Source organism: Heterocephalus glaber, unplaced genomic scaffold (genome assembly GCF_053883595.1).
Source record: "Heterocephalus glaber isolate CG9 unplaced genomic scaffold, H.glaber_assembly_v1.0 deba00001428, whole genome shotgun sequence".
NCBI classification, from domain to species: Eukaryota; Metazoa; Chordata; class Mammalia; order Rodentia; family Bathyergidae; genus Heterocephalus; species Heterocephalus glaber.
Window position 1 is genome coordinate 19,366,723 of NW_028258293.1, and position 288,358 is coordinate 19,655,080.

Consider the following 288,358-nt stretch of genomic DNA (forward strand, 5'->3'; position numbering starts at 1 on the left):
CGTCAGCTCTTTGTTTTTCCCTACCTGTAGCAGACACTAATTGAATTAGCTACAATTATTTTGTAGCTGTCGACTCAGTTTTGGAGTGGCTTTAGAGATTTTATTTCAACCAGCGTGGCTGTGCAGTGTCTATTCACAAAATGGCATGTTGCATTTGGGGCCTGACTGCACCAGCTCAAGGTAAAGCAATTAGTGTATTTGGTCAGTAGGGGTTTTGTTGAATATAAATAGAGAGTGAATATTCTTAGTTTTCTCTTGTTGGTTGCAGTGTTGGTAAATACTGTACATACAGTTAGCCATTCTGAGGAGTAAGCTATTTTACTGACAAATTACTATTTTACTGACAAACTATGATACTTATTTAAAAGGTGTAAAGAATATTTGATCTCAAAGAATATATGAGATCTTCAATAGGATGTCTTTTTTTTTTCTTTTTTTGTTTACTTAAATTCTTTTATTGGTACATTGTAGGTATACAACACATTTACATTTCTCATTGGGAACTTGTACCCTTACATGATGCACCCTGGTTCTTATTTTTTGCCCATTCTTAGCCCTCCCTTCATCCCCTCCACCCTTCCCTATTTACAAAGACTTTGTTTCCATTTTTTCCATTTCTCATCATTTTTCCTTTCCCTTCTTTCCTTTCCCCTGCCCCTCCCACTACCCCTACCCATTTGGACCTTTTTTTCCTATTTTGCATTATTGATTATTCATTTTGATCATTGGTAGCTTTTAGGTATACAATATAATGACATTCATCATTGGAAATTTGCACCTTTACATAATCTCTCTTGGTTCTTATTTTTCACCCTTGCCCAGCGCTCCCTTCAACCCCTCCATTCCTCCCTATTTACAAAGATTTTGTTCCTATTTTTCCATTTTCTTATATTAAGTCCATTCCCTTCTTTCCTTTCCCCTACCCCTCCCACTTCCCCTTCCCCTTTGCCCCTTTTCTTCCTATTTCACATTACCTATTATACATTTTAGTCCTTATTTACACTTTCAGATTCTCACAGCAGAGTAACTATTCGGTATTTATACATGTGTGTCCTATTTATTTCACTTAAAAGTATTGCCTCAATGTGCATCCATTTAGCTATAAATGTCTCTAGTTTTTCTTTCTTTATGGCTGAGCAGTACTCCATTTTATTAAAAAACCACATTTTCTTTAACCAGTCTCCAGTTGATGGGCATTTGGGCTGTTTCCAAGCTTTAGCTATTACAAACTGTACCGCTATAAACATGGGTGCACATATGTCACTGTGGTATGATTCTTCTAATTCTTTGGGGAAGATCCCCAGCAGGGCAATAGCGGGGTCAAATGGGACTTCCAGTCCTAGTTCTTTGAGGTATCTCCATACTGATTTCCACAGTGGTTGCACCAGTCTGCACTCACACCAACAGTGGAGAAGGGTTCCTCTTTCCCCACAGCCCCGCCAGCATTTGTTATTGGTTGATTTCATGATAGCAGCCATTCTTTCTGGAGTGAGGTGGAATCTCAGCATTGTTTTCATTTGCATCTCTCGAATGACCAGTGATGTTGAACATTTTTTCATGTATTTATTTGCTATTTCTACTTCTTTGTCTGAGAAATATCTGTTCATTTCAGATGCCCTCAATGGGATGTCTTTTAAATAGCGGTATACAAATGGAAGTCTTTTAAGAAGTTTATATGAATTACTAAGAAGCTATAATTACTCTGATAGGGTTGCCATACCAAAGTACCACAAACTGGGTGACTTGAACACAGAAATTAATTTTCTCACAATTCTGGAGTCTGGAAGTCTGAAGTCAAGGTGTTGGCAGAGTTGGGTTTTTTCTGAGGTTTCTTTTCTTGCCTTGTGTATAGTTGTCTTTTTGCTGTATGTTCACGATTGTCCCTGTATTTGTGTCTAGGTTTTAAACCTCTTCTTACTGGACATCACTCACATTAGATGAAGGCTCACTCTAATGACCTCATTTTAATTTAATTATCTCTTTAAAGATTCTACCTCTAAATACAGTTATATTCCAAAGTGCTGGAGTTTAAGATTTCAACATGTGAGATTTGTTCCAGTAGATTAGAACAAATGAAAACATTTTTGCTAAAAAAGGACCAGAATTTTTTAGATAAAAAATTGTAATATCCTCATAAATGCATAATAGAATCATCAGAATTTTGTGTACCAGAAATTCATTTAATTTTTAGAATAACCCTAAGACACGAAAATGGTAGAGTGCTTGGCCGTGGGCTCAACTTTTGGCAACACACACACACTCACACTTGAGGAGTAATGAACAAAATCTCTCTCCAGGGAGCCTTCTGCTACAGTTTGGATCCTGACTGTTCCTCAAAGGCTCATATGTTAAAACTTGGTTTTGGAGGTGGCCCTGTGGGAAGGAGATAGAACCTCTGAGAAGGGGGCATTGTGGGAGGCTCTTATGTCATCAAGAACGCTCCCACAAGGGGGATTGTAGGCTCCCTGCCGTTTCCTCTCTCTGTTCTCCCTGGCTTGTGATGTGAGTGACTTTTCCTCTCACTACGATGTGCCCATAGCAATGGGGTCAACTACTGATCATGGACTGAAACCTCCAAAACTTGACCCTAAATAAACCTTATCTCTTTATTAAGTTAATTATCTCCAACATTTTGTAATAGTGATAGATACGATAACCAACCTTGTTATATTCTTCTATAAAAATCACTGCCCTTCATGTTTTTCTTATTATTTCCAAAAATAGCTTGACATTGAGCTATATACACTTTCAAAGAGCATTATATATCACAATATATCTTCTCCTTTCTCCTGAAAACGCGCGCGTGCAGTCTTCCCTCTGTCTCTGACCTTCTGGAAGCGATATTTTCTGAATCCTCCCTTCTTCCAGTGTAGGAAAGCTGGAGGGTGCTCAATACATAGACTTTGAATTGCTTTATAAAAACCACACTTGGAAGCCTGGCAAAGAATCTTGTTTCCAAAAGCAAATGTACACGTGGAATTTGCATGTTATTACTTTGTGTAGTTAAAGCTTTCTGCTGAAGTATTTAAGCAAATATTTTGAAGATATTTTTAGAACCTTGAAAAGGGAAGAGAGTTCTTCACATTCATTTCTAAAAGTTGTAAGAAGTATTTCAATTTTTTAAAGAAAGATAGGTTCTTTTTGCTGAATTATCTTAGATTTTGTATATTAAAAGATTTTTGTTTATAAAAATGTTTAAAGGGGGCCAGGGATTTAGCTCAGTGGTTCTGCCGCCTGCCTCGCAAGCGCAAGGACCCGAATTCGATCCCCGGTACCAAAAAAAGAGTTTAAAAGTATTTAAAAATATTTATTCCTGATTCTTTTTCTATCTTCCTGTATTTAAAAAAAATCTTCATGTATGCTATAGATTGCTGTGTTCTGGGACTTGCTAGGGCAGAGAAAAAAATTAATATGTCCTTTAGTGAGATTTTTGTTTTGGTGGCCTTGAACTCACTATGTAGCTCAAACTCAGGGCGCTCCTCCTGCCTCAGCCCCCCCCCCCCCCCCAAGTGCTAGGATTACAGATGTGCGCCACCGCTTTGGGCTGTTTTTACAAAATTAATAGCGCTTTGTTTTATGGAGGGATAAAGGGAGAGCTTTTCAAGCTTTGGAAAGATCTTTTCCCTTTTCTGGGTCTCAGAAACAGGATTGTCCCTTAGAATAGTGCATCTCAAATATTTTGGTTTAACCGGAATCACCCAGAGGGCAGGTGAAACGCAAATTTCTAGACCGCGCCCCCTGCGGCAGATTCGGTGGGCGTGGCCTGGAGGGGAGAATCTATTTCTACCCAGGTCCCAGGAGAGGCTGACGCTGCACATACTGTTACGGGGTTGCGGGTCTTGTCCAGGTTCTTGATGTTCTAAACAAAGAATTAAGCAGGACACCCAGCAGGAGCAGCAGCCGGGCACACTCCCCAGCATGGCAGCAGGCCAGTGAGAAGAGCGCAGGGGAGCGAGGAGGCTTGGTGTTCAGGGTTTTAAGCCTTAGGGTTTGGGGTGGGAACAAGCAGCTTGACTCAGTTTTGTTTTTGTTTTTGTTTTTTTGGTACCGGGGATCGAACTCGGGACCTTACGGACCTTACGCTTTCGAGACAGGCATCGGAACCACTGAGCTTAATCCCTGGCTCCCCCTTGAGTTTTTGACCTTTTATGGCCTTTAGAGGAACTGTTGTGGCATCCAAACCCTAATCTGCATACTCAATGACATGGTAATTAGGTCAGGGTTGCAGAAGACCACTGGGTACATGCCTGGGGACTTCCTGTTCGTAAGCTAAGTTACTCGGTTCGTTACTTTTCCCATTTTATTTAGATTGTGGCCTCCTGATCCTGGGGTAATGTTTAACCTGATCAGAAGGTGGATCTAGTTCCAGGAAAAAGGCTCCAAGTTGGGGTCCCCGGCCCAGCTTTTCCTTGGTTACCACAAGCCTCAGATCCAGCCCAGAAAGCAGGCTTCAAGGTGGACCCTTCCTTCTTTCTCCACCCATTTCCTTAGCTACCTCCTGCCTCAATGCTGGCATCACACATTGAGAGCCACTGCTTAGAGAACCTGGGGTCAGAAGCCTAGAATCGAATCTCAGAAAGAAAATTTTCAATGTCTTGGATACGCATGCTGTGCCAGGCGCTGTACAGTTCCCTTGACACACCGGCTGTTGGATCCAGATAACAAACCTACCAGTTGGGAATGATTATTCTAACCTTATAGATCAAGGAACTGATGCTCAGAAAGTTCACAAAATGGCCCAATATCACACAGCTAGTAAGTGGCAGAACCAGAATTGTAACTTTTTTTCTTCTCCAGAACTAAGCTATTTCCATTAAAAATATGCTTCTTTATCTGGATCAAAGCTCATCTAATTTCTTTCCCATGCTTGAATAATTTCTCTAACATCCCCATCCAAGGCTTTCTGCACCTCCCTACCCCTTGGTTAAAGAGGAGACTCACAGCTTCATGAAGGGGCCTGGTTGGGGAGATAGCTAGAGTAACCAGCGAACTGTTGGTTACAGATGGGACCATGTAACCATGGAATCAAGCAGTTTCCTAGGCTCAGACTTTCAGGTTTTTTTGAGACAGAGTCTTGCTATCTAGTTCAGGCTGGCCTTCAACTCACCATATCACTCAGGCTGACCTCGAACTGTGGCAATCCTCCTGCCTCAGCCTCCTGAGTGTTGGGTGAGCAACCATACCTGGCTTGAGACTTTCAGTTTTAAATCCAGGATAGTCTCAGAAACACTGGGAATATTTAGTCACTCCGTGGCAGCTCAGGCCATTTTGAGTTGTTGATAACAAGCCAAACCATCTTTCTTATTGTGTTGCACATCTGTTGTAGGTGTGTGTAGTAGTGTCTTACTTTTCTCATTGCTGAGACAAAATACTTGACACCCAAAGTTAAAGGAGGAAAGGTTTATTTCATCTCACACTTTGTAGAGGTTTCAGCCCATAACCGGCTGCTTCAAGGCAAAGTGGCATGGCAGAGCGGCATCATAGGTAGAAAGCAAAAGCATCCAAGCAGCAAGCAACAAGTGAAGTAGCAAACCAGCAAGGCAATAAGCAACAAGACTACAAGTAACTAACAGCAATCCTCTTTCTGTCCCTTCTGTTATATCCAGGCTACCCACCACTAGGGCAGATAGCACTCATATCCTTAATCTTAGCATTACACCATAAATTAATCACATACTCTAGATCCAGCCACCTCTGAAAAAGCCCCACCTATGACTGCATGAGGCGTTGGGGGACATCTAGATACAAGCAATAACAAGTAGGGCCTTGTACATGACAGCTTTTCAGATGGTGATCATTCTGAGGCAGGAGAGTAGGGCATGGCCAAGTGGGCATGACCCGTCAATCACAAAGATCCAGAACACATGTGCAGAACAATACCAGGTACTGCACTGCATTGGTACTGTACCTGGTACCAGTCAGAGAATGCTATCTTCAATTCTTCTGGCACAAGATCGAACAGGTTTTTGATCGGAAGGCCTAGATCTGAAGGAAAAATGAGGGATACAAAAGACAGCGGCCATTAACCTCGGCCACTGCTTGCTTTTTTTCCCAGTGGCCAGCTCTGCACTCTGCAGAGCATACTTCTTTTCCTAGCTTTAATAAATGTAAAACTTCACTACCTTCTGTGACTATTTTGACTAATTCTTTGTTCAAGTCAATAAGAACCTAGAAAGGCCTAGACCCCAACAACATTTCCACCAGTCTCCAAACTGTCTTCATTTCCCTTCGAATTTCTTTGGGCAACATCATTTCTGTGGCACTCCCATGTTCCAGAAACTTTCCTAAATGCTTTAATGTACATTAACTAATTTTTCCCTCAAGAATCTTATAAGGTAGGCACTGTTGTAATTCCCATTTTGTAGGTGAAGAAGTAGAGACACAGCTAAGGACCCTAGCAAGTTTCACAGTTATTAAAGGCTAAGCTAGGATTTTTAACCTGTGCAGTATGGCTCCAAACCCACACTCTAAATCTCAATCTCCATACTTTACTGCTTTCCACTCAGTTAACATAGTTTTACTGATCATCTACTATGTACTGGGAGAGAAGGTGCTCAAGGGACATGTGATTCTTATTATACAGAGTATATGGTCTATGGGAGACACATAAGTCATTAGTAATTAAGTAAAAGAAATAAAATAATTACAAATTGGGGTAAGTGTTATGAAATATATAGGTGCTAAGAAACTATTGGTGAAATAGCTTTTATATGTAAAAAATATAAAACACCTTTAATTCCTTCGATTCTCACACTCACTGCTCAACACAGGTATTTCTCATACATCAGTCAACTTTGAGGTAGACACCAGCTTGATGTCCTATAATTTAATTCAATTCTGACACTCTCTACTTGGAGACAGCACCACGTCTCACAGATTAAGGACTTAGGTCCACAAGGTGGATCCCTGTCAACATTTCAGATGCCAATTGCAAGCCACAGGTTGTGACCTTTTGTTATGGTTTAGATCAAGAATGTTCCCAAAAGGCTTCATGAGCTCACATACTGGGCTTTTGGAAGGTGACCACATCATGGGCTGATTTAGCTGACTTGCTGTTAGGAGGTGGGGTCAGAAGAGGTGGGTCACTGGGGGCATGACCTGGAAAGGTGTCTTCCTTTCCTAGCTCCTCCATTTTTGATCTGCTTCCTGGCCACCATTATGCAAGTGGCTTTCCTCTGCCCAGGCCTTTCTACCATGCTGCTCTGCCTTGGAGCTAGCTGACCACGCATTCAAACTGTGAGCCAAAATAAACCTGTCCTCCTTTAAGATATGGGTGTTGGGTATGGTGTCCTAGCCACAAGAAAGTGACTAAGGCAATTGTACCTCTCACCAACTGGCTATGAATTGGGGATTTGCATGACTTCCTCCTCTAGTTCCATTAATTTGCTAGGGGAGCTTACAGAACTCAGAGAAATTCTTATTCTTGCTGCTTTATTATACTGATAAAAGATACCCTAAAGGAGGCAGATGAACAGCCAGATGAAGAGATGCATAGGGCAAGGTATGGGGTAAGTGTCACACCAGGGGTGGGTATAGGTAGAGGGCCCCCCATTTCCATGGCAACCTTGTGGGCAGGAGGGCAGCACCCAGCAGCCGGGGCACCATCAAGCCTCACCAGCAGATGTGCAGGAAGCCTTGAAGAAGAACAAAGACCAAAGACAGAGGGCCGGGGATGTAGCTCAATGGAGCTGTGCTTGTCTGGCAAGTACAAGGTCCTGAGCTGGATCCCCGGTACTGCAGGAAAAAAAAAGAAAAAGAATAAAGACAGAAAATCAGGTCCCAGTCACTGCAGTTCCAGGAAACCACCTGATGACATCTGTAGCCCCGCCCATTCATAGCCCTTCCAGAGAACCCTGACCTTACTCCCTCTGCTCCTAAATTCCATAAGCCAGCAATTCTGCTCCTTCCCTTTAAATTCTTTATGCTCTGCCTGCTCCAAGCTGACTCCCTTTCAGACTCAGCCCTCTCCGCACCCAGCGTTAAATAAACAAGCCTTGTTGCTCACACAATGCCTGCCCATGATTTGCTCTCTCTCTCAGTAAGGGACTTGGAGTTTCCATGCCCTCCCTAAGCTTACCACCCTGCCTGTATTCAAGACTCTCAAAGCCCTCCGAACCCTATAGTTCAGGGACATTTTTGGAGGTTTTATCACCTAGGCGTTACCAATTACCAACTCAATCTCCAGCTTTTCTCTACCACTGGGAGTATTGCAGATAGGTAAGTTAATTAGATATCTTGTGTGCAGTTGGACGAGACCAGGCCTCCAGAAGCCAACACAGCAAGGAGCTAATAACATGGAGAACAACTGAGGCACATTCACTGGTTAGCATTATAAAAAGGAAAAGAAGTACTACTTCCCCTAGAGATAGATAGCAGTGGTTGATACTCTAAATGGGAATTCCTTGTATGTGATTTGTCTTCCCATTTGATCTCCATTTAATCAATATCACCTGGGTGACTGTACTTGTAATCTTATTGGTTGGTCATGGCTTTGTCTCACCTCACCCCCACCATATAATTTCCATTGGGTCTTATAGTTTTGTCCCACTTTGTACCCGCCTCACCACATGGCTTTGCCGTATAAAACATCTTTGAACAGTGGGGTAGGTGGGCAGCCCACTTTCCGGTCCCCCTTCTGTCTCTCTTAGGCAGAGGCTTTCTTTCTCCCAGTAAATTTTTCCTACTCTTAACCTCCATTGTTCCTAGAATTCATTCTTTGATTTTAGAGAACACAAACTCACGGTTTGGATATCTAGTAGGTTTGGGAGTTACATCTCTTCCCCCTATATCAGGAGGATGAAGGTTGGAGCTAAAAGTTCCAAGCTTCTAATCATGGCTTAGCCTTTTTGGGAACCAGCCCTCATGAGCCTACCAGAAATCACTTCATTTGAACAAAAGATGTTCCTGTCACCTAGGAGATTCCAAGAGATTACGAGTTCTGTGTCAGAGACTGTGGTCAAAGACCAAAAATTACAAATGATGCACATAGCACCACTATTGCTTAGGAAATTAGGAGCTCTATGCCAGGAACTGGCAAATATCCATACATATTTCTTATTATATCACGGTATCATAGGGTCCACACAGTAAGTCAGAGGAAGTTTAATATAAGAAATTATTAACTGTGATAAAAGACCAACTATAAAATGTAAGGAAAATCAGTTTGATACCTTAGGCCTGAGGGAGTCTACCCAAAGAAGCACACACTTGGAAGGAATGGATCTCACTGGAGAAGGTAAGGTGCAGTTACCAGAGAATAGGTAAGTTGTCTGCTTAGGCCAGGCTGCAGCTTGTCTGAAGTTGCTGGATAGACAATAGACGAGGCCAGAATACAGTGAGGGGTGCAGGCCACTAACGACAGGTAGCATGGGTGGTCAGAGCCACTGGTTTAGGCAGGAGGGCTTCAGATGATGCGGGCAAAGAGGGATCTAGCTTTTGCTGAGGGTAGGCTGAGGCTACACGGCTGCAGAGTGGTGCTCTCTGCCTGTGGCTGGTCAGGGCCACCACATGACCTACCCCACCTTCCCAGTTTCCACAAAACACCAGGAAAGCCTCTTCCTCTCAAAGCAATGTGCCTGCTATGCCTCCTACTGAAAAAGCTTCAGATCTTGCTTATTGCTAAAGAGAAATGCTTAAAGGAAGTCCATTGTTTAGTACAGAGCATATATTAAAGGGCTCACTCAGAGCTGAGAAGCAACAAACACATAACAAACAACTGAGCACCAAGGTTTTAAAAAATATGACAAGAATAATATAAATCCAAAGTAAAAAAATTCAAGACCTTCAGCTTTATTCCAGATATAAAATGAAAATGGAGAATTCCACTCATCCCTGCCCATCCCATTTTCTCTCCCCAGAGGTAAAAAGTGTATCTTCCAGCAAAAATGTGCATTCACCCACGGATGTGCCAGTGTTAGAGTTTATACACAGAGGATCGTTTTCCTCTACAATGTGATTTTTTTTTCATTTAAGCTGTCTTGAAAAATCTTTCTACATGTCATCAACACCCTTCAGCACATCCAGGTCTACTTTATTGTGTTTAGCCACTCTACAGTTTTGTTATGTGGATGACGGATAATTTATCTACTTTTGATGGACACGTTAGATTTTTCTTTTATAAAAATTCTGCCAAGAAGATTTCTGCACACACATGTATAATGCAACTGTATCTAAATTCCTTGCTATGTTAAAGGACACATGCCCTTTAAATTTTGATAAATGGTGTCAAATCAACTCACAGTAAGATTGTATTGGGGGCTGTGGGTGTCGATCAGGGATAAAGTGCATGCTTACATGCATAAGGCCCTGGGTTCCATCCCCAGCAGCAACAACAACAACAAAAAATCACATCCATTTTTATTGCTTTTCATTGAAAGTGGATGGTATCACCCTTTCTCTCATATTCCAGCTCCAGAGAAGCCTTTTGCCAATTTGATAAAGGAGTTGGTGGGGAAGGAGGTCTTCTTGTCTTGTTTTTTCTTTTCTGTTTTGGTATGGAGATTAAATCTAGGGCCGTGTGCATGTTAGGCAAGCACTGTACGACTGAGCTACATCACCAGCCCTATCTTCTTGATATTTTGATTTGTATTTCTTTAATTATACCAGAAATAGAGCACCTTTCCATATGTTTATAGTCTTTCAAATTTGTTTTTCTATAAGACATATCTATACTAGAACTGGGCATGGTGGCGCATGTGTGTAATCCCAGCACTCAGGAGGCTGAGGCAGGAGGATTGCCAGGAGTTCAAGGCCACCCTGGGCTACACAGTGAGTTCAGAGCCAGTCTGAACTACAAAGGGAGGCCCTGCCTCAAAAAAACAAACAAACAAACAAACAAAAATCTATACTTGGCACATTTTTATATTAGGTTCTTTTTAATATTGATTTCTATCAGTTTCATTTAAGTTAAGGAAATGAACTCTGATAAATATGTTTTCAATGTTTTTCCCATTTTCGAAGCTAGTTTTAAATTCAATTTTGTCCTTTTTTATAAGACAAGTTAGATTGCTGCATACATTTATAAATTTTTTTCTTTACGCCTTCTGGCTTTTATAGTCATCTCAGAAAAGCCTTCACAGAGCCAGGGATGTAGCTCAGCAGCACTGTACCTGCCTGGCAAGTGCAAGGTCCTGAGTTTGATCCCCAATACCAAAAAAAAAAGAAAGAAAGAAAAGAAAAAGAAAAGCCTTCACTTTGTTTAGATTGGTAAACAATTAATCTACATTTTAAAGACATTTTATGATTTATTTTTTACATTTGAATATTTGATTCATTCAGAATCGCCATGGGTGTGAGGAGTGAGATCGGAACTCCATTGTGCTGTTCTTAGTGCGTACCGACAAGGTGTGCCTTCACTATTTACCAACCTTTCTTTCCCTCAAGAGACTTGAAGCCTCACTTCTACTGTGCACTAAATTCCTCATGCATTTGTTTCTATTTCTGATTTCTCTTTGGTTCCATCACTTTGTTCTCTGATATCTTTATCGATTGACGTTTCCAAATCTGTTTTTGTATCAGCATAGACTTGGGATGGAGTGAACAGAGGAGGTCTTGCAGACTAGGCAACATTTAGGCTGATGTTTGCAGAGCCAGACGTCACCAGCTTTGGGGCGAGAAGGGCAGGAGCATTCTGGATGGAGGAAGCAGCTTGTATGAAGCTTGAGAGGCAGAAAACACCTAGGCCCATTTTAAGGAATTTTAAAAAGACCAGTATGGTGAGCTCACTAAACCAGGAAGAGATCAAGGCAGGAAATGGGGTTGGAAAGATAGGTCGGGTATCCTAGGACCTTGTGGACCCGTTAAGGAGCCTGGTTTTGTTTTAAGTTTGAAAGGAAGAAGTTAATGGATCTGAAGTGGGGAAGTGACACGCTCCAGCTTCCCAGAGCGGAAAATAGCACAGGGAGGCCAGTTCAGAGGCTGTGACAGTGTCCAGGCCGGTGGTGTTGCTGCTCAGCCCTGGTGTGGGCAGAGGAAATGGGAGGCACGGACACTGTTGAAACCCATCCTGGTGGTAAAATCAACAAGACTTGTCAATAGTTGCATGTGGGGTGAGGAATAGGAGAAATCATGGCTCATTCTCAGCCCCTTTTCTTTTTGTACCTTGTGGATCATTTGAATTTACCATCTTATTATATATACACTTTAAAATAGAAAAATGGCAATGGTTTGGGAGGGCTGAGGGACTTTTTAAAATATCATATTCAGGCTTACTTATATTCTTTTTTTTTTTTTTCTTTTGGTACCAGGGATCGAACTCGGGACCTTGCGCTTACGAGGCAGTTGCCGGAACCACTGAGCTAAATCCCTGGCCCCCTTACTTATATTCTTAAATTTGCTGTGCCGGGGAAGACTACGAGAAGAAGTAGCTTTGAGAGTGAAGAGGAGGGGCTGGAGTTCTATCAAGAGCACAAGGGTGAGATGTTTGAAAACTCCCAAAGCAGAAAGCAAATAGCAGTTATGTGATGTGTGGATTTGGAGCTGAAGCGGGGGGGGGGGGGGCTAGAGACACCCACCGATGTGTGAATGTTACTTAGAACTGTAGCAGTGGGTGAGGTGACTGAGGGGAAGAGAGTGTGGACAGAAGAACCCAGGACGGGCCCCGAGAAACACCAGCATTTAGAGAGGTGGAAGAGAATGCGCCAGCCGCCAGCCGGAGGCGCAGCAGAGAGAGACAGGAGGGCGTCCTCCGCCTAACCCGCTCCACAGCCCTTGGTGGCTTTCCTGCTCCTCTCTCCCTGCATGGCCGCTCTCTTAGCCCCAGGTCCACTCCCCTGCTTCAGACTCCAAGCCTCTCCAGACTCCAAGCCTCTGTCTCCGCCTTGGACATTTACTTCTTGCTTCTTGCCTTGGAAGACCACCCCAGACCCCTGTCCCCTGAAGGTGACTCATCCTCATCCTCAAGTTGTCCCCTTCTCATCCCAGTCACTCAGCCCTGTAGAATCCTCCCCAGCATTTTGTTTATTTCCTTCACTGTGACTCATGATCGTACAAGGCAGGAAGCTCCATTAGTGCAAGGATTGTTTCTTCTTGACTGCCTTTTGTATCCTTAGTTCCAACACAGTGTCTAGCAAACAGCAGACATACAGTAAACATATGACTCGTGGGAGATTAAGCCCATTTAATCCCATCATGACTCTGGAAATTAGTTTTAACCCTTTTTTCCTTAAAATTGAGGAAGAGATGAAAAAAAATTGAGGACATGGGACTCAGAACGAGTTAAATATTGTTCACAAGTCCCAGCTTAATGCGTCTGACGGTTGGGTGAATGTGGACGAGCCACGTTCCTGTCCCCAGATCCAGGGGATGGTGGGCGGGTGGGCCAAGAGCTGTGGCCCCCAGTGGCTGGTGAACCCAGGCTGTGTAGGCAAGGGCCCAGCAGAGGGCAGCAAAGGGCCTCGCAGGACCGGGCCTCCGTAGGGGTGGGGTGGGCCAGCCCGGGAGAAGGTAACGTTTGTCTTGCTCTTCGTAGGACTCCAACTTGCACAGAGACCACCTTTTGTCCAGGCATAGGGTCTTGTCAACTAATACTAGTACACTTCGCATAAACACACAATCACACACAATTTACTTGCACTTATACACACACACACACATATGCTCACACAGGCACATGACACACTTCATACACACAATACACACAAGCATACACACCTACAGACGAATCAGGCATACACAAGGACACACATAGTACAGCACACCTGGTTGCCTCTCCAGTGACCATTCCAGGCCCCCACTCCCTCCCTACTTCTGTCTATAGCAACCATGTGGTTTAAGTCCAGAGTTAAGTCAACTCTTAGTTTCCAGGGTAGGTTCCCACAGGCCTAAGCCCATCAGTGTAATCTTTGGGATCCCTGTGGCCACTGCCATTGTTTTAGGAGCAAGCGTCCATCTGGTGTGGGTTAGGAAGCAGGTGGTCCTGGACGCTATCCATGCCATCCTGCTATGCCGAGAAAAGATGGATTTGGAAAAAAAAATTGATGGGGAGCTGCAGCCATGAGACCTATACAAGAAGAGTTTGAGCCCTCAAAACATTGGAGCTTCTGAATAGCCTGTGACAGAAGCCCACACTGCCTCTAGACGTTAGATTCTGTCAATCAATAAATCTTCATGATTGCTTGGCATTCAAGTCCGATTTTCTGTTTTTTATATCTAGAAACCTCAGAGTGGCTCATTTCCCCCAGAATTCCTGGGAAGATTGGGATGGATCTGGCCTCTGCTTTAATAAGGGAGGCTGCTCCTTTCTCCTCTTCTTTGGCCTCTTGGTCCTCAATGTGACCACAATGTACCTGGCATGGTCATTAGAGCTTTTTGTGTATAACATAGAGGAATGAAATGGTTCTTTAAACCAAGACACACTGTAGCCTTTTTGCCTTATAAGGAAAATTAAACAATTCAAATCTGTTGGGGAATAAATCTGTAAATGGATCTTGTTTTTTGCAGGAGCTGAGATGAGACTCAAGGGAAGTTTTTTAAATTACGAAGAGCAGGAAACCTTGACTGACTACCTATATGTGTATGTATATATCTGTATACACATATGTATGCACACATATACACTTGCTCATTTAATCCCTCTAACCATATGAGAAGTGAACATCACTTACCCCATTTTACAGATGACAAATAAAGCTCAGAGAAAGTGTTACTTGCTCAAATATAAAGCAGTGAAGTTCAGTTTCCAATCCAGAGCTCTTTGACTCTAAAACTTATGGTTGCTTTTCCAGGGTAGAATGTCATCTATCTCACCCATGGTTGCCTCTTGTATGAGACTTCATCTAGGTGATCTTGGAGAAGGGAGTAGTGAAGAAGGAAGAGGGAAGCTATCCTCATTTGTTTACCTAACTTTTTTCATGAGAGTGATAAAGGGAATGGGGAGAAAAGAGAAGCTCTTACACCAGATTCTGATCTAGGGAGGAAGGAGAAGCAAAAATGACCTTGGAAAGTCAACTTCTGGCAGGGAGGCAACTGTAGCATAGTAGCTGAGCATCCAAGCTCAGAGCCCAGTTAGACTGGGTTCAAGCTTCAGCACCATGATGCATTAACTCTGAGACTGCAGACGAGTCAGTAATCTATCAAGACTTGAATTTCATCCTTAAAAATGAGAAGAATTGGACCAGCTTAGCCCCTCTGAGAGGTCCCTGGCTGTCTGGAGCCCCGCTCCATCTGGCTTGCCACGCCCACCTGTGACCAGCAAGAGGGTGAGGAACCCTCGGCATGCCCACTGGCAACCAGCTTAGCCCTGTGGGAGCCTGCAACCCCGCCCCCCCCCACCTCCGCCCCCAGCCTGCCTCTGGCCTCCTGGCTGTGTTGCTACCTGGTTCCACACTGCAGAGGCACAGGGGGGCATAAGGGCCATTGTCCTGAGCTGCAGAAGTGAACAACAGAAAGAGGGGCTCTCTCAGGCTCCTTGATGAAAACTGAAGCCCACTGGAAATGTGAAGAGAATCTCTGCAGTAAAGGCACACCAGACCACCGAACTTGGTAAGTTGGAGGGATCCTCACTTCCCATTGGAACCTGGACTATCTTCAGAGGAAAGGCAGCTGGAACCTGCAGTACAGCCTTGCAGAGTTCAACCCTGCAGGAAGACAGGGAGCTCAACTTGGGACTTGCAGCCAGAAATCTGCCTGAATTTCACAGGTCTGTGACTGGCTTGCTGAGACGCATTGACTTATAACTGCACGCTGCTGCCCACGTTGTCTATTGTGACAGCACAGACATACCCTGAAGGAGGCCCTTCATTTTTATCTTTTGTTTGTTATTTTCAAAATAATTATTTTTTTTGCTCTTATTTTTAATTTTAATTTTTTTCTTTTTCTACTCTTTTCAAATTTTTATTTTTATCTTTTTTCTGTCTTCTCTCTCTCTCTCTCTCTCTCTCTCTCCCCCCCTCCCTCTCTCTCTCTCTCTCCATTGCTGTCCCACATTGTTCTTCATCTCCCTTTGTGTTCCTGTTCTGGACCTAATTGGTATTTCTTCTTTATTTTTCTTTTCTTCTCCTTTTTCTTCTCTTGCCTGTGTCCTCTGACCTCACTGCTAACCTTTCCCGATCCTTCTACCCACCTATCCCTCCCTCCCCAACTCCTTCTAACTCCCTATCCCAACGGGTAAAGTTGCTATATTGAAGAGTTTACTCACTTTAAACATATGTTGGGTTGGTCCTCAATTTTGATTTAATTCACACAGTTAAAGGTGATAAATTAATAACTACCACAAATTGTCATTTTCTAAGATGTACTTGATGCTATGGTGTTGGTGATTGTATCACTTGGGCTAAGGTGTTGTGATTGATCTAATCTGCTGTCCATCCTGGTATAATGAAAATGAGATAGCCTCAGAGCCATTAGAGACTCAAAACCTACTGACCAGATATATCTGGAAGACACCTCTGAGAAGCACTCATTCTATAAGGGTTCTAAATACAAGAAACAAAGATACAATAAGCAACTTCGAAGTATCAACCCAGGAATTAAACCAAGGACAGTATTAAAAACAAAAATGAGAAGACATTTAAGCAAGGCACAAACTCAGACTTCCACCCCACAAAAGGCAAATTCTGGGGAAAATGAAGTGAAAAAGTCTGATAATCAACCACCTGGACACCCTGAACTGATAGCACAGGAAGTAACAAAACAGATGAATGAGGCTCTAGAAAAATTCAAAGCAGAAATAATCACTCAGGTAACTACAGAGATGGTGAGCAGAGTGAAAGACATGATTAGAGGCTCTAAAACAGAAACAGATAAAAAAAATAGATGAGCTCAGAAATATGCTGGAAGCCATGAATGCCCAGCATAAGATAGAAATGGAAACCATGATTGCCCAACATAAGAAAGAAACGGAATCCATGAAACAGATTCAAACAGATATTCAGGAGATCAAAAACTCCATTGAAAGTATGCACAGCAGATTAAGGGAATGTGAAGATAGACTATCAGGATTGTGGTTAATGACCATGAAAACAGAGATTTCATAAAAATAGTAAGGGACCATGAGAAATCAATCCAGCAGCTGCTAGATGATGCAAAGAAGAATAACATAAGACTGATAGGAGTCCACAAAAAAACAGGAGAAAGTACAATTGACATTAAAAAAACTGTTCACAGAAGTAATAGTAGAAAACTTCCCAGAAAAAAGTAGAGAATTGGACATACAGATAAGTGAGGCATATAGAACTCCAAATAACCACGATCAAAAAAAATCTACACCTAGACATATAATAGTCAAGATCCCAGAAACCCAACAGAAGAACAAAATCCTACAAGCAGTTAGAGAAAAGAAACAAATCACCTACAAAGGAAAGCCCATCAGAATCACAGCAGACTTCTCAACACAAACCTTCAAGTCAAGGAGAGACTGGAGTAAGTATTTCAAGCCCTAAAAGAAAATAACTTCCAACCTAGACTGTTGTATCCTGAAAAATTCTCTTTTGAAATCAATGGGGGAATTAGATACTTCCAGAACAAAGAACACCTGAGAAATTTCATGAACACCAAACCAGCACTCCAAACAATTCTAAACAATATCCTAGAAAAAGACAATGAAGGTCACAACTCCATGAGGCTCAACAGAGGGAAGCCACCAGGCAAGGTAAGACACTAAAGGGAAAGGGGAAAAAATAAGAAATAAAAGAGCCAACAACAGTAAGATATCATGACAAGGATGAGTCAATATCTATCAGTTATAACCATCAATGTTAATGGCCTCAATTCATCAATCAAAAGAAATAGACTGACAGAATGGATTAAAAAGGAAAACGCAACAATATGCTGTATACAAGAAACACACCTAACTCAAAAAGAAATTCATAGACTGAAAGTAAAAGGATGGAAAACAGTTCACCACATAGCAGAAACCCAGAAAAAAGCAGGGATAGCAATCTTATTTGCCGACAAAGTAGATTTCAAACCAAAACTAATTAAAAGAGACAAAGACAGTCACTACATCCTTGTGAAGGGAACAATCCAAGAGGAAGACATGACAATCCTAAATATATATGCACCAAATACAAATGTCCCCAACTATACAAAACAAATATTAATGGACATGAGAAACCAAATAAGCACTAATACAATAGTAGTGGGGGACCTCAATACCCCATTATCATGAATAGACAGATCATCTAGACAAAAAATTAACAACAAAACTCTAGAACTGAACCAAGCTATTGAACAAATAGACTTAATAGATGTTTACAGAAAGTTCCACCCCACAAAATCAGAATACACATTCTTTTTGGCTGCACACGGGTCCTTCTGCAAAATGGACCACATGCTAGCTCATAGGACATGTCTAAGTAAATGTAAAAGAATTGAAGTTACCCCCTGTATATTATCAGACCATAGTGCAATAAAATTGGAGATCAATAACATAAGAAATCACAAAACTCCCACAACCACATGGAAATTGAATAACACCCCCCTGAACAACCAATGGGTCACAGAGGAAATTAAAGAAGAAATTAGACAGTTTCTACAAGTAAATGATAATGCCAGTACAACATACAGGAATCTATGGGACACAATGAAAGCAGTTCTATGCGGGAAATTCACAGCAGTGAATGCCCATATTAGGAAAACAGAGAGAACTCAGATAAATAACCTAATGCAGAACCTCAAGCTCCTAGAAAAAGAAGAGCATAACGAATCCAAAGCTCATACAAGAGAGGAAATTATAAAGATCAGGGCAGAAATCAATGCAATGGAGACTAAGAGAACAATACAAAAACTCAATGAATCAAAGAGTTGGTTTTTCCAAAAGAATAAATAAAATCAATAAAGCTTTAGCCAACCTTATCAAAAAAAGGAAAGAAAAGGCTCAAATCCATGCAATTAAGAATGAAAAAGGGGAAGTCACAACAGACCCAGCAGAAATCCAGAGGATCATCAATACCTTCTTCAAGAACCTGTACTCTAATAAAATGGAAAACACAGAAGAAATGGGCAGATTCCTAGATACATACAAATTGCCAAAGTTAAATGAAGAAGATATAGAAATTCTAAACACCTCAATTACAATGAGTGAAAGTGAAAATGTAATAAAATATTTACCAACAAAGAAAAGCCCAGGTCCTGATGGCTTCACTGCTGAATTCTACAACACATTTAAAGAAGAGCTATTGCCATTACTCTTTAAACTCATCAAGAAAATTGAAAGGGAAGAAATGCTTCCCAATTCATTTCTGAAAGCAAGTGTTACTTTAATCCCAAAACCAGGGAAAGACTCAACCCAAAAAGAGAACTACAGGCCAATCTTCCTAATGAATATAGATGCAAAATTCCTCAACAAGATACTGGCAAACAGAATACAGAGGGTCATCAAGAAGATCATGCATCATGACCAAGTCGAGTTTATCCCAGGGATGCAAGGATGGTTCAACATCTGTAAATCAATAAATGTAATACACTACATTACCAGAGCCAAGGAAAAAAACCATATGATCATTTCAATAGATGTAGAAAAAGCATTTGACAAGACGCAACACACATTCAGGATAAAAACCCTACAGAAAATTGGAATAGAAAGTCTTTATCTCAACCTGATTAAGGCTATCGATGAAAAATCAACAGCCAAAATCATACTAAATGCTCAAAAACTGAAAAGTTTCATGCTAAAATCAGGAACAAGGCAAGGATGCCCACTACCACCACTCCTATTCAATATAGCTCTGGAAACATTAGCCACAGCAATTAGATAAGAGAAAGAAATAAAAGAAATACAGATAGGAAAGGAAGAACTTAAACTGTCATTATTTGCTGATGATATGATACCTTACATAGAAGACTCAGAAAACTCTGCCAAAAGACTTCTAGACTTAATTGACAGATTCAGTAGAGTAGCTGGATACGTCAATACTGAAAAAAAATAGCCTTCTTATACACAAATAACAGACTCACGGAGAGAGAAATTAGGGAAACAATTCCTTTTACAATAGCATCCAAAAAAATGAAATATCTAGGAATCAATCTAACAAAGGAAGCAAAAGACCTCTACACTGAAAACTACAGCACTCTGAAAAAAGAGAGTGAAGAGGATATAAGAAAGTGGAAAGACATCCCTTGTTTTTGGGTGGAAAGGACCAATATAGTGAAAATGGCCATACTTCTAAAACTACTATATAGATTTAATGCAATGCCAATTGAAATTCCAACAATATACTTGACAGAACTAGAGAAAACAATCCAAAAATTCATTTGGAACGAGAAGAAACCTAGAATAGCAAAAGCAATTCTAAGCAACAGAGACATAGCTGGGGGCATCACAATCCCCAACTTGAAGCTATACTACAAAAGCTGCTGTGATAAAAAAACAGCGTGGTACTGACAAAAGAACAGACCCGGGGATCAGTGGAATAGATTAGAAGATGCAAAAACAACTCCAGACATACTCAGACACCTCTTCTTTGACAAAGAAGCCAACCACCATCATTGGAGGAAAGATAGCCTATTTAATAAATGGTGTTAGAAAAATTGGATTTCAACCTGTCAAAGATTAAAATTAGACCCATATCTATCACCATGCACTAAACTAAGATCAAAGTGGATTAAAGATCTAAATATTAAGACAGAAATACTAAACTTGCTGGAAGATATGTTACGTAGAACTCTTGAAGATATTGGCATAGGAAAAGACTTTATGAACAAAACCTCAGTAGCACAGGAACTAGCAGAAAGAATCAACAACTGGGATCTCATCTTATTAAAAAGCTTCTGCACTGCAAGAGAAACCACTAACAGAACTAAGAAACAACCTACAATGTGGGAAAAAATTTTTAGCAGCTGTACCTCAGACAAAGGACTACTATCTAGAATACATAAAGAACTGAAAAAAATCAGACCCCCCAAATTTAAAGACCCAATTCAAAAATGAGCATCTGAAATGAACAGACATTTCTCAGACAAAGAAGTAAAAGCAGTAAATAAACATATGAAAAGATGTTCAACATCACTGGTCATTTGAGAGATGCAGATGAAAACAACACTGAGATTCCACCTCACCCCAGAAAGAATGGCTGCTATCAAGAAATCAACCAATAACAAATGCTGGCGGGGGTGTGGGGAGAAAGGAGCCCTTCTCCATTGTTGGTGGGAGTGCAGACTGGTGCAACCACTGTGGAAGTCAGTATGGAGATACCTCAAAGTACTAGGACTAGAGGTCCCATTTGACCCAGCTATTCCCCTGCTGGGTATCTTCCCAAAAGAATTAAAAGAATCATACCACAGCAATATATGTGCACCCATGTTTATAGAGGCACAGTTTGCAATAGCTAAAGCTTGGAAACAGCCCAAGTGCCCATCAACTGGAAACTGGATAAAGAAGATGTGGTTTTTTAATAAAATGGAGTACTACTCAGCCATAAAGAATAAGAAACTACAGACATTTATAGCTATATGGATGCATATTGAGGCCATGCTCTTAAGTGAAATAAATAGGGCACACATGTGTAAATACCGAATAGTTCCTCTAGTGTGAGAAACTGAAAGTGTAAACAAGGATTAAAATGATTAAAATGAATAATTGATAATTTGAAATAGGAAGAAAAGGTCCAAAGGGTTAGGGAAATTGGGAGGGGAAGGGGAAAGGAAAGAAGGGAAAGGAAAAATTATGAGAAAAGAAAAAAATGTAAACAAAGACTATGTAAATAGGGAAGGGTTGAGGGGTGAAGGGCACACAGGTAATGAGGGAAAATGTACAGGTACAAGCAACCAATGATAAATGTAAACATAGTGTATACCTAAAATGTACCAATAAAAGAATTTAAGGAAAACAAAATGAGAACAGTCTCCTAGGATCTTTGTGTGGATCAAACCAAAAACCATAAGTATAGCACCTAAATGCTGGCATCCACAATGCCTGGCCTTCCCAAAGTGTTATCCCACTACATTAAAACACATAGTGGCTGGCAGATTCAGAGGCATTCTGAATTCCCCATCTGAGAAAAATCACTATACTCAAATTCTACATAGGACTGTTTTCTTTTTCTCTGCAACTTGAGAGTGGGTTGTGGGAAGCAGTGTGAGCTGAGCCGTGTGCTGGTGCCACTTGGGAGATCCACACAAACCCAAGAAGACAAGTCTGAATGCTGTGAGAAGGTGCAAGTGGGGCCCCGAGGTTGGACTCAGGGATTAGTTACATGTATAACATGGCTGGTAGTTGGCAACCAAACGGACGTCAGATCCAAAGCCACCACTTGAACAGGGTAGGTCAACACTCTCATGACAGATGAACAAGGGACAATGATGAGGTTGCCAGGATAACTACCCAGAGGCTGAGGTTGGGTTTGGATTTGTGAAGCAGTTGTACATTCATGTTCCAGAGCTGGTGATGTTGGAGGAAGTAGTAGAAGGCTTCCTAGAAGAGGTCATCTGAGAAGCAGCCTCTGTGTCCAGAAGGGTGGCAGTGAGCATCTCAGCCCTGCAGAGGACACCTGGATGGTGGCTCTAGGCAGAAGCCAGCAGATGGGGTGGTTCCTGAGATAATCAGGATGTCAAAAGAGGAGGAGCTTGTGCAGAGAGGATATCAAAGTAGAGACCACGAGGAATGTTTGGAGTATCCTCAGCTTCTCTGGGAGGTTGGAGAGGGGGTTGTCCCGCCTGTCCTGGGATGCATTCATCCTGATGTGACTTGGAGCAAATAAAATGGCTTCTGTAACCCTTAGTTCTCACACCTTTAACATGGTCATAATATGTACTTGGAGCGTGTAATAGGCGTTAAAAAAGTAATAGTTACAAATTACCTAGTATTTAGTAGGTGACTAATAAAAGTAAGCTCCCTTCTCTCTACCTCTTACCTTCCTCCTCCCATTAAAAAAGACATGGTGTGGTTTACAAATACACAGTAGACTCTTGTTCTACCTTCATTCCATCTGCCTTCTAGTGCACTATCCAAACCATAAAGGCTAGAAAGCTAAAAACTACATTTCCCAGACTCCCATGCAACTGGGACTCCAGAGGGCATTCAGATGCACTGTGGGATCTGGGCAGACGCCAGCAGAGACCATTTGGCTACTCTAGCTCTTTGTGCTGGCCTTTCAGTTAAGAGATTGAGTTTTCTTTGGAGCAGAAGCAGACATCTAGGACTCCTCTCGCTAGCCTCATGGATGTTGAAAGGTGGGGGTCATCCATTTTGCTGGGGGCCTGGTGGCAGAATCAGCCTTAGTCCTAGAGCAAGCAGCTTCCTGGTCAGAGGCAGCCTGCAACTCCTTTGGTGGCCCAGGTCTCCTTTGGGGAGCCTTGCCAAAAACTCAACCTAAATCTTTTCTAAATCCCTCCTTGTAGTTCTGTAAGACACTTAATACCCTGTCATAAATCTACTCTCACTGCATCTAGCCAGAGTAGATTTTTTTTCTTTTCAACTAACCAACCCAAGTGGCATGGAGACTTTTATTGCTGGATTCCTCTTAGAGGAATCACTGTGTGTGTTTTGGAAGGATGTGCTGATAAGTGTTTGGAGAGAGGGTATCCCCTGCCAGCACCCCCACCCCATTCCCACCCTAGGCCTAGGTGTCAGCTCACCCCAAGGCTTCAGGAACTTTCTGAGCTGCTCCTGAAAAGAGAGGAAAGAGAGCAAAAGTGTAGAGAGAAATCAGAAAGACTCAGTGGATGGCAGAAAGTCAGGTGCTGTATTACACTATCATTTCCCAGGACCCCCACTCCCCATCCCATATTTCCCACAAAGCCTGGGTAAATGCTTGATGTGATCAATTTTTTTTTAAAAAAACTTTGAATCCAAAGGAATGACTAAATTTTATGTTGGGGAAAACACAGAACAGGGACAGACATGGTGTGAGAGGAAGCCACAGTTCAGAGAGCTAGACGGGTCAGGAGACCGTGGATCCTCCCAAGGAACAAGCAGAAGCACTGCGGAGGATGTTTAATTTCTCAGCCATGGGAGTCAGAAAGTCAAAATCCATCTAACTTGGGTATCAAGAAGCAGAGACCTTCAGCAGACACCTGGAGTATGCAGGCAGGCATTTAGGACTGATGCCTTTGTGCTCGGCTTAGCTCTTACCTTACACCTTAATCACTGTCTCCCTGAACTCTGCAGATATTCAAGCTCCCCAAATCTTCAAGCGCTGGTCATCTTCCCACCTATTTACCTGCAGATCGATGTTGTTTACCTTCTCTGCAAGCCTATCAATTCCCGAAGGCAGAGTCCCGTCTCTAACTCATCCTTCAGTCTCTGAATTTTTTCCATACAAGTGTTATTTTGTGCATTTGTCTGGGGAGAGTACCTGGAACTTTAATCATATTCTCAAAGGAGTCCAGGGCCTAGGAGATGTCTAGAAGCTGCACGAGGGGATCTTTTCAGGGAGGGAAATATCTGGACACTGTTTCTTTACTTACATGCAAAAAAAAGTCATCTTCTGAAAGTCAAATCTATCTTATCCTCAGGCTAGTCTTCTATTGAGGTCGTGTCGCTCGGAGAACTAAAACTCACGAATTGTGTGCCACAAACACAGACTTGGACTCTGGGTTTAAGATTCTGTTCATTAGGCCCTCAGCCAGGCAGGACATGTTTACAGCTTCTTCCCCAGGACACCCTGCCCTGCACCCAGAGACGTTTACAAGCCAGGCTGACACTAAGCGAGAGCCGCTGTGGGTGGGATCCACGGCTGTTGCATGCTTTCCAGCCTGTCGTCTCTTAAACTGTAAATATTTATCGAGAGAATGTGGGGATGGCGGTTCTGAAGAGCGTCCAGGAAGGAGTGTGAGTGCAGGAGAGAGAGAGCCCCCTGGCAGCTGGCATGTGACACTGATGCCTTAAAGATGGAAGGCAAGAGCATAAAACCCCTATTCTTAATCTGTGTCTCCATTTCTAACCTGTACATCTTGGCCAGAAACTTACAAATATTGTAAAGCAAAGCTGGGTCCCTAACAACTGCTGAGCCTGTAAATGTTCTCAAATCCCTTTATTTACCTCTTAAATTAACCAATGACACTTCCATTTGGTTGGCTGACAGCATGACATGTGAGTGTGTGGAGGGGCCAGTGAGGAGACAGTAAAAGACTAGAGGAGGTTGGATTTTTTCTGGCATTTAGTGGCTTTAATTTGGAGAACTTGGTTGTAAAAGTGGAACTGTTTAATTCTCAGTTGCAGCCGAGGTTCCAAAATCCCAGCACTTTCAAAGTCAGACCACCTGTGCATGCTCACAGAGAACTGACCCCTACCCACTTAAGGTTTTGAGGTGGCCAGGAGGAGTGGACATGGAGGAAATCTGTCTATGGTCGCTGAGTCCACCATCCCAACTCCAGATGGAGTTCTCAAAGGCCTGAGCACTTTGTACTCCCAGGAAGTCACCTGTCAATTCGCACTGCTGCCACCAGGGAACCATGCCACGTTCCCACAGTATAATGGCAAGGAATGTCCAGCCTTTCTCTGGACACCACATACCAGTGTCTGAACGAAGGGATTTTTTGCTACCTTGCTGCAGAAAAAGGAAGCACCTCTATGCCACAGCTACTTGCAGAAACACCAGGAGGGATGGGAGCTGGGCCCTCTGTCCTCTGTGTTTTGCTTTAGTGAATGTTACTGGCAGAACCTAATCCTATCTAGAGTGCTGTCTGTCAAGAGGAGTCTGAGAAATGTAGTTTTCTTTTATCAGCTTCCGCACAACAGAAAGGCACAGTAGAGGAGACTGGGATATATTGGTGCAGTATAATACTCTACAGTTAGTCCACATTATGATTTCTACCTAATGTGGACAAGGATCAGAGCTACTCAGTGACATTGCCAGGCCTTTTCTTCCTCCAGGGGGACATTCTTGTCTGATATGGGAGGATATTCAAGGCTCCTGCTTCCTCTGCTCTACTCCTGTGGTTGACTCTACTCTCTCCTGCTGACTCACCCTTGTTGCTGTCCATGGATTGAGGCATAGTGGGCAGCAGGGAAGGGAGTGAGAGTACACAGGGCAGAACGGAGGTGAGGACTTCCCTGTTTTCATTCAGAGGCACTGGCTATGGTCTGGCGAAGCCTGAGGAAGGTGCAGAGGGACAACAGCACCTCAGGGTCCCCTCCCTCTCTGCCTCAGAGAGAGGAGCTGCGGTTCTGGTGAATCCAAGAGTATCTGACATGGCTCAGGCTGGAAAGGAGAGCTACTGGGGAGCAAGGCCACAGCATCCAGTGGAGAGAAGGTGGTCACTTCCTTGTGATGCCCCAGCGCTGAATGCAAGAGAGTGGGGCCCCCACTCAGTGCCTCCCCTCAACTTCTTTGAGGAGGTCGGAGCAAGCAGCTGGCTTCCAGTAAACCAGCAAAGGGTTAGATTTACTTCTTCAAGAAGGTGGAGCGTCAGGGATTTAGCTCAGTGGTTTTGCCGCCTGCCTTGCAAGCGCAAGGACCCGAGGAAACTTTGGGCATTCTTTGGTCTGCTTTCTTTTTTTTTTGGTACTGGGGCTCAAACTCTGGTCCTTGCGCAGCAGGTAGCGAAACCACTGAGCTAAATCCCCAGCCCTTTGGTCTGCTTTCTCTAGCTGGAATCCTACATCATTTTTTAAAAAATTGCACAATTAATATATTTTCATTGTTAAAATAACTGAAATAACACAGTTCTATAGAGTAAAAAAGTAAACGTTCTTCACAACCCCTTCTCCTCCCTACAGGTAACGACTATGCCTGGCTGTTGGGCCCGAAGCCTGCCAGACCTCATGGCTCTATAGGGATGATGCTTTGTATACTCCCTTGCATCATGGTTGGGATTTTTAAAAATTTGATGATAAATCATGGACATCCTTTTTCATTAGGTGTGTATAGATATAACTTGCTCTTTTTCCTGATGGCTGTCTGACATTCCACAATACATGTGAAAGGAAAAAAAAAATGCACCAGGAATAGCGACTTTCACTGCTTTCTGGGGAATGAGGAGGGAGGGTATAGAACGTAGAGCTCTTTGTGCAGCTGAGCATCCAGGGAGTCAGGGAGGGAGAGTATTGCAGAAGGAGTCATTGAGAGCTGGATCATCTGAATAGCACAGGCGGAGGAAGCCCAGGCACTCCGAGGCCATCTGGAGTGGAGAGAGAACAAGGGGAAGTGAGAGGTTGCTAACAGCATAGAATATGAGTACTCTGTCAAGTTACTCCTCCTCAGGCCTTTTCGTCCACAGCAAGTTCACTCCTTTCATAAATGAACACAGTCCTCATCTTTTGAAGTGTGTCCTTAAAATAACATCACAAAGATGCTATGACTGGGTTGGAGGGTGGGGATATCGCCATAGCTCTTGAGATATTGCTCGCTGGGTTGTTATCCCAAAGGACTTTAAGAATTATGCTGCTCCTTCCAATGTCTCCCTGTGTGGGATGTCGGAGAGAAACACCAGTTTAGGGTGTGCATTTTTAGAATCTGAGAATTGAGATGATTTTCTTGAAGTCTGACAGATGAACACATAAATGTGGATACTCGTTATGTACCAGTCTCTGTGCTTCATTCTGGTGCTAAAGAGTCTGATACCTTGGCCCAGCACCATGGGACCGACAAGACTGAGGGTCAGGGCGTGTGGAAAGTAAGAAAGCCACAGGCCTAGAGTCGCAAATGTGTGGCATATATGCGTCACTCTCCATAGCCACATTTTTGGCAAATATCTCTGCTTGATCAAGGGTCATGTCTTCCTCAGAATCTAGGCTCTAGGCAGCCATTACTGATTAATCAGATTTGGAAATTGGATGAAATATATTTCTAAACTATTTGCCCTCCCTGCTGTAGGCCCAACTTAAAATGGGATCTGGAAATTTTGCCTCTTTCAGAATTTTTTTCATAATATGTATTAGGATATATAACTGACAATTAAAACACTTACTCATGTTCCAGGAAAGGTAAGTGTGCATATTTGAGAACATCAAGGTATGTTGGGAAGATAGGTTAACACACCCAGACAGGAAGCAAGTTCCTACCCCTAGCTTCCTGAAGCCTGACACAGTCCCATCTGCTGAGTTTTTAAGCCCTCTTCTGAGATCCCAAACACTTGGGGGAAGGAATGGTGGCAGCTGATAGTGGGTGGAACCCCGCAGGAAGTGGCTGGGGCACATCTGCTGTGTAATCTGGTAGGAAGGCAGGGCCTGCTATGGGAAGACAAATGAAGAGGGCATATTTCACCCCGGGACTGTTAAAAAGTGTCTTGTGCTCACTGTACTCGAACTAAGGAACCCCACATAGAAACCTGTGGGCTCTATGCCTGCACTGTGGTCTGTCACTCTGCATGAGACTTCCTCTCTTTGCTTCATTTGTGTAAAGGGAGTTTTTTCTCTGGAAGTCACACAAAAGCCTCTTCTCCTCTGTGCCTTGTTTCTACCAAACTCAGAGCCCAGACAATCAGCCCCTGAGACCATTTCTGACCTTGAGCAACATCTTTGCTGAGGGGCTCCTCTCCCCACTCTACCTTTGAGCCAGCCTTGGGCTGACTCTGCCTTGAATTGCAGCTTCCCTGGTCTCTGTGAGTCCCAGAACCTACATTTATGCTCCCCCGCTCATTAAACCTGATTCCTCCCTAGGCACCATTCACCATAATTGCCCACCTGTTTTCTGGTTACTTGCCACCCCCACAGGCTTTTCGTGGTGTCCAGTGCCACTCACTCTGCAGAATAGTGACCCTGCTTGTCAACTCAGTGGATCCTGGCCCCTCTTTCTTGACTCCTCCTGCTGGCCTGGACTCCACTGTCATCCCTTGTGGGCCTGTTGGCCACTTCAGAGCTGTGTGGCCATCTGGGAGCTGTCACTGCTGTCTGTCCTGAATGGCATGAGCAGTAAGCTTATAAGTGTTGACAAGAGTGCACTGAATGTGTCCACATGGACAGTGCAACTACCAGGCACAGCTCGTTTGTGCCCGGGATGTATGGCAGCATCACTCATAAGGACATCTCTTCTGCTCAGGCAGCAATAGATGGTGTGAGGAACAGAATGAGGACTCCAGAGTTGAGCAGTGGAGTTCAAAAAATGGTGCAGCAACTTAATACCTTGGGCAAGACTTTTAGCCTTTTATTTTTTAATTTTTTTTGGTCCTGGGGATCAAACTCAGATCCTTGTGCTTGCGAGGCAGGTGGCAGAACCACTGAGCTAAATCCCTGGCCCCAAAGCCTTTTAGAGCCTTAAAGTCCTCACTGGACAATGAGGATAAATAGAAGTACCTCACTCATTGAGCTATTGTAAGGATAAGTGAAACAAACAAGTATGATGTATAGTGAGAATTTTTGAGTGTATTATTACTTTGTTAAGGTAACAGGTGGCCTTAAACAACAGGTATCTATTGCTTCCTGGTTCTATACGCTGAAAGTTTAAAATCCAAGTGTCCCAGGGCTGGGTGCTCCTGAAGGCTGTGAGGAAAGGATCTGTTCCAGACCTCTCTTCTTGTTTTGCAGGTGGCGCCTTTGGCCTGTGTCTCTTCACAAGGTGCTCTCCATACGTGTTCGTCTCTGTGTCCAAATCTCTTTTTGAATAGTACCCATATTGGATTAGGGCACACGCTAATGGCCTCATCTTAACTAATTACATCTGTAACAACTCTATTTCCAAATAAGGTCACATTCTGAGATACTGGGGATTAGGACTTTTACATATGAATTTTGAGGTGACACAAGGCAAGCCACACTAGTCAGTTATCACTATTTGTCAGAAATTTTGATGAAGCCCTGGTTACTGATAAAATTTTAGTGGACTGAAGTGGTTACCATACAACAGTGAACTGGGCTCTGCTTGCTACATCTAGCTAATGTGTCAGTTACAACTGGTAGTGGCAGGCCTGTGGGTGACACCACGGTCTCCAGGATACTGGAGGATGCCAAATACTGAAAGGGTTTCTTTTCTTTTTTGGGCCTGGGATGTAGCTCAGCAGTGCAAAGTGGCAGCAGTGGTGATGGTGGCTCCCAAATGTCCAGCAAGCCTCACCTGAGCCAAGTGTCTGTTGCACACCTGGGGTCTGGGCCAGATTCTTACTCCAGCCACCTCCCTCTCACCTGCCTCCAGCTCGAGTGACTTTGTCACTTTCTCATCACTGAGACAAAATACCTGACACCTGTAATTTAAAGAAGGAGGGGTTTCTTTTGGCTTACAGTTTCAGAGGGTTCAGTCCAAGGTCAGCTGGCTCAAATGCAGAAATGGCATGGTGCAGAGGAAAGGTGGTTGGGTCATGGCACCGGGAAGCAGAGAGAAGGGAGGAAACAGGAAATTAAATATATCCTTCCAGGTCACACCCACAGTGAGCTGCCTCTTTGACTAGACCTCACCTCCTGACAGCAAGTCAACTATAGTGCCTTCATAATACAATCACTTTGCAAACACATGGATCTTTAGGGGCTATTTTAAATCCAAACCATAACAAGTCACTCTGAAGAAGCTTCATGCCCCACAGGAATTCACCATCACTGAGAATTCTTTCCCTAAGCAGTGTTCGGGATGGAAGCTCTTGAGAGCCCTCTGCCAGCCTCCCTATTCTATAAGGAATATAGTTGTTAAGGAAACATGAATGCAATCAGTGGCCAGAAGCTGACAGCTAGCCCTTCTTTATGCCAAATCAAAGAAATTAGAAAAGTAAAAAGCCAAAAGGACATTGGGGTGTGTGCAGGACTAAACAGAAGTCTGACACCCAATCCTTCTGGATACTGTGAGTTGGAGCTTAATGTCATGGTTGACCCTCCCTGTCCCCTGTTTCAAGGGGAGCCATATTCAAGAGGACTCCACTCTGAGAGTGAGATGAGAGTCAGAAGATTAAGTGTCTGGCATGTCGTGGCTTCATTGTCTCAGCATCTCAGCACTCAGGTGACCTGCAGTTTGGACACTTGTCACGTCTGCCTCTCACCAGGTCAAGGCTCTGACTCTGGACATTGTAACAATTCCCTGGGACCCTAAATATGAAGCTGGAGACAGCTGAGGATCAGCAGTGAGCCCTTGGATGGTGACCAACCTGGAAATGCTATGACTTCCCTTTTGGCTTCATCTTTGAGGATGCATGCACTGGTTTTGTGGAAGACACAGGGCCAGGGAACAACTTCCTTCTGTGAACCGCTGAGGAATATCCTAATTTCATCTTCTAGTTAGCTCAGAGTCAGCAAATCTTTACTGCCTATCCACATCTCTCTTAACAATTATAGCTCAATAATAATATATGACCCCGGGGCCGGGGATTTAGCTCAGTGGTTTCGCCGTCTGCTGCGCAAGCGCAAGGACCTGAGTTCGATCCCTGGTACCCAAAAAAAAAAAATGATCCTGATTTCAAAGAATTATATTCAAGTGAGGCTAAAAAAAGATAGGGAGAAAATTCACTGAAGAATAGGCAGAGGGACAAGGATGACTAGTTACATGGAAACAAATACTAAGAGACAGACAGAAAAGGGTGGTTACTTCCAACTGAGATATCCAAAAGCCTTCATGGAAGAGGTGGTATTTTCTTGACAAATGGATGGAATTTCGGTGAGTACAGAGAGAAAGGAGTAGAAAGAACAGACTGAGCAAAGACTGTCATCTCTGATGAGGTTTCTTGGGTACTTTCCAAGAGTTCTGTTGCATTTTCCATGAAACAGCAGGAATCTGGTGGGCAGGGAGTAACAGCCTCAGCAGACCCCTTGTAACATCCCAGGTGCAACGTCCAGCAGATAGTGTGCTTGCTTTTTTTTTTTTCAACTTTAAATTTACTTTAATGATATGTACAGAGTTAACAAATTACAATTAAGATGGAATCAGTTATGCTAATTCCATATAACTTAAAATCATGCAATACTGCATGGTAAAAACGCCAGCTTCATTCACATACAAAATTGTATCAAGACTCGTGACAATATCTTGAAATATTTGACAAAAGCTTTTCACAAAGAGTATTTTATAAAAATTTAAAGACCTGATTAATCAATTAATGCATTAGGAAAGATAATAAACATTATTAGTAAAGGTACAAGCAATTGGTTTTAAAATTACACCAGGTACAGGGTTAAATGCAGTCTCATGAAATAAATGTTAAGAAAATAGTTTTGAAAAAAATCTCATATTGAAGCCACGTACCAATTTCATTGAATCAGGTTATATAAATCAGTAGTCAAGTTTATTCAGTTAAAGAAAATATGCTTATCCTTTCTTTTACCCATAAATAGTACTTATAGTCTTTATATACAAATGAAGAAATGTTCAATGTAAAAAAGATACTGCCAATCCACTTATTATGATCAAAATAGGTCTTTACACATTAAATTGCACTGATGAACATGTCCAATTTAAATCACATTCAACCAGCATAAATATTTAAGCTGAGTATTTTGTTGTAAACAGTAGAAAAAGCCAAACTCATTTAAAAAAATTTCAATACTGGGCAACAACCTACTTCTCAGCTTAGAATGCTATATGAAGGTTCGACATTTACTCAAATCCCAAAACCACTAAATTTAAGAGTAAACAAAGTGAATGTTTTTCAAAGTGCATAATTTCCAACTCATCTACTTGTAGTATTTACCCAATTCCAGTTCTTCAGCAAGAAAATAAAATGTACCTGGCTATAAAAATACTAAGGAGGGACTGGGGATTTAGCTCAGTTGTTCCGGCATCTGCTTTGCAAGGGCAAGGTCCCGAGTTTGATCCCCGGTACCAAAAAATAAAAATAAATAAATAAATAAAATAAAAATACTAAGGAATGTTATTTAAAAGGAAAGGCTATTTGGTAGAAGTAACTACAAAAATAATTAGTTTAAAACTTTGTAAAGCTTTAATGCAAGAATATCAGTGCACTTTCTTTCCATCAACCTTAAAGCATGATCAACATCAAGATTTTAAATGTCCACCTTTCAAGTACTTGAAAAAGAGTTTCAATAAACTGTCTTTAATAAAAAAGCAAGACAAATGATCATGCAGGTGTTAATCTGCTAACATTTGGGGACAATGGTATCTGTGCTGGGCTGTCATCTCTGGATCCATTGGTAGCAAGGGTAGGCAAGGTGTTGCTCTGAAACACAGATGCAGGACAGGTCACGCCAACACCTTCATCTTCACCAGTGTCTGAATCTGGGGTTGTAACTTCACTCTCCTGAAGCCCCAGGATCTCACAAACAGCTTGTGGCAATTCCTTGAATTTCACCATCTGTAGAGAAATTGTTTCTGCCTCGCGCAGTACATCTTCCACATCAATTTTCATGGACAACTCATTGATATGCTTAAGTATTTCACTGAAGCCATAATGTTTTTCCATTATTTGCTGCTTTTCTGATTCAAGAATAGCACAACAGAGAAGAAGATGGAAGTTTTTACATGGCAGTTCAGTCCACATTACCTCCCATACTCGAAGAAAATCCAGAAAACTAAATTCCCTTTTAAATTTGATTAAAAGTCATCTGAAGCAAAGATATAGGTATCCTGAGTCCTGAGATTCTAAGTAACTGCAAAATCCACTGTCCAATAATCGAAGTAAGGTACTCAGCTGAATTAAATGGGTCTTCATGCCTTGCTATTGTTCTTCAAAATTTTGATGCATTTGGTCCATGTAAGAGGCAAAGCACCAAAAGACATCCACTTCATTTTCCATCACATACAAAAGAGGAGAAAGTAAATCACTCATTCCTTGCACATATCCTAAATCAAAATCATACATACAATAGGTCATCAAAATGTCATGAAGCAAAATCAGCCCTGGATTATCTTGGCCTTCATAAAATTTGTTTGTTCCATCTGTTCGGTTAACATCTTTTTCAGTAAGACTTCTATAATCTCTTAATCTTGAATTTCTCTTCTCTTGTTCCTCGCTGACAGATTTCTACTGTAGCTTCATCCTGAAGTATTCATCAGTTATTTGCTTTTGTAATTGAGTTCTTTCCCCCTTGGTACTGTCCTAAGGAAGGTAACCCAGCAGAAATTTCTATGCTTGCTTTCTCAGTGAATGAGACTCCCTCTAAATATCATCTGCTTCATATTACCTACATTTAAAATTCTCCCTTCAGAATCAATGTTCTTAGTCCATTCTTCCAGCAATACCGGCTCTCTCTGCTGAGCAACATGTCATTCTTCCAAATCAATTCTTGTGATGACTTCAAATCCTAGTTCTTCTTGTTGATTTATCTTTAGACCTGGAATGGCATCACTAAGAAAATCTGTCATTTCTGAAGGTGGTCATTGATGTGTAGAAGTATCGCTGCCTCTTAAACTATCAAAAATGTAGTTTATAACTTTGGAAAATCCTACCATAGTGCTGTGTAAGGATCCTTTTTAATTTTTTGTATTAAACCATATGCTGGTTCATCAAGAAGATTTTCAAAAGACTGTGAAAGACTCTTATTTTGACAATTCATAAGAAGTATTCTTTCATCTTGTGGGGATTCACACAACACCACATATTTTTCAAGAGAGTCAATTAGGCAGTTTGCTATCTCCTTGATGAAAGTGCAGAGAAGGGAGAACAATGTCATCCTTTAGACAGAATACCAAATATGACCAGCCCATACCCTCTTTGTTCTGCTTGATTGATTTCAGGTCTGTCAAACTGAACAGGAATGACCATTTGCTTTTCCCATTCCTGTGACTTGGAGCATCTCCATTGGTAAGTGGTTTCTTTTTCAAAGAGATTGTATTAACCATATCCCACTCAGTTTCACAACTGTTCAGATGTTCCACACCTCGATGAGCTCTTTCTCTTGGGCCTGGGTCCATTCTACCACTGAACTGGAGTCCTTTCCAGGATAGTGAATATTAGTAGAATCCAATGCATCATCCAATGGTCTCCAGTCCACTATTACTTCAGTATCCTTTTCTAAAATATGTAATATTCCTGAAATTAAGCTGTCTTGGTCATTGGTCTTTGCACAAGATGAGTGAATATACATTCCTTCTGTTGTTCCCGCTCACAAGGCCTGCCGCAGCCAGCAAGTTTCCTGCGCGTGCCTGGTGATAGTGGGCTTTCTACTAGCCAGGCCTGAATGGGAGAATAAGGACCAACCACTCCTTCCAGAGCCAGGGGCAGCCATGCCTACCCACTCCTGTGCTTCCTGGCTTCCTGGCTCCTTCAGTGCTGGTTCTGTGGCCCTGCCCCTGTTTAGTAGCTCCAGTTACTCTATCTCTTAGGGATACTCCACTCTTCCAATGCTGGACAATTAACCAGGTTTTCCTTTTTCCTTCCTTCATTATCTCTATTGAAGAACTGCAATCTGGAGAGGTCTTGATCAGCTTTTAGCCTTCTGCTCAAACAGGGTGACAAGCTTGCCTCTGTAACCCATTTGTCAGGTGGGGCTTCTATAATATTTGAGCTCTGGAAAAGATTATACTCAACTCTAAATGCCACAGTCCAGGGAGGCGCAAGCATTCCCCAAGTCCACTGTGAATTCTCATGGTGCTGTGAATTCTCATGGTGCAGGTGTGTTAACCACTTCTGACTCGACCCATGTCAACCTGTGTGTGCAATCCATTTCTTCACTGGAGGCCACGAGAAATCCACTCAGAGTGAGCATTTGTGAACTTAGCAGAGGAAGAGGGGCCATTCCACACACCATCAATCTGCTTTATTGGCTTCCTGTCCTATTCCTATCAGGTCTTCCTCCAGACCAACCTAGAGTTGCTGTCCTCCTTTATGGTCCAGAGCAGTCCCCCATCTGACACCCAGATCTCTGAATCCCCACTTCCTTCCTAAATAATTCTAAGGGTGTTTTTCTCCAGCAAAGCCACCCTCTCCCCTAAAAGAAACTCTATTTTCAGGTTTTACAATAATAAAAATTTCTTTCTCTGATTTCCTATTTATCATATAAGGCTGGGGGTTTTAAGAAGTTCCCTACAGCAATTAAGATGCTTTGGGTGCAAATTAACAAGAACCTAATTCAAAGTGGGCTAAATGAAAAGACAATTGTTATCTCACAAAATTAGAACTCCAAGGACAAGTTGGCTCCAAATGGCTTTATCTCTTGTTTCTGCCCTAGGCTCAGTCTTAAACTAGTAGCAATATGGCCACTGCAGATCCAGAAGGACCCTACAATGTGCACAGCAAGGAGGGACAGTCCCTCCCCGTATCCCTTCCTTTCTAAGGCAGAGATATTTCCCAGAAGTCTCTCAGCAAACATTCCTGTCTCATTGGCTAGGTTTGGTTGCATGCCCAAACCTCTGGCCAGGAAGAGAGTAGGATCTGTGACTAGCGTAAACTGAGCAGGAATGTTCCCTTGCTGATGAGTGTATGAGTATCTACTGCAGCATGTGACTGTGAGGGAGAATGGGTACTCCAGCAAAGCTGGGATTCCCTGCCACCCAGCCACGTGCCCAATTAGATGGCTGGTTGCTAGTTCCTGCCCACCCCTGTCTGTTCTCACAGCTCCCAGGAGAGAGGGCACCCCCCCAGACCTGAACGTCTCTGTCCTTATAGCTCTCCTCCCACCTCCACACCAAGGGCAAGGCCTCCTTTTCCTGGAATAAGTTATTCTTAGGGTTAGAAAAATCAGTGTTCTTATCTTTGTTTCCTTGTTTAGAAAATACTAGCAATCTTTTGCAATTGCATGGAATATTTTTAAAGAAAAATAATAGGTTTTTGAAGGATTCCAAAACTTCCATTTCACATGAACTCATTAGAATCTTTATTTATTTAAAATTTTTCTTTGCCTTTCACTAGTTAGGACAATGATTCTCAAATGTCAGTGGGACTTTTTTTTTGGTACTGGGGATCAAACTTGGGTCCTTGCACTTGTGCAGCAGGTGGTAAAACCACTGAGCTAAATCCCCGGCCAGGACTTTTTAAGAAAGCTTGTTAGAGACAAGGATGCCCACTATCACCACTCCTGTTCAATATAGTCTGGAAACATTAGCCACAGCAATTAGAAAAGAGAAAGAAATAAAAGGAATAAAGATAGAAAAGGAAGAAGTTAAACTGTCATTATTTGCTGACAATATGATACTTTACATAGAAGACCCAAAAAACTCCGCCAAAAGACTTCTAGACTTAATTGACAGATTCAGTAGAGTAGCTGGATACAAGGTCAACACTCAAAAAACAATAGCCTTCTTGTGCACAAATAACAGACTCACTGAGAGAAAAATTAGGGAAACAATTCCTTTCACAATAGCATCCAGAAAAAAAAAAAAAAGAAATATCTAGGAATCAATCTAACAAAGGAAGCAAAAGACCTCTACTCTGAAAACTACAGCACTCTGAAAAGGGAGATTGAGGAGGATATAGGAAAATGGAAAGGCATCCCTTGTTCCTGGGTAGGAAGAACCAATATGGTGAAAATGGCCATACTTCCAAAACTGCTATATAGATTCAATGCAATGCCAATTAAAATTCCAATAATATACTTCACAGAACTAGAGAAAACAATCCAAAAATTCATTTGGAACCAGAAGAAACCTAGAATAGCAAAAGCAATTCTAGGCAACAGAGACATGGCAGGGGGTATCACAATCCCCAACTTGAAACTATACTACAAAGCTATTGTGATAAAAACAGCATGGTACTGGCAAAAGAACAGACCTGGGGATCAGTGGAATAGATTAGAAGATGCAGAAGCAGCTCCAGACATACTCAGACACCTCATCTTCGACAAAGAAGCCAACCAACCTCATTGGAGAAAAGATAGCCTATTTAATAAATGATGCTGGAAAAACTGGATTTCAACCTGCCAAAGATTAAAACTAGACCCATACCTATCACCATGCACCAAATTAAGATTGAAGTGGATTAAAGATATAAATATTAAGCCAGAAACACTAAACTTTCTGGAAGATAAGATAAGTAGAACTCTGGAAGACATTGGCATAGGAAAAGACTTTATGAACAAAACCTCAGCAGCACTGGAACTAGCAGAAAGAATCAACAACTGGGATCTCATCTTATTAAAAAGCTTCTGCCCTGCAAGAGAAACCACCAACAGAGCTAACAGACAACCTACAATGTGGGGAAAATTTTTAGCAGCTGTACCTCAGACAAAGGACTACTATCTAGAATATATAAAGAAATGAAAAAAATCAGACCCCCCCAAATTTAAAGACCCAATTCAAAAATGGGCATCTGAAATGAGCAGACATTTCTCAGACAAAGAAGTAAAAGCAGTAAATAAACATATGAAAAAATGTTCAACATCACTGGTCATTCGAGAGATGCAGATGAAAACAACACTGAGATTCCACCTCACCCCAGAAAGAATGGCTGCTATCAAGAAATCAACCAATAACAAATGCTGGTGGGGGTGTGGGGAGAAAGGAACCCTTCTCCATTGTTGGTGGGAGTGTAGACTGGTGCAACCACTATGGAAATCAATATGAAGATACCTCAAAGAACTAGGACTGGAAGTCCCATTTGACCCAGCTATTCCCCTCCTGGATATCTTCCCCAAAGAATTAAAAGAATCATACCACAATGATATATGTGCACCCATGTTCATAGTGGCACAGTTTGTAACAGCTAAAGCTTGGAAGCAACCCAAGTGCCCATCAACTGGAAATTGGATAAAGAAGATGTGGGTTTTTAATAAAATGGAGTACTACTCAGCCATCAAAAATGAGAAATTAGAGACATTTATTGCTAAATGGATGCACATTGAGGCGATACTCTTAAGTGAAATAAACAGGACACACATGTGTAAATACTGAATAGTTTCTCTAGTGTGAGAAACTGAAAGTGTAAATAAGGACTAAAAGGTGTAATAGATAATGTGAAATAGGAAGAAAAGGGGCAAAGGGGAGGGGGAAGTGGGAGGGGTAGGGGAAAGGAAAGAGGGGAATGGAATGACTATGAGAAAATGAAAAAATGGAAACAAAGTCTTTGTAAATAGGGAGGATGGAGGGGTTGAAGGGAGGGTACGGGAAGGGGGAAAAATAAGAACCAAGAGAGTATGAAAAAGTGCAAATTTCCAAAGATGAATGTCATTATGTTGTACACCTAAAATGTACCAATAAAAGGATATACAAAAATAAATAAATTAATTCATCAAGGGTAAAAAAAATAAAATAAATAAAATAAAATTTTGTGAGACAGGATCTTGTTATGTAGCTCATCCTGGCCTTGAACTCACCTTGCAGCCCAGGCTGTCCTTGAACACATGGCAATCCTCCTGCCTCAGCCTCCAAAGTGCTGGGATTAGAGGCATGCACCACCATGCCTGGCATTGATCAATTTTTTTTTTTTTTTTTTGGTACCTGGCAGCAAACTTGGGTCCTTGCGCTTGCAAGGGAGGTGGCAGAATGACTGAGCTAAATCCCCAACCCAACCAAACAGTTTTAAAAATGGAATTGAATTCTGCTTCAACAACTGGGTAGAAGGACAGAACACCAGACTTGGGGTATTCATATTGAGTTCTGTCATGTACAGGTATGTCATCTTGATAAGGTACTTCATTTTTTAAAACTTCATTCTCTTAACTGGAAGATACAGACCACTCATTTTGGGGAAGATATTTTGAGAATAAGTGATGTAAGTCTTTGTCACCTGGTGGTTTGTTGTCCTTTTGTCTCTTCTTCTCTCCCATCTCCCTCTTCAACTTTCTACATGTTTCTACATGGTTATCATCCTTAGATCTGGGTCAAATCTTGGCTTTCACCACCTCTGAGATCTTTGAACCTCAGCTGACTCATTTGTAAAATGTGAATTGTAACAGCTTTAGTAAGCACTCAATAAATTTAGTCAGTCAAGAAATATCTACTGGGTGCTCACCTTTGTGTTAAGCACTTGCAGGCACCAGGGATACAACATCTGACAAAGTTCCTGCTTTCTTTCTTTTTTTTTTTTTTTTTTGGTACGGGGGATCAAACTCAGGACCTTGTGCTTGGAAGGCAGTCAGTGGAACCACTGAGCTAAGTCCCTGGCCCCAAAATTCCTGCTTTCACTTTTTGAAGCAGGATAGACAACAGACAAACAAATATATACCATTCAACAGTGATAAGTACTAGAAAGGAAAAAAAGAGTAGGTAATCACATAGGAGAGAATGATGCTTTAGATTGGATGGTCACGGAAGGTATCCTTGAGTAAGATGACATTTGAAAAGAGACCCAAGGACATAGAGGGAGTGAGCCTAGAAGATGATGACTGGGAAAGAATTTTTCAGGCATAGGAACAGTAAGCTCAAAAGCACGGGGTTGGGAGTGAACCTGAAGGAATGATGAGGCCAGTGAGACTGGGGCAAGGTCTAAGAGACCAGGATCTGATCATGTAGGGTCTCTTAGACTATGGAATGGATGTTGGCTTTTCATACTGAGTACATGGAAGCCATTGGAAGGTTATGAGTGGAAGGGTGATGTGTTCTAACATATTTTATGAGAAGAATTACTCTTCCTGCTTTGTGAGGGAGAGAGAGTAGTTAGAAGGTGATGGTATTGATTACACTGCAAGAACTGATGGTGGCTTAGACCAGGGTCGTGGTAGTGAGGTGGTAAGAACTGATCAGATTCTGGACATATGTTGAAGGTAGAGCCAATCAAATTTTCCAGTCAGTTCCCTAGGTGGGAAACAAGGGAAACTCATGAAGGATGTTTGTCTTATTCTCTAACAACTTGAAGGATGGACTTACCATTTGCTGAGGCAGAGAAGACTGGGAAGAGTGGGTGTTGGGAGACTGGACACGCTAAGATGGAGATATTCACGAAACACCCAAGAAGAGGGGCTGAGTGGCAGTTGGATATTTGACTTTGGAGTCTGGGAGAGAAGTCCAGGCTGGAAGTAAACATTTGAGAGTCTTCAGAGGTGAGGTAGTGTTTAAAATAATGAGATTGGCTAAGATACTCTTGGGACTCAGTGTACATAGAAAAGAATCCAGGTCTGAGGATTAAGCCCTGGAGCAATTCATTGGTTACACATCAGGGAGATGAGGAAGAACAAATGCATCTTGCCACTGCCCCTCCTTCTTTTTTTACTTTTATCCTATGAAAAACAACTCTTCTATTTAATTCATTTAGCCTTAATTTGAACAAAGCTCCTTGCAAAACTTCTTCAGGGTTTTCTCTTAAAAAGCAATATGTGCTCTTTGCAACTTCAAAGGCTTTTTTAAAAAAAGAAAAAGCACACTCTGGGCTGGGGAAGGAGCCCTCATGGAGCAGGCAGTGAACCAGCAAGGCCAGTGCATCCTTTCGGGATTAGTGAAATCCAGCTTTTGTTAGCATTCAGCTAAGGGTGGAATGTCAACTTGAAAACCTCAAAAATCCTTTTCTGCTTCACATCTCTTTCCCATCTCCATCCAACAGAAAAATTATGTGAAGCCAGAAGGGAGAATCTGAGAAAGGTTTGACTGTTTGGCGAGATAAACAATCTGTTGTGTCCTGACACCAGTATAGACATCCTGTGTTGGAAGAACAGGCTGAGACTACAGTGTTACTTAGGATAGTGTACTGGGGGACAAAGTTGATAGCTCAACATCTGATAAAGACCTGAGGGTCTCAGTGGACCGTGGGTTTTCTATGAGCCAAATAATGATATGGCTGTTGTAAGAGCCACCACAACCAAAGAGATCTCGTGTGTTCTCATCATAAGAAATCAAAAACTCCTGAATAAAGACCCTGCTGGTTGGATGACACTAGCTGTCCCTATGCTATTCTAGGCATTGCATTGTAAGAGGGACTTTGGCAAAGTGTGTAGTGTTCAGTGGAGAGAGACTAGCATGGGACAAGGGTTTAAACAAACAACAGGATTTTGACCTTGGCTGGAGTCATGGATATGCCATAGTCACGCCTGCAGATATTTGAAGCACTGCCAGGAGATAAGGGAGATTTTGGTTTTACATTTCTCCATAGGGAGGACTAAAGGAGGGAAAGTGACACAGGACTTTTATTGTTGGAATGGGCCACCATATGAAGTAATGAACTTTCTCTCTCCCTTGAGGAATTCAAGTAGGGGATAAATGATCAATCATCTAGAATACTGTAGAGTGAAGACTTTTAGGAGGGGACAGTGGATGAACTATAAATCCCATGAAAGTACATGCCAAATTGTATGTGTGTATTTTTCTGGGGAGAAGATCCAGAGCTTTTATCAGATTCTCAGAGTTCTGGAACCCTGGATATGTTCTGAAGGTGTGCCACACAACCCCTCCAAACCGTAAGACTTTCACTCCTGTGGTCTACTTAGACTAAGTCTAATGGTTCCCACTTGCTCTAACTTCTCCAATTCTCAGGCAGAGTGGGTCCATGGGAAAATGGGTGACTCTGCAGTTGGATAAGCTTCAATTTAAATTCTATCTTAACTAACCTTTAACTTGGAGAGACAGCAAGTTGCTTAACTTCTCTTAACCTCAGTTTCTTTGCTTGCAAAATAGGAATAATAAAACCTACCCTACTGGCCTTCAGATGAGAAAAGCAGGTCACTAGCGTCGTACTGGGCTCATGGCAGGTGTTTGGTATGGGTGAGGTCCCTTCCTCACTCCTTTTCTGCAATGTCTTTGATTGTCTGTCCTACCCACAGCCCCTGAAAAGGGCCACTCTGTTTATTACAAGGGCCTAGCTGTGACTATGTGGTCAGACAGTGATACTTACCCCAAAGGTAGCTAATAACTTATGAGACCTGGTTCAACAGACTAATAGACAGGTCAGGTTTGAAACAAGAAATGGTCTTCAGGTGGTTGAGGGAAGGAGAGGGCAAGAGCTGTGAAGTTGTGTTGAGACAGAGCAAGGTGGGTGTGCGGAATAAGCAGGAGTAAAGAGATCAAGACAGGAGGAGGAGGAAGAGGGGGAGAGAGAAGAGGAGGAGGAAGAAGAGGAGGAGATGAGGAGGAGGAAGAAAGGGAACAAGAGGAAGCAGATGCACAGACAGAAGAGGGTGGGGAGATCTCATGGTCTGTGGGAGACAGAACAGGGGCCTTGGTTCCTGATAGCTCTCTGCTCCCTTGGGGTTTGCATGAATTTCCTTTCCTGTCCTCGGGCTCTGTAGGGATTCAGTTATTCTTGGCACAAACCCCCTTTTCACTTGTGCTAGAGTTGGTTTCTGTTCTTTGCAACTCCAGGAATCCTCTCCTCTGGCCCGCCAGTTTGGACATTAGGCCCAGCACAGTCTGCTCCCTCAGCCAGCCCAACCTGCAGTTCCTTCCTCCTCCCTCCACTTTCCTACTCCACTAGCACTGGGGTCCAGCTGAAGCTCCCACCTCCCCCAGGGACCCCTTCCTGAGTATCACAGGTCCTAGAGGCCTCCCTTTCCTCAGAGCTTCTCCAGCTTTTCCCATCTTCCCACGGGCAAGTCAGGTAGGGGTGTCCATGGGGACAGAGGCTGCCTCTTTTCACCCTTACGCCTGTTTTCACAGCCAGGCCTCGGCTTGGAACCAAGAAGAACCCAGCAGGCAAGTGTTCATTGGCTGTATTCACTCAGGGACCAATATTGTGTGCCTGGGTCTCTCTTCTTACTTAGCAAGAATGTGATTTACATTATGGATTCCTGGGCTACTCTGAATTCCCAGTCCCCTTGCTGTTTCTGATGTTCTTTGGGCTCCTTCATGTTCAGCTCTTCCTCCCATGGACTCATTACTCCTCCTACAACCACCCCTAGAACTTGTCTCCACATAACCATAACTAGCTCATTCTTCCCAGTTTAATACAGCAGACATTTTTGGAATGCTTCACATGTAGTGGGCATTAGACTGGGCATTGGGGCAATTGCATAAAGAGCCAATGTGGGATATTGGTTTTAGATGCTGGGTCTGGAGTTTGACTGAATTAAAATTTAAGCTTGCCTTCTGACACCTAATAACCTTGCTTGAGTCACTTAACATCCCCAAGCTTTAGTTTCCTACTCTTAGAATGAGTTGATGTTGACAATAATAACATGCCTACCACATGGGATTTAAGCGGGTATTGAATCAGATTACCATGTGACGGACTTAGTGCAGTGCCTTTCACATAATAGATAAACAATGCATCACTGTTGCCATTCTGTCATTTCTATTATTGAGGTGCATTGCCTATTTTGGGGGGGGGGTACCAGGGATCAAACTCAGGTCCTTGTGCTTGCAAGACAAGCGGCAGAACCACTGAGCTAAATCCCTAGCCCATGCATTTCCTATTATTGAGGTACACCTGTCTTTGAGGACTTCACAATGAGGTAGGGGAGGAAGAAAAGTCCCAACACCAAGTGGCAGGTGTCTGTTACCCAGTTTCTTGTTGATGAACTCCAGCATTCTCATGGCCCATGAATGAGGTACAGTTAGGCTGAATTATGAATCTTCCTCAGTTCTTTGAGTGAGTTAGTAGGGTCTGAGGTCAATGGGATCCCCATTCAACCCCCCATGAGCACTCTTGTCGACTAAACCTCACACGCCGGCACATATGCTAACAGAATACAACTCTTTATATGTGCTTTGTGCCTGAGTTCTTCCCTTAGCTCTTTTTTTTCCCCCTCACATTCTCATCTTAATCAGTTTGCAAAGGCTTCTCCGACTTAAAGCTGTCCTAGAGATTTGTACTTCTTAAATATATGCTGTCATTCTGGAACTCTCTTAAACAGCACCCCTGCATTTCTAACCATCTGCTGGGCTTCTGTATCTGGGCATCCTACCAGTGTTTCAGGTTGGACTCCTCTCTTCTTTAACTCAGGCACTCCTGTTCTTGGCTTCCTTGGGCATTGGTATTCTATCTGTCTAGAGACCAAAACTTTGAAGTCCTCTGATCTCCTTTTTTACTGTGTTCTCTCATCTGCCCATCTCATCATGCTGTTACCACTTCTCTGTAGAGATTCATGTGGTCAACTGCCCATGTGTCAGCTCCACCATGTCAGAGATAGAACTCTTGAGTCCAGGGCTCCTATGGTCCCACTCATTCTCTCTGGGCTTTCTCATCTCAATGAATGGCTCTCCATACACCCAGTTGCTCCACCTGGAGCACATTCTACTCTCTTGGGAGCTATATTTTTATGAGGTATTTCAGAAGGACCTAGACCAAGGGTCAGCCCCACCTCCCTGTCATGCACATGCATTGGTTAACTACCATTTGGCAGGGCTGCTTCTCTGAGATCCCCGACTGCTCCCCCACCATCCCAGTTGCCCTGGTATTTCCCCCAGAATTCCCTGGAATCCCCAGGATTTGGCAACTGAAGTGTTGATGTATGTACTGCAGGGGACTTCTGGGACCCATCTCTAGTAGGACAGCCACTGGTACCATTTTAGCTGGCCAGTACCTGGGTCATAACAATTATTAACTATTTTGAAGACAATCTCCTGGGATCTTTATTTTGAAGAAGAGGAAATCGACACTGGTGAGGTTAGTTTACTTCCCTGCAGTTCCCTGGTGTCTGTCTGGTGCCAAAGTCCTCTGTTTTTGCAAGGCATTTTGTAGTAATCCCCTCCCTGGTCCCCTTGCCCTAGAGCAAACTCCCAAAGCCCAGCTGTCATCAAATACTTTCTCTGCTTAGGAACTTCCTGGGCTCCTAGCTCACATGGAAATGTATACAAACCTTTAACTTGTGGTTCAAGGATCCATTATAATCAGATCTATGAGCTAGCCCCAGGATAGAGTCCATGCCACTGGCTTCCTGAATGCTTTGTCTCACTGAGGCCAGCACAACTTTCTACTCTAGGATGCCTTCCCTGAGCCACTCTGTGCCTTTTGAAACCTTGACCTGTTGGACTGCTTCAAATACTAACTCCTCTAGGAAGCCAAACTTCGTAGTGTTCTGCTACTTCTTCCTTGGATACCCTGCAGCATCTGGCTCAAGAGGAAAAGAGAGATGATATTTTGTCTGTAGATCTTTAAAAAACTGACTCTACTGAAATTTGCCTTACAAACTCCAACTTCCTCTTCTTTGTTATGACTTCTCTTACAGCAGAATTCCAAGAATACTACCAATACTTTTTGTGTACTTTCCACCCAGAGGCACAAATACTGATATTTTATCATTCTGATACTTTGCTCTATCTGTGTACCTATTTGTCTCTTTTTCCCTTAAACTGTCTTCAGACCTTATTTTGATTTTGCCAATTCTCCCATTAATATCCTTTAGTGCAAAAGAAATTTCCAGATCATTGTTCCATTCACTTATCATGTCTCTTTGGGCTCCATTTATATAGAGTTAAATAATGATATTGATATTTTTGAAGAGTATAGATAGTTGTTTTCTTGGATTGGGATTTGTCCTCATGATTAGATTCAAATTATACATCTTTGGCAAAAATATCACAAGAAATATACTGTATTCTCATTTCATCCTATTAGGACGTACATTATGTCAATTTCTGCTATTACTGGTGATGTTAATCTTGTTTACTTGGCTATCGTGGTATCTGCCAGATTTCCCCATGTAAAGTTACTACCATGATTTTCCTTTTTACTATTAATTTATATATTGTGGAGGGAATAAACTTTGAGACTATGTAACAATTCAGTTATTCTTTAAATTTTCAATCAGGAATTTTGGCATTCATTGGTGATTTTTTGCACAAATCAGTGATTAATATGATGATTGTCAAATGGTGATTGTGAGTCACCTTCTTGTCCCTGGGATGAAAATACCCAACATCCACAGTTAAAGGAGGAGAGGTTCACTTTGGCTCATGGTTTCAGTCCATGGCCGATTAGCTCCAAGGCTGAAATGGCATGGTAGAAGGGCATAGCAGAGGGAAACTATTCATTGCATTGTGTTCAGGAAGGAGAGAGAGAAGGGAGGATCTGAGAAAAAGAATACACCCTTCTAGGTCATGCCCCAAGTGACTCACCTCCAACCAGGCCCCACCTCCTAACAGCATACTCAGCTATTGAACTCATCAATGGATGAATCCACTGATGAGTAGAGCAGACTCATACTACAGTCTCCTTTCAAACACATGAGGCTCTTGGGGATATTGTAGATCTAAACCATAATAGTGATTTTCTAATTATATCATTCTTCTACATTTATTAAAGTTTGCATTCTACTATAAAGTAGAGCTTTCTCTTCTCCATTGTTTGTATATCAACACGGACTCAGATTCTTAGTCAATGGATTATAACCCGTCACTATCATTAATTATTTTGATGGCCATATTGTCTCAGATTTGGCCAACAGGAACCCCTTCAAGTGGCCATATGTCCTTTTCTCCCATCTTCATAATGCTTACTTTGCAGTACAATAAGGTGCTCCAGGTTCATCTTCTATTTTCCCTGTCTCAGCCCTGGAATCACCCATTTCTCCAAAGACCCCAGTTCCTTTTTATTGGAAAATGGCATTTTTATAGCTAAATGTAATGCAAAGCGACCTCATTGCTAATGGGGCATCATTATTTTTTAGATCTTCGCAGTTCCCAGAGATGAAAAATAGATGTGTGTTTGTGTATATGCATGTATGTATATATGTATGCATGTGTGTATATATGTAAGAGCACATACACAGACAATACCTGAATTACAATGGTTTGGCTTAACAGTTTTTGACTTTATGGTCAATGCTATGAATGCAATACACATTCATTCAAATCATATTTGAATTTTAAATTTTGATTTTTTTCTCAGACTATCAATATGCAGTATAATACTCTAATGATATTGGTCAGTCATAGCAAGCAGCAGCTTCCACTCAGCCACACAAACACAAGGTTAAACAATGGATACAGTGTACTGTGTTGTCAAGGTTTTTTGGTTGCAGATATTTTGCAAATTATGTGGGGTAGTCCACCTTTTATTATAAAATGATGTACATGGTGATTTGTTTGACTCTAGGTTAATGTAAGTGTTCTGAGCACTTAGAACAGGCTAGGCTAAGGTATACTGTTCTGAGTTAGTGGCATTAAATGAAATTTCCATTAATATTTTCAACTTACAATGGGTTTATTGGGATGTAATTCCATTGTAAGTCAAAAATCATCTGCATATATTTACATATGCATACCCATATACATGCTTATTTATGCATGTATGTATCTATCTATCTATCTGTCTAGTTTACTCTAATACCTATAATGCAATACAACACTGCATGGTTTATTCTATTTTCTCTCCTTTTTATTTTTTTTTCCATTAAGTTTATTGGTACATTCTGGTATAAAATACAGTTATATTCATCATTGGGATGAGTATCTTGGTTCTTATTTTTTTCCCCTTCCCCTGCCCTCCCTTCACCCCCTCCACCCTTCCCTATTTGCAAAGACTTTGTTTCCATTTTTTTCCTTTTCTCATATTTTTTCTTTTCCCTTCTTTCCTTTCCCATACCCCTCCCACTTCCCCTACTCCTTTAGACCTTTCCTTCCTATAACACAATATCAATTATACATTTTAAAAATTACAATATCAAGATCTAGAAGACATTACCACAGATTTTACAGAATTTAAAAGGATATAGAAAGCATGTTACAAAAATCTTTTTTGAAATAAATTTGACAACTTCTAAGAAGTACCTTGGAAGACAAATTAATGAAACTAACTCTGGAGGAAATATAAAATTTGAATAGCACCTATTAAAGAAAGTATATTCCTAGCTTGAAAATCTACCTATATGACAACAACAGGCTCATATACATTTTAACTGATAAATTATATCAAACATTTAAAGCAGAAATAAAAAGTCATATGATCCTGTCAGTAGCTGGAGAAAAGTATTGGACTAAATTCTACAGCTGTTCATGGTAAAAGCTATCAGGAGACTAGAGGTAGAACAGAACCTTCTCAACAGTTAAAAGACATGTACTCCATACTTCCAGCAAAAATGCCTTATATGAATGGAGAAGATACAATGCTTTCTCCCTAAGGTGGGGAACAAGGGCAGATATGCTACTCTTCATTTGTCCATTAAACTTTGAAGCATAGGCCCAAACCAAAATAGTCTGTCAATAAAATGACACAACTAGGATAGGATTGGCAAGGTAGAAGTAAAATATTTATATGTAGATGAAATGATCATCTATAGAGAAAATACTAAGAAATCTCTAGGAGCTCCTAGAACTTGTATTTGAATTTAGCAGGATTAGAAAACACAAGGTATATATAAAAATTCAGGTCTATGTGTACTTGCTATAAATGAAGAATTGGATATTGAAATTTAAAAGTTATGTAGGAATACATACCCCCCCAAAAAAAGAGTCAAAAGTTATGAAGGAATACAAAGGACCTAGAAAAGTAAAAAGAAAAAGAAAACAGTGTTGGAAGACATTTAGTACCTAATTTTAAGACTTCCTCTAAAGCTAATCAAGGCAGTGTTGGTGTAAGGAAAGACATATAGATCACTGGAATAAAACAGAGAATCTAGAAATAGAACCACATGTATATGGTCCACTGAGTTTTGAAAGATTATTTAACATTAACATTTTATAGAACATAAACTCAATTCAAGAGCAGAGGAAAAGATAGTGTTTTCAGCAAATGGCACTAGAACACCTGCTATCCGTATATAAAAAATTAACTTCAACCCTTTATTTCCATACATAAAAATAACTTGAAAGGATCTATGAACCTAAATATGAAAGACTAAAACTATAAAACTTTAAGAAGAAATTATAAGAGAAAATGTTTATGAATTTAGGGTAGGCAAGAATTTCCTAGGATATAAAAAACATGATGTATAAAAGAAAAAAATTGATAAATGAGATTCTGTCAAAATTTAGAACTTTAAATGACATCATTAAGAAAATGATCCTTAAACAGACCATATTTATAATGCATATAACCTATGACCAGAATATATAAAGAACCCTTACAGCTCATTAACAGACAACCCAATTAAAAAGTAAGAGATGAAGTTCATGACTTTTTCTTTTCTTTCTTTTTTTTTTTTTTGGCACTGGGGATCGAACTTGGGACCTTGCACTTTCCAGGCAGGTGCCGGAACCACTGAGCTAAATCCTGGGCCCTCATGACTTTTTATTTTTGTTGGATTCTCCCCCTTTACATTTAATTTCTTGTCATGCCAGATGGGTTCATTCTGGTTTGCTTCCTGGGGTTGTGATCCTCGTTGTCTGTTCCTAGGATATTATCTAAAATTTTTTGGAGTGCTGGTTTGGTATTCATGAAGTTCCTCTGGTGTTCTTTGTCATGAAAGTATCTTATTTCTCCATCAATTTTGAAAGATAGTTTTGCAGGGTACCTCAGTCTGGGTTTGAGGCTGTTTTCCTTTAGGGCTTTGAATACATCACTCCAAGCTCTTCTTGCCTTGAGGGTTTGTGTTGAGAAGTCTGCTGTGATTCTGTTGGGTTTTCCTTTGTATGTGATTTGTTTTTTTTCTCTAACTGCTTGTAGAACTTTGTTCTTCTGTTGGGTTTCTAGTATCTTAACAATTATATGCCTATGTGTAGATTTTTTTTGACCAAGGCTATTTGGAGTCCTATATGCCTCACTGATCCATATGTCAAGTTCTTTTCCCCTCCTTGGGAAGTTTTCTGCCATTACTTCTGTGAACAGTTTTTTTTTTTATGTTATCTGCACTCTCTCCTGTTTCTTCATTGACTCCAATCAGTCTTATGTTATTCTTCTCTGCATCATCTAGCAGCTGCTGGGTTGGTTTCTTGTGGTCCCTTACAATTTTGAAGCAATTTTTCTTTTCCTGGAGTCTAATTGCAATCTTATCTTCTATATCTGAATTTCTATCCTCACATTGGCTTATTCTGCTCAATAGAGTTTTTAATCTCCTGGAAATCTGTTTGTATCTGTTTTATGGATTCCTTTTTTTTCCTATGTTGTGATTCCATTGTGTTCCTCAGCTCCTCTATTTTTTTATCTGTGACCTCTCTAGATTTATTAATCATGTCTTGTACTATGGGCACAATCTCTGTTGTTATCTGAGAAGTTATTTCTGATTTCATTTTTTCCAGATCCTCTTTTGTTGCCAGTTCAGGGAGTCCAGGTGGTTGAGTATCAGAGTGTTCCATCTCATTTTCCTTCGGGGTTGCTGCAGGAGATCTGGAAGTCTGGTTTTGAGACTCGTTTACGTGTCTTCTCATTTTGACAGGGGGTGGGGGGATGGTGCTGTTGGTGCCCATGTGACTCACCTCCTCTGGGCTGGGAGCAGTGGAACAGTGGCCCAGAAGCCCCTACCTTTGGTCTGGGAGTGGTGGAAGGGTAGCCTGGAAGCCCCTTCCTCTGGGCTGGGAGCAATGGAACAGCCCCTCCTTTTCATTTTTGATAATGAAAAATTTGTCCTTATTCACAATATATTTGTGCAAATTTGCACCATCCCTAATGTACAGAAAGTATTTTCAAAATCATTAACCCATATGTCTATGAAAAGAAATCTACTCAATATTTATAGATCTTTTTCACTTTAACCTTTGTATGTCTAGTCCAAATCTAGTACAAAGGGTACTTGGAATAATTCCTTTTCCATCCTTCTGTCCATAAATTGTTAATCAACTTTTTCTGTTTAGCTCCATATCTCACTCCATCCTTGTCACACCTGTTTGTTCAAACCTAGAGCCTCTTGGGGGTCTCCAGGTTCCCTTCTTGGCTGCAGCCCTTCTCTGTGCTTTGTCTAGGGTTTCACCTCCCTGTGCCTGCTCCATGGCCTCCATTCCTTCATCCTCTTGCCAGTTTCCAGAAATGTTCACTCTTGCCTCTTCTCCCATTCTCTTTGTGGGTAAAGATTTATTTCTTCTTAAGGAGTCTTTTGCTATCATTTTAATGAGATCACAGGAGAAGAAGGAGATGTGTTCCCCACGTGCTGTCTCAAACTCACCACTTGGGTCTCTAGAGTCAGAAAGATCTGGGTTCACAAGCTGTGAGACATTGACAAGCTCCTTGAGCTCTCCAAGCTTAGTTTCCTCATCTAGGACATAGGAGTGAGAAGTCTCACATCACATGGATTTGACACTGATGGCATCAGATCAAGTGCATGAAGTGGCTAACGCAAAGCTTAACAACACGTGCAGTACATGACACCTGTCATTGTTGCCTGGATGTCATTCCTGCTGGTTTAGCCTCTCATTTGTTCAGACTCATGGCCTCACTAAGTGCTGAGCAAGTTACAGAGTCCCTAAGTATAGAAGGGGCAGGGAAGGCAAAACTCCCAGTGAGGCCATCCCAGGAATCAAGGCCAGAGCTGCCTGTGCTCCTGGCAAGAAGCTGCTTCTCCTCCCTTGGCTTGTCTCAGTCCCAGGATGTGCTCTTTGCCTGGAATTTTAGAACATCTTGCCTGGCCCTGGGTCAGATGGCCAATCAAGAGCCTGCCAGAGCTGAGTGCCAGTGCACCTCTGCTGGCTCACTCCTGTGATGCTGAGGATATATGACTTCCCCTGTGGCTGAGTGATGAGCTGGAGGTTTTGGTAGAGCGAGGCCAAATCTCTGTGTGGCTCCAGGAACAAAGATAAATATAGCCAGAGTAATTGCTTATGCTCTTTTAAGGATTAAAAGTCAGCTTTTGGGCAAGCTGTGAAGCTCCATGACCAGGACAACAAGGGACATGGTGCCATTTTTAGAGCTGTGGTCAGCACTCCTTGTGCGTTGTGGGATCCCAGGCCTCTACAGTGCTGCTGCCCCTTGTCTACTGGGTCATCCTCTCTGGTTCACACACTGAGAGAGCAGGGACAGGTCTGAGGTATTCCTTCCATATCCCTCCAGACAGCCCCATCTGGTTCACTAAAGGTGTTCAACAAACATTTATTTTGGGGGGGGGGGTACCGGGGATCAAACTCAGGACCTTGCCCTTGCTAGGCAGGCCGCGGCATCACTGAGCTAAATCCCCAGCCCTCAACAAACCTTTTTAAATGAATGATTTCTGAGAGGATTACATTTCTAAAATAGCCTCTAAAATAAGATTTATGGACCTGTGGACAGTAACATCACAATGCCAATTTCCTGGTTTTGACATAGATTGTATAGTAACAATACGAGATATCACCACTGAAGGAAGCTGGGTGAAGGGTATGTGGGACTCAATACTATTTTTACAACTTCCTGTGTGCCTGTAATTATTCCCAAATAAAAGGCTAAAAATACTCACTAATAACCTTTAGTCAGGATCATCTAACACTCATGACATTTGGAGGAGCCAGGGCTGGAAAATGAATCGATGCAAGAAAACCCAATTCACAGTAATGTTTTTGTTTTGTTATTATTATTGAATATAAATACATGATTTATTCATATGGTCCAAGACTTTAAATGTATAAATAAAGTATACAGTGGATAGTCTTTACCCCAACCACTTAGTTCTCTTCCCTCTGGGTAACCAGGGTTAATGGTATTCGTTTTTATGCTAATTTTAGTGAGGCTGTATGTATATGCATGTAAGCACTTGTGAGTGTGTATGTATGGATATAAGTATACTTATATGTATGTATAAATATGTATCCTCAACCACACACTCTTGATTGGTACCATTTTATAGACACTTTTATTTATCTTACTTTCTGTAAGTGATAATGCATCTTGCAGGCTTTTCACATCAGCACATCAAGAACTTCCTTTTCTTTTGTTGTGGCTGCACCCTGTCTTCTTTTATGACCCCAATTAGTGAACAGTTATGTCATTTCTAATCCTCTTGCTTTTATAAACAATGCTGCAATGAATAATTATATTCATTTGTCATTTCCCAATTGTGGGAGTGTGTTTGCAGAATAAATTCCTAGAAGTAGAATTGGGTCAAAGAGTATGAGCCTTACATCTCAATAGTGCTAAAGTATCCTCTATAGAGCTTATTCCATTTACATGCCCACCAGTCATGTGTTTTATAAGATGCTTGTATAAATGCAGTGAATTTAAAAAGTTATTTGATGACCCCTTTGTGAGTTGGGTTAAAAGCTATGGGGCTTTAACCAAGAAAAACACATTAGCCAATGTTTTGTATACAGTTTCAATGGGCTTAGAGACACACAAAGAACCCTATCTTAAGAAACTGTGGCTGAAGGGGCAGCTGTATGGTAAGAGGAAAGAGCTTTAGGAGCAAAACCACTAAATTCACATTTCAGTCCTAACACTCATGTCTGTGGAACATTGGGCAAGTTATTCTACTTCTTTGAGCCTCAGCATCCTTTTTGAAGGAAAGATATAATAGTTCTATCCCACAGGACACTTGTGAGATACATGTATCCCTTTATGTAAAGCATCTAGTAGAGTATGAGGAATATAGTGATTTAACGTATGGCTTTGTACACGTATACATGTGTGCACACACTCACTCACATCCACATAAAGCCTTGGATTTTAGTTCATCCTCTGGTTCCAGGGGTCTCTGTAGTCACCAATACTGAATTCACAAGATAACCTCTGGAGCAACATTCCCCAAAGCAAGGCCTTTTGGCCAACTGTATAAGAATCACTTGAAGGTTTTAATTCAAATACAGGTGTCTGGGTCCCATTTCAGATCCATAGAATTAGAATTTCTGGAAGAAGAATCCAAAGAGCTTCACATTTGGGGATTCTAAAGTGTGCTGAACTTGGCAAAGCAGTGCTAAAGAGTTTGGAAAGTTCTTTCTACTCCCTAGACTTTAATTCTGATAGCTCCCACCATGTGCATTTGCCAGTGGGAGGCTGTACCAGCAGACAGACAGGCGTGGACACTTGAAATAAAGTCTAGCTAGTACCCAAGGCAGCCTCCCCTAGTTTCATGGACAAAAATTACAATTATTAATAAGGGTAATGGATGGCATGCCTGCACCTCTACCAGCGGTCCCTCTTAACAGCGGGGAGGAGTGACAACCCGGGAATGTGTGCCAGAGGAAAGGGCCAGGAGGAGGCCTGGTGGGACAGGCTCCGTGGAGCAAGTCTGCTACAGCTATGGTGACTGATCCATGGCGAAGGCCTGGGGATGGGGACTGTGTAGGTCCCAGCAGTCATTATCAGGAGGGCTCAAGACCACAGGCTTTGGGCTCCAATCCCTACTGCTTTTGCTTCTGACTGGTGAATGTTCTCTGGGGTGCCGAATGATGGTCTAGGGTGAGGGCTCCTAGATTTAGCAAATACAAATACAGGATGCCCAATTAAATTTGAACTCAAGATGAAGAACACACAGTCTTTTAGTACAGCATACCCCATGTCATATTTGGGACTTACTTGTACTGAAATAAGTATGTAACTTTTTAAATCTGAAATTTAAATGTAAGTGGGTTCTCTGTAGTTATCTAGCAACTCTATGCAGGGCTTCTTTGTGCTGTCTCTCATCCCAGAAGGCCTGGAGGTGCTATGTAGATGTCCTAAGCTTGGTGCTCCCTGGTCTTGGCCTTGGATGGGAACTCTACCCTAGGCAGGGAGAACGAGTATGAATAGGGTGTGGACTTCCAGGAGAGAGACAGCCCTTCCTCTTCTGGGCAGGCCCCAGGCAGGAAGCCCATACACGCTGACCCAGCACTTACGAGATGCTGGCACTGTGCACTGGCACGTGGATACCATTTCATTTCATTCCCTTGTTGACCCAGCAAGTTAGGTATGATCACTATTACCCTCCCTCCCCACTTTACAGATGAGGAGACTGAGGCTCCGCGATACAGACACCACAGGGCTATTAAGTGGGGGAGCAGGGATTGATCTTTGGAGCTGGTGCCAGGTCTGGGGTTAGCCAAATCTCCCAGGCCCTTCTCTTCAGTGATCCCAAGGTGGGAAGAACCCCAGCCCCCAAACCCTCAGAACAGGAAACATTCCCAGTCTCTGCTGGCATTGGGCCAGGGCCTTATCCAGGCTCACACACTTGCTGGAGACTCAGGGTCTCAGGTGGGTCTGCAGAGCCCCTGTATCCCCACCCAGCCAGGGCAGTGCCCAGCTGCATGAGCTGCCCATGGGTGCTGCCATCTGCTGTGTGGGATCCATAGGAGGGACTCAGGGTGAGTGGCTGCCTCACAGATCCAGCCTGTCTGAGGCCCAAGGCTGGCTGGTGGATCCCCTTCCCTTAGCCCCAGAGCTAGGCTGCAGGGGGCTCCCAGAGGAGCTCTGGCTCCAAGTCCCAGCCCCTCTTGGAGGAGGCGGGCAGCTGAGGCTCTGCAGCCAGAGGCTTCTCAGCTTGGAGCTCCAGAGCCAGATGTAACATTGACCTTAAATGGTAAAAGCTCCCCAGAGTGAAGAGAGGCTGGCCAGAGGAGGAAAGGGGAATAACTCAGTTTTAGGTAAGTCATCGCTATATCCTAGAATAACCTGCCTCTTCGGCCGGGAGGGAAGCAGAGGGATCCCTTCTCCTCCTTAAAGGTACAGGGTGCTGGGATGGGGGCGCTTCACTTGAACTTTCCAGGGGAGTTGGCTTTGTTGGGTGGCATTTCAGCAGAGTATTTTTATTGTTGCTGTCTTAAGTTTTAAATAAGAAGTCAATCTTGCCGGTCCTAACTTGATTCTGTTGTGCTCTTTTGCTGGCTGTTGGAAAGCACACACACCTTGGGTGAAGTGTGGCTTCTCACTGGAGGACACCCCCCACGCACACACCAGCTTTCATGGGGGTCCCTTTGTGGCACTGGAGGGATTATGCAAGCTTGCCAGGCCTGGCTTCCTTCCTTCTGTCCTTCCTGCGTCTCTCCTTCTGCCCTTTATGCCCCTGTATGTGAGCCCCATGCTGGCCCAGCCTGAGATCTCCACCCTTGACCCTGCCCCATCTCTGTCCCTGCCCCTCCTGTCCTGTGTTCTGGTCACAACCCATTTTTATCTCTGTCCTCATCTCTCCTTTTGTCCTCAGCTCCCCCACTTCCTGTACCCTTGCCTGGCTCCTTAAGGGGCTACACATTCTGTGTTTCTGCTTGGGCCCAGCCCTACTCCCCTCCAGGGGCCTGGCTTGAAGCTATTCCTAGAGTGAGCTGTTCTCAGACTGGCTTTCTCTGAAGGGAAGGCCAGTGGCAGCCAGAGGCCAGCTGCCTCGCTCCCTCCTGTGCAGTACACAGTCGTAAAAGCTGGAGAGGCTCTGCACTTGGTGTAAACAGCTGTGCAGCTGGGACCCCTGGCCAGCACTCTAGCCGTCCAGAGTGGCAGCTGCTGTTCTCCTAGCACCTCAGGCAGCTCTCAGGGTGGCAGGGGAAGCAAAGCAGGCTCAGGGCTTGGCTAGCCAGGCCTGATGCAGGGAAAAGCAAAAGCTTCCCAGGCTGTTATGCTGGGGCACCAGTGGGTGGTGATGCACCTGTGTGGGAGGTGGAGTTGCCCACCATCACACCAACACTGTTATGAGGAGGAAAGTCAGGTTAAGAGACTTGCCTAGGGTCATGCCATCAAGAAGAAGCAGAGCTGGGCTTGAACCCAGGTCTGTATGACTCTAACTCCAAGGCTCCTGCCCCTCAACACAACTGTGTGTGCCAATGGTGTCTTGCGATTTTTGATCTAATGAACAAAACAGCTGGCATTGTCATGTGTTTGCTCCATGATTCGGTGTGTGTGTGTGTGTGTGTGTGTGTGTGTTGTGTGTCTGCACATGTGCCGGGGGTGGCTGTATTCACAACTAACTGTCCCTTCCTCTATACTTGGTCGTAAGTGAGGTTTTCCTACAGACCCTCTCAGATCATCGGGGGGGGGGGTATCCATATGCTACCTGCTACATCATGATCAGTCAGCCCCATATATATTTTTTTGGTGGGAGGGGGAGCAAACGTTTAGTTCTTACCAAACACTGAGCACTGTTTCAAGCCTTTCCTGCATCATAACTCACTACTCCCACAGCCCTATACAGCTATGTGTAGCAGTGACTACACAGCTACACTGTGTAGTAGATCACCACTACTATGGTACTATGATTACCATCCTCATCAGGCGGCACCACTGCTGGCATTTGACACTGGACAGCTGTCCCTGGAGACTCTGCTCTGGGCCACCATGCTCTGCCCACCTCTCTGAGAGGAGAGTGAGAGAAGCACCGATCCTGTTCCAGCACACGCATCTGGGCCATCACATGTGGTGGCATGAGCCCCTTAGAGCCATGTTAAGAGTGATGTATCATTACCTCGGTATTACAGGTGAGGACATGTGAGCTACAGGGGTTAAAGGACTTGTCCAAGCTCACCCAGACACCAAGAGGGACAGCAGAGGATTTAAATAGCATCTTAGGTAAATGTTGTTAGGGCCATGTGACACCATTCAAGGGAACTAAATTCCCAAGCAGCCCACCCAGCAGGCTCATTGCTTTGGGATAAAGGGTTTGTGAGCCCACGAGAGGAAGCTAGAATCCTTGCCTAATGGGCTGAGTTGCCCAGAATGAGTTCTCAGCTCCACTGACAGCCTGGCCTCTTTCCTCACCAGCCTGTGCAATGAAGCTGGACAGACGCACCCCACACCTCTAGCAGGGGTAGAGATTGAACCCAGAGTTTCCCACTGTGTGTCCAACACCCAGAATGATACCACGAGCATGCTAAGTATTCAGGATCAGTTATCTTTGGGCAAATAAATGGATATAATGCTTATTACAAAGTGTCCTGGTTAAACAGGGCCCTAGGTTTATCATGCACATGTTGCTGGTGGCCAGCTTCTTCTAGTCTGGCTTGCAAGGATGCAGGGTGGGATTTTTACATCCACCCCTCCCCACTTGCCACCACTACTGGTGGGCCCACAGAGCCACTGAGCTGGCCCACAGCATCCTCACTATAGCTTGACAACCAGCAGAGCCAGCTGGACGGAGAGGAGGGAGCCTGGAGCACTCAGATTCCACCCCTGCCCCTGTGCCTTGGGGAGCTGTCTGAGACAGGGTAGGGAGATGGAGAAGGGAGATGTGGTGCAGAGCATGCACAAGGAAAGGGGAGGAAATGGATATTAATCGAACTCTCACTCTGTGCCAGGATCTGGGTCAGATTATTTCATTTCATCCTTGTTAGAGATGAACACACTGTGGTCCTGTGAGGGATCCAGCGGCTGGTGGTGAGCAGGGTTTCCAGCTCAGGTTGCCTCAATCCAAGTTGGGCACTTCCTGCATTAGATGTCACCCTGCCTCTAGTTAGCAGCTCAGGTCCTTGGAGGCCAGATTCTTGAGTTCAGGTCACAGCCCAGGGCAGTCTCACCTGAGGACCTTCAGGCCTGCCAGTGCCTTGCACAGGTGATGCCTGCCCATGACCTTGGACAAGCCCCACCTTCTCTGCCACAGCTCTCTCTAGGGAGGCAGAAAGCAGGTAGCAGTCAGTCAGTCAGACAAAAAAACCTTTTTTCCCAGCCAGCAATAGATGTTAAAAACAAAAAACAAAGGGCCAGGGATTTAGCTCAGTGGTTCCAGCACCTGCCTTGCAAGCGCAAGGTCCCAAGTTTGATCCCCGGTACCCAAAACAAACAAAACAAAACACAAAAAACAAAAACAGTTTTCTAAGGCCAGGTTTAGATCTGGTTACTTTCTTCTATTGCTTCTTTTTTTTTGGTACTAGAGATTAAACTTGGAACCTTACACTTGTGAGGCAGGCAGCAGAACCACTGAGCTAAATCCCCGGCCCCTTGTATTGCTTCTTAAAAATCTAAAATTTTTATTCATTTTTTTCTGGTATATGTTCTTTGTTCAATTTTCTTAGGGAATATGGAACTGAGTATGTATAAGAAATTCAGAAATAAATATAAAGATTTAAAAACCCTCCAGAATCCCATCACTCAGAGATAAATACTGTTAATATTATAGTATATTTTTTCTTTATATTTCTCTATACTTCAGAAAACTAAGCTCTTACTGAAAATGTGATTTTGTAGTCTCTTTATTTAACTGAGTATTCAGTTACAATCATTTTCCCATATCATTAAAGATTCTTTAAAACTTTTTTTTTTTTTTTTGGTACCAGGGATCAAACTTGGGACCTTGCGTTTGCAAGGCAGGCAGCAGCACCACTGAGCTAAATCCCTGGCCCTAAAACATTTTTTAATGGCTGGATAAGATATAGTAATTTTAGCTGTGCAACAGTTTAATCACCCTTCCTATCATTGACTTTTACAGTGTGCGTTTCCTTTGTCACTATCTCAGTGACACACACAATGTGCCAGTTTCCCATATGCCTGTGGTGTTTGGAGACTCAACTCTCAGTGGTGGGCTTATGTCGTGTGGCCCACAGTGTGGCCCTGCTCTGCAGGATGACGCTAAGTAGGATCCTGACCCAGCCCTACACAGACGAAATCACACTTCGAGAACATTACTTCCTCTTCAGTTCTTCTCAGTCCTTTGTATTAAGGAGGGGTCCTCTGAGGCTCGGTGACCAGCTGTCCGTGCTTGTCTGGGGACAGGTCTGGGCAGATCAGGAAGCTGGTCACCTTCATTTGAATCCAGTGCTTCAACATCTTTCTGACTCTTATTGCTCTTTTTGACAAAATGACAACAGGTCTCAGGCAGGGCGCCTTTGATATGCATTAGCTAGCATTTAATAACAGTTTCCATTACATTTACTTTTACCATAACTCTATTTGTGGTAAGTGGTACAGATTTTCCCATTTAAGATAGGGACAAAAAATTTCCCTTTAAATAACAATGATAGTGGTAGCTAGGGCTCACTGAGTGCTTGCTGTGGGTTAGGTGTGTTCTAATGCTTTACATGCAGTAGCCGTAGAACAGCTCAGCAACCCCTGGAAGTAGTTATCATCATTATCTTCAGTATACATATAAGGAAACTGAGGCACAGTAAGGAACTTGCCCAACAACACAAAGCTAATAGATTTCAATCTTGGCTTTTCGGCTTATGGTTATTGAAATGAAATAATATTAAGTAAATACATGTATAAATTAAATGCAGTTATGAGTAGAAAAAGTAGTGTGCAAATAACCCAAGTGTAGGAAGACTGGCTTGGTGGAATCAGGGTATCATGAGTGTAGGGTGTGTGGGGCACTGAGCCTTTCTAGCAAAACCAAGGGAGAAGCTGGAAGAGGCTGACCACACACTGCTCGCAGCCTGGCCATAGAGGTGGGATATTCTCGGAGTGGCCTCCCTGGGGAAGGACGCACAGAGGCCAGAGAGTTCTGCTGCTGACACACCATCCAAGAGGATGTTTCCAGCAAGCCCAAGACTCTGGTCATCAGAAGGAGAAAGCCTGAAGATCCCCTTGACTTTGCTCATGATAGTGTGGTCCAAGGCACACTGGACCTGACTGGGGACATGGGCTCAGCACTGACCAGCTCTTCCCTGGTCATCACAATGGGGCAATGGTGCCTCATGTTGGAAGCAGCCTGGTCCCATGATAGGAAGATGGACCCTGGAGTGGCCACTGGACTCTATGTTTTGAGCTACGGCAGTCTCTTGGGGCCTCAGTTTCCTCTCCTGCAGTAATGGCAGTGTCCACTTTGCAGGATTAAATCCCTTAGTCCAGTGTCTATTCCTGGTGCCCAGTATGCATCAGCTACTGTATTATTATTTCTAGCATCCATCTGTCCCCCTCCGAGGATTCCACCAAGAAGACTGCTGTACTGGGTTTGAGGCTCCGGGTATCCGTAATCCACTGTCATGTTCTTACCTCTATATTCCCACCAAGCAGAGTAGCAGACTTATTCTCTACCATATTAGACTTTGATACCTGGTAGAGTCTTTAAGGTGACCCAGTAAATAATATCTCTTTCCTTTCCTTAAGTTTGGAAGCCCATTGACATTCTGAGACCAGTATCCACCATGTGACTGAGAAAGTTGGTGTTGGAGAATGTGGAGAATGTGGACAGGCAAGCAGATTTTCTAGCAGCACATTAAACAGATTGAGCTCAGCCCTTTGTAGTGGCCTGCAGTGGAGACAGGGCCCTCCTTTAACCTTGGAGCCTGAAGGAGCTGAGCAGAAAGTGTGTTCCCTGTGTCCTGCTCATTCCTTTGCGAAAGGGCAGAGGAAAGGATTGAGCTGCTGCTGCTGCTGCTGCTCCTCAGGACTTGCCACTGTCAGATCTGTTTCCCCCGGTGGAGACTGGACTGACACAATTTTGAGCAGCTCAGAGAGGGCCTAGTCAGTCCAGTTGCAAAGCTGGTCTCTCAGGTGCCATGCACCTCCTGAGTCTTGTGCTGTGGCCTAGTAAGAGACAGAGAGGGCTGAGGCTGCAGGGACCACCGTATGTTGCCAAGAGGGTGGGAACTCTAGCTCCTGCTTTTCCTACTACATGGAGCCTCACCCTTTTTCCTCTGCAGATGCCTGCTGGAGGTCTTGTTTGGTGTAAGCCTTCCCTGGAGAAGACAGGCATCCAACCAGAAGCATCTGAAAGTATTTTTCTTTCTTCCACAGAAGTTCCATTTAGGCAACTCCAGACAGGAAGCACATGATCTCTTAATTCCCTCCTTCTCTGGGTTACTTCATATAGGTAGACAAGTAAGGATGGGAGAATGGAACTGCCATTGTTTGAGCGCAAGATACATGTCAAGCATTTTAGATATAATATCTTAGTGAATCCATGTGTGAGTCATCTAAGGGAGATGTTTATGACTGAACTAACTCAGTGATGTTAGGTCCCTTATTCAACACCACGAACTAGTAGCTAGTTAGTAAGAATGAGAAGTTAAACCAAAAAACCCCATCAGATCCCCAGCCCCCAGCTCTTTGCATCTCTCTGTGGCTTACATGGCAGTCACAGAGCAGGGGAAAATGTCCAGCCCTTAGTTCCTGCTCCTACAAGAACAAAGCCCAGGAGGCCCTGGCACTGCTGCTCAGAACAGAGGCCCAGAGCCTTCTTTCAATATGTGACAGTCTCGTGACCTTGTCCATGAACAAGCCCTTTCTTCACTTTAAAAGGAAAACACCTGTCTAAAACCGTGAGCTTTCTGCTGGTAAGAAATGCCTTACTCTATACTGTGAGTCTTGAGTCACTGTGGCTCACCAAGATTCGTACCCTGAAAGTTCATAGACATTGCCATAGTCACTAGAGGCAGTGATTGACCTGGGTTCAAATCCCAAGTCCACAATTTATTATGTGACTTCGAACAAATGACCTAACCTCTCTGTCTCACTCTCCTTATCTATAAAGAAGGGCTGATGCTCAAGGGGTTGCTATGAAGATGAAATGGCCTACTGTACCTCCGGTACTGACACATGTACAAGTACTCAAAAATAAGAATAATTATGTGGGTTCAGATTACCATCAAGCATATGGACCCCATATCTTCAGGTTTCCCCGAGGGCTGTCTTGTCTTGATATTTTCAACCTGTGTGAGGATTGGATCTCAGGTAGAAAGAACATAACATCTTCCTGGGGTTCTAACTCAAGACACTTTTCTCCTTTTCCAGCTGAGGCCCAGCTGGTCCCTAAGGTAGGTTGGAAGGCAGTGACAATGAGGCTGGGTGTTGTCAGAAGAAACCTGGCCACTTGGCTTCTGAGTGGCCTCCCTAGGACTATTTAACATCACAGGGGAGTTCTAGAGTCCCAGGCCTGTTCCTAAGCTTGAAATAAGACATGTAGACTGACTCACAATAATCAAGCTCGCAAGCCTGAGTCTGAATGCTTATGTGCTAATATACTATGGAAGACACCGTTGTCCATGACAAAATCGCTGGGAAGATAGGGATTTTGGTCAAAGGCAGAAAGTTCTGAGGGGTAGTTCACCTTACCATAATGTGGCTGATGAACTATCGCTGTCCAAATAGAGACTCCTCAGAGCTCAGGAGGGGCAACTCTCCTCTGGGAAGTAGAGGTGAGTCTTTTTGCTGTAAAAAAGTACTTTATAAATGGTCGCCTCATTAAATAGCCTATCTCCAGGCTTTGGTTCGCAAATATCAGAAACTTAACGTTACACAATTTAAGAGAAAGTTTTGATTTAACGGAAGGTATTTCAGACCCTCAAAGAAAGACATGGTAACTGGAGTTCAGTACCTGGAGTAGCTCTGGGGGCTGCCACATGAAGGTACCAGCCTGCCCCGAAGCAGAAGGCTTCAAGGTGTTTTTCCTCTCGTATATTTTACTATTAAAAATTTTTGAGCATATACCTCCATCTTATGTATACTTTAAGAATTTAAATCATTTCCATAAACTATTTTACTAATAGGTTAAATATTTTATAAAACATAAAAACAAAACTTTTTAAAGAATGAGAAAAATTGAATATGAAAATGGTGCTCTTTAAAAAAATATGCTGCTTTGACCAAGTTACTTTAGCATGAAAATATAATTAATAACAGAAGTATAAAGTATAAAACCTAGGTGAAAGCTGTCCTTAGTAGCTTCATTGCTTCAGAATGGCAAGGGAAGAGGGTGATGCTATGGCATTCACTGAGATGGGATAGGATTTGGGGCCAATCTTTGTGTGGGTTCCTTAAACCAGCTTATGTGATATTATTACTTGTGAGTTAATTAGAATAAAGTGATTTTCTTCCCCCCCCAAAAATCCAGTACCAACAATTTTTCTGCTTTGTGAACCCTAAAAGGATTCTTTAGTAAGAGATACATAACTGATTATGCTTTACTATTTTCAAAAATCTGGGTTTGGCACTTTGACTAACCTTTGTTTTTCATGACTGTCATGGATAAAAGTGGCACTATATAAATCAGACCCTCGACAAGAACCAAATCCAAGTCAGATGGTTCAAGACGCTTCAACAAACAAACTATGTACAGAAGTGTGGGAGCCAACAAGGGCTGGGGCTGAGTGGTACAGAAACTAGCAACGGCAGGAAGTCATTACCAACCCTAGGCAGGAGGCGCAAGAGAAAGAAGTACTGTTGGCAGAAGCCGGTGAGCTCAGGAGCCTGGGAAGTGGATCCTTCCAGAATGTGCTGTAGCTAGCGAGGGATGTGGTCCCTGCCAGGTTGCAGTGCTGAAGCGAGTAGGCAGCAGGAAAAGGAAGTCCCAACCTCTTTCTCCTCCCAGCTCCTACTGGCTCATCAGCCAAACCCAGCCATGAGGAAGGCCAAACAATACATCCATATTGAGAGTCATCCTGGAGCAGAATGGAAAATGGCTCCAGACAGGGCAGGGGGAAAGGGAGGGAGGGAAGACAAGACAGGAAATCCAGCTCGTGTGAACAGAGTGCTAAATTTCCAATTTTATCCACCAGTTTGGGTAACATTGTTGAGCTGCTTGTAAATTTACCACCACTAGCAGTATCTTCACTCCACATTTCTTGCAGGAAGCTTTTAAACTACATTTCCATTTTATGATAGACAGTTTGGTTACGGCTAGGCGTTATATTTCATGAATCCACTTGGGCATATATAAATCATGTCATCCTTCACTGAAAGCAAATGAATAATAGGAGCTATGTCAGTGTCTTAGCATTGTGGAATTCCCCCATCCCCTTAGGATGTCTCACATACTGGACATGACAGTGATCTGAATATGGACTGAATAAGGGCACCATTGCCAATGTGCTTATTAAACATTAAGGAGGTTTACTGTGTTCCTACTCTTTAATAAAAATAGAAGCTTCCCATTTTCCTTCTATATTACACTGGGCTGTATTATATTCCTTGGCCTTTGTAAACGCCACTGTGAAGACCACTGCTCTAGGGGACAGGCCCAGCTTGATCAGATTCCTATTATTCCTTTGACAGTCTCTGTCTTTGTACTCGGGAGAAAGATTCTAACAGGCCCATCTTGGGATCAATATCCATGGTCATTGGTCAGGACCATGAGACTCAGATATGGCCTTGGGGTGCCATCCTTTGTATATAGGGGCTCCCCCTAAGAGGGGAAATTGCTAAATGAAAAAGTGTCTTCAAAGAATGCTGTCACCTATTTGTTTGTAATGGCCTTTCTATCCTCTCTTCTGGAAGTCTCAGTCGTCAAACCTCCCACCTCCTCAGCACCACACAGAGAATTTCATTGTGTCCATTGCATGAGAGGTTTGAACCTGTTAATACACTGGAGAGCAGCTCCATTTCCCTGCCTTCATCCCTGTTCACGACCGACATTCCCAACTGGTCTGGGGTGCACAGGACTTTCCCTGACTTGGAGGCAAATTGTTTCTCCTGGACCCAGTGGAGGAAAATGGATGTGGCTGGTGATGGACCTCAAGGTCTGGTGCCTTAGGCCAGGAAACACCTGACAAGTTGTTCCTTTCTCGTAATTCCTACATTTTAGAAAGCACATTTGCCTAGGCTCACAAACAAAAAAGTCTAACTTGCAGTCTTCCATTTGCTGAGATCTGCAGGAACTTGTTTTATATGACAATAACAAGAGTATTGATACCAAAACAGCTATTGTTTATTGAGTACCAGCTAAATGCAATCTCCTCAAGTTCACCAGATCTCCACTGAAGGAACCCTGATGGGCAACCAAGGCCTGCTGGAGCCCCCACTACCCAATTCTGAGCTTCATCCTTTCCATCCCTCTATGTCAGTGTCCCCACCAGAAGGACACCCGCCTGCTCCCAGAGCTGGAGTGTGCAGAGCAGATGATCCTCTACCAAGGGAGAAGAGGGACCAGGCTCCAGCAGCTACCTTTGGTAGCAACAAAAAGAGAGTGTGTAGGCATTCCCTTTAGCTGTAAATGTTTTCTTAAAAACATAGACTTCCATTTTCTTTGGATCTGGTGCCCATGCCAGCTGTCTCCAGAAATACTGCACAGGCTTTTGGAAACCTCCATCGAGCAGGCTGGACACAACTCCACCAGGCCAGGCTGGAGGCCACTGCCTCTTTGCTACTCCAAAGAGGTTGCAGAATCCTCAGCACAAGGGATTCTTTCCTCCTCAGAAGGACAAGGGATCACTCTGGAGGATGAACAAAAGAATAGGGAAGAAATTCAGAAGATGAGGTTAAACTCATGGGACACACATTAGCCCAGGATTCCAGAAGGTGACAGAGGCCTAGAAAAATGTAAAAGTTATTCTCTTTGCCAAGTCACTTCATCCTACTTACCGACTCTCAGCCTCTGCATCTGAAAAACAGACATAAAAGAGTCTGCCTTCTGCATAAGCGCAGGGACCCGAGTTCGATCCGTGGTAACCCCCCCCCCCCAAAAGAATCTGCCTTGCAGTACCTCTGTAGAATAAATTAAATTTTGGGTATGAAATAGCTTAGGCAACAGAAAGCTCTAAACAGCGAGAAGTTAGTATTAAAAACCAGGAACATCCTTTAAGGCTTATAGTCAGGAGATGGCAATTGCTATGGAACAGATGCCTCTAAAATCCCTTGGACTCTTCTCAGGGAGAGCTAAGCAGACTCAATATGTCTGTGAGGACTAGAGATAGCATGACAGGCACCTTCCAGTAAACACAGGATTTCCAGAAGACTTGGCAATTCCACTCCTAGGCATACACCTCAAAGAATTGAAAACAGGTGTTCAAAAAACCCCTCATATAATAATATTTATAGTAATACTATTCACAATGGCTAAAGAATAGAAATAACTGTCTATCAACTGACGAACAATAAACAAAATATGGTGTCTGCATACAATATTATATTATTCAGCTACAAAAAAGAATAAAGTTCTGATGCATGTTATGATGTGGTTGGACCTGTAAACCTGTATCTAAGTGAAAGAAGCCAGACATAGGGCCGGGGATTTAGCCCAGTGGTTCCATCGCCTGCCTCGCAAGCTCAAGGACCTGAGTTCGATCCCCGGTACCAAAAAAAAAAAACAAAAAAGAAGCCAGACACAAAAAGTCACGTATTGTATGACTTTGTTCATATGAACTGTCTAGCACAGGTAAATTTATATAGAGATAGAGCAGATGAGTAGTCACCAGGAAGCGGGGACGGGGAGGAATGGAAGAGTGGCCTGCTTCATGGGCACGGTGTTTCCATTTGGAGAAATAAAAAAGTTCTGCAACTAGATATAGTAATAGAGGCTCCACACTGCGAATGTGCCTAGTACCATTGAATTGTACACATTAAAATGGTTAAAATTACAAATTTTGTTGTTCATATTTTGTATTAATTAAAAACAAAAACAATGCCCCTCAAAACAACAAAACAAGTTTCCCGATGAAGGGAAAGCATGACCCAAAGTTTAGGCTCCCTCTCCTAGCATATGGCTGAGGAAATGGGGTGGGGGATGCCGAGCTTGTTAACTAGAAGTTAAGGTTTGTGTCAACAAATTCACCAAAGGCCTATGTGGGCAAACTTTGCACGAGGTCCTCAAGAGGATCCGGATATGAGTAAGATGTTCTCCTTGCTCTCAACATGTATATAAACAACTCTCACCTAAGACAGGCTAAGCAACACTATATATGGGAAGAAATTCAGGGCAGGAAGACCTTTCCTCAGTGTGGGGCCATTGCCGAATGCTTCTTAGATGATAAGAGAGTTGAGTGGGTGGGATTCGGGCAAGCAGGTGAGAATGAAGTGGAAGGTCTCCCCAGGAAAGGTCTTGAGATGGGAGAGTGGAGGAAGTGGGTCAGAGTGGGAGCAGACTGGTGTGACTGGGGCACGAGACCTACAGAACAAGTGGAGCTGGTCATGAGAGATAATCCAAATGGCAATCAGGACCAGATTGTGGAAGGCTTTGGAGGTGGAGACAAGGAAGTCAGGATTTGATCTCTAGGTAGTAGAAGGTCAAGGAGCATTCTAAGCCCATGTTTGAGAGTGGGAGAAAGTGTGCTGAGGGCAAGAGATTAGGACAGGGAGAGGAGCTATAGCGCCGTCTCTGTGAGGGCTAAGGAGGGCCCCACCAGAGCAAGGGCAGTGGAAAGGGGGCAGGTAAACAAACTCTGTTTGGCTTCACATTGGCCAGGATCCTTCTTTGCATGGTCTAGAAATTCACTCAAATTAGATTAGACAATTATCAGAATTTTCTGGATAACACAGTTGAGAAGTGTAGGGCAATTTCAGATATGACTGAGTTCATGGCTTATTTCTCCTCTCTCTCTCTCTCTCTCAACTGCCATTGGTATTAAATTCATTCTCAGATGGCCTCTTCCTCGTGGTGGCTAGAGACACTCAATCTGCATTTAAGTCAGAGAGCCCATGCAGTGCTTATAGATTCTGACCATTTAGTTGTTAGAAGTTTGGAGGTCAGTCTCCAAGAGGCAGGAGTATGCTCATTCTTTGTATCCCTCCTGCCCTATGAAGACAGGCAGCAGGGAACCATGGTCTGTAGCGAGAGAAGTGAGGAGAATAAATCTCTGGGCTTGGGAGTATGAGCTGGACAAAGGTGGCCACTCAAAGGCATTCACTGCAGACAAACTTGATGAACACCTCAGCTTGGTTGAGGAGCATCTGTCAGTCAGGGAGGAGGGAAGAAATGACATTCTATGCATAAGGAACAGGATGTACAAAGGCACTGAGGCACACATGGAGAGACAAGTCATGATGATAAAATTTCCAGGGATGTTAGAATAATCTTACCAAAGAAAGACCAGCCCTGTGGAAATGGCTTCCTTTGGCGTCAACAGCAGGCCAGAGGCTCAGGGTCTCCCAGGTGATTCTATTTCCCCAACCTTCATTTTTAGGAATTAAGTCCCAACTCAATGACAGAGAGCCACCCAGGCCACTTCTCCAAGGGACCATTTCTGTCCTTCCCAGCCATGTGCCAGGTTAAAGGCCTCCCACTTGGTAACAATAACAGACAGGCATAAATCTCAAGAATGTCTTATTTAGGAAGCAGTGTACATGATGCAGAGTAGAGAGAGAGTGGACAAGAGTGAACAAGCCAGGCCAGGAGAATTTCATTGTGGTCCAGGCAGAAGTTGGAACCTGATACAAGGCACACAGGGTAAATGGGCATTTTAGAAATGCCAACATTCCCAAGGGACTGGCTCAGTCCAGGATGGAAGGCAATTTTAGATGCTCTGACTGCTATTTCTGGAGCCTGAACCACATTAATGCACTACTGCTCCAAACTGTGGGCAGTTAGGGAGACCTTCAGGACCCCAAGGGCTGCTTCCCAGCACTGGTGCAGCCTGCCCAGAACCTGGACAGGCCAGTGTCCACACCCTCCCTGCCCCAGGTGGCTGGGCATTTCCTATTTGTAAGCTGGTACTTGGGCCAAAGCACCCAACCCCTACTTCTCCAAAGAGACTCCTTCTTGGCCTAACATTAAGGGACAAACTAACATCCTAGGATGTGACTGAAGGTTGTTTCAGGAATATACAGCTAAGTCTAGATTTAGGAGAAGAGAGACCAAAGCAAGAAATATCCAGCAACTTCCCTGGCCTTTTCTCCGAAGAGTTGGCTGAACTTCAGGGGGCAGAGGAACCACTTTTCCTGCTGACCCAAAATTATCTTTCACGTGCCCATCAGCAGCAGGGGAGCCACAAAACAAGGGAGAGGAAAAAACAAACATGTGATGTCCTTGCTGGGTCACATCTGGAGGGGATGAAAGAAGGGTGGAACAGAATGTGCTCTGGGAAGTTTCCAGCCGGAAGCCCAGAGGAGCAGCGCTGGTGCGCTTGTAATAGGTCATATTCCTCTGTTTCCACATTCAGTCTCACCAATGAAGGGGAGGAGGATGGGGAATCTCAGGCCTGTGGCCTGAGTCCTGTCCTGGAGCCTTATTTCACAGAGATGTCAGAGTGAGAACTGCAACATGCCATCCCCTGGGGTCCATACTTGCAAAAGCACATCTATTTGAATGCCTTTGCTGGCAAATTCTAAATGCCTCAGATAAGCATGGGTGCAGTATGCAAAAATGATTCTCCTTTTGGGAATATTGCGTGTGTGTTGAATGTTGTATGTATCGCACATGTGCACGTATGAACCTGTGTTGTTCTGGAGCTTCTTGAACTGTTGCGTCCCAGCTTCCACTGTCCATGCTTGTACTTGCTGTCTCTTACCTCTGAGCTGAGTTCTGCACCTGCCGGGATTACAGCTGCACACAGGACTTGGCATTTGTAAGTGCCCGGTGAATGTTTGCTGAATGGAAGGATGGATGGGTGATGTGCACCTTCATCCTGACGAGTTTGTCTTTTTTCCCCAGTGGAGTCTTCCCTCATTGCTTCTATGTGTCTGTCTTTCTGGACTTGTGATCCCTTCATCTCTCATAATTTCTTTTAGTTTTTTTAAAAATAAATTTTATTGGTACATTTAAGGTATACAATATAATGATATTCATCATTGGAAATTTGCACCTTTACATAATCCATCTTGGTTCTTTTTCTTTCTTTTAGTTTTTTAATACCTCCTGGTCCTTCACTTCTCCACTATGACCCCATCCTACACACATTGCCTCTCTTTTCCTCATCTGTTTGTTTTTTTTTTGTACTGTGTATCCTCAGAGATTTTAGAGACGGAAGGAAGCTTAAAAAAATCTTCTAGCTTAATTTCTGCCTTGTGTTAGAGGAAACTGCTCACAGAGGTCACTGTGTGGTAAGGACCAAAGCTGGCTTCATTGGTTCCTTCTCTCTTCTTCTCTCCCCCTCCTCTCCCCTCTGTGCTCCTCTCCTGTCCTCCCTTCCCCACTTCCCCCTTCCCTCCCTTTCCCTTCTCCTCTCTTCTCTTCTTTCTCCCCATCTCCTCTTGTGACAGTTTTATTTTAAAAGTTTTATTCAGACATAATTCATATACCATACCATTCACCTTTTTGAAGTACAGAATTTACTGGGTTTCAGTATATGTATAGAGAGTTATGCAGGCATGATCATTAATTAATTCTAGAACACTTTTTATCACCCCAAAAGAACCCCCCTACTTCTTAACAGTCAGTCTTCATTTCTCCCACTCCTTCTTGCCAGCCTTAAGCAACTGCTAATTTACTTTCTATTGCTATACATTTCTCTGTTCTGGATGTTTTATATAATGGATTCACACAATATGTGGATTTTTGTGATTTACTTCTTTGTTTTTTTGTTTGTTTGTTTGGTTTTTTTTTTTTTTTTTTGGTTCCGGGGATCGAACTTGGGTCTTTGCGCTTGCGAGGCAGGCGATGGAACCACTGGGCTGAATCCCCGGCCCAACTTCTTTGATTTAGCATAATGTTTTCAAGGCTCACCCTTTAATTCATTCCAAAGTTTATATTTTAGCATGTATTAGTACTCTGTTCCTTTCTATGATTAATAGTCCATTGTATGAATATACCACATCTTGTTCATCTGTTAATTAAATGATAGACACTTAGTTTGCATCTACCCTTTTGTCTTATGAAATGTTGCCATGAACATTGTATATATGTTTTTGTGGACACACATTTTCAGTTCTCTTGGGTATATATCTAGGAGGAGAATTCAACTGAACTGAGAGTTGAATTCTAGGAGTTGAAAACTGACTATAAATGTAAGGATTTATTTATACACTCTAAATTCTGTTGAATGGATTTATATGTCTCTATATTATTATATCATTGTAATTTTATAGTAGGTTTTGAAACTTGAGAAATGTGAATCTTCCATTTTTTTCCTTCTTTTCTCAAGACTGACTAGCTATTCTTATCCATATGAAATTGAAAATTTCTAATTGTCACTTTTTTCCAAATAATGACAAAATGTTAATTTTAGCATAACAAAGGCAGCTAGGATTTTGAGAGAGATTTTGCTGAATTTGAAGATCAATTTGGGTAGTCCAGCTTAACAATATTAGGTCACCTGATACACAAACGTGGGGTGGCATTCCATCTATTTAGGTATTCTTTAATTTCTTTCAACAACATTTTTGTAGCTTTCATTGCATACTTTTTGGATTTTGTAGAGTGTTTCTTAGTATTTTATGCCTTGTGGTGCTTTTGTAAATGAATTTTAATTTCATTTACAGACTTTTTTATTGCTAGTGTGTATAGAATTTAGTTGTTTTTAAATATATTAATCTTATATCCTCCAACCTTACTGAACTTATTTATTAGTTGCAATAGTTTTTTAGTAGGTTCTTCAGGGTTTTTTTTATATACATATCACGTCATCTGCCAATATAGATAGTTTTATTTCTTCAAAGGTAGATTACTTGAGGCCTAGTCCAGAGCATGGTTATTTCATTGGAAATGTCCTAAAAAGAGCTTTTCAGTTGGCCTGGACAACGCTAACACAATTACTCTCCAAAATTTATTGATCTCAGTTTCAAAGACTCAATGTTTGAGACACTGAATTAAACCTTTTGAGGCACTCCCAAGTTGTTTTCCAATGTGTCCACACTATTTTACATTTCTTTTTTTGTTCTCAGTTTCTTTGAATTTAAATCTGATAAGGCTGAGAGAATCCATCAATAGCTATGTTTGTTTGTTCGGACTGCCATAGCAAAATAGCACAGACTGTTAGCAATTGCTTTTTTAACAATTCTGGAGAAGTCCAAGATCCCAGTGTCAGCAGGTTTGATTTTTTTCTGAGGCGCTCTCCTTGCCTGGTAGAGGCCACCTTCTCTCTGTGTCCTTAGATGGGGTTTCCTTTGTGTGCACATGCCTGGTGTCTCAGAAGTCCAAATTTCCTCTTATAAGAATAGCAATCAGACTGGACTAGAGCCTACCCTAATGGCCTCATTTTAACTTAATCACCTCTTTAAAGGCCTATCTCCAAATACAGTCATATTCTGCAGTACTGAAGGCTAGCATTTCAAAATAAGAATTTGAGAGGGAGCACAGTTTGGTCCATAACTATAGTCTTCATGGTTTCCCTCTGAGAGATCTGATCTTTGTTTAGTTGCAGAATTTGTGAAATAACCCATTCATCACAACCACCAAAAGCCAATGACCTGTAGCCAGAACTAAAATATAGTTTTGATTTCACATTTTTTCACTCACTGTAGTCACTGTAGTTTTACAGCTCACTGTAGTCAGTCTACTCTAAAGCCACAGAGGGAGGATCGATGACCACCCATCAGACTCAGACATGCACATAACATCTAGAATCTCTATTTATATTGCCTGTTTTAAAAACCAAAGCAAAAGTAATCCCAGATTGTCCTGTGTAAACAGCACGGTGACATGCTTGCATTAAGAGTCTTTCTATGAAGTGAACTTTAGAGTTCTGAATGTAAAGATCCTCCCCCCTGTAGTGTCAGTTCAAGCTCTAACTACTTCTCGCTCTCTGATTCTTGCAGTAGCCACAAGCAAGATGCTACTTACTGATCTTTGTTGGTTATGTCAGTAGGAACTAAGATTCAAGATTCCTCTCTAGGTCCTAGAGCTGAAAAGTCATCCCACCTCAGCATGACTTATCTCCTTCTTTCCTCTGCTCCCTTTTGCAGCTGTTATTTTTAACTCTCTTTGCCTCTCAGTGTTTTTATTGACATTTGGCCGCAAGCTCGTTTAGGAAGCAGGCAGTTATAAATCACCCAGGGGAAAGTCAATTAAAGCCAGTTCAATCTACAGTAAGACCAATTTGCCCCCAGATAACCAGGTCCTGCAGGCTCAGGATTTGCCCATGGGGAAATTTGCAGGAGAGTGGAGGGGAAGGAAGGCACTGCTTCTGGAAAGAGGGTGGGCTGCCTGCTCCCAGAGGTTCAAGAAAGAGTTGGACTTTGGCTTCCCTCCATCCAGAGCTTCTCATCTGGCCTCAGGGGAGAGCTCAGTGTTTCCATTTCACCCAGCTCAGAGTTTTCCACTTGAGTGCTTTTCTTATCTTCTGAGGATCTGTTTCGGGTTGAAAATATCTTCTTTAAGACTCAGGAAAGGTCAGTAGGAAGAAGCTGGTGTGTTTGTTGAGGAGGGTGACAGTAGGTGACCACAGTGCACAGGAGCAGGAGATGCAGGGATCTTTGTCAGGATGTCTGCTGTCAGGTCATTGCTTTTGGTCACCCGCACGTGGGGGAGGCCAGTCTTCCATCCAGTGCACTCCGGGGAGTCAAAGTCTGAAAAGTACTGTACAGAAGCTGAAAGCCAAGCCCAGAGAGGCCCGTGGCTGGCCAAGGTCACAGAGTGGTTTCATAACCAGCTTCCAAAGAAATAGTGTCCTTGCTTTGAAATCCTTGCTCTCTTCCCACAAGGAACTTTGCTCAGAAAATGTGAATTTATGGGTAGCTGAAACAAATGTAAGCCTGCAGAGAAAAAATATCAATCAGTTAGTTCATTTGTTAAAAATGGGTCGATCCAGTTGTAAGCACCATAAAGGTCATTGAACTGTTTGGCCCATTCACGTATGCCCTCTTGGATGATGAGAGTACACCAACCTCTGAAAAGACAATTTCCTTGGAGGGATTTTCCTCTCTTTTCCATCAGGGAAAACATTCCAACTTCAAAGCCTAGGGTTCTGGGTTTGGGGAGTGGGAGGCAAAGAGACTCTGGCCCACTGAGGGGCCTGGTGGGAGAGACAGATGCTCAGAAGTGGGGTTTCTGGGAGCATCTCAGGTCCACAAATGTCTCCTTTTTCATTTCCATCTGTCCCTGGTTTTCCCAATTTCCTTAGCCCTGATTCTCCAGGAAGATTTGCCTATTGGTCCTTTAGGGGCTTTCTGGAGATTTGTGCATTTCAACTGGCTTGAAGTTTCAGCCAGAATTAAAAGGCATTGTTTCCTGTCCCTGAGCCAAGGAATCCTTAGTATGGTTTTGGGTTTGCATTTTCCTGGAGCTCACTGTAGTCAGGGTCTATTCTAAGGCCACATCAGAGAGGGTCGAGGACCAGCCACCAGACTCAGACATGGACATAACATCTAAAACATCTAGAATGCTCCAATTCAGCACTTGCTGAGCCCTAATTATACATCAAGTATTAGGGATAAAAACATGAAAACCCAAGTGCTGGGTTTTGAAGAATGAGTAGCAGTTTGCCATGAAGACCCTCGAGTTGCTGTCAGCCAAACAGGGAAGACCAAACTGAAAACAAATAATTGCAATTATGTCAGAGAGGGGTTGGCAAATTTTTCTGAAAATAGCAGTAAATAATTTGGTTTTGTGGATTAGGTGATAAGCCTCAACTACTCAACTGCCCTTATAGTGTGAAAACTTTCACAGGCAATATACAAATGAATAGTCAGGTTGGGGATTTAGCTCAGTGGTTCTGCCCCTGCCTCACAAATGAATAGTCATGGCTGTTCTCCAATAAAAATTTATCTACAAAACAGTCAGTAGTTCATATTTGAACCACAAGCCACAATTATTTGAACTCTGTGTTAGAGGAATGTCATAATAGTATAGGGATATTAAAAATAAAATTTGCCTTTCTGATAGTTATTTTGTGCTGGACCTTAGGCACTGTACATATAATTTATATATATTTACATACTTGTTTCTCTTAATATTTTGCAAGGACATTGAAATTCAAAAGCCAAAGTCACAGATCTAGGAAGTGGTAAACACAAAGTTAAAGGTTATGTTCCCAACTAAACAACTTAAAATGCCAGAAGGAAATGGGGCAGAAAGGGTTAATCTGGTGAGGATTATGAAGTGGCCCCTGCAGGATGGGCAGCATCTTCCCGGGAGACAGGTGGGGAAGATGGCCTCTTAAGCAGGAGTGGCACTGAAGCTTGACTGCATGTGGAATATTCTGGAAACTGGGGCATTAGATGAAACTGGGCCATGGGATCCTTTGGAACTAGTGGCTTGGGAATAAACAGGACAGGTTGGCAGGCTCAGAGCAGAGAGTCTTTCATGCATGCTAGTGAACCTGGACTTCATCAGCGGACCAACGTTTCTGCAGCTCTGCCCTTCAGCTTTCTGCATCAGCCTCCTTTGAGTGCTGTTAGCCGTACAGACTCCTGGGGCCCCTTCCGATATTCTGATTCAGCAGATCAGGGAAGGGCCTGGGAATCTGCATTTTTTCAATATAGCTAATTCCAATAAGCACCAGATTTGAGAGTTAGTGTACAGGAAGCCACTGAACTATGACCACAGTTATTTTTTTAAGTAATGTATGTTTTCAATACATCATAATTACATGCATCTTGGGGAACTGGCACTTCACCTGTGTGGGAGACTAATTTCTTCATTAGGAGAGCCAGTTCTCCCAGGTCCTATTTCTGGTTAATTATCAGCTCCTATCAGAGGAAGAGGCCTCAGGATGGCTGGCTTTTGCTGAGGAGAGAGCTGAGGGATAACTGAGGCAGCAAGAGGATATTAGGAAGGCCCTGGGTAGAGGCCCAACACCACATATGCCACCCCGGCCTCCTGCCCTAGGGTTCCTGGCTTTCAAGTCCAGACTCCAGCCGGCCCCAGCCTCCAAACCTGCCAGCTGGACCCCGGCTGGCACTTCCACCCCAGGCTCTGCAAGGCCTTTGCTTTCCCAAATCCACCAACCCTAGGGAAAGGGCCCTGCACCAGGGCTCCCCAAAGCCAAGAAAACAAAGTCCTAGCCCTGGAATCCAAGGTGACCCCAAATTTAGAGTCTTTTTTCAAACTGCTGCTCTATAACCTTGCCTCATTATATTATAAATATTTACATTTTTCCAAATTTTATCATATCTTTAAAGAAAAAAAAGCATTTGATGATTATAAACATGAACGGAGCATAGAAAAGGAGGCAGCCTGGGCAGGTGTTAGGAGCCCGTGGGCACCCTGGCAAGTGTTCCCCTTACTGTGGGAGCCCCAGGTCTGTCTATTGAGGCATGGGGCTTTTGCCAAAGTAATCCAATAAAAGCATGCCAAGCACCTGGGATTCCCTATGCTTCTTTCTACTCCTCCTGGCTGACACCCAGCCTGGAAGGGGGTCTGCCCCTCTGCCTGGCCCCTCCCACCAGGACGGCCCTTGCAGAACTGCAAGGGAACCCTCCTCGCCCCATCTGGCCCTGATCGTCACCTTCTCTCAGGGCTCTCATAACTCAGACTTTATAGAGACAAGGAAAGCTTCATGAGGATGACTCAGCTTAACCCCAGCAGGCTGTTTACCAAACAGTTAACTTAAGTAGAACTATTGCACGTACAACAAACTTCAAGTGACAGAGAGAACAAATGTGGCTCTGACTGTTGAGGACAAGACCTTCTCCACCATAAACTGGTGAAGCCTCAGGCAGAAAACCGTCTCCTGGTTCAGTGTCAGTGTCTTTGTTGATGGTGGCTATGGTCACAGTTTTTGGTGATGATGCTGGTGCTTGATTCTGTGTGGCCTTAGAAGCCTCAGTATGGAGTACTGAACAGAGCCCTGGGCTTGGAATCAGACTGCTCTGAGCCTGAACTCTCTTTACAGTACACACCTAGTAATTGTGATGCCTGGGGTAGATTGCTTCACCTTTCTAAGCCTCACTTTTCTTGCGTGAAAAGTGAGAATTACAGTACCATACAGGGCTATTGTAAAGGCTGGATAGGTCAAAGGATGTAGAGTCAGGTAGAGTACCTGGTCCAACAAATATCACTTCTCTCCAGCTCAGGCCTCAGAAACTCCTGCTTCTCTGTTGTGGATAAATAGCTTCTCCAGAGGGAATTCTCTGCGGTTCCTTCCTGCCTAATGCTGTGACACAGCCACAGTTACACCTGTCCATTACAGTAACAGGATGGTGAGACATGCTACAGTGAAAGTTTAAATTTAAAAAATTTATTACAGTAAAAGACACATTGACATTAATCCCCCTCAGAATACTCCCCCTCGCTCAGAACACACTTATCCTATTATTCTTACCCCTTTCTGAAGCAGTTCTGGAAGTCTTCTTCCATGAGTGTCTTTATGAAGTGTGATCACAAATACAGTGAATGCTCTGCTGAGTGCCATCCAGGGGAAAGGCAGGCTCACAAAAACATTGTGATGTGTCCTCATCCATCTTATTCACCAGATCTGGGACTGTACAACTTTTGGCTCTTCCCCAAAGTCTAAATGACCATGAAAGGTAAAGTTTTTTAATCTATTCAGAACCTCAAGGCAGTCATGACAGTCCAACCAAAGACACTCAGGAAAAAGAATTTTCAGAACTGCTTCAGAAAGTAGTAAGAACGCTGGGATAAGTGTGGGGGAGTTTTTCTGAGGGGGAGGGATTAATTGCCATGGGGCTTTTCCTGGAATAAATTGCTAAAATTTAAACATTTGCTCTATCTTTAGACCATGCCACGTGCATGCCTCAGGCTCTAGGAGTTCGTTGAGAGCGCCCTTCCCAAGCTCCTCCCTCCATCCTCCTCAGTCCCACCATCCCTGCTATTTCTAGTTTATCATATTCTGTGTTCACCTTGTGTCCACAGACTCAGATCCTGTAACACTTTGCATGGATCAGGATAACCAGGGGGAAAGCTCAGTTTTACATGAGTACAGGGCTTTCATGTGCACACAGGTGCTAGTCCTTGGCTCAACTCAGGGTTTATTGGAGAAGGAAAGACAGTGGCCGAGGTCCACAACTGCTCCCACCCCACAACTAGCCTCAGTGGGTGAGGGGTGAGCTTCTTTTTTGCTCTGCCACTGGAGTCCTCACCCCAATCTCTGGGACAAGGGTCCCAAGCAGAGGGCTGTGATTCTATTCCCACAGCTGATTGTTGCCTGGGCCTCATCTTGAGGTCTGCTCTTCTGCAGAGGGTTGAGAATCAGAGCCCCTTTCATGTAAGCAGCCAGCAGAGGTGAGAGAAGTCTTTGGTGCTGATAAAACCCCTGTGGAGCCCGTTTCATAAAGGCCAGTCTGTTTGTATCAGTTGGGACTCTTTATTTCAAGTGCCAAAAAAGCCTAGGAAGCAGGAAGACAGATCTTTTTCAAATGGCAAAGGGTTCAAGAGATGGAAGGAGAGGGAGGAAGAGAAAGGGGATGAGAAAAGGGTTGAGGTATGTATTTGTACCAAATCCCCACAAGGAATGTAATCATTATGTAATGCCAACACACACTAATAAAAAATAAAAACTGAAAAGGGGGATATTTATTTGTTCTCAAAACAGAAAAGGCCAGCGATTTCACGCACAGCTTGATTAGGGCCTTTGAGATAAGCCCCAAAATCTAATTTCTTGTCAACTCTTAGCTGTGCATGTTGATTTTGTCCTTAGACAAGTTCTTTACCACCACAAGAGGGATTCTGTTTTCACCCTCTTAAATTTAACGTCTGGTCTTAAATTCAACATCTGCAGTAAAGGGTAAGAATCTCTTTCCCAGGATTCCCGGCAAAGGTTCATTGTATCTCATTGGCTTTGGCCAAGTCACATGCTCACCCTCCAGCCAATCACTGTGACATGGGGGGTGTGGTGCAAAGATGTCCAAAGGTTGCCTCCCATCCTGGAGCTGCTGGCTGGGTCCCTCACTTCTGATTGCTCTCAACAGATAACAGGGACTCCAAACTTGTGGAGTGGAAGTGATGCACAGCCTGGCAACTTAGCCTAAACCAGTACTACAGAAATGGGGATACTGAGTCTGAAATGAAGTGTAGTTGAGAAGAGAAGGAGGAAGTGGGAGGGTGTGCCTCAGCGGGGGGGTCTCAAAGAGTTAACCAGAGAACTATTCACACCTCACACCGCCCTGGAGGTCTACGCCTCTGTTAGTGGATAGAAATATGTCATATACCTTAGAAGAAAAAAACATTCAGATCCAGAATACAATGATGATGAAACAATGTGATAGGGGAAAGGGGGAGCATGAGACTGTGGAGCCCAGAAGAGGGGCTGCACAGGGGGAACGTCAGGGCAGCCCTGCCAGAGGACTCTGAACTAAGCATTAAAGTATATGAGAGAGCTGGCCAGGGCACTCACACAGGAAGTTCCTGGACAGGCTCAGAGCCTCACCCACACATCCTGCGAAATCACGGATGTACCTAAGGAACCCAATCTTTCAGGACACCAAAGACACTATCTTTTATTTCCTTTAATAATTTCATTACATATTTAGTATGTGTGAAAGTCATGTCCCTTGTGGGAAAATGGGAAATGTAGATATGTTAGATATGTTAAATTGAGTTCATTTATAATTCTCCTTGGTGACAACCACTTTTAACATTTGGGCCTTGATCTCATCTTCCCTCTGCCCTCACTACACACACACACACACACACACACACACACACACACACACTTCACATACAATGCATACTCTTAAAATATGGATATGATTTTCAAATGAAAATAGAATCATGATTGCATAATCCCTTCCCCTCCAAATACACTGTGAATAAAAATAACTACAGTGGTATCTTGGCACTTGTTTTTGATTGGCTCCAGGAGGAACAATGAGTACTCAAAATGATAAGTACCAAATAAACTGTTTTGGTTGGAAAGGGTATCAAGTCCTGAGGCAATGGATGTCATAAGTTCTAGCTTGTATGTTGAATACTAAATCAACGATGAGCATGGGAACAAAATTTTTGCATGAAAATGCAGCAAGTACCAAATTCAGCAAGTTTCAAGGCAATAGAGTACCAAGGAATTGGTGTGTGTCTAAAGCATCAGAACTGCATGGTTGGGTGCCAGCTGTACCCCAGAAAAGGCCTGCAAGGGCACAGAGGAAGCATCATGCCAAGGGAACTTGTATTACCAATAGTGTTCTCACAGGCAAGTAAAGGAACACTTCTTAAGTGTCTGCTAAGTGCTGCCTCTGTTGCTTGCTTTATCTTAATTAAATCTCATAAAGATTCTTTGAAAGAAGTTTCTGGACCCCATTTTACAAATGGGAGATTAATACCCAAGAAGTTCATCGCTTTGTTGTGTTTTTGGGCACCGAGGATCGAGCTTGAGTCCTTGTGCTTGCGCTGCAGGCAATGAAACCACTGAGCTAAATCCCTGGCCCCCAGTTCATCGCTTTGTTAAGGACCACTGAGCTGTAGGGGACAGGCCTGGGATGGATCCCGGTCTACTGTGCTCCCAAATCTCCGCCATCCTTACAGAACTCCGAGGCTGCATTTGGATTGATGACATTTGCAGAAGCCATTGGACTGGAGAGGCACTTCTCATGGAGTGAGGCTTGGCCTCCCATGGAGGGGGACAGACACAGCCAAAGAGAAGTCTCCCTCCAACACCTTTTCCAGGACAACCGGAGCTGTCGGGGTGGAATGGGGACTCATCGATATCCAAAGAGCCAGACTCTGCTTAGCTTGTCGGCACTCAGAGAGGGCTTCTTGTTGACACTGTGTGTTAGACCCAACTGAAATTGATTAATTAGCAAGTAAGGCCCAGAGGAACATTTCTTAGAGTATAAATCAGTGGCAACTGACAGCTGCAGAATGAATGCCCAAGGGATGTGCGTACTTGGGCTTCATGGTGTTTCTCTACATTTTTATATTAGCTTGAACATTTCTAACCTGGGTGGTTTTATTTTCAGCATCTAGGGTTTTGGCTTTTCTTGGAAAATCGGCAGATCTTGCTAACAAAAGTAATATTTATTCATGACCCCAAAACTGAATACCGTAGTAGCTGCCCTGGGTAAGTGGTACCTGTACTCCCTGCCCAGCCAGGGTCACCATGTCTCCATGCTGGCTCAGTCATTCTTCAAACCTGCTTAGCCCTGGAAGGACTTGAATGTGCTGCCTCCATGTGAGTCTGATTTTCATAGAAGCTGGGTGCCAATTAAAGCAAAGCCTTTTTATTTGCTAATTAGAGATTTGGTTTCATCTGTTCATTTATTCAACAAACATTTAAATGGCTATTGAAACATAGTGAATAGCCATTCTGTCTTTGATCCTGTACTGGACATAGGCCATTAAAATATAAATATTTATAAAAATATTCCAAAAAATCTGAATGAATTATAGTCAAGGTGTTCAAATTATAGCTGAGTTGAGTTGTGCACAAAGTGCTCTGGGAGGAGTGAACAACCCAGGTTGAGTAACTTCCCCGTCCCCACCCCACTCTGTCCACATCCTCACCCTGGAACCTCTGATATGTTACCTTAAATGGCAAGGGGGCCTTTGCAAATACAATTAAACCGAGGATTCTGAGATGGGGAGGTTATTCAGGATTATCTGGGCAGGCCCAATGTAATCACAAGTCCTTATATGAGCCAGACGAATGCTCAAAGCGAGAGAAGAGGGAAATGTGAGGGAGCAGAGGTCAAAGAGGAGAGACGTTGTCAGTTTCCCTGTTGGCTCAGAAGGAGGAGGGAAGGGTCACCAGCCAGGGCATGTGGTGGCCTCCAGCAGCTGGAAAGGCAAGGAGACGGATCCTCTTCTACAGCCACTGTGAGGAACTCACTCCTGCTGACACTTGGATTTCAGCCCACTGGGACTGAATTTGAACTTCTGACCTCCACAATTGTAAGATAATAAATTTATGTTGTTTTAAGTCTCCAGCTTTGCAGTAATTTGTGATAGCAGCAGTAAGAAAAAAATACAGGATGGGAATATGGGAATAACTTTCTGGGGTGAAGAAGATTGAGTTTATGAAGGAGGGGATATTTAAACTGAGTCTTTTTTTTTTTTTTTTTTGATACCGGGGATCGAACTTGGGACCTTGAGCTTTCGAGGCAGGCAGCGGCACCACTGAGCTAAATCCCCAGCTGAACTGAGTCTTGAAAGATGTGTAGGAATTCATTAGGTATATAAAGGAGCAGGAGGCGGGCCAGGAATAGGAAAGAGGATATGTACAAAGAATAAAAAAAGCAGGGCATATTTGGAGGCTGGATGTTGGTCCATTGTGGTTGGACCGTAAAGTGTACAAACGCTAAAAGAGGAGACAAGAACAGATAGTCTGGGAGCTTGACTAGAACTGGTTCCATGGAAAAATGGCAAGATTCGAAGATTTTAACAAGGGGAAACCCAATCAGATTCATGACTTAGAAAGGTGGCTCTGGCATCATGACGGAGGGCAATTGGAAGGGGCCAGGTCAGAAGTAAGGGGGCCGGTGAGGCTGCTGCCAGGACTCGGGTCACACAGAGCGATGGCAGGGGTGGCAGGGCTGGGAGAAGGGGCATGGCAGAAGATGTCCCTGAGGGCTGGCGATTTAGCTCAGTGGTACTGAGCCTGCCTCACAAGTCAAGGTGCTGAGTTCGATCCCTGGTACTGGGGGAAAAAAAAAGAAGACATTCCTGACTAGGATTGCAGGACTCAGAGTCTCATTGCATGTGGAGGGATACAGAGAGGGAGAAGTCAGGATGACTGGATTTCTCGCTTGGATACCTTTCACTAGGGCACAAGAAATGAGCTGAGCAGGGCACAAAGTCATGGGCTCTGCCTGAGACATGGTGAGTGTGAGGGGCCCCCAGTGCACTTGAGAAGTCATCCAAAGGCCACTGACAGTCACATCTCCATCACTATGCCATGACAGCGTGATAATAAGTCACCCACACCCCCCTCTGCACCCTGGCAGAGGGCCAGGGACTGGCAGCTCTGTTATGGACTGGTAAATGCTTAACAGCTAGCCGGCTCTCAGGGGGACCAAGGGCCCCTGCCATGTAGCATTTGCTCCTTTCTGTTGTTAGATGTTCCCAGCAGGACCAGCCTCAAGCCACTAAGTGGACATCACTGATGGCAGTTTCAAGAAGCAATGGGTAGTGGGGAATCATTAGTGTCTCCACGCTACAGAAGTTTGGCATCACAAGGGCACAGATCGTAGTAAAGTGTAGTAAAATAATTAGAAAGGGGTTATTTTGAGTATTTTATTTTTAATGTAATTCATTTAATTATAAAATTGTGTAAGTTAATTTTGAATAAGGTCTATGTGGACAAAATTCTTGAAAACTTTACCTTGGGTCTTTGTGAGTCATCCAGGCAGGGAGAGACTTCCCCATAGCATGAGGTAGAGGACCACCTGCCCTCTGATCCTACATCTCTTCCTGGTGACCCCTCAAGGCCCGGCCCTTGAAATACAGTATGGTTATTGACCCCCGAGATGATGACTCATGTCATCCTGCAGTCAGTGACTCAGGGAAGAGGCCGCCGGCCAGCCTGGAACAAAGCAAACTGGGCAAGATTTATTTCTGCTTGGAGCTAAATGGGAGGCTCAGATACTTTTCTGCTGTTCCCGGCGCCTTTGAACTGCCCGATTGAGCAATTGTACATATTTCCAAGAAGAAAAAATGTTTTTAAGTGGACTTATTTTTAAAAAGAATTGCTGAAGTGAACAAGCTGGAAAGGAAACCTGGGGAGATGTTTTGGCTCTTTCCTGTCATGGTTGGAGCAGGGGAAGGGGACGTGGAGAGGACCGGCATTGACTTGATCATCTTTCAAGGGGTGTAGAATCTGGATCTCAGATATTGCAGGGTTTTCTCATCCCAGCTCCTCTTCTGACATAGGAGCATTAGGTTCCAAGGGCTTCCCAAGGGCTAGGATGCCAGGGAGAGGATGATGCCCTCATGCTCCATGCCATGCATCCTGACCAGCATTTGACAACATGTCCATCAAGCTTCCGGTCAGGCCTGGGTTCGTAGGTAACCCCTGCATCCTCCTTCTCAAGGCAGTTTTGGGCCTGGCAATTCTGTGCTTCTGGAGCATAGAAATCACTGTGCTAGGGCCAGGGATTTAGCTCAGTGTTTTCCCCGCCTGCTGCACAAGTGGAAGGACCCGAGTTTGAGCCCTGGTACCAAAAAAAAAAAGAAAAGAAATCACTGTGCTGTCCCCGACTCCAGGGACGTGAGAGCACCCAGGTGATGTCTGGAGGCCTGGCTGACCTAGACATACCAAATGGCCAGTTCCTCTCTTTGGAGCCTTCTCCTCAAGGTTCTGCGTGAGGAGTGGGGCCCCAAACTTCTCTGCTCTCAGACTTGGGGTTTTCCCTCTCACAGGGAAGGCCTCTAACAGGGACCCTGCAGTATCTATATTGTCATTGCTTCCCCACTTCTCTGTCCCCCTCTGCCCATAACTGGATTAGTCCTTGGGAAGGAAGACTTTAACCGCACTTGGATATTTCCCCCCAAATCTTTTTTCTCTACCTTGATCCCTTTCAGTGTCCCTTTGAGATTTACACGGCAGGGCTGGGCTTTTCTCTGTTGCTGCTGCTGCTGCTGCTGCTTTCCCTCCCAGGGCAGGGAGAACAGCGCTGTCCCTGTCAGCCCATGGAAAAGCCATAGGACAAAAGAAGGTACAGGGCAGTGAGGGGTCTCGGTGGCGATTTCACCTGTCTTGGTGCTCCTGCCCCACTCCCAGGGCACCCCCAGCCCACAAAGCCCATAGAGATCCATGGGAATAGAGGGTGTAGCAAGAGACACTGGGCCCTGAGAAGGTTTCCCAGACAGGAGCAGGTCCTGGGGAGTTTGGGTCCTGAGGGTATCCTCTTTAAATGCACGGCTAGGCCGCTGCCCTGTGCTCCCAGCCAATGGGCCACAAGGGCAGTGCTGAGGGCACAGCTTTGGGCAAAGTATCTTCCTGTTCTTCATCTTCTCCTCTCTGTTAACCAGGAGGATTCCCCTTGCATCCCCACTTCTCCAACTGTCCCTGCGATCCCACTCTGCTCGGCAATGCAACTCTGTATGCTTTGAGGAGAGACTGTGGCCCCCGAGGACAGCTGGGTGTGGCTGTGTCCTGAGCCACCATCCATCCACCCACTTGTTCAGAACAGCCCAAGCACCTGTGTGGATGGGCACCATGCCTGACCCCTTCCAGGAGGGCTCATGCTAGGGTGCACCTCTCACTTGTCCTTTGGGATTGCTCACCTAACCACAAGGGTGGCAGAAAGAACTGGGGCTTTGAAATTAGGCAGACTTGGTACTGCCCACAGCACTGACCTAGAACAATCACAGCTCAGACCTGCGACTGACCACAGGACTGACCAGAGGACAGATGTGGGAGTTACTAGCGCAGCATGGACCTAGGACTGACAACAGGACAGGCCCAGGACCAAACACAGCATGGACCCAGGGCTGGCCACAGGAAAGACTCAGGATTGTTATAGTACAGACCTCGGGCTGACCAGAGCACCGTCCTGGGACGGAACTCAGAACCGAGCTGAGATGACCGCAGCACAGACCTGGGATGTCCAGAGCCCTGGGCCCCCCCTCTCTCCCCGGTAATGCTTGCAGAGTGATTCTTAACCCACTTGCTGTAGCCCCTGGCTGCCTACCAAGAAGACCAATGTCAGCAGCATCACAATGCATGGCCCCGATGGGTTGAATTCCAGTTATGTCTGACAATGTTTCATCTGTTTGCTGATAGAGAGGAGAAGCCCTGGCCAGGGTAGGGCTGTGTCTCCTTGACCAGTCTGGGCTTCTGACCACCAAGGATGTACATCAGAATACCTGGGCAGAATACCTGGGCTGAGGCTGAGGCTGAGCAAATTCAGGTGCCTATTACAACCATAGGAAGGACTCGGGGAGTTCCTGCTGCATGCCATCGCTTTTCAGGTGCTTCCTAATTTAATCCTTACAACAGCCTGAAAATGTAGGCACTGTTACTTCCATTTTACACATGAGGAAACTGAGGCCAGGGAAGACCACTCCATCAAGGATGAGGAAGGGGGAGCATTTGGACTGCATCTGCTGAGCTCTCAGGCGTTCTTGCAGGGGTGCTCACAAGGCAGTCACCTTCTAGGGCCTATTTGTGGGGTGAAGCACCCAGTTCTGCAGTTGGCCAGTGACAGGGATCAACAGACACTTCTCACAGCACCTTGCACTCACCTCCGATGCCCAATGAGCTTCCCCAAGGCTGCCCTGAGTGAGGACAGCCAGACTGGGAGGAGGAGATAGAGAAGCCCGGTTCTCAGGGCACCAACACATTTGCTTATTTTGTGCTACAAGCAGAGCCTCCAAAACCGGGCATCTGAAGCTGCCAGGTGTAGCAAGGCCTAGGGACCAGGGCCAAGGGCTTTCTCTGATGCAGGCCCCTCCCAGTGTGGCCTTGATCGGGTCCCTGGCCCTTCCTGGGCCTCAGCTCCTGGTCTATAAAAGTAGAGGGAGAGCGGGGGCAGGCAGTGGCCCCCCTGGGCCCTGCGGATTTGCAGATCAGCTGAGAGAGATGTGTGTGCAGTCACCCCAAGCAGTTCCTGCCTCAGTTCTTCATCCAGAGAGAGGCTAGGCCGGGTATTAATAGCAGGCTAATCAGTCTCACATTCTTTGTGTGCTAAATGAAAGCAAAAATCCCAAGCTGGAAGAACAAAACCCTCCTTTCTGAGAAGACTGAGTCACTCCACAACGGTCAGTGGAGTGGGCTTAACCCCTTGCTGCCCAGAAGGGCCTTTTGGCACCTTCCGGTTAACCGAGAGCCACGCAGCACACAGGCTGTGCTCCTGGGAGACTGTGGTTTCAGAGTCTAAAGGCTCTGGAAGAGGCCACTGTCTGCCCACACACAGCCAGCAGGCTCAGCCCTGCTAGGACCTGGAGAGTCTCACAGATGCACGGTAGACTGGGCATTGCCATTCACAGGCAGTAACTTTGAGCATCTTCATCCCTGTTTCCTCATCAGTAAATGAATGAATGGACCACTCATAATGATAGTTGACAGTAATAGTACTTACCTGCCACCTCCAGGTGGCAGCACTGAGGAGTGCCAGTGTAAAGGCCCTCTCCTTGCCCTGATAACCGCCACGTGCTTGCTGGGCACAGCGAGGCCGTGGGACTTTTCAAGGCTCCCTAGCGCCAGTGTAGTGGGCAGCATGGAGGTGTGTGTTGGTTATAGCTGGCTTGTGTGACCACTTTCAAGCAGCAGTCCCTGCTCCTCCTGCCCGGCTGCTGCAGCCCACAGGACACAGCCTGTGCTCCCAGCCCAAGTGGACTTGCTGGGGTGAATCCTTCGATGAGCCAACCAAGGAGAGTGGTATGAACAGAAGAATGAAGAGGGGAGGGAGGGGATGGACTGACCCTCACTGAGCAGATGGATGAATGGAGGCGTTTACCTCTGTGCAGTGAGGCTCATGCAACCTCAAACTGCAGGCCCACCCTTTGCCTTCAGAAGACTCCTGGCCTGACAACCATCGGTGTTGCTGCCTCTGGCCTGCCTCACCCACATCCTTAGCCTTGCTGGGAGATCAGTCCAGTTCTCCCCCAGGGCACAAATGCCCCCACCCTGGGCTCATCAAGACACTCTAGCAGAAGAAAGAGGGGGAAAGATGATGGGTTTTGGAGTCCAACGAGCCTGGATTACAACCTTGACCTATCTCTTACTAGCTGTGTGATTTTGAGCAGGGTGCTGAGACTCTGTCCCATGTCCAGTAGGCAACCTACAAGTATCTGATGTAGGAAAACAGGAACAAAAATCTATTTGTTTACTTTCTTTCATGAGCAGGGGGAAGATAAAATGTATGGTTTGGGGACTTCTAGCCTCTCCAGTTACACAAATGATTGATAGTTATCTCAACAGAGGCTCTTGGGTACTTTGCAGCAGGCACAAGGGTAACTGGACCCTGTGGAGTTGTTTGTCCTCTCTGCGCCTCAGTTTCCCTTTCTGTAAAATGTGCCAGTTTCTACTTAAGCACTGGCTGGTGGCAAAATGGAAGGAATCAAGAGATCTGATGGGCTCTGGGCACCCTCCCACTTAACCCTTTCCTGACCAGGTGGGAGAGGCAGCCAGGAGGACTGGGGAGTGGGGTGAAGAAGGACTGGCCAGAAGACCAAACATTACGCACTGTTTTCTCCTTTTATGGGCCGTGCTCTACATCGCCACTTCCTGGAGGTTTTATTCCAAACTCTGCTGTGATGGATGTGAAGTCCGCGTGCCCATGAGCTCCCTCGAAACCCAGATGTCCCCCCGGGGAGGGAATCGGCTTCTACCTTGCTATTTTAAGCAGCAAGTTTATAATAATGGATGGGAGAGAAAGCAAACCAGGCAGGAGCAGCGTGGGAATGGCCGGCGGGGCTGTGCTCCCCTCCCTCAGGAGCCTGGGGTTCCATCTTGGCAAGGGTGAGGCCTCAGCCAGCATCCACTCTGCTTCCATCCTTCGGCAGCTGACACCTTGGTGTTTGTCTGTCTTCATTCATTCTTGTTTTATTTTCTGACTAGGACTGGCTTAAGGTCTTTCTTGAAGAGAAGGATGTGGGGGAAGGGAAGGGAAGGTTTGGGAAATGGAATATTTCTGACGTGACTTGGGAACATTGAGATGCCAGAGTTCTGTGATGGGAGAGTAGGGTCTTGTGGCTTGTTGTGAGTAGGAGGAGTCCAGGATTTCAGGGATTCCTAGGGTTGGGAAAGATCCCTACTGTGATTAGGCATTCTGGGACCCTTATCCCAGCCTTTGCTGAAACTCCCAGGGCTAGGATCTTGCTACCTAAAGAGTGTCCTGTTTCATCTTTACGTGGTTCCAACCACTAGATTTCTTTTGCCTCTCTTCATCTGATCTTCCAGTCATTGGTCACATGCCTGTCCTTTGGGAATGCTAGAACTACATGAATGCCTTTCAAATACCTAAGATTGTATTTTTCCCTGCACCTTCTCTTGTCTAGACAAGGTCTTTAGTTCTTTAAGCACAAATTCTTGGCCTCCAGGTATCCTCTTTCCCCTTTTCTTAACAGACCTCAATTAATCTGAATCCTTCTTAGCCTGCAGAGGAAAAATGGAATGGTTGCCTCTCATGTTTTGGAAACCATATTCCTATTAAGATATGCTGGATGTACACACATCACACTTATTAACAGGGTTCCTAAGAGGTGCAACTAACTTCTCTAGCAAAATTAGGGTTTATAGGTACTCTTGTTACCTTCAACCCCTGTTACCATGTACTTTACTCAGCACCATTGACATTATTGCTGCTAGAGTCTAAGTAAAGATGGTAGAAATTAATCACTGAGCTCATCCTTGGGTGAACGTGATTTTCAGCTTATTAATACAATAGCCACTTAGCATGGGGGACATGATAGCCCCAGCCCTACAGCTCTCATCCCCAAAAGCCAGGTTAAATCTGCCCAGTATGGCTTCTCCTCTTCCTATCTCATCCCCTCTGCCCAGACCCCAGCCATCTGTCCACATAGATTCCATTCACATTTCAGTGTTCATGGATAAGCTCAAACACCATTTCTAATTTGGAATCATCACTAAAACTATGTCTCATCATCCCAATCTCCATAGTTAGGGACCTTCCCTGAGGTCTCATAACTTCTCATTTTCAAAACATGTACCCTATTACAGTTTTCTAACTGCCTTCCACCACTGGACTCCATGATCCCTGGGGGCCAAGACCGTATCTTCATCACCTTTGTGTCAACAGCCCCTACCACAGGCCTGGGGGAGTAGATCTAAAGTGCATGGTTGTGTCGAAACAGTGATTCAGCCCCTCTTCTACCTGAGATGAGATTTCTCAAGGTGACCATCGGGGTCGCCCCAACTGTTGCAGGGAAGAGTGGGCAAATGACAAAAGCCAAGATTGGGGTCACTCTGACACATCCTAGGACTAAAGGTGACTAGTTCTTTAAACACAAATCAACAACCATTTTTAATGAATCTTTTGAGTATCCACAATGAACTAGACACCGTGCTTGCGTCAGGGAGCTAGGGATGAAGGTTCGTGTGTTGGCCGAGTGGACTCTGCCAGTTGTGCCAGGTCCCAGCCTGCCCTGCAGCATTCTGGCTCTCAGGCCCTTTCTGACCCTTTCTGTTGGACAGAAAGGTACCTAAGATCATGAAAGGTGGCAGCAGTTTCTGGCCCTTCCACCTGTAGCCTCCACCAGTCACCTCATCTTGAACTTGAGGCACAGTAGGTACTCAATAAAAGTCATGTCTTTTTTTTCCCCCAAGGAGGAGGAAGTCGGAAACACAGTGGAGAACAGTTGTGTGGAGTCGTGAAAAGAGCCCTGATCTTAGGTCAAGAAGCCCTGGGTGTGTGATTTGGGACAAGGGGTTTCCACCCCGAGGCAGGTCCCTGGTCTATAGAATGGGACTGTTAATGCCTGCATCAGAGGGCATCATGAGGAGCCACTTAGATGATGCTAGTAATCCTCCCAGGGTAGTGGCTGCCACCCAGAGGTGCTCAGTGAATGACGCACAAATACCAATCCAACCCAACAGAGTATGCTCCATTAGCTATGGCTCTGAGAAGTTTGAAGCACTTCTCTCCCTTCTGGGATAGCTATGTTTACTCTAAGGTCCAAATTAGACCTAAAAGGTCACCTCTGCCTTTGTAAACAAAGCCAGAGAGCAGGAGGAAATGCAATCCTGAGTGCCTGCTCCTAGCCGAGTTTGACCTCCAGGGTTGATGCAAACTCAAGCAGGACTCTCTGCGGCTCCTGGAAATGGAATCCAGCTCGGGACAGGGATGGGAAGGAATTTGACTTGTCCTTTTGGCGTCTTCCCAGCCTGCGGAGCCAAGGCCTCTTGGAGGCTGACGCAGCGGAGGTTCCAGGCACACGCGGCCACTCGGCCAGGAGGTTGCCATGCCCCACATTCCCGAGGACGAGGAGCCCCCCGGAGAGCCACAGGCAGCCCAGAGCCCCACCAGCCAAGTAAGTGCCCACTCCCTGCCCGTGGCTAGCCTGGCTGGGGGCCAAGCCAAGTGTCCCAGGCTGAGGCCACAGCTCTCCAGCTGGCCAGAGGGTTTGCTGCAGTGGGCGCCAGGGAAGGCGTGCGGCTTCCACACCGAGGGATACTGTACCTCAAGTTCACTTGAAATGACCGAGGGCCTGCAGACTCCGAGTGTGGACCATCTAGGCTGTCTCTGACAGGAGTCACGGTATCAAACCACCCTAACCCCACCAGTTCCCTCCTGAACTGGAGAAAGATTTAAAAAGGAGCTGCCTCCTCAGAGAGCCCAGTCATGACAGGGTAGCTGGCACCAGCTAAAGACCACTTAAGTGCTTAAAATGAAGATAAAAAATTTCATAGTAAATAGTGAAGAAAGCTTTCAGTGAAATTTTATCAGAAAACAGGAAATGATGAAAATAAGTTCATTGAAGAGGATATTATTGAGATTTTATTGTGCAAATGAAATTATGCAAACAAGTTATTGTTAGGTATACATACTACAGAATATAGATTAATACGCTGCTTTTTATTGAACGAAGAATGAATCAAGTGTTGATTTTGGTGCTGATATACCAACAAATGTGTTCACATAATGCTGCATTCCTCACATTTTATTTTACAACATGATCATTATAAGACTGATTAATATTTATGGGTTTCATCTATTTTTCCAAGGATCTCTTTAAATCTTTTAATCATTCCTTTTTGAACAGTTTATCTTGCTATCATCCTCATTGTTTTCTTCATTTGCTAACAGATCCAGCTTCATCTGATCCTCACTGGTCAAAGACCTTGCAATGAAGTTCTCTGGCATTGTTTTCTTTGCCTCCGACTTCGCCATTGGTTTGCAGTGTCTGACAGCCATCCAAACTGACCAGAGCCAGTTGGGAGAGACACTTGTTAAGTGAGGGAAGAATGTATGAGTGAGCATTATTTTTCCAAAGGGGCAGATTCCTGCTGAATATTTTCATGTTATGATGATGTTTGTTTTCTTACACATCATGACTGTGGGAACTTAGATAGCAAATACTTAAAAAAGAATGGCCTTTCTTGTCCCAAGCTCATGGGATTGAGATGACCCAGAATTTGGCATCCTTGAGGATGGGGGATGCCCTTTCCTTGAATGCCTAAATGACAGAAGGTTGAATCCCCATCTCTCTGTCCAAAGACTGAAGTTCAAGGTTTTATGGAGCACTCCATAGCCACCCTGGATGTCTTGGGCCCTTGTAGGTTCTGTTATTAACAACCCACAAAGTGTACCAAGTTATGGGAGTTCAGGGGCTGAGGGCATGGCAACACAGAGCAGAGCACTCATACTGGATTCAAATGTGACTGCTTCCAATTCCTCAGGTCATGACTTTCCTGGACTCTTACTCGCTAGCCAGGACTTCTCCCACAGTGGTCACCACTGACCCTTCCACCTCATCAACAATGACAGTGCCCTAGAGTCAGATTCTCATGCAAAATTTAGCTCCCCAATCCTGGACAGCTTCCTCAAACAACTGCATCTAAGAATATAAGCATCCCTAAATAATAGTAGTAGTAGTAGTAGTAGTAGTAGTAATAATAATAATAATATCAGACAAGTTGTAACTCCATCATCAATGAAAACTCGCTTTTATATTGAGTTCAGTTCTTTCTGGCTCCACACCTCTTTAATTAAAAAGTCTTTCAAACCATAGTCTCAGGAGGCACAAAACAAGAGCCCAGAACAGGCTGCTGGCCCTTCTTATCCTTGTGACTTTAAGCCACATGTAGATGCAGCTCCATCAGGCCAAGGTGAAGGTGAATTCCTAGGGGTGGACCAGCAGGGGAAGGAGTTCATGAGCTGGCTGTACAGTTGAGAGTCACAGACCCTTGGTTGGCCAGCCAGAGCTCCAGATTCCAGTTTCCCACAAGCCCAGTGACCTGTGACCTTGGGCTAGAACCAGACTTCTACAAAATGATGGCATATGCTCTGCTGGTATGCTAAGGCCCTTCCAGCTCTGTGCTTGTGGGAAATCAAGATACATATTAAGTTTGCAGGCTCTGATGGCTTCTGTATCACTGGAGCCCAGCAGAAGGACCTGTGAGAAATTCAGGTGACCAGGAGCCAGGAAGCCCAAGTCCTATCAGAAGGACACAGAGCACAGGATTTAAGAGAACGGGCTCTGTAGTCAGACCCAACCGGTCTGAGTCCCAGCTCCTCCACATCCTGGACCAGAGACCTTGAGACAGGGTCTGTTAACTGAGTCACTCCTCTGGTTCCTTGTATGTTACCCAGACCTGTGATAGCTGCTGTCTCCTGGACTCTGCCCATTCAGCCCAGCCCTAAGGCACACACAGAGCTGGGGCAGTTGGATGGACGCTTGGACTAAGAGCCCACCTGAGATTGTACATTCTCGTACCCAGCCCTTCCTGCCAGGCTCTGGGCCTCACTGAGTTCTCCGGAAGCCAGCTAGGCACTTAAGAGCTTCTTCCCCTTTTGCATCCACCAAACAACCCACATTGGGCTTCCCAGCCAGCCACAGCCTCCGGGGAGTGTCAGGCCTCCTGATCCCAGCTGGAGCCTCCAGGGTCTGGAGCCTACATCCCTGGGAGTGGCGGAAGCCAGGCAGCCAGGAAAGCGGGCTGGCCAGGAGGGCTCATCCGGAAGTCCCGGCACTGTGTGAATTCCCACTCTATGAAGCAGGCAAAGAACAGAGCACCCTTCTGAGTTTATAGCTCCCCAGGGCCCAGTCTTCATTCTGCTTGATCTGGCCCCAGACCTCATTTCCCATCACTGTTATACTGTCATGAGTGCTAGCTAAGACCTCACTTGAAAACACAACTGCAGGACTAGATTCTGTTTATTCTCTCTCTCTCTCTCTCTCTCTCTCTCTCTCTCTCTCTCTCTCTCTCTCTGTGTCTGTCTCTCTCTCATCAGATGCTATAGTCAAAATTCCATAGAGAAACAGAGCCTCTCCAAGCCTGTGTTCTGAGCACTGTTCGCGGGGTTGGCTCATGAACAGGATGGGACTTAGAGGGAAGAGTTTGTAGCTCAGGGGGCGCTGACAGGAACAGAAGCTGTCAAGGCACAAGCCTGGAGCCTTAGGGAACCACAGAAAGGCATCAGAGCTAGAGGGATTCCAGATCATATCTAAGCTCTTCCCAGAAACATAATGCCCTCTATAGTCCCAAGCCAGTCACCTTAGAAACTGTCAAACCCCAGATTTCTGAGCCACCCTAGACCTCTAAACTGGAGTCCCAGGAGTTGCGTCTTGGGAATCTGAAGGAATATTTCCAGGTTCGGAGCTCACCATCTCACCAGGAAGCCTGGGTTGGGCCTGGCCACCTCTGTCCTGGGCAAGCAAGTCTGCCTCCCCATCCTGCTCCCTCAGTTCTGCCTCCACAAGGCCTGCAGTGGGTAAGACCATGCATATGAAGGGAGGGCACCTGGATCTCCCTAGAGTTTCCTTTCCTCTGGTTCCTCAATCTTTGCTCCTGTGACAGAATCTAGGGCCTTCCCTCCTCCTCCTCTTCCTCCTCCTCCTCCTCTGGACACACACCAACTTGTCCCCCTTCACCATGCAGGCTCCAGAGGCACTTTGAGCAGCACATCAGAGATTTCCTGGCCTTTGATCACCAGCCACATTAGGAATCAAACTCACTGGGACAGCAGTGAAGTGCTTTGCAAACCTGGGGTACTAGGACATTCACATTAGCTGTGTCAGCCCAATTTGCACTGGCTCCAGCTTCGATCTGAACAACCTTAATTCTCCTCTAAGCATTTCTGGCAGCCCCTGGGGAAGGTCCATGTGAGCTCACAGGCTGACATTACCTGCCTATCATCTGCTCCAGCGTTCCCCACTTCCACCTCCCCATGTCCCCACCCCCATCGCAATAACAGCTGACCAGGTGCCAGGAAGTATTCTACTGCACTAACTCATTCAACTTCCAGTCACTCTTATGAGGTAGGTGTTATTATCCCCATTTCAGATTTGGAGAAACTGAGGCACAGAGAAATTAACTACCTTCCTTCAATGTCACACAGCTCACAAGTGTCAGGGCCAGGATTTGAGCCCTGGCAGCCTGGGCCCAGACACCATGTTCCTACTCTGTGCTCTGCACTGGACACTGGTGACTGCCCCTGGACCATCCATGAGAGCTCCAGGGCCTGGGACGAGGGCACATTTCCTGTGCTTTCAATGCCACTTGTCTGAGAGGGGCCCAGGTTGGAGAACATTCTGTCCTGTGACCTCCAAAGCGTGGTAACTTGTGGCACGGGGTCTCCCTGAAGCCTCTCTGCTTGCTGTCCACTCAGGTGCACCAGCCATGGGGGCCAGAGAGCCAGCCCCAGGTCACACATCCCACAGAGACCTGGTGCTGCCCTTGTGACTGCCTCATTCCCTTCAGCCAGAAGATAAAACACAGTGTGGGGCATAGTGAGGAACGCAGTGGATGAACACATGGATGTGGCTTAGGCCACATCCATGAGGCCAAGCAAATTCTCTGCTTCTTTCCTCATGCCCTAGGCAGACATTGATGCTTACCCTGTTGTATGGTGGCATCTTGTGGCTTAAGATCATTGCAGCACTCAGCTAGCCAGTGGCATCCCCTCCCTCCTCTTCCCCCAATTTTAAGTAACTGAGAAGAGGTTGGAGCATGCCCTGGAGAAGCAGCCCTCTGTGTGGCCCTCAGGATGGGGTCTGTGTGTAGACACCAAGAACCTCCAGCCACACCAATGCCTCTTTGGGCTCAGAGTTGGAGAAGTGCCACCAGAGCAAGTCAGTCCTCTCTCTGCTGGTGTCAGTGGAGTTTGAGATGCTTCCTGGCTTCACTCTGGCTTCCAGGCTGAACTCAGAGGCTACCCCCTGCTCTGCGCTCTTGAAAGAGGAGATGCCCAAGCAGCCAGGGGCTTCTGGGAGCCACAGGGATGCTCTTGGTCAGAGGCTCACAGGTGTAAGCAGCACAGTAGCACTGAAAAGCCTGGGCTTCCCCTCCCAGGTACAACCCTGACTGAGTTAATTCATCTTGGCTCAGTTTCCTCATCTGCAAGCCAAAGGTTACAGTAATAGCTGCTAACAACAGTGAGGATTTTGTGCAGCACTTACCATGTGCCGGGCGCTATGCTAGCCTCATTGTGTGCATTATCTCCCTTGCTCCTCACAATGGCCTTGTGAGGTAGGTGCTGCTATTATTTCCATTTATAGATGAAGAATTTAAGAACAGAAAAAAGAAAAGTAATGAGTACTAGATAACACAGCTAAATAAGTGGTTGAAGCTAAATTCAAACCCAGGCATCTTGACCTCAATTACCAGAGTTTTATCTATGTGTATCAATAAAGTACTAAGCAAAGTACTCAGCTCATAGTAGGTGCTCAATTCCCAATTCAGCACAAAGTGGTTTGTAGAAAGTTCCACATCTGTCAATGCAATTGATCCTCCAATGCCACTGTGAAGTAGGCAGAGTGGAGATCATCTCTCCAGGAGAATGGAAGCTCAGAGCAGTGGTATCCTATTCAAGTAAGAGGAAAGAAACTAGCCACCTCTTTTGACTCAGTTAACTTAATAACATCCCAGTTAACTCAGTAACATTCCTATAAGGGAACTATGACCACGCTCATTTTACAGACCAGGAAACTGAGGCTTGGAAAGGTTAAGCCAGTTTTCTGAAGTCACATAAAAAGGAAGTTCCAAAGCCTGGATTCCAGTGTCTCAGCTGTAAACCACACAAAGGGGGCTATGTTTTTGTTTTTCTTCTTTCTAGTGCAGAAAATACCCCATTTTCCTACCGTGGAGTTTGAACACACGGGAAACGGATGACTGTTCACTTACACATGGTAGACATTCCACAAACAGAAAAATAAGGTACATTTACTCAACAGTTGTCTATTGAATTTGTTCAGCAAATGTTTGTTGAGCATTAACCAAGCCCTGTTTTCGGGGAGCTTCTACCCTGATGGACTTACAACTGAATGTCCACTCTGTGATCTGATTTGCTCATGACCCTCACGACCATCGCTGATCAGGAACTGGAGGATTCTTGCTCTCTGTTCTCCCAAGACATCTACAGCTTAACAACAGACTTCACTACTCAAAGCAGATGCCCGGCTTCTCTCTCTGTCTCGTTCGGCCTGGCTGCCCAGGCAATGTCTTCATTGGTTCTGTCTACATTTTCCTGGCCACTCCTTGTGAAGTGTATTCTCCCCACTGAAGGAACAGGGCTTGTGACCCAAGGAGCCAATCATCTGTCAGGAATGAGATGAGGATGAAATCCATAATGCAGGTGAAATACTTGGAGCCCACTAAGGACTAAAAAACTCCAAACTTGCAAATGAGAACCCCATTCCTGTTTCCTGTAAGCCAGGCACTTCTCTAAGAGCTTAACTCACAGTAGCCTCATAATAAATGCCCGGAGGAGGGTAGTGTTATATCCCACTTTACAGATGAGAAAACTGAGGCCAATAAGTGCACTCTAACTGCCAGGAACCAAGGAGGAAGTGGTTGAATGCTGTCATCTAGGATTTTGAATTCATCTTCCTTGAAGATGAATTCCTTCATTTCCGCTTATCTCACCTCAACTTTTGTAAAAACAGCCTCAGTTAAAGTCTATAATGAAATAATTTCAAATGAGTTATCAACACAGGGTGGGGGATTTGGCCCAGTGGTTTCTCCTCCTGCTGCGCAAGCGCGAGGGCCCAAGTTCGATCCCTGGTACCAAAAATATAAATAAATAAAAATAACAACCATAAGTTATCCACACAGACTTAGGATCTGATGTATGAGATGCTGGAGATGTCTGTTGGGCACTTGCTGTGTGGTCTCCTCCCTCCAAGGCAGTAGACATTGTCTCGATTTCACAGGAGACACTGAGTCTGGGAGGTTATATAATTGTCAAAGGTCACATAGTTGTCTTGCAATGGAGAGGAGATTCAAGCCTGTTTCCTACCCAGGTGTTCTTGCCAGCTCTGCCTATTTCTGATGCTACCCAACAGTAAAGCCAGGGTCTGGAGAACCAGAGGCTCCAGACATTGGGAGCAGGCATACAATGTCTCATCCTCTATGGAGAGGAGGGAGCCTGGGGAAAGGTCAAGAGGACCGTCATAGAGTAAGAGCTATGAGATCGTAGCTGTGGGAGTGCCCAGGTCAGTGATGGCGAACCTTTTAGAATTTCCAATGATACAAACAGCCCCCTGCAGCACAAGTGCCATAGGTTCACCACCCCTGGGAAGATGGAGTGTCGCAAGTGCTTGCCTTTAGTTCCTATTACGAGCAGTGGAGTAGCTTGTCATTCCCCGTTTCTCTGTCACCCTGTCAAACTGTGTGCAAGCTACTTAGGGTCAAGGTCACATCTTTCGAATGTCCACTTGCACGTCCTCATAGACCCAGCATGTGGTAAGAGCTCAGGGGAGGAGGGGTGGATGGGCGGATGGCCGACTGGCTGGATATGATAGGCTAAGTGAATCACTGGCCTGCCGGATGGTTGAATAGCTCGACTGATGGGAAGATGAAATGGAAAAGGAATAGCGTTAGGAGAGAACAGATGATATTGGAAGAATGGCTGGCTGCTGGCTACTCTCCATGGAAACAGGATAATAGCCATGGCGTGTACTTCTGTGCTCCTGAGGTTTGTTGGCATGAGAGTAAAAACAGTGATGAAGAAAGCAGGATAGTCTGGTGACAACTGATCCCTGGCGTCTAGGAATAAAGTGAACAATGGCAGGAGAGTCCACTGGGGGCAGAGCAGGTAATGGGTACTTGGGGGATGCACAGGGTGGACACTGAGGAGTCTGTGGAGAACCAAGGAATCACCCACAGTGCTTGGTGGGGAGGAGCTGACCTCAGCAAAGGGACTTCCATCCCCTCCCATGGCTTTAGGACTTGCCACCAGAATAAACATTTTCTAGCAAGTCCCCCGAGAGTCCTTGTATCCTGCACGAACACAAACTTCCCTTTGGGGCCAAGGCTTGGTGCTTTGCTTAGTACTTTATAGGTACATAGAGATAAAACTCTGGTAATTGAGGTCAGGATGCCTGGGTTTGAATTTAGTTTAGGGCTTCTCCTGAGCTGTCCCTGCTGGCCCTCCAGACTCTAAGAGAGGAAATTAGGGATACACGAGACCATTAAACAGTCCCACCACCCCCATCACCGTGATTACAGTGTTACTGCTTTCTCTATTTATCCTTGAAACGAGCCTGGGAAGTGAGGGATGCTAGCTCCATACAATGTTTGAGAACACGGAAGTCAGGTCACTGAGGTGGGACTCCAGTCCAGGGCTATCCAGCTCCTCACCACCCCACATTGACTGACGTCTGGACTGGGCAGGAGCTAAGCTCCCCATGCCCACCCCAGCTGGGGTGTGGCTGTTCCTCATGGTTCCTGGCCCAGCCCTAGGCACGTGACGTCATGTTGGGGATTTGGAGCTATTCTTCCTGTCTATGACACTGAGTTTTATTTGTCCCTGGGCTCAGGCACTTAGGAAATTATTGTGCATTCCTGGGAATTTATGAGTGAAATAAACATTGAAATGTTTCTATAAGATTTATTTAAGGGGAACAAAATGTGACCCGCTGGCCTGTGGTTGGGTGAGCTTGCTGGGAGATGGTCCAGCCCTGCAGCGCTTGATTGACTCTAGGGAGGAAAATGCACCCTTGGGGAGGCTGGGCCCCTGGGCCAGTGAGGGGGCAGCGGCTGAGGGTACCCTCTGCCCTGCAGTCTTTCCTCCTGCTATGTATCCAGCTTCCTGTTAGCTCGGGGGCTCCCTGGAGGAAGAGGCACCTTCCCTTAGAAGGTATGGTTTGGAAGAATGACAAGAATATCAGAGGTGTGCAGGATGCCAGGGAGCAGGGGAGGCAGCTGGAGGAGCAGTGTGGCAGTGGAAAGGACACGCCCGTGTTAGTCACCTTTGCTATTTACAAGCCACACAGCCATAGGACAGGTTAGGGACCACAATAGGGGAAAAGGGGCAGAGAAATGTATCAGTGACCAATGTCACACTCAGGGCCTCACTTTTCTCCTTTCATTTCACCATCATGAATCTATAAAGTCGAGAGATTTTATCACTCCCAATTTGTAGGTGGGTAACTTGAGGTTCGTTCATAGGATTAAGAAATAGGAGGGATGTATGGGGCAGGCCCCAGCACACAGCAGATCTAAGTAGCTTTCACTCCCCTCTACCCACACTCGCTTCTTTGCTGCTTGTGCCTGTGAACCACACGAGGGAGAACCTCTAATCCCGGATGGAATGTTCTGGAAGGCTCTTAACTCCTTCAATGTGTGCAAAATACACAAGCAAGACAATCAGAGTGTTCTCAGATTGGTTGGGCAAACAGTGGCAACTCTGTAGTTTTCTACAGAACGGTATTGTATGGCTGTTTTTGATTCTAGCAGGGACTAGAGGACAGTAACGTAGGAAGGAAAGTGTGGCAAGGTTCCAGGGGCCCTTTGGTGTGAATTCTTCTGGGCTTTAGTGCAAAGACCCACCCCTACTCCCACTCTGAGCTAACAGAAGGCAGGCTTCAAGAAATCTAGGACCTTGAAGTCCCAAAGTCAGTGAATTGCTGAGCAGACTCGCTGAGCAGACTCTGTATTCAGTTGCACACATTGCTGAATAAACTTTCTTGAAAGCCCATCTTCCTCCAAACGAAGAAGACTGCAGCATCTTGCAAGGGCGTCACCACAGAGAGCTTTGCTGCAAATGCCTTTTAGCCAGCAGGCAGAGAAAACTCCTACCAGAGAACAAGCAGCTCCCTTCAATGCCTCACAGGCCATTTACCTTTCAGGTGTTCACAGTGTTCACAGACCTCACCCCTTTCTTGGAGTCCAAAGAGAACCCTGTACTGCCAGCAAGGTGTCCATCTCTTCTCAGAGTCTCTTCTCAGGTTCTTCCTCAGCAAGACTTGCAAAGTTGTTGAGTCAATCATAAAACCAGAGGTTAAGACAGTCTGTACAATCAATAAGTGGATGGAGCTTCAGAAAAGAGAGAGAGAGAGAGAGAGAGAGAGAGAGAGAGAGAGAGAGAGAGAGAGAGAGAGAGAGAGAGAGGAATTCAGCCAGAAGAGAGCTGGATGGATGAGTGGGTGGATGGATGGATGGATGAATAGATGGGTGGGTGGATGATAGATAGGGAGGGAGGATTTGGGCAGGAATAGTAAACAAGGGAAGAGTCATCAGAGTTCCAAGCATGAGAAAGGTGCAGGAAATTTTAAAAGGGGAGAGAAGAAGTAAGGATAGAGGTTAAGCTTTGTTCCCTTTTCATGTCCGTTGAGAGGCAAGAGAGAGGAATGAAGGTTCTTTTCCATTGGGTTTTGGCCTGTGGAACAGTTCTCTAAAACAGTCCTCCTCAGAGTCTGGGCCACATGGATCACCTTGGTTTCAGGCCCAGCAGTTTAATGTCAGAGCCAGACCGTAGTTGAGTGGAAGGACCAAGTGCTTCACTTTGCTATGGATGTTTATATTTATTAGATTGCTCCCTTATTTTTTTGGTCTCATGTTTTTATATCTTATACTCTACTGTTGGTTGTTTCAAGTTGCTCTGGGAAGTAGGAAGTATGTTAATACATGAAAATAAAATCCATATTCTTTTTACTTAGAAGACTGGTATATTAAATTCTTGGAAATGGATATACATTCTACCACTACCACCACAGTTACATTTTGAAACAGGGCATGAAGAAGTTAATTCATGGTTGGTCCATCTCAGACATTAAAGAGATCCAGCCCACTGGGAATTATACAGACCTCACTTCAGGAATGACATAAATCACATGATGTAGCATATATGAAAATGTTTTAGCTGATATGCATTTTTTTCTTGTTCACCGGAGGACTCATGAAAGAAAGAAATACTTTAGATAAGGCCAACATGAAAAAGGCCGTTTTTAAAGCTTATTCACAGTCAGGATAGAATCCACCCAGGGAAGGAGTCCCACGCATACCATGAGCACAGTCAGAGTTCAGCTTGGTGCTCCTGTGGCAAGTCACACATGAGCCACCAAGATGACAAGACTGGGGAGAATTTAAGCACATACCAGCTGCGCTCCAGGATAAGAATCGCTCAACACAGGGACCGTAACTCAGATGCCTTCTGGGCCGGGTGCCCTAAATGATAGAAGCAGGCCAGTTTAGGATAAATTAAACCAAGGGTTACTCTGCAGAAATGTGGACCTGAGCCTGCTTGATATTTCAGTTTAGAGAAAAGCAGGACATCTAGACTTTCATGAAAATTCTTCCAGCTATGAAATGTTGGTAATTAAAAACTTGTAAACACTGCTCCTAGACAAGAGGCCCATGGGTCTGTAGTTGGCCCTTTTGAGCTCAGAGGCAGTATTTCAGAGGATGCGTGTTCCTTATTGACCTTGCAGAGACCACCCCAGCCAGACACTTTTTAATGAGGTGCAGAGAAGACGAGAAAACTTTAGCCCTTCCTGCTCACCGAAGTCCATACAGTAGACCCCCACTCCTTCCTCTTCTTGGCTCTCAATAATCTTGGCACCACCCCTGGCCCTGCCTGCCAGGCGCCATGTTGACCCAGCTTGCCCTTCTTGACCTTGGCCTCTTCCTGCATGTCCTCAGCTCCTACATCACGATCCCAAATCCTCCTGCTTCCCTGCTGCTCTCTCAGGAACCCCTCAGCCTCCCTGCTGCTCAGTGGCCTCTTACAGGAGAACCCAGTGGAACCACTATTTGTTTTTTGTTTTCGTAAAAGTCTTCATTAGTGAGCATTGGTAGGCCAGGTGACATTTACTGAAATGTATATACATCCATTCTTTCATTCTGTTGACATAACCTTCTGAGACAGAGCAAGCCTTTGACCATTTTACTGTTTGGGGAACTGAGGGATAATGTGACAAGAGGACAAAGCCAATGGCCAGTTGATCACAGCCCATCAAGCTGACAGTGTTTAGAGAATGAGTTGTTGCTGACAGGTAAAATCCCTGGGCATTGCTTCCAGGAGCCCTTGACTGAAGAGTGAACCATGGGGATCTGTGAATGAAACTGCTGTCAATATTTCTGTGCTTACTGTTTGGGCAGTCAAGTTATTCCCAACCCTAAACTTCAGGGTTCCCTGTTTCCGAACCACAAGACTAAAATCGGTAGCAATCAAAATCCTTTAAAAGCCAACACAACCTCTTATTTTAGTTTCATTTTCCCCTCACCCCTGGCATGTCCCAGCTCACATATTCTGTAATCCATGCTCCGAATGCCTAATTCCCAGTTATACCTTTTGATAAAGCTATTTCCTTTGCCCCAAACCTCTCCCCACTCTCTTTGTCTTGCAAACTTCTGTTCATCCCTTAAGATCCATAGTTTAAATATCCTTCTCCAAATAGAGCCTTCTCAAGTTCCCTCACTCGAGAGTTTTCTTTTCTTTCTTCTGAGCTTACACAGAATGAGGTCCACTCCCTATCATTTTATGTTGATTAGCAGTATGTTGCTTTTCTGTATCCCTTGCTTGACTTTGAGTCCTTAAGGATCTTCTCTTTTTATCTCAAGCTGCTCCTGGCACATGGTGGCAAATAAAAGTTGTTTGTCGGATGACAAACAAGTAATCTGACAATAATATAGTCATTTATTGAAAGAATCACTCAAGAGCTAGGTGCTTTATGGACGTTATTTTAATCTTCACACCAACCTTATGAATTAGATTTTATGACCATGGGACCAATAACTTGCCCAAGAACACACAGCTCATAGGTTTTGATAGGCAGGAATTTGAACCTGGTTCATCTCTCTTCCAATAGACAATGCTGCTTTCTACCTCTCCTACCCAGTTAAGTCCCTGCAAAAAAACCTTTCATTTCATATGCTGGGAGATTCTGAACACCTCCCCTTCTCCAACCACTGTAGTTCCTTGCACTCATGAGGTCCTGGATAAGAACACAGAGGCCAAGTAAGGACTCCTCAGGGATCTTGTTTTGAGCTTCCAAATAAAGGCATCTTTTCTGCAAAGGAGACATGATGTTTTCTGGGTAGATTCTAACTTGAAGGTGTCTATAGCTCTCATCACCTTGCACTTGATGCAGGGGAGGGGAGATGCAAATGAAAATGAGATCTGGCTTTACTACAGCTGTGGGATTTAAGAAGTTCAGACAGCACTATTCAGGACCCACTTAATAGATAAGAAAATATAATGTGAAAAGGAAACAGGGGTTCCTCCCACCTTGCAGAAAACTAACACCTATTCACCGAGGGCTCAGGAACATGGCCCAGTCTGGGCTCTGCAGCCAGCAAACCTCAGGCCATGACCTCAGAGCAGTCACTGGGAGTAAGAACACTCAATGGCCAGTGGCTCCAGGAAAGTGCCCATGGGGACACCTGGAACCCACTTTTCTGACAGTGCAGGAGGCAGCCCCAGCATCGGGGAAGGGGTATGGCAAGCTTGGAGCATTAGGGGACAGGCCAGTGGCCTGGGCAGGAAGAGCATGTTCACAGAGGGGCCTGATGGTACACACCAGTCAAGGAGACAGGAAGGAGGAGAAAGAAAGAGGAAAGTGTCATTTTAAGCATCTTAAAAGGATGAAGGGACGTGGGAGAGAAAGCCCAGAGTGTCTCCCAGACAAACTGGAGACAATTTTGAGAAGAAAATATTGCAATAGCAAGAACCAGAGAGCTAAGAATGTGGCCCTATGTTTACCCCTAGTCCACTCTCAAAGGGCCTCAGGGGACAGAGGCTGTGGTGCATCTTTATGGATCTTATTGTAGATCCCACATTGCTTTGGTTTCATTCATTCATCTATTCACTCAGCGCATATCTATTATACCCTTGACGTGGTTTTACACTTCACACAACTATCAACCCTATCGCTGATCTAGGGTGTGAGAATTTTCTTTCTGTTACTTACTTAGTACTTGTGAAATAATACCTCAAAACACCAAGGACTAGCCAGTAACTTTGTTCTAGTTTCAGAAATATACATGTGTACAGATAAGCATTTCTACAAAGTAAGAAACATTAAACTGTGGTCCATTTTTTATTGTACGAATCACCTTTACCAAAATGTTAGAACTACTCAAAGACAAGACTGTCACCGAATACCAGGAATGCATGGATGCTGCCATCTTTCCTTCCAGCTTTCATTCCTCCTGACCAGGCTAGCCAGTCTGAGGCTCTGAGCCGTTCTTTCCCTGTGTTGCTGGTGAGACTGACAAGGGAGGGCATGAGGTGCCCCAGTCTTAGTGCATGGTGATCTGTGGCATGCTGGGCCGAATGGCTGCAGGGAATGAAGGAGATGCTGCCCATCTCTTCTTTTCTGACTAATCCAAATAAACCGCACTCGTGCATTATTTACAACAACCAAGATATGGAAACGACCTAAATGTCTGTTGGTGGATGTATAAAGAACACATGAAAAATGGATATATGCACATGCCCAATGGAATATTATTTAGCCTTTTAACAGGATGAAATCCTGCCACACGGATAAACCTAGAGGATGTTATGCTAAGTGAAGTAAGCCAGACACAAAAAAGATAAATAGTACATGATTTCACATGTGGAATCTTAAAAGGTTGAATTTGTGGAAACAGAGATTAGAATGGTGGTTATCAGAGGTCAGGAGTTGAAGGAAATAGGGAGACGTTGGTCAGTGAGTACAAACCTTCAGCTCTAAGATGAGTACGTTCTGGAGATCTAATGCAGAGCAGGGTGACTAGAGTTAACAATAAGTCTTCTATGCCTGAAACTCGCTAAGTATTCTTTTTTTTTTTTTTTAGCTCTTTTATTGGTACATTTTAGGTATACAATTCGTTTACATTTATCATTGGGTGTTTGTACCTGTACATAATGTATTTTGGTTCTTATTTTTTTCCCCGTTACCTGTGCACCCTTCACCCCCTCCACCCTGCCCTATTTACATAGATTTCATTTCCATTTTTTTTCTTTTCTCATAGTTTTTCCTTTCCCTCTTTTCCTTTCCCCTTCTCCTCCCTTCACTCCTTCATCTTTGGACCTTTTTTCCTATTTCAAATAATCAATTATTCATTTTTATCATTTTAACTCTTGTTTACACTATCAGTTTCTCACATTAGAGAAACTATTTGGTATTTACACATGTGTCCTATTTATTTCACTTAAGAGTATGGCCTCGATATGCATCCATTTAGCTATAAATGACTCTAGGTTTTCATTCTTTATGGCGGAGTAGTACTCCATTTTACTAAAAAAACACATTTTCTTTATCCACTTTCCAGTTGATGGGCACTTGGGCTGCTTCCAAGCTTTAGCTATTACAAACTGTGCCACTATGAACATGGGTGCACATATATCGCTGTGGTATGATTCTTTTAATTCTTTTGGGAAGATACCCAGCAGAGGAATAGCTGGGTCAAATGGGACCTCTAGCCCTAGTTCTTTGAGGTAGCTCCATACTGATTTCCATAGTGGTTGCACCAGTCTGCACTCCCACCAACAATGGAGAAGGGTTCCTTTCTCCCCACAACCCCGCCGGCATTTGTTATTTGTTCATTTCTTGATAGCAGCCATTCTTTCTGGGGTGAGGTGGAATCTCAGGGTTATTCTCATCTGCATCTCTCAAATGATGAGTGATGTTGAACATTTTTTCATATATTTGTTTGCTGCTTTTACTTCTTTGTCTGAGAAATGGCTGTTCATTTCAGATGCCCATTTTTGAATTGGGGTCTTTGAATTTGGGGGGGTCTGGTCTTTTTCAATACTTTATATATTCTAGATAGTAGTCCTTTGTCTGAGGTACAGCTGCTAAAAAATTTTTCCCATATTGTAGGTTGTCTGTTAGCTCTGTTGCTGGTTTCTTTTGCAGTGCAGAAGCCTTTTAATAAGATGAGATCCCAGTTGTTGGTTCTTTCTGCTAGTTCTGGTACTGCTGAGGTTTTGTTCATGAAGTCTTTTCCTATGCCAATGTCTTCAAGAGTTCTACCTAACTTATCTTCCAGCAAGTTTAGTGTTTCTGGCTTAATATTTATATCTTGAATCCATTTCGATCTTAGTTTAGTGCATGGTGATAGGTATGGGTCTAGTTTTAATCTTTGGTAGGTTGAGATCCAGTTTTTCCAACACCATTTATTAAATAGGCTATCTTTCCTCCAATGATGGTGGTTGGCTCCTTTGTCAAAGATGAGGTGGCTGAGCACGTCTGGGGTTGTTTCTGGATCTTCTAATCTATTCCATTGATCCTCAGGTCTGTTCCTTTGCCAGTACCATGCTGATTTTATCACAGTAGATTTGTAGTATAGTTTCAGGTTGGGGATTGTGATACCCTTAGCTATGTCTCTGTTGCTTATAATTGCTTTAGCTATTCTAGGTCTCTTCTCATTCCAAATGAATTTTTGGATTGTTTTCTCTAGTTCTGTGAAGTATATTGTTGGAATTTCAATTGGCATTGCATTGAATCTATATAGTAGTCTTGGAAGTATGGCCATTTTCACTATATTGGTTCTTCCTACCCAGGAACAACAGATGTCTTTCCATTTTTTTGTATCCTCTTCACTCTCTTTTTTCAGAGTGCTGTAGTTTTCAGTGTAGAGGACTTTTGCTTCCTTTGTTAGATTGATTCCTAGATATTTCATTTTTTGGATGCTATTGTAAAAGGAATTGTTTCCCTAATTTCTCTCTCAGTGAGTCTGTTATTTGTGTACAAGAAGGCTATTGTTTTTTGAGTGTTGACCTTGTATCCAGCTACTCTACTGAATCTGTCAATTAAGTCTAGAAGTCTTCTGGTGGAGTTTTTTGGGTCTTCTATGTAAGTATCATATCGTCAGCAAATAATGACAGTTTAACTTCTTCTTCTTTTTCTATCTTTATTCCTTTTATTTCTTTCTCTTTTCTAATTGCTGTGGCTAATGTTTCCAGAACTATATTGAACAGGAATGGGGATAGTGGGCATCCTTGTCTTGTTCCTGATTTTAGCGTGAAAGTTTTCAGTTTTTGACCATTTAGTATGATGTTGGCTGTTGGTTTTTCATAGATAGCCTTAATCAGGTTAAGGTAAAGACCTTCTATTCCAATTTTCTGTAGGGTTTTTATCATGAACAGGTGCTGGATTTTGTCAAATGCTTTTTCTGCATCTATTGTGATAATCATATGGTTTTTGTCCTTGACTCTGTTATTATAGTGTATTACATTTATTGATTTACAAATGTTGAACCATCCCTGCATCCCTGGGATAAATCCAACTCGGTCAGGGTGTATGATCTTCTTGATGACCCTCTGTATTCTGTTTGCCAGTATCTTGTTGAGGATTTTTAGTATTCTTTTTTTTTTTTTTTTTGTACCAGGGATCAAACTCGGGACCTTGCACTTGCAAGGCAGGTGCCAAAACCACTGAACTAAATCCCCGGCCCTCACTAAATCTTCTTATCACATAAACATACACACAGTTAACTGAGGTGGTATATATGTTAATTACGATAGTCATTTTTACATGCCTATGCCTATCAAAATGTCACATTGTACACCTTGGATACGTACAATTTTAAGTTATTGATTATACCTCAGTAAAGGTGAAACAAGCAAACACACTGTGACCAAGACAGTCACAGTCCCTGTGACCAAGACCACCCTGAGCAGCACAGTGCTAGGGTGATCATTGCAGCTCCCTCCGGCACGGGCCTAACACCATCTGCCTTTTTGTTCTAAACCCCTAGGACACTCCCTTGGCAGGAATATTCCACGGTCCACCTGCAATCGTCCTGACCGGGGATGCCAGTTCACCAGGAGAGGCCGACAGGTCCCTGGCCAACAGGTACGGAGCCCAGGTGCCTGATCCTTGTACTACAATGGGCAATTTTCCCTAGAATATGGGCCTCAGAAAGCTAGACTTTTTATAAATCTTTTCTTTTTTCTTGCACCACTCTATTGATGAAACGCTATCAAACAGTTTCTCAAAATGAAAGAGAGATCTTAAGATTTTTTCAGAATGATCTTTCTTCTCCTGAATTTGGCTCTTGGTACTTTGTGAGCTTTTAAGAATCCACAAACCATAGCAGGGAATTTTTCACCATGACTGCCCAGATATTTGAAGACAAACCTAAAAAGTGCGAGTCCTTGGCTGCAGAATCCTGCTGCTGGCCAAAGTGGGTCCTGTATGGAAGATGAAGATGGTGTCCTGCGAGGGGTCATTGGCTTACTCACGGGTTCACTGGCCGTTTCACTCTGCACTGGCCCATGCACTGGTCTAGCTGGGATTAGATTGTCTAAGTGCAATTTTCAAAAAGCTAAAAAGATAATTCTCATATAGTGAGCACATGTCAAAGATTTACCTTCACTCATTAACAAGGGAAGCTGTAGGACAACAAAGTGGATTCAAAAGCAGGCATAAGAAACAGACATATATGTAATCAGTGGGGAGCAAAAGGATCCTGGAGTAAAATTGCTAAGTTAGATATAAAATAGCTTAATATTCTGTAGGGCAGCACCATATTTCTAGCTCTTCTCATTTTATGGGGTTTCCAGCAGTCAGATCTTAGCTTAGAGTCTGGGCCCTAAAGAACAGTAAGCACTGTTGTCAGTCAAAGTGGCATCTCCTTAGAGCCATGGTTGGCAAACTTGAGTGTGTACCGAAGCCGGCAGAGGCTTCTTAGATCACAGCTGCCTGGTCCCAAGCCCCAGGGTTCCTGATCCAGGATGCCTGGGGTGGGGCCTGAGAATCTGCATTTCTAACAAGCTCCCAGTGTGAAAGTCAGAGGACTCCTGAACACATAAGACGACACTTTAGGATGATGCTGAAAGGTGACACTGGCATCAAGCAGTTTCCTGATGAGATGACTCTGTTCTGCCTTTCAGAGATCACAGTCCCCACAGGAGGCTTTCTCACCGACACCTGAAGGTCTCCACTGCACCCCTGACATCTGTGGGTAAGGGCTGGGCCAGTGGGAAGGTGTGGTTGGACAGATAGACAAGAGGGAGGAGAGGTGTGGCAGGCAGGAGAAGAGATGTGGTAAGAAGCAGGGGCCACACAGAGGTCTGGTGGTGGCCACTGAATGCTCTGCTGTGTGTATGAGCTGAGACTCTTTTGGATGGTAGAAAGCCAATTCACACTCACTTATCTCAAATAATAGAAGAATAGGGCCGGGGATTTAGCTCAGTGGTTTTGCTGCCTGCTGCGTAAGCACAAGGAGCCGAGTTCGATTCCCAGTACCAAAAAAAAAAAAAAAAGAAGAAGAAGAAGAATAGTAGCCAGGGCTTGTGGATTCAGGTAGTACTGGATCCAGGTACAGTAGTCAACTTGGGTTATTGGTTGTTCTCCCATTCTCTCTCTCAAGTCTCATTTTTTGGGTGTGTGCTTGTTTCCTTCTTGGGCAGGACCTCTGTTTATGGTAACAAACGACTACTAACAAGGCCAAGCTTTTGTCCCATTATTGCAAAGAGAGTTTTTCTTCTCCATAGCCCATACCATTCCCAAGATTGCCGCACATGGCCACCCCAAGCCAATCCCTGATGCCACCAGGGCTGAATTCATTCATTGGCCGACACTGGTACCTGTTCCCACGTGTGGCACTTGGGGTGCTGTAGTGAGTGAGGGTGGTTAGCTCCTTTCTAACCAATATAATGGGGAATCGAGGGGTGGGGTTTTACCCTATGAAATGAAGTGGGAATAGGGGCTGGGGAAGCAAGATGGGAGCTGGAGGAAGCTCACTACAGAGGGGATGGTGTCCAGAGGCCCCCAAGGGAGTGTGTCAGGCCTCCAAACTTGGCTGAGCCCAGCTTAGAGTTGGGATGTCATCCTGACAACCATGGTCACTCCCTTAGGCAGTGGAGGATGGGACAGAGAGAGTGGCCTGCAGATAGGGACCCATGAGGTGGCTGATGTCATCGTCCAGGTAACAGCTAGAGTAGGAAAGGAGAGGAGGGCAGGTTCAGGGATAGTCATAAATAGGAGGTAAAGAGCAGCACTTGATCAGGGGTTGGAAGTGGGGCTCGAGGAAGGAAAAGGTGTGTGGAGTGACTCGCATGTTCCTGAGCCACTGGGAGAGCCAGAGCCATTCACCCACCTCACCCAGTCGGGGAGCTGCAGAAGGGACAGTTGGGAGAAGGATGGGGTAGAGCATGCGAGTGGAAGAAAGAAGGGAGAAGGTGGTCGCAGGATTGCATCTGCTGCCCAGATCTTTGGCCTGCTGGCCTTACTCATATCACAGCTTACTCACTTGTTAAAGGAGAGGAGATCAGAAGGAAGAACATACCAGGTGGAGCAGAAAGCATGGAAATGTGGTTCCTGGATGGCCCGCTTTCAAGGCAGAGGTTAGGACAGTGCTGGGACCCCAAGTTGGGGTCACAGCCACAGACTGCAAGCTCGAGGGGCCAGGCATGCAAGGAAGCCACTCTGTGTCCCTGTGCAACCCTCTCCACTGCCCAGCACCCTGCTGAGGTTCTGCTAGCCCAGTTAGCTCTGGGCAGCCGCCCTAGGCCAAAGCATGGGCTGGCAGAGCCTCTCACTCTGAGCTTACCCTCCCTCTGCAGACCCTGCGGGGCACATCATTGACCTGGTAAATGACCGGTTGCCTGACATCAGCATCTCAGAGGAGGACAAGAAGAAAAACCTGGCTCTCTTGGAAGAAGCCAAGTCGGTGAGTGAGCGATTCCTGACCCGGCGTGGGAGGAAGTCCAGGAGCAGCCCTGGAGACTCCCCATCAGGTAGGGCAGGGCCAGGAGGTCCAGAAGGCTACCTGGGGCCCTGCAGGGAAAGGGGAAAGCCAGGGCCTCAGCTGCAGTAGGAACCTTGCTTCCTAGAGGGTGGGCTTTTTTTTGTAGTGGAGGCTGACCTCAGGGCCTCTGCACTGAGCTACATCCCCAGCCTTTTTTGTTTTTAACTGTGAGACAGGGTCTCACTAAGTTGCTAGGTTGCGCAGGTTGGGCTCAAACTTGTGATCTTCCTGCTTCTGCATCCTTGGACTCAGCTGCCCCTGGTCTCCAGGTGGCAGGAGTTTGAGCCTGGGGGGGGGGGGTTCTCGCTCAGCCTCAGAGACCTGTACAACTCTAGCCCAGAAGACTCTCCTGCTTTTCAGCCTTGTGTGTGAGTGTCATGGCTTCCTGTTTTGCCAATAAGCATCAGCCTATATGATACTTAACTCCAGCTCCCCCACTCCTCTACTTCCCTTAATCCTGCATGGAGAGGAATCCTCTGTGTGGGGCCCCTGTGCACAGATCCCTGGGTCTCCCTGTGTGGATGGAGCCTGTGTGGCTATGCTGTGGGCCCTTCCTCAGCAAAGACCAGAGGACAAAGTTCTGGGCCCTCTCCCCTTGGCCCTGCTCTCCTAGGAAGGACATAGGCACTCTGGGGAAGGGAGGCAGTCTTTGGGGAATTTATAGGTCAGAGGGAAAGTTCCCCTGGCCCCTCCCACTGCCCTGATGCTACAGTCCCTCTTCTCCTTGAGCAAAGTATTGAAGTCTGAGGACTTAAGAGCAAGGGCAGCATTTGAAATCAGGGCCATCTTGGGACATCTAGGAGCTGTAGCTGTTACCAACGTTTCAGGGCAGAAGCCCCACCTCTGGGGATCTCAAGAGACCAGGCTTGGCCACCTGACCCATGACCCCAGTCAAGGAGATGAGCAGTGAAGGGCAGGAAAGGGGCTTTAATCAGCATGTCCACCTTGGGAACACAGACAAAGAAGTTCAAAATCTGTCTTCCAGGGGCTGACAGAAACCTTGGAGTTTTATAGAAAAGGGGAACAAAGGGGGTCTGCACAGCTGGCAGAGCAGGTAACCCTGGTCTGGTTGATCTGTATCTCAGGACTGGTTCTCTAAGATCCTGGGAGAGCCAGCATCTCTTGAGAGGGCAGTTTGGTGCCCATCATGAAACACTTGCTCTTGCTTAGGGGTGTGACCTTGATTCCCTGATTCCCGCCATGAAGGGACTGTTCCCCTTGGGGGTGACCTCGTCATGGGGTAGATTATGAGGTTCTGCTTTTCTTGGACTCTAAAATGCCTACAGGTTTTGGACAATGACTAGAGACTTTTAAGTATTGCTCTAGGGGGTCTGGAACTGGTGTAAAAACTGGCAATTGGTTGTCCCTGCAAAACTTGAAAATTAATTGCTCCTAAGTTGGTGTCCTTAGTCTTAAAGGAGAATGAGATATGGTAGGTAGATAGAGGTCTAATAAACTTCGTATTATACAACTCCTTACATAATTAACATGCTTACATGCAGAGCTGAGCAGGAATCTGACCCAAAGTTTTAAGATAATGAGTGAAACAAACAAAAATGAAGGCAGAGATGCTAAGCTTTGTCCCTCCTTTAATTATCCATCAGGCATCTTCAGGCCTAGCCTCAAGGTCCCTGTTACACAGCCTCTGGTACTTTACCTGCCAAGCAACACCAGGTCCTCAGTTTCTGGAAGGTGCCCTGAGGTCAGGCACAGTAGGCTGAGGAGTGTGACACTCCCCAGTCATGACCCCAAGGGCCGCCTCTGTTGGCTGAGAGAAGAGAGGGGCTGGGCCATTAAAGAAGCCTTGTGTGACAGTCCAGAGCAGGCCCCAACAAGGCACTTCCAGTCCCAGGGGCCAGAAGTACCCGAAAGGCTGTTTCTGAGAGGCTGAGTCCCAACCTCTCATGAATGCCAACCAGTCTGTGTCTATCTCCTCAGCTGTCCCCCTGAGCCTCAGCCCCGGAGCCTCTCCTGTGCCCTCTAGGAGCAGCTCACTGACAGTCCCCACCCCGCCAGGTGAGGCCCAGTCGCCCAGGTGCTTCCTACCCTGGCCTCTCCCTGACAGTGGCCACGCAGCCAGCCACCTTCTGGCCTGCAGCCTGCTTGTTCAGGATTCCTGCTGGGTCCCTCCCGGGAGCTCCCAGCTAGCCCTGGGGCGGCGGTGGGGGGCACCCCACAAGCGGCAGGCACACTGTTGGGGCCCGGGGCTGATGGAGGAGGCAGGTGGATCCCGGAGAGGTAGGCTGCTGGGGACCTGAGCAAGGTTATGGGAAGAGGGCTGCGATGGGCTGTCTTTGAGAGAAGTCACTGCAGCACATTGGGAAGGCCTCTTATTTGAGCCACTCTGCACTTTGATGTCTTCTCTTCCACAGCCACAGCCTCAGGCCAGCAAGGGAAAGGGGCTCAGTGCTGGGGGGCAAGCTCAGCTCGAGGTGGGCAGCCTGGTTTCCCATCTCAGCACTGCCACTTCCTGCGCATGTGACCTCAAGGTCCCTAGGCCTCAATTTCCTCATATAGTTGCTGTGGGGATCAGCAAGGGCGGTTGGGAGGCACTCAGCAAATGGTGACATTTCTGGCGCCCAGGCCTAAGGCTGCTCTGAAGGGATGTTGTGGGGAGGGACGTGTTGGGAGAGCTGAGGGTCCCAGGCGCTGGGCCCCACTCATGTGTGTTGGGACTGTTCCAGGTTTGGATGTGTGCAGCGGCCCACAGTCCCCTCAGCCAGGATCACCACCACAGGTAACTTGAGGCCCTGTTTCTGTGGCAGCAGTCTGTCCCTGACCTCTAACGCCCGAGAGGCCTCCCAGGACCCCCGAGGGTGCTGGGTGGGAAGCACTGGCCCTGGCTAGGCCTCCTTGAGGGCCTCTCCAGAGGAAGACAGGCCTCTCCCATTGCCAGCTCACGTGTGTTTACTTTCTCCAGCAGAAGCGGGATGAGGCAGACATCTCCTCACCTCACCTTGGCGAGCCTGTGAGTTGGAACTTTGTTCAGTTTGGGTGTTTGGGCCTGGGGACACTGTCTCACAGAGGCCTGGCCTGGTGCTGGGCAGTCTGTGTATGAACAGGTATGTGAATGGAAGGTCCGAGCTAGGGAAACCAGCAGATTCCCCTGCCCTTCCATAACTGAGTGGGACAGGGTGGGAAGCAGGACCCAGGGGGTGAGACCTCCACAGAGGTCATGCCCATCCCCTTGCACTCCCAGCCAGATGAGACCTCCAGTGACATTGCAGGAAAGCTCCAGCCGCAGTTGGAATTCTGCTGGGAGCATCCAGAGGAGCCTCATCTTTGTTGATGAGCAACAGAAGTGTGTCCCAGCCTGCTCAGAGCAAGGTGCCCAGGTGCTCCAAGCGCCATGGAGGGCAGCCTTAAAATACGAGCCCACCTGGAACTGGGTCTGGATAGAGGTCTCTGGAAGAACACCAGCCCAGCACTTATGCACGACAGCACCCAGAGCCCCAGACACGAAGCCACGCGTGCCTCACGACGCAGGCTTCCAGGGGGAGTAAGAGTACAGAACTTGCGACTTTCCAGCAGGAATCACCTCATCCAATGATCCTGTCCTCTCTTGGATCATGCAAGTCTGAAAAGCTGTTGAAAGATGAAATCTCTTCCCAGGAAAAAGAAAAAAAAAAGTTCTCAAGAGCTAAGGATTCTTTGCCCAGAAAAATAGCCCCCCTAAAAGCCACAAACAGACATGCAAATCTGCACATAATTTCAGAGAATTCACAAACCTAGTGAGAAATGCGAGTCTTTAAGAGCCAGGACCAGAATCTGGGGCAACCGAGGGGGAGCCAAAGCTGCCCTGTATCGCACTCCTCCTTGCTCTGAGCTCTTGGGCAGTTCTAGGCTGGTTTTGAGTTGCAGTTCCCCTTGTCCTCTCCGTTTTATAAACTTCCATCTTGTGTGTGGGTCTACTTTGCTGGCTTAGACCTGACTGAGGGGTTGTCCCTGTCTACCCAGTCCACCTCTCCCCACTCATGCACACATACACACAGGGGCTGCCTGGCAGGGGCTGTGTCTCTGCCTCATCTCTCTCCAGGGTCCCAACTCTACCTTATCTCTTTCAGAATGTCCCCAAAGGGTTAGCTGACCGGAAGCAGCATGACCAAAGGAAAGTGTCTCAGGGCAGGATGGCTCTTCAATCTCCCCCTGTTGAGAAGTCCAAAGAGCTTGCAATAGAACAAAAGGAAAACTTCGATCCCCTCCAGCACCCTGAGACCACACCCAAGGGCCCAGTTTCTGGCACAAACAGCATTGGGAAAATGGCCCTGAACAGCCCCCCGCCTGTCTCAGCTGAGAGTGAGCCGGGGAGGCAGCTCCCAAAGATGGCCAGGGAAGGCAACCCTCTGCTGAGAAGTCCAGCCCAGGGTTTGGGAGGAGTGGTCTCACCAGGCACCCAGAGAAAAGGCTCCACTGGAGACCCCCCAGCATCCAAGGTTGGCCCCAAAGTCGAACTGCAGCCCCCTGAGTCCCGGCCACCCCTGATGCGGGGGGTCTCCTGGGACAGTGGCCCCGAAGAGCTGGGTCCCCCGTTGCAGAAAGTGCTTGCTAAGCTGCCAGTGGCAGAGGAGGAGAAGTGCTTCCCAGGCAAAGCGAGTGGCAAGCTGGCCAAGGTGCCAGGGCTTAAAGACTTCCAGATACAAGTGCAGCCCGTGCGGATGCAGAAACTGACCAAGCTACGTGAGGTGAGTTCCTAGGGGCCAGCTGGGCAGGGTGTGCCTGCCAGGTCCCCACTGGGTTGAAGACTCTGGGCCAAGGCTGGGCCCAGGGGCAGGGTGGCTCTGGCCTCTTAGGGGCCTACACTTCCCTACCTGAGAAGCAGGGCCAGCGTGTGCGGTAGTGCCTTCATCACACTAGTCTCAAGGCCAGTTGGCTGGAGTTGCTGCAGAAAGCCACATTTCAGGGGAAGATGAGTGTGAGGAGGGGCATGTGCACCCTCGTTCTGGGCTCTTTTACTCCTCCAGCCAGAGCTGGTTGCTCACAGATGGGACCCTGATGGAGTGCATGGTCTTGCCTAGAATGGGACCAGGCCAAGATACACTAGGTTTTCCCTTGTAATGACCCCTAGCCTTTCTTCCTGGTGCCTGTTAATCAAGGGCGTCAGATCTATGTACAAGTATGACAAGGACTGCCAGGGGCTGGTCTCTCCATGGTGAATTCCTTTTGATGCCCATGGTGTCTCTAACTAGGCACTCATGAGGCTGCTATGCTATGCAAGCCATAACTGGGGATATTCAGAGATGCATGGGGGTGGGACCAGAGTGTGAGGGAGAGAAGAATTAACAAGACAAGGAAATCTCAACTGGGTCCTCCCTTCCCTAGAAGTCTAACCAGGCCAAGGCAACTGGGATTCCATAGTGTAAGGCCTGGAGCTGGACAAAGCTCCCCTGTGGGGCAGGAAGGGAAATGAGGAAACTGATCGCACTCCAGTACAAGTGCAATTTATATATTTCTGTGCTACCAGACACAATCCGATGTTGGCCACTGTCCTACTGAGAAATCTTCCCATGATGCTCTAAATTGGAGGCTCAGGGGGATCTGAGGCCTGGCTGCTGATGTGAACACTTGACACAGAAAGCTCTACCTAGCCAGAAAGACCTAAGTAACTAGCAAATCAGAACAAGGTCTGGGGGAGCCACCCAGGGCTCAGTCCTACATCTGGGGGAAGGAGGGACTGAAGGGGCCAGATAGCCAGGGATTTGCCTTCATGTGCCGCCAGGTCTAGGCAACAAGCTAACCCCATGCCCCACATCCCTGCAGATTCCCCTCACTCAGCACAGAAAGTTCTGGAGAACCTGGAGGCCCCGTGTCACTACCCTCCACCCTCTACCCTGACAGCTGAGCACCTAGTCAGCACCCCGTTCCAATGTGCCAAGAGCTGATGCGCTGTGGGCCACTGGTTGCTAGGGATACAGGTGAAGTCTGGTTGGACTTCCATTTGGATCATGAGCACCCTCTGCTGGCCCCTTCCTTTTCTTCTTTATCCTGTGGCCTTTGCCATCTAGGAGGCTGAAAATCCATTAACAGCAGAAGTCTTGAAGGGTGAGGAGCTCCACCACACATTCTTCTTGAGGGCCCCGGCCTGGTGCTACCTAGGTAGGACCAGGTGTGGCCTAACTGTACCACATATGTGCACTCCACATCCTGCATCTCCCCAGCTCTGCCCGCCGAGTCCCCAAGGCAGCAGTTCTCAGGCTTTATCTGTCTGGAGGTGCCATAAGGGCCAGTGAGGAACTGAGAGGTGGGGGAAGTCACAACTCCTGGAAGTGGGTTCTTCCTGCTTGGAACAGCAGGGCAGGAAGCTGCAGCCAGCCATGAGACAGATTGCCAAAGATTGTTCCCAGGAACAGCCACACATACACCCCAGGGAGCTGCCTGTCCTCAGAGCTGTTTGTTCTCCAGCTCTGTATGGCTGAGCAGTTCATTTTCCCTGAGGCCCATGGATTTCTTTAAAAAGCAGACCATGACCCAAGGAATGTGACACCAATGGTGGGCACTGTGACAAGCTGGGAAAAGAGCGGATGCTCCCCAACTTTCCCAACCATCCCATCTATCCACCTTTGCTGCAGCCCCTGTTTCCCACCTAATGTTGAGTGGTCACAGAACCAGAGGAAACAAGAGAAGAGCCCAGCCTGATGTTATCGTCTAAAGTGTGTGCTTGCGCTCTCTCTCTCTCTCTCTCTCTCTCTCTCTCTCTCTCTCTCTCGACAAAGGAGCACATCCTAATGAGAAACCAGAACCTGGTGGGCCTGAAGCTTCCTGAACTGAGCGAAGCAGCAGAGCAGGAGAAAGGTAGGCAGGCAGGTAGGTTATCTGCCCAAGGTAATGGAGGGCAGATCCATGTACACTGCACTTCCGGTGGGTGACCTGGGTCCATCCCAGAAGTGGCAGTGGGCTGGACACAGAGCAGCCCCTCATACAATATTTGTGGATGAATGGGTAAAGCTGATCATGTTTCTCACCCAGGCAGAGCACCCTCAACCCATCTCCTTCCTGCCAGCTTCCCCATCCCAGGCCTCGTTAGCAACAGTGACTCCGGAAAGTGCCCCAGGCTTGAACTTTTGACACTGCCTCTCCCCTCACACCCAGGAAGCCACCCAAACAGACCAGTTCCTTTTTTCTAGGCACCAGAGCTATCTCTTCCATCCCAATGTGCTGTCACCACAAAGTCCATACCGCAGCCCCACCCTGCTGGGTGACTCTTAGTCCCTTCCTCTGTGCCTCTTGCTTTCCACTGTCCCCCTCCAATCTGCGAACAATCCCAGCCCCTGCCTGCTTGGGGAGAGACTGGCTGATGGGGTCAGTCCTTCTCCCAGCGTTCCCCATCCTGTCCAGCTTAAATCCAGGCTCTGCCCCTTGCCAGCCATGTGGCCTGCATAAGCTACAGGACATAAAATGAGACTCACCAGAATTATAACTCAAAGGTTATCAGTAACATTAAAGGATTAAATAACTTCTGTTTAGAAAGTACCTAGGACTGTGCCTAGTACATAGCAGTGTGGTCTAGGTGCCAGCTGTTATCAACCCTAGAATAGAAGCCAACAAGGGCCAGTATCTTTACTGGGACCTGTGTATGTGTGCATGCAGGCGTGTGTAGCTTTATTACTAAGTGCTTATGACAACAGTGCCTGGCACTATGAGACCCTGCATAAGTATCTATTGAATAAATGAATGAAATTATACAAGGGGTGTTCAGGCACATAAAAATAATCTACAACTATATCCACAGTGTCATAAGGTGGACAAAGGGGAATGAAGGTCCTCCCCAGACCTCCTTGCAGTGGCCACTCACATCTGGCTTCTATGCCTGTGTCCATGCCATGTTCCCCTCTTGACCTGCCATCCCCCTTCCTCTTCAATCATCATACCTGCGCCTTAAAGCAGTGAGTCCCTCTGTCTCTGAAAGCCTCCCTTTTCCTTCTGTCTTTGCGTTTCATTGTCTATATCCTACTTTTATTTATTTTTTCTTGTGGTAAATATATATATATATATATATGGAATAAAGTTTGCTATTTTAATCATTTTAAGCATACAGTTTAGCAACATTAAGCACATTCACATTCACACTGTTGCTCAGCCATCACTACCATCCAAACACAGACATTTTCATCTTCCCACGCTGAAACTCTGCACCCATTCATTGAACATGAACTCCCCTTTCCTCCCCTGCCTCCAGCCCCTGGGTACCCCATTCTACATTCTGTCTCTAGGGATTTTATTTCTCTAGGCCACTCATATAATGAAAGCATTCAACATTTTATCCTACTCCTTTGAATGTGATCATAATAAAAAAATCACCTATAGCATTTTGCAGAGTAGAAATCCTCTTGTACCATGGATTTAATCTGCTCCCAATGAACACCGGCAGGGATTCAAGCTCCTATCTTGAAACTGAGGAACGTGAGGCCCAAATAGCTCCTGACTCCAAGTCTCATGGTTTTGCCATCCTAGTGAGCATTGGCGATGTTTCTCAGCTGCCTGACATTTCAGACAAACTCATCCTGAGAAGGCCAGTGTGGAGGGGAGAGTTCAGCAGGGCTGCGGGATGCTGGGGCACTCACTGGAATGCTGTGCTTTTCCCCTGTGGCACTGAGGCCCCAGCAGACCCCAGGTTTGACAGAGCAGCCTTGAAAAGTCCTTGTCCCACTTCATCCTGCCCTACTTTACATGGCTGGTGTTGGGGAAGAAGCCTTTTGCTTGTGACTGTTGTGTGCAAGGGTCCTGGGTGTCACCAGCAAGTAGGAAGCCCTGGTGTGGAGTACAGTATCGACCCCTGCCCCTATTCAACATGAACAAGAGGCTTCCCAGAAGCAAAATTTCTGACATTTTTCTTAAAGGAACTTTTCAAAAAATGTAGCCATCTTTAAAGGAATCACTTTAAAAATTATACTTTTCTGCTTCCCATTTAAAAAATTTGTTTATTAAAGCAGATTTTAAACATTAGGAAAAATTTATCTTAAAATTTCACTTACAACCCCATACATTCTGAAAAAGCAACAATTTTTATTTTTTCCAATATTTACACACATTTATAATTTTTTCACAAGTTGATTGGATGACATAGACATAACTTCCTTTTCTTCATTCTTTTTTTATTGTTTATTTCATTACTAATTCCACATATTTTGACTTATTCCCATATTAATCATTTAATGGGTACATATTTCCTTTTGCATGGATACATCTATTGTTGCAGATTTCAGATGTTTACACTTCTTTTGACTATGATTAACAATCCTACTATAAACAATTTTGTACTAAAATTTTTTTCCTTTAAGTTACTCCCTTGAGATAAATTCTCAGACTTGATATTTACTGAGTCAAAGCATAAGAATATTTGCATTTATGAAATGATCTCCAACATACAGTTTACTTCCAATGTATATACATACAATTTTCTTCTAACATTCATTTCTAATGAGAGTGATTACTACATGCCAGATACTGTGCTAGGCATTTGACAATATTTGACTTAATGGTCACAATAACCTTAGAAAGTGGCCTTATTATACTCATCTTATGCAAGAGGAAATTGAGGGTTAAGGAGGTTAAGGTCATGTGATTATTAATCGCTGAAGCCAGAATTGAAACCCAGATGTGTCCAATGTCAGAGGCTCTTGACCACTTTGCAAATACCTTTCTCTTTCAAATTTATAATGAAACCATCTTTAATTTTTATGTTATCCAGTTCACCATTTGTCTTCATTGTATGTCTCTGTGTGTGCATTTCTCTGTGTGCACCTATATATATATTTTTTTTATTACTCTGCCAATATTCTGTAATTCAATACGGTGATAAGGAGAACATGCACCTTATTTCTTTTTTTAATTGAATTATTGTGGTTTTCTCTCCAGAATCATGTGTCTTATTAAATATATTATTTAAATTTGTGGGGCCGGGGATTTAGCTCAGTGGTTCTGCTGCCTGCCTTGAAAGTGCAAGGTCCTGAGTTCAATCCCTGGTACCAAAGAAAAAACTCAAATAAATTTGTATAATTTTATTTTATATTTATACTATAGTATAAATACAAAATATGTAATAAGCTATAAAATGTATAAAATATAAATTTATTGTATTATCTTATATATTATATTATTTTATATATTTTTCAAAGAAATAATTTTGTCTTCCAAGTTTCAAGATGTGTGTTGACATTTATCAAATGTGCTTTGGATAAGTACTGAAAAAAAGTGTGCTGTTTCCTTTAATTTATTTAATAATTTTTCATATATGGAAATAAGCTCTTTATCCTGGGTTCCTTATTTCTGGATGCTGGAATAAACTCATTTGGTCACAGCATCTTTTTTTTTATATGTACTACCAACTTCTATATATCAGTATGTCTTTTAAAGTATTCTGCAGCTTCCCTACATTAGGTAAGATAAAATCCAAATTGTTGTGACGTAGAGAACATGAATGAGAGAGGACCGTATTTCATTCTTGAGTAACAATTCAAAAGTGAGCTATGCAACACAAGCTGACTCTGCTGCCCCCAAGTATCCAGGGACTCTGGTTTCTTCCCTATTGTCATTTTGCCATGCCCTGAGGTGTTAGACTTGCTGCAGGGTCAAAACTGGATCATGGGCAGATCTGGGTTCCTGCTAGAGGAAGGCAGCCTGCACAGCATACATTCTTTTAGCTCAAATTGCATGAATGCTGGTGTGTTCACATGGTCATAACCAGTAGCAAGGGAAGCTGGGGAACATAGCTGCTCATTGGACAGCTGAGTATATGCCCAGATCGAAGTTCATTCCCATGGACAGATTTGGTTGGATGATCAGGGGCCTATTACATTGCCATTTTTACTTCACAATTCTCTTTTTTATATTGTTTTCACTTTTTCTCTATTATAAAAAGTGATGTAATGAACATTCTCATGTATCTTTACAAAATGTATATTTTTCTATGAGATACTATCTTGTAAGTGCAATTGATCAAAAGATATTTACATTTAAATGTATATACACACTACCATTTTAGCTTACAAAAATTATACCAATTTATACTTACACTACTTACAGCAAAACCTCACTATCCAATACTAATAAGAAATAAGCTGGATCTTAGAAGTAAAATTAATAGGTAAATGAATTTGAATTCTATGAGCACCAAATTTAAACAAAAAATTAACCACAGAAGGTGTTCCCTAACTGAACACTCTCTTCTAGTTTCTCTCAGTTCTGAGATGTGGATTCTTAAATTAAGAGCTCAAGCATCATCAATTACTGCTGCATAACCTTGGGCAAATTTCTTACTCTCTTGGCACTTCACTTTGCTCATCTATAAAATAGAGCCAGGCAAGGTGCCACATGACTGTAATCCCAGCTGCTTACTTGGGAGACTGAGGAAGAAGGACTGAAAATCTGAAGCCAGCCTGGGCAACTTCATGAGACCTGTTCTCAAACATAACAAAACAATTTTAGGGGGCTGGAGGTGTAACTCGGGTAGAACACCCTCGGATTCCATCCCAGTACCACAAAAAAAGGAGGGGTACAATAACAGACCTACTTCACTAGGCTGACATCATGTTTTGTGTGGTGCTCATTTTCAGTCCGTCAGGAATCTGACATTCAAGTTGATTTCTGTCATGGAGGTTGTGGGACTCTGTCTTGTCGTACCAGTGGGATATTCTCGTATTCTGTGTGGCACAGTGCACAGGACAGGGCTGGGGAGCTGAGGTTGTCAAGTACACCTGCTGGTTTGCTGTCTGCAGAGGTGTAACTCCCTTCTCTTACTTTCTGGGAGCCCTTTTGCCTCCTGTACTCAGGGCAGAGGCTTTGGGAGCACTCCGAGCGCTGGCCAGAGAGTGCTCTAAATTCAAAAGTGCATATGAGCTCCTGAGGAAAGCTAGAGTCTCTTATGATGCTTGTTGGCTGTTCCCCTGGGACATGGGGAAGATCCTTATCAGAACATTCTGGAGACTTCAGGACCTTGGCTCTCCTTCAGTTTCTGAGGACTTGGAGGCCCTTCCCCTTGCTGCATCTGATCTTTCCAACAAGCCAAACAGTTCCCTTTTTAGGAACCATTTTGAACCATGTCTTGCTCTTTGATCATTTGCAGGTTATTTCAAGACAAAGCCATGGGGATAGTGTGGGCCAGTTCCTGGTTCACATGCTGTAGCTGCAGTAGAGGAAAAAGGCTCAAACCCTGGGATCAAGGAGAGGCCCTTGTCCAGCTACCTCAGTAGCCTCTGAGCCAGTCCCTCACCCAGCTCACATCATGACCAACACAGCAGCCAGAGGAATCTGAAATGCAAAGTTGCCTCTGTGTCTTCAGGGGCTTTATTATGCTCTTGGGGCTTCATTATGCTCTTAGGACGATCATTTGAATCCCTAATGAGACCCTGGAGGCCCAGGGTGCTTCACCCCGCTCACCTCCCCTGCATCTTCTGGGGCTGCTCACCCCTCACTGCTAACATTGGTTTGCCTTCACAGCTCATTCCTCCCCCTTTCTAGGCTTGGCACATGCTGCTCCCTCTGCATGGAATGTTCTTCCTCTTTTACGAGCTCCTGTCTATCTCTGGTCCAACATCACTTTTCTAAGGAAGGCTTTTCTGGCACCTCCAGACCCCTTCTTCTTTGTAAAATCTATCACAGTGTAAAATGAGATGTTTGAATTTTTCTCTGATTAAGTTCTGTCCCCTTAGATAAGAAGCTCCCGGAAGATGGTGACATATCAGTTTTGCTAGCATTGAATCCTTAGCTCCAAGCCCATTGCATGGGATGTAGTGTGCACTCAGTAAATATTAACTAAATACATGAATGGATGAACTCACCTTCGCCATCTAGGAGAGGAAATATGAGGGTAGGCAAGGTCACTACCACACATTGCAATACGATTTTTACAGGACATAAAGCACTTAAGAACAAAGAGAAAGCAGCAGCCTGCTCAGGATGGGTGCGCCAGAGAAGGTTTTGGGAGGAGCAGCTTAGGCCTGAGAAAGAGAAAGTCACCCCATGTGAGACAGGGAAACAGCAGGAACAAAGACATGTAGGTATCTTCTAGGGCTTGCATGTTTCAGAACAGAAGGAATCCCATGTGAACAAAGTGGGGCCAGAGAGATGGGCAGCAGGGCTGAAGCTCTCGGCTGCCACTAGGGAAGATGAAATCTATGAGGGCCAATTCATGAGTTTAAATTTCATTCAGGACACTTTGGAAGTCAGAGAAGCCTGTAGGTGAGGAAGCCTCAGGACCAGTGGTGTATAGGGAGCCATGAGATAGAAGGGATATGGGAGGATAGTTTGAGAGCCATTTGGAGGTGAACTTGGCAGGACTTGGTGAGACGAAGATCAGGAAAGCCACTAGGTCTGTGTATGGCTGTGTCTGTGACTGTGATGTTAATCAGGACTAGGAGCACAAAAGAAGATGACAGCATATTTAGGTTTGGACATGTTGAATGCCAGCGGAGAACAGCTGGGGTGCAACAGGCTGATTGACCTGCTTTTGTTTCCTGGCTCTACCACTGATGAGCTGGCCCCTGGAATCTATTTAGCTTCCCCAGAGAACGAGCTTACTTTGCAGGGCTCTTGTAAGGAATAAACAAGAAAGAGTATCTGATGTGTAGTTCATGTTCAACGAACAGTGGCCATTGAAATGATTTTTATTCTCCTTACTTACGTGGTCGTGTCTAAGGGGTGGATGTGGATTCTGAGAGAGGTGTGTGCTGAGACTAAGAGCTACATCATTGGCCAGTACTTCCAGACAGCCCACGTCTAGGCTCAGAGCCTCGGGTCTCACAGAGGAAGAGGCCTCCCTGAGAAGGCTGATGTGAAAAAAGTGAACCTCAGCCAGCAGCTTTGATCTTTGGGGTCATCTTGTCCTCAGAAGATCTTAACGAGAGCCCCAAGAGTTGCTTTTCCAAGTCCCTGCAATGGCCAGAAACAAATGTTTTCATTGGAATGACCTAGTACAGCCAGATATTTTGAAAGTAATTTTATTGTTTTTGTAAAAACTAGATCATGTTCTTTATCAAACGTTTCAAGTAATGATGAAAAATACAAAGAACCAAGTAAATAAAAAAAGCTTATATCAAACACCCTTTCCAACCAATACAGAAAGAAGGAGGGAGGAAGGAGATTATACTAGATGTACTTTTTCAACATAAAAACTATTAATGAGTTTGAAATAAAGGGAAATGAAGCTATAGGACTTGCTTAATTTTGGTAATTTCTTCCTCCAAAGAAGAGAAATTAGTTTCTAAAAGGTTTGAAAACATACTATGAAGTGCATTAAGGGCCTGGAGTCATTATTGTAGTGTTTCGTTTTGTTTTGCATTATATGTTTAAATTTGGATGGTTTTCCTACTTTGTACCCAGCATTTGTTTTAATCTGGTGTGGTAAGACACACATCCAAAAATGATTATCATGAAGGAAGAAGTTTATACTAATAGATCCCCAAAGAAATGAGGTACAGCGCACCATGCAGGGCCATTTGGGAGAAGTAGTAGGATCAGTCAGGAGGCAAAGGAGAAGGGGAATATGGGCCATGCTCAGGGGCTTTCATGAGAAAAAATCAGCGAGACAGAATAGATACCCAGAATACACTCAAATCAGAGAGTTTAAACAATTTTGGCAGGCTCTGGACTAGAAGGGAAGTATCTAGTCCATGGCTCACTATGGTTCACCATTCTCAAATTTACTGAAGTTTTTTTTTGTTATTGTTGTTGTTATTTTACTTATATCTAGTTCAGCTGGGTTTCATTATCCAATAGTTTTCCTAGGAGAGATCAGAGGTGTTATGTTCCCTGAGTTCTAACATGTTTGAAAATATTCTGTTATTCTTACTGGATAGCTTAAGGTACCTGGCCCTGGATGTTTTAGGGAAGGGAGAATATTGGCTTGGTGAATGAGAATTTGATAAAGGAGTTAGTTGGTGGTGTAGATTCTGGACTGGTTGGTTTGTACAATGAGGGTGTGAGTTGTTTCCTATCTCCAGGTATTAGCTAGCCTTGGAGGGGACAGTATCTCTAGGATTAAGTCCACAAATACCAGACCATCAAGAATACAAAAAAAAAAAACCCAGAATATTTTGTCACTATAGTAATACCTATTGACTTCCTGGGGAAAAAATGGCAATATTTCTTTCCCCCTTTCATATTTTTTCTTGCTTGTCTTTCTGTCTCCACCTATACAGATGCTGAATTCTTCTTTGTATATCTTCAAGGTTGTAACATTTACACTCTGTTCTGAAACCATGGTTTGTACAGTTGTTTAGTCTTAGACTTATACATAAAATGATTTCATGCTCACTCCTAGTCCCTTTACCATAGCTCACCATTCCCAAATTTACTGTTTTGACTTATGTCTTGATTAGCTGAGTTTCATTATCCAATAGTTTTCCTAGGAGAGATCAGAGGTTTTATGTTCCCTGAATTCTAACATGTTTGAAAATATTCTCTTATTCTTACAGGACAGCTTACATGGTTATAATATTCTTAAAAGACTCTTTCCCTAAGAACTCTGTAGATGTTGCTCTGCTATATTTAATGTCATAGAGAGAGCTGAGGCCAGCTGGTTTCTTGCACCCTTCAGCCCTTACTTTCCTCTGTAGGTGTCTTGATTTTTCTGTGAAGGCAGTTGAAGGAGAATTTCTTTATCTACCTGATTTTTTAAAAATAGTATAATTATTTCAACTATAAGTTCAATTTCCCCTTCAACTGAAAAAAAAGTTTTTGTTCTGTTCTATCTTTGAATATGTTCTTTGTTACATTTGTTTGTTTCACTATTTCAGAGATAACGTAGTCCACAGAGTAGTCAACAGCGTCTCAACTCCAGGTCCATATGTTCTATCTCTGTATACTTTTTTTTTTTTGGTACCAGGGATCAAACTTGGGACCTTCTGCTTGTGAGGCAGGCAGCAGCACCACTGAGTTAAATCCTCGGCACCTATCTCTGTATACTTTAATCTCTCTTTAATTCTTTGCATTCCTTGTGATCATCCAATCACGCCCACTCTCTTTGCTAATTTAATTTAAAGATATATTCCTTCATTTTCCAACATTTTGGCTAGTTCTATATTTTCCAATTTTTTGATTAGCTCTGCTATTATGGTCTTTAATTTATTTCCTTAAATAGAAATCCTCTTCCATTTCTATATGATCTTCTCATCCTGATGATGACTTCTTCTTTTCCTTTGTTTTTTCAAGTTCTAATTTATCTTAGAGTCAAAGCATTTGTGGTAGATATTTTGCACAGAAATGCACTTTTGCATTTTTTGATGTGTTTCTTGCAGCTTTGTTTCCACCCTGACATCTGTCTCCTATGTGTTTCCCTTTTTCCTTCCTTTCTACCTTCCTTTCTTCTTTCCTTCCTCTTTTGGCCGTGGTATTTTTGTATAGTTGCCATGCCATTTGTTTTCATTTTATTTCTTTTTGATCTGTACAATTCTATATGGAATATATAGATATATATAGATATAGATATAGATGGTGTAGGTTAATTTTCATTGGCTCCTTCCTACCTCATCTGAGATCTCTCCCTTTAGCACTTTAGTCAAAGATTGGATCTTTGTGCTTCTCTGCTTTGCTACTGCTTGTGTGGTGGAAAAAGGAGGAAGTTCAGATAGAGCTGTGAGTGGTAGTGTTTATAGGATTAGTTTCTGCCCTTTTCCATAATTGTTCATAGTCCAAAACCTGAGTTTATTATATCAAATTGGAGAAATATTTTTATCCTTGGGTTCTACCAGAGTAGTGGGTTCTGGACTGTTTCACCAACTGAGGGTAGAATTATAGAGATCACCTGCCCAGGTATTTGTTTTCCAGATCTAACCCAAGTCTTCCTAGGAGCCTTTCATTCTTCTGCCAGACAAAAGATGGGAAAGATAGACAAAATCCAAGGAATTTGGCCACTATGCAATTTTTGAGAAGTGGGGAGTGTGGGTGGTGGTAACTTCAAATGGGGCTTTCCATGTGTATCCTGCCACTCCCTCCATCAGAGGAGCCTGTTTTATTTGCTTAATTTTCACTTAATTTCCTTACTGGTAAATCCCTCTGTATTGTTCAAGGTAAGCAACTCTGATAGAATATTGTCAATTGTTCTGCCTTTCTGCTCCCTTCCTCCCCAGTAAGAAAACTAAATGGCAACATGGGCAGTTTTCTTTCTGTTCTTTCCCTATCTTTTGATGTTAGTATGGAGGAATGGAGAACTTTTGTTCTAAAGAAAGTTTCTGAATCTCCTCCACAGGCTGCCTACTCACCCTCCAATCACTTCACTTCCCACTTTGTATATTGCACACTTTGTCAGAATTTTTTCTCTCACATCTTCCTTTCAAAGCTTATTATTTACAGCTGGGAGTGGTGGCACCTGCTTGTAATCCCAGCATTCTTAGAGGCTGAGGCAGGAGTTTTAAAAGTTGAGGCTCAGCCTAGGCAACTTAGCAACTTAGTGAGACCCTGTCTCAGAATGAAAAATTCAAAAAGGGCTGGAGATGTAGCTCAGTGCAAAGGCCCTAAGTTCAATTCCCAGTACTGCCAAAAAAAAACCCCCCACAAAAACCAAAACTAATTCTTTGAGGGAGGAAGAAAAGATTATTAAGGATGGAAGCTCCACATTTATTCCTAATAACTTCTGCCTTTTGCTAGCCATTCCTTTTAAAGAATATTGCCTTTTCACATATTTGAACATTACTTCATATATTTTTAATTTTTCCATTGTTAATTTGGCTGCTTTCAGGAGAAAGGTAGTTGGTCCTGAAATCCTCTAATTCCAGGATCACTCTTTCAGTAGCTATTTTGACAATCCCTAAGAGCCCCAACTTGATACTTTTTGTTCTTTTATTTCTTCCTTTCTTTTCTTTTTCCTCTTTTCCTTCAATAAAGAAAATTTTTCTAGGTAAAACCCCTGATATGGCTTTTACTTTATTATTAAACTTTGTATGGTTCAATCCTACAGAGTTCTTAGGAGCCCATCTCTTAATTGCTGTGTATGTTGGGGTACATAAATGTAGAGTGAAGTCTGAGGCAAATTAAGGTTCACCATCTGTCACATGGAAATGTCAGAAAGCAATAAATGCCAGGAAAGAGCCCAGGACTTGACAGATAGCTAAAAGAACATTAGTCTACTGCTATGTCTAAAGAGAGATAGCTGATTGTCCTATTTCTGACTGATGGCTTTGTTTGGATATCTTGAATATCAGGGAAGTCATGAACACAATTCTGTTACTGGAAAGCTCAGAGTAGTTAAAAATTCTTTACCGTGAGCCCAACTATATCTCTTCTTCTCTCTCCCTAGTGTCCTTGATGAAGCTGCTGTTCACATGGTACTCAATCTTAGTTTCATTTTGATGGCTGCCACAATTATGCCTATAGTCCTGATCTCTAGCTTGGTCTATAATCCTGGAAAATAATTAAAATTGGAAAGTTGTTAGGTTAAAGCCCACAAGATATAGTAAAACATAGATAAATATAAGTTCCTCCATACAAATTGGAAACCAGTCATTGAGAATCAGGATACCTGATTTGACTCAAATAAAAGAGATATGAGGCTTTTACTTAACTGTAAATAAACTGTGAGCCTATAATGAGGTGCAGTGTGTATGCTGCACAAATAACAAATGTCAGTACCAGAGACATTTGCCTATGTCTTGAATGAACTTGTGAAAGAGCATGTCTGGGCCTATGAGCAGCAACAGACCAGAGTGTGTGTGGGCATGGAATGGTATTTAGAGACCATGGATCATCACTGGAAATGTGCAGCTGGAAAATGTGGCTCGTGTCTGGAGAAGGGAAGCTTTAGAGAGAAACAAGAACTGTCTTCAAAAGGGAAAAGTTTATGGGACAATGATACTTGGTTTGTTCTTTCTGTTATCAGAACACAGTTACAGCATGGTTTCAGGAAGAAACAAAAGATTGGTTTTTGGCTGTGTTTATTAGTAGGCATCTATACTTCTGAGGTCTGTAAAAGGTCAAATGACCTTATGCTTTGTCCTGGAAAATCCCTGTTTCTCTTCCTATCCATAGGGGTACAGAACCAGATGCTGATTTCCAGGTAGGAATGGGAAGATAAAATTATTCAATTTGAGGAAGAACAATTGGGCAAGAGATTTGAGAAGCCTGCCAAATAGAAGTCCTCCCCCCACCCAAACAGCCGACCAGCTTCCAGTTGCCAGAAACCAATATCTGATTCCAAGCACAAGATCCTGTTTGGTGTTGTGGGGAGCCACGGGAAGAAAGAATTTGGAGCAGATAGACCATGGTTTGCAGTTTTGCTATGCCATTTATTGGGTCTGTAATTTTGTGCAAGTTACTTAATCTTGCAGAGCCTTGGAATACCTAAAATGGAATGATTAAGTTCTAGTTCTTTGTGATAAAGTAAGATGACAATTATAAATCCCCTGGCACATAATTAGGTGTTTATAAGCATTGAAGTTCTTCCTAGCATCCTGAGGCTAGTCACCAATAGTACCACTGTAGTTTGAAACAGGTAAGTTGTAAGGAAGCACTTTTGTTTTTCAGGGGTCCCTTCAGAACTCTCCCCAGCTACTGAGGAAGAAGAATCAAAGAGTGGCTTGGATGTCATGCCCAGTATTTCTGATGTGCTGCTGCGAAAGCTGCGGGTCCACAAGTCTCTCCCAGGAAGGTAAAATCAGAACGTGGCTTGCGCAAGACCCTGTTTTGGGTGGCCCTGTATTAGATGCGGGCTTGGACCCAGAAAAAGTCCAGGTTCTTAACCCTAGAAGAGCCAAAGTTCAATGGTCCAGGCAGGGGAAACGCATCCAAAACAAAAAGAGAAAGGGTTAGGCTGGTGTTTCCAGTTCAAAGCCCATGTGGAGTTCAGAGGTGGGCACTGCCCTTGAGGACCCAAAGGTCACCAGAGGCTCCTGGCAACAGAGGATGGTGAGCTTTGTGCCAGAGACATGGGTTTCAATCTGGATACACCATTCATCTGCAAGTGGGAGAGTCAAGGTCTGAACTCTGTATAGACAGAGATGTACAACATTCGGAACCACATGCAGAAGAGTTGCTTGGAAAGCCTGCCAGACTTCTTCCATTCATGTAGAGAAAGTGCCTTTGCTTTTTGAGCTTCAGCCTTGTCACCTGTACAAGAGGGGTCATAGTGCTCTGTCGCTGGTAGGGTGTGGCACTGGCTAAATGAGGTCATGTGTGCGCAGGAACTTAGGACAGTGCTGGTACTACAGGTGCTGGACAGCGGGTTGAAAAGTAAACAGCTTGCAGATTTGAGGTCGTGAAGTTGTTAGGAAGACCAGGAAGTAGAGACATGGGAGTGAAACACTCCCATGGTTAGGGCGTCTAGAAAGGGCCTCTATGATAAGGTAATAATCAATCAATGACAAGAGGAACCCTTCCACACAAAGATTTTGGTGAAGAGATTTCCAAACAAAAAGAATAGTAACTTCAACAAAAGATACGTGGACAATTTGATAGCCAAATGAAAAAGAGTGAAGTTGCAACCTTACCTCACACAAAAATTAACACAGAATGGGCTGTAGATCTAAATGTAAGTGATAACAGTATAAAGCTTTTAGAAGAAAACATAGGAGTGAATTTTTATGACCTTGGATTAGTTGATGGTTTTTTAGATATGACACCAAAAGCACAAGCAACAAAATTTTTAAAATACATGAATCGTTCTTTGTTTAAAAAAAAAAAGTGCTATGCTGCCATCAAGATAGTGAAAGGCAACTCACAGAATGGGAGAAAATATTTCCAAGTCATTTATCTGATAAGGGACTTGTTTCTAGGGCATATAAAGAATCTTTATAGCTCAATAAAAAGACAACCAATGGCTCAAAATGGACAAAGGATTTAAATAGACATTCCTTCAAAGAAGGTATATAAGCAGCCACATGAAAAGATATTCTTACCCTGTTGGAGGCCCACAGCCCTGGATCCTGGCTGCCTACGTCAGTTTCCAAGGCACAGTTCTGCATCAGAACTGGCCAGGTACACAGATTCTTTGGCTAAATCACACCTGCCTGAGCCCTCAAGGTTTTCAACATAAAAGAAAAAGTTGGATGTGTTCTGCAGCAAAAAGTAGGATGTGAGTCATGAAAGTAGAAAAATTAGTTTGGTAAATTATGAAAACATGTGAATTCCATGTAATATCCAAAGAAACCCAGGAATCAGAGGCACACTCAGTGGGTTTTGCTAAACCACTGAGACAGTATGTGTATGCTCTGTGTGACAGGAGTACGTGGCCCCTCAGAGGAAAGGGCCCTCTGGGTGTGGCTGTGGCAGGAATTGTAAGCAGTGAACATCTTTGTGACTGTTTATCCCATGTTCTGTTCCCTGCTGACTTCGTAGCCATGGGGTCCTGTTGCCTCATCCTGACAGGAAGGCTCTCACAGTCCCTCATCAAGGGTGAGAACCAGCCCCTTACAAAGCTGGCTGACCCCACCTGTGCTGTCGAGGTCCCTCTGCACCCGTGAAAGGAGGAAGCTGTGTTTCCTGAGAAGCTTGTTGATGGCATGCTTGGTGACGCTGGTTGGACCCCTCCCAGTCTTCCCACCCAGCACAGGAAAGGGCCTGTGTGCTATTTACATTATCTGGGGCCAGCTTCAGTTACTAGCAAGAGCAGTGGTGGTGGCAGCCACCCTAAGTGAGGGTGCAGATAAAGGGACTGGTTTCTGGGGACAGCTGTGGGAACTGTACACAAGAAGGAGCCCCTCAAAAGTTCACCTGGGTGCCAGTGGGTCTCTTTTGCCAATCTGATTCCAACCATCGGAGGTCTCACTGTGGAAAAGAGTTCCAGCCAACTCTCCTATGTTTTATTCTCTGACCCACATAGAACTTTGTCACAGCTCCAGAGTAGGGGAAGGTTTCCTTTTGCAGACCTACATAGCCCCAGTATCTTAGTTACTTTTTTCATTGCTGAGACAAAATATCTGACACCCACAAGTTAAGGGAGAAAAGATTTATCTGGCTTACAGTTTGTAGAGGTTTCAGTTCATAGTTGACTGGCTCCTATGGGAGGCAGGGTAGCACATGGCAGAGGGGCAACAGTTCATCCAGGACAGAAGGTACCAAAGCAACAAGGGGCCTTAATAGCATCTTCCTGCTCCTTTTATTTTATTCAGGCTACTTAGGGTGGGTAGCACTCACACCCTTAAGCCTAGTGCCCTTGGGGCTAGCACTGCACCATGAATCAATCATTCACCCACCTCTGAAAAAGCCCCACCTAAGACCACATAAGGCTTGGGGGGGACATCTAGACACAGCCATAACACCCTGAAAACCTATAATGGTAATGCAGATGTGAAGAGTTTGTAAATTAAAAATGCATACCATTTTCTTATTAATTTCTCACAGCCCTGTGAACAAATAATAATGCTAATCAATATTCCCTGGGTGCCTGCTGAATGTGGATGTCGTATACATTTGTCCCTCAGTATTCAGGAGGAATTGGTTCCAGGACCCATGCCTCCCTGTGAATACTAAAATCTGTAAATGCTTAAGTTCCTTATATAAAATGGCATTTGCATATAACCTATGCTTATCTTCCCATGTATTAAATCTTCTCTAGATGACTTATAATACCTAGTGCAATATAAATAGGAGTTACACTGTATTGGTTTTGGGGGGATTTTTTTTTTTTTTGGTACCAGGGATCGAACTTGGGACCTTTTATTTGCAAGGCAGGCGGCAGAACCACTGAGCTAAATCCCCGGCTACACTGTATTGTTTAGAGAATATTACCCTACCAAAGTCTGTACGTGTTCAGTAAAACAAATTTTTTTTTCTTTTTTTGGTACCAGGGATCAAACTTGGGTCCTTGCACCTGCGCAGCAGGTGGCAAAACCCCTGAGCTAAATCCCCAGCCCTCACAAATTATTTTAATGTTTTCAATTTGCCATTAGTTGAATTCAGGAAATTGGAACCCACTGATATGGAGGACTCATTGTATTTATACACAACATATTTATATATATGAGGTTTGGTCAAAAATACAGTGAATGTTTAAATAAATACAATTTATTACAGCAAAAGACTTGTCATTAATCTCCCTCAGTACACTTCCTCTCATTTCAAACATGCCCTGTCTTTTTTGCCACTTTCTGGAAGTCCTTTTTTATATCCTTAGTTGCTCTGTTGTGGCTCCCTTGGTGTTCTGAATCAATTCACTACATTTACCTTTCATGGTCATTTTGACTTTGGGGAAGAGCCAGAAGTCACATGGTGCCAGATCTGGTAATGGTGGATGAAGACACACCATAATGTTCTTAGGAGCCTGCCTTTCCATTGGATGGCACGCAGCAGCAGAGTTCATGGTACTTTTTAAAATCACACCTCATTAAGGCATCATAGAGGACTTTCAGGAAGTGGCAAGAATAATGGAATAGTGTGTTTAAAGTGAGGGGGACTATTTTGAGGAAGATTAATGGCAATGTGGCATTTGCTGTAATAATTTTTTATTTAAACATGTGTGCTATATTTCAATCATACCTCATATGTATATACACACATTGCTTATAAGATTTCCATAAGGTAGATGGTATAATTCCCATTTTCCAGATGAGCAAGCTGGGACTTAGATTAAATAACTTCTCTGAAGTCAGAGATAGTAGTGACACCGCTGGAGGACTGAGCCCAGGATCCAGTATTTTCTGCCTTGCTACCTCTGTAAGGGTCAGTATCTCACAGAGGACAGGACATACAAAGGGTACTCTGCATAGTTTCTGTCTCACCAACTCCAGTCCTGGAAACATGTAGTCTGCTGATCATTCAGTCATCTCTTGGTTTAACAGGTTGGAGGATGTTCATTTGTGCATTTTTTTCTCTTCCACAGTGCACCTCCACTCACTGAAAAGGAAGTTGAGGTAAGTGACTTGAGTGCTTATGAAATTTAGTGTCTGCTTGGCTGGGCTTATCAAAACATTCCTTCCTCCGGCCTCTCTGGACCTGACCTCTTTAAATGTCAGAACAAATGACTGTGGTGTAATATGAACATTCATGCTCAGCCCTACTGAACCACTGAGATTCCCACTCCCACCTCAGTTAATGTAGGATTTTTAAAATTTGGGAAATATGAGAAGGTGGCTGGAAACTCCATGTTCCTTCAAGGGTTATCTGTGTTCTTTAAATGTATGAGTTAGATATACAAACTCAGCTGGGAGGCTGCAGAACTGTACCCGATTTATTTCAAAATTATTAAAAGATGCTCAGATTTCAAGTTTCAATCCTTGGTCGAGACAGCAAAGGTGCCTGCCTTCTGAGGGTTTCAGCTACAGAAAGCTAGCTCATTTGACAGCTGGGTTGCCAACAGCACAGCCTCCCCTGATGTGGCCATTACCGCCTTTGAGACTTCCTTATCCCAGTGGGGCTGGCAAGTGAGCTGAGAGGAACTTGGTTTCATTCTGGCAAAGGTGTTGACAGACAAATAGAACTCATCAGAGACAAGACAGTGAAAAATGATGTGGTCATTGTCCAAGAAAGATGGATAATATGGAATGTCTACCACAGATGCAGCAATATGAACATTCATGCTCTGCCCTGATGAACCACTGAGATTCCCACTCCCACCTCAGTTAACGCAGCATTTTTTTAATGCAATAGCTGTGCCCTAGACATTGTATGTAAAGCTCCTAACATGCTCATGTCCCTCCATTCAGCGGACCCGCCTGCCAGCTCTGAAAAGCAGGTAGCACAGGCATTAAAACAAAGGAGAAAACAGAGTGTTCAAATAACCTACTGGAAGTCCCCAATCCAGTACTTAGCAAAACCAAGATTTGGACCCAAATGTTTTAATTGAATTTAGACTCTCTATGTTAAGGAGATGGTTCCCAGTATGGGGTTAGTTCCCAGTATAGGGAACTAAGCATTAGGCATTATTCACAGACTTGACTGATGCTGGATAAGACAGAGCATCCCCATCACTGGACTGTGAACTCAAAGCCCATTTTGACATTTGTGAACATAGTCGTGGGTGGTCTGTTTAATGGCCAGATCCTTCCTCAGATGTAAATTGATACAGGATGCTCTCAGCATGGTGGAAATAAAACAAGCTTTGGAATCAGAGAATCCAAAAGTAAGTCTGGCTCTGCTATTCCCTGTCATCTTGAATGGCCTCTCTGGCCTCAGTTTATTCACCCATTAAACAGATATAACAGTTCCCACCCCAGGAGGTTGTTAAATGAGGTAAGGGTTTTAAAATCCATAGCCGTGCCAGGAAGTAGCAAATTTAGCAATAAGAAGCAATTTTCAATATTGGTATCATAATTATATATTGTGGGATCTGCTCAGTGCCTTCGTTCTGTCTGGAGATGTCTGTCCATGGTGGGCCATGTCACATGGACTTCAGGAGCTCAGGCAGGGTGAGTGACCTCAGAGTATAAATCTGCCACCACTGGACTCAGGCACAGCAGATAAAGGCTGTATAATTGAAGACACTTCCTTCTTTCCTTCCTGTATGGAGTCCATCTGTCTATTTCTCCTCTCCAGTAGTTTCCTATTATTCTAGAAATTCCATGTTTGATCAATACCTTTCAAAAATTCATTCATGACACACTACATTTTTATATGGAATATTTATTCCAGAAAGTGTATCCTAATCATACGTGGCCTTATTTAATCCCCTGATAGCTACTTAAAGCTTCTATGGACGTAGGATTTGAAATATACAGGCTAGGTGCTAGGTGAAGTTCACTTGAAGTCAACAAGGCTTAACTGTCAAATGGGGTTTATTTAAAGACACAGCTTTCACGCAGAATCTCCAAAATCCCCCATGCAATAAAATCCCATCATTAATTCAAGCAGCTTGCACAATCAACTCCATTTGCCTGAGTTTTAATATAAATATAGGATGTCATTTTCTTGAAATTCAGGGAAAGCAGAGCATGATTCTCTTATTATGTTTTGGTAAAATGCACTTGGCCTTCCGGTCTTAGGAAGGACCTTGCACAGACCCTGGGTCACACCTCCTATCCTTGTGTGCTTTACTGTGGAGAGATTTTCACTTGCACATGGCAGCCTTGGTGCCTGATTCCAGGGGCTCTTGTAAAATGTTCAACCAAGAAACACACCTGCTGCCTTGTCCCCTTCAATAACTCCTCCTAGCACCTCTCCCACACTCTTGTTCCCAACAGAACGTGTTTGTACAACTGTCCTTGGCCTTTAGAAATGACAGCTATACCCTGGAATCTAGAATTAACCAGGCTGAAAGAGAACGCAACCTGACTGAGGAGAACACTGAGAAGGAACTGGAAAACTTCAAAGCTTCCATTACGGTAATTAGGGAGCTTGACTAGGGAGTCCTTGCAGGAGGGACTGTCTCCAAGGGCCATGCCAAGGGTCATGCTCCTCTCAGTCACCAAGTAGAGTCTCTTGCAATGAGAAATGGGGCCAAGCCTGACAGAGTTTTCCTCAGAGAGCTGGGAGGAGCTGAGGCAGAGATTCTGAAGACCTGGTCACCCCAGGACTGTGGTCAAGGCCTCTGAGGAGCTTCTCAGGACGGGGCCGGGTGGCCTGCATGTGACTTCTTCATTCAGGCCAGCCAGGTGTACTGTACCTGCACTGGGCTCCTCCAATCCCAAGGAGATGCTGTGGCCCAAGCTCTGCAGAGGCCCCTTCTTTCAGCCAAGATGAGGTTCAGGGCTTGCCTCATGAAAGTCAGGCCTACACTTGGTCTGTGTCTTAGTCAGCTCAGGCTGCTATAACAAAGTGCCATGGACCAGGTGGCTTAAGCAACAAACATTTATTTTTCACACTTCTGGAGACTGGAACCCAAGGCAAGGGTGCCAACATGGTCAGGTTCTAGTGAGTGCCCTCTTCAGGCTTGCAGATTGCCAACTTCTCCTTTTATCCCAACATGGCAGAAAGAGGGCAAGAGAACTCTCTGGGACCCTTTTATAATCCCATTCTTAGAGCCCCGGCTTCATGACCTAACACACCCCAGAGTCTTCACTTCCCAAAACTCTCACATTAGGGGTTAGGATCTCAGCACATGCATTCAGGGGGGACACAGACTCTGGGTCCATAGCACTATGTGAGGACTGTAGATGATGCTCCTTCTTGCTAATCAGTCTTCAGCGTCGCTCTGGAACCACTGTGAGCACCGTGAGACCTACCAGAAGCTGCTGGAGGACATTGCAGTCTTGCATCGCCTGGCCGCCCGCCTCTCCAGCCGTGCTGAGGTGGTTGGGGCCGTCCGCCAGGTGAGCCCCACCACCCCAGCCTTGCTAACTCTGTTCCCACCAGCGAGGTGACTAGCACAGTGACACGAGCAAGGACAACGGCAGGTACTGCCCAGTGACGGCTCGCTCTGGGCCAGAAGTCCTGTGTAGGTTATTGAGGTATTGTTGAGAGTATTTTTGGTGGCCCACTAAACCCCTGAGGTGCTTCTTTGCAAGGGTATTGTGTGAACACATAAGTTTAGGGGAGACTGTGTGTTGTCTTCCTTTCTTGGCAATTTCTAAGCATGTTGGCTTTAGAGTCCTGTAAGAAAGAAGCCTATTTAACTTTACCCATGTATTTCCCAAATGCATCTGGCTCAAGAACCCCTCCCTCTTTAGTTTTTTCACAAAATACCTATTCACCTCCCATGGAACTAGTACCGGCAAAACATGCCTTAGGAAAATGGCTTTGTTTCACTAAATCTACTCAGTAATCTTATAAAGTAATTATCTTTTTCTCCCAAATGAAGATGCAAAGTCCCAGAAGGGTATAGATTGAACATCCCTAATCTGAAATCTAAAATCCTAAATATTCTACATTTTTTGAGTATGTACATGATGCTACAAGCAGAAATTTCCACACCCGACTTCCTGTGGTGAGTTAGTCAAAACTCAGTTGCACCAATAATATTAGATATAGATATAGAGTTACCAGCACTCTGTAAGTACATATGGAATAGAAATGAATTTCATGTTTGGACTTGCATCCTATCCCCAAGATATCTCATTATGTATACGCAAATATTCTAAAATCTGAAAAATAATACCAAATGCAAAGCATTTCTAGTCCCAAGAATTTTGGATAAGGAATACAGAACCTGTAACAGCACTAGTGAGTGACACAGCGGGGCTTCAGGCCCAGGTCACACCCCCACTTGGCCCCTTTGAAGTCTTGAAGTGCTGAGCTCCAGCAAGGTATTACAGGGCCACACTGCAAATTCCTATCCTGGCTCTACCCCTTCATTGCTGTGTGACCTTGGACCAGTTGATCCTTTGGCTGTAAAATGAAGATGATTGCAGTGTCTGCATAGGGTGTTAAAATATTTGCAAAGCACTTTGACATCATTATTATTGTTGCTGCTATCATGGACCCATGTCCTGCTGCACTACTTGCATGAGAGGATGTTCTTAGGGCACAGCCCCGAGTATTGCCTGTAAAATAAAAAGACAAGCCCCAGAGCTGACCCATCCTTGAATCCTTCCGGGGAAAGGGCCCCTGACTCAGCAGTGTGGCCCAGGAAGTCACCCAGCTGTCCTCAGCCCCATATGGCTGTGAGGACCTCTTCTAGGGAATCAATGGGAAAGTCCCTCTAAGGCCAGACAGGACTTAAGCTGGGCCCTCAGAGGGCCCCTACAGGGTATGAGCAAAGAAAACTCATCCTTACCTGCACAGCCCCCTGAAATGTGTTTCTTGCCTCATGTGCTCCTCACTCCCACCCTGCCTTCAGCATCTCCAGCCTCACCTTCCTCTCTGGCTCTCCTGGGCCAGTTCAGGTACTGGTCCTGTCTTTCCTTGCTGCTCTCACTACAACCACTCTCTTCAATCCCATCTCCACTCGTGACCTGATTATGTCACCCCATTACTTTAAGACAGGCAACGCTCCCCTTTTTCTTCAGAATAAGTCTACATTCCTCATCTAACATTCAAGATCTTTTACAACGCCATCCTAATCCACTTGTTCTTCTTGTGAACAAACCCAACTGCTCGTTGGTTCCCACACAAGTAGGACGACTGCTCTGTCCTGGTTTGCTAGACAGCCCTGGTTAGTGCATCTTGTCGCAGGTAACAGCACCCTTTTCACTCTCCAAAGCATTTCTGTCTGGAGGACAAACCTTCACCTACATACAAGCCCCGTGAGGTCCTGGCTCAGGCTCCCCTTAGAGTTCCCTGGCCTGGATTCCATTTGTCTCTCCTGCCCATGTCGATGTGCCCAAATCCTGCCCACATTCTACATCCATCCCCTTCCCACACAGCCTTGGCTGTCATTCTCAGCAAGCAGAAGCAAATTCCCTCCTCCTCTCAATCTCCTGCAATGTGCACTTGTGCTGCTCTTCTATCTGGTCACAGGTGCCTGGGTCCAACCTTCAGCTCGTATGGTGAGCAGGGTCACATTGCATGGATCCCTCTCTCCCTTCCATTCTTGAAGCCCAGAGCCTGACTCAGAGCAGTGTATGGTGATGGCATTTTTACCGCAACTACCCGCCCCCCCCACACACACACACACTCAGGCTCTCTTTCCTTGCAGGAAAAGCGTATGTCAAAAGCAACAGAAGTGATGATGCAGTATGTGGAGAATCTGAAGAGGACGTATGAGAAGGACCACGCAGAGCTCATGGAGTTTAAGAAACTTGCAAATCAGAATTCAAGCCGCAGTTGTGGCCCCTCTGGTAAGGAACTAAACTTTGGTCTCCATCTTGGTCTAGCTATGCAGGTCGCCAATGGCTCTCAGCCCTGGGACCTGTTTCGGGTTGAGTAATCTCCCTGCCTCTACCCAGTGCAGCCCACAGGGCCCTCACAGCAGCTGTTCCAGTGAGCCTTGGGGCCTGGAACCAGGAACTGTGAATAGCTCCAAAGTGATCGCTTGACTCGCAACACAGTTACCTAAAGTGGCTGGCCACAGACACAAGCCCACAGCATGCAAGAACTCCCTCCACTTTGTGAGAGGAACCTCAGACCCCACAAATCTTTGTGCTTTGGGACCCCCTGGCCCCCTTTAGGCAGCACATGCTAAGGAATTTGGGCTGTATTCTGAAAAGCATTAGGTATCCAACTAAGAAAAGAGCATGATCATAGATATAATTTAAGAAAGTTCTCTCCAACAGTAATAGGTCAATTACATTACCAGAATAAGCCAGAGCCAGAAAGCCCCATGGAGAAACTATTGCAACAGGCCAGGTGAAATGACATCTGGGCATAGGGTAGAGTGAGAGCCTGACTAAAGAGATATTATTGAGGTAAAGAGCAGACTTGTGGGCAAGAGGAATGTTTTCAAGAAATACTCTGCTTAGTTAACATTCTATACAAATTGCTTGAGGACCACAGAGGAAGGTCTACTTGATTCTGCATGAAGGAATCAAGGAAGCCTTCACAGAGAGATAGATGGTGCCTGGCCAGTGTTTAAAAGTAAATATAGAAGTTCCACAGCCAAGAAGGGGAGACTCATCCCTGGTGAAAGTAGATGAAATAGACAGTCTGATGTTGTTGCAATGCAGGGATGTGATGGGCTCAGTAGACCAGGGCTACCTGCCAGGCCATGCCAACAATGCAGGCTTGAGCTCTAGGCATGGGGGAGTCACTGATGAGTTTTGACGTGACCGAATTTTATTTTTAGAAGATTACTCTAACTTCAGTATGCACAATGCGTTAGAAGTGTGTACAAGGTGAAGTAGGGAAAGACAAGTAAGGCGGCTCTTGCTCAGTCCAGGAGAGAGATGATGGTTCCTTGGGCCAAGATCTCTCCTTGGATGCTGCCAGGGCTTGGCCTCTTGCCTGTGAGAGTGGCTCACTAGAGAAAATGGGCCTTTTTACATCAGGAATCCCTGTGGAATGCAAACATCTGTGTTACCAAGAGCAGGAAGAGAGAAAGTATAACAGATGGAGAAACCTTTATAAACAGGAGGTTTCACAAGTTTCCTGGGGAATATCAGTGACACTTCCAAGAGTCCAAAGGCAGTGTGCACATGCTCCAGGTTGTCTGCTTTGGATCTCATCACCAAGACACCCAACCACAGGCATCTGGGCTTCTAATGAACTGCCCCTGGCCAGCATTGGACTTGACCGGAAGTTGTTGCCAAGGAAATTCTAGTACATGGGTTCTCACATAATTGGCCTGCAAGATTCAAGGCTTCCTAAGAACCATCTTACCCAAGATTTATGAGATGAGCAGTTTTCCAGTGAGTCTCATTCATTCATTCTACAGACATTTATTGAACTTTTTTGGTCTGCCCCACATGATACTGGAGAATAGAGCCACAGGGCACACAGTCCCAAACACAAAGGAGCTCTCAGTCCATGGGTGGTCAGGGCAGTGCAGCCAGGGCTGTGATATAAGTGTGGGAGTATGGTGCATTCTGGGAGGATAAGAAAATGCACGCAATAGGAAAGAACATGATACCTGAGACCTGACTGATGAATACATGGGTTGTGGATATTTGGTTCCACTTCAGTTGTTTTTTCTAAACTATACCTCCACTGGTAGTAGCTGGTGCAGAGGGGGCAGTAAAAACCCAGAAGGTAGGTCCATGGGATATGCTATGATCATTTCCTAATAATGTGTTCTTTTTAAGCCCTTTCATGACTTCTGGCAATCTTTGTTTATGGTTGAGACTTGGAAGACTACAGTGAAATAAAATATTCCTGATTTCAAAAAATAAGAAGCACATTTTAAAGAACATTTTTTTCTGAGTATGCAACATGCTAATTATCTACATTTTGGATTATTTCTTAAGTTAGATTTCTAGAAGCATAGATACTAGTTCAGGGGGGAATATAAGGCTCTTACAGCAAAATATTTTCAAATAATTTATTTTTATTTTCATTTAGTGGGTTGCAATGACACTGAATTCATTGTGCTATTGATGTAATTCTTGTTCTTTCTTTTTTAAAAATTTTATGAATTTGAAAGTCAAAAATTATTTTATCTCATAGTTTTAATTTGTATTTCTTTAACTTTTCAAATATTTATTAAAAATTTATTTCTATTTTTGGAAATTCTCTAATTATGACCTTTGGCCCCTTGTAAGACAGGTATTTTGTTAAATTGTTTGAACTCTTCATATATAAAAAATATTTTCTGGTTTTGCTATTTTGGCTGACTGGAAAACTTGAAAACACTTTGACCATAAATACTTAGAAATTTTTGTTGGACAAAATAAAGCAAGCAATCTAAAAGAACAGCTGAATCCACAAGAAAAGAAATTGAAGTACTCAGATACAAGGAAGGAAAAGAGAACTGAAACCAAGCTGATCCTGCAGGTTCCTTGGAGACAAAGTCTATTATCTGGGGGTTCAGTTGTCTGGGGCTAAGCATTTGCATTCAGTGTGCCCTGAGATAAGGCCTTGAACGTTCTTGATAGAGTTGACACTGAGATTCACACAAAAAGCTAAAGCCTTCCAAGGACTGCATCTTTCAATAGAATTTGGACAAATACAATCACCAACAAGCTGAGAAACAAGGAAGTTGTCTGTTTTAGCCTTGCACTCTGGTAGGAAGAAATCCTTTCTCCTTCCTCATAGGACAAGTATGTGCTGAAAATGACAGCAAGAATGGTGCAATATGCAAAGAATCTGAAAGAACAGCAGGATGGTGCCCTTAGGATATGGTCAGCCACCCTGGGGAGACACACCCTGTACCCCGAACCCATAGGATCCCTTTAGATAAAGCCTTGTTGAAGACATAAAATTATAAAATACACAAAACAATCCACTATGAACAACAGTCATCAGACCTAATAAACCATAAGCTTATATCATAAGAATGTCCAAAAAATCTGAATTTAAAAAAAAGATACATTAAAAATTATTGGAGGCATAAATGAATGGATGGAAAGGATGAAACTAGAAAGAATACAGGTATCAAAATAGGATAAAATAGAACTTCTCAAAATGAGGAATAGAGTCACAGGGATGGAAAACTCAGTAGTGCAGGTGTAGGAGTTATGCAGATGAGGCAATTCCTCAATATGCCAGACCTGCTCCTTCTGGGCACTTTTCTCCATCCCCTTGGAGCCCGTGTGGCAGGCTTTGGTGAGTGAGATATGTCCCATCTGAGCTGAGGTCCTTAGGAAGTGGCATGCAGTTTGTTCTTTCTTTCTCCTGAACCGACAACCATCACTGCTTCAGAGTACTGGAAAATCCATTTGACCAGAAGACAGGCTTGAGATGGTTACCCAAAATGCAGTTCCGGGGGACACAGTGATTAAAAAAATAAAAGAAACATTATGAGACATGTGATACAGAGTATGGAATGAAAAGTCTGCAATCCATTTATTAGATAGTCTATAAGGAGAAAATTAAAGAAAGAATAACTGAAGATTTTCCAGGAATAAAGAAAGACCTAAATCACTGAATTCATAAAGCCTCGAGAATTCCTCACAGGAGAAATAAAAACATATGAAAGAAGAACTTCAGAAGATCAAAGGCAAAGAGAAGATCTTAAAAGTGACAAGACAGAGATGGTATTTTACAAAGGGATGGCAATTCTCAAATACAATAATGGCATCAGAACACATGGAATAAGCTTTTCAAAGAGCTAAGAGAAAATAACTATCACCTACACTTAAAACCTAAACATACACTGCTTGCAAGGTTGAGGGCTAAGTAAAAACATTTTGAAACAACTAATGAGAAAGCTTACCTCTCACAAGTCCTTGTTAAAAGGACAGCTAGAAGCCAGGAATGGTGGTGCCCCAGCACTAGGGAGGCTGAGGCAGGAGGACTGCTGTGAATTTGAGGGTAGCCTGGACAGCATAGTGAGCTCAGTGAGACCCTGTCTCAAAAAAAAAGAACAACTAAAGGATGCACTTAAGAATGAGACTGAGCTCAATCAAGAGAGTAAGAATGCAAGAAAAACAATGATCAGAGATATGTGTAAGCATGTGAATAGATCTAAATAAGCACCCACTATAAAAAGCAACAATCATAATGAATACTTTGGGAATATAAAACAAGGTGAAATAAAAATAGTGAAGAACAATATAATTAAGATTGGAGGGTATTATTATTGTTTTAAGACCTATTCAGGGAAAAAGTAGAGAACTTGACTAATTTTAAAGTCAAATGTTATGTCCAAAAGTTAAAGGAATACATGAAAGATTAAAATTCATGGAAGAGGGATTAGAAAATAATCAATCAATAAATAAAAAAGGAAATAGAAAATAAGATAGTGTAAATAAATACAAATACATCAACAAGCTCAGGAAATATAGGCAGTGCAAACCTGTTGATTAATAGAGAACCTCTCTTGTGGTGGTTACATTAAGAAAAAATATATATGGCTGGGCATTGTGGCACACACCTGTAATCTTAGCACTCAGGAGGCTGAGGCCGGAGGATCGGAGGATCACTTGAGTCCTAGAAGTTTGAAACTAGCCTGGGCAACATGGAAGGAAGGAAGGAAGGAAGGAAGGAAGGAAGGAAGGAAGGAAGGAGGGAAGGAAAGGAGGGAAGGAAGGGAGGGAGGAAGGAAGGGAAAAAAGCACATACATCGTTTTCAAAAGACACACCTAAAATACATGGATATGAAGGACAGAGAGATGTACAGGCTAGATGATAACTAAATCAAACTGATTTGACCTTGCAAATGCATTTCTTTTCATGTATTTGGATGTTTCCTGGTAGTACTATTATGCGGTGTGATATTAAACATTTGACCTAAGTTATATCACTGAATGTACATACTAAGGAGAAGAAAATCCTAGGATGGTAGCTTCCTTTGTTCTAGTCATTGTATAGGTGATGTTTTGAAACTACTTCTGTTAGCAAGTTTTCACTCTTACCAACACCACACCTTCTTGGTCAGTTTGACTGTACCTCCTTTGAATGAACACGAAATGACTCTGTAAGCCTTAGTATTGCTATGAGTAGGTTCCTCACCCTGTCCAAAGTGATAGCTAGAAACTGTGGTGGTATCAAATGATCAGAAGGCCAAGATTAGGGCTTCATACAGAGTCCAGTGGAGTTAGGATAAAGGTTTTGTCCAAGGGTTCTCACTGTGCAGGTGATCATCTCAAAGGCTGAAGTGCCAAACTCAGTGTCCCCTACACCTACACCTGGACCCTTGGGCCATCCTTGGAGGGCCAGTTCTGGCCCATAGGTATCTTGGCATAGTTTCTGCCTTCCTGTTTCTTGCTGGAGCCTAGTCTGAAACTTACATGAGTTCTCTTCTCTTTTCCCTCCTGCTGTAGAAGATGGGGTCCCTCGCACGGCGCGGTCCATGTCCCTCACGATGGGAAAGGTATGCACCTTCAAGGAATACAGCACTGAGCTCCCAGAGGGAGTATGACAGAAGTTTCCACGGTCATCCAAGCAATCATTCATCTTGGATCCATGGGTTCTAGAGACCCTCTGCACAGTTTCTGCTCAGTTTCACCTTTGCCAGCCTAGCCATTGATCTCTCCCCTTTCTTGCTCATTTATTTCCCTGCCTACACATCACCTAAAGGAGCATGAAATGATGTATATACCTTGGCATTGCTGTAGGCAGTTTTTATAACTATCCAGGATGTTACTTGGAGACAAACCACTTTTATTCTGTTTCTCCCAAATTTCATAATCTAAAATAGGAACAAGCTGAGCGATCACACACCATCAACAGAAAATTTGGTTCAACTTCTGTCTCCTCTCTCTACACCAATCCTCAATACTGTCAGTACCTCAAAACCAAATTTTCCCGTGAATGTCATTACAGCTTTAGGAACTACAGACCTTTTCCAGGCCCTTCAGACTGTTGCTACCTGTAAGAAAGTGGGCCTGGTCACTTCTCTTCCCACAGAACATGCCCCGCCGGAGGGTCAGTGTTGCTGTGGTCCCCAAGTTTAATGCCCTGAACCTGCCTGGCCAGTCTCCCAGCTCATCACCCATCCCCTCCCTATCAGTTCTGGTGAGTACAGTGACGCCTGTTTGCAGCCCTATTTTCCCCTTTCCCTCACACACACTACTATGGTCGGCAGGGTGAATGGGGTCAGGGCCAACAAGGACAGGAAATTTGCAGCACAGAATTTGGATGGTAGGCTCTGAAAAGCTCAATGTAGAGCAGGCCATGTACATTCCTCTACTCTAAGAAGAGCTCTGAGTGCCCTTCAGCAAGATGTAAGCAGCTCAGAAAATATTCCTTATACATGGGGACTCGTGCTTAAACCACAATTCTCCAAGGTGTGTATGATTCTTTTGCACTCTCCAGTGGCTTTAGGTAGCCAGGGGTTGTAGCATGTAGTGAGTGGTAGAGCTGAGCTTTGAGCTCTAGGCCCTCAGAACCCAGAGCCTGAGTTCCTAAACCCAGTGTTGCTGGATTCATGGCAGTGTTATTTATAACTGTGAAACACTGGAAACAACCCAATGCCCATGAATAAGAGATTGGTAAACAAATTAGGGATATCATATAAAGAGTTTCTATAGAATTATTGCCCATAATTTATTCTGAATAGATAGCAATTTAAAATATACATAAAACTATTGTATATGTAGTATAATTCTGCTTTGTACTTTTAAATTTTTCTTTCTATGTGTAGACATAGAAAATTCTGAAAAGATAAAATGTAAAACTATTAATAATAATTATCTCTGGGCAATGGTAAAACATAATTTTTTCTTGATTCTTTTTTATATTTCTACAGGAAAAAATACAGGTAATCAGAAAAAATCCATTTCAGTTTCTCTAAATACAGTTTCTATATTTATAAGGAAATATTTTCCACAATCCAAGCTTTTGTGTATCTAGTTAATTCTATCAAAAACTCATTTAAGTCTTTCCCTAGTGGTTTCTTTATTCTTTGTCCTATTGTATAAAGAAACAGTTGTGCAAGTGATTGGTAAATTCACGTTCTATTGTCATACCAATAAGTAGGAGTAGCTCTCAAATTTCTCTCACCTCTTCCCACCTTATTCAGTTCAGTCATTTATGAAATGATCCTAAACTTCCAAATCACTAACTCCCAAATTATTGCTTTTAAAGATTTGGGAGTGATTCCTGAACACCAGGGAAAAATTAAGAAGGAGTGGAAGGATTCGTTGATGCATTTTAGTGGACCTATTTTCCATACTCTACCTAAATGTATAAAATGTGGTTTCCAAATACAGTGGTGCCTTGGTTTATGAACTTAATTTGTTTTATGATTTTGGGGAAGATGGCTATGTTTGTGTTGTGTGAGGAAGATGGCCCGTGGTTGTGTTTGTCACCCAATGCAGAATTTGCTAACAGAAGCAAAATTTTGCTGAACAATTTTTTTTGCAAACCAAATTGTTTGCAAACAGAAGCATTCATGAACCAAGGTATTACAGTATATATTTATTTAGACCAGGAGTAATGTTAAAATCAAAAGGGTACTCTGAAAAACTTTATGCCCAGGCCCTACCCCAAGACTCTGGGATGAATCAGTAATTTTAAAAAAATCTCCACCAAGTGACTCTAACGTGCAGCCAGAGGTGAGAATGCTATTTAAACCATATCCACTGCAGCAACACACCACAGAAGTCCTGGGGAGTTGACTGTGCAGAAATTCCTGCTGGCTTGAGCATGCAGTAATGGCAGGCACCTCCCAAGTGCTGTCCAGGGGCTATGATGGGCTCATGTGAGTTCATCCCAGGGAACGAAGGAGGTAGGGGCCCCACTGGTGTGAAGTCACCGTCAGGAAATGGGACCGAAAACACTGTTGGCTCTCCTCTAGAATAGAAACTCAAAATGTAAACTCTGCTTTTCCCTCAGGAAAAGTAGATGAGAAAAAGGAAAAGGAGCAAGTCATAGATGCCTCAGAGGGAGGGGACACTGAGAAAAGGAGGACAAGGAAGCCATGAGGGAAAGAAGGATGCCTGGGTTCTGGTGGAGATTGGAAAGTGATATGGAGCGGGGGAAGGAAAGAGGGGGGGGCACCAGAAGCCCTTCCCCAGCATGATCCAAGGCCTAGTAACCCTAGCTTCCTCCTCACCACTCATCCTCAATTCTATCTCCTGTTTCCCATCCAGTCAGAATCACCCAACGGGAAAGGCAACCTATCTGTCACCTCAGCACTGCCCGCACTTTTGGAAAAGTAAGTTTGCCAATTTTCCTCTTAATGTTGAAAATCTCTAAGGAAAGTTTCCCCAACTCATTCCCTTTCTTCTCAACCTCAACCTCAAAATGTGATGGAAAGGAAAAGCCAAGTTCAGGGCTGGGGATTTAGCTCAGTGGCACAGTGCCTGGTCTTGAGTTCGATCCCCAGTACGAAGAAAGAAAGAAAGAAAGAAAGAAAGAAAGAAAGAAAGAAAGAAAGAAAGAAAGAAAGCAAGCTAAGTTCTAGGGGAAGTGAATGGGACTCTGAGAATCACATGGATTTCAGGGAAACTTTGCAAAATTCTTGGACCAGGAAATGCTATGGCTGAGGCCAAATGCACCCAATCTAAGAAGAGCCCAGAGGAGTCAGCACCCTTCCCTGTTGGTTGATATTTTTAGGGCTCCAGATATAAGAAAGCCCTAACTTAAAGGGGCTGAAATAATAAGTCCAGAGGTCTGGCGGCTCCAGTTGTGGCACAGCAGGACTCCAGCTCAGTCTCTACAATGTTCTTGGCTTTGGCGCTTCATATGTTGACCTCTTCTTCAGGCTGTGGCAAATGGCTGTAGTTCCAGGGATTCCATCCAGAATGACAATGTCTAGAAAAAGACAGGCACCATCCTTCCCCTAGTTCTTCCTTAGGAGTAAACCCAGAAGTATCCACCATCTTCCTCCATAGGCATTGGCAAACTGGGAACATTGTCATTTTCTAAACCAACCACAAGCTTTGGGAATTGGGTAATCATTATACGCTGAAATTATCCCCTAAAGGTGGGATGAGGATAGCTTCCCTTGAAGCACAGTGACTCAGTGCACAAGAGTAAATTCCTGTACAAAATCATGTTGCCATTAGGAAGGAGGAAGGAAGGTAAATGTTGCAGCAGCAGCCAACAGTGTCTGTTTCGCCCAACTTTTCTAGGCATCTGTGCAATTTGTGGGTCTCTTCATCCCCAGCCAGAGTAAGTCAGCCTGTTTCTATGTACTTGAAAGAGTTTACAACTTACTTTTAAAATTCTTTCATTTGCTCGATTGAAAACATCTGGATTGCAGCTGCCACCTCTCAGAACTTTCCCCCTACATCTTTCCTCCCTTGGTGGAGCATATACCTCATTCTTCCTTCTTCCTTGCCTCAAAACAGCTTTAGTCCTCATTTTCCATTGCTACTAGAAAAGGTTTACTTGACCTGGCAGGAATGTGCATTTTGGGCCCCTTGTCAGTACAGATGAGCTCCCAAGCCAACTCAGCCTGTTTTCCTCACATCCGGTTAGTCTAGAAGTTTGCCCAGATTTTCTTTCCTTGCCACCTCACTACTGATAGGCAGTATCTATCCTCTTTCTCTACCCCTCCTCTTATCCCATCACTACAGGGAAATTATAAACAGGTGACACATTAGCCACATGTGAAAGTAACTAATGCTACAGAACCTAACCAGTCCCTCGAGTCATAGTACAGCCCTCCTGTTGGGTGCACCAACCCCACTCCACAGCGCTCCTACAAGGCCTCATTCCCAACTCCACACCTTCAGAGCAGGTCAAGGCAGAAGACTGAGGTCCCTGCTCTTCCCAACAGATTCTCATCATGGTACAGCAAGGCTTGGTCTCCAGAGAACTAATTCAGGTCAGCTGAGAGCTGCCATCCAATGTGGTGGGGATCATCAAGAACATGAGCTGTCCTTGGTAGGAGAAACTGAGGTACGAACTTGGGAAGAGCAGGCAGCAGCCCCAAATTCATTATTTTTTTTTTTTTTTATTTTTATTTTTTGGTACCGGGGATCGAACTCGGGTCCTTGCGCTTGCGCAGCAGGCAGCAAAACCACTGAGCTAAATTCCCGGCCCAGCAGCCCCAAATTCAGAGTGGCAACAAGTGAGGATCAGTGATGGTGCCACCTTTTTAAGTGTTTAGAGTCAGGGGAGAAGGGTCAAAGTGAGAATTAAGGCCAGTCAAGCAAGAGGTTCCCAGAAAGGTGTCTGCATCTCCTCCTAGGGCTGACCACAGAGATCACCAGTAGCCATGTGCGATGTGGGCTGACTCACCTGTTGGGAATACAACCATACAAGGATTCATGCAAAGAGAGGAGGGAGGAGTCAAAAGAGGAGAGACTTGGGACAATGAGCAACTTCTCCCTCTGGATTTATAAAATGTGTTAAGTGGTTTCTATCTGAACTCATGAAACTGGAAACTTTTAATGGATTCCCAAGTGGCTGACAGTGAGACAGTTTGTAAGCAAAAGTGAACTCCACAGATACAGTCAATTCTAATTCTAGCTACCCTATCCATATTGTTAAAGAGAAACGATGTATTACAATTTAGTAGACATCGCTGTCTAGTTTGTTATATTCCACTTTATGTTAAAATGATTCCACATTTCCCAAGCATTCAGTAACTAAGCAAGAAGGGAACTGGCTAAGCATGTAAGAGGAAGACCCAAGAGCCCGTGACTGCCACACAAATAAATGCCCGAGAGCTGATGGCGCTGCCCAGTGTGACTGCAGACTTCTCAGCCTTGCTCTTGTAGGTCACTGCATGATAAACTGCTCTTCACTACAGAGAGGTCTGGGGACTTGCAGACCCAACGAATCATATAGGTCGAGAGTGATGTTTAAAGTTAGTCTTAAAGACTATAACAGAACAAAGTTCAAGAGCAGTTTCACCCTCTTGTATAGGAAGACCCGTACACTTGTAGTCTTTCATTCTTCATTCTTTTGACAATTAATTACCAAGGGTGGGGCATAGATTGCACTCAAGGAGCTTCAATTCAGTGGGAAAGACAGACTGGAAACAGCCTGTTATTTGACAGTGGGATGTGTGTTATTGTAAGGAAGCACAAGTTACTAAAAGAGCAACACACATGAAAATAAGCATGTAACACAATTAGGGTGTAGGCTCAGGGAAGGGGAGGCTCAGAAAATGCTCCCCTCTCAGAATTTATTTTTTAAGTGAAACCTAAAGGTTATATAATTAAATGGTGGTGGTGGTGGTGGTAGGGGTGATAATTATTATTTACTTCACACTCACCATATCCCAAGTACTTTATTCATTTCTTTACATTAAGAATCACATTTAATCTTCACAATAATCCCATGAGGTTAGGTACACTGCTAGTAACCCTGTTTTATAGAAGGGAAACTGGTGCCCAGAGAAATGGTCACTTCCCTGAGCTTACACAGCTCAGGCTCTTAACTTCTTAATAGAACAAAGGAAGCCCAGGGTGGCTGCAGAGAAGAGGGTGGATTGAAGAGTTCTTTGGGGAAGAATCTGGTGGCCCCATGAGCATGCAGAGGAAGGCAGAGTGGGGTGGGTTGAAGGTGCATGCACAACCCCTAGCTGAGGAATCAGCAAAACTGCGGTGTGGATGTACACCGGGTTAGTTTCATAAAGGGCCCATTATGCTGATGCATCACAGTGCAGTTTTAACTATGATCTCTAAGCCCACCATCTTCTATACTTTTGAAACAACTAGGATAAATTGCTTAAAGATTTTATATGACATTAAATTTGTACAATATGCAGCACCCACCCAGTGGTATTCTGGAGTGAATTATCCCCCAGTAAACTGAGGTGAACCCAGCAATCTGGGACAGGGTGAGAGGGGGTAAGGAAGATCTTCTTGCTTGGGTCCTTTGGAGTGAGCTTGTCAGGGGAGCAGTAGCAGTGGGGGTGAACATTGCTGGGTGCAAGAGGTAAGATCTGTCCACTGGGTTGTAGTCATTTTCAAATGCTGTTTACCATGTGGAAAACATTAAATCTAATATACCTGGCTATTCCATAACACATTTTGCCTAAACAGCCCCTCACATTACTAGGAGCTGAGCACAGTGACAAACACTTTTGACTGGTGAACATGCAAGAGCAATGAGCTTCATTTTAATCAATCACCCCAGAGTAAAAGACGTGTAAGATTTCGGGCTGGGGACACATGCCAAGATCAGTGAATGTTTGGCTCAGAAATCCCTGTGGGTGGGCACAGGCTGTGCTTAGTCCTAGTTTACAAACATGAAAACAAATTCCTTGAGCCTAACATAAACATTGGTTCTCAGGAAGTACAGAGAGGTCCTTCCCATTTCACAATATTCCATAGGAGGACTGGATAAGCCATAGCGAAGTCGGGGCTACTCCACAAACATTTAAAGGCATCTACTGTGTGCTGAGCATCATTCTGACTGAAACACAGTTCTGACCCCTGTGATCACAGTCATGAAACTGGAATGGGCAGGCAAGTAAAAAATGTCTTCTGTCTGAGTCAGGCCATGGTGGAGGTGAGAGCATAGAGGAAGGGGGAGATCAACTTTACCCAGAGAGTGTGGGAGAGGGAAAATCAGTAACAGTTTTCACAGAAGAGAAGGGCTTCAACCGAGTATTAAAGATGCCTTCGGAGAAACAGAGGTAGTTGGAAGAAGGTATTCAGGGAACTACAAGCTCAGGCTAGAAGTAAACAGAAGACAATGTACTTATGTGTTTCCCCCACCACCAAGGCTCTCCCACCCATGTCATACATCATTAGCCATGCTCCAGCCTGCAGTGGAAATGACCTCACTTGGCAGGAGCCTTGGGCTCCATACATAGCTCAGCGCTTCAGGAAAAGACTTCTATAGGAAATCCCAGCACTTGGGAGGCTGAGGCAGGAGAATCACTGTGAGCTTGAGGCCAGCCTGAGATACACAGCAAGTTCGAGCCCAGCCTGGATCACATAGCAAGAACTTGTCTCCAAAAAACAAAAAAAACAAACAAAAAAAGAGAGAAAAGGAGGGCTCAGCGGGACTGAAAGTGCATCCTGTCATGAAGTTGAAAGACTAAAGTGAGAGTCCAGTGCCAATGATGTGAATAAAGTCACCCACTCAACCTGAGCTTGGGTTTCCTATCTGTGAGGTGGGCCAATGCCCTCCACAGGTGACAGACAGTACAGTTAGAAGCATGGGTGGACTGGGTGTAGGGGTGCACATACATAGATACCAGCTATGAGTCAGAAGCAGAAGGATTACAAGTTCAAGGCCAGCCTGGACAACTTAGAGAAACGCTGTCTTAAAATACAAATTTAAAAGGGCTGGGGGTATAGCTGAGCACTAGAGTGGCTGGCGTGCATGAGGCTGACATCCCCAGTACTAGAAAAATAATAAAAGCCATGGGCAGGTGTGGATTACACTCTAGTTGTGTGATCTTGGGCTGGTTATTTAATTCCTCTGAGCCTTGGTTTCCTGACCTGTGAGAATGAGAAGAGTACTTAGGGACTCATCCAAGAGTGTTGAGATCTTAAAACAGAGCGTGACACACTGGTTAAGTGTTGGCTCTTCTTTTTTTTTTGGTACTGGGGGTCAAACTCGGGAACTTGTGCTTTCAAGGCAGGCAGTGGAACCACTGAGCTAAATCCCCGGCCCAGTGTTGGCTTTTCTTATCAAGCAAGAAATGAATATGAAAACCCCATAGGGCAGCTAGAATGTACAGAAGATCCCTGCAAGTGAACAAAAGTCCTCTTGGCTCTACTAGAGAAAAATGTCAGTCTCTTGAGAGGTGTGACCCAAGGACAGTGAATGTTTTGTTCACGGTCATTCAGCCAGCAACTCTAAGGTGCATGAGTGTTACAACACACAGAGGACATGGGACTGAGAAATTTATTAAAGCAATTTTATGTAAATTTCATGTACATTTCATCACACTTTAAATTAGTTCACTTTTAGGGCTTCTGTGACTCTGAAGTGTCAAAGTAACATATCAAGTTCTCCTTTTTTTTTTTTTTTGGTACTGGGGATTGAACTCGGGACCTTGTGCTTGCAAGGTAGGTGGCAGCACCACTGAGCTAAATCCCTGGCCCTGAAGTTCTCCTTTTAAGATATAAGTCATTGCTTGGTAATTTATCAGTCTGGAATTTTTTTAATGCATCAGGTTTAGAAGAACCTCAGATTATTCCCAACATTTACCAATAAATTTACTACATAACAGTGACAATAATAATAAAAGATATCATTTGTTGAGCATCATATTCCAGAAAGTTTCCTTATATTTCTTCCTTAACTCTATGACCACCATGCATGTAATAGTATCCCCATTTTGTAGCTGAAGAAGCTGAAGTTTAGGAAAGTTTGGTCATTTGCATGTTTTGCAACAGATTTGAACCCAGGTTTGCCTTAAGTAAATTCTTTTCCCCTTTACCACATTGTCCTCCTTCATACTTATTTGACATTAAGGAACCCCTAAAGCCAACAGCTGTAGAGAAAGAAATTAAAAACATGCTGCCAATATTTCATTTCTAATATATAAATACACTTCATAAAAGAATTACTGTCCCTGCCCTTGGCTGGGGCTGTGTTTTTCTTCTGTTGCTCCAATCATTTGCACAAATAGGAAGCTGCACATTAGGCAAAGGTCACATGGAAGGGAATGGATAATGTAATTTGCAAAATGAGAACTGTTATGAATAGCTGGTATTTTTAGAGTGTTATCTTTCTTGTTCACAATGGGTTTGGGTTTCCAGCCTGATGAAATGTAAATTTTTAAGGTCTGAGGGAAAACTAAGAGATGGGGAAAGTGAGGCCAAGAACAGGGGGCAGATAGAAGGTTCACTCATAAACCCTGCCTGAGAGGTTGGGAGAGAGGACAGCTGTGGTGCCTCAGAGCCCCAGCCGGACAGCTCTACCCACAGCTTTGCCTCCTTTGAGGGCTCCTCCAAGACAAAGTTACTCCCATTGGGATTCTGGTCACCTACGTGGGCTGCAGGATTTGTAGGGAAGGTGTGGCTCCATCCATACCTCAAATGGGTTCCGAGAGCTGCCCAGCCATCCCACTATGACTTGCTGGTATGTGTATTTTCCTACTTTCCCGTGACTCTCACCTTCTACTCTCTCCTGAAACCTTCTTGGGCCCCTGGAGGGCTCACTCTCAACAGATGACCTTGTCTTCTACCTTATGGAGAAAATGTAAGCTGCCCGTTAGACAGCAGCCTTCTCATCTTCGTTCACCAGATGCCCAACTCACTGTCTCAGTCTTTTCCCCTGGTTAGCTTTCTCCACCTTCCTAAGGTCTTTGTTCCTTTAGCCAAAACTTTGCTCTTTGGTTATCCCTTTTCTCTCACCCTGTCTTCTGGATCCTATCTGTGTTCAGATGTGGTTTCATTCCTAATCCACTTCTTTGGGCAAGTGGTTCCTCTCTCCTTCATTCCTTCTCCTAGTGAAATGATGCACCCATGTCTCTACGTTTTGTTTTTTTTTTTAACCTTCCCTCTTTACTAAGCCCATTATAGTTGCCCTGGCTCGCACTATGACCTCAAGGTTCCTCTTGACCTCTGTATTTTCAAATTTAATAGGTACTTTGCCCCATCTGACTCAGATTCCTAGAAGACAGTGAGACATGGGAGCTCTCCCTCCCTGACACACTCTTCTCTCCTGGCTCCCAAGATTCCATGGTCTCCTGGCTTCCTCCCACCTCTCAGGCTTTACTTCTTGGCCTCCTTTGTGGGCTCCTTCTTCTCCACCTGCACTAAGTGCAGAGATACCCAGGAATTGGTCCTGGGTCCTCTTCTCATCTTTCCTCTTGTTGCCCCGAGACAATCATTCATTTCCTTGGCCTTAATGAGTATCTCTAGCCACAGGCCTTCTCTGCCTCACTTTGGTTTTTTTTTATTAAGTTTATTGGTATATTTTAGATGTGCATAATGATCACATTCATCATAGGGTTCTGCCTCACTTTGGTGTGTCCAACTTTTCACTTGACATCTCTGCTTGGACTCCTCATGTATGTCATCCAAAAGTTAATCCCTGCTACACTAACTCTTTTCTGCTCCTCAGACATCCCAGCACTTTTGTGTCTCCGACTTTTAAGGTGTCTTGCATCCTCTAGCTGGGGTGATCTTTGTGTGCCCTGGATATGGCTGACCCGCCATCTTTCAAGCCTGTGCTTTAATGGCAGCACCTCAGAGACTCCTTCTTGGCCATTCACTCTAACCACAGTCACTCTTTATTATTTGATGTCACTGAATAGTTCTTTCATAAATGTTATTATCTGTAATTAATTACATTCTTTCTTTCTCTTTCACTTCTGCTAAGCTCCACATTGGCAAAAAAAATTTTTTTTCTTATTTTCTGATGTGTCCTCAGTACATTATAATGTGCCTGTGTCTTGGCTAAACTCGGTAACTATTTGACAGGATGAGAGGGCATTCTGAGGCATAAGATAGACTACAGAAAGGGATGACCCAGAATATTTTGGGCTCTCCTCATTTTCCTTTTTGCAACTCCTAATATTTGTCCACTCACAGCAGCTCCAGGAATAAGAATTAAAGTAGATTTGGGGACATGAGGAGAAGGGATGCTGGTGTAGTATTGTGGTGTAGGGAGGTTTCATGAAGTAAGGCTTTATAAAATCTTGTCTCAAGGTGGAAGGATTTTTAAAAGTTTGGAAGCTACTGAAAGAACCTGGGTTTCCTCCTTCCCAATCAGAAATCAGGCAAAAGACGGTTTTGTTTTCAGTCACCCAACCTCTCCCTGAAATGATGCCCATTGCTTCCCTCTTCTCACTAGTGGAAAGACCAGTGGGGAGTCAGACTGTGAAGGCCCAGCTCCCGTGCGGCCTCCAGTTTCCCTGGAGGTCAGCCAAGAGACCAAGGCCAGGATGGAGGAAGAAGCCTACAATAAGGGGTGAGTCAGACCTTGGCCACCCAAGGGCACCTAGCAGGTTTTAGAAGATACCTTCCCACGCCCTGTCCTGTTTCCTAGAATCTTTAGGGCAACAACGAGTGACCCCAGGGCCTCCTTGTGCCAGGAAAGAACTACAGAGGAAAGAGTGAGACTGTTCCACAGGAAGGACAGAAGGAAGCAGGGTCAGAGGGTGTGGTTAGACAATAATTAGACTGCTCTCTTTTAAGCTCAAAGCCACAAGAACATCACTACCCAGAATGGTCTGGAAATCAGGGCCCTCGGGTAGGTTCCTCTTGGCGGTGCCTGAGGTTTCCTGACACGTGTGCCATGTGGTCACATTGCTGCCAGCAGTGCCCACAGGCAGCTGCAGCTCTGCTTCTTAGAACCGCCCTGGGTATCCCTTTCCTATAAACCAGAGTCCCCTTGTCTAACTGAACTCTCATAGCACCTAAGGGCCAGCTGTCGGTTGCACTGAACAGGGGTCCAGGCCCAGGCCTCAAGGTAGAGGACCACCTCCCATCTTTATGGTCCCCGTGGCTCCTGAGAGAGACGCAGCTTCCTGCCAGCCAGAACCTGGAGTGCGTCTTTGTGGCAGTCAAACTCAGTGATGGGGGTTGCTCCAGCCAAACTGCTGGAGTTAAACATCCAGCTGTAGGACAAATAAAGAGAGTATGTTTAGGGTAATACTAATCCAGAAAGAAGGAAGTCAGAAGGGTCTCACTTAGAAAGCCCATAGCTCTTGTCTTTTCACCCATAGCTGTTGCCTACCCAGAATGCATGGGGGTCAAACTCCCCCACTGGCTTTGTGAACGTCTATTAAGTACCTTTCTAGATTGAGCTCTGGCACTTCCAATAAACATCCCAATCCCCCATGCGACAGTGGTCACCTTCTCTATTGTACAAGATTATACAGAAAGTAAATACAATCTTATCTCTACAGAATGTTTTGTAGAATAAGAACTCAGTCAGGAGACTTTGTCCCACATTTTTTCCCTGTCAGTGTGTCACACTGTCACATAAACAGGAAGGATGACTGAGGAGTGAGGGGAAATTGTACTGACATGGGCCATGTAGGGGTTCAGTGGAGCTTCCCAGCTTTTTCCTGTTGTGTGGGACCATAGGAAGTGCATCATTATTGGAGGTGCTTAAGTTCCCCCCTCTAGGAATTCAGGAATAGATGCTCCACAACTGGCCCTTTCAGATTCATTTGTTCCTTTTTGCCCTCCAGATATCAGGAAGGTTTAAAAAAGACCAAAGAACTTCAAGACTTGAAGGAGGAGGAAGAAGAACAGAAGAGTGAAAGTCTTGAGGAACATGAAGAGGTAGAAGAAACTGAGGAAGAGGAAAAGGACCAGAGAAACAGGTGGGAAACCTGCATTTGGAGCCCTTGACATTGTTGAAATGAGTTAAAATTGATTTCATTATTAAACTGCACAAAATGTCTGGAAATGCCGGTCCAGGGAAGCAGTGAGTCCAGGGCGTAAGTAAGTGGCCAAGAGAAACCAAGAGAGCCCACATGTGGGGGAGAAGGTAGAGGAAATCAAGAACCAAAAGAGTGAACAATGAGACATTTGCCAGAGTTGAGGGTCATAGGCAGGGCAGACAGCAATCAAGAACCCTAAGGAGCTGAGAAAGTGAAGGATAGTTGGTGGCCTCCCCACCCAGCCACGGTCAGTTCATTCCCCAGCCACCCATGAAAGAGCCAAGACCCAGGCTGCCTGGCTGAAGCCCCAGAGAGCGTTTCTTACAAGACCAGGAATAGCGCCCAGGGAATACATGGGGTTGGAGCAAACTAAGCTCAGTGGCAAAGGTGAATCTCCACCGGGCCCCTTCCATGCTGGCCACACAAGCTTGGCCAAGCTTCACTTCACATTGGAAATATTTGTGTTATTTAAAAAAAAAATACTATCTATTGGGCCAGGGATTTAGTTCAGTGGTTCTGCCACCTGCCTTGCAAGCTCAAGGTCCTGAGTTCGATCCCCGGTACCAAAAAAATAAATAAATACTATCTATTTCAAGTGTATTTTTCTCTAAATCAGGGAGGAAATATAACAAGTAGACTCAGACCATACACAGCCCACCCACATCTTGTCCCATTTGTAGTCCTCCTTAGCCTTTAGCATACAAAATAGTAGAAATAACCTCATTGAGTTCCAGGATATTTCATGTAATGGGGTCTCAGCCCTACTAGGCTAGGATTACCTCACAGAAGTATGTGCTTAGGGACAGAATGCACTGGTCCCCTTAGAAGGGGTATACTCTGCCCAGTAGATATCACATGAACACCCTGGATTCTCAGGACAGCACTAAGTTCATATATTTTTCTTGTATTTGTACATTCAAAGCACAAATCTTGAATTTTGATTTTTTAAAGTGTAGTTATAGCAACCTTAGAACACTTTATTAAAATCTCTGCTCTTAGGTCCCCAGGCTATCTTGGGTATGGGGCAGATGTAGGCAAAATGATTAATTATCTAACCAGCTGCTGAACATGGAAAAGGGTATGTATCTGTACCCCTTTGCTGGCAATAACTCACATGCAAAGAATAAAGTCAGATCAAAAGCAAGATGACTATTCCTCAAAACATACAAGAGCCATCCACAGAGCCCACTGTGGAAAATTCAATCAGAGGAAGGGATCTCAGCTTGGCTAGGTCAACCTCATTATTTAAGGGAAGAGCTATCAAGGAGAACTAGGGAAAAATTCATCCTCACTGGGAAGAAGCCTGTGCTGGGGTATACTACCTTCCAAATGGAAGAACCTCAATTCTAACAATGAAAGCACAATTCTTACCCCAAGCAGCTGGATCTTGTTCTCCTTACGTCTCACCTTCATCTTAGGGTCCTCTGCTCTTGTTTTTCAAGCCACCACACTTCCTTCCTCCCGTTAATGTCATCAATCCCAAGCCTGGAAAGAAGTCCTTCCCTTGGTACCCTGAATACAGCTAAGACAGGCTGGAAGTTCTAACACTTCCAAACACTGAGAAAGAACAAAAGAGAAATAAACAGACAGGGAGAGGGAGAACATGAAATATAAACAGACTGATTTAAAAAGCACAGGCCTTATCTTACTAATTTGGTCTCAGGCAATTGGCAGCTCCCTCCTCTCATGAAACCCCAAGAGAAATAAGGCTTTGGCTAGGTGCCTTTCTGCCCAACTGGTCATCGGCACTTAGGAATGGCTGCCTGTAGCATCATCACCCAAGGGAGTCCTATTGTTCCTGCTGATCCTGAGAGGCTTCATTCTGTCTCCCAATTTTTTCTTCCTCCCACATTTACTTTTTGGTTTTGAGAATATACCTGTTCCTCAGGTGACAGGAGGCTTGAGCATAGCCCTCAGAAGTGTCCTCATCCTTCCACAGAGGGGTGTGGCCTCACCTTTTCAGGTCTAGCAGTGTGGCACCATAATCTCTTTAAGGGCTGACATTGCTGTCTTATAAACTGCCTGCTGATGATCATAATGTCCTCACATAACGACCTCACATGCCACCGAAACCAGACTGGGTCTGAAAGCTTTCGTCTTCAATGCCATGCGGTCCTTATCCGCTTGAATCTCAGACACAGAGTTGCCTGCAAGCACCTCACTCAAACATGAGTCCCTGTGAAAGTTTGGCACCTCACTAACAACAAAGACTGCAGTTATCAAAAGTTCCATGTCCTACTTAGGGCATTTTGAAAACATTGTGCTAAGCCTAGTACCTGGCCCTTATTTAAGAGATTCAACATCAAACATCTTCGGTCTGAATTTCTTCTCTGTTATATGCAATAATGTAATCTGTTATAAATATTGCTGTCTGGAACATTCAGTTTAAAGGAATTTTGGGTGACTCAACCCAACATCTTAACAATGTTAAAATAGATAAGAGTCTTCTGAAATTCACATAATCATTGAACAAGTGGGACTCATATGTACAACATAAAACTTGGTATTTTCTCCCACCACCTGTTCAAAGCTGCTCTACAGGAATAAAATGATATTTAGGCTAGGCCTTTTACTTTTCCAGTGACTGTCAAAAAACAGAAGTTCACTCAACAACCAAAAATTGAATTCTATTTTTAACCTAATTTTATTTCTAACCTCTTTTATAAGCTAGAAATGGATGATCAAGTAAGAGTCACAAAGCCAGATTTCGGACTCCTCCTTTGTAGTCTCACTTAAAAGTAGATTTAGAGATGGATTCTCCTCACCCTAGAGGCCTGTTTTGAGCATGGAAATACAGCTGCAAAGAATGATTACATTTTGGCATTCAAATATATCTAAATATGCTAAGTGGAGCTGAAAGAAAATAAGCTTGCATTTCTGAGCTCTCCCTAACAGTTGTGAAAATACCCAATGATTTTCACATCAGCTAGTGTTCTTGCTTTTTTCCTTTGCTTAATTGTGCCTAAAATGACCTGATTGGGTTCCCACATGGCTAAGAAACCAATTGCTGTTCCTGCAGCCTTAGCATCCAACGCAAGCACTCTAGCATCCTTTCTAAGGAAAGCATTTTTTTGATTTTCAGTCCATGGTAAGCCATCCATTCTACTAGCTCTGAATTGGTAATTCCTGCTTCTCAGCAGCTGGCCTGCGTGCTGCAGCGGCTGTATGAGCCTCTGAGTCTTCAAGGAGCTCTTCCAACACTTTTCTCATCTCTTTGGTTTGGTAATCTTCAATATTCTTATTGTACATATTCTTAAAAATCAGGGATTAGAAACAGGAGGAAATTCTAGCTTGATGAAGGTGTCCAGTGTTTCTCCAGAGAGATACAGATCTCTGACCAAATGTCTTCTCACTAGCCCACAAAGAGAGAGGATAGGTCAAAAAGCAGTTGGGAATGAAGCAATAGGAAAGGCAGTTGGAAAAGCAGCAAAACTGATGGGGGAAAGAAGTACAAAGCAGAGGTGAAAGGCAAGGAAGGAAGGAAAAGATGAGACAAAGAAAAAAAGGAAGGAGAAATTAGAGGATGAATAGAATGAGGTTGAAAAAACATTTTGAATGAACCACATAGAGGTTAATAGTCTCCTGGTTGCCTTTGGGGTGGTGTGAAGCGAGCCAGCCCTTCAGGTTGACCTGATCCATTGTCATTTATCACTGGAAATCAATTTACTTCTGAGAGTTTAGCACAGTTCTTCCACTGTGGATGCAATTAAAGGTAGACCTGAGAATAAGTATTATGCATCTTAGTACTGAGTCAGGAGAAAAGTTGGAACTTGGAACTGATCACTAATACAGCTAAATGCAGAGAAGGTGTGGTCTTGTCTGGATCCATGAGAATACGGATCAGCCAACCTGATAGCACAGGTTCAAGAAGGTGCAGATATCAGTAATCCTGCCATAAGTAGATGAGGAAATGATGAATGGATGAGTATTCTAGACCTAGATGAGTGTGGCTCCCACCATCAAGGCTATGGACTGGTGGCATCAAAAATCACCAGGGCAACTTTATAGATTCTTGCATCATAATTTTGGAGATTATCATTTTGTAAGATAGGAGTATTTCAAATTGCTGCTAAGTGATTCTCTGTACTGCTGAGTTTAAGAACCATTCTCTAGACAGCATAGAAGGTAACCCCAGAAGGGCTGGGATTTAGCTCAGTGGTTCCACCACCTGCCTCGCAAGCACAAGGTCTGAGTTCGATCCCTGGTATCAAAAAAAAAGGAAACCCCAGGAAGAGAAGTATGGCTTCAGGAATTACATATGTAAACACACTAAAATCCTCCACCTATTTTTTCATTGACAGCAAACTTGAACAATTGGTCCATTTCTTACAAGTCATGTATCCTAAACTCTGTCGGCACTGGCAAGTGATCTGGATGATGGCTGCAGTGATGCTGATCTTGACTATCGTGCTGGGGCTCTATAATTCCTATAAGTCTTGTGTGGAGCAGTCTGATGGGCCCCTTGGAAGATCCACTTGCTCCACAACCCAGAGGGACTCCTGGTGGAGCTCAGGACTCCAGCATGAGCAGCCTACAGAGCAATAGGAAGCCTAGTCAATGACTCCTAGTCAATGCCATGCTCCGGTATATTCAGTCCCCAAGTATAATGAATGTGTCAGGCCCAGGTGTGAACATGATGCCGCCCCCATCACGGAATGAAGAGTGCTTCTCTTCATGCTTGGCACCTCTGGGGAGCTATTCATACACAGTAACATGATGTTCTTGGAGGATCAACAAAACTGCCCTGACCAAGCCTCCTGTGGACCAAGAAGTGACCTACACCAAGGAGCTCTACCCAAGGGGATGGTCTCTTGTTCCTAGCTCAGCCGGCTGGGGAGAACTGAAACACCTTCAGGGGGGAGGAAAGTAAGAAGCTCACTCTCCCCCTTTTCCTTTCTGCAGTTGGTTATCAGAAGGAATTGTGCTTAACAGCTAGTACGGACCCTAAGGATCAGACCTGGAATTTGGAGTCTCAACATGAATATCTTCCCATTTCTTATCTCATTTTCCATGACTATCTTACAGCCTCCCCCTCCCCCCTTGGGAATCAGTTTCTTTTCACAGAGTAGGAAAGTTTTCTCAGAAAAACATATAGCTCAGTGCTTGAAATGAAATGGGAAAATGTGAATTAATATATACGAATCTGTGCACATACAGGCAAGACAGACATACTACACAGCTGTGCACATGTAGAGAACAACCCTCTGAATGTGTGCTCCAGGTATGTGCTGTGGGTAAGTGAGATGCGTGTCAAGCCCGCTCAGAGAGTTTCACTAAGTGCAGGGCAGTCCAAGCACTGTACAGTGAGCTCTCTACATGAGTGAAGATGTTTGAAAAACACAGAAACCCCATGGCTTTCATGGCAAACGTGCTGGTCTCCATTTCAAATGCCAAGTCCAAACTGCTGTACAGCACAGTCTATTTCCAATTAGTTCTCTCCCTTTGAAAGCAGTCGCCCCACCTCTGCCATGGTGCACATTCAGCTCAGCCTCTCATTCTGTGTGGTGTTCACATGCACCTTAGGGCTTCAGTTCAAATGGGATTCCCAGCCACGGGTATGCTTAAGAATAATCCCAGCTAATCAGCATTAAATGAAGAAGCACATCCCCTCTCCAGTTTGACCCCTCTCCCCACCTTTTCAGCCACTGTCTTCATTCATCCCTCATCAGTTTTGGGGGCAGGGGATGTTGGTTTCTGTATGGGTTCTGTTGTGGTTGCTTTTCTTTTTCTTTTGTTATTGTTTGCTTCTGCTGCTGACACTCATATAGAACTTACTACTAACCAAGCACTGTTCTCAGTATCCTGTAGGTATTAATGCACTTAGTCCTCAAGGAAATCCTCTGCAGTGGATATTTCTTATCACATTTTCAGATAAGGAGACTGAAGCACAAAAAAGACCTGGGGACACACAGCTAGCAAATCATGGAGCTGGCTCCAGGGGCTGCACTCCTCGCCCTGCCCTGAAGGACTGCCTCTCCTTCCATGGTCTCCTAGCTGGATGCCTCCCATTCCAGTCTCCTTTTACCAACTGGCCCCTCAGCTCTCCAAACCACCTCTGCTTCCTGAACTGAACTGTTTTCCTCCCGTCTCAGTACCTCTACTCCTAGTTTTTCTCTTCGAGACACTTTTGAGGACCACGTAAAAAACTGCAGACCTTCCATACAGACTTTCAGGGCATCCTTCCACATTCCCCCAAGAATGGGACACACCCTCCTCTGTGCTTCCTGGGACTTGTCAAGTATTTTTGGCATTGACTTGTACCTATAATCTATCACTGTAACTTATTTATATATCTGTCTCTCTGAGCATTTTTCCTCAAAGACAAGAACCATGTCTTACCTATCTCTTGGGTAGGTGCCTAACGTGGTGGCTGATGCTTGGGCGGGTGTCATTAAATGTTGGTCACAAGAACAAGCAAACATTCCAGGTGGTGGAGAGCACTCTGGGACAGCTGACATTTTGTGATTTTTCCCAATACTGGCACCATCCTCACCCCATCTCCATGAAAAAGACATCTTTCTTGATCTCAGCTTATTCTAGTATTTCTCAGTCTACTCTGAGAGGTTAAGAGTGGAACCAGGCTAGCAGCAACACCATTTCCAAGCTCAAAGATTGGGCTCAATGTAATTATTCCCTTCAGGGAGACCCCCCTACACTAGGTCCCACTTTAAAACTACAGGTTTAATGGAGGGGTATCATTTCCAGTGGCTGGAAAATGGCTGAGAGAAGTGCCAGGGTTGACCAAGGATGTGCCATTAAGGTCAAGAGGTGCAGATCAAGGCAGAGAGATTTTGGAGACATGAGTAGACAGTTTACCTAGACTCTCCCAGGGGCATGTATAAAACTGAAGGAGATTGAGCTTCATGAGCCCCCCAGACACAAGGACAGGCTATGAGCGGAGATACAGAGAGAGTGGCCATGGGGCTGGACTCTAAGTGGCCAATCTTAGCCTCTCTGAAAGAAGAACTAGGCTGAGCTGGTCCTTTGTCGACTTGGCCACAAGTTTCCCACCCCTGTTTCCAAGTGAGATAAGGAGAGAACAGGTGCAGAGAGCTCCTGCACTGCCAGTGCCCTCATAGAAAGGCCTGAGAGAACTCTGGGCAGAGGCCTTTACCACACTACTCCATTTGAATAAGAGAAGTCGAAGAAAAGGACATCTCCAAGAGGGAGTATAAGAGTAGCTGCATTTACAAGGGCTGAAAGCAAAAATCAACCTGACGCAGTTGCAGCTGCTCCCAAAGCAGTTGTGAAATGGGAATAGGCCCTGTATCTCCAATGTGACAACAATCTGAAATAAAGTTCCCTTAAATTGCTTCTGAATTCTGACCTTTCTGCTTAGCCCAAGAAGTCTGGTTGCCTACTTGAAATTGCAAAGGGATACTGTATGTTATTTGCACCATTGTTGATGTCACCTCCTAAAAGGACCTTCACTTTCTGGCCACCACAAAGCCATATGTATTGCTCTTCATGTACAATCTGACAGAGTGAATGAAGAAGGAGATGCTGGGTTTGCATATCACCGGCTGTCAAATCTTAATGTTGTTAAGCCTCACACAGATGTGCTAGCATCAACTGTAGAGTGTCACATACTTGAGTTTGAAAATAAAAGCACCTTTCCAAACCTTGAGTATCAGCTAAATGCCTCTTCATTCTGTAGAGTTGAGCCACAATCTTACTCCAACCCTGAATCAGGTCCCTTTGGATGTTTGTGCCTCCCAGAGCCGAGCAGGGGTCCCCAGCCACTGGATCGCTGTACTATAGGCTACTCACAGAAGCCGGTCAGTTCCTCTCGTTCATTTCTTGTGCATTCCAGGACCTAGTTTCCTGTGCCTTCTGATCCATGATTTCCTAAAATATATTTTGCTATGATAAAGACTACTGAGTTTTAAACAATTCTATTTCCACAGCTTGCCTGCAGTTTTGGTTTTCTTGGAGCTAGGCACAGTGGAATGCAGTCCTTGGTGATCTAGTTCCCTAAAGCAAAATGTCCTGTCCAATACGCCACACTCTCTTTCTTCCCTGCTCTGCCTACCAAAATTGAAGAATTCTATTGAGGTCTATGAAACTTAAGAAATGGTAGAACTGCAGGATGGAACAGGATCTTTGCTGAGTACCTACCACATCAAACTGTGACATGACCAAGAAGTAAAATACAAGCATGCTAAGTGACTGAGATTCAGGAATGTTTGTTATAGCAGCTAGTCTATCTTGGCTAATGCATATCTTTGAACCCAAAGTGTGCTTTAGTAACAAAATTTCCATAATAGAAGAAAGTGGCTGCAATGATTAAGCTTGATTGTGTCAACTTGATTGGTTTGGGAGCAGCCGGAGATTGGTGAAGGACACTTTTGTTTGTGTTTGGATGGGTCATGGAGGCATGTCCTTGGGTATCATGTATGGTTTCTGGCCCCTTTCACTCTGGCACTATACTCCTGTTCTGCTTCCTGGCCACCATGAACTAAGCATCTTTGCTCCCCACACCCTTCTGCTATGACACTTATGCCTCATAGCCAGTCTTAAACCATGGACTGAATCCCCTAAAACTGTGAGCCAAATTAAACCTCCCCTAAGTGGTGGATCTTAGGTATTGTGTCCCAAAAATGGGAAAGCTAGCTAAACAGTGACTTAGCAGTAAAGAGTCAAAAATAATCTTATATCAAGGTCTGGAAAGATGGTGATCCATGTTGTAAATAAAACAAAACGGTTTGATAAAGTCTTACCCACAATACTTTGAAAGACAGCCCATGGATAGCCCATCACTGGAAGGGTGGTTAGAGGGAATGAAGTGTTGGAGTATGTAAACCTCTCTTGGTCATATGTATCGCTCCTTGTGTACAACCTGACAGAGTGAATGAAGAAGAAGAAACTGGAATTGCATATCACTGGCTGTCAGTTGTTAAGCCTCACACAGATGTGCTAGTATCAACTGTAAAGTGTCACATACTGAGTTTCAAAATAAATCACCTTTCCAAACCTTGAGCAGCAGACAAATATCTCTTCATTCTATGAAGCTCAGCCACAGTCTTACTCAAGATAATATATATAAAAAAAGAACTTCAGGAAGAATTGGCTATTTGGAAGAAAAATGAAAAATAATATAGAGAATTCAGAACTTTGAAGGATTAAAGAATTAGACTCCTTCTAAATCCCAAACAGAGTAATAAAATCTTTGAGGAAAAAAGGAACTGATAAAATTTCTCATGAACAGATCAACTGAGACTTACGGCAAAGAATAGATTTAGGATGTGACCCTTCCATTTGTGGCTCCAAATGGATTTTGGGGCGGGGCGGGCACCTGGCACAGGGAAAGCAAAGTACATCTCGAGAATAATGACCGAGAAAGGATTTGGGATATGATTACTGCACACGGAAGCAAATAGATCAGAACACTAAGCTTGTAAAGGAGTCACATTTACAAAACAACAGAAGCCAGTATTAAAAACTCCTTCAGTTATTGCTCAAGTTATAAAACAATTTTGGGAATTCTCGATTTAAACCAGCAGGAAGTAGACTACAAAAGCAATGCTTTCTATAAGGATGGCATACTCCTTAATACCTGCTTCAAATGTGTCCAAGGAAGATTATGTATAATGAAAGGTCTCCCAGAGGGAAGGCAAGAGCAATAGAGAATAGTGGGCATGGGAATTTCTCCCAGAAACAGAATCAGAATCTGATCAAGGACAGGTGACTCTGCTAGACAGAATTTCTGAAGTGACTCTCCAAAGATGTACCATCCCAACCAATGGAGCCTTTGAATATGAGATAGAACTTTTATTTTTATGTTACATTAGATGGTACAGCTGACCTTAAGATAGGGAGATTATCCAAGTGGGGCCAACATAGTCACATGAGTCTTTAAAAGCAGAGAGTTTGCTCTGGTTAGTGGTAAAAGTAGAAGTCAGAGAGGGGAGTATGAAGAGGACTCAGTGGATCATGCTGCTGCTTTGAAAATGGAGGGAAACAGGTACCTCATTTCTACAACCTCTAGTAAGTGAATTCTGCCATCTATGTGCTTGAGTCTGGAAGCAAATTCCTTCCCAGAGCCTCCAGGTAAGAGCCCAGCCCAGGTGACACTTTGATCTGTCTGATGAGAACCAAAGAAGACCTATCAGAGCCCACCCAGACTTCTGACCCACAGGAACTGTAAGATAATATATAAGTATTGTTTTAAGCCACTAAGTCCATAGTAATTTGGTTTTTTGTTGTTGTTGCAGTTGTTGGTTTTGGGGGGATACCGGGGATCAAACTCGGGACCTTGCATTTGCAAGGCAGGCGCCGGAACCACTGAGCTAAATCGCTGGCCAAGTCCATAGTAATTTGTTATACAGCAATAGAAAACTGATATGATGGTTGTATTATTCAGATTTTCATCACTATAACAAAATACTTGACTCAAGCTACTTATGAAGAAGAAGAGATTTATTTAGCTCATAGTGCTAGAGGTCCAAAGGTGTGGTGCCTGCATTAGCTCAGCTTTGGCAAGAACCTCATGGTGAATGGCGAATGACAATGGCCAGAGTTTGTGTTGGAGCAAGTGGTCACATGTCAAGCTAAGAAGCAGAGTGAAAGAAGATGGGTCAGCCTTGCTCTTTGCATAACAACCCTCTTGTGAGAACTACTAAAGGAGTCACATAAGAACTATCTCATACCCCTAATGACCTAGGGACTTTACAACAGGCCCTGTCTCCTGAAGGTTCCATTACCTCCCAACACAACACAACCCTGGAGCCCAAGCCTTTAATCACAATGGACCCTTGGGGAACACTCAACCCCAGACAAGCCAGTCCACGGGAGTATCTCTTCATTGGTATTCTAAAACTACTATGACCAGATGATTGCTATGATTCCTGTTCTTCCCCTTTACACATGGGAAATTTTACTGAGGCCATCAAGGCTCTGCTTCACCATTATGTGGGGGAGGGGAATTGTATACAATTTTTTTAGTTCACAGGTCACCAGATCATAAAGTGCTACAACCAAATCTGAGAGAGAAGACTGACCCTAGTGTGAAGATCATAGATTTAAGCTGGACAGGACTTTGGGCTACTTCCCTTGAAAATAAAGTACAGTGGTGGTTCTGTCCACAAATTTAATTCTTTCCATGGAGAATTAAGTTTGTGAACTGAAGTACCACTGTACTATATTCTACCTGTGGGAGGAATAGTGAACCCAATATGGGTGACCAGAAGGGTAAACTGTGTCAGAGACCACTCGATGTTCACCAAATTATTTTTCCTTTTACTCAGAGCACATGACTAGATTATGATCCCTTGGCAGTTAGGTAGAAACATGTGACAAAGTTCTGGCTGATGGACTATTGATGGAAGTGATATATCCCAGGCCTGGCCCTTAAAACAGTCTCTGGCTTCAGCCTCCTCTGCACTCTTTCTCAATGTGCTCAATGTGAAGATCTTGCAGAGGTACTAGGTGATGGCAGAACAACATGGAGGCTGATAGAGGGAGCCTCTGTCCCTGAATTAACTGTGGCAGTAAAATCTCCCCATTACACATGTATACACCACAATTACCACCAGCACCACCACCACCACCTGTCAGCCATTGGATTGTGACGTGAACAAACTTCTAATTTATTAAGGCATTGAGATTTGGGGTTATTTGTTTCAGCAGTTAGACTATATTGACTAATACATTTGCCCACTTATATTATTATATTATATTATTATTTTAAAAAATAATCCTTGTAAATCAAGTACCACAGAATGATATTGCTATGCTATTTTTAAGTTCATTGAATTTGGTTAACTTCTTCAATAAATGACAAAACTGAGCCCCAGAGAAGTTAAATGACTTGCTCAAGGTCACATAAATTATTACTGTTAGAAGTTAAACTAAAATTTAGATATTATGTTTAATCCAGGGCTTGCTTTTTTTTTTTTTGGTACCAGGGATCGAACTTGGGACCTTGCGCTTGCAAGGCAGGCAGCGGAACCACTGAGCTAAATCCCTGGCCCAATCCAGGGCTTTTTATTCTACTTTATTTCCTTCTTTCATGCTATATTTCAAAATTTCTACAACATTGTCTTAGTTATTGTTCTCGTTGCTAAAACAAAATACCCAAAACCCAAAGTCAAAGGAGGAAAGGTTTATTTTGGCTCACAGTTTGTAGAGGTTTCAGTCCATAGTTGGCTGGCTCCAAGGTAAGGTGTCATGGCAGAGGGGAATCACAAAGAAGAAACAGTCCATGGTGTGGCAGGCAGGAAGCAGCCACCAGCAAGCAGTGAGCCTGCTTTACGACTTCTCCTTTTATATTCCATCCAGGCTATAGGCTTATTGATTGTTGCCACACACATCCAGAGCGGGCCTTCCCATTATCCACACCCAGAACTGTGCTAAACCAATCAGTGAACTAATTTATCACAACCTTAATCCACATTCACACACCTTAGATCCAGCCACCCCACCTATGAGCACATGAGGCTTTAGGGGAACATCTAGATACAAGGCATACGTCTTAGCCATGAGGGCAAACCACTGAAAATCCTGTTGGGAAAACAGCATGTACTCTGCTCATATACAGTGCAGATAACCCTCATATTCCTCAGGTGAGAAGGGTGGAGTCTCTAGTCTATCAGTATACAACAGCAGTTACTAAAGAAAAACTTATATGAAGAACCCCTTTGGTGACACTATGGTAAAGTAAAAAATCCTTTTGTAAAGTGTAAGATGAATAATTTTGAAAATTACATCTTGCATTTTGTAAATATGAACTTTTATATGTTTTTGGTTTCTTTGAAAAAGGTATCCTCTGTAGTGGTGTTGAGATCGCCAATGTATATATGTATATTTTTTAAAAGTCCCGAAGGAAGGCATGGTATTTAAGTGGGCATTTACTTTCATGACCCTTAAAATCATTTCCCTATATATTAAAAGTAAATGCAACTGAGGAGGGGGAAAAAATCGCCGATTGTGAGAGGGAAAGAAGTGCAAACCATGCTTAATCTCCTTTAGAGACAGACATTCTTAGGAATAAATGAATGAATGGCTCCGTAAGCAATAACAAAGCACATGGGAGAACTGAGCCCCCAAGGCAGGCCAGGGGCAGGGAATAAGGGAACTGAGAAAACTTGCAGCTCTGCTATCTGCCTTCCTCACTTGTGTGTTTTCTGAGTCAGCATTAGCTAAATTTTCCAGAAAGCCATCCACAAAGTACAGCCTGGGCATTCAAGGGACGTCACTCATTTTCCCCAGTGACCTTGACAAGTCACAGCTTGAAAGCAGGGAAATCCGGATGTCTCTGTTATGAAGTAGAGCAGTTTTACATATTTCCAGAACTCTCCATCCAGCCCGGTGATTGAGCATCCATCTCCTTTACTGCCTGTGCCTGTGGCCATCTGCAGTGCCTTCTCGGCTCCCAGGACTCTGCACAATGACCAAGTGCGGCAGCCTGGTGTTGCTTCTTGCCACCATATGGACCACAGGACTTCTGGTCCAAGGTTCTGTCCAAGTAAAAGGTAGGTTTCTCACCAGATCTGCAAGCTGAGGTAAGGCAAGGCCTTGGAAACTGTCCTGTGCCCACTACAATCTTAACTATGGATTTTGGGGAACAGAGGCGGCCCTCAAGATCCACGGAAGATCTACTTGGTAGTATTGTTTAGCCAGAAATGTTTTTACCATATTGTCAACTTCACCAAAATGATTTATATTTACTTTTACATCATTTTGACTTTTATTTTTTGTTATGGAGTACTTTAATAATAATATTTTGAAATAAAACATTGACAAGAAATAATATTTTAAAAATATCTCATTCAAGAAGGAAACTATGATTGTGAAAAATTTAAAGCAATGACTAAGCCTCAGAAAAATGGGTAACTTCCAGTAAATATTGACCTATTTTATGTTTTTAGAAGTGTCTGCATAATTATTTTAATTTCAAGTTCACTATGCTATATATAAATGGAATGCAATGTTTTTAATATGCAGTAAATTAACTGGAAAAAAATTATGAAAATATAACATAAGTTTTGACAATTTGCCATCAGCAAATTTGCCTACCAAAGGAATGACTTAAAGGGATTTCTGAGCTTTTGAGATGCCTAAATGGAAAACTTATTCTGCACTGTTGGAAAAAATATGTAACCACAAATCACTTATTATAGCTTTGGGCAGATGAAAATCTGAGCACTTTTATTAAAGGGGAAATTGTTTATTCCTCTGCTGGAAAGATGCCCTTAGAAATAAAATATGTCAGGAACAGACATTCATTGTTGATTTATAGATTGTATTTTAATTTTACAAGAGAAGTTTGAGTTATATGATTGGGTTTTGGGGGGTTTTTTTCAAATACCAGAACTGTTTCTTTTAAATATACTTGGTCCTCTTTGAAATCCCCCTTATGGGGGGACTATTCCCTTTTCTCCACAATGCTGCTATTACTCAAACTATTTTGGAAACCTCTCCTTGATAATGATTCCAGCACACTCTTTGCACCATTCTCAAAGGCAAATATTTCCTAAGGAGATGAAATTTTTGGAAAGAGCTAAGACTATAGAATCAGGTGGCAATGCAGGTGAGTGGATGGAGATGGACTTTGAGGGTCTATTATGCAGAGAGACAGACAGATACATAGATATCTATATGCTTCCATTTAATTCTCCCAAGAAAACATTTTATAGATGAAAAAACAGACTTAGCGCAGCCCGGTGACTTGCCCAAGGTCATGTAGGTGGTAAGTACTAAACTTGGGACTGAATTCAACTCTGATTCCTAACCATATATTGTTTCTACTATACTTGCTATTTTCTAAGAAATCTTGAGGAAGAGGTCAAAGTCGGGCCCCTATTTTTATCTCTAAATGAAATAGAAAAGCATAAAATGGATAATATTTGTTGAATATCTTCTATGAATCTAGTCTCTGCTAGGTACAAGTTATCTAAGTTAATTCCAAATAAAAATCCTGCAAAGGTGTAATCATCCCCATTTTATAGATGACGATACTGATTTGCCCAGGGTTCTTGTAATAGCCAGTTGATGATAGCAAAAGTAACTAAGGCAAAGTCTATTCACCCAGAATAGGTCCATCACTACTCTAGATATCTACAATAAAGATTAGTTATAACAGAGTAGTAAGAACACTCTGTAGTATAAAGAACAAACCCTCTTTGCAGTCAATTTCCAAAGAAGCAACCATACCAGGTCTGAGTGATAGTAAGCTTTTGAGCTAAAGGAGCCAAATTCCAGAACAATTGGGTAATTGTATGTTTGTCTGTCTGTCTGTCTGTCTTCCCATAGTATATGGAAAGCAGAACAATGTCATAATTAACCTGGGATTTTTTGGTTTGTTTGTTGTTGTTTTTTTTGAGACAGGGTCTCACTATGTAGTTCAGGCTGGCCTTAGCCTCACCATGTAGCCCAGGCTGACCTCAAATTTGCAGCAATCCTCCTGCCTCAGCCTTCCAAGTGCTGGGATTATAGGTGAGCACCACCATACCCAGCAACCTAGGGTTTTAGGCAAAAATGGGTTTGTTCTCCCAATCTGCTTTCTAGTTGCTTTATGTCTTTGGTCTTTAAAAAGTTACCTAATCTCTCTGAGCCTCAGTTTTTCTCTTAAAAGAGGCAGAATTAGCACAGAGTAAGATCAACAGATGACAGGTGTTAGAATTACTATTAGTATTGCTATTAATATTAATGTCAGTACTGGTATGGGTACTAGCACTAGTACACACAGTCATACACAGTTGTTTGACACCCTAGTCATAAAAAGTCATATTGGATGTTGACTCTGTTCTCTCTTGATGAGAGTGAGGTATGAAAGAGAACACAGCCATTCACAAATACTAAACATCATATACACATTCCTTCCTCTTGAGCAGAGCAAGATCACACAGAGAATTTAGAAAGCCTCCTTCAATGTTTCCAACCTTGAAATACCAACCTCAAAAGTGATCAAGGCATTTGAGCATCCATTACACAGAGAGCTGTACAAGCAATTACTTGGAAGATTGGAATGTCCTTTTAGGGATTTTCATAGGTAAAGCCCAACAGGAAAAATGTCCTTGAATATAATCCAATGTGACAATTTCATACAGGTCTATACATCCCAGAACCCAGAGGGATTAAAAGAGCTCCCAAGTCCATTATATTTTGAGTAAAAATATAATGAATATCCTAACAGTTCAATTACCTCAGCTTCCCCAGAAAGATCAATCATCACCAGACTACAACCAAAACACTTTGATGACAACATAATGGCAATCTGTTATCTATGATTATGTATAGGTGCCTACTATGCCTCATGAGCATTTTTGTGTTAAGCATTCACTTAACCTTTACTATCTACGCAGTAGATAGTGTTACTCTCTATACTATAAATAAGAAAACAGAGGCTCAAAGTGGTAAAATAACTAGCCCAAGGTAACAGCTAGTGCCAGCAGAGGCGAGATCCAAGCCCAGGTATGACTAAAACTCCACTTCCTTTATTTAGTTTCTCTGCCATGCAAGATTTATTGCCTGCCCAGCTCCTCCAGGAACTTCTAAGTAAGCCTGCCCCCCAATGGTCGGTGAAGACCTGACACCAAGAGAGTTTATCTTCTGTAAAAGTGCAAGATTTTCAGCCTTTTCAAAATGAATGTCCCTAACCACATGGGTTTGGAGCAGTGATGGCGAACATTTTAGAATTTTCAACAATACAAACAGCCCACTGCATCACACATACCACAGGTTTGCCACCACTGCTTTAGAGCATTACTAGTATTGCCAGGTATTCTATTAACCAGAGCCCTGAATTCTGTCTTTCTCAGTCTTAGATGCTTTACTTTACAGAGTCCAGAAATGTTGGTGGCAACTGTATCACCTAGACTCTACCCCAAGAACCAGTAGACAAAACCCTCATGTGATAAACGAGGTACCTTAGTGCAGAGGAATAGGATGGACTTTAATCCAGTGAGATTTATAGCTTGGGCCAGAGCAAGCATCTGTCTACTCATCCCTTGTGAGAAATTCCTGGCCTGTGTCTTGTTATTTCTAAATTCAGTTGCAGCCACACAGACCTCACTACTACACTGAGACAATAATTCTCTGCAAAGAAGGACAGCCTGAGGCCTGGAAACAAAGATGACAGCAAACTGAGGACCTAATAATTTTTTTTGCAGAGCTTTTTGCAACGTCATGCAGAATTATGGGAGTTGCCCTTGTGAACAAAAAGGTAGACCCACAGCTGAATTTCACAGAAGCCCAGGTGGCCTGCAAGCTTCTTGGACTAACTTTGGCCAGCAAAGCCCAAGTCGAAGCAGCACTGCTGTCTGGTTTTGAAACTTGCAGGTAAGAAACAGCTGAGTTCACTAACGCTGCCAGAGGTTTTTTGCCCTGTGTCCTTGCTCAGCAATAGACATGGTGCCTTTTAATCATTAGTCTATTCAACTAGTGTATATTCTTTTACAGTTATGGATGGGTTGCAGAACAATACCCTGTCATCCCTCGGATTAACCAGAACCCCAAGTGTGGGAAGAATGGGAAAGGCATCCTGATTTGGAAAGCTAGAGCTCACCAAAAGTTCAGGGCCTATTGTCACAACTCATCTGGTGAGTCGGATTCTCTTCAGTGTGGCATGTCTTCTTGGGCTGTCAGGAGCTCTATGATCTGTCTAGGAAGAGTAACCCTAAGCAGCACAGAAGCAATCATGGCAATGGTCACCTAAGTCTCCCAAGCCTGCCTCTCAGACCAGACTAGAGCGGGCAGTATGCCCCTCAGAGGAAAAAGTTAGGGGAAATATGACAGAATGCTGACCCTAAGGAGCAGACACTCCAGAAAGTTCATTTACCACTTCTACTACCCCTACTTCCTGTAAGACAAACCAAGAAGGGAGGGAACCAAATGTACAGAGGCACATGATGGGTTAGTTATCTCACTGAACCTTGACAGCTTCCCTGTGGGTATGCTTTATCATCCCAGTTTACAGATAAAGAAATTTAGCTCAGGAGATGTAAGTACACTTGTCTAAAGTCTCTGTCCATGTTCCATTACTGTAATTAAATATCTGAGACTGAGTACTTTATTAAGAAAGGAGGCTTATTTAGCTCACAGTTCTGTGGCCTCAAGGGCATGGCGGCGGCAGCAGCTTGGCTCTGAGGAAGACTTCAGAGTGGGTGGCATCACAATGGCAGGAACATGTGTGATGGGGAGAAAGCACATGGTGAGACAGGAAGCCAGAGCATAACCCAGGATAACAGCACTCTTTGGAGAAATAATCGGAATCTCACAAGAGCTGCATCAGTTCCTTCAAAGAAACCTCCAAACAGGTCCCATTCTTCAAGGTCCCACCACCTCTTAATACTGCCACACAGAGAACTGAGCTTCTGTTGCATGAATCTTTGGGGACACACTCAGACCATATCTGAACCATAGCAGCCTCGTTACTATGAAGATGTAACTCAGATCCAACCATACTCTTTCCATTGCCCCATATTCCTTTATTGGTGAGGAAACTCAGATGCTACACTTGAAGTTTTTAGGAACAAAACCCAATCTCCATTTTATAGAGGAAGAGATTGAAGCTAGAAAGTAGAATTGATTTGTTGATGGTCATGCAACTGTGCCATAAACCTTGCTAGGGAAACTTGGGTGCCTTAGCCCAAGTGCTTTACCCAAGTAATTTCTTATGAAGGTTTTCCTTCCTAAGCACTCATTTCAGTTTGTCATAAAAACCTCTGTCTGATCCATTACCTTGACATATACCCATATATCTAATCTTCTTAAGGTTAGATGCTGAGTGGTCATACACTAGACAGATTTCAAAATCATTCTTTAAGACCTAAGAGATCCAGGAAGACAATACTTCCCAAAACTAACCCAGGAAGACAACATAGGAACCAAGCAGTGCTCTGATCCAGGGGGGTTTTGCATAGGAAAGACCCTTAGAGACATCTGTCTACCTTGTTCAATTCTCTCACTTGACAGATGAAACCTTTATAGGTAAGAATGGAGCTTTAACCTGCACAAATCCCATAGTCAATTAGTGACAGAGTCAAGATTGGACCACACAGTTTCTTCTACGATTTTTTCACAATCCTCCCTTTCTTCTCTGCCTTTAAGCTTGTTATCTTTAGGTAGGGGATTAGTGATTCACATGTCTGCTTACCTCACAACCAGCCCCTGCCTGCCAAATGGCTTTGCCTTTTGATTGCCTAGCCTTCCTGCCAACTGTCAATGTGATGATATGATGCCAGCTCTCTGGATCAAACAAAAAGGAGGAAGAAGACTTGGACTTGTCTGTTTCCTCCTGGTTTTAACTTGTACTCTCAATGCCTGTATTTCCTGTATACTGAAATTTAGGTCAAGTGGCTTAATCAGACTCATAGTTAATATTTTTGGCAAAAATATTTTACGGAAGATATTGTATGCTTTGGATCACATCACAACAAAAGACAGTGTTGCTATGTCCCATTATTAATTACGCTAACTTTAGTCACTTGATTATGGTGATGACTGTCAAATCCCTCTAATAAAATTACAGTGATATGGCTGCCCCTTTGCAATTAGTGTGTAATGTGAGCACCATGCAAATATCTTGATGCCAAATTACCTCTACCTAACAGTTTAAGCGACCATCAATGATCTTTGCTGGTATCAGTTATTATTTAGGGGCTGCAAATTCATATTTTTTCTAAATTTATCCTTTCTTCTACATTTACTAGTTAGCATTTTTATTTTTAAAAATCTCTCTCACACACACACACACTTTCTCTCTCCACTTTATACTACCATGGACACATGATATTTTATTTGTTCAATATGTTATAGTCAATCTTGTAATTATTTTTATTCTTTTGGATGCTCAAACTGTCCCAAATCTGGCAAGTATCATCACCTTCTAGTTGGCTGTTGTGTCTTATCCTCTTCAGTTTTGAGTAACTCTTTGGTTCCTACCATTCTACCATGTCCCAGGCCACTTTGTACTCAAAGGAGGCCTGATTTTTAATGGGAATGTTAGTGAAAAACCAAGATCTGCGTGCAAGTTGTTCCATTACCACTGGAGCTTCCATTCCTTCTCCGCCCTTTTCAATGCGCAGCCAGGAAGTTACAGTGGACCCTTGACTTATGAACTCAATTTATTCGTGAGGGCTGCTTGTAACTCTCGTTGGTCTGTGAAGCCTCAGGCTCCTCCACACAACCTTCACAGTCTCTCTCCTGTATCCAGGCAGATCTCAGTGTCCTGAGAGAGACACTGGCCCAGGACTTCTCAATTGACCCCACACAGGAAAGGATGTTGTAATGCTCCTTCCAGAACTCTTTAAGGGTTAAATCTGTATCTGAGACTTCTGAAGCACAAGTAGCTAGCATTTAGGTCATAATACAAGACTCTAATCATAAGTTAAAAACTAAAATTCTGGTGGTAACCCAAATTGTTCATATATCAGGCTGGTCGTAACTCAAGAGTCTGTTGTACCTGCATATACTATACGTGTGTATGTAAATTGTGAGCTCATACTGATGTTTTCAACTCAAATTTAACAATTATTTTTTCTTAATTTACTTTGTTTTGTATTTGCATCGATTTTCTCCTATATTGAAAATCTTAGCTCCCAGTAAACAATATTTTTTCTTATCTTACAACAGTTCTAAAAATACAAATCCTGGAGCCGGGGATTTAGCTCAGTGGTTTCGCTGCCTGCTGCGCAAGTGCAAGGACCCGAGTTCGATCCCCGGTACCAAAAAATAAATAAATAAAATAAAAGTACAAATCCAACATCATTAGGAATAACAAATCTACTGAGAGAAATTTGAGATTTCTTGGTAAGCAGTTTAGTTCTTAGAAGATATCCTTGCAAGGATGTCTGATGAGGGAATTGTGTCCAAAATTGACTTGCAAAAATTGCTACTACATGTGGTCGTATTATCATTTTTATCTTTTTCGTATTATCATTTTTAAATAAGTGAGGTTCATTTGCTTCTGTTTCTGACTTTTGTTCTATTTTTGGTTTGTTTTTGTTTGGTTTTTTTTTGAAAAGGTAAAATATTTACATGGTTCAGTTGTCCCAAATATACTTTTAAAAAATATAGTCAGAGAAGTTTTACTCCTAACACTTCCACACTGCTTCCTCTCACCATTTTTATTTATTTCTGCTTTAACCGTCTGGTTGTTTTATGTATAAAGAAAAGTGTGTGTGTGTGTGTGTGTGTGTGTGTGTGTGTGCATTTCTGTGTCTGTGTGTTGACTTATTTCCCTTTCTTTCTTACAAAAAAGTAGCATACCATGTACACTACTTTTCACACTACCTTTTCCACTTAAATTCTAGAAATTTCTTCTCATCAGTACATAGAGATATTTCTCATTTTTAATGGTTGTGTAGTACTTCGGTGAGTCATTATATCATAGCTTTAAGAGCCGCTTATGGATGGATTTGGGGTCTATTTTCAGTCTTTCTAAGATCTAGGTTTTCAGATTCCAGATATTGCTGAATCCTCCTATTTCTATGGAATGGCATAATTTCTTTCCTCCTGGATTTTATCTTCTCCCTATGAATTTTATCCTCTATATCTCTCCATGGTAATCATGTTACTCCTCTGCTCCACAGACCAGGATGGCTTCCCATTTGAGAAACTGATGTAAATTGTGAGGTCTTTTGAACATAAAAATAGACATGCATGAGAACTTCTCCATGTTATTTAGGAGGTTTGTGGACCTCATTTGAAAATCTCCTCTCCCACAAACAAATTTCAGACTCTTTAATATGGCAGTTGTGAATCTTGGCCCTGACCTAAGTTCCCATCCTCCTCTGCTGTCTTTCATACTCCCAGTCACACACACACACCATACACTCTAGCCACTGTTCTCCTTGTCATTTTCCCAGCATAGCTATACTTTCCAGCTTTGGATCATGCTGTTCAGCTGACTGTTCCCTCTTTTATTCTAGCCAAACTGGATTTCTTGTTCTTCACCTGGGCCACGTTCATTCAACTGCTGGCTCCTGTTCTCTTTATTTAGAGTGTTTCTACCCTAGATCTTCAATGACTGACTGCTTTTCATCATTCAGTTCTCAGCTTATGTGTCAGCTCCCCAAGAGACCTTCTCCTTACCCTGTCCAAAGTGTCTGACCCTCATTGCTCACCCTCACTAGTTTAACCTGCATCTTCTTAATTTTCTTTTTACCATTTATCAACCACTGAAATTTCTGGCTTGTTTGTTTTTTCATTATCTCCATCTTTCCAATAGTGTAGAAGTCCCTTAGACTTTCTCTCAATTGCATCATGTCCCCAGCACCTAGAACAGTGCCCAGTGCAGAATTGGTGCTACATAAATATTTGTTGAATGTACACGTTATCCCCCTGTACGCCACCAAAAGGTCTCTCTTCTGAATCCCCAGTGAGCTCCCCCAAAATGCTTCTCCTGTTCTGGAAGTGGGAACCTCCCTTATTTGTCTGTGTATTTTTAGTACCCAAGATAGTCTATTGAGCTAACTGTGCCTTTTTGCCCTAATATTGAAAAATGTTCACTGTGTGAAGGATGAGCCTTAAAAGGGCTCAAGAGGGCCAGAGGTTTAGCTCAGTGGTGCCAGCATCTGCCTGGCAAGCGCAAGGTCCTGAGTTCGGTCCCCAGTTCTGAAAAAAAAAAAAAAAAGGGCTCAAGAATGGGAAATGTAATTAAAAGTTCAAGGCAGAGAAATAAGGATGTTGTCCATTTGAACAAAGATATTTTCAAAGTAAAAAATAGTATAAAATACAAACTTAATGCAAATGTGGTGAAAATGTTATATTATTATTATTTGTGACTTTGGTAATTCATTTAATTTTCAAAATCAAATCAACTTAACGCAATAACTTTTACTTCATAGCTATCATTCTGGCTGATGCTATGCACTGCCACGTATAATCAGGTATTTAAAAATCATGCAAATTCATATTATAACATATTGAATTGCTCTGCCACTAACTGTGTGTCTTTGAGTGAGTTATTCAGTCTCTCTAGACTTCAGTGTCTGGTATAAATGAGAGTTTGGTAAAATGGATAACAGATATCTATTTAAGCACCCAGTGTCATGGTTGACCCAGAGTAAGACACTAATAAATGTTGGTTTCCTCTCTACCATATTCAACAGATTGGAAAACAAATATACATTCTTTCCTTGCACCCCACCTTTCAATTTTTTCAAATAAGTGCAGAGAAATTTGGTTTTAGCAGATCTTATCCCAAAGTGGCATCACATGTGTATATTGTTTTCTCCATCTACTCCTTACTTCTTTTAAGCTTTCCTTTTCTCTTCCCTCTTTATTAAATATTTACTGAGCATGTACTATGTGCCAGGTGCAGTGGACATGCAGTGATCAGGTAAAATAGGGTTCCTGCTTTCACAGAGTTGACAGGCCAGTGGGGAACAGTGTAACAAGAACTGTGACAAGAGAAGTACTTGGGGATACAAGAAGACGCGTCCAGGGACCCATCTGGTCAACAAGTCTGCCGAGAAAGATGTGGTCAATCCAAAGCCTGAATGATAGGTAGGAGTTAGCCAAGTACAGAGTGGCAGAGAGGCTTAAAGGTGAAAAAAGCACCATGGAGAAGGCTTCGATGTGGGAGAAAGTATATCCGGGAACTGAAAGAATCTCAGTATGGCAGGAGCAAGCATAGAAACCCTGCACTCATGAGTCTCACAAGATCAACAGGATCAGATCATGAAAACCTTGTAAACCATGCCATAGAGGAGACACTGCAAAATGCTAAGGAGTGATAGAACCAGGAGGCTGTGTATACTTATTTCTTGTTTCATTTTTTTCCTCTCCGGGCAGATATTTGGGTTAACTCATGCGTTCCAGAAATTATCACTACCTCTGATCCCCTATTAGACTTTGAAACTGAAACCTACACTACAGACTTTACTGTCAGCGACAGCACCTACTCAGCATCAGCCCCATACTCTACGACCCTTGTTCCTTCTACCACTCCTGCTCCGGCTGCCACTTCTTCTTCACGGAGGAAAAAACTGATCTGCATCACAGAAGTTTTTACGGAAACTAGCTCCATGCCTACAGAAACGGATTCATCTGTTGAAAGTGGAGCAGGGTTCAAGAATGAAGCTGCTGGGTTTGGAGGTAAATGCTTTCTGTTTCTGTTATGTGCATGCATGCAAAATACTCAGTACAGGGCCAGGGATTTAGCTCAGTGGTTCCTCCGCCTGCCTTGAAAGGGCAAGGACCTGAGTGAGATCCCCAGTACCAAAAAAAAAAAAAATACTCAGTACATAGCACCCAGCGTGTTTCCAGATTGTCCACTTGGCACCTGCCAGGTACAAATAAGAACTTAACACAAACTCAAATTTAATGAAGTCATAAAACTTGAGAGCTATAAAGAACCTTAATGATCAAGCTACAATATTGTGAGTATAAAAGAACTTCACATTGGAAAACTCTTACAAATAAATTATTGTTACTATATATACAAAGAACTATACCTTAAGTGCTTTATTCCAGGCCTCTGTCTCTCAGCAGACTTGATTAGATAGGGCCTCAAGGCCATAGGAAATGAACTCTACTTTTCACATTGCAACTCTGTAGACTAGAGAGAGCATGAGAGACAGGGCCAAAGATTCTATAAGCAAGAAGCAAAGAAGCTGCTGAGGGCCCAAGGTCACAAACGGTCAGAGAAAAGGCTTTTCTCCTGCACTATCTGTTGTCTCCACGGGTGTACAGATAAAATGCACGGACGCACAGCAGGTAGGTGAAGGACCAACAGACCCATCTGTTTCCCCAGGTGTCCCCACGGCTCTGCTAGTGCTCGCTCTGCTGTTCTTCGGTGCTGCAGCTGGTCTGGCAGTCTGCTACGTCAAAAGGTGGGATTACTGGCACATTGCTAGTCTCGTCATCTTTGGCACATCCCTGTCTTGTGTTTTTCTAGTGTTGTTGTTGGCATTTTGTGGGTCAAAATGGAGATGGCTCTCTTCCTATGCCGGACAATTTCTCCCTCATTTCACCTCTCCTCCCTACCACCTAATCTTTCCTACTATGTCAACATGAGTATGTCATCCAGGGTGTAGATATCTGTCAGTGGTGAGCCCTTTGAAAATAAAAGACTAAAACAGAAAATTTGACATGTAGAGAAAAGTTATGTGTTCCATTTGATTTTTGGTTCCATGCTTTTAATGCAAGAGTTGTGAGGGAGGCCAGCCTAATGATAGGCCTGTGAACCTACTGTCTGATGTAAATGAATTGATTACAGTGAGGGTGTATATTTGAGCATGCACACGTTAGCATCACTCTGAAATGAAGGTACTCAGGCAACTGTGACAATATGTGCCATTGCAGACAAAGCATTATCTGCTGCAATGTGTGTTACATAGAAGTTTCTCCCTTTAATTTTATGGGATTTTTCTTGATGAATATGGATGTATTTATTTTAAAATGTGGTTTAATAATGTTATGTTTCTGTTTACAGGTATGTGAAGGCCTTCCCTTTTACAAACAAGAATCAGCAGAAGGAAATGATTGAAACCAAAGTAGTAAAGGAAGAGAAGGCAGAAGAAGGCAATCCTAATGAAGAATCAAAGAAAACTGACAAAAACCCAGAAGAGCCCAAGAGTCCACCCAAAACTACAGTACGATGCCTGGAAGCTGAAGTTTAGACAAGAAGTGAGGAGGAACACCAGACGCTGGTTTCTTTCCTGATCCACATTCGGCTCTAGATGGGGAAATAAAAAGAGCCAAAGAACCAAAGAAGAAAATTCATCATCAGTTCCTAACAGGGATCAGCTCAGGACAATGGAGTTCTCCAAAGGGAGCCTTCTTTTCCCTTTACTCCTTTCTGGATCCTATTCTCCTACCTCCAAACAGCCTTTCTCCCGCAGCCTTTCTAGCTTGGATGTGTCCTGATATTATCCCAGTGGGACAAAGGACCTTTCAAAGCTCAAGGACCAACAAGAGTTCATCAGCACACATCTGTAAATGGGTCTCCAGGCTGGCTGAGTCTAGGGGAGGAGGGTGCCAGAGTCACTGAGACCAGGCCGGACCCACAGCCCACAGTCTTTCTGAGCTCTGAAAAGGAGACACTTACATCACCTGGCATGTCCTTCTTAGCCAGGCACAAGTAAAAGAAGGAAAAAAAGTTTAGAAAAATGCCATGGCGCCGGGGATTTAGCTCAGTGGTTCCTCTGCCTGCCTCACAAGTACAAGGTCCTGAGTTCGATCCCCGGTACCAAAAAAGAAAGAAAAACGCCATGAAAATTCCCATGACTTGAGATATAATCTCTGCAAAACCACAATAAACAGAGCACTAGGAGGAGGCTGGGGAATCTAACACCACCATTGCCAGCAGGGACTATAAACAGACAGGGGCCAGGTACTCTTCTCTGAGTCAGTTGAGGTGCAATCACTTTTCACAACATACACCAACTTTCTTTTCTTGCTGTTGCTGCTATTTTCTCTAGAATAGACTTCTATAAGAAAAAACAAAAATACCCTTAGAAATTTCTAGTTTTACCTGAGCTACAGAAGCTATTACTAAGGAAAAGTACTGTGTTTGAGTAAAAAGTATAAAATTCAACAGTTTGTCAAATATCTCCTACTAGTCCAGTATCCTTATTCTGAAATGATTGGATCAGAAGTGTTTTCAGATTTGGGATCTTCTTTGATTTAGGAATAGTTGCATAATGAGATACCTTGGGAATGAGCTCTGAGTCTAAACATGAAATTCATTTATGTTTCATATACACCTTATAATATAGGTTGAAGAAAATTTTATACAATATTTTAAATTGTTTTATGATTGAAATGAAGTTTCTTGATATAGAATTTTCTACTTGGTAGTGTCGTATTGGTGCTCAAATTTTGGAGCATTTTGGATTTTGGATTTTTGGATTAAGGATGCTCAACCTGTGTATGTCAGGTGCTCTGAAAGATATTACACTGTGTAACTGAGTATTAGTCATCAAAACTTAAATGTAGCACAGTGCTATCTAAAGCTAAATTGTTCAGCTTTGATATTTCCAGCTTATTTACTTCCAAACTAATTTTTAAACTGAGACTAATCTATTCATTTTCTCTAATATGGCAACAATTTTAACTTTAATTTATTATTAACATACCTAAGCAGTACATTACCTGTACACATCAAAGCACATTTTTAAAATTCCATTAACAAATGTATCACTAGCTCTAATTTTTTCCAGCAAGAAGAGTCTGAGAGATGCAAAAATATTTGTGCCCCAAAAAATAAATAAATAAAACATTTAGATAATTTCTTTGTTTTCTTATTTACATTGATGCATTATACTTTTCAAAAATTAAAGACAGCATAAAATTGAAATCTTCAGTCTGTAAAAGTAAAGGGGAAAACTTTGGTTGTTAAAATTCAGACCTGTAACCCCAGTTGTATACATCACAATGAGAAACTGTCCTGACTTCAGCTGGTCTTCCTTTAAGTTTCTCAAGTACACATACATCATTCTTTTACTTGAGACTCAGGTCCTACCTCCCAATCCATTTCAGAGTTCACAAGATTCAAGATGACTCATCTGCCCAGGTTCTCTAGCTTTCACTCTCCCTCTCTCTACTCTCGCCCCACTCCCTACCTTTTTTGTACACAGCTAATTGGCTTCCTCCACATGGCCCATTTTGCCCAGAGGCCATAACCTGTGGAGTAGTCTTTTAAGGTTGACCTACAGTTAAATTCAGTATAACTGTCAACAACTGAAAATCAAGACATCTCATATATTTCTGTCTTTAGATTCTCTTGGAAAAATAGAAGCTCTGAAGATAGAGAATCCATATTCCTGAGAGCAACCACCACTTGAAGCCACATTAGTGGCTATCCCTGATAAGTGGAATATCCTCTCTCATGTCTCCACATTTCTTTTCACTCTATGGCCAAAGGAAAGGTGCCATCCCTGTGGTTCTCCTGCTACCTCTGCCTTTTTGCATCCCAGCCCATGTTACTCATTTATATTACCTGCCTAGCTCTGTAAGCTTATGAGTTTGAAACTCTGCTTTTCAATCTTTAATCATTATCAGCTTCATCCACTTCTCAGGGACTGAAGAAGAAAAAGCGGAAAAGAATTAAAGGATTGTTCTTTCCTTTGTGTGTATCAGCTGAAAAATAATCAGCAATCCCATGCATGTCCCATCCTATGGGCATCAACTCTATATTAGGATGCTACCATCTTCTGCTATTTTAGACAAGTATGTGCCCTATCCAGGAGGAGGAAGTGGGGGAGAAAAATTTACACACATCCACAAATGCAGTTGGCCCCCCACATCCTCAGGTCCCATGTTCACAGATCTAACCATATGAGGATCAAAAATATCCAGAGAAAAAATTGTGTCTGTACTGAACTTGTACAGCTTTATTTCTTGTCATTATTCCCTCAAAAATATGGTACAACTATTTACATAGCATTTACTATGCATTGGTATTATAATTAGTATAAAGATATTTTAATGTATATGGGAGGATATTCATAGGTTATGTACAAATACTATGTCATTATATATAAGGAATATGAGCATGTGTGGATTTTGTTATCCAAGGGAGGTTGTGGACTCAATCCCCCAAAGGCAAGAGACAACTGTAATCACTCAGTAGCCCAAATGCCAAGTGCAAATACACTGATGAAAATGTATCTTCCATCATTATACAAGGAAGGAAGGAAAGAAGAAAGAGGGCTGGGGATTTAGCACAGGAGTGCCAAGCCTGCCTCTCAAGCCAAGGTCCTGAGTTTGATCCTCAGTACAAAAAAGAGAGAGTGAGAGAGAGAGACAGAAAGAGAGAGGGAGAGAAGAAATTAACATTTACAGGACACAGTCCATACCACCACTCCCAGTGTAGAGGAGGAGGCTTCCAGGTCACCTTGCCACCACTTCCAGAACAGAGGAAAAGGCTTCTGGGCCACTGTAGCACCACTCCCAGCACAGAGGAGGAGGCTTCCAGGCCACCATAGCACCACTCTCAGGACAGGGGAGGTGAGCCGCGTGGGTGCCACCAACATACAGCCCTCCCCCTCGAAATGAGAAGACACACAAATGAGCCTCAAAACCAGACTACCAGATCACCTACAGCAACCCCAAAGGGAAACAAGATGGAACACTCTGATACTCAACCACCTGGACTCCCTGAACTGGCAACAAAAGAGGATCTGAAAGAAATGGAATCGGAAATAATTTCTCAGATAACAACAGAGATTGTGCCCATAGTGCAAGACATGATTAATAAATCTAGAGAGGACATAGATTAAAAAAAATAGAGGAGCTGAGGAACGTGATGGAATCCCAACGTAGGAAACAAATGGAATCCATAAAACAGATGCAAATAAATTGCCAGGAGATTAAAAACTCCACTGAAAGTCTATGCAGCAGAATGAGCCAATGCAAGGACAGAATTTCAGATATAGAAGATAAGATTGCAATTAGTGACCAAGAAAAGAAAAATTTCTTTAAAATTGTAAGGGACCATGAGAAATCAATCCAGCAGCTGCTAGAGGATGCAAAGAAGAATAACATAAGACTGATTGGAGTCAATAGAGAAAAAGGAGAGAGTGCAGATGACATAAAAAAACTGTTCACAGAAGTAATGGCAGAAAACTTCATAAACAAGGGAAAAGAACTTGACATACAGATAAGTGAGGCATATAGGACTCCAACTAGCCTTAATCAAAAAAAATCTACACTTAGGCATATAATTGTTAGGATTCCAGAAACCCTGAGGGAAAGGAAAAACTATGAGAAAAGAAAAAAAATGGAAATGAAATCTATGTAAATAGGGAAGGGTAGAGGGGGTGAAGGGTGCACAGGTAATGGGGAAAAAAAATAAGAACCAAGATATATCATGTACAGGTACAAACACCCAATGATAAATGTAAACAAATTGTATATCTAAAATGTACCAATAAAAGAACTAAAACAAAAGATTCCAGAAACCCAACAGAAGAACACAGTTCTACAAGCAGTTAGAGAAAAGAAACAAATCACATACAAAGGAAAGCCCATCAGAATCACAGCAGACTTCTCAATGCAAACCATCAAGGCAAGAAGAGCTTGGAGTGACATATTCCAAGCCCTAAAGGAAAACAACCTCCAACCAAGATTGATGTACCCTGCAAAACTATCTTTCAAAATTGATAGAGAAATAAGATACTTTCATGATAAAAAGCACCAGAGGAACTTCATGAATACCAAACCAGCACTCCAAAAAATTTTAGACAATATCCTAGGAACAGACCTCGAGGATCACAACTCCAGAAAGCCCAGCAGAATGAATCCACTGGACACCACAAGAAACTAAACCCAAAGAGGGAGAATCCAACAAAAAGAAAAAGTCATGACAATGGTAAATCAATACATATCAGTTATAACCATCAATGTTAATGGTCTCAATTCACCATTCAAAAGAAATAGACTGGCAGAATGGGTCAAGAAGCAAGATCCAACAATATGCTACATACAAGAAACACACTTAATTCAAAAAGAAACTCATAGACTGAAAGTTAAAGGGTGGAAAACAATACTCCATGTGACAGGAGCCTGAAAAAAAGCAGAAGTAGCTATCTTCTTTGCAGATCAAGTAGATTTCAAACAAACGCTGATTAAGAGAGACAAAGAAGGACACTACATACTTGCAAAGTGAACAATCCAAGAAGAAGAGATGACAATCATAAATATTTATGCACCAAACACTAATGTGTCCAACTATATAAAAAATACTAAAGAACATGAAAAATCATGTAAGCATTAATGCAATAGTAGTGGGGGACCTCAATACCCCACTGTCACAAATAGATAGATCAACTAGACAAAAAATAAGCAACAAAATACTAGAACTCAATCAAACTCTTGCACAAATGAACTTAACAGATGTTTACAGAGTTTTCTACCCCACAAAATCAGAATACACATTCTTCTCAGCAGCACACGGGTCATTCTCCAAAATAGACAACATACTCACTCATGGAACATATTTAAGTAAGTGCAAAGGAATTGAAGTTATCCCTTGTGTAATATCAGACCATAGTGCGATGAAATTGGAGATCAATAGCAAAAGAAACTGCAAGAATTTCATAAGCACATGGAAATTGAACAACATACTTCTGAATAAGCAATGGGTCACAGAGGAAATTAAAGAAGAAATCAGACAGTTCCTTTAATTAAATGACAATGACAACACAACAGATTGGAATCTATGGGACACAATGAAAGCAGTCTTAGAAGGGAAATTCATAGCAGTGAATACTCATATTAGGAAAATAGAGCAAGCCCAATTAAACAACTTGATGCTGAACCTCAAGCTTCTAGAAAAAGAAGAGCAGGACAAACCCAAAGTGCGTATGAGGGAGGAAATTATAAAGATCAGAGCAGAAATCAATGCAATGGAGACTAAGAGAATGATACAAAAAAATCAATGAAGCCAAGAGTTGGTTCCTCAAAAGAATAAACAAAATTGACAAACCCTTAGCCAACTTTATCAGAAAAAGGGAAAGAAAAGGCCCAAATCCATGCAATCAGGCAAGAAAAAAAAGGACCCAGCAAAAATCCAGAGGATCATCAATACCTACTTCCAGAACCTATACGCCAATAAGATGGAAAACACATAAGAAATGGACAGATTCCTAGATATATATGAATTACCAAAGTTGAATGAAGAAGATATAAAAATTCTAAACAACCCAATATCAATCAATGAAATTGAAAATGTATTTTAAAACTTAACAACTAAGAAAAGCCTGGGTCCTGATGGCTTCACTGTTGAATTCTACAAGACATTTAGAGAGGAAATACTGCCGCTACTGTTTAAACTCTTCAATGAAATTGAAAGGGAAGCAATACTCCCAAATTCATGCCTGGAAGCAAGCATCACCTTGATCCCCAAAGCAGAGAAAGACCCAGCCAAAAAAGAGAACTATAGGCCAATCTCACTAATGAACATAGATGCAAAAATCCTTAATAAAATACTGGCAAATAGAATGCAGAAGATCATCAAGAAGATCATACACCCTGACCAAGGGGAATTCATCCCAGGGATGCAGGGATGGTTCAACATATGCAAATCAATAAATGTAATACACTGTATCAATAGAGCCAAGGACAAAAACCTTATGATCATCTCAATAGAAGCAGAAAAAGCATTTGACAAAATCCAACACACACTTATGATAAAAACCTTTCCCTAACCTTCACTACAATACATGTATCTCTCACAAATGACAATGGGGGGATGGCCAGAAATGATTCCAATACACAAGCTTGAAATAGGTCACTTGCCAAAAGGAAGGGGACTGAAATAAGGACCACTCAGGACTCCTGCATCAACTGAAGGTACTCTCTTTCTTAAATCCAATGGCCACAATAATGGAAAGAGAGAACCTTGGAAGAACTTTGAGAATTGGCACCTGATTGATGCAGACACCAACCTTAACAAAGACCTACCTGGCCCAGTTCACATGGTCAGGAAAGGTAAAAGCTCAGAAGTATCTAAGATCAGCTTCTTTTCATTCTGTTTTTCAGAATAAAAAATATGAAACCCAATGTCACAGATACCAAGTAGTGGAGCCTTGTCTAGAGGTTTCCTTCTCTCTACTGAAATTCTCTTTATTCACCACTAAACAAAAAGAAACTGGAATACAAGGGATCACCCCAGTTCAGATCTACAGTCCAGCCCACCAAAGCCATCTTCAAAGAGGCAGGTAGAGAGCCATATGATATCTACAGAGGGTATAAAGGATCTCCCCCATAATTGCCCCCTTTTTTTCTGCCCACTTCCTTGGCTCAAACCTAATAGATCAATTCCTTTGGCCAAAGATCTTCTGTCCCAAGGAGTCTCCTATAAAAATGCATGTTTTTATGAAGGCCAGGCCACTATCAAATATTAATGTGCCAATATGGGACCCATGAAGACAGGCTGATTCTCAGGACAGGAAACTGGAGTAAAACAGAAGACTGAAGGCCCAGCACAGTGCTACACACAGCTGGAGTCTATAGATGTTCATTGGCTTGAACAGAATTTAATAACATTGCTTTCCAGACCAGCAAATCTGTGTGAGGTACTTTTCTTTCATTGCTGAGACAAAATACTCAAGACTCACAAATTAAGCAAGGAAAGGTTTATTTGGCTTACAATTCATAGAGGTTTCAGTTCATAGTTGGCTGGCTCAAGGCAGAATGGCATATGGCAGAGGAGCATCACAGAGGAGAACAATTCATGGTGCCCACAAGGTAGCAAAAGCAATAAGGGACTTTAACAGTGTCTTTCTGCCCCTTTTGTCTTATCCAGACTACTTAGGGCGGGTAGCACTCACACCTGTAATCCTAGTGCCCTTGAGCCTAGCATTGCACCATGGATCAACTCTGGCATCACACACTCTAAATCCAGTCACCTCTGAAAAAGCACCCCCCTCAACTACATGAGGCTTTGGGGGGACATCTAAACAGAAGCCATAACAAAATCTTAAATCCCCAGCCCCACAAAATCCTACATTTTGTTGCCCCTACTAGACCTTCAGCAAGTGCCCAAAGCAAAGCCAGCTGCTCTAGAGAAGAATAGGTTTCTAAGGGCGATAACAACAAGCAAGTAAATAATTCTTACTAAGGAATGAGTCACTCACACCAAAAGAAATGTTCTAAACCTCCAAACATGAAGAAAAACAATCATCTGTCAGTTCAAAATTCAAGTTCATAGTACATAAAATTTGGTTATCACCATAGCAGTTTATATATGGGCTCAGGACTAACCAAAGAACATTTTCATAATACTAAAATCAGATTAGAGTACTCTCCTCTCTATATGTTCTCCAGTTAATGGCCAAATTTCTAAACAGTGCTAATGTGATCGAAGATGAGCCCTTTTTTTTTTTTGGTACCGGCGATCGAACTCAGGACCTTGTGCTTACGAGGCAGGTGGTGGCACCACTGAGCTAAATCCCTGGCCCAGATGTGCCCTTTTAATATCTAGAAGACCATTTGCTTTTTTAGAATAAACTTTCAAAATTTCAGAATAGCTTTATATTTCCCCAAAAAAGTATGAAGATCGTACAGAGTTCCATAACCACACCTAATTCCTTTAACAATTAAACATCTTCTAACAGTACACTACATTTGTCACCAATGTTTGTTTGTTTGTTTGTTTGTTTGTTTGTACCGGGGATCAAATTCAGGACCTTGGAAGGCAGAGCCACTGAGCTAAATCCCCGGCCCTGTTTGTTTGTTTTTTGAGACAGGGTCTCCCTATGTAGTTCAGGCTGGCCTTGAACTCACTACAATCCTCCTGCCTCAGCCTCCCAAGTACTAGGATTGCAGGAGTGTATCACTACAACTGGTTTCAATTGTCACCAATATTGATACATTATTATTAACTGAAATCCACACTTCATTCTGGTTTCCTGCATTTTTGTCTAATGTTCTTTTCTAGAATTTCATCCAACATACCATATTACATTTAGTCATCAGGGGTCCTGAGGATTCTCTTAGCTATGACAGTTTCTCAGGCTTTCCTTGCTCTTGATAACTTTGCCAGTTTTGAGGAGCACTGGTCAGGGATTGTGCAGATTGTCCTTCAGCTGAGACTTCTCTGACATTTTCTTATGGCTGCACTGAGGTTATGTGTCTGGAGGAGGAAGACCGCAGAGGTAAAGTGCCATTTTTATGCCATCACAGCAAGGGTGCACACTGCCACTGTTGATGATAACCTGGAGCACCCGGCTATGTGGTGCTTGTCAGCTCTCTCTACTCTCTACTCTTTCTTCCTTCTTATGCTCTTTTCACTGGACCATGCATGGCCCCTACTTCCACAGGGGAGAGTCGTGCCCTGCCTCATTGAAGGTGCCACATCTATATAAATCATTGGCAATTTTCCTGCACAAGAGACTTATCTATTCTCCCTCATTATTTATGCAATCATTTTATTGTAGTAGTGTGGACTCAAGAATATTTGTTTTCTACTTTAGGTTATACTGCTTTGTTATTTATTCTTTGCTCAGTTTGTTCCAGTGTTGACAACAGGGAGCTGCCTCAGTTTGCTGCTTCGGCCCTTTGATGCCTTCTCATGCTTGGGTTTTTATCAGGCATCTCCCTACTTTCTGGCACCATCAGATGCTCCAGGCTAGGGCTTATCTTCTATTTTTTGTGCCCTGATTCTAGAATCAACTATTTCTCAAGGAGTCCTAGTCTTTTTTAGAAAAAGGGTATCAGAAGCCAAGCTCTGGGCACTAGGTATTCTTTTCTCCTGCAATGTTACTGTTTCTAGGCCCTCTCCCAAAAAGCTAGGCAACCACAATCCCAAGAATTTCCAGTTTCATAGATAAGTAACTCTTAAATTTGGGGAGCAATACAGAGCTTCCAACTTTTAAATGTTATTCAAGTAAAGACATCAGAAAAATATACTACCATCTAATATCACTATCATTTTATGAAAACTAACAAAGAGGAAGGATATAAAATTAGAATAAAGTAAAGTTACTAAATAAGTCTAGTCTTTTGAAAAACTCATGCAGATAGATTTTTCTCACTTTTCTCTGAAGACTTACTCAGTGATAAGTATCAGTCAACAATTTAGTATTTTCCAAAACAACTCTGCACTAAAATTACATTTTTAGAATAATGAGACACACTAAGGGAAAACACAGACAAGCCCCGTAATTGTGATCCAACTCCTCTGCCTTCCTAATGATCTCTCCTTCCACACCCCTCCCTCCCAGGCCACTTTTGTGCACAATATGCTGAGACTACCACCATTAACCAGAGTTAGTACCTAGAAGAGAAGAGAGATAGTTTACAACTCACAGTAATTTCAATCTAATGCAAACTCAGAGGAGAAAATGTTTCTGGCTTAGTTTATCTGCAGAGTCATCATGAAGGTGACGGTACTTGAGTTAGGTCTTCAAGCATCTGTAAGATTTCTACAGGAAAAGATAAAATGGTAATCTGAGCTTTTGAGTCATGCACAGGTACAAGGATGTGAAAGGGAAAGCTTTTTAAACAATTAAAAGGAAACTACTGTATGATCCCACCAGTGGGTATATATCTAAAGAAAGTGAAATCAGTATATCAAATAGAAATTTGCACTCCCATCTTTATTGCAGTGTTATTCACAATAGCCAAGTAATGGAAACAATCTTAATTTTTTTTTTTGTACCGGGAATTGAACTCGGGTCCTTGTGCTTGTGCAGCAGGTGGCAAAACCACTGAGCTAAATCCCTGGCCCTAATTGGATAGTGGTTCATACTTTTTTTTTCTTTTGGTAGCGGGGATCGAACTCGGGACCTTGTGCTTTTGAGGCAGGCAGCGGAACCACTGAGCTAAATCCCCAGCCCCCTAATTCTGATATATGTATATATCACACTCAATGGAACACTCTTCAGCCATTAAAAAAGAATGAAATTTGGGGGGGGGGGTACCGGGGATCGAACTCGGGTCTTTCCACTTGCGAGGCAGATGGCAGAACCACTGAGCTAAATCCCCAGCCCAAGAATGAAATTTTTTCATTTGCAACAATACAAGTGGATCTGGAGATCATTGTGTTAAATGACATAGACCAAGCACAGAAAGGGAAGCACTACGCAATCTCACTCACATATGGAATTCAAAAATTAATCTTATAAAAGTTGAGAATAGAATGGTGATAACCAGAAGCTGGGAAAGACGTAGGGAGAAGGGACAGGGAAATATTAATCAATAGGTAATAATTATAGTTAGATGGGGATAAGAAATTCGGGTGTACTATTGTAATAGGACAACTACAGTATAGTGATAATATACTGTATGTTTTTAAAAGTTAAAAGAAAGGAATTTGAATGTTCTCACCATAAAGAAATGATAAGTGTTTGAGGAGATAGGCATATTTAATCTGTATTATACCCGCTCATCTTCACAAATACTCGTCTTCGGTTTCAATTGCTTTTCTTCTTAATTGTATTAGTTACTCATTGCTACAAATGACCTCAGAGTTTAATGACTTATAACATTAATTATCTCATCTGTTGTGGGTCAGGAATCCGGGTATATAAAGCTGGGTCCTCTGCTTCAGGGTCTCTTGCAAAGCTACAGTGCAAATGCCAGCCAGGGCTATACTCATCTCAAGACTTGATGGGGATAAAATTCACTTCCAAATCCGCTCATAAGGTTGTTGAGAGGTGTTAGTTCCACCTTTGCTGTTGGCTAGTGGCTGCCCTCAGTTCTTTCCTATAAGGACATCTCCATTTAAATAGCTCCTAAAATGGCAGCTTGCTTCATTGTAGTAGTACACAATAAAACCCGGAGTGAGAGTAGGAGAGACAAGCATCATAAGATTTATGCCTAATCTTGGAAGTGATATCTCATTACTGTTCTCAAATTCTCTTCATTAGAAGCAAGTCACGATGGTAAACTCATTCTTATGCAAAGGGGTTTGTACAAGAATATGAATACTAGCAAGCAGGGAGTTTTAGGAGCCATTTTCAAAAGTTGTCTCCTACCATAATAGTGAATCCTTCTCATTTCTTCCCTTTGCAATCTTTGTAGCCATGTTTGCCTACACCACATTGTGTTATTGGGTACATATTTTATTTTTCATTCATCTTTACCACTTGTATAGAATGCAAAGCTAACACATACAAAGTAGGCTTGCGGTAAATGTTGAGTGAGTGAATGTGTGCAATCTGAGATTTCATGGGCTGAAAATCACACCTTTTACTACTTGTGTATATTAAAGCTAAGATCATTTGCTACAGGGTCAGTTGTCCTGCCCACATACATTTTGTTCTTCTTGATGACTTTCTGGTGATGTAGAATCAGTTGTAAACAAGTCAGAAGAATGCCAAAGGATATTTTAAAGTTTATTCTCTGACTGCCCATTGACTCACCACTGTGAGTCATATATTTATTTCAAGAGTAAAACTATAGTGTGTTTTGGACTTTGGTCAATTCAAAGAACACTTATGTGCCTCAGCAACTGTGAACCTAATAAATATTGGCAAAAATTTGGTTCTTAGGTTTGGTTCTTAGGCTTGGTTTAAGTTCTTAGGTGTCTATATTCTTGTGTTAGTGCCTGAAGTCTATATTTTCTTGGCAATCTAGGATTTTGCACTAAACACTATCACTTTCTGCAAATAGGGCTTTGGTCAGGCACTTCTAGAACCTTTTTTTACTATTTTGCTTACTTTGCTTAGATTTTGCCTTCAGCTAAGTTGACATTCTTCTGCAATCAAATAATAAAAAGATAAAATTAAAAATAAAATCTTTATGAATATTTAAAAACCCAATTGACTATTCTATTGTGTAGATTCTTTTACCTATGAAGATTATTTCAGCAATACTCAGTATTATAAATAATAATACCAAAGACTGGCTGGGGATTTAGCTCAGTGGTTCCGCCACCTGCCTGGCAAGTACAAGGACCTGAGTTTGATCCCCAGTACCAAATAATAATAATAATATTAATAATAATAATACCAAAGACTTAGATGTTACAAAACTGCATAGAACTATAGTATGAAAAATATCTTAAAATCATGTCAAGTTATTTTCATTAGTTGATTTTTTTATTAAATTCTTTTATTGGTACATTGTAGGTATACAACACAATTACATTTCTTATTGGGAATTGTACCTTTACATAATGCATCTTGGTTCTTATTTTTTCCCCATTCCTAGGCCTCCCTTCACGCCCTCCACCCTTCCCTATTTTCAAAGACTTTATTTCCATTTTTTCCATTTCTCAGCATTTTTTCTTTCCCTTCTTTCCTTTCCCCTGCCCCTCCCACTACCCCTACCCCTTTGGACCTTTTCTTCCTATTTTACATTTTCAATTATTCATTCTAATCATTGGTACATTTTAGGTATACAATATAATGACATTCGTCATTGGAAATTTGTACCTTTACATAATCTTTCTTGGTTCTTATTTTTCACCCTTGCCCAGCCCTCCCTTCAACCCCTCCAGTCCTCCCTATTTACAAAGATTTTGTTCCTATTTTTCCATTTTCTCATATTATCCCATTCCCTTCTATCCTTTCCTCTAGCCCTCCCACTTCCTTCCCCTTTGCCCCTTTTCTTCCTATTTCACATTACCTATTATACATTTAGTCCTTATTTACACTTTCAGTTTCTCACACCAGAGAAACTATTTGGAATTTATTCATGTGTGTCCTATTTATTTCACTTAAGAGTATTGCCTCAGTGTGCATCCATTTAGCTATAAATGTCTCTAATTTCTCATTTGTTATGGCTGAGTAGTACTCCATTTTATTAAAAAACTAAATTTTCTTTATCCAGTCTCCAGTTGATGGGCATTTGGGCTGTTTCCAAGTTTTAGCTATCAAAAACTGTGCTGCTATGAACATGGGCACACATATATCACTGTGGTACGATTCTTTTAATTCTTTGGGGAAGATCCCCAGCAGTGGAAGAGCGGGATCAAATGGGACTTCCAGTCCTAGTTCTTTGAGGTATCTCCATACTGATTTCCACAGGGGTTGCACCAGTCTACACTCCCACCAGCAGTGGAGCAGGGTTCCTCTTTCCCCACAGCCCCGCCAGCATTTGTTATTGGTTGATTTCATGATAGCAGCCATTCTTTCTGGAGTGAAGTGGAATCTCAGCGGGGTTTTCATTTGCATCTCTCGAATGAACAGTGATGTTGAACATTTTTTCATGTATTTATTTGCTATTTCTACTTCTTTGTCTGAGACATGTCTGTTCATTTCAGGTGCCCATTTTTGGATTGGGTCTTTAAATTTGGGAGGTCTGATCTTTTTCAGTTCTTTATAGATTCGAGATAGTAGACCTTTGTCTGAGGAAGAGCAGGTGAAGATTTTTTCCCACATTGTGGGTTGTCTCTTCACACTGCTGGTGGTTTCTCTTGCTGTGCAGAAGCCTTTTAATAAGAAGAGATCCCATTTGTTGATTGTGCTAGTTCACGGGCAACTGAGGTTTTGTTCATAAAATCTTTTCCTACATCAATGTCTTCAAGGGTTCTACCTAACCTCTGTTCCAACTGGTTCAGAGTTTCTATTTTAATATTTAGATCTTTAATCCATTTTGATTTTAGTTTAGTGCATGGTGAGAGATACAGGTCTAGTTTTAATCTTTGGCAAGTTGAAGCCCAATTTTTCCAGCACCATTTATTAAAGAGGCTATCTTTCCTCCAGTGAGGGTGTTTGACTCCTTTATTGAAGATGAGATGGCTGAGTGTGGCTGGTGTTGTTTCTGCATCTTCTAATCTGTTCCACTGGTCCTCAGGTCTGTTTCTTTGCCAGTTCCATGCTGTTTTTATCACAGTAGCTTTGTAGTAGACTTGCAGGCTGGGGATTGTGATACCTCCTGCCATGTCTCTGTTACCTAGAATTGCTTTTGCTATTCTGGGTCTCTTCTTGTTCCAAATGAATTTTTGGATTGTTTTCTCGAGGTCTATGAACTATGCTGCTGGGATCTCAATTGGAATTGCATTAAATCTATATAGCAGTTTTGGAAGTATGGCCATTTTCACTATATTAATCCTTCCTACCCAGGAGCAGGGGATGTCTGTCCATTTTCTGATAGCATCTTCAATCTCTCTTTTCAGAGTGCCATAGTTTTCAAAGAAGAGGTCTTTGATTTCTTTCGTTAGGATGATTCCTAGGTATTTCAGTTTTTTGGATGCTATTGTGAAAGGAATTATTTGCTGTATTTCTCTCTCAGTGAGTCTGTCATTGGTGTAGAGGAAAGCTATTGATTTTTGTGTGTTAACCTTGCAACCAGCTACTTGATTGAATTTGGTTATTAAGTCTAGAAGACTTTTGGTGGAGTTCTTGGGGTCTTCTATATAGAGTATCATGTCATCTGCAAATAATGACAATTTGACTTCTTCATTTCCTATCTTTATTCCTTTTATTGCTTTCTCTTGTCTAATTGCCATGGCTAATGTTTCCAGAACTATATTGAATAAGAGTGGTAATAGTGGACATCCTTGTCTTGTTCCTGATTTCAGTGTGAAGGATTTCAGTTTTTGACCATTTAGTATGATATTGGCTGTTGGTTTTTCATAGATGGCTTCTATCAGTTTGAAGTAGAGACCATGTATTCCAATTTTTTGTAGGGTTTTTATCATAAATGCATGTTGGATTTTGTCAAATGCTTTTTCTGCATCTATGGAGATAATCATATGGTTTTTGTCCTTGGCTTTATTGATATATTGTATTACATTGATTGATTTGCATATATTGAACCATCCCTGCATCCCTGGGATGAATCCCACTTGATCAGGGTGTATGATCTTCTTGATGATCTTCTGCATTCTGTTTGCCATTATCTTATTAAGGATTTTTGCATCTATGTTCATTAGTGAAATTGGCCTATAGTTCTCTTTTTCGGTTGGATCTTTCTCTGCTTTGGGGATCAAGGTGATGCTTGCTTCCAGGAAAGAATTTGGGAGTATTGCTTCCCTTTCAATTTCATTGAAGAGTTTAAACAGTAGTGGCAGTGGTTCCTCTCTAAATGTCTTGTAGAATTCAGCAGTGAAGCCATCAGGGCCTGGGCTTTTCTTAGTTGATAAGTTTTTAATTACATTTTCAATTTCATTGGTTGATATTGGGTTGTTCAGAGTTTTTAGGTCTTCTTCATTCAACTTTGGTAATTCATACATATCTAGGAATCTGTCCATTTCTTATGTGTTGTCCATCTTATTGGCGTATAGGTTCTGGAAGTAGGTATTGATGATCCTCTGGATTTCTGCTGGGTCTGTTGTAGTTTCACCCTTTTCATTCCTAATTGCATGGATTTGGGCCTTTTCTTTCCTTTTTCTGACAAGGTTGGCTAAAGGTTTGTCAATTTTGTTGATTCTTTCAAAGAACCAACTCTTGGCTTCATTGATTTTTTTTGTATCATTCTCTTAGTCTCCATTGCATTGATTTCTCCTCTGATCTTTATAATTTCCTCTCTTGTATGAGCTTTGGGGTTGTCCTGCTCTTCCTTTTCTAGAAGCTTGAGGTTCAGCATCAGGTTGTTTAATTGGGCTCGTTCTGTTTTCCTAATGTGCGTATTCACTGCTATGAATTTCCCTGGTAAGACTTTCATTGTGTCCCATAGATTCCAATATGTTGTATTGTCATTGTCATTTAATTAAAGGAACTGTCTGATTTCTTCTTTAATTTCCTCTGTGACCCATTGGTTATTCAGAAGTGTGTTGTTCAATTTCCATGTGTTTATGAAATTCTTGCAGTTTCTTTTGCTATGGATCTCTAATTTCATCACACTATGGTCTGATAATATACAGGGGATAACTTCAATTCCTTTGCACTTACTTAAATATGTTCTATGTGTGAGTATGTGGTCTATTTTGGAGAATGACCCATGTGCAGCTGAGAAGAATGTGTATTCTGATTTTGTGGGGTGGAAGACTCTGTAAACATCTGTTAAGTTCATTTGTTCAAGAGTTCAATTGAGTTCTAGTATTTCATTACTTATTTTTAGTCTAGTTGATCTATCCATTTGTGACAGTGGGGTGTTGAGGTCCCCCACTACAATTGTATTAGTGCATATATGACTTTTCATGTCCGTTAATATTTGTTTTATATAGTTGGGTGCACTAGTGTTTGGTGCATAGATATTTATGATTGTCATCTCTTCCTCTTGTATTCTTCCCTTTACAAGGATGTAGTGTCCTTCTTCATCTCTCTTCATCAGTGTTGGTTTGAAATCTACTTGATCTGCCAAGAGGATAGCTACTCCTGCTTTTTTTCGGGTTCCTGTCACATGCAGTATTGTTTTCCACCCTTTAACTTTCAGTCTATGAGTTTCCTTTTGAATTAAGTGTGTTTCTTGTATGCAGCATATTGTTGGATTTTGCTTCTTGACCCATTCTGCCAGTCTATTTCTTTTGATTGGTGAATTGAGACCATTAACATTGATGGTTATAACTGAAACGTATTGACTTGTCATTGCCATGACTTTTTCTTTTTGTTGGGTTCTCCCCCTTTACATTTAATTTCTTGGAATGCCAGATGGGTTCATTCTGCTTTGCTTCCTGGGGTTGTGATCCTCAATGTCTGTTCCTAGGATATTGTGTAAAATTCTTTGGAGTGCTGGTTTGGTATTCACGAAGTTCCTAAGGTGGTCTTTGTCATGAAAGTATCTTATTTCTCCATCCATTTTGAAAGATAGTTTTGCAGGGTACATCAATCTGGGTTGGAGGCTGTTTTCTTTTAGGGCTTGGAATATGTCACTCCAAGCTCTTCTTGCCTTGATGGTTTGCATTGAGAAGTCTGCTGTGATTCTGATGGGCTTTCCTTTGTATGTGATTTGTTTCTTTTCTCTGACTGCTTGGAGAACTTTGTTCTTCTGTTGTGTTTCTGGAATCTTAACAATTATATGCCTATGTGTAGATTGCTTTTGATCAAGGCTATTTGTACTCCTATATGCCTCACTTATCTGTATGTCAAGCTCTTTTCCCCTGCTTGGGAAGTTTTCAGCCATTATTTCTGTGAAGAGATTTTTTAATGTCATCTCCACCCTCTCCTGTTTCTTCATTGAGCCCAATCAGTCTTATGGTATTCTTCTTTGCATCATCTAGCAGCTGCTGGATTGATTTCTCATGGTCCCTTATAATTTTGAAGCAATTTTTCTTTTCCTGGTCACTAATTGCAATCTTATCTTCTATATCTGAAATTCTGTCCTCACATTGGCTCATTCTGCTGTGTAGACTTTCAATGGAGTTTTTCATGTCCTGGAAATCTATTTGCATCTGTTTTATGGATTCCATTTGTTTCTTATGTTGGGATTCCATTATGTTCCTCAGCTCCTCTCTAGATTTATTAATCATGTCTTGCACTAGGGGCACAATTACTCCTGTTATCTGAGAAATTATTTCTGATTTCATTTTTTCCAGATCCCCTTTTGTTGCCAGTTTAGTGGGTCCAGGTAGTTGAGTATCAGAGTATTCCATCTCATTTCCCTTTGGAGTTGCTGTAGGTGATCTGGAAGTCTGGTTTTGAGACTTATTTATGTGTTTTCTCATTTCGACTGGAGCGGGGGCGGGGGGGGGGGCTGTTAGCACCCACACGGATTACCTCCTCTGAGCTGTGAGATGTGGGCCAGGGGCCGGGAGCAGCGGTAGGGATGGTGACCCAAAAGCCCTTTCCTGTGGGCTGGGGGCAGTGGGAGGGATGGTGACCGGGAAGTGCCTTCCTCTGGACCAGGAGCAGTGGGACTCAGCACCTTGGTCTGGTGATCTGGTGTCCTCTGCGTCTTTGTAGTGTGGAACCAGGTGGCTGCCTGTCTGCAGCGGGCTGATTTGGCGTCTTCTGCGCGACTCAGGACCTCCTCATTAGTTGATTTTTTAAAAGAATATATTAAAGGCCGGGGATTTAGCTCAGTGGTCTTGCCACCTGCTGTGCAAGCACAAGGACCCACGTTCGATCTCTGGTACCAAAAAAAAAAAAGAATATATTAAAGGTACACTGTGAAGTTAAAGAACATAACAGAAACTTGTAGGTAGTAGAGGTATGGAGAAGATGTTGAAATCTGAAGATCCAGCATGGAAATGTCTGAATGGTAAGTCTGAGAAAAGGGCGAGATGACATATATTATAACAACTTAGGTCTCAGAAACAGGGCTGATTCACCATAGGTCCTGATTGGCATCTGGGTAGAAAAGAGGAAATCCTGACCCCATTGTCTACAGGGGACCCTGCCTGGCACCTGCAGTGCAGGTGAATCAAAGCACTAAGACATTCATTCAAAACACAATAATGATTCAGTGGTAAGCTAGGTGGTCTACACCTGCTGGAGGAGAAGAGTCACGTGGTATCAGAGCTGGAGAACACTTCACCTTGGCTCCCACTTCTCAATGCCCCTTTTCTAATTCCCCTGCCTGGAAGGGGAATTGTTAGCCTGACTGATAAAGACCTGGATGTTACTACTGCTGGGTGCACACGTTTTCCTGGTGGGTGGAACTATTCTACCTTAAAACTTGGCACTCACTCATGAATCCCACCTGTCTACTTCCTGCCTCACCTCTTGGCAAGGCCTGGTAGTTGGAGCAGCTTAGCCATTTTCCTCCATCACTTCCAATTCATGTATGTGGTTAGATAAGTGAACCTATAGCCCCTGTTGTATCTTTCTCATTATGAATCCTCCTTAGACTGCCGCATTTAAATCATATGCTCAAAAAAGGTTCCACAGAGAACCCTCCACCAGAGTTTACTGGTTAATATTAATGAAGTATGCACAGAAATAAATATAATTGTTATGATATCCATACTTTCTTTATTCTCCATTCCCAGAATGATAGCTTGGGAAGCACCAATAGAACCTTCATTTCCCTGGACCTGTTGAAATAGGAGTTTACTCCCTAAGGGTAAGGGGGCAAGCAACCCTCCTGGATTATCTCAAACCAGGTGACTCAAATGTGCTCACAGCAAGTGTGATTACTTTCCATATGGCATCAAGTTTTGCTCTTGGTCTAATTATTCACCAAGTAGTACTACCATATATTCTACTAGGCTCATCAACCATTCTGCTTGTCTTTTCCATTTTCTACCAAGCTCAATGAATATTTCCACTAGGTATTACCATGTCTCCCAGGTTCATGGTCTCTACTAAGCACCACTTCTATATCCTTTGGGCACTGTCACACCCACAGGCACTGCTGACTTTCCCAGACTCTACTGCTGCTTCTCTGGTAATATCCTAGGTGGCATCTATCAAGTAACAGTGGTACTTCTCCAGATGATACCTGTCTGAGACTGCTGTCATTCCTCCAGCAGCCACAAAATTCTTTCTCCAGCTGCTGCCACCTCTGAAGTTGCTGTTGCTGACATGAACACTGATGCACTGGAATCCTGAAGCCGCTCCTATGGAAAACGGTGAGTTCTGGCTCCATTACCATGGTACATTTGTTCCTTTGGAGCTATGCTACCTAAATATGGAAAAACAGGGTTAGAATACCAATGAAAGATGACAATTGGAAATGTATATTTGAAAATCATCCAAACACACATGATAATTACAGCTACAAATGTATAAGTTCCTCAAATATTTAAAAACAAACAGGACTAAAGACAAAGCCTGAATAGAACCAAGCAGAAAGAAGGGATGGCTGAGACATAGAAACCTCCGAGTATAGCATCCTAGAAGATGAAGCTTTAATCCTAACTGTGGGTGATGAGTTGTTCCTCTGTCTTCTACAATGATATAATTAAAAACAGTAACATATTGTGAGGAAAGCACTCTAGACTGGTGGTCAGGAAATCTGGACTCTAACTCAACTTAGTAAACTTGCTTTGTAGTCCTTGGGTGAATCAGTTCCCCTCTTTGGATCTCAGTTTCCTCATCAAAAAGAATGTTGGTCCAGACAATTCAGTTCTTTCAACTGTATGATTTTATGAATTACATATAGGAAGTTAAAAATGTTTGCAGTTCATAGCCACTCACATTCTTCCTCTAATATTCCCACAGTCCTGTCACAGATGTTTAGTGACCTTAGAAAAAATAGGAGACATTGGACATGGACATACCTGCCTAGAAAAAATATACCACTTCAAAAGTCAAAATTTCCTGGTGTTCACTACAGACTGTTTGCTATAATTTTATGAAAGCTTCCAGATTTTTGTTAAATGGAAAATACTTATATGAGCTATGAAAATCTGGATACCTGTAATAAATTACAGAAGTATCCCTCTTATAAAAAATTACTTCTGAACTCTTAATATTTATATTTATGATTTCCTACAAATATTTTTCCTTTTTATATGTAAGAAAAGTGAAGATTTCCTTAACCTGCTACTAAATAACTTTATAATTACTATTTCATAGAGGATTTACAATCTCACATCTTTAGATAATACTACTGTCTTATTCTGTTTTGCATTCTAATTCATTCATGTTTGTGCAAGTATTAAGTAGATATAGTACAGGCGCTTGTGTACAATGAGCAAAGATTTCCCCAGTGTATACCTAGTAGCATTGGGCAAACAGTCACATTCATTGAAGATCATGGAAAGTTGTGCTCAGGGCAAGTTCTTGTCAACAAAAGATATGGCACAGACAGAAAAATAGTGCCAGTATGACAGAAAAGCAAAAGCACTGCACATGGGTCATAGCACACTGAAGTAACAACAGCAACCTCCAATAAATCAGCCTTTTGGAATTTAAAAGAGATGTACCTCAGCCCAGGTGCCTCCCCCTGAATCTGTAGGTGTGATTGACAGGGTGCTGTGCCATTTCAGGGGCTCATAACACACATGCTTGTCCCAGAATTCACTCTGACTTTAATTATGTTCATGAGATGTAGTATATACTGATGAGTCATTAATGATGTGGGAGTAAGGAAGGGTGACTGGAAGGCCAGCCTAGGAGATCAAACAAGCCTGTGCTCTAGCCTACAGCATCAGAGATCTAAGTTTTTGTTATTTTATTTTCTACCCCTCTTAAGGCAAAGGAAGGAGGAATGGCTGTAGGGTTCTGTTTAAAGTTAAATGGATGGGGCTGGGGATTTAGCTCAGTGGTTCTAGTGCCTGCCTTGAAAGCACAGGGTCCCGAGTTCAATCCCCGGTACCAAAAAAAAGACTTTAGAAAATTAAATGGATGGAGGGCAGGGGATTTAGCTCAGTGGTTCCACCACCTGCTCCGCAAGCACAAGGACCAGAGTTTGATACCTGGTACCAAAAAAAAAAAAGGATGGAAGGGAGTGACCTCCTCAATTCCATTGTTTCTAACTGTACTACAAGATTTTTTTTAAAAAAGCTGTTATGCCAAGAAAGAACAATCTGGTGTTGTTAACAGTACTAATTTTAAAATATCTTATTAATGTAGTCTCTCCTTTAGTCTAATTTTCATTGTACTAACCACAAAAAAGGAGGACTGGTCCCACTGTACGGAATTGTAGGCAATTTTCACAGAGTGATTTTCCTTACTACCAAACTCAGATTAGGTTGAAATACAAAGCCTCTTAAAATTTCCCTACATATTTTTTGACAACTTTATTTATAATTCCATACAATGAACTAGACATGATTTAAGTCTAGTTAAATTTTCACGATTTGAAAAGTTTTGACATATATACATCAATGAAACCATGACTTATAAACATGAAAATGAACATATCCATCACACCTGAAGCTAGTTTTCTCTCAATAAACTTTTCCTGCTCTTAACCTCTTTTATCCTTGAATCCATTCTTCAATATCAGGAGACATGACCTTGGCACACCTGATTTCTAACAGGTTAGGAGGTACTACACTGTTGTGACAAATAGCAGAGGAAAGAGACCACCTGAGCAGGCAAGTGGAAGGCAGCAAGGCACAGACTTCATTCACCTGGGTGCAGGCTGACTGAGGGCGACAAAGCTGTCAGTGGTGAACAAAAAGGCAGGGAGTTTTATAGGGGATTGGGAAGAGGTCTGTTAAGTACAGGGGTCTGAATGAATATTTGTGGTCGGGGTCCAGGCAGTGGTCAGGGCAGATGTATGGATGTTATCAGGTAACTTGGCATTGGGAAGATGTTGCATTGTACTCTGTAGTCTTATCTCTTTTCTATAACATCCCATTCTGCATTCTGTCTGTCCGGAGATAGCACAGCCTGTATCTGGTTTTCAGCTACCTGAAGAAGCAGCGTGTTTCTGCTGAGCACTGTACTAGTTGTCAGGGAGACATTGGTGCACAGGCTGATGAAGTCTTATCATCTTAACTAAGGCAGTTTAAAATGAGTTTAAAGCACAGGCTCAGGTTTCAGTGTGGCTCTGCCCCTTACTTGTTTGATCTTGAAAAAATTAATTGACTTTTCTAAGCCTGTCTTTTCACTGGTAAAATGAAGTTATTAATATCCACCTCACAAAATTGCTGTGAAGATTAAATAATAATAATAATAATAAAAAACCTTCAAATTATTATAGGCAGCCAAATTAAATAGAAATTAATATACAGTCAGTGACGGGACACTCAAGGAAGTCAGTGGAAAAATAAAGACATCAGAATTGTGGCTGGAGGCGCATCTGAAGAAGACCAGGCCTCAAGATAGAGATGCAATAGCCAGGCCTACATGCCTCCTAAGGGATAAACAATAACTTGAGATTATAAGGTAAGTACCACCACTTGGCCCAGTAGGTCCAGATAGGCATCAGTCTCCCAGTTGGGTGAACAGAATGCCTGGACCCATCCCTTCTCCAAAATGTCTTTGTTCTTTCCATGTACCCTTGCTACATTTCCCTATTTGATCAATATTAGCTAAGCAGCTATACTTGTAATCCTATAGGTTGATCCATGTTGTACCCACATTGTGACTTTGTAGTATAAATTACCCCTGACAAAGGGCCTCAGTGGCCACCCCACTTGGGACCTCTCCTGAAAATCCAGGAGCTATTCTCTTCTTATTTCCAATAAAACTCTCCAAACTTCTTCCTTTGGTTCTCAATTTCGTTCCTCGATGTTTTCAGACCATGAACTCGGCCCATTAGACATCTAACAGTTTGGGAGTTATATTTTCCCTATATCAAAATGATCTGTAAAAGGTGCCTATGGGTATCCAAACATTAAGAAGTTTAATTTAGGAATTTGGTTTAGCTGCTAATCATGGAGACAATAGTATCAGCCATGTTATCTTGGTTTAAATCTTTGCTCTGCTATCTTGAGGCTGTGTAACGTTGAGTAAACTACTTAAGTAAGTCCAGTACCTGTAAAATGTTTCAGTGCAGTGCTTGGAACAAGACAGATGCTTAACAGCAATTATTGCCTAAAATGTCCTGAAAAGCAATGACATCGCCAACACGTGTACATAATAGCTATCATTTATTAAAGCTTACCATTTGGGACTCTGTGCTAGCCACTTTTCAAATTCTCTTTTATACTTAGCAACCCAGCTAGGTAACCATCCCATCCTATTTCATGACAGAGAAACAAGATAATCTTCACACCGCTATGACCAAAGAGAGGTTAGAGACTTATGCGGCGGCTTGGAATCCTACCCTTGACCAAACCAGGGTTCGCAATGTGGCCTCAAGATCAGGCAGGGGCTGTTCGGAACGGTCCCTCAACTCTCAAAAGGCCTGGGGGCTAAATCCTCTGTAGTCCGCAGGTGAGGCGCCAGGAGAGGTGGGCGGGGCTTGAGGCGGGGCGAAGCGAAACGGAGGAGGGCTGAGGCCTGTTGCCGGGCAACGTGCCCTCGGGCTGGGCCTTGCGTCACTGAGGCGCGACTTGTAGGCCACCGAACCGCTTCCCCGGAGGGCCTGAGCCGCAGGCGAAGCGGCGTAACTGCTGTGGGGACACGATGCCTTGAACCTGTGGTGAGCTCCGCAGCGCTGTTCTCCGCCGTGTCCTTCCTTAGCTGCTCCACACCCTCATCCCGGGAGTAGAACTGCGGCTAGGCCTTGACCGCCGAGCCGGTCTTCCCTTTCCAGGCCGCGGCTTAGAGCGCGGGGCTGGTTTGGGAGGCCCCGCCTTGGGCACCGTCTCCAACCGGCGGTTTCAAATAGCCAGGGAGGAGACGGTGGGTCCCACTTTGGGGATGGTTCTGGGAAGTGAGGAGAGGTGTTCCTCCTGGACCTAGAACTGTATTTTGAATATTGCCGCGGGGCATCAGTCGGCCCCCAGATTTAGGGTTGGTGAAAAGTGCGGGTTCACTGGGGAGGGACAGAGGCGGCGACACTGAAGCGACTGCGGGTTGATTACACTCGAAAGGAAAAACCCTTTGCCTGGGGCTCCACCGCCGAAAGGCTAAGTCGTTCAACTTAGCACACCCTATGCTTCCAAATTGGCCTGGGCTACCACTCTTGCCCAGCGCCGTCTGTCAAACTAGCTGCTATCCTGAGATCTGGCTGAGAAAAACGTTTTCTTAATTATAATTGTAGAGATTATACTGAAGGAAAAGAAGCCTTCTTTGTTAGCTTTTGAAACTATTTATTCAGCTATTTGTCTCGTGTTCCAAAATGTGGATTTACTGTTGTTGAAATTTATCCCCTGCTTCCTTATTAATTAAATGCCAATGTAGGTTTATGTTCTGACCCTTGCCTATTTTGCGCTGTCCAGCATTTTATTTGTTCCCCCAGCAGTAACACTTCTGTAATTGTTTACAATTCTTACATCTCCAGCACAAAGTATGGCTGCTATTCAGTCCCGCCCATTTTTCTTGTTATAAAGAGAGCTTCATTTATTCAGAATTTTGCCTGGGGCATGAGTTGCCAATCAGCTAATGATCCAGAGTTACTCACCTTTATATGGAAGTCACCCCTCTGAAAAGTGATGCTTTCGTAATTCACAATTCAAAAATAGTATGAATTTTTCCCTTTTCATGCTGCCTGGCTTCAGATTCTAAATATTTTTCTCCCAAATACGATGCTATGTTTCAAAAATATGTTATTTGTCATTTGATGTAAATTAACTTTATATTTGATCCCTCTTCGGTTCTTATCTAAATACACACATCCTTTCTCCTTGTTGTGAAAAGGAGAGAATGTCAAAAGAGAAGTTTTACAAGTGTAGTGTATTTTTTAAATATCTAAAAAATATTCTGTAAACACACTAGTGGTATTAGAGATCCATTTATTTCCTAGTAAAGTACTGCATTCTTAATTTTTTTGATAAGATTTTTGATTGCAGAACACCCTGTTTCACTCTGTATCTGTTATAACTGTATTAATTTCCTCTTTTGAGAAAGAGCTGATAGCTACTCAAAGACATAGTTTGAGTAAGCAATGAATAATAAATAGTACCCTTAGGGACTTAGTTGTAGTACTTAGCCTGTGTTACTGAGCATTGATATGAAAGCAGTTGATAATTTCACCTAGAAACGTCTTTTTTGTAAGTGAATTTGATACAAAATTTGTTGGGGAATGGATATCAGAGTTTCTAAATACTTGCCGACTAGTTATTCTATGGCATGTGCAGGCTTTTCAATTTTACTTAAATCTTGTTATGAATAAATTACGGTTTAAATTTTCAGAGATGTTTTGTGGGGTTGTTTTTTTTTTGGTGGATTGCCAATTACCCATCAGTGATTGTTATATTTTTATAAGGAATATTTTGACTGCAACAATTCATTTGTTTAGAAAAAGAGACGAGATAACTGTATGTACCACCCACTGAGAATGTGGCATTTTTGGAATCCTTGATGTTCTTGTGAGTTTCAAAATAACAGTTCTTTATTCAGAAAACACTTCAAGTGTTTTTTGAAAGCACATTTCTATCCTGCTAGAAAGGACTAGGTTATAGGTGGCACAATAATTTGAGAGCTGCTGGTTTTTTAAAGAAATCTTTGCTAATTTGTCTTTTGCCAAATATTATGCCAGTGGTTTGCAGACTGTTCCTATGGGATATACTACTGTTCCATATGACTTAGAGGGAAGTATTTTGTTAATATCAAATGATGAATATTTCTCAATTTACATAAAAATTAGTTGTTTTTACAATTTTGCATTTCTTCTTCCATTAACTTCTACTTTTCTCCACATATCCCACTAATAGATAACTGAACAAAATAGCAAGTCAAAAGAATTCCAAGTGAATAATAATCTCAAAGCTGTCAACAATATTTACTATATTCATTTAGAAAACATTATGTTCCTGTGTATCTTCCAGAAGAGAGAACACAGTTAAATAACCTGAAGAAGATCATGGAGGGGGATGGGCAAGTGACAACTGGTGATATGTGCTATGACAGAAATATGTGCAGTCATCAAAGTGAAACACTGAAAAAGCTATGGCGAGTGACTAAAGGATGGCCTTAACAGATTGTTTTTGTGAATGTGTACTCTTGGTTGTTGTTTTACGCAGTATATAAGTTGTATTTTTACACTAGTGATGAATGATAATATTTATCAATTTTTTTGTTTTCAAAATAAGCTGTGAATTTAAGGCCCTCCCTCCTAAACCAGGTTGAGAACTACTGTACCTGCTCTTAAGTAGTCTGTAAATAATGTTACTATTTAATGCAAGGAGTCAGTGATGAGGTTTGCTGGATACTAAGTGCAGTCACAGGAAAAGAAGCTAATTTGCAGCCTCACATAATAAACTTTGTCATTTAAAATTAGGCACCAGTCAAAACATGCCAAAACAAAAGAGAACATTTTCTAACTGATAAATCACCAACCAAGACTCCTTTTTAAAATATGGTTTTGGAGAGCAATGTGGTCACCCTAAATTATGCCACCCCAAATTATTCCACTTTGGCAAAAGGATCATTTTGAATTACAGGCATTTTATTTTATTTTTTTGGTACTGGGGATCAAACTCAGGACCTTGCACTTGCGAGGCAGGCGGCAGAACCACTGAGCTAAATCCCCAGCCGGTATTACAGACATTTTAAAAAGTAGCAGATGAGAGAAATGCACTCTGCCCTTGTTTTTCTTTCAAAAGCAGAAGATAAAACTCTCATGTGTAAGGAAGACATTCTTAGAGATGGGCAGTTGAGATCAACAGGAATCTGTACAAACCTTCCTCAAGTAATCTTATTTTCCTAGTCACTTTTCCATAGTTAACTACACTAGCCCAAACTTCTTTATCTTGTCATACTTTCACAGTTTACTACTCTTTGTCCAACCTAGCTTTCAGCCCTAACTCCTCCTTTTGTCTTATTTTTCTTGTGAGGATGTCTAGGTACTGTACATGTAAAAATTGCTAAATACAATTTGTATACTTTTGTCTTCTTAGCCTTAGGCCCGGCTGGAACTCTAAGAGAATACAAGGAGAACAATTTTACCTTTCTTACATATATTGATTAAATTATCATTATAAGTTTACATTAACTATAGAGATTGTATTTCTAAAGTTTCATTTTTTTCTTTGTTAAGTATTGTGTATATACTTCTGGTTGATAAGAGTCTTATTGCATTTTGATTCCGTTGGTACAGGAAAGTTGAGGAAGCTTAAGTTTAATGTGGGGAGTAAAATACTAGGTTAGAGAAAATCTACTTCACTTCCCACCCAGGCAGAAATTTTTATTCTACTCATGAGATGAACCTCTTATCTTTACTTAAACATTTCCATACATCAGTGAAAGAAAATCCATGCACATTACAACATCCCTTTCTATTTCTGGATGGTAGGACATTCTTATATTAAACTGAAATCTGCTCTCTAACTTACATTATTGGCCATTTTTTTCTCTATAGCTGTGGAATATAAATCTTACATCCTCTTCGCATGACAGCACCTCAAATATTTGAACAAACAAATCACGTTGTAGCATGTTGTCACCAAGCTATGCTAATAGAGAATAAATCACTTTGTTTCCTTTTTTAAACACATAATGTCTGGAATATGTTCTAATTTAATATCCTTCAAATTCTCACTGCTTAGACCTTCAGTGTGGTCAAACCATTGCAGAGCACAATGGAATTAGTCTCCTTGCTCTGAACATTTGCTTTTAGAAAGAGTTTAAGATTACTTTAGCATCTTTGATGTTCCTATTATATTGTTGACTGATTTTTCTTAAAAACCTTGGACCTTTTATATTTTAACTGCTTTTAAGTACATAAAATGGCTTGAGTGCTTTTTTGGAAAGACTTATTCTAATACTATATGCTGGGTCCTTTTCTGTGGTTGACTTTTCAAAACATTTTCAGAAGAAGTTAACTCTTTGTTGTATTAAATTTAATTTTAGCAACTCAGCACCTGTTTTGTTCTTGAGCCAGTGAATATTCATTTCTTCACTCCAGTTTTGGTCATACACATTCTGAGCAGGCATGCAATGCAATCTTGTCTTCAAGTCATCAGTAAAAATGTTAAATATCCCATTTCTTGGTGCCAGCCTTCCCTTTCCCTCTGCCTCTCTGCCTGAGACATTTTAGTCTTTTTTTTTTTTTTTTTAATTACCGCAAAGGCACTGTGGTACTTCTTATCTCAAGCACTTTCTGTAACCTCAGCCTGGAATGTTCACTCACCATGCCCTCCCAACCCCACACAAACCCTGACTGACCTAAACTCAAATCGAATGTTTGCCCAGGGACTTCTTCCCTGATCCAGGACTAAGTCAGGTTCCCCCTTTATAGGCTTTCATAGCACCCTATATGTATTTGATTTAGTGTTTCTCATTCTGTGATTATTTACTTATTTGTGTGATTACTGTTGTTTCCACTGTTTTGGATGTTCCTCAGTGACTCACAGGCATATCCCTAGAACACAGTATTTGTTCAGTTTAATTTTTTTTTTTTAATTTTTTTAGTACCGGGGATCAAACTCGGGTCCTTGCGCTTGCGCAGCAGGCAGCGAAACCGCTGAGCTAAATTCCCAGCCCTGTTCAGTTTAATTTTTAAAAAGACCATGTAAGACAGTGAATCCCTAACACTAGTCTGCAACCATTTGTTCCTAATATTTTTATAACTATGGATGAGGACAAGAAAAATAAGGACAATATATAGTTTTAATCTGAATATATGTAGTAAATGTCAGAGTGAAGTTACTGCCTTTCTGGGGAAAGACTTAATCTAATATATCCTACTTTTCAGGTCATACATTGTTCATTTGTAAGTTTGAGGGGGATTTGGGGGTTTTTTTGGAAACTGTCCTTAGAATAAAAAGAAGTGCACAATGCTATGGTGATTTGAGAAGTTGCTGTTTTGCCATCATTAATAGTAATATTTGTATTGAACAAGATTATCACATACGGCTATTGAATATATTACCGTAGACAAATACTAAAAATGCTTGCTCTTCTGGTAATTTTTTACCAGAGGAAAATAACTGTCTAGAATAAACACATCTAACTTGTCTAGACACAACACATAGAATTATATTTTTCAAGACTTTAAAATACAGTAAATGTTTTGTGCTTAAATTTTAAAGTCAATTCAACAAATTATTGATCTAAATTGTTAGTACATTATTAAAGTAGTGACCCAGCCTTTTGACTCATATTTAGAAAACAAATTACATAAATTCAACATTAAAAATACTTAGAGGGATTAGAGTCAAAGAGCTGTTTTTCCACTAAGCAGAAAATGTGAGGTGGTTAAACTATCTTAACACTTTAATTTTATTAGATTTTTCAAAACAAAAATGTATTATATATTTTTAAATTAAAAATAAGTTGCACATTTATAAATAATTCAGAAACAAATTTTTAGCTGATAAAATTATAACCTCAGCCATTATAGTAGTCAAGAATGTAAGCACTATACAATGTGATAAACACAAGTTCAAAGTTCACTTCCACCCCTTACTGTGTATTTTTCATGAGCTACTTAGCTCCATTTCTTAATCTGTAAAATAAAGATACAACACTATCTATTTCTTAGGATGTTGTAAGAAATAAATGACATAATACGGTACATGGAAAGCACTTAGTTTGGAGTCTGACATGTGGTAAGCAGCGAGGAAATGTTAAGAAAATTAAATAAGGTAAACAAATTTCCTGTTAACTACAGTCACTTATATGCTTTTGTGTGTGCATGCTCACATGTGTGTGTTTGTGTGTATGTGTGTGATAATGGGTTTTGACATGGTAAAATTATAGGAATTAGAGGTTATCTTCCCAATATCATAAGTGAATCCTGTTTTCATATTTAGTAATATGATTCTGAAAATACAGAAATAAAATCTTTAAAAATAGAGTCATTTAGCCGAGGATTTAGCTCAGTGGTTTCGCTGCCTGCTGCGCAAGTGCAAGGACCCAAGTTCAATCCCCAGTACCAAAAAAAAAAAATATATATATATATATATATATATATAGTCATTTAAACAAATCCTATCTTAGACTCATATAAGTCTACTGAACTCTCAAAGTTTGTCTTTTCCTTTTTGTTTTTTGAAGGGTGGGTATACTGCTGTTTTTATATTCTATGTAAAAGTAACATATATTTGACAGGAGGTATGTGAAGCAACACTTTTTCTGGATTATAAAAGACATCATTTCATCATGGGACAGCAAATTTCGGATCAGACACAGCTGGTTATTAACAAGTTACCAGAAAAAGTAGCAAAACATGTCACACTGGTTCGAGAAAGTAGCTCCTTAACTTACGAAGAATTTCTTGGGAGAGTAGCCGAACTCAATGATGTGTAAGTCTTTCTTTTTCATTTTATTTTTCCCCTTGAGGTTTCCATTATGTCACGGCTATGTAAGAAGTAACGGAAAGTATTGATTGGTAAGGTGAAATGTACCAATTTCCATGGGTTGGAGTTGGCCATTCACAAGTGCAGTGCTCTCTGACAACTGTAAAGTGAAATGTATACAGAAGTGTAGCTTGGTAGCTGGGAAACAGGAACTAGAAACTGGCATGGCTGAATTATTTTCACTGGAAGACTAGTTTTATTTTCAGTGGCCTCATTTTACTTAGCTGTAAGTCACTTTGTTGAATGTGATCTTTATTGGTGCTTAGAAAGAAATGTTAGAAATGATAAAAGGAAATTGCAGTGTTTAAATATGTCTTTGCACTGATTTAAATTGGTGTTGATAGCGTGATACTGAATTATCATGCTCTAAAAATGTTATATTTTTATGTTAGAATCCTGTGGCTCTCAAAATTACTCTGCTAAAAGAGAACAGTAAAGCTGTATTTAATATCTCCAATCGTTTGTTTTACTTGATCAAGCTCCAAATTATCTAAGAAACAAAAACTTTCAAAGAGATACCTTAATGTTACTTAAACAGGACTGAAGCAAGAACAAGATATTTTTACACTTTATATGAAGCAATAGTCAAAATCTTGATAAGTGAAACCAGCTAAGCTTTTTAAGTCCCATTTTTTGGACTTGTTTTTTCTAAAGGGGTTTGCTAGAAATTTAAAGACAATTGAGGTGGATTTTATAAATATAATTCCACAAAGCTATTGACTTTTAAAAACTTGGAAATTAAGTTTTATATTTATGTTTAAAACATTCTCTGTCTTTATGTTTTAAGAATCCAGTTATTGGGCCGGGGATTTAGCTCTGGTTCCACTGCCTGCCTCGCAAACTCAAGGACTGGAGTTTGATCCCTGGTACCAAAAAAACCCCAAAAATCCAGTTATTAAGAACTTTATAGTTATTATTTGTCATGATGTTTTTCTTCATGTTTCCATCTCTGTCTGAAAGTATTTATTGAATCTGGTTTCATAGTTCTTTTATTTTGTATAACTTTTCATAAAATTAACAGATGTGCTTGTCTCTTTTCAGAACTGCTAAAGTGGCTGCTGGCCAGGAAAAACATCTTCTCTTTGAGGTACAACCTGGTTCTGATTCCTCTGCCTTTTGGAAAGTGGTTGTACGGGTGGTCTGTACCAAGGTAAGACTCATAGAGACTTCCATTTCTGAGCTTAAACTAGTCTGATGGTTAGAATCACATTTAATAGTATAGTATAATATAGTGGAAATAAATGTTAGTAATTTATGATTTCGTAAACCATAGCTTTTTGTTTTGTTTTTTTGGTACTGGGGATCGAACTTGGGACCTTAAGCTTGCTTGCAAGGCAGGCAGTGGAACCACTGAGCTAAATTCCCGGCCCCAGTAAAGCATAGTTTTGATTTAGTTATCGCCTTCCAGCCAACTTTTTGTACCTTGCCAGTTATCTAATTGCTGTATAGCAGGGATTTTTTTTTTACATGAAATGCTTTTTTTTCAGTTTTTATTTTTCTGTTACTACATGTTTACAGTACATAATGATTACATTCCTTGAGGGGAGTTACTTTGTGTATGTAACACATCTTAATTTTTTTAAACCCCTCCCCCTTCCCTCTCTCCCCCCTCCCTCACTTTATCTCCTCTTTTGCAAAAGATCTATTTCCCTTTTTCCTATTATCTATTTTTTATCTTGCTCTTTATTTATATTTTGGGTTTTTCATATAAGAGAAACTACAATATTTAAGCTTATGTGTCTGATTTATTTCATGTAACATATATTCTCAAGGTACATCCGTTTTCCTACAGATGACTCAAGTTTATCCTTTATGGAAGAGTAATATCCCATTGTGTATGTACCACACTTTATACATTCATCTGTTGGTGGACCTACAGGCTACTTTCAAGATTTAACTATTATAAATTATGCTGCTATAAATATGGGTCCTGGTAATCTCTTTTCCTTTCCTTCTACCTCTTTTGGGGGCTTACCTGGCTATAGAGTCCTGTGATGACACTGTTGAGCACTAAGATGACACCTTAAAAACTGAAGTTTATCTTAGACCATTTCTTTTAAGAACACTGGGTTTCATTAATTTTTAAAAAACACTTAAAGGTTTGGTTTGATTTATTTTGATGATTTTTACTTATATAATGGATTTTTCACTGTCAATGCACTGTATTGTAGTTCACATTTTAGATAATTGAATATATCAGTTCTGCTAAAAATGTAATGGCAGCTGTCATAGAGGATTGGAAAGACCCATCCACCAGTGAGTAGATTAGAATACACAATACTTACCCTTTTTGAAGCTACAGGCCTTTGAGCAAAAATAGAAGCACAAATTTTATTAGGCTTCCTTCTATGGCAGTCCATGTTTTAAAACAAAGAAATATACAGTAAAATCATCCATATGCATATAAAGCATAAGTGGGACATTTATAAATGCCTTGTAGTCCAATCTTAACCAACTCATAAAGAGTGCTTGGTTAGGAGATTTTTTTCCTTTGAGTTACAGACTTCAGGAATAACCTCAATAGTATGTCAGATTTCCCTAGTGGATTATCAGTTTTACTTCTAGTGTCTTTCACTTCCAGTTTATTCAAACATGGAATTCCAGGCACTAGGAATACAATAAATGATAAATAAGACAAATTCCATGCCCTCAAAAAGGTACTTATAGTTCGTGCCCCTTACTCTTTAGTCCAGATTGCTGTAGATTCTGTATTAATCTTCACACCTCAATACTTTTCTCACAATTCTAATTCATACTGCTGTGAGATAACCTTTTCAAAGCATAACTCTCATGAGCTCACTGCCCTCCCTAAAATTCCTCAAATTCCTGATTGCCCACAAACTGTACCCAACCCCTTAATGTGTCACTCAGGCCCTCTATGATATGGCTCCAAGTTATTTTTTCTGCTTTATTCATAACTGTTTCCTTTTATAGTCTGCACTTTGACCAGACTTAACTAATTTAGGCTGTTACTTTTTCTACCCCAGTCCTCAATGCTTATTGAGTTCCCTCAATTAGAAGGTTCATTCCTCAATCATTTTAACTTGCCATCAGCTACAAGTCACAGAAAACTCCTATTAAGCCAGTTTAAATGAAAGCAGTATTTGTTTTCTCACTTATCAAGACTTCCTGGGCCGGGGATTTAGCTCAGTGGTTCCACCGCCTGCTGCACAAGCGCAAGGACCCGAGTTCCATCCCCAGTACCAAAAAAAAAAAAGAATTCCTAATATAGACCAGCTCCGGGATTGATTAATTTACAGACCAGGAAATCTCTTTTCACCTCATTGATCAGTATTAGGTCACATCCTTTCCTTACACATACACTGGCAGAAGGAACCTGGCTCATCATTAAATTCAACATTAAATAAAAAATTATTTAGGTTCTTAGCACCCTAGTAAATAGTAAGCCCCGAGGCAGGAACCATTCTTATGTCCCTTACAGCTGAAAATCCAGTGCTTGGCACCTGGTAGGAACTTAGCACGTGCTGAACATCAAAAATATGTTGAAGAAATATTCTCACTTTACATGACTGGGATAGGATGAAGCTTTTCCTTGTGTGTCGATACATGGTATTACCTAAATTACATTCACTGTCCACTTTTATTTCATAAAGTGCTCAGCTCACAGAAGAGGCCTGTATAAATTATAGGAAGCTGTGGAATAGAAGTCGATCATGTTTTTGATCCCTTCGTTTTCTGTTGCTTCTTTTTGACAAACAGAATTAATGTTTAATTTTATTAATTAATGAAAATCCTTTTTACCCTAATATCTCTAACCACTATATCTGTATGCAATTAGTGTAAACATCTTCCTTGAAATAAGATTCTAAGTAGAAAAACAAAAGTATTAAAGACAAAAGCAACTAGATCTTTCTTTTGTGAGAATTTCTTTCCTTGATTTTAGATCTACTTGAAAGAAAATTTTTTATTTGCCTTGTTGTTTTTCTTTTTCTTTTTTGGTACCAGGGATCAAATTCAGGACCTTGCATTTGTGAGGGCAGACACGGTGCCACTGAGCTAAATCCCCGGCCCTTATTTACCTTCTTAGATTCTTTTCGAAAGAATCCCTGGGAAGTCAGTGTTTACATTGAAAAGACTTAGGTCGGACTTGAAAATCTTACAGAAGCAGGAAAGCTATTCAAAAATGCTTGTAGTTTGCCCTCTGTATCTACAGTAAGACCTTATCTTGACATTCTGTATTCTGCTATGATTATCCTCAAGTAAAATTTAGTTTATTTTAAAAATAATGTTTAAATGGAATATTTTGGCGAAATATGTGAAAAATTAATAGGTTAATTTAAAAATATATACTAAGGTATTAAACTTTATGAATTTTATATTTTGTCATTCTTGTATGTAGACTAAAACCTTATAGTTGGTACTTGATTCTTTGTTTCTCATACTCCACAGTCAATCCATAAGTGAGTTCTGTCAGTTTTCTCCTCAAAATATATTTGGAATCTAGCTAGTTCTCACCATACTTCCACTCTATTCCTAGCTAGCGATTATCTCTCACCAGGATTATGTGAGTCACTTCCTAACTGGTCTCTCTGTTTCTGTTCCCCCACCCCCATGTCTATTCTCAGCACTAGTCTATTCCACACCACAATTTGAAATGTAAAGCAGATCATATTACTTCTTGGCTCACAGCCCTCCAGTGATCCCTATGCACTTGGAATAAAAGCCAGTCATTACTATAATCAACAAAGTTCTGTATATCCTATCCCTACCTCATCCTTTAACCTTATCTTCCAGCACTTGTCCACTCTGGGTTCCTTGCTGGACTCCTTGTGCTCCTTGCCAGGTATACATTTGCCTTTACACTAGTCTCTAAAATGATAGTCTTTCCCCCAGATATCTATATATCATTCATTCCTGTACTTCTTCCAATTCTTACATGTCATCTTTAAGACCTCCCCTGCAGCCCTTCAGCATTCCTTCTCCCCAATTTCATCTTCTCCATAACCCTGATTTCTATCCACCTTCATCGGTATTTGTCTGTCTCTCCTACCTATCATGTAACTGGCAGGAGGGCAGGGATTTTTGTATTATACACACTATGTCTTTAGTACCTAGAGCATTGCACATACTACCATAACATCTACATTATGGCTACTTATGAGTATTTATTGAAGGATCCTATGATTAGACTAATTATAGTGTGATAAACTTTGCTATTATATTACTAAGCTTTTCTGAATTATTCCATGATTTCTTCTGTACTATGAAGTTCAAAAGAAAGATTGGCCCACTTTCCTCAGCTATGAAGGCCTATTCTGTAAACCTTTATAAGTCCGCATCACCTTTTAATTCTGTTGTTCTCTACTCCATATACAGTCTCTTATTACAAATAACATTACATAATTGCATCTCAATATAGAGCTTACCTTCCCAAAATTTAATCAAATTTTGATAGAGATGATTCTCCCATTTTCACAATATGGAATCTGACTTATTCTTGATTCTCAGTATTTTCTTTCACTGCTTTTAGAAATATTAAGCAATAAATAAATAATAGTTATAACTATTATTTTAATTTTAAATATTTAAATGTTGCTATGATAGTTTTCTTATTATTTATACTATTTCTTTTTGCATGCTGGGGATTGAATCCAATGCCTCATGCATCCTAGGCCAACATTCCCTATCTATATATTTCTCTGTGCATTTTTCACTTCTGTCTAAATATTTTCTGATTTTTGCCTGTTCTATTTACTTGATGTCCATTTTAATAGATTCCCGGCTTCTATTCCCACAGTCTTCTCAACCATCTCTTGTGCTAAAAGTAAGTCTTTCACATCTAATCTTTCTTTGATTACTTCAAATTCTTTATCCAAGGGTATTTCACCCTTACCCTACTGTCCTTGGTCATTTCAGAAAAGAGTGCATGCCCCACTCCTTAACTACTTGAAGCCATATGAAAGCATTCCTCTGTCCCTGCCCTAAATATCTTATTCCCATAGGCTTGTAAACTGGAAGGGGAGAATCTGTAGGGTGACAATCTCTAGGCCATTAATCTCACCTTATATTAAATGAGTTTTTGTTACAGTTCAAAATTTAACCACTTTGTTAGTTTTTAATTTTATTTCTTTAGAAGCTTTTTTTTTAAGTATATTCAAGAAATCCTTCTGTTTTTTCACTTAGAATGGCAAGTGGTTGCTGAAGTCAAGTAAATCCCTTAATGAAGAAATTCTTTAAGAAATTAAAATAAAAGAATTGTCAAAACTAATCTCTAAAACTCATTTCTTATTTCTGGGAAAGTCACCTAACCTCATCAACTCTATAAACAGGGTGATGTCTAATCAATCAAATGAGACAAACTTGTATAAGTTCTTTGAACCTCATAAGTGAAGGGTTCATGTTATTATTAATTCAAACTTTTGAATTTTTTTAAGTAATTTACAAATCTTGAAAACCTCTTTTCTAGGGTGTTTGACTAAATATTTGTGTCATATCTCACCTCTTTTTTTTTTTCCATTTTCTTTGTGTTTTTAGATTAACAAAAGCAGTGGCATTGTAGAAGCATCACGGATCATGAATTTGTACCAGTTCATTCAGCTTTATAAAGATATCACAAGTCAAGCAGCAGGAGTATTGGCTCAGAGCTCCACCTCTGACGAACCTGATGAAAACTCATCCTCTGTAACATCTTGTCAGACTAGCTTTTGGATGGGAAGGTATACGTGCACAATTACCATGTTTCTCTTTTCCAATACGCAGACCATTGAAAGTGCATTTATATTTTTGCTGGTGCTGCTCATGGCACCCTAAATCTTTTTGTCTCAGTTGGTATTATATACCAGATTAAGTTTTGGATTACTCTATCCTTCCATTTATTTCATAGTGTCAAATTAAAATTAAGTTGAAGTGATTCATTCCAGGTAATGTTTCTGTCAACCCAGTCCCCAGGAATCTACTCTTATACTCTATATTCTTCCATTTAATGGCAAAGGAAATATTAATGATTCCCTTTTAATAGGTATAGGTATCTGTGTCCTTAGTCAAAGCCCTGAAGGAATTAGGTCCAAGGAGTTGACAAGATTATTTCAGAAAGTGTCTAACTGGAGGATTAAAATTTTAAATATTGACTCTGGGACTTGGCAGTCCATTCAGGAATGAAAAACGGTTGGCTCACATATTGCATATACTCAGTTACCAGAAGAAGGTAAAGTCAGCCAGAGTTTCTGTGATGGTCCTTGTTTACTCAGGCCTAATGTATTATTGTTCTACCTAAACTTTCTTTTCCTTCTCTATTATGCTTTTTGGCATTGAAAACTCCCACCTGTTACCATTTGACAATCGTGACCATAATTTAAATTTGTAAATGCCTCATTGGAAAAATATGTCCAAACATGTTGACATCCTGTCTTATTGTCATTCTGGGTAGACAGCAGAAATCTATGGTGATAGTGTCTTTTATTATAAAGTTCAGAAAGTGTTTAACAAGAATTTCTCTTTTATTATTTTATTTACAGTTGCATTTTCTAGTCCATTCTTAACCATCTCGTTTCCAAATATTATGTAGTAGTTGAATTGTATTTTCCATTCATCATTTTCGGTTTATCTTTAATATAGTTTTAAAGGTTTGGGCTATACAAATGCTAGTGACATGCCAAATGAATTTTAGAATATTGTAGGCAGTGTTTAGGCCTATCTTTGTTTTACTTTGTAAAGTTAATATTTCAAAGACCACAATCTGATTTTTTGCTTTTTTATTCTCCCTCTTCAGAATGGTGATTTTTTAAAAGTGTTTTAAAAACTGAGAATTGTGTTTTACCCATATATGTAAGCCATATGGTTGCAAATAAAAGTAATGCTTCTTGTTGCAATCATCTTATTGGAGGAGGTGAAAGTGTTTCCCTTTTTCATGTGCCTTGAGACTGTAAAACTCAATGCCTAATTGGTTAGTTAAGGTTGCATCTTGACTTCGTATGTTTTTATTTTATAGTGATACCCTGATACACTAGTTCATAGAAAAGACAAAGACTCTTATCTTCAAAGAGCTATGCAATTTTTACATCATTTGATTGAAGTAGATGTTGATTTTGAGGGCAGAAAGAAAGTGGATGTTTTAAGCTGAGGTACTGAGATTAGAGTTTACTAAACAAAGAAGGCAATCCCAGGACAAAAAATAACCATGTGCAAAGGCACATGGCTCATTTGGGGGACTCTGAATTGTAGCTAGAGAAGGTTCAACTTCTCTTTTCTTCCCAAGAAGATGAAAGAGCTCCTTGAGGAGAGACTTGGCTTCTAACTCTTTTGTGTTTCCCATAGAACCTCATACTTGAGGCTAGACTATTCATTTTTGGGCCAACTATCAGTTTCAGCATTGTAAGGCCCTGATGCAAGGTCTGTGCTTTAGACCACATTGAATCCTATATTGTGATAAATTATATTATGGTTGAATTCATTTATGTAAATTCAGTATGATTAAAATGGGCTGAGTTATTTTCAGAAAGACCTGAATATTTCCAGTTTTTGTCCATAATTTTTCTTTAACAATCACAGAACTTATCTTTTATTCAGTCTTTATGAAATTTATGCCTGTATTTCTTCCCTAATATATTTGCCCTTCCTAAAAGATGTTAATATTAGTCTGATGTTAACTTTGCAATAAGTCATATTGTGCTTTATATTATAGATGTTTAGTAATTTTTTTTAAGGCAATGAAAACAAAGTAGAAAGCATATGGACAGAGAATATCATTGTTCCAGCTCAGCTTTCACATTGCAGGGTGAAGCAGCTGACCGATGAGGAGGAGTGTTGTATCTGCATGGATGGACGAGCTGACCTCATCCTGCCTTGTGCTCACAGCTTTTGCCAGAAGTGTATTGATAAATGGTAAGTTATCTGCTGCCTTCAGGGATATGCAGAAGCCAAATGGGATAGTGTGTATGAATAAACTTTCAAAAGTACAAAAATATTGTAGTTATCTTCAAGAGATTTTTTTGTTTTTATAGCTAAAGTTTGTAAGATGTGGAGAACATAACTTGGTTTTGATACTTGTAAGGAGATTTGTGCCTGATTTGAATCTAGAATCAAATACTTTCTTTTTTCTTCTTTTTTTTCTCATTTCCACATTTATTCTCTCTCTGTGTTTATAATGAATAAATCCTTGAATATTGGATCTGGGGAACACTTTAGATATTAGCCGGTCAGGCTCATTGTTTTACAAAATAAAAATTGAAGGTAACACATAATTGACTTACAATAAACTACATATATCTGAGGTACAATTTTATTTGTTTGTTTGTTTGTTTGTTCATTCATTTATTTATTTGTGGTACTGGGATTGAACTCAGGGCCTTCATAGTGGGGTATATCCCTGGCCTTTTTAATTTTGATTCAGGGTCTGAGTTGCTATGAAGCCTGAGCAGGGCTCATACTTTTCATTCTTCTCCCTCAGCCTTCCAGAGTGCTAGAATTACAGGCATGAGCATCACACTGGGCTTGAAGTACAATTGGCTATTATGACATCTGCACACATCCTTAAAAGCATCATCACAAACAAGATAATGAACATATCCATTGCCCCCAGAATTACCTTGTGCCCCGTTATAAAGCTTCCTCCCCACTCTTCCCCTCAGGTCTCTGGCAGGTGCTGATGTACTTTCATCTGCTAAAAATAAGTTTTATTTTCTACAATTTTAATAGTTGGAATCATACAGTATATACTGTTTTGGGGAGGGAAGTATCTGGCTCTTTTCATTCCCTATAATTGAGATTTTTTTCATGTTGTAGATTTGGCTAAGTTACAAAAGTTCCTAAACAGGCTGTTGGACAAGTATTTTTATGGACATACATTTTTATTTGGGAGAGGGTAAATACCTAGAAGTAAAATGGCTAGATCGTATAGTAGGTGCGTGTTTTAACTTTTTAAGAAATTGCCATTTTCCAAAGCAGTCATGCCTTTTTAAACTACCACCAATTGATCTATACCTTTGCCAATATTTGATACCATCAGTCTTTTTAATTTTAGCCATTCTAATCAGCTGTATAGTGGTATCTCATGGATCTCTACTGACAGGACAAGTTAAAAAACTTTCCATATTCTAATTTACTATTTGTATATCTTCTTTGAAGTGTCTATTCAAATCTTTGCCCCTTTATTGGGAACTTTAATAGTTCTTTGTGTACATTCTTGATACTTGTGCTTTATCAGATACAGTGTATGATTTGCACGTATTTTCTTCCACTCTGCTTTGGCTTTGCATTCTCTTTTAAGTGTACCGTTCAAAGAGTAGGAATTTTTAATTGTCATGAGGTCCAATTTATCAATTTATGATTCATAAATAATTATTTTAGTGTAATATCTATGAAATCTCTAACTCAAGGATACAAAAGATACCAGCTTGTCTTCCAGAAGTTTTAGTTTTATAGTTTTTTGGTTTTACATTTAGATCTACAATCCCTTTTGATTTGTTTGTTGAAAGTTGGTTTGTCTTTTCTTCACCAAATAGCCTCTGCCCCTTTGCTAGAAATCAGTTGTTCAAAATGGGTCTATTTTTAGACTTATCTGTTCCATTAATCTTGACTATTTCATTCCAATATCATACTACTCTTATTAGTATAGCTTTTGTCTTGTTACTTTTTTCATTGCTGAGACAAAATATCCAACACCCAAAGGTAAAGGAGGAAAAAGTTTATTGTAGCTCAGTTTGTAGAGGTTTCCGTCCATAGTCAGCTTGTTCCAAGGCAGAGGGGCATCGCAGAGGAGAAACAGTCTGTGGCGAAGCACGGCAAACAGAAAGCAGCGAGCAGCAAGTGACTACAGCAGCCCTCTTTCTGTCCCTTATATTTCATCTATGCTACCCACCCTTAGAGAATCATATGAAGTTAAAGGAGAAAAGGCTTATTTTTGCTCACAGTTTGTAAAGGTTTCAGTCCATAGACTGCTGGCTCCAAGGCAGGGCAGCATGGCAAAGGGGGATCACAAAGGAGAAAGTCCATGATGTGGCAGGCAGGAAGCAATAAGCCTGCCTTCTTCCGTCTTTTCCTTCATATTCCATCCAGGCTATAAGCCTTTTGGTTGGTGCCACCTACACCAGGATGGGGCTTCCTATCATCCATACTCAGAACTGTGCTAAACTAATCAATGAACTAATTTAGTTACCACACACCCTTAATTCATATTCACACACCCTAGATCCAGCTACCTCTGAAAAGCCCCACCTAAAAGCACATGAGGCTTTATGAGGGCATCTAGATACAAGCCATAACAGACTTCTTAAGAATGTTGTTTATGTTCTAGGGCTGGGGATTTAGCTCAGTGATTCTGCTGCCCACCTTGCAAGTGCAAGGTCCCGAGTTCGATCCCCAGTACCAAAAAAAACCCCAACAATGTTGTATGTTCTAATACAATATAGTCCTCCATTTTGTAGGTCTTTAATATCTCTAAGCAATTTTTGTAGTTTTCAGTGTTGTACATCTGTGACCAATTTGACTGTGCATTTCATATTTTTTGCTATATTCAGATGGGGTTTACTTCAAGTTTTAATCATTTATTGCTAGTGTTTAAAAGGTAATAGATTTTTGTGCATCAGTCTTGTATCCTGCATTCTTACTCAACTCATTTGTTAGTTCTAGTAGTTTTCTAGAAACTCCATAGGATTTTCTTGAATGTCTGAATTTTTTTTAAAGATTTTTTTTCTGCTACATAATTCTAGACAGTATTTTTACTTCTAGTACTTTAATGATGTTGCTCTGCCTCTTCTTGCTTATGTTGTTTTCCTGTATCTGTCATCCTTATCTTTATTCCACAGGAGATAATGTGTCCTTTTTTTTCTTCAGGCTACTTTAAGGTTTTTATCTTTTCTCTGGTTTTAAGCAGTTTGAGCATGGTATGCCTTAGAGTTGTTTTTGTTTGTTTGTTTTTGCTTTTGTTTTCTCGTGTTTCTTGTGCTTGGAATATGTTGAACTACTTAGATTTGTAAAGTGTCAATATTGGAAAATTTTCAGCCTTTTTTTTCTCAAAAATTTTTTTACTATTTTCTCTCTTCCTCTACTTACAGGATTCCTGTTACTGTACATTAGACCACTTGAACTTGCATTTCATATTGAATAGTCATTATGTTTTTTCAAATTCACTAATCTTTTTTTCTGCAATGTCTAACTTATCATTAATTCCGTGAAGTATAATTTTGTTTACCTTAGATATTTTTGTTTTCATTTCTACAAGTTTGAATTTTTAATATTTTCTATTTCCCATCTAATATAATGGATCTTTTCTCTACTGTTTTGAATATATGGAATATAGTTGTAATTTTAATGTTCTTATCTGCTAATTCTATTATGTGTCACAGTTCTGGGTTGTTTTGATTGATTTTTCTCTTTAATGTGGGCTATATTTTTCTCCTGTTTCTTTATATCCTTTGTAGTTTTTGATTGAATGCCAGATATTGTGAATTTTACATTTTAGGTACTAGATATTTTTGCATTACTAAAAATATTCTTGAGCTTTGTTCTGGAATATAATTACGTTACTTACAAACAGTCTGATCCTTTTAGGTCTGGCTTATATAATTTGTTAGATGGGACCAGATCAGTGTTTAATGCTAATTATTCCCCACTAATGAGGCTCGACCCTTTGAAGTACTGTACTTAATCTCCAATAATTATGAGGTATTCCAATCTGGCTTGTAAGAACAGGAAGTATCCCATGCCCTTTGTGAGCTTTGAGCACTGTTCCCTCAAATTCTCAGCCCCATGAAGCTTCCTCAACTGCACACACTGGTCTAGACGTACTCTGCTGAAGACAGTGAAGGGGGACCTTCTGTAGATCTCTACAACTCTGCTTCTGCATGGCTCTCTCCTTCCCAGTAATCTGGTTTTGCTAAGTTGCCTAGGCTGGGCTTGAACTTGTGATCCTTCTGCCTCAGCCTTCCAGAATGCTAGGATTACAGGCATGTGCCACCACATCCAAATCATTATTTTCTACATTTTGTCCTGTATTTTAGTTGTTTTAAGTGGGAAGATAAATCTGGTCTCTGTTGGCCGGAAGTAGAAGTTGACTATTTTTAAATTGTGATGTTTTGCTCACAAACAAACATAATTATCTTGTAAAATATCTCTGGGGAACCAGAAATAAACCTGAATAATATACGCCAGCTCTGGCTTTCCCATTTGGTTTTGGAATACATTTCTAAAGTTTTGCACAAAAGCCAAAGAGCAGTTGATAAAATTTGATTACTTTGATCCCAGGTTTCACTGAGAGATGAAGAGAAAAACATTTTTCCTTGCATAATACATTTCTGGCTGAAATGCTATTTTTAAGTTTCCAAAATATTTGACAAGGAAAAAAAATCCCTTTGGAAAACATGACCTTAATTTAAGTGATTATATATATATGTATCCTTTACCTATCAGAAAAGCTATCTGCCTATAAATTTCATCTTGTTTTAAACCTTGAGTGCTCCATTTTTATAGTTGCTTTAAGAAGTCTTCATGTTATTTATGAACCAAAGAACTTTGTATCAGACCTGTATGCATGGTCACATTGTTAAGCTGCGTGTATATAGATAACACTGGGAAAAACAACTGGAAACACCCTTTCCTGCTGCCTTATTCCCTTGCTACTGTCAATAAATTATTCCTAGCATAATGTCTTCCATTTAAATATAAATAAATATTTACACTTTACACTGTGAAGAGATCTTCCATTTGTGAGAGGGAATTTCCTCTCAGGACAAGGAATTTTTATTATAAAGGAAAACTACCTATTTGGGCACAAGGATATAAATTAATGGGATTGCTTGTAGCAGCGAAAGACAGGGAAACAAACATCCTTTTATGGGAGACTAAATAAATTATGATATACCCATATAGTTTGTTTTTAAAAGCATAAACAGTTTTATCCTGTGCTGATATGTAATGGTCTAGAAGATATACGCACATATACACTGGAGTATTTAGGATAGGAATTATTTTTCACTGTATACTTTTATGCTGATTTTTTTAAATCCATGTACATATATTATTTTTCAATCAAGCTTATTTTTAAGAAAGAAAGAAAATAAACTTCTTGTTTTGATTTCCCTAATAGGAGTGATCGACACAGGAATTGCCCTATTTGTCGCCTACAGATGACTGGAGCAAATGAATCTTGGGTAGTGTCAGATGCACCCACAGAAGATGACATGGCTAACTATATTCTTAACATGGCTGATGAGGCAGGCCAGCCCCACAGGCCATGACCTTGTGGGAAGAGCTTCTTTTGTTATTGTGGGCTACAAATACATTGTGGTCATGGAGGAAGAATGGAGGTACCTTCTGACACAGATACAGAAAAACTAATTTTTCCCATCCTCTTATTTTTGCTATTCTGATAATGTGTCCCATTTTTTAAATAAACTTTCCATGTCTTCCATTCATGGTAAACTAAAATGTGGTACTGTTTTAGACTGTATTTTATCTGTTCTAATATGTATTAGAACTAATTGCTCTTGAATCCTTTGCTAGCAAATAACAGCAATATTTCCAGAGGCTTTGGACAAACTACAGATTTTCAGAGCAGGTGTATTCTGGAATCTTTTTAGTTAGGTATAAAAACTTGAAATTTGAAAATTTGCAACCATCTGAGAGAAAAATTTAATGACTAAAAACAGACTATGTGAAAGTACATATTACTACTTAAAACTAATCTTTCTGCTGGAATCTAAGGAGTGTGTATTATGCCCCCTTGTGGTTAATTATTGCTCCTTTGATAATTTTTACTTGAAGTGAGCCACAGTCTCATAACTTTATGTAACTTTAACAGTGTGTTTTTCAACTACATATTTTTTACTTTAAAGGTCATTTTTTATGATATATAATTTGGGTGAAGACTATAAAGTTGGAACTTTGCCTTGTAAATGAATTTCTGCTGGAGAATATTCTTGGCTGTTCTGGAAATGCCTTCCCAAAGGTGAAAAACTGTTTTAAGCAGCTTTAGATAATGTTCGTGCATCCTGGAGTTTCAGAAGGAAATTTTTCTTCACCACAAATACATACCCTTATATTTACAGATTATGATGAGTAATTCAACATTGGTTTATGGTGCTTTTACTTAAATTTGAAGGCATCTTTCTGAGGTTTTGAAGTCCTCAAATTTCTTAGATTAAGAGAACATAGGACAAAAAATAAAAATAAAATTAAAAAATAAAAAAAAAAAAAAGAGAACATAGGACGAGGCTTTCTCACCATATATATGCAAAACACCTCTGCAAGCTAGGAGATAATTGGGCTGTCTCACTGTTTTCATAAAGTCTCTAAAGGAATATAGCAAAAGTGGAATTATGTTTAGTAGCACCTCAACCAATTTTTAGATCTTGCTTATGAAGTAAAAATTTTAACATTAACATTTCAGCACAAAATAAAACTAGGGCCTGAAGTCTCCTTTAAAACAATATTTTAACATTCCATGTAAATTTTCTGACTTATTCTTGGTAACTTGCAAATACTACTATTTTTCTAAGTACCAAGGTATACCAACTTGCTGCTTATTGATGACATAAATTTTTGGATATTAAGATTTTAGTAGGTATGCAAATAAAATCCATCTCAAGGGAAAATGTCTAATACAACTTGATTTTGCCCCCAAAAGACTGAAAACTAATCTATTGATATTCATGCTGAATACCAAATAGTTAAATACTCACTTTTGTTGGTTTATACAGGTGGAGTTCTGGGGACTGTATGATACCTGGTAGTACACCTAATGGCTATATAATCTTGAGAAAATATCTTACTCTTGTTTGTAGCTTCCTCCTTTAGAAACAGATTTTTATCTGTGGTTTTCATAATATTTCATCAGTGAAACCTTTTTTTTCCCACAGTAAAATCTTAAAACCCTTGGGCCGGGGATTTAGCTCAGTGGTTTCACTGTTTGCTGCACAAGCGCAAGGACCCAAGTTCGATCCCCGGTACCAAAAAAAAAAGATCTTAATACCCTTATACACATGTGTACATGCACACACCCTACTCAACTACATAAATCATATTAATATAAATTCCCTTTATGTACTCCAGTGAGTAAATATTAAGTCAACCAGTGAAAATACATGATGTACAGCTGGTATAGAATATATTAGAATTTGTTGAGTAATAATTTTGATAGTTGTTTAAAAAAATTGGGGTGGGGTCAAAAGTTTTAATTCAAGTCAATTTACATATCCCTGAATCTTCTCCATTGATTCTTCTATGAAAAGAACTTTGTGATAAGTGATCCTCTGAGATGTTCTCCAACTCTAAAAATTTTAAATTGTCTTTTTGGATTAGACTTGCTGTGTTTAATTCAGATTGCCTAACTTTAAAGTGTTTCTGAAAATGAACAATGTGACTTTACAAGTTTTGGGGTCTTTCCAATATAGCTAATGATTTATTTTATCCCCAGAATCCTTCACCCTTAAAGGGATTATGGGGTGAGCCCAGTGACTTGATGTTGCCTGCACCTTTTTATCTTACAATATGAGCTCCAAGACACTAACTGATCTACTGTGAAATACAAAATGTCTTATACTAGCCTTATCAAATAAATGAACATGGGTCTCGGCTCACTTCATTAAAACTGGGTGATAATTCTTGAGCTGTGAATGTTAGGTAGGGTCTACTGTAATATCTAACCATAAATGTTGTAAATTTGTTTAATAGATGAAATTACATTTTTTTCTACTCTGTACAGCTTTGTCTTTTTTAAATATGAAGTACTTAAATGCATTTACTATGATAGGAAATATGTGTGCCTTCTAGGTTTTGTGAAATGGTCTCATGTCGTCTAAGGAATTTGTCTTATAAATTATACAGTGTTCTCTATCCTAACTCAGTAACAAAACGTTTACTCAAAATGCTGTAGAACTTTAGTTTGAGAAAATAAGTTTGACTAGTGCATTTAGAGGTTGATGGTAGTAGTATCTGTTTTATTCTTAGGAGAAAATGATAAATTGTGCAATAAATAATCTTTAGCAAGAAGTTTTTGCTAACTTCAAATATTTTTTTCTTATCATGTAATTTCACTTCCTTGTATACTAAATATTTATATTCCTTAGAGGACTATTTTATATTGTGCTCTGGGAGGGGTGTGATGTTTATGTGCTATGTCTTGAGATTAATTTCAAATTGGGCTTGATTTCCTTATATCTAATATATATCTAGATAATGACTCCTTGGAAATATCTTTTGGTTCAGTGATTTTAATATTAGGAAGTTGATTCATTAAAAGGCAGTCTGGAGAATTTGCATTTTTAACTGTTGTGTCTTTTTTTCAATTATTTATTTTTTTGAGACAGGGTCTCTCTATGTAGTTTAGGCTGGCCTTGAACTCACTGTGTAACCCAAGCTGGCTTTGAACTCGAAGATCCTCCTGCCTCAGCCTCCCAAGTGCTGGGATTACCAGCATGTGCCACCATGCCCAGCTTGTATCTTTATTTTCTTAACTGAACCTTATTGTCTACCAAAAATAAGATAACTACTTGGAAACTGGGGAGATCAGCTGATTACCCACATTTATGATGGACAACATAATGACAGTATAAACAGTTGAAAGACTTTCATTTGTTTTCATGTCTTTTTGTCCTAATGGTTAGCAAAAATAATTGATAAACTACCCTGTGGTAGTTTGGTGTTTACCTTGTAAAACCATATACAGGATATAAGAACGTATTAGAGAAGCATCTGAAAATCATAGTACTGAGAAGAGGAAAGACCTCTAAAGGAAGAGGCAGCTTATAATTAAATTTACTGAGGTATATCATGATTATACAGTACTGCGGAGAAATTCTGGTATTGACAAACACCTCAGAGATATATTTTGATAATCTTATAAGATGTTTATACTCTGACCTGTCATCCTCTAATAAAATACATCTTAGAGACTGAGGGTTGAAAACTTCCAAAAAACTGTATCTGATTTGTGTTCCATTTATGTAGGAGTTACTCTTTATAATAGTCATAGTTCAGGGATAATCACCAATATATCACTTTCACTTGTGTTTACAAACCTAGAAAGAGACGATATTGTTTCACCTGTTCAGTACAAGTAAAGAGGAAGCCAGGGTATGTACTTTCAACTCTGCTTTAATTCAGGAGACAGTAAAGGCCAAGAACAGACCTCAGTAAATAACAACCCAGAAGCTGAGATTTGTGTTCATCAGGCAAAGAGTAATGACAGTGATCATTTTGACAATACGATTTGAAGTAACACATAGAGCAAACTGAAGCCCTTTATAATAAATATGGGGTAACTACCTCAAAACCATTCCTTGAGAAGCCTGGGCACAGTATACCACTGCCTTTGATTCCATAGGGGGACACAAAGGAAAGTAGGGATTCACCCCCCAAAAGACCAGTAAAGTGCAGCAATGAAATAAAAATGCAAAGTACTCTAGAAAAGGATGTCTGAAAAGCTTGCAGGACAGGTAAAGCCAACACATGTTGACTGAACAGGCTACACTAATATCCCAGGAAAAAAAGATGAGGTGAGTGGCTTCGCTGATGAACTAGTAACAGGCTAGAAGTTAGAGAAAAGATAGCAAAGGTTACCTTCTGGGTCTAGTAAGCTTCACTAGTGAATGTTGTCCGTGTCTCAGTAAAAAAATAAATAGTTACTGATAGCTTTTCATTATGCCCAGTCTTAAAAAACAAACTTTTGCTTTAAGTATTAACTTGAAATAGTTTTAAATTGCTTCACAGACCTGACACTTTAATAATTTTTAAAATTCATGATACAGATAAAATAACAATGAAAAACTATACAGTACTTGCTGTATTGGGGCAAATGTATTCAAATGGAGGAATTTCAAAATTAATCCCTAAGATAATGACTGACTTTCATCAATTTCATAATTAGCTATAAGATAGCATATATATTTGCCAAGTACAAAAAGTTACATTTATTGTTCCATACACTAAATTGACGGCTGGATGGGCAGACAGTCACAGGACAAGATAATCTATGGTTTTGTTTTGGTTTGGTTTTTTTGTACCGGGGATTGAAATCAGGACCTTGGGCTTGTGAGGCAGGTGGCAGAACCACTGAGCTAAATCCCCAGCCCAGGACAAGACAATCTAAAATGAAGTAAGCATGTTCCCAGACAAAAATTGGCTTTGCCTAACTTTATAGTGATTCAAAGACTTCCTGTAGTCTGAATTTGCCCACAAATATTTAGAAAGATCCTTGAGCAGCTTGTTGAGTAATCAGTGCACATATCCTTAAAAAGTTGCCAAAAGAGAAATTCATTCAGTTATTCCATATGCATTTGAACACCTACTATGTACGAGGCACTAGTAACACAGATGAAAAGTACATTGTTAAAGCTTAACTGCGGATTGGTCTTTTATAAATGCTTTCTACCTGGCCCCTGGGACCACTATGTCATCTGAAGAAGTCTTTGTTTTAGGTAAGGGAGAAATTTTGCCTTTAACAAAAATGTGCTAGGTTATAGTGGTTTAAAAAAAAATTAACATTTGTGAGACTACTGGACCTAATTCTAGTACTGTTACTAGTAGTGTGACCTTAAGCAATTTCACTTCACTGGCCTAACTCTTCATGGGTAAATGATAATTGGGCTACAAACATAGGATATTTATAGCCAAAAGAAACACAGGTCACCTGGTCTGTGCTTTGCAACACCCTTATTTCAGATGAGAATACTTAGCAGGCCCACTGTAAAACTGATGAAAGCAGAGTCACTTTGACTGCTACCAGAACCTCACTCTGTTTTTTTCCCCAACCCTGGAATGGTCCATGAGCGGGGATTCACAGTACATTTGAAAACACTTGTCTAGTCCAAACCCTCACTTTCAGGACAAGGAAACCAACACAGAATACGAGTGACTATTCTTAGTACATACAGCTTCCTACTAGAAAGGAGCAAGGAGGGCTAAACAAAACAGATTAAGAAATGGTCAAGAAGGGAGCCTTCTATTTTCTCAAAATAGCCCCTTTATGAAAGGGAGCTTTGAAGTAGATTTTATTTAAGGCATCCAGCCAGCCGGAGGCTGAAATGAACAACTACCAGCTTGCCTGCAGGGCATATAAAAAGGAGTGTGACAAAATCATACATACCTCATGCCTTTTGGCATTTGACCATGGAAAATCCTGGCCCCACCAATTCAGGCACTGGCAGTTAAAAGAGAAATATGTGGAAAATTAGGAACAAGTAGAGACAAGTGCCAGCTCCCAGATCACCAAGGAGAAGTCACCAACCCTTACTCAGAAATATTAACACAAGTGGGTATGTTCGGTCTTAAAGTGAACAGTGCAACCAAAATCATGAGTCTGAAATTCTTCTAGCAGTATCCTCTTCACAGAGGAAAGAAAGCCTTTGTTTGGTGTCTTGACCACAATAGCCCCAGCAGGTCTGAAATTAAACCAAAAAGTTAAGATGCAAGTTGCTTGCTGGAGCTAGTTGTTCAGGGCTGTGATCTCTTCTGATTTCATGGCATCAGACAGGAAGCTGAGCTCATTGCATAGAGTCTCATATCGGAATGCCATCCGGATCTGTGCAACATTTGTCTTTCGAATATCGTTTCCCTCAGGTCCTTCTTTACAGTAATTCTGTCCTAGAAACTTCTGCTTTTCCTGTGGATCAAGAGAAACACCAATGAAACAATATACTTTCGACCCACTTTCTATATCCACATGGGCAGCTTTGCCATTATCCATAGCACACAGTATCCTTCCTGAAGCAGATCCTCAATCAGGACATCCCCCCCAGGACTCAAAATATCCCTTCCAGCCTCTGTGTCTGAGAATGTCACCCTGTCATCCTCGGTCATTCCCTTTATTCCTAGGATTTTCTTGATCAGAAAGGAAAGAACTGCAAGAGCTGCCAGAGATGGAGAAGGTAAGGTGAAGTTGTTGAGGCTCCTCACCTCCTGGGAGGTGACAAGGGCAGACAGGTGTGTCTGAGGAGGACTGATCCCAGGAACAACTCCACACAAAGAACCTTGACCTTTCACCCTTCAATGTCTAGTGCTCCATTTTTGGAGCACCCATAACAATGCAACGTAATTTTTTCTCCTCAAATTCTTGTTTCTTGAGTTTTTCTAGTTAACATATGAATTTCAGGAAAAATTTTTTCAAAACACTGCAGTCTTTGGCATAAACGGGTCAACTCTTCCTTGCATCATCATCCATAAGGGCAGCACCTACTGCCACCTCTTCCTGTACCAGTGACATCCAAGGTTGCTGCCAGGGACCTGAGCTACCATCCAGAGCACAGTTCTCAATGCTGGTTCCATATCAAAATCATGCAGCAAGCTGTACAAATATTGCTAGTGCCCAGGTCCCACCCCCAGAGTGTTTTTAATCCAATCTAGATGTAGTCATCTACCCCAGAAGTACCATACCTGATGTGAGAGGCCGCTCTGCAGCACACTGTTCCTGGCGATCTCACACAGGTCACACGTGCTCAGCTTCCACACTTGTGCAGCGATGGCGTATTCCTCCATGAGTGCCTCCTAGATCCCGCCCCAGAGGACACGGATCAGATTTCACCTTTCCTTTCCAGCTGGAACCTCAATCATCAAAATCACACCTTACATTCCAAACTCTCGTGCGTGTGTGTGTGTGTGTGTATGTGTGTGTGTGTGTGTAATTGCAGGTCACCAAACAATTAAAAGAATACCTCTGCATTTGTTTGTTGACCAGAACTGAGGGCCTATCATGTTCAAAGCTCAGGGCTAGTCATCAGAGGGATGCCAGGCTCTCTCTCCTGTGACAATCCTTGTTAAAGGGAACGTTTCCTGGACTAGCTTAGTAGTTTATTAAGAAAAAAAAAAAAAAATAACTCATGAAGAGAGTAGCTCCTCTAACCCAGAGCAGATTCTGAGAATTCCAACCAATATGTGACCCACAGTATTTACAGAAAAACAGAAGAGAGGCACAGAAAATAACTTAATTGGCTTCAGCTTAGTCAATTGGTTACAGTTGAACTAGTTTGTTGTATACACTTTAATCAGTTAATTGGTTCCAGGGACCCTTGTAAGCAACCAAAGTTCAGTTACTATGACTGCAGTTTACATTCACTTGGTCTGTTGGGCCCAATGGAGGTTCATGGTCTACATCCATGGCCTCCTACAAAATTTTACTTAACACCTCTCTAGTCAGATACATTTTTTTTTTTTTGGTACCAGGGCTCGAACTCGGGTACTTGCGCTTTCAAAGCAGGCAGTGGAACCACTGAGCTAAATCCCTGCCCCCTTCCCAGATAACATTTTTAATACTACTTGTTCTTCAGTCCTGCTTTTTATTCAACACCATTTTCTTAAGATTGCCCAAAAGTAAAAGTTTGTATGAGTAAAGTACTCAGAGCAGAGAGGGAACATTAAATGAGAAATGATCCTAGTACAAGTGAGGAGATAGCGTAATCCCAAAAGGACTGAGTTTGAGCAGTGGTCCTAATTTATCTTCTGGCATGTGAAATAGCTGCCATTAATCACCAGCCCTTCCAAGATCTCTTCCCTCACTCACCCTCTCGCCTCTGTCCCCGAGACCAGTGGTTTTCAAAGTGTGATCCCAGGACCTTTGGCAACTAAAGACCTTTTGAAAGGTCCTCCCTTTGCCAACTATGTATCTTTGTGATGTGAGGTAATTTTCACAAGCTTTGATAAAAACAACAAATCGAATGCAGAAGCGGATATGGGAATCCAGCTGTCTTCTATTAAGTAAGGCAAAGAGATTTGCAGAATTACAAAACAATGCCACTCTTCTTGATATTTTTGTGCTGGGAAAGTTATTTTTCATAAAATTGCTATTTATATAACAAGTCTATTACTGTTATTTTTAAATGAGTTAGTGTTGTGAATGTTTTTCATCAGTTTCTAACAATAGATACAACCCATATAGGGCTTCAGTTCTTCCAGAGTATAAAGAGATCCAGAGACCAAAAGGCTGGAGAAACTCTGCCCTAAAAGACTTCGGATCCTTCCATTTTGCTGATCAGTGCCTGGTCTTGTTGGCACTCTCAGAATGTGCTAAGGACACTCATGGCTGGTTCCCATGCATGACATCACCCTTCCCTTCTTTCTTCCCAGAGATCTAAAGTGCAATAATAACCATAGTACAATAAAAAGGCACCTAATATTTTGAACACATGCTACATATTAGACCCTATTCTATTAAATTGAATTCACTATCTTAATCTCCACAAGTAGAGGCAAGTGTATGCCCTATTTTACAGATGAAGAGGAATTCAATATAGAGAGGGCTCATAAGTTTACCAAGGTTATAGAACTGGTAAATATCAAAGAGAGGGAAAATACAGAAAGACAAATCCATTATCGCTTCAAAAAGGGCTCACCCTTTGCCTTCACTGGACCACCAACCCCACCCCAAAAACCAAACTGACATGGGGCATAGGTCCCCATGGTGGAAGGGCAGGATTGGACCAAGGACGCTGGGACAACACGGCCCCTCCCCTGGAGCCCTCACCTTCGTGTAGTGGAACTGCATAGGGTCATCGGTGGAGAGGGAGATATGCAACCCCTTGTGCAGGAATTCCCGCAGGGGGTTCTTGGAATATTCCAGGAAAAGGCTGTTGTTGCTAAGAGGAGACATGGCAATGGGGATCTGGGCAAGGTAGTAGAGGTACTGCAGCACTGGACTCTGCAAAAGAACCACCAAACTCATGCGACATATGCAGGGAGGGACAGGAGAAACGTTCAACAGTGGAAACCAGAACTTGGGCTGGGTCTGTACCAGTCAAGCCTGAGTTTCCCAAAGCCACAACTTTCAGACTCATGTTGTCTTTCCCTCCCTGGCCCCATTTCTCTCATTCCTATGTCACATGCCAGCCCTCCAGGCCTGGCCCTCCTCTCCACTGTCTGAAGTACCCATTCCTGGCTCCAAGGGGAGGCACTGCTTGGGGCAGAAGGGCAGTGGCTTCAATCAGCATCTTTGGCTCTCCTTCCCCAGGCCCTGACCCACTGCAGTCAGGCCTCCAGATGCCCCATGGGGGTGGCTTTGTTGCTCTGACTGTAAACCTTCTAGCTGGAACTGTAACTACTCTAGCCCTTTGGAGACATACCCCAAAGGCTGGGCAGGGGTGGACCTGGCCAGGCTACAGTGGTCTTCTGATAAGCAGCACACATCTTACACCTAAATGTGACGGGAACCTGGACCTGCCAGGATCAGGGCAGGGAAGCAACGGGAGCAAACTGCACTCCTGTGGAAATGACCCAAAATATGGGAAGCTTGAGCGAATGCCCAGCGTTCACGGCAGCACATTTACATGGGAAAAGCCAGATGAACACTGTGTGTCCACCGCTGGGAACTAGTGGAGCCAATTATAGACCAAGTGGCCAATGGCTCATTCAAAGGCCTGCAGAGTGAGGAATTTAGGTATTATGTGCAGCACAGAAAAATGCTTGTTATACAACATCAAGGGACAAAGTCGGAACCAAAATTCTGTGTTTATTATAAGCAGATTAAAATATGGAGTTTATAAAAGATAAGAGTTGGACATACTAAAAGGCTAAAAGAGCTGATTCTATAAGGTAATAGCAATAAGGATTTTTTTTTTCATTTCTCCATTTTTTGGAAAATCTAAATTGGAATGTGTTTAGCTATACTACTTTCATAATTAAAAATGAAACCAAGGTGACTACAGACATCTCACCTAGAGAAAATCACTGTCTGGAGCTTTCAAGGGCTGGGCGGGAGCCCCAGAGAGCCCAGGGCAGCACAGTCCCCAGGGACAGGGCAGGCTCCTAAGAGTGGCCACTTACCTTCTTGAGGAGCAGCCCATGGGAAATGTTGTCGGCAGTGAGAAAGGCAGACACCAGATGGGTGATGGAGCCGGCCTCCCCACAGTGAGGCCGGAACAGGAACGTGCTCAGGCCCCGTTCTCTGGAGAAGAAGGAAGGTCCTGGGTCACGCTGCCTGGGGCCTGCACCCCAGCGCAGGGCCCACTCCAGGAGAGACAGTCGCCCATGGCATGGCGGGCACACCTCAGAGAGGACCCCTCTTAAAATACAGGGGTCTATCCCAGAGCCCCTCAGGGCCAACAAACATGTCCTCTGGGGCAGAGAGGGGCCTTGTGGAAGAAAGGGAGCCTTCCTGTTCTCTATCCACTCCTCTCCCCCCACACTCCTCACCAGGCCTTGGGTCACCAATCAGCTCCAGGGTAAGAAACACCATGAGAAACCAAGTCCAATTTCTTTGTTACAAAATTGGGCAAACCAAGGCCCAGAGAGTAAAGTCTGTGTTCAGACCCAATAAATAGGTCACTGGCAACTAGAACTAGAACCTTCACCCTGAAAAGCTCAGCCTAGGACTGCCATTACACTAACACTAGGCCTCTGCTTTCTATCATGGCCCAATGCTAATGAAGCCCCCGGACCCAGCAGGGGCAGGTGAGGGGCAAGACTTATAGAGAGGGGACAGTTCAGCGTCCTGTGGCTCTGGGCATGTAAGCCCTGCCCATGCATGCCTCTTTGTGTGTGTCAGTGGCAGCCTGTGCATATAAGACCATCCATGAGGCATCTATGGACAGGCTATTTGCCTCCCCATTATCTGCCCAGTGTCTAGGACTGTGCCTATCACACTGCAGCTGCAATAATCTGTTGAGAGCATAAATGATTGTGTGGATATTGTTGGTGCAGTAGTAAGCGAACAGGCATGTATGGGCATGACCTGTTTCCACTGTCTCAGAGATGTACAGGTACACATGGAGGTGTGTTGGTGACTGTGTACATATGAACATGTGTGTGTACATGTGTGGTGTGCAGCTTCATTGTACATACAATCCATGTCCATGCTGGCATGTGTGTTGTAGTAGGCGTGTCTGTGTGTGTGCGTGATCATGTGACATGCTTGTGCAGTATCCTAGGGAGCATCCCTGTGGACAAGTGGACATGTGTAGGCTGAAGTACACACAGACACAATGGATCACATATGAATGCAGGCTCATGCAGGGGCCAGCTCGCTCACCGCCGAAGATTGTTGAGCACCATGATGTTGGCATACATGTAGTACAGGTAGTAGCTGTAGGGCGGATTCTGCTCACTGGTCCAGATGTCTGGGCTGGGGCTCTTCTCTGAGAACATGTGGTCACTGTGTTTGGACTCATCATCCACACTGTCAAACCCTGTCACCTGGGCAGGAGAGGAGGTCCTGAGCACCAAGGCAAGGCAGGAAGGCCAAGACTCAGGCTCAGCTCAGCATCCAGTGGCTCAGAGCTAAGCTGCCCAAGGCCTCTCAGGTGTGGACCTCGGCTGGGCCCGATTCTGGCTAAGGCCACATTCCTCCCAGGTACCACTGCACATTCTGTCCCCTCAGAGTTTCCCAAGGTACCCAGAAGGCCAGGCTGGAGAGTGCCCTGCCCCTGCGTGGCAGTGGTGACAGTGGAAGAATTCAGGCTGGGCCAGAGAGAGGCAGCCATATCCATTGCCTGTCCCTCTACTGTGCCCAGGAAGCCAGCACTGCAAGGGATAGTAGCCACTGCCAGCAGCAGCAGTGACAAGCTGTGACAGGGAAGGGGACCGCCTACATGTCATGCACCTACACACCAGGTCCTGCTTGAAGCCCTTCACACTCACCAGCTAATTTAAAGCTCAGAGTCACACCATGGGGGAGGGGTGGCCTATGAGCCTCATTCTACAGTTGAGCAAACCAAAGCCAAAGTGATGAAGGAAGTTGCCCAAGTAGGACATCTGGGTCCGGCCTTTGGGGTTATAGGTGGAGGATGCCTTGGCACATGTCCAGGTGTGGCCTCGAGACACCAGCTGGATGCCTCACAAACAGACCCAGAGGGCCCTGGCCAGGCTGACCCACAGCTCCCAGAGGCACCTCTGTTTCCTTATGCAAACTGACCCTCGGGCCAGTCAGAGGAGCCTCAGGAAGCTTCCCCTTCCACTGCAGCTGGGCTTCAGCTGGGACCCGGCCCTAAGCCTAGAGTCTCCCCCACTTTCAGTCTCCAGGCTGGGCTCCCAGAGCCTTGTGACCAACCCCAGAGGTACAGCCCAACCAAGAATCAGCCACAAACACAGCTTTTGGCCAGCACCAAACAGGTCTCCTTCCTTTCACTCAGCCACAGAAGTGTTCTGGGAAGGGGCCCCTGCACCCCAGACAGGAGAAGGAAAGACTGTTCCCCTCATTCCACGGCCGACCCAAACTGGGAATGGGGCTCCCAGCCCAGGGCCCCTAGTTTGCCAGCCTCTCACTTCCAACATGGGTGGGAGGAGTCCAAAAGAGCAGGGACCCATGAGGCTGTGTTCAAGGAGACATCAGGTCCTCCCCGTGGCTCTTAGCGGCCCCTTGTTGGGACTGGGGAGCTGGGAAGGGCCTTGAGCTCTGATCGTCTCACCAGCCCTGTATGTCACCGGAACACTCGGGGGCCTGGCGAGAGGATGAGGCCAACCAGGGCCTCACCCTCCTCCTCCTCTTCCTCTTCGGCCTCCCCATCCACCTCGTGCTCTCCTTCCTCCCCTAACCCCTCCCAACCATGACCAGTCCCGCTCTTCCCCACTATGGTCAGAGGCTTCCTTGGGGCACGGAATCCACTGTCCTACAAAGCCAGCCACGTGAGGCATACGGGGCTCCTCCAGTCCCTGCCCAGGTCGTCAGGAGTCTGCTCGGCCCTTTTCTGCACGCCCACCTCCTCCCAGAGTCCCTGCCCTGCCCTACACAGGGCCACGGGCTCATTCCCCACACGGAAGATGGTGAATAGATTCCAGTTCTGCTACTTTCTAGCTCTGAGACTCTGTTTGATTTCCTCCACTGTGAACCTGGAGCTAGTGGCTGCTTGAAGCTCTCGTGAGGATTAAGGGGGGAATCCCTGGGGACCCTTCCCACAGCCTCTGGGACAGTGACGGTGAACCTTTGAGAGCTTTCACTGATACAAACAGCCTCTGCGGCACTCACGCCACACATTTGCCACCTCTGCTCTAGGACACAGCACCACACAGGACTGCTCTGCTGACAGCAGATGGAGACAAAATGGGATAACTGTGAGGCTGAAGCGATACTGGGGTAGTGTACAGCTGGCCGGGCGGCAAGCACTGGCAGATGCAAGCTGTTACCAAGGATGCAACGTCCGCCACGTCCACAGGGCTGGAGTGTCCCCTGCCTTTCACCCTGCCCCTCCCCCACCTGCAGCCGCCCTGTCCCAAGCCACCCTCAGAACAACAGCTTGAGGACACGCACCGAAAACACAAATCCAGTCGCTTTCCCAGCAGTCCCTACGCACCCAGACTCAATACGCCCCCCAGGGCCCCTCCCTGTCAAATGTCACCCTGCCCTACATGATGCTCCTCCTGATGTCCCTTTTATTCTGGGCATCCAGAGGGAGGGGCCTTCCCCTCCCCACCTCTCTTTCTCCTGAGTCTCCCTCCTTCCCTTCTCCTTCTCTCCTATAACTACCCAAACATGGAAGAGAAGTACATTTTGAGGGTCTTGTACCAAATCAAACACGGTGTGAGGACCTCTCCAGGTAAAAGCAGTGGAGTTGAAAAGCCTGCATTTCTAAGACCACGGCAGCAGCCTGGTGCGGGCTGGGGCAAGATCCACTTCTCCTGTCCCCGCCCTTGGCCCCTGCTCCCCTTCCCAGCTAGGATACAGCCTGCCTCAAGAACACGGCCACCCATACCCAGGGCTGCCTCTGGGGAGAAGGGGATGTCCCCTTCAGGGGAGGCGCCCTTATTTCACAAAGTCAGCTTACGGGTGCTGGCAGCCCCGTGCCTGGGGCCCAGGGGAAACAGGAACTGAGAAGGGGAGCCATGGTGAGGGACAGAAGGAAATCTGACCCAAGCCACAGGAAACATGCCCATCCTCTACCACAGTGAGCTTGTCCCAAGTGCCAACCACACTTACATATTTGAGGAAGAGGTGAAGCTCCCGGTGATCTTGGGGGTTGATTGTGGCCTTAAAAAGGGGCAGGAAGATGTTCTCCAGCATCTTCCCAAAGCTTGGCAGCAGCTTCTTTGACCTAAATATGTCACTAGGGGAAGCAGAGACTTGTCTTTAGGGAGGCTTACAGTCCCCTTGACCTACCAGAGATTGGCCGCAGCCGCTTCCCCAGCAGCCTGCATCCCAGTGAAGGCCCCAGAGTGGAGCCAGCCTTGGCCTTTCTCCTCCCCTCCCAGCATGCTCTGCAGTACCAGGCAGCAGTCTGCAAACTCAATGCCTGCCCATCCCCATCAGGGCACGGTCCCAACCCAGAGGCCATTCCGGAGTGGGACAATGGGATTCAGTCTGAACAACAGGAGGGGGAGCTCTCAGACTTCCCAGGGATCCACACTGTGCCTGCCTCTCAGCTCTGAAACCCTAAACCCCACACCGAGACCACCTGGAGAGGACAGCAGTGCTCTGAGTGATGCCCCGGGAGATGTCAGCAGGGTGGGACAGTACCAGGTCACCTTGTACCCCAGGGGCTCCTCCAAACCCTCAATGAGAAGGTGGGGAGGGGGTTCCCCTAAGGCCTTGAGACAGATATATTCTTTGAAAGAACAGGAGTATGACTGTCATGAGGACATCTATGCCAAACAGTCCTCCCTGGGGAGGAGAGAGCTAACAGGCCCCAGGACAGGACCCACCCTTCCAAGGTACAGACTCGGGAGCCCATCCAGACCATGCTGCTGTCCCCACAGGGACTGCGGCAGTCATCAAGCACCTCACTCACTAGATCCGGGGCACCTGGATGATCCAGCGCATGTTGGGTGAGTAGACCTTGTGCTGGATGAACCAGCGGGCCAGGTTTTGCCACTCCTGTGGGCTGCGGCCATAGATGGAGAGCCTCGGCTCTGAGTACTGGTACTTGCTCTCCTCCAGCTCCCGGGCCACCTCCTGGCACCAAGAAAAACCAACAGAGTGAGCAGCCCAAGAGCCCTCAGCAACATGGGAGACTCCTGCTTCCAGCTGGGTCCCTGGCTCCCTCAGCCACCTACCACCAGCCCAGGAGGCTGATCCAAATCCCTGTGCCGCTGGCTGCCATGCAAGCCCTCACTCCCCAGCCAAGGCTCCTTCCTGGGAGAAGGCCTTCCATCTGCACCACCTCTCTGCAGAACCAGGCCGGGCAGCAGCAGCATCTCCACACAGAGCCAGCCTGCGCCCAGCTATATTCAGGCTGCAAAGAGTCAGGGCACAGCCCCAGGATGCACCAGACTCTACCGGGATGGATACTGTTCCCTCCCCTTGCCTGCAGTCAGCACACACTGCATCACCTTCCCATGCCCAGCAGCAGGCAGCCAGGGCCAGGGCACCAGGGCACCAGGGCACCTCAGGACTTGCCTGAGCTGGATGGTGGACAGAAGGGGACTGGGGAGGGGAAGGGGACAGGAGGCCATGCAGGGTCCCCACCTCTAACACCAGACACCTTGAAGGGGCCTCAGAGAGGCTAAGAGCTCACTCACCTTCACCATCCGAGCAAAGTACTCTCCTCCCAGGTAGTTTTCAGTTTTCAAATACAGGTCACGGAGCTCACTGGCCCCCACAGGGTTGTATTTGGAGTTGAACTTGTCAAAGCGATGGAATGTCTGCCGGCCCTGGGAGGAGACCGCCAGCAGGTCACCACATCGGTCTGCAGCCACCACACACATTCTCTTCCCCTGGCCTTTACAAGGAGGCCTTATGTGTGGCCACCCTGAAAGATAACTTCCAAGTGGTTTCTTACAGGCAATCTTGAAATGCCTGAGGGCAAAAGCCACATATCTTTCCATGGCCAACCACAGGGCCCTTCGGTAAGGCCCTCTATGAAGGAATATCAAGGGCCTCATGCTCCAAGGACTTATGGGAAGGAATATGGCTGGCTTAAGGAGCACAGGACCATTGAGCAACCACCAACAAAGTGTTTACTCTTCCTTTTAAGGCTAAATAATATTCTATTGCTTTCTGCTTGAAGCACTGGGGCCAAAGCTCACTCACTGCATGGACATCCAGCGAATCCACGGTGAGATCATAGGGGTCCATGTGAAGGCTGTCGAACACCTGCCTCAGGGTGACCTTCTGGCCCAGCTTCTCGGCCACAGTTCTGTCGGGCTCCGTCTGGTATGTGTGCTTGATGAAACGCAGCAAGTGCTTCTGGTTCATGCAGGCCGCTGCATGGATGTGCGTGTCCACCTGGAACGCAGTGCCCAGCAGCTTGTGAGTGGGGCCCCATTCTCCGGTACTGTATGGTCCCTCCCTATTCCGATGCCCCAGTGCCCTCCCCATGTCTCCTCTAGACTTCAGAACTGGCTCCCCTCCCTTCAGCCTTGCCGTCCAGTCCACCTCCTGACAGCATCAAGAGACCTTTTCATGCACATTGGATCAGGCCACTCCTCTTAACAAATCACTGATGGCCCCAGCACCCTCAAGGTAAAGCTCAGTGCTCCTGGGATTCAGGACTACTTTAGGCCTTACCTCTCACTTGCCACTGCCCACTATATGCTCCAACTACAGCAAACTCCTTACAGTGCTCAGGGCACCAAGCTACATCATACTCTGAAACTTCATGCATGTATTTCTCAGCCTGAAATGTCTTCCTTCCACCCCACCAATCCCTTCCACATGGAAGCCAATCTTGGTACCATAGGCACAACTAATCCAATCTCCCTTGCCCAGTCTGGGAGCCTGGCACAGATTCTCACTGCTGGGTGCATCCTCCTGCCCACTCTAATATGCTCTGTCTACTCCTCCACCAGCCTGGGAGCTCCTCAAGGACAGGAAACACGTCTAATGTACCCAGGTCTCCACCATCTACCCCAGAGACTGGTATCAAGTATCATGTGAACCAATGGATGGATGAACAAACTAAAGGAACCAATGAAATAGGGTCTAATAGTTTCAATGAAATCCATACCCTCAGGGCCCACCAGTTGCACCACCAAACCCCACTCTCCCTGTTGACCTCTGTGGAACACTCAAAGGCATCCTCAAAGTGAAGTCCCAGGTGGGGGCAAGTAGAGAAGGCAGCCACACCCCACCCTTCTCAGCCAGTTCCATATCAACCAAACCCTTGCATCCAAACCCCAATTAGAATCAGCTCTCCTGACCCTAGGCCAATATGTGGGCTCAGATCTTAGAGCAAATCCTAACTTGCGGAAAGGCACTGACAGCTTGGACTTCTGTACTCAAGGAAGGCACCAGGAAGGAGCTTCAGGATCTCAGAATCCATCATGGGACCTCTTACATCTAGATCATGCTAAGTTCCCATGACAGCAGATGGTCCCCTTGCCTCTCTGGCTTCTCCTTTGCATCTCCTCAGACAGGTTGGTCCTCACTACCAGACCTCCCAAATGGTCCTGGGCCCTCTTCTCCTCTCACTATACAATCTCCCCAAAGGTTATCTATTCTATCTGTGCCCTTAATTTCCTTCTTTACACCAACTCCCAAATGGTTATCATCAGCCCAAAGCTCCAGTACTCTCGCACACCTGCTGTTTGACATCCATAAGTAACTCAAAGGCGGTTCAAATCTAATGTATCCAAAAATCGCTGGCCCCGGCCCAAACCTGACTATCTCCCAGGTTTCTTCATTCCAGGAAATGGTATTCCCTACACCTAGTTCTTCACCCTGGAAAGCCAGGCGTCACCTCCATCTTCCTCTCTAGACTCCCTCAACACTGGTCAGTCCCATCAACTCTACCTCCCAAAGAGATGCAAAGCCGCATAGTGTTTGCCAGTCCCACTATCACTGCCTGAGTCCAAGTCTGCACGGCCTCACTCCTGAGCCCACACTGACCTCATCTTGCCACTTTTTCTCTTGCCCTGGTTCAATCCATTCTCCACACATAGAAGATAGAATGGAATTAGTTACACAACTTGATTCTGTTTCCAAATGCTCTCATTAATCTTAGGATGAGGCCCGCATTGAGGTCACCTGATCCCTACCCATCATCCCATCCTCCTCAGCCCCACCCTCCACTCACTGGACAGATATCTGGTGAGCTGAGGAGTGGTCTGAAGTCGCAGCCGGCACCCTGAGCCCCTTCCATGAGCCCAGAGGCCTGAGGGAGGCCCCCAGGGAGGGCAGCAGCCTCACAGGCCTGGGCGCCGACAGCCACCAGCTTGCATCATGGAGTTGCTGCCCTGGCTGACCAGGCTCTCCGCCAGGGCTGGGGTGAGGAGGCACTGACCTCAGGCCAGGGTTTGCTGACAGCCGAGGTGGGGCATCTCCAAGCCATGCCACAGCAGACATCTGATCGACTGGGCCTCTGTGTGTGTCATCCCAGCCACCCACGTGCCTAGGCCACATCACTCCCTCTCCCCTTCCAGCCAGCCATCCTGCCACTCTTACCAGACAGACCACCAGACATGAGAGAAATGAAAGAACTCCCCAAGGCACGATGCCAAGGCTCGGGAGCCTCAGGGATGACATCAGCTCGTGCAGGGTGCACAGGAGAAGGGTCAGCCTGACTTAGTTCCGCTGGACACAGCCTTGCTCTACCGCCTCAGCATGACTCAGCACATTCCAGGCTTCTGTGGTCTCCAGCTCACCAGGGACACACCACAGGGGGCTCAGCCTGTCCCTAGACCCATGAGTCACAAGATAAAGAAGAAACCAACTGGACAACCCGGAAGCACCCAATCTAAGCTTCAGAATCTCAGAGGTGATTATTTTAGGAACAAGTCAAAGAGGCTGTCATTGGAGGTCAGTGTTTTCAATTCACCAGAAGATTAAAAAAACAACATTGCCTGCTCTCACCTACAATCTAGGTCTGAACAAATACTAGAGCTTCCAAACAGGACTGGCCACCAGCTGGGCCCTGAGCTGACCCTGGCCATTTCCATACCCAAGGCAGATGTCAGTAAACAACTACACCACCCCTTTCACCAGACTTCTGGAAAAGTCTCAGGGCCACTCCCAGCAGCTCAAGTTTGGCACAGATGATGAAACCTATTTGCTATCCCTAAAGTGAAACTCTAACCAACGTGGACAATGCCCAATCTACCCAGCTCCTAAGCAGCAGACACACTCAGCCCTTCTATAAGGGGTGGTCAAAAAATAGGGCGAATGTTTACATTTTTTTATAATTTCTTATACTCAAAGACACATTGCCATTAATTCTCAAGACACTCCCCCTTGTTTTTGAGCACACTTATTCCCATCATTCTTGCCACTTCAGAAGCAGTTCTGAAAGTCTTCTTTTCATGAGTGTCTTTATGAAGTATGATCAAAAATCGGGTGAATGCTGTCCCAAGTACCATCCAACAGAAAGGCAGGCTTGTAAAAACGCCACAGTGTGCTGATCCTGCAGGTTGGGCCTCATAGTGTCATAAGCCACTGCCCCACACAGACTCATGGCCATCCCATAGCCCGGCCCTGATCTACCCCAATGACACAGCAGCCACCTCAGAAATAGGTAGGGGCTAGGGATGTAGCTCAGTGGCGCCACACCTGCCTGGCAAGTGCAAGGTCCTGAGTTAGATGCCCAGTACCAGAAAAAAAAAAAAGAAATGGGGAGGCTGGGGAGGCCTTCTCTTAGCCCACTCTGGACTTCAGAAAGCTACAGTCCTCCCCACAGTGGAGGCTTTGATAGTGAGAAAAAGCAGCCAGCACGCAGGACACAGGCTCCCCCTAACCAGAGGTGAGCATAAGCCTATCTCATTGCCTAGGTACACATTACAGACTAATTGTGGTACCAGAGAACAGGCCACTATGTCACCACACAAGTATCAAGGCCCCCTCTGTCCAGAGAGTACATTAACCCCAAGGAAACCCTAAGGATCGCCTGTCATATGGACCCACAGCCCCACCACAGGGTTCTTTCCCACATCATGGCAGGGAGCAGCTACGGAGCCCAGGACCACCTGTTGGGCCACCTCAGAAGTGAACAATGTTGCAACACTTATTCCTAAGGTAACAGGCCAGGAACTTCTTGTCGATCAGAAGTGACTCTTGCTCACCATCAAATGCCCCACACTCAGTGCTGATCCCATCCCTCTCTGTGTATTACTTATATGGGAAAAAATGGAAACGCTGGAGGGCATGATTGGCTAACATACACACCTGCTCCTGTGGCCACCCCTACAGGCTGAGGGTGCCAGGTGCTACTCAGCCACTCAATGGGTAGAAGAGGAACAGAGATAGGAGCATGTTGGGTGCCTTTCTTTAAATATACCTGATCCAAGGATGTACAATCATGAAGTCCCAAATCCAACGAGGTCATAACACATTCCCTACCCTAAAGTGGCCTGTGCTCCACTGTAATAACCAATTAACAAGCTGTGCCCTACTTCCCAAGGAAGAGGCCACAGTCCACAGAGGCACCACACATTATACTCTGCCCAAGAAGGGCCACCTGTAACTAGGAGCCTTGGTGCTCTCCTAGGATGCCAGCCCCAGACTGGCTCAGGGCATCCCTGTGCCAGGACGGGGTCAGGCAGTGGCTTAAACACCAGCTGCTAACCCACCTTTCTCACGTTATAGAAGTCTCGGTGGGGGTTACTCTTCAGCTCTTTGAACTCAGACATTTCATTTAACATCTCATGAAGGCTGAACTTGGATTCCAGAAAATTCAGTCTCCGGTGACAATAGGTTTTCCTGTAGGTTGAGGATGGGGAGAGATCACAGGTGAGGAGAAGTCACATTAAACTCAGTTTGGAGACCTCCAGCATGGGCAGCCAACCCCTGGGTGAAAAGGTCAGATCAGAGAGGACAGGGCTAAGAGGCTCCCAGCTTTCTGTAGACCTGAACTGGCTGAACTGGTTAACATCACTGTGTGCCCCAGAGTGAGCAGAGTCACACAAGGGGCGATGCAGAGCCACCTTTGGGACCCCATCCAGTTCTTTGACTTCTAGCTCTCTACATTTAGTCAATTAACCAGAAGCCTCCATTCTTATGAATAAATATCTCATGAATAAAAATTGAGACAGTAATGCCCAAAGCTGAAGTGAGGGTTAAATTGGCTCCTGCCAGTGATAGGCCTTGACTCTCAGCAGAATAGATGCTCAATAAGTCTCACTCCTTAGATGACAAGAAATGAGGAAGTAGACTTTCAGAGATGGGGAGGGGGATCAGTGGGAAGGAAGAGGAAAAAGACAGGAAAGTAATGGAATTGAAACTGATTAAGATACATTAAATTCATATATAAACTTCCCAAACAAATCCCATCATTATGCAATATTAACACGCACTAATTATGTCTCCCTTCTTCCACTCTTCCTCTCTTTTCTCCCTCCCATCTATCCTCAGTCACCTTTAATTCCTTAAGGCAGAAATAAATAGCCCAGAATATCAATAATACAATCAAAGTATAAGGCATGGCCTGGCCACCTTGGAATGTAGAGGTTCCACTCACCCTGACCAAATGTCCTCAAACCCCAATGTCCCCAAATCCTCAACTCAGTGACTTCAGGACCAAAGGAGGACTTTTTTTGCATCATGAGCAAACTGGGAATACAGGGGCATTTGCTACCAGGATAGAAACCTCTGTAGGGCTGATGCCCCCAGGTCCCCACCAGCTCAGAGAAGGTGATCACAGGTAGGCAGGTTTTCTCAGCCAGGAGAGGTGGGAGCTCACTGCTGCACCCAACTGCCACCTCCCCAACTCAGGTGCCTGGCCCCGTGCCTGAGTCCTCAGCCACACAGAACCTTCAACTTCCAATCATATCACCCTGCTTCCTCATGGCCTCAAAACAAACAGCAGCTGTTTTGGCATCAAGTCACCTAGGCTCCCATAAAGAATACCTGCCAACACAACAATAGCCCCAGAGCCCCAGGGTAAGCACAGGAGAGTCACAGAGAAGCAGGGAGTGTAAAGGTCATGTTAGCCAGTCTTTCTCCCAGGGAGGATCTCTCCTTGACAACCTCCCGGACAGGACAGTCACTGTTCACAATCTGGCAGAGAAGGGCCTCCCAGAAACTGCACACACCCCATCCCAGGTTTTAGTTCTGCCCTCAGGTCAGTGAGGACCAAGAACCAAGCTGTCCATCCACTCCGCACCCACTCTTCTCCCTGGAGGACCAGCATTCTATCATTCTTAGCAAACCCAAAAGGCAGGAGCAGCAAGAGAAGGTCCTCAGTGTGACAGGGGTCTCACCCTCCCAATTCCTGCTCTCAGCACAGCCATGCTGAGGTTCTATGCACAGATTGCTGAACTTTCATTGCTGATTAGCCCCCAGGTGCCCACTAGGAAGTGAGGGCCCAAATGCAGGAAGACGGCTTGAGCCAAGCCATGAGCATCAGGGGGTCATGACACAAAGTGCCCCGGGCTCCCTGCATGCTCCTCTCCAGAAACACGAAAACCCAAAACCTGAAGCGACAGCCTTCGTCACTTCTCCACTTCTCCACTTCTCCATGTACAGCTGTGCCATGTCCCCTGACTGGCAGCTCTCTGCAAGGCTGTGGTCTTGCCTGGGGAGAAAGGTGGCAGCTGTTTTAAGGTACACAGGCAGCCACCAACAAACAGAAGCTTCACACCTGGACATGCAGAAGGGATAGGTAGTAACAACTCTAAGAATATGCCAGCCCATGAAGGAAAATTGTTGCAGAAATTCACAAAGCAAAGAGAAAGGGCAACCATGTTCTTTCTGGGTGGTTTATATTCCAGAAAGCCCCTCAGGTCCTTGCTGCAAGATAGCAACCACCCAAAGGGAGGGGGAGGGGGAGAAAGCTGGCTTACGTGGGGCCATCGGTGATGAGGGCCAGGATGTGGCTCATGTCCACTGTGTAGGTCTCCAGGTCAGGGTAGGGCAGGCTGTGGGGCTCCTGGCGCTCCAGCATCTGCTTGTTGTCATACACAAAGAGGATGCCCCCCCGCATGCAGACCAGGTACCCCAGGTTGGGGGGTGCATCCTCCAGGCAGTAAGGGTCCTCCTGAGGCAGTGGGGGAGGGTGGAAGTCTGCAAAACAGAATGGAATGATGGCCAAGCACTCCTGACCTTGTGAACTTATGTGGGCTCAGAAGTTCCTTCTGGGTGAGCCTGCCTTGCTGTCCTATCTAAAACCCAACCACTCACCTGCCCTGACACCACATGTCCCCTTCACTGCTTTATTTTGTCTCCTTAGCACCTACCCCTGTACAAAATCATTGTACTTCTTATCTTGGGTATTACAGATCTTCTCTACTCAGAGTAGACTCTGCATGCAGACTGCGATTTTAATTTGTGCTATATTGCTAGAACAATCCCTGGCTCATGGCTGGTACTTCAACAATTCTTTTTGGTTTAAGTGAAATGGGCTTCTGCTCCCTTGGGCCTGCAGGGCCCCGGGAATGTTAGGAAGGGCAGCTGTGTCTTCTCCTGATAGAATAGACAGCAGTGGGACTGCCCAGTGGGAATAATTGTCCCTGTCCTCCCAAATCTTCCTGAGCCCATGGCAGCCGACAAGCTGGATGATGAAGACACCCATCCCCACCGGAGCATAGGACAGAGAGCTTGTCTCCCACACAGCGAATAGGAAGGACAGAACTGTCTGTCCCCATGGCTGTGACCTAAGCCAACCCCCAGGAAGCAGAAAATGCCTTTTCCTATTTTCCAGCTATGAGACTCTGAACAAGCTCCTTTACTTCCCCAATCCTATCCCTTCATCTCACGATAGCACCCCCTACTTTCACAAGTGGTTGTGAGGCCTGCAAAAGTGTACACAGGAAAACTGCCAACAGCCATGCCTGCACTACTACAGACAGTCCCTGACTTACAATGGTTCAATTTAAAATTGTTCTACTTTGACTGTGAAAAGGTATAACCATATAATCATGTTGCTTTTCATTTTCAGAATAGCATTCAATAAATTACATGAGATATTTGGCACTTTCTTGCAAAACAGGCTTTAAGTTAGATGATCTTGCCCAACTATAGGCTAATGTAAGTGCTCTGAGCACACTTAAGGTAGGCTAGGTACAGTAAATGCATTTTTAGCATAGGGTGGTGTGGTGGATTGACTAATGGTCAACTTGTAATGCCCAGCTGAACTGAATCAGCGTGGTCTGGGCATGGAAGATCCACCTGAAGATTGTTACCAAAAGCCATAAAAAGAAAACTGGAAGGGAAGATCTTGGCCAGTTGATTTGTAGGAGAAGCTTGCTGCGGATGGTTTTCCTGATGTAAACTAGGATGTTCTCATCGGAGGAGGAGCATGGGGCCTTGCTGTTGCTGGAAATGCCTGCTGTTTTCGTCAGGGGACCCCTGATTTTCACTGTGAGCATCACTTCCCGGCTCCAGTATGGATCCCTCAGCTTGGTGGCACAAATCCTTCATCTCACCAGTGTAGATTTTCTGGCTTCCACCACTGGCCTTTGGGCCTTCCAGGTGCAGATCCTCAATACGCACAAGCACGACACATTGCCGTGGGCTCTAGGCCACTGGCTGGACTCGAGGAGGACATTGCCTTGAACTCTAGGTCTTCAGCTAGACTTGTGTGGGAAACTGCTGCAATCTAGGTCCTCAGTTGAATACTTTGGGCTTCTAGTGTGTGGTGAATCTCTTGCACTCCTTTGCATTTAAATCTTGGGTAATTATCATAAAATAACCTATAAGTTTTGTGTCCTGTATTTAATGTATTCCCTTGCCCAATCCTGCTGACTACAACAAGTGGGTTTATCAGGGTGAACTCCATCATGAGTTGAGGAGCATCTATATTCTTATTATTCTCATACCAGCTGTCTCTGGCTCTTGATGAGCTCTGCCTCCAGCCAAGGATGCAACAGTACAGAATTTCAACTCTCCGCAGATGAGACAACACCATACAGGCCCAGCAGCCCAGCAGCCACCCCAGGTGGAGGAACCCTCTGGCTCCCTGTCAGGGAAGCAGGGCAGGCTGACCTGCCTGGCATCCTCCCTCAGTACCCAGAAGAGATGTGAAGGGTGTCAGAGCAGAGCCAGGGACTGATGTCCCCCATCAGGCACAGCCACAGGCCAGCTCAGAGGTTCTTACATTGCCCCTGGGGACTGCAAGGGGCAGGTGGTTGCAGAGGCCCAGGTGATGCCACAGGCTGCACACAGAGGTTGCTGCTCTGCTTCACCACACAGAAGGCAGGACGCCAAGTCCTTGGTCTATATAAAGTCGACATTTGACCGTCATTCCTGTCTGTCCTTGTCAGACAGGAATTACTGTACTGGCATCAACTTCCTTTGGACAGAGAAGGAAATGACCCAGAAAGGCTGAATTTACCCAGAGCCCTAGGTGGTAACAATACTCAAAGTGTAGGACTCAGAGCTGCCTGGAAGCCAGGGATAGGGACAACCTGGTACCACCACAGGTCAAAGGGTGGCCAGGGTCCTGGACTGCGGTGCAGACCTCCAGGGCCTTATCCACCCCTGCACCAGCTTTCAGGAGTAAGGTTTCCCTTTGTCCTCATTTCTCTGACTTAACTTACAGTCTCTACTACTCCTAGGTCCTTCACGGGCCCAGTGGATTCCACCAGCAAGCCACCCTGCCCTCTCTCAGCTCCCCTCCCTGAACTCTGTAGCCTAGATGTAGCTGCCATTTACTGAACACTCTAGAGGCCAGCACTGCACTAAATACTACACACACACTCGCCTAACTCCCCTCCTCTAGTCTCCCCAAAGAGACAGTGATTATTAGTCTTGGATTTTACAGGTTGCAAAACTGAGATTTAGAGAAATATCTTGACCAAGGTCCAAGAAATTGGCAGGCCCTGGGTATGAATGCAACTGTGTTTGACTCCAGACCCTATTTCTGCTGCCCTGGGAACATGCCTTCTGTAAGTATCTCACCGGAGCCAGGCCATCCTACCACCAATTCAGCATTTATTGTTTGATTGTATTGATTTAAATATCCCACATGAGTCTCCCTGGCAGACTCCCGTGATCAGGGACTGTCTTTCCTTTCTCTCTCCTAATTTCTACAGCTCATTACACACAGCTGGGCACAGAGTACACACAAAACCAACCCTGGGGGCATCAGCAAACCTCAGAGTAGAAGAAGCTGACACAGAGTCCCACACCTAAAAACACCAGTAGGGGAAACACATTTAGTCAATAAAACATCTCCACCAACTCTTGAGCCAAGCCCATACTTAGGACCCCACTTGCAGCCAGAACTCCATACCCGGGAAACCCTCGTCCAGAAGTGCAGCATTAGCCACCCCATGACCTAGGTACTGGGCCGTGGTCCGTGGAAAGCGGTGGTAGGCGAGCCGTGCATACTTCTCCCGGATCATCAGGGCCTTGGCTAGGCTCTTGGCAGCCTGCTCATAGTCCTCTACAGTGATCTGCAGAAGGGAAGTGAAAGGGTTCACACAGCAGGCCTAGGTTGCCATGCTAGAAAGATCTACTTGTTAAGCCTGACCCTTGGCTAGCACCTGAGAAGCTGGATTTTGCAGGACTCCCATCCTGACAAAGAAGAATGGCTCACTGTCTAAACTGTTCATACCAGCAATATGGTTTATGCCGGACACCTGATTTCCTTCTAGGAGCCTAGACTTTGGAGATGTGCTATGAAGTGTGTGACAGACCCAGTAAAAGCCTTGGATTCTGCATCTCTAATGAGCTCCCCTGGCAGGCAGCACTTAGTCACAACTGGATGCTGACAGTATTCAGTATGCTCTGGTGGCTCCACTGGGAGAGGACCCTTGGATGACTCCAGACCTCACCTCTGTGCTGACCAGTCTTTCTCCTTGGCTGGTTTGCTCTGTGTCCTTTCACTGTGATAAATCACAGCTGTGAGAACATCTAGCTGCTGAGTCCTGAGAGTGCTAACAAATCACCAAACTTGGCGGTGGTCTTGGGACCCCAATATAGGAGACAAAAGAAAAGAGTCAGGGTTGCTGGGAGATAGATAGACACTCAGGGCTGCATATCCAGAGACCACCCCCACCCACAGCTGCTGATTAAACCACAAGCCTGCTGCTGCCCCCCAGAACCCAAAGAGACAAAGCCTGACTCCTACTCCTGATGGAGCACCATCATATTGTGTTGAGAAAATCTGTGGGTCCTTCAGATGTTAAAACAAACAAACAAATAAATAAATAAGAAAACTTCTACATGCCCAACACAATGCTTCATCAACCCCTGGCTGACAAACACCCCTTATGGTCATGTGTTATGTGCAAGACCTTCCCATATGTGAACCCTCTCATTTCACTCCATACCGCAATCCATTTGTAAAAATGGAGAAACTGAGGCACATAAAGGATCAATCACTTGCCAGAAAGTCACAAAGATCTGACTGAGTCCCATAGTCCAAGAATGTTCTGCTTTCCCATAGCTGCCTTATGTTCAAAGATGAATGAGGCATATGCTCACCTTCCAATGAGCCCATTAACTGTAGTTGGTTTGGCAAGGATGTCACCGAAGTCTGAATGAGCTTGGGGAGACAAACAGGCAGGCAGGACAGCGAGAAGTGACACAGAAAGGGAGGTGCAAGATGCTGGGGGAGCACAGAGTAGGGAGGGCTGGGACTTTCCTCTTTTGTCTTAATAAAATAATCATGTTTAGTTTTGAAATATTGTAGACACACAGACAAGCACTGAAGGTAATATAACAGACACCAGCATCTACCTTCCAGAGCTAACAATGTTCACATTTTCATAATCGTTTCAGACATTTCACAAGTGCAAAGCAATTAATCATCACAGAGACAGCTAGAAATCTACCTTTCTGTCTCCTCCACCCCACTCCAGCCTCAGAGGGAGGAGGACGCTGGCCTTGGTATGTATTCATCATTCCCACTCATGTTTTTATACTTTTACCAAATAGTACTCTGCTTTCTGTAAAGCCAGATGCTTCTCTTTCTTGCCTTCAATGTCCCCACAAGGGTGGTTAAATCCACTTTACATCCCCATGGGATGGCCTCTGAGAGTGACAGGAATGGGTAGGCAGGCACAATCATCTTCAACAAAACCACATCCCCACTCACAGCAAAGCCAAATGCTTTCTCTGAAGAACTAATGGACTCAGCGTGATAAGAGGCACAGGCTCCCAGGGGAGCAGCGCCCAGCAGCCAGGCTCATAGGCACTGCAGACCCCCTGGCTGGTGGCAGACCCTGTGGTGCCAAGGGGATCTGCAAGGTCAGCCTACTTCTCACTAGTTGCCCAGGGCCAGGGGCTCCTTCCCCAGCACGTGCCAGACTGGCAGAAAGAAGAGAGGTAACTGTCCAGGGCCAAGTCCACTCACAGCCGGCCCACCTCTGCTCCCCCTTTACACCATTCTGCCTAAAGGTGAACATCGAGGCTTGGCCAGGGCACTGATCTTCAGACAAAGCCTGCATTGTTTCCCACCTAATTCCCATCCACAGGAAGGTAACACATTCGTGGCACATCCACACAGCGAAATACCATGCACTTGTAAAAAAGAACAAGGAAGTTCCTTGTAGATTAATATGGTGTTATCTCTAAATGGACTACAGTGGGGGGGGGGGGGCTTGTTCACTTTCTAATCAAAACCATGTCTTCCTGGTTGAGGGGATCTAGCCTGTATTTAGAGATACTAACCTTAAGCTACCTCAACAAGGATTGATTTTGTACTAACCAGTCAGCCCCATGACTTTGAACCCATTAGACTTCTGGGGACACAGAGGCCCAAGCTGGCACCCTTCTCAGTGGGCTTGCAGGGACAGAGGGCAGTATTCTGGGCCTGGAGAATAGTGTGACAGCTGCAGCTGTGGGCCTCTGACAGGGAAGGGGGAGCCCCTAGGCACCCCATCACCACAGCCCTGCTCTTCAGTGTCCTGTGCCTCCTCTCCACCACCTCCAGACATCCACAGGCCGAGCCAGGCTTCAGGGTGGGCATGACCAGGGGCCCCCAGCCTCGGCATCCAAGGCCCACTCCATACTCCCACAGATGCCTTACCCCAGCACAGTAATCTCCGCTGATGGTGACCCGCTGGTACTCGGGCATGGCATAGGGTGCAGGTGTGGGCTGGGAGGTGGCTCCATAGACCACAGGGGTCACGGGAGACATGGTTGGGCTGGACGCTGGGGTACCCTTCCACTCTTGCTGCGTCGGCATTTGCAGGGACAAGGACTGGGATCGGATCATCTTGAAACTTTTCTTTCTAAGAGCCAAGGACAAGGAAAAGGGGAGACATCAGCAGCTGTTTGGGATGAGTGATGGAACAGCCTTTATTAAGTACCTGGCAGGAGTGCTTGTGCTGATTAATCACTGCTGCTGGTCCTACCATTAGATTCTAATTTGCTATGCCTTCCTCTTACACACATCTCTCCATGTGACACAGCACAACCCTCAGACACCCACACCTGTGGTCACCATAAGCTACTGTGGACTGTTTACACATGCCACAAGGGACATTAGAGTAGGAAGAACCAGAGACAGACAGATGCAGACCACACCAATAAGGACTCTACCACCACAGCACAGGGATGTGAGGGGGACAGCAAATCAACCAGGCTTTCCTCAGGTGTGGCCAGCATGCTACCTTCACTCACCCAGCATATGAACAGTCTCAGCAAACAGGATCACAGAGACAATCACAACATATTCCACAGGGTTCAAAATGTTGGGGATTGGTGGCAGAGGAGACAAGGATGATCAATTAGTCCAACCTCCTTGTTTTATAAATAGGAGTCAGGGACCCAAGATGGAAAGGAGTTTAGACAAGTCACACAGCATGGTGCTGCTCTCCCCAGCCATCAGCCCTGCTACTCCTTCCTCAAGCCTGACATCTGCCATCCTGGCAGCAGCTGCTATAGTGGAGACAGAACTGTACCTCTGTTATAGGACAGGGGATGATCAGCATCGACCCCAAGTCTGGACCTTGGGACCCATCACTCTGGCAGCAAAGAGGATTCAGTCACTCTTGGGCACAAGGTTGGCTTAAAGCCCTGTAAGCTCATGGTGATTTGCAAGGCTGATTTGTGATGACTTCGCATTTCTCATTAATAGAACAGTAATGTTTCACTTGATGTCACTCCAAGTCCTGGAATTCCCAGGAAGGAAACTACTCAGCACTGAGGTGAGGCCGTAGGCACCACCCTCCCATGTCTCTTTCTGCCTCCAGTGGAAGCCAGAACCCCACCCCCACCCCACAGTGTCCAACACTAGAAACCAACTGACCACCTGCCCCACCTTGTGCCACAGGGTACAGCAGCTTCCTGGGTATTTATTGTACCACAACCAGGGCCTATAGCCACTAGCAAAGGAATCAGTGCCAATGGTGACCAAAACCCATCAAACCCTCCTCTTCTCCAGACACCAGTGACACAAAGTGTGTGGAAGTCAGTCAGACCCTGAATGGGCCTCAGGGCCTACACAGGAGCTACTCTCTTCCTGCTGGCTCCTTCCTAGGTCTGCTCACTGTATCATTTTCAGGGACCACAGTTCACCTACCCGATTTATCCTCCAACTGCATGCCATGGTCATCTGGTTCTTCCTTGCCTATGGTAAGGACTTGTGCTATCACCACCGAGAGACAGGGCTGCTTACCCCTGAGAGGTGGGGCAGCCCTTCCCCAGGGTCTGTCTTTGCCTCACTGGCCTGCATAACAGGCACCATAGGCTGCTTCAGGAAACATCCAGACTCCAGCAGCCCCAGCCCTGGCCATCCCCAAACTGCCCTCCATCCCATGGAGCTGAGCCAGCATCCTGCCCCAAGAAAGATGCCAACTCCTGCCAGCCCATCATTCCTCAGAGACAGATTCACCTGAGCCATGAGGGTCTCCCTTGGACATCTTTTGGACATTCACACCTAGAAGAAGAGCCATTGCTTCGGGCTTTTGACACTGACAGGCTCCCTGGGGTCCCCTGAGACTTCTGTGGCTTTTGTGTCACTCTTGTGCCTGTCAGACATTGTTTTTATCTCTAGGCCAACCTCATCACTGCATGCCTCTGCCCATGCTGCCTGAAGTCTAGTCCTACCAAGGAGAAGTGATAGGTGACTTCTAAGGTGAGTAGCGGGTAAGACAGGTTATAAATAATAACCACAACCAAAAAGCTAGAAGGTACATAAGCCAAAGGTTTGCCAGGCTTGACCTGTATATCATTCTACCCCACTGAAGAGGCCAGTACCTGGCAGCTGGTGTCCAAAGACTTCTCCTTCTCACAGACATCCACTGTGGCTCCAGTCTTAGTCTTCAGGTGAATTCCAGACTGCTGCATGCAAACAGTCATTGGCTGTGCACTCAGACTTGCAGAGACAGAGCAAGGTTTAACAACCAACAGCTCACCATGACCAGGGACTCAGAATCACCAGACGTTAACCACCGAATCTGTAGCCCCCGAAATTGGAAAAGCTTTTTTCTATTACTGTATATCGAATTGCCACAAACTTGGTGAGTGAAAACAACACCCATTTATGAGGTGACAGTTTTGTAGGTGAGAAAGACTGGCAGGATTTAGCTGGCTTTATGCTCAGGGTACCAAAGGGCCAAAATCACTATGTTGTCCACACTGCGTTCTTGACTGGGAACCCTGGGAAAGAATTCACTGTCAGGCTCATTCAGGTGCCTAGCAGAACACAGTTCCATGGGTCTGTAAGACTGAAGTCTCCGGTTCTTTGCTGGCAGTGGCCCAAGGATCATCTCAGCTCCTATAGGTGGCACTCCGATCCTTGCACATAGCTCTCATCTTCAAAGCCAGATTTGAATCTCTCTGACGTCCTCCTCTACTCTCATTCTGAGAAAGCTCCCAGTTTTGAAGGGCTCATGTGACAACCCCAGCCACACCGCCCGCCATAACCTCCCCATCTTCAGGTCAAAAAAGTGACAGGAGTGACAGCTCACACTCACAGTGTCTGGAGATTCAAGAGTACATTTTCAGTTGGGGCATTTAAAAAATCCTGCCTGCCATAAGCATGTATCTAGCATCCAGGCTATACTACAGATACACTACAGAAGCGGGCAATGGGGCTGAGTGTGTGTGTGCACAATGCATGTGTATGTGTGCAACCACACATGTGTCCCTCTTCCCTCTCAAAGCTATTTGAAGCCCCACATAAGTCACAATGAAAGAGAAGGACACAAGGGAAGTTACCACAAGCTTTACCTGAATTATAGAACCCTGGAGTCTATGTACTGGGGTCTCTGGACTAGAGGTCACCTTTAGGACCCCAAATACTCTCATTACACCAATCACATCATATGTGAACAATCTGTGGAATAATCTGTGTCCATCTCTGCCCACACTACCTACCCCTAGAGTAGGGGTTGTATTCGATCTACCTGCTTTTCTCCAAGGTCTGGCCCATGGCAGTTTGTGGAATGGCTAACTGGGCACCTCTGAGTGCCTGGTGCCTCTCCCTGCCTGGCCATTCCCTGGACAGATGCAGGCAGTGGGCTTGGGAAGGAAGATAACACTTCTCTCTAGAAAGAAGAGCAAAGGTGGAACCCACCAAGGGTCCTGCACCTCGGCTCGGTATATGAGTCAGATGTTATGGGAAGGCAGTGCCTGGTTCCCAGGCTCTGAGGAGGGTGGGGAGTGGGCAGGGTAGGAATGGGGACAAGGGCCATAGGGCAGGTGGGGGCACTGGACAGGTGCTGGGAGACAAGAAGCTGTAATAACTGCCCTCGTGACCAGATCACCTCCTGGTTTTGAGGGCCATACCAGCAAGAAAGTCCCTGTGGTCCAAGAGAAGTGGCCACCCAGGGCATGATGAAACTGTTCCAAGCCCAGGCCCTCAGATCTGGCCTGGAGCTGGTGTCCTCAGAGTCCCACACCCTGCCAGGTCCTTGGCAGCTGGGCACTTCTGCCAGATGGTTGCCTTCCTCCAGCGTGTGGGTGGAGGAAGGAGGGGCGGGCCAGCTATGGCAGGCTGAGCTGGTTAACCCAGTGGCCCCGCCTAGCACGAGGTGTGATAGGTGGGATTGTGGACTGGCAGTTCTGGGCCATCATGAGGAAGTGCTTCCTAACAGTACCAACAGATCAGGTTTTATTCAACTCTGTTTGTGTGTTTAGCTCAAGACTGGCCCAGAGCAAGAACTCTGTGTTTATTGAACACAAGATTGAATGCTGCTATCCTATGGAGGAATATAGAGGGCTCTCTGTCCCCAGAGGTGCCAAACAAAGACTGCTTTAGAAAGAGATTCTTGAAGCCCTTCAGGCATAAAAAGAGCCCCATCATGCCTCCCTTAGCTCTGGGTCACCTGCTGCTCCTGCTCCAACCTCCCTTTACCCTCTGCCCATGAGCATGGGTGCTCTCCATTTGTTTCCCCACCAGCCCCGGCTTCCATCCCCTTTTCCCCAGCCCTTCCCAGCTGCCCTTCCTCTCCAAAGACCCCAGAGGTCACAGTGAAGTATAATCCTTAATGCTTTTTACAATCTCTAGTCTTAAAATAGATAAACTGGCTGTTTCAAATAAAGCTCCTTTGTCAATGGCCGTGAATTTTTTAAAAAAGAAAGAAAGAAATCAGTTACTCACCCTGATTTAGGAAGTTTCATAAAATAAAATGATTTAATACTTTGGCTGTGCTATGTTCAATGAATAACAAATATCTGTTTATGTATTTCACCCAAAATATTCTCAGGGAAGGAGCTGTCCTGAAGAGCCAAATTTTTCAGTAACTAAGTCTATCCCCTTCATATGTTTAACACTATTTTAGTCTAGCATTCTTTAATAAAATACGTAAGTCCTGCACTCTCAACCAGAGCACACTGAACATAATTTAAAGTTCTCTGCATGACTCAGGGTCACCCTTGGGTTATTCAGTCACAATCTGAGAAGCATTTTGTCCCTAGACTGCTGTACTTTAGATTCTGTGTCTGCTTTTCATAATTATCCTGTTTCCTCCCTCACTGTTGACTGTCAGATAATAACAATAACAAAAACAGGAATAGAAATGGTGCTCCAAGCATTGTGCTAAGCATTTTATGTGTCTTTGCTCATTTAATTCTCACAAGGGAAGTCCTTTGATTATCTTCATTTTGCAGACGAGAAAACCGCCTCAGGCAGTTAGGAGCCTGCACTGAGGCCACTCAGCAGTCAGTGACGGGCTGTCACCTGAAGCCCGTAGGTCTGACTCCAAAGCCCACACTTATGATCACCATACTTCACTTCTGGGATCCTCCCAATAGCAGGATCTAATTTTCTCTTTCCATCTGTCACAAGATAAAAACCAAGATAGCCAAATTTATCAGAATTTTGTGTAAAGTAAAGATAAACAGGAGATAGGGTGGGAAGATGGGGCAGGGTGTGATGGTTAAATTTAGGGCACGGGGGTTCTTTCAGGGGCAAAGAAAATTTTCTAAAACTGACTGTGATCGCTGCTGCACAACTTTGTAAATATACTAAAATCGATGGCATTTCACACTTTAAATGGGTGGATTGCACGGTGTATGAATTATATTGCAATAAAGATATGAAAGAAAATGAAGAGGGCCAAGAAGAAAGAGGAGAGCTGGAAGGGCCCTAATGTGCATTTTGATTGCTCAGACATTTTTCATGTCCCTCTCTGTGCTGGCGATATTCCCACGTGTATGGATGTGGGGTGGGCAAACTCTGGCTAGGTTGTGCAGATGAGACTCAAGTGGACAAGAGGGCTCTGGGCATTACCAGGGTTTTCTGGTTCTCACCTTGCTCCTAATTATGCTTCCACAGACAGCCCACCCTCCCTCTGCCTGATCCATCCTGAGTCCCAGCAGAGACCTGGCCAGGGTCATCTTCCTAAGGCAGAGAGTCCTGCAACAAGTGGCCCTGCTGGCTCCCCACCTGGGCCTGGGCTGCAAAATGAGTGCCTCTCAGAGCACCCTGTATCAGTCCCCAGTCCCTCAAGAGCTCCGTATGAAGCCAGTTTGGCTCCCAGAGCCAGAAATCCTGGACAACAAAACTGTGCCAGCTGCTCATCTTTCCTCCCAACAACTCAACTTCTTTTTGTAAGAAACTTTTACTACCATGACTCTCACTTTTATATTAGCCTTAAAATCAATGTGAGTGTTTTGTTTGGGTTTGATTTTTTATACAGGACAGAGAAAAAGTAAATTACTGTAAAGATAGCCTTCTCCCGGCACCAGGGATATTCAGAGGAGCTGGGACATGGGAGGGCTTTTTCCAAACTAGAAGCCCCAATATATGTCACAGTTTGAAACACAAAAAACCTACATACTGCACGTCTGGAGACCTGCAGCTGGTTCTAGGCCTGTGGGCTCCTTGCAGGAAGTCTCCACATTGCCATTTAGATCCAGACTGCCAGGGAGGGTCCAAAGATGGAGAGGGAGCTGGGGAGAAGCTGTCCTCCATGAAAATGTTTGCATCTGAAGATTTGCATAAAGGCATCTCCAGTGAGCAGTGAGGTTCAAAGACAAATCTGTGTGTGCATCATCCCAGGGGACACTGGGAGGTCTAGCAGATAGTCAAGGAAACAGGCTGTCTTTCAGAAAAGAAGACAGTGGGTACAGGTGGCACTGTGGCTGGCTCAGAGGCCAGCAGCTATATTCTAGGGAAGAGCATTAGTGTCATTCTGATGTCTACACACCAAGAAGCCCACCTGAAAATGTGACTCTCTCCTGATTAAGATGTAGGGTCTAGATTTTAAAGATACGGGTTTTAGTTTCTGTCCTGTCATTTACTATCTGTCTTTGTGCAAGTTAATCAAACTTCTCTGAGCTTTATTTTCCTAAACTGCAAATTCCAAATTCTAAGAATATCTACTCATAAGATTAATGTAGGGATGAAAGAAGAAATCAAACTGCACAGTCTAGTACACAGCCCGCACTGAGAATTCCATGGCAGTAGCTGCTATTACTGCCCATCTCAGTAGCAGGAGGCTGGATAGTCAACATTTACAAGGCTTACTGTGACTCAGGCATGTCCTAAGCCTTTTACACATGTTAACTCCTTCTTTCCTCACAATATCTCATGAAGGTTGCTCTTTTATCATCCCTACTCTACAGATGAGGAAACTAGGGCCCAAAAAGATTTCCTAATTTGCCCAAGGCCCCACAGCATGCTCATGAGAGGCGGACCACAGTGGTCCCTGACATGGGGGCAACAGGAAAACAGGATGTCTTTCCTCTATCAAACATTGACTGCGCGTCAACCTGGCTAAGGCCTAGACTGGATGCTGGGGAGACAGCAGGAGCCAGATACAGTCCTCAAGGAGCTATGGTCAGATGGGGCCGACAGATGCAAACCAAGACACCACTGCCTAACAGAAAAGGACAGGACAAATTTCTAAGGAGGAGTTCGCAGAGGAACTTCTAGAAACCACAGAGCACCATTAGGACTGAGAGTAAGAAAGTTTCATTTTGCCCTTAGCCTTGGCACTGATTAAAAGAACACAATCTCTTCTTGCAGATGTCACGCACAGTGTCACTCTGTAATGGAAACTGGCTTCAGATACAGATTGGTCCTGCTAATAAAAAATCCCAGGACTCCTTCTCCTCTCATTATGAAAATGCTCAATTCATCGCACACAGAAAGCCCCACTGTGTGTGCAGGTCCTGAAGCTGGCCCTTGTTTTCCACTGGCCAACAGGTATGGCCAATGGTCCCAACTACCATGTTCTTCTTTTCCTTCCAGGGATGAACATAGCACTGGGCTGGAGCCACCCACCTCGCCCAGCACAAGGCTAGCACTCAGAGTTGGCCAGCAGCCATGTGAACTCTTCCCTCTCAAGAAAACAATCACAGGTTTTACAGATGGCAATGCTCTGTTCCTGTCTTCACACCAGCAATCAGCTTGTTGTCCAAAAGCCAGTGAAGGAAATTCTGAAACTACACACTACCAAGAAAGGAAAGGACTGTCTTCCACAATGAGGAGGATCTCAGCAGGGGCCTGATCCCTGAGTGGTCTGAGAGAGGGTCAAAAAGTCGCAGGACACCAGCTGTTGAGGTCTGCAGGGTACTGCACAGGGGGAGACTCCACATGGCTGCACTAGATGCTTCCCAAAAGCTTTTTATCTCTTTAATTCTGTTCTCCCAGGTGAGATAAGCTGTGAAGTGATGAGGACTTCCCACCAGTCAGAGACTGAACCCCAAACTTCTTATCAGGGAGCACAAGGTCAGTCTGAAGGGGCCCTGCCTCCCCTCCAGCTGCAGAGCACAGTCAGGGCCCCTCTATCGGACCTCTAGCCAACAGACCTCCTTGAAGAGTCTTGGGAGCCTCTGCCCTGCCTGACTTACCCACCTAGGAGGATGCCACCAGCTGTACACACAACCAGCTCCTTTACACCCTTGAAGGATCAGCTAAAATGTCACTTCCTCAGAGCCAACAACCCAAACTAATCGAAAAAAGGGAAATAGATTTCCTCTCTCTCCCCCTCTCTCTCCCTCCCTCTCTCTCTCTCTCTCTCTCTCTCTCTCTCTCTCTCTCTCTCTCTCTCTCATTTTTCCTCCTTATTCATCTCCTTTATAGCAAACACCCTGGGCTAACCTTCCCTGTTTGTCCTCAGATCTGTTCCTCGCCCTGTCCTGTTTCCCCAGGGTGTCGGCTGGCTTCTAGCCGACAGCATTCCATGGGGGAACCCGGAAGGTAAAGTACAGCACCTCCAGCCTCCTCCCTCTCTGCCTTGGGCCCGCAGGAGCTGCTTTTTCTCCTGGGATCCAGTGTCCATCAGAAAGGCTATCGCAGTTCCGACTTTCCCAGGGTGGCCCCACCCCACTCCAGCCACACCACCCCTTTATCTCCCCAGCCGGAGGGCAGCTGCCCCTACTGTGTCCCTGCTCTAGTCTGCTTCTTTCATTCCTGTTGGCTCCTCAGCTTTCTACAACCTGCATAACTAATTTCTTGCATTAAAAACCTATTGCCAATACTCAGGTTTCTTTTTTTCTAGTTAGTCCCTGATTGATATAGAACTTACTATAATTTGGAATTCTTTTATTAGTTTGTCCAATATCTCAATTATTGTCTAGACCAACTGGAAGTTCCACAGGGCAAGGACTGTACTGCATTATAGATCGTTACATCTGCAGTCCCAGCACAGCTCCTGGCAAATAGTTAACTAATAACTAATAACAAGTGTCAAGTGAGGAAAAGAAATAAAATTGGTGTTTCCTCAAATTTCCAAAAAGAAATGTCAACTAATAATGCAAATGAAGGTCAAGTGATAAAATAAAATTGGTGTTTCCCAAAAAATCCTCAAATTTCCAAAAAAGTTACCTAATAACGCAAACAAGTGCCAAGTAATGACAAAGTTGTTAATAATGCAAAGAAGTATCAACTGATGGAAAGAAATAAAATTGGTGTTTCCCAAAAAATCCTCAAGTTTCCAAATAGAAAAAAATTGTTAACTCATAATGCAAATGAGTGTCAAGTGATGAAAAGAAATAAAATTGATTTTTTAAAAGTTCCTCAAATTCCCAAAAAGAAAAGGGAAATATCATTTGGCAATGAAATGCATTTCTGTACACAATTTGTTATTAAAACAGCTGCAGGGAGAGAGTAGCTTTTGATCTTTTTGACCAAACCCACGCACCAAGACCTCCTTCAATAAGCAAGGGGTGGGTGAGTGGTCTCAGTTAAGAAATCACGGCAGCCCTGGGGACACGCCAGCTCCCAGAGTGCCCCATCTCAGGACACACAACTCTGTGCACATGGAAGCCCAGGGACAAACCTTTTCGCAGTCTCCACAGACTTCTGCTCCGCCAGCTCCTTCTGCAGCTCCCTCTCCTTGGCTTCCTTCTGCCCGATGGGACAGTCCTCGGGGACGGTGAAGAGGGACAGAGCATCTTTACTGTCCTCTTCTCGAAGCACCTTAGCAAACACCTTCTCAGCCAGGAGCCGGACTTGCTCATCCACCTCTGAGATGCTCAGCTTGGGGAACTGGCGCGGCATCTCGGCTAGCAAAGAAAGGGCAAGCGTGAGCCTTGGTCATTTAGTTCCTGGATGCCCTCGGTTCCTGGTGTGAACAGCAGATGGCCCTGGAGTGTGGCCCAGCTCCCCCGGGCCTTGGCTCAGCTGTCCACTCAGGAATTCCCAGACCAAATTAGCTCGGTAAGTAATTGGGTGTGAAGCACAGAGGGCCACTCACATTTCAGGAGAAAGCAACTGTTCAGGAGTCAAAGAATGAGCTGTTCGACCTGGGAATTCCATTTTCCCCGACCTTGGGGAATCCACAGCCTTGTTCTCCCAACTTCACTTCCAAGATCGAGAGAGGGCAAGAGAGAGTTGAGAGCCCTCCCTCTTTCAGACTCCGAGGAGGCAGTCAGGGCTGCAACACTAGCCAACCTTGCTCCCCGTCTTCTGGTAGGGAAGACCAAAGCTTCTGGGATGAACAGTGACCTTAAGGCCCCAGAAGACTACAAGAGCCCCGGGGAAATCCAAACCTGCATTCTGCATTTCCTGGAACAAGGCATTTTGCTGAAGGAATCTGCTACCACACAGTTCCACAGTGCCCCAAGCCCTCCAGAACCCTTTAATAAGACACAGAAAATAAAACAAAGGATCCGAACAGGGGTGCTCTTTACCCAGATGAAAATTCACATCCTCAAAGTTTTTCCTGTCCACATCTCTGCATACTGTGGGCTTTCCTAACCACCTGGTTTCTTCCTCTCTTAATTTCTTCCGTCCTTCCTTGCTTGCCTTCTTTCTTTTCAAATACTTATATAGCACTTCATAGAAAAATACTCTGTCAAGCACTTTATGCATATTAACACAGACAATCTTATTATTCCTATTTTACAGTTGGGAAAATGAAGGTACAGAAAGCAAATTTGCCCAGGGTCACCCTTGAAATAAGTTGCCGGAGGTCTGGACTGTTCTCAGTCTTTCTCCCCACTGTTCCTTTCACCACTGAAAGTACTCAGGGATCTGAACCCAGACACCCAGTTCCTGCATCGCGCCCTTAACCACTACACTCTGCTGCTGTTCTGGGTCCCTCTGAGTACAGGACAGGGTCTCAGGCTCCCTGGCAAACAGAATACTTGCACAACGGGTGGATACTGCCTCTGCCTTCCCTAGGATTTTAATAGAAAAGAAGTGGGCTGGGGATTTAGCTCAGTGGCCCGGAGTCCGCCTTGAAAGCACAAGCTCCTGAGTTCAAGAAAATAAATAAATAAATAAATAAATAAATAAATAAATAAATAAATAAAAGAAAGGAAGCTTCCTGCATACCTATTACCACAATTTCTTGAGGGGTCGTTTAAGAGACAAGTGGTTTTGTTAACCAACAGCTGAGACCTGCCCTGCCTGGAGGCAAAAGAAGCAATTACAGGGGCCCGCCTGGGCTAGCTGCCCAGTCATTTTCTGGCCTCACAATGCTGTCATCTGTGAGACTAAGGAATGGGCCTACATGGTCTCTGAGGCTCTCTCAGTTCTAAGGGGCGGAATCCCAGATGCCAGGGAGGTTTCTGGTGCCTGGGGCAGCTTGCTGCTCTGGTTTTCTCTGCAGCAAGTGGGGCTAATTCATGACACACGGGAAGGAGGAAAGCAGGCTGGTAATGGGCAGTCAGAGTCTGTCCATGAGCAGCTTAACTCTAAACCAATTTCCTCTTCCTTCCACACCCAGGCCCTGCCTCTTCTGGGCATCTTCCCGTCCAGGAGCTTAGTAAAAGGGAGCTGTGAGGAGAAGCCACCTCGGCAGCTTGGCTGATCTGGGCTGGTCAAGGGAGCAGACCCAAGACAGCAGAGGCTGGGCCTGGAAGCGGAAGAGGAACAGAGCCAACAAAGGAGATTTCATGTCATGATGGCAGAGAGAAGGGGAAGCCAGGGACCATGGGTGCAGAGGCTCCAAGGAGGTGACAGGGGAGAGAAAAGCTGGTATAGCAGAAAAAGCCAGGCTCAGTCAGGCCAGAGCAAAGCAGGATCCCGCCCCCCAATCCCAAGTCCACGGGTCAAAGGAGAAGTCCCAAATCTTCACTTCACATCTCAGAGGTTTACATCAAACAGGGCCAAGCAAAGGGCAGCGATGCCACACTGTCTGACCAAGTAATCCCCCTTCTAGAAACTCCTTTAAGAGAGTATCCAAAGGATGGAAAAAGCACAAAAATGTTTACCCACACTCTCTACATAAAGAAATTTAAAATGTGCAAATTAGAGTGTACCCACTTGAAAAAAAAAATTATTAAGCAACCAGTTTTATACTTATAAGGATGGTACAACTACATTTTAAAAACCTTCTGAAATAGTAAATGAAAAAAATTAACACAAAAAAACTATACCCACACTTTGATTGCAGTGTGTGAAAACACTTATTATTGTTACGGACAAGAGAGACACACCCTCAAAATGACCAGATGGCAGGGATGTCCATATGTGAGGATGCCTTATTTTGATAACTACTGCTGTTATAATGTCACCTTTTAAACAAATACAGAGGAAGAAAATGAATAGATCTAAGACCTCAAAAAAGATAAAAATAATAAAAACAAATTAAGCTCATTTCAGCACAGTGATGGTGAACCTTTTAGAGCTTTCAATGATGACTAACAGCCCTCTGTGACATGTATGCTGTTGGTTTGCCACCACTGTTCTAACAGATGTTGGCGGTTAGGGCCCTCTCCTACCCCACCCACAAAGAAGGAGGCCAGCTCAGAGAAAGGTGAGCCAGTGAGACCCATCTCTTCCTAAGCTCCTACCCTGTGCAGAAGCAGCCCACCCCACCTTCCTGTCCCCTCCCACGAACACACAGTCTGTCCCAGACACATCCCACACAGCCGCTCAGGAGTGGGCATTTGGCAGGGTCCTTCTTGTCTGAGGTTCTTACACCAGAGCCCACCATGTTTTTTCGAAAGCATTTTTAGCTTGCTTGAGTCAACCAAACATTCTTTTTCAGGATGTATATTTAAATCAATTTTTCTCACACTAGGCCCATGAGACACCAAAACCTGTTGCTGGTAAAACAAGGCCTGTGGTCAACTGTTGGGGAGATGTTGCACTCCACAGCCCCTCAGTCCAGGTTCGCAAGGCACATTAAGGACTCCAGGACCACGGAGTGGCATCTCCCCACAGAGCACTTTTCTTTACAGAGCTAGTGTGAATTGCCTGCAGAACTACTTCCAGTGTTATAAACAACTGGTGAAGACTGAGGTATGGACTGAGGGCAACCCAGGTGCACTTTGCAGCCAGCCACATGTCTGCTGTCTTCTGGACATCCTCGGCCGACAGCTCCCACCTGCCCAGCCCTGCTTTCCAGAGCTTGTTTTCCCTCTCAGACCTCCAGACACCTGCCAGCCAGCCCTGCCAAGGACAGCCTACTCGGCAGATGCCCAGGCAGAGTTCAGCTCCAGCTGCCTGATCACATCTGCCTTGCAACCATTTGTCAGCTGAAGCCAGCAGGCTTGTGAGGCTTAACTATGAATCTGCCAGCATCAGTCAGCTAGCAATACAGCTTATCTCACTGTAACACGCTACACCCTGCGCTGAGTGTGAAGAAATGTCAGTTAGAAAGCTCTAAACTGGGGCTGGAGATTTAGCTCAGTGCTTCCGGCGCCTGCCTTGCAAGCACAAGTTCCTGAGTTCGATCCCCAGTACAAAAAAAAAAAAAAAAAAAAGATTTGTTGAAAGCTGTAAACTGTTGCTGATTCCAACATACAATAACTTTGCATGGCACTCCAGCCCTTCTAGAAAAGAAGCACAGCACCACCAAAATCCCCTCCTTACACAAATCAAACTGTTTCCTGCTCCTGCCAGATGCGGATTGACAGAACCCAAAACACAGACCTGAACCTGAAGTCTCCATGGCTGCTCCTGCGGATACAACACAGGCGAGCACTCCACCAGGTGCTGTGTGCTGCCCAGGACGCTAAGCTGAGTCAGTGTAAGAGCAGCTAGATGGGGCCCGCCTGCCACAGCTAGGGTGGGAGGTCTCTGCTTTGCATATCTGTAAGCAGAAAAAGTCTGGGCTGGAAATTCTTCCCTGAATATGAAATGCATGTGGAAATTTTCCAAGAACCTAAAGGCCCCAGGTAAAGTTGGTTATCCAAGACAAAATGTCTGTGATGTCCTGAAGGCAGTGTCCTGGCCCTGCTCCCATCCCTCTTCAGAAGAAACTAAAGTGGTTGCTGCCCTCAGCTGTCCTGGGCAAGCACAAGAGATAAGCTATGGGCTCTCTCCAATGCCAGACTCCTCCTGAAAGCAGAGCAGAATGAGCGATACATCACCTTCACTAATTCTGCTCTGAACTCCACTTCAGGCGTCACCTGGCCACCAGGCTCATCTCACCAAGGGCATTTGTCTATGGCACAGCCTGCCTTGACCCCTCTCAGAAGAGCCCCCAAACCACAAACCCTCCTGAGGGCACCCCAGGGCTGGCCAGGACCTCGGCGCTCAGCGGTCAATACCAGCTGCTCCTCCCTACCCCTCTAAAAGAAGGAAGGATCATGAACTGTCTCCTCCTTGCCCAGAGAAGGACAGAGTGTCAGGGAGTGAGGACAGCCTCAGTATAGAGGCAGCAAGCAGAAGAGGCAGCCGGGATGAGAAGCTAGTAGCCCCCTCGCACCCTCCTTTTCTTCCCTGTAAGAAGCAGCACATCACAGATGACTGAGTAACCTGACAAGCTCCACCAGACACACACACAGAAGAAAGAAGCAGGGAACAGCTGGCCCACCAGAGCCCACCCTGTCCCCTCCCCTTCTTACTGCAGCTCACGCTCACGTGGGCCTCCAGCTCTGCGCAGCCTCAGCCGCTCTCCTGGGAAAGGTGGAGCCTACTTCAAGTAACCCACAGAAGCCAAGCTGGATGGATGAAAACAGCCTCACAGGCACAAAGCTCTGTTCCTTTTTATCTGCCCTTTAGGAGAAGGGACAGACTCAGAAGAGACGCGCAGCCTCATAGTGACTTCAACAAATCATTTGGGTCTGGGAAATAACCATGAACAAAATAGCTATTTCTGTGATGCTGTTGAAATCCTGGGGAGAAGAGCCCAGAAAGGCTAGGTCAGCTGCTTACCAGGAGGTAAGACTTACCAGGCCCTGACTTGGACCTGAGTCACCTCCTCACGTCCAATGGAGAGGCTGTGCCCTTCTGAGCCCACATTGTAGCTCCAGTGAGCACAGAGCAGGATTACAAGGCTGACACATGATGCCCAGGCTGCTGCTGAGCTTTGGCTACCCACAGATTACAGCCCACCTGTCCTCCCAGCTGTTTCATAAACAGTGTGATCACCAGCCTACAAATAACCTAGAAGGGGGGTAATATGTATTCATAAAATAATTAAATGGGCTTACAGCATGAGAAAAAAAATCCAAGCCCTTACTATTGTTCTGCCAGAAGGGAGGAGGGGTAAATAAATTCTGCTGGTGTTTGGGGAAGAGAAAGGTATAGGGTAGAGGTGGGGGGTTATAATGGGAACCGGCCAATCTGAGGCCAATGCGCTCAGGTAATTTTATTCTGCACCATTAATGAGATCCTGAACACCGAAAGGCCTGAAAAAGACTGCATTTTATTTATAATTTCTACAAGCAAATTCAACACCCAAGAATACCTGCAGTAAAGAAAGCTGCTTCACTCTGTTTAACCTCATACCTTTATTTGACCATCCCATCACTGCTGCCACAGGGAAAACACCTATTAATATCCTATGGCATGGGTGTTGGGAACACTTTCCAACCCAGGGAAAGCAGCCTTCTGGGGCCCAGCTATCAGTGTGAAGCCTACTCCACCAGGTCCACACAGCAATGAGCAGCAGCTCTGCTCAGAGAACACCAATTGGAACAATAGCCATGGGTCCTGCTGGAACCAAAGGGATGGAACACCCCCCAGAACAGAGGCAGTATGGGAGCAAAGTACAGCTCTGTCTGAGCAGGGCAAGCTCTTCTCAGGACCTCATGATTCCACCTTGAGCCTAACTTGTTGCTGTTCCTTGTGGCCTAAATGTCCCCCTAAACCAGACAGCACTGACCTCAAGCTCAAAGCCTTACTTTCCTATTGAAGGAACATCAGTACCATCTATGATAACCAGACCCAGTGCTTGTATCTCCTACCCAGGAGATACATTGCATTTATTGCCATCACTTAAGTGCTCCTAAAGGGCAGGAAAGGCTGGAATCAAATTAGTCTCATTGGGAAAGATACCACTCTCTTCTCCAGATGCAAGGTATGGGCTTATAGAGGTCTGTTTTTCTTCTCATTTCTGAGATGTATGTGATTCACACATGGAGCTGGGCAAAGGGACTTCACTTGCTAAATATCAGCTTCATAACAGACCTTGCCTGTCTCATTCACAATTATATCCCCATATCTGGTATATGGCAGGTACTCAACACACATTTGTTGGATAAATAATCACATTAAACAACCAGTGAATGAGTGAGCTAAGTAAAGGATCCACCTATGGCAATCTCAAGAATCAGTACAGCATATGGTAAAGGGCATAGACTCAAGCCAGCTTATAGGGGTTTGAATCCTGTCCTACCACTTAGTTGCATGACCTTGGGCAAGTTACTAAATCTTTGTGGCTCAGTTTTATTCCTTATTAAAAAACAAAAAGGTAATAAAACCACCAACCTCCTGGGTTACTATGACAAATTAGATAGCATATGTAGAATGAGTTGACTAATACCAGGATCAGAGTAAGTGCTTTAAGGTTTTTGTTTCATTTTGTTTTGGCTTGAGTTGTGTTGTTTGTTTTTTGACACAGATCTTGCTATGCAATTCAGGTTGGCTTTAAACTCACTATGCAGCCCAAGCTGGCCTCAAACTCATGACGATCCTCCTGCCTCAGCCTCCTGAGTGCTAGGATTACAGGCATGCACCATCATGCCCAGCCAGAGTACATGCTTCATACAAATTAACTGTAAACATCATTATCTTTATCATTATTATTATATCAGGTAGAAGAGAGACCAATTTAGAAAATGAGCATGAAGTTTCTACTAGACACAGAATCCTTTTATTCAGCATTACTTATCTAGCACTATCCTGGACTTAGTTTTCTCCCAAGCTCCTATGTGGGTGCAGGAAGAAGAAAGCCAATGTTAAATCTGAAGCCAAATCAGAAAGAGGAACAGTCTTGTCCTCCATGAATACTACTTCTTAGTGACTGCACAGCCAGGATTCTAGCCAGGAGTCTACCCTGCTATGCCCTAGTTAGTTCTTCATATTGTACATCAGAAGACAAAAGCCATTGCTTCTTGCCCTAGATATACAGCCAACATGTGGAAAAAAATATAAGAAATTAATATACTTGACAGAAAAGCCATGAAGGCCAATGAATTGCTATAGGAGAAACTCTCTGCTTAACCCTATGATGACTTTTTATCTGCTCAGACATTATCATGATCTGGGTCTGATTTTGAGACAGTGTGAAGAGCAATCCCACAACTGTAAGAGTTAGAAAAACAGACCTCATATCTGAAAGAACTTAATGTAGGTGTGAGGACTCATCACCTATCTGGGATCTTAGAAGAACTGAGGCAGAGCTAAGGATGGGACTGAGAGGTCAAGAGTCTCCCAGCAACACACACAGTCATTATTCCTAGAGAGGCCGGTGTCCCCCCGTTGCCTTCAGAACAACCCAGGCCCCTCAGAGGTGCAGCCAGAGTTGTGGCCAGGGCCAAGCCAACCACCACAAACCACTATCAACACTCCAAGAGGCAGGAGCTGACAGAAGCCCCGTTTGCCTGGTTCAGTGGCACCCCTACCACTCCACACTGGCACTTCCCAGCCAGGGGAGGAATTTCTCCTCCAAGGTTCCATCTAAGGTCAGCTTTTCTCTGAAGATGGCCAATTGTTGGTTCACTCCAAGCATGAAGGCAGCCACCAAGGCCTCAGGACTATGCTGAAATCCTTGCTAAAGGTGCCAGTTCTCACCTAGCTCCTTTGCTTATTTGTCATCAAAAACTTCCAGGCACCTACAGTTCTGGATCAGGACACTATTTATCGAGCAGGGCCTTCAAAAGTCACTACATTGGCCTCTGCCAGACTAGGCCAGCCACTCGCAGCTCTTCTGGCAAAACAGCTACCAGGAAGTTCAAGGGCAGAATGCAGACTGCCAGCGCACAGAGCTGTACACCTCCTTTGTTCAGAAAAAGCAGAGGCTTCAAACGATGTGCTGCCCCATCATCCTGTCCATTCCCAGCCTCCAGGTGAAGTCCCCCTTAGAAGTCCGAATCCCACAGCATCTACAAACTCGTCCAAGCACTTAAGAAGTATCAGGTCCCAGCTACCTTGATTTCCCTAAATTTTGCGAATCTACTGTAGGCCGCCAGGAAATTGGGATGCCCGGGGCTCACCTGAGGCCACGGGAGCCCAGGCCATCGGGAAGACAGGCGGGAGCACACCCGAGAGGTGGGCAGGGGCCGAGGACGAGGACGGGATCGGCGCCCCCACCTTTCTGAGCCGGGAGGCTGAGTCGGGCCTCGACTGCGGCACTCAGGACCCGGGCCGGGCCCAGGGCGCGGCCGCAAGGTCCGCTGCGCACTCACCGGGCTCCGAGGACAGGGCCATGCCCGGGCCGGCGCAGCTGCGGGACTGGGGCGCAGGGAGACCGACGCCCGCGGGGCGAGGCCGCGCTCCAAGGGGCCCGGGCGAGCTGGGCTAGGGCGCAGCCTGGCGGGGCCCCGCTCCGAGCCCCGGCCGCCTCCGCGGGACGACCCGAGCGAGCGCCCGGCCGGCGCGGCCCCACCTGGGCGCTGCGGAGGAGGCGAGAGTGGCGGGGGGCGCGGGGCGGGACTGACCGAGCTACCTGAAGCGCCCGCCCAGCTGCCGACAGGAAACTTGAGAGCGCCTGGGCGCGGCGACAGCCCTGTCCCCCGGCCGGAAGAGCTCTCGGCTCTCCGCAGGGCCCGCGCCGCAGCCCGGGGTCAGATGCCAGCCCGGCTCCCGCGCCTCGCCCGGGCTGCCACCCGCCGGGCCCCAGCACCGCTCCCCTCCCCGCCAGGACATTTCCCGAGCGGGAGGCTGGGGTGTCTGCCCCTCCCACGTGACTGACTCCCCGTAGTGGCACCGACCTGCAGCATCCGTTTCCTCCCAGGTGTCTGTCTCCTCACTGGGATCACCTTCCCCTCCCTCCCAACACACACACACTGGCTCTCCTACCCTCAGCTGCCTGGCTCCTGTGCCCGCCCCTCAAAGTCCTGAATGACCTCCTGGCTGCCAAAGCCAGTGGTGCCTCACAGCTACCCGCTCACCTCTTCCCTGCTGACCACGCCTTCCTGCCTGGAGCCCCTGGAGTACCCGGTTTCCAAAGTTGGCGCACCCTAGGCCTCTCTCTCTGTCTCTCTCCCTTGCTCACTCCCTCTCCCTGCACTGATAACCTGGGTGCCTGTGGCTTCTCAGCCTCCAAGACTTGGCTTTGCCCTTCTGGTTTCCCTGGGATCCTACTGTGCCAGCTCCCTGGATAACTCTTGACTCTACTGCCCCACTCTGGAGATCTCTGCCACTCCCAGAGTTTTAACAGCCTCCTCCCTGTTAATGACTCTGGAACCTCATTTTCAGCCCAGGTTACTTCAGAGCTGCAGGTCTTAAATAACTTCCTGGGGAACAGCTTCTCTAGAGGTTCCTAGGCCCATGGAAACATATCCAGGCCCAAACTCCTACCTGCCTCCCAGAAGCAGCCAGAACCTGCGCCTGTGTTTCCAGTCTTCCCAAAGGATGCCACCCCACACCCACTCTCCACCCCACATTCCTTGACTTAGGGCCCAAGATGACAGCAACTAGGGAAAGAAAGTACTCATTAGTGAGTGCCACTATATGTCCTCAGTATGCCAACAGCTTTCACACAGTTATCTCCTTTAAGCACCAGCTTTTATTCCTTTTACCTAATTCCCTGGTTTTTATTTGTAAATAATGGAGCTGGGCGCGCTGGCACACACCTGGAATCCCAGCACTCATAGTTCGAGGCCAGCCTGAGCTACCTAGTGAGTTCAAGGCCACCTGAGAGACCTAAAGAGATCCTGTCTCAAAAGAGAAAACAAACGAGCACAGAACACGCCAAATCAGCCCGCTCCAGACAGGCAGGTCTTTGCACGCCCTACCAAGGTCCTGAGTCGCGTGGAAGGCACCCAATCACCCCGCTGCAGACAGGCAGCCACCTGGTTCCACACTGCAAAGACACAGAGGACACCAGACCACCAGACCAAGGTACTGAGTCCCGCTGTTCCCGGCCCAGAGGTAGGGGCTTCTGAGCCGTCGTCCCACTGCTCTTGGTCCAGAGGAAGGGGCTTCCTGGTCACCATCCCTCCCGCTGCTCCCAGCCCAGAGGAAAGGGCTTTTGGGCCACCTTCTGTCCTGCTGCTCCTGGCCCAGAGGAAAGGGCTTCCAGGCCACCATCCCTCCCACCGCTCCCGGCCCAGAGGGAGGGGCTTCTGAGCCACCATCCCACTGCTCCTGGTCCAGAGGAAGGGGCTTCCTGGCCACCATCCCTCCGGCTATTCCCAGCCCACAGGAAAGGACTTTTGGGTCACCATCCCTACCACTGCTCACGGCCCATGGCCCACCTCACCCAGCTCAGAGGAGATAATCTGTGCAGGCACTAACAGCCCGCTGGCCCAGTCAAAATGAGAAAACATGTAAATAAGTCTCAAAACCAGACTTCCAGATCACCTACAGCAACCCCAAAGGGAAATGAGATGGAACACTCTGATACTCAACCACCTGGACTCCCTGAACTGGCAACAAAAGGGGATCTGGAAAAAATGAAATCAGAAATAATTTCTCAGATAACAGGAGAAATTGTGCCCCTAGTGCAAGACATGATTAATAAATCTAGAGAGGACCTGAGGAACATGATGGAATCCCAACATAAGAAACAAATGGAATCCATAAAACAGATGCAAATAGATTTCCAGGACATGAAAAACTCCATTGAAAGTCTACACAGCAGAATGAGCCAATGTGAGGACAGAATTTCAAATATAGAAGATAAGATTGCAATTAGTGACCAGGAAAAGAAAAATTGCTTCAAAATTATAAGGGACCATGAGAAATCAATCCAGCAGCTGCTAGATGATGCAAAGAAGAATAGCATAAGACTGATTGGGCTCAATGAAGAAACAGGAGAGAGTGCAGATGACATAAAAAATCTCTTCACAGAAGTAATGGCAGAAAACTTCCCAAGCAGGGGAAAAGAGCTTGACATATAGATAAGTGAGCAATATAGGAGTACAAATAGCCTCAATCAAAAAAAATCTACACATAGACATATAATTGTTAAGATTCCAGAAACACAACAGAAGAACAAAGTTCTCCAAGCAGTCAGAGAAAAGAAACAAATCACATACAAAGGAAAGCCCATCAGAATCACAGCAGACTTCTCAACACAAACCATCAAGGCAAGAAGAGCTTGGAGTGACATATTCCAAGCCCTAAAAGAAAACAGCCTCCAACCCAGATTGATGTACCCTGCAAAACTATCTTTCAAAATGGATGGAGAAATAAGATACTTTCATGACAAAGACCACCTTAGGAACTTTGTGAATACCAAACCGGCACTCCAAAGAATTTTACACAATATCCTAGGAACAGACATTGAGGATCACAACCCCAGGAAGCAAAGCAGAATGAACCCATCTGGCATTCCAAGAAATTAAATGTAAAAGGAGAGAACCCAACAAAAATAAAAAGTCATGGCAATGACAAGTCAATACGTTTCAGTTATAACCATCAATGTTAAGGGTCTCAATTCACCAATCAAAAGAAATAGACTGGCAGAATGGGTCAAGAAGCAAAATCCAACAATATGCTGCATACAAGAAACACACTTCATTCAAAAGGAAACTCATAGACTGAAACTTAAAGGGTGGAAAACAATACTCCATGCAACAGGAACCCAAAAAAAAGCAGGAGTAGCTATCCTCTTGGCAGATCAAGTAGATTTCAAACCAACACTGATTAAGAGAGAGGAAGAAGGACACTACATCCTTGTAAAGGGAAGAATCCAAGAGGAAGAGATGACAATCATAAATATCTATGCACCAAACACTAGTGCACCCAACTATATAAAACAAATACTAACAGACATGAAAAGTCATATATGCACTAATACAATTGTAGTGGGGGACCTCAACACCCCACTGTCACAAATAGATAGATCAACTAGACTAAAATTAAGCAACAAAATACTACAACTCAATTGAACTCTTGAACAAATGAACTTAACAGATGTTTACAGAGTCTTCCACCCCACAAAATCAGAATACACATTCTTCTCAGCTGCACATGGGTCATTCTCCAAAATAGACCACATACTCACACATAGAACATGTTTAAGTAAGTGCAAAGGAATTGAAGTTATCCCCTGTATATTATCAGACCATAGTGCAATGAAATTGGAGATCCATAGCAAAAGAAACTGGAAAAATTTCATAAACACATGGAAATTGAACAACACACTTCTGAATAACCAATGGGTCACAGAGGAAATTAAAGAAGAAATCAGACAGCTCCTTCAATTAAATGACAATGACAATACAACATATCGGAATCTATGGGACACAATGAAAGCAGTCTTATGAGGGAAATTCATAGCAGTGAATACACATATTAGGAAAACAGAACGAACCCAATTAAACAACCTGATGATGAACCTCAAGCTTCTAGAAAAAGAAGAAAATGACAACCCCAAAGCTCATACAAGGGAGGAAATTATAAAGATCAGAGGAGAAATCAATGCAATGGAGACTAAGAGAATGATACAAAAAAAATCTATGAAGCCAAGAGTTGGTTCTTCGAAAGAATCAACAAAATTGACAAACCTTTAGCCAACCTTGTCAGAAAAAGGAAAGAAAAGGCCCAAATCCATGCAATTAGGAATGAAAAGGGTGAAACTACAACAGACCCAGCAGAAATCCAGAGGATCATCAATACCTACTTCCAGAACCTATATGCCAATAAGATGGACAACACAGAAGAAATGGACAGATTCTTAGATATGTATGAATTACCAAAGTTGAATGAAGAAGACCTAAAAATTCTGAACAACCCAATATCAACCAATGAAATTGAAAATGTAATTAAAAACTTATCAACTAAGAAAAGCCTGGGCCGTGATGGCTTCACTGCTGAATTCTACAAGACATTTAGAGAGGAACTGCTGCCACTACTGTTTAAACTCTTCAGTGAAATTGAAAGGGAAGCAATACTCCCAAACTCATTCCTGGAAGCAAGCATCACCTTGATCCCAAAAGGAGAGAAAGACCCACCTGAAAAAGAGAACTATAGGCCAATTTCACTAATGAACATAGATGCAAAAATCCTTAACAAGATAATGGCAAACAGAATGCAGAAGATCATCAAGAAGATCATACACCCTGATCAAGTGGGATTCATCCCAGGGATGCAGGGATGGTTCAATATATGAAAATCAATTAATGTAATACACTATATCAATAGAGCCAAGAACAAAAAACATATGATTATCTCCATAGATGCAGAAAAAGCATTTGACAAAATCCAACATGCATTTATGATAAAAACCCTACAAAAAATTGGAATACATGGTCTCTACCTCAAACTGATAGAAGCCATCTATGAAAAACCAACAGCCAATATCATACTAAATGCTCAAAAACTGAAATCCTTCACACTCAAATCAGGAACAAGACAAGGATGTCCACTATTACCACTCTTGTTCAATATAGTTCTGGAAACATTAGCCATGGCAATTAGACAAGAGAAAGAAATAAAAGGAATAAAGATAGGAAATGAAGAAGTCAAATTGTCATTATTTGCAGATGACATGATACTCTATATAGAAGACCCCAAGAACTCCACCAAAAGTCTTCTAGACTTAATAACCAAATTCAGTCAAGTAGCTGGTTACAAGGTCAACACACTAAAATCAATAGCTTTCCTCTACACCAATGACAGACTCACTGAGAGAGAAATACAGCAAATAATTCCTTTCACAATAGCATCCAAAAAACTGAAATACCTAGGAATCATGCCAACAAAAGAAATCAAAGACCTCTTCTCTGAAAACTATGGCACTCTGAAAAGAGAGATTGAAGATGCTATCAGAAAATGGACAGACATCCCCTGCTCCTGGGTAGGAAGGATCAACATAGTGAAAATGGCCATACTTCCAAAACTGCTATATAGATTTAATACAATTCCAATTGAGATCCCAGCAGCATACTTCATAGACCTCGAGAAAACAATCCAGAAATTCATTTGGAACAAGAAGAGACCCAGAATAGCAAAAGCAATTCTAGGTAACAGAGACATAGTGGGGGCTATCACAATCCCCAACCTGCAACTCTACTACAAAGCTACTGTGATAAAAACAGCATGTTACTGGCAAAGAAACAGACTTGAGGACCAGTGGAACAGATTAGAAGATGCAGAAACAACACCAGACACATTCAGCCATCTCATCTTTGACAAAGGAGCCAAACACCCTCACTGGAGGAAAGATAGCCTCTTTAATAAATGGTGCTGGAAAAATTGGGCTTCAGCTTGACAAAGATTAAAACTAGACCTGTATCTCTCACCATGCACTAAACTAAAATCAAAATGGATTAAAGATCTAAATATTAAAATAGAAACTCTGAACCAGTTGGAACAGAGGTTAGGTAGAACCCTTGAAGACATCGGTGTAGGAAAAGATTTTATGAACAAAACCTCAGTTGCCCGTGAACTAGCACAAACAATCAACAAGTGGGATCTCTTCTTATTAAAAGGCTTCTGCACAGCAAGAGAAACCACCAGCAGTGTGAAGAGACAACCCACAATGTGGGAAAAAATCTTCACCTGCTCTTCCTCAGACAAAGGTCTACTATCTCGAATCTATAAAGAACTGAAAAAGATCAGACCTCCCAAATTTAAAGACCCAATCCAAAAATGGGCATCTGAAATGAACAGACATTTCTCAGACAAAGAAGTAGAAATAGCAAATAAATACATGAAAAAATGTTCAACATCACTGGTCATTCAAGAGATGCAAATGAAAACAACACTGAGATTCCACTTCACTCCAGAAAGAATGGCTGCTATCATGAAATCAACCAAAAACAAATGCTGGTGAGGCTGTGGGGAAAGAGGAACACTGCTCCACTGCTGGTGGGAGTGTAGACTGGTGCAACCACTGTGGAAATCAGTATGGAGATACCTCAAAGAACTAGGACTGGAAGTCCCATTTGACCCTGCTATTCCACTGCTGGGGATCTTCCCCAAAGAATTAAAAGAATCATACCACAGTGATATATATGCACCCATGTTCATAGCAGCACAGTTTCTAATAGCTAAAACTTGAAAACAGCCCAAATGCCCATCAACTGGAGACTGGTTAAAGAAAATGTGGGTTTTTTCTAAAATGGAGTACTACTCAGCCATAAAAAATGAGAAATTAGAGACATTTATAGCTAAGTGGATGCACATTGAGGCAATACTCTTAAGTGAAATAAATAGGACACACATGTATAAATATTGAATAGTTTCTCTGGTGTGAGAAACTGAAAGTGTAAATAAGGACTAAATGTATAATAAGTCATGTGAAATAGGAAGAAAAGGGGCAAAGGGGAAGGAAGTGGGAGGGCTAGGGGAAAGGATAGAAGGGAATGGGATTAATATGAGAAAATGGAAAAATAGGAACAAAATCTTTGTAAATAGGGAGGAATGGAGGGGTTGAAGGGAGGGCTGGGCAAGGGTGAAAAATAAGAACCAAGAGAGACTATGTAAAGGTGCAAATTTCCAATGATGAATGTCATTATATTGTATACCTAAAATGTACCAATGATTAGAATGAATAATTGATAATGTAAAATAGGAAGAAAAGGTCCAAAGGGGTAGGGGTAGTGGGAGGGGCAGGGGAAAGGAAAGAAAGGAAAGGAAAAAATGATGAGAAATGGAAATAAAGTCTTTGAAAATAGGGAAGGGTGGAGGGCATGAAGGGAGGCCTAGGAATGGGGAAAACATAAGAACCAAGATGCATTATGTAAAGGTACAATTCCCAATGAGAAATGTAATTGTGTTGTATACCTACAATGTACCAATAAAAGAATTTAATACAAAAAAAAAGAAAGAAAGAAAACAAACCAACAAACAAAAATGATAGGCCAGGCCAGGGATTTAGCTCAGTGGCACCGTGCCTGCCTCACAAGCACAAGGTCCTGAGTTTGATCCCTGGTTCCCCGGTACCAAAAATATATATATATATATCCCACAAAGATATGTAGGTCCAAATAGAAAAACTCTTTGGCTGCACTTACTAAATCATAATTCTCACTATTTAAATCCCGTCTACCAATTTTGCAAATGTGAGATTCCATAGAAAAACTCTTCTTTGTCCATGAGGCCAACATTTTCAATGAAATTTTCATCAATTGTCCTTGCAAATTTTTTAAAAATAGAATGTTTAAACCTTGAGATCATGCATGTCAGAAGACTGTAAAAGGGGTTTAAAAGTATGCTTCTAAACTTCGCAGATTGTGACAATGATAGCTTAGGTGACACTGACACATTTCATTTGAGCATTAAAATCACATGAATGGAAACAGTCTAAATGGCACTTTTCAAAGTGTTTTGCCTATAACATGATTATTTTAAAGCGTGGCTATTTTCTCAATTCATTATTAAAATATCACTTTATCCAAAAGGACATGTAGGGAAACACTACGTAATACACTTAGAAAGGTCACAGCCAACAGAGAAGAGGCCAGCAAGTTTGGAGCCCTTGTCTTTTTATTATTACAGTCTTTAAATACCACAACTGTCAAGATCTTTGCCCTGAGATAATCAGTAAACTTTTGAGATATAGAAAAAGTTTTCAGTCTCATTCCATATTTCATTACAAAATACTGTATTATGAAGATCTGTTACGGTTTAGATCTAAAATGTTCCCCAAAAGTCCTTATATGAAAGGCGACTGGATCACAGGGGCTGCCGTAGCTGACTTGCTGTTAAGAGAGTCAGGTCACTGGAGATGAGACCTAGAGGGTATGTCTCCCTCTGCAGGTCCTCCCTCTCTCTCTGCTTCCTGGCCGCAGTGATGTGAGCAGCTTTCTTCTGAGGAAGGCCTTTCCACCATGTCTTTGAGCCTGCCAGCCATGAACTAAAACATCTGAAACTGTGAACTAAAATTATCCTCTCCTCCTGTAAGTTGTGAGTGTCAGGTATTGTGTCTCAGAGAGGAAAGTGACTAATACAAGATCCCACTGTATTTTTAATTTTTCCTTTTTCAAATAAACCATGTTGTTGAGATCCTGTGGTAGTTTGTGCTCTTCGAGCTTCACCTTATTGTTGTAGCTTATAAACGGATGATGGGATGGATGAGTTTCATGTGTCAGCCAGGCAAGGCAGCCAGTCCACCAGTCATTACTCTCATGCATAAACACTACAGCATGTTTCACTAAAGAAGTCATTGAAGGTTGTGAACATATCTTTTTTAAGTAGATCACAGAAAGTATGAAGTATTTCTTCATGAATATTGTCATCAAAAATGCAGCAAAAAGAGTGAGACATGTTAGCAACTATATCCAACCTCTACAACAGGCCAGGTGTTCTAAATTCTTTTCTTCAAATCTTTAACAATGTTTTCTGTGTGTCTTTCCACAGAATGTGTTTGTATGTGTTACCATCTTCTCTCTACTAATTCAGTCACTTTAACCATGTCAAATGCAAGAGTTGTTCTTTCCAATGATATTGACTGACATTTTGCCAATTGCTATTAGGAAGCCTCAAAAGAGATTTCTAAACATTTTTACATGTAGTAATATTTTACAAGAATGCACAACTAAATATCACATAGCTTGGAATACCCCTGAAAACATTATAGATGTCATTCTATGTGAGTTTGTAGAACTTATGGGTCTTGATTATTATGATGGCATATTTATATTATTATTAGTTAATATCTCAAGGGCCAATATATAGTCATGTAAATTCATATTTCAAGTAGTCTCCCTTATAAATTCAAATTTCTTAGTTGACTCATTGTCAGATCTAA

The 288,358-nt window shown here is 43.5% G+C and overlaps 4 protein-coding genes, 1 long non-coding RNA gene and 1 pseudogene across 32 annotated transcripts; 3 read left to right on the plus strand and 3 right to left on the minus strand.

The window, feature by feature from the left end:
- Positions 1-32,805: 32,805 nt before the first annotated feature.
- On the minus strand, positions 32,806-34,541 carry LOC101704467 (TBC1 domain family member 15 pseudogene; annotated as a pseudogene).
- Positions 34,542-55,663: 21,122 nt separating this feature from the next.
- On the plus strand, positions 55,664-167,572 carry Irag1 (inositol 1,4,5-triphosphate receptor associated 1). Of its 16 annotated transcripts, none has more exons than XM_087211679.1 (21): positions 55,664-55,814; positions 91,289-91,435; positions 109,038-109,135; positions 110,176-110,246; positions 111,902-112,023; positions 113,973-114,050; positions 114,719-114,771; positions 114,955-115,002; positions 116,099-116,716; positions 118,745-118,835; positions 131,484-131,607; positions 135,775-135,805; positions 138,071-138,211; positions 139,007-139,138; positions 141,403-141,544; positions 147,062-147,111; positions 147,648-147,755; positions 149,834-149,898; positions 158,406-158,522; positions 159,751-159,885; positions 164,247-167,572. In XM_087211679.1, the coding sequence occupies exons 1-21, from the start codon at positions 55,748-55,750 to the stop codon at positions 164,488-164,490; spliced, it is 2,682 nt and encodes an 893-aa protein (XP_087067805.1). In that variant the 5' UTR covers positions 55,664-55,747; the 3' UTR covers positions 164,491-167,572. The 16 variants fall into 16 exon arrangements, with proteins under 16 accessions (XP_087067805.1, XP_087067806.1, XP_087067807.1 ...); XM_087211683.1 differs by having other exon boundaries at positions 55,691-55,814; positions 111,850-112,023; XM_087211691.1 differs by having other exon boundaries at positions 55,780-55,814; positions 111,850-111,956; positions 118,745-118,823.
- On the minus strand, positions 122,154-162,168 carry LOC147827995 (uncharacterized). The gene is made up of 3 exons (XR_015451452.1): positions 161,317-162,168; positions 130,224-135,788; positions 122,154-125,897 (listed from the first exon to the last, which is right to left on the minus strand). It is a non-coding gene; the product is annotated as an uncharacterized LOC147827995 (long non-coding RNA).
- Positions 167,573-173,056: 5,484 nt separating the features above from the next.
- On the plus strand, positions 173,057-187,123 carry Lyve1 (lymphatic vessel endothelial hyaluronan receptor 1). Its single transcript, XM_004851421.4, has 6 exons — positions 173,057-173,417; positions 177,057-177,225; positions 177,346-177,485; positions 183,685-183,987; positions 184,646-184,724; positions 185,327-187,123. The coding sequence occupies exons 1-6, from the start codon at positions 173,333-173,335 to the stop codon at positions 185,511-185,513; spliced, it is 963 nt and encodes a 320-aa protein (XP_004851478.1). The 5' UTR covers positions 173,057-173,332; the 3' UTR covers positions 185,514-187,123.
- A 22,817-nt stretch (positions 187,124-209,940) lies between these two features.
- Rnf141 (ring finger protein 141) lies at positions 209,941-234,076 on the plus strand. 2 transcript variants are annotated; one of them, XM_013074698.3, is made up of 7 exons: positions 209,999-210,093; positions 216,040-216,142; positions 216,609-216,802; positions 217,898-218,006; positions 223,352-223,533; positions 225,590-225,697; positions 230,898-234,076. In XM_013074698.3, the coding sequence occupies exons 2-7, from the start codon at positions 216,122-216,124 to the stop codon at positions 231,046-231,048; spliced, it is 765 nt and encodes a 254-aa protein (XP_012930152.1). In that variant the 5' UTR covers positions 209,999-210,093; positions 216,040-216,121; the 3' UTR covers positions 231,049-234,076. The 2 variants fall into 2 exon arrangements, with proteins under 2 accessions (XP_004851476.1, XP_012930152.1); XM_004851419.3 differs by lacking the exon at positions 216,040-216,142 and having other exon boundaries at positions 209,941-210,093.
- Positions 234,077-234,888: 812 nt separating this feature from the next.
- On the minus strand, positions 234,889-279,803 carry Ampd3 (adenosine monophosphate deaminase 3). Of its 12 annotated transcripts, none has more exons than XM_004851414.3 (15): positions 279,606-279,803; positions 270,152-270,377; positions 260,503-260,707; positions 257,761-257,923; positions 254,372-254,591; positions 252,161-252,290; positions 247,692-247,886; positions 247,181-247,312; positions 246,451-246,614; positions 245,643-245,769; positions 242,763-242,926; positions 241,559-241,679; positions 240,264-240,437; positions 238,181-238,291; positions 234,889-237,410 (listed from the first exon to the last, which is right to left on the minus strand). In XM_004851414.3, exons 2-15 carry the CDS (start codon positions 270,370-270,372, stop codon positions 237,234-237,236), a joined length of 2,304 nt encoding a protein of 767 aa, XP_004851471.2. In that variant the 5' UTR covers positions 270,373-270,377; positions 279,606-279,803; the 3' UTR covers positions 234,889-237,233. The 12 variants fall into 12 exon arrangements, with proteins under 12 accessions (XP_004851471.2, XP_012930142.2, XP_087067819.1 ...); XM_013074688.3 differs by lacking the exon at positions 279,606-279,803 and adding an exon at positions 279,426-279,580; XM_087211693.1 differs by lacking the exon at positions 279,606-279,803 and adding an exon at positions 279,514-279,532.
- Positions 279,804-288,358: the final 8,555 nt, after the last annotated feature.

What these genes read in the sequence shown, in the direction of transcription:
- Irag1 (XM_087211679.1), top strand. Translation starts at nt 55,748, where the DNA reads ATGGTAAAAGCTCCCCAGAGTGAAGAGAGGCTGGCCAGAGGAGGAAAG. An exon ending in ACTTCAAAGCTTCCATTACG is followed by an intron (nt 138,212 to 139,006) that starts GTAATTAGGGAG and finishes CTTGCTAATCAG; the next exon opens with TCTTCAGCGTCGCTCTGGAA. An exon ending in GAAAAGGACCAGAGAAACAG is followed by an intron (nt 159,886 to 164,246) that starts GTGGGAAACCTG and finishes TTTCATTGACAG; the next exon opens with CAAACTTGAACAATTGGTCC.
- Lyve1 (XM_004851421.4), top strand. Translation starts at nt 173,333, where the DNA reads ATGACCAAGTGCGGCAGCCTGGTGTTGCTTCTTGCCACCATATGGACC. An exon ending in TGAAGCTGCTGGGTTTGGAG is followed by an intron (nt 183,988 to 184,645) that starts GTAAATGCTTTC and finishes CTGTTTCCCCAG; the next exon opens with GTGTCCCCACGGCTCTGCTA. An exon ending in GCAGTCTGCTACGTCAAAAG is followed by an intron (nt 184,725 to 185,326) that starts GTGGGATTACTG and finishes TTCTGTTTACAG; the next exon opens with GTATGTGAAGGCCTTCCCTT.
- Ampd3 (XM_021263787.2), bottom strand. Translation starts at nt 278,733, where the DNA reads ATGGCCTGGGCTCCCGTGGCCTCAG. An exon ending in TCTGGACGAGGGTTTCCCGG is followed by an intron (nt 254,592 to 257,760) that starts GTATGGAGTTCT and finishes TCTGTTTTGCAG; the next exon opens with ACTTCCACCCTCCCCCACTG. An exon ending in ATCCAGGTGCCCCGGATCTA is followed by an intron (nt 245,770 to 246,450) that starts GTGAGTGAGGTG and finishes TGCTTCCCCTAG; the next exon opens with TGACATATTTAGGTCAAAGA.
- Rnf141 (XM_013074698.3), top strand. Translation starts at nt 216,122, where the DNA reads ATGTTAAGAAAATTAAATAAG. An exon ending in GTAGCCGAACTCAATGATGT is followed by an intron (nt 216,803 to 217,897) that starts GTAAGTCTTTCT and finishes GTCTCTTTTCAG; the next exon opens with AACTGCTAAAGTGGCTGCTG. An exon ending in CAGAAGTGTATTGATAAATG is followed by an intron (nt 225,698 to 230,897) that starts GTAAGTTATCTG and finishes TTTCCCTAATAG; the next exon opens with GAGTGATCGACACAGGAATT.